This window comes from Cervus elaphus, chromosome 9 (assembly GCF_910594005.1).
Source record: "Cervus elaphus chromosome 9, mCerEla1.1, whole genome shotgun sequence".
NCBI lineage: Eukaryota > Metazoa > Chordata > Mammalia > Artiodactyla > Cervidae > Cervus > Cervus elaphus.
In genome coordinates this window covers 98,904,401-99,192,758 of record NC_057823.1, presented here as the reverse complement: position 1 = coordinate 99,192,758, position 288,358 = coordinate 98,904,401, and the positions used below count along the sequence as shown (strand labels likewise).

At 38.0% G+C, this 288,358-nt stretch overlaps 1 protein-coding gene and 2 long non-coding RNA genes across 5 annotated transcripts; 1 reads left to right on the top strand and 2 right to left on the bottom strand.

The window, feature by feature from the left end:
- Positions 1-51,962: 51,962 nt before the first annotated feature.
- LOC122701031 lies at positions 51,963-83,013 on the bottom strand. Its single transcript, XR_006342901.1, has 3 exons — positions 82,924-83,013; positions 53,191-53,274; positions 51,963-52,077 (listed from the first exon to the last, which is right to left on the bottom strand). It is a non-coding gene; the product is annotated as an uncharacterized LOC122701031 (long non-coding RNA).
- Positions 83,014-129,858: 46,845 nt separating this feature from the next.
- FAM174A (family with sequence similarity 174 member A) lies at positions 129,859-154,114 on the bottom strand. 2 transcript variants are annotated; one of them, XM_043913691.1, is made up of 3 exons: positions 153,495-154,102; positions 143,228-143,362; positions 129,859-130,418 (listed from the first exon to the last, which is right to left on the bottom strand). In XM_043913691.1, exons 1-3 carry the CDS (start codon positions 153,935-153,937, stop codon positions 130,415-130,417), a joined length of 582 nt encoding a protein of 193 aa, XP_043769626.1. In that variant the 5' UTR covers positions 153,938-154,102; the 3' UTR covers positions 129,859-130,414. The 2 variants fall into 2 exon arrangements, with proteins under 2 accessions (XP_043769626.1, XP_043769627.1); XM_043913692.1 differs by lacking the exon at positions 129,859-130,418 and having other exon boundaries at positions 143,224-143,362; positions 153,495-154,114.
- A 165-nt stretch (positions 154,115-154,279) lies between these two features.
- LOC122700649 lies at positions 154,280-254,209 on the top strand. Of its 2 annotated transcripts, XR_006342851.1 has the most exons (4): positions 154,280-154,447; positions 156,393-156,478; positions 222,911-223,025; positions 254,100-254,209. It is a non-coding gene; the product is annotated as an uncharacterized LOC122700649 (long non-coding RNA). The 2 variants fall into 2 exon arrangements; XR_006342850.1 differs by lacking the exons at positions 222,911-223,025; positions 254,100-254,209 and adding an exon at positions 166,054-166,225.
- Positions 254,210-288,358: the final 34,149 nt, after the last annotated feature.

Sequence of the window (288,358 nt, the reverse complement as noted above, 5' to 3'; positions counted from 1 at the left end):
GCCTTTTCTAAATTCAGCTTGTACGTCTGGAAGTTCTTGATTCACAAACTACTTAAGCCTAGTTTGAAGAATTCTGAGCATTACCTTGCTAGTATGTGAAATAAGTGCAAATGGACAGTAGTCGGAACATTCTTTGGCATTGCCCTTCTTTGCGATTGAAATGAAAATTGACCTTTTCCAGTCCTGTGGCCTCTGCTGACTTTTCTAAATTTGCTGGCATATTGAGTGAAGCACTTTAACAGCATCGTCTTTTAGGATTTGAAATAGCTCAGCTGGGATTCCATCACCTCCACTTGTTTGTAGTGATACTTCCTAAGGCCCACTTGACTTCACACTCCAGGATGTCATACTCCATGTACAAATTTAGTACAAATAATACAGAATAGGAAAAGGTATTTGAAGTCCACAAATGGCAGAAAAACAAAAGCTAGAATTCCGCAAAATCAACAGGTCAGCACCAATAGAAAAATTAACAAGAGAGGCTGAAGTTGACAAAGTCAGTAAGAATTTTACAGAGTAGAAAATCAAAAAAGCTAAGAAACATAAGGCAGTATTCAAATCATTAATGAGCCAAGAATTATAAATGTAAAAATTTATAATGTAATGGCCAAAAATTTAGACAGCAGGATAACACAAAATGTTGACATAGAATCTGCTGCTACTGAGAATAGATTATAAAACTCATGATGGAGAGATTCTGCTGTTTCCCAAGAAAATAAAATTATGTATGCCTTCAAGGTATGCTTATAAGAAATTCTCACACATGTCTTCAGACAGATACATCAAGGTTCACAGCAGGGATATTTATAGTAATAGGGAGCTTGAGGCAACCAGAGACTGCACTGCTGGAAGGGTAGAAAAGAAAAGAAAGTCAATGCACACCATGAAATATTGTGTATGAAATGCTGAATCCTGAAGTCCTGGATTAGAGGGACACAAAGAAATATGAATGTTCTCAAAACATAATATTTAATGATAAAAGTGACGGTAGAGATTATCATAGATAGTAGAATACTATTTAAGTGCGTTAAAAATACATGCATACATTTACCAAGACACACACACCAAATACACATTAAATATATTAGTAGAATGATTACTGGATAAATAAGAATAGAAGGACAGTAGGGGGGATAAATGCGTATAAATAGATAAGGAAAACAAAAGAGAGTCTTTGTATGGATCATTGGTGATAATGTACCATGAACTGAGCATAATCAACGCTCTGCATCTGAGGATCAGAAAATAAAATAAAACAAAATCATACTTTGTTTTCAGGGAACTTAGAAACTGGTAACAACTCACACCCTTTATTCATATCTCCTAGGGAGATAAAGGACTTCATTTCCCCGTTCTCCCAAAGCAGGTCTCAAGTCTTTACTTTATGATACATGTTGTGTGAAGGAGTTTCTTCCAACTTACGGTGTACATGCATACATGAAAGAACAGCAAAGGAGAATTATCTCTGAGTTCTTCACTTTGAAACCATTTTCAACTATGCTCTAAAATATTTCAATCATTTTTAAAGGTTTCACTTTTTAATGGAAGAAAAGTTTAATTTGAAGATAATATGAAACTGTTATAATAGCGTATTAAACATAAAGGATAAAAGAACTAGTGAAGCTTTAAAATGGTAATTAAAAGAGCTGATGTGTGTCTAATGCATTTATTCAGTGTCTTCTAGCAGTAAGTCATGATGATGTTAAAAATTTTGCCTATATGTTCAAGTTACTATTATGGCTAAAATTTCTGTCTCCACCAACTGTCAAAGTCCTGTGCTATCACCGCCCCTGAGCCACAAAAAGTGGCAAATGCACTCAGAACACAGACACGCTGCCTGCAGCAGACCAATCTGCCTCTTTAGGGGAAGTGCCTGGAGCCTGTGTGGCCGCCCCAGAATTGTGGGGGAGGCTGGAAGATGGGGGGTGAGACGGGACTTCGGCATCAAAGTGAAATTAAAAGTGACATAAATTACTTAATAGGCCTCTGTATGTAGAGGCTGTATTCTGTTTCAGGGTGCTTTCAAGTTTACAGAGGAATTTACCGGTGTTTGCTAATCACTGACTCCCAAGTAACTGCCTGTTAGATGGTGGAATAGTATCATCTTGATTTTACAGAGGAAGAAACTGGATCTACAAAGACATTTTCATCCACACGCTAAAAGTCACATAAGTTCTTATGCTAAAAGGTGATTTGAACACAAGTTTGCTAGTTCCAAATGAGAATCATTTTCTCTAACATGATTTAAAATTTCCCTCAGACTGTAAACAGCTTCCTCAAATTAGTTCCCGGTTTGAATCAGAAGTTACATTTCCCTAATGCCTGCCATTAGAGAAAGATATAACATACCAGAAAGAGGGGCAGAATCTGGATGGAATCATAGAACATTTTGGTAAATGCGTGATCTGACATAATAGTTTCAAACTGGATTTATATTGATTTGGTTGTGTTTTATGTTTGTTCAGTGATACATGTAGAAGGATAAAACTGTTTCTTTTAAATAAAATATAAAATAATAGGATGATGTTAATAGACTGATTAAACCATATACTCATCGCCTTGTCTAAAACTTTAAGTACATGATTCTGTTAGACAACAGTGTAGAAACAGAAAAAAAAAAAAACAAAAACCCTACATAAGCCTAAATAATAAATATAAAATCTATGTAAACATATAAACATTATGCTAGGAAAATAATTTACATACCATAGAGATATTGACCGGAAAAAAGTATCATTATATTATGAGTCCATAGTGCAGATTTGTTTGTAGAGAGGGAATTCTAGGTCACTGAAAGGAGAAAGAAGAGATCCATTAATTTCTTGAGTCAGAGTAGTGTCAGAATTCCCTGCTCAGAAAATCCTCTCTCCAACAATTTCCATAATTTATGATTAATTTGGTCTTTTAGCAACTGCAAGTAGCCCAGGGAATGTGCGCAGACCAGGCTGGAGGTAGGTGGAAGGGGAATTAGGTTATAAACTATTCACAATTTGGTGTCAATCATATTAATTAAATTGGGGTTTTACAAATTGTAGATGTTGACTCAGTAATGAGTCCCCAGGAGCAACTTTTTTTTTTTAATAAAACGACCATGGCCCTTTGATACAAATAAAATAAAATGCTATCAGCAGAGGAATGTACACAAACATATACTAGCTTTTTGAATTTCTTAACTAAGTTCCAAATGAATGTTTCATATGACACTGTTCACCTTAGAATTTCAATTATCTGTAGAAACTATTAGCTTCATTTGATGATTTATACCCTTCAAATCTCCAAATATAGCAGTTTCTAACCACTGCCAAAATTAAAACATCATTTCTACTCTGGAATATTTTAAATATAGAAATAGTTGTGCTTGTATAATGTAATGTGACATGGTAGAAGAAGACAGAGTTCAGAATTATACAAAAATGAAAATCCTGGCCTCACTTCTTACATTTCAGTTTCTTCACCTTTGAGTTTGAGCCTTAAAGAGTCATCAAGGGAAGAAATTGGATTTCCATGACACTTCCTGCATCTCTCAGGGTTTTGAGTTGGACAGAAGTCTGCATAGCCGGGGCTAGAACCTCTTTTCTGCAACCTAATAGTTTAGGTCATCTAACAGTTTATTCAAAAAACTAAGATCATGGCATCTGGTCCCATCACTTCATGGCAAATAGATGGGGAAACAATGAAAACAGTGACAGACTTTATTTTCCTGGGCTCCAAAATCACTGCAGATGGTGATTGCAGCCACAAAACTAAAAGATGCTTACTCCTTGGAATAAAAACTTTGACAAACGTAGCGTATGATAAAGCAGAGACATTACTTTGCCAACAAAGTTCCCTCTGGTCAAAGCTATGGAGAAGGAAATGGCAACCCACTCCAATGTTCTTGCCTGGAAAATCCCATGGATGGAGGAGCCCAGTGGGCTATACAGTTCATGGGGTCACAAAGAGATGGACACAACTGAGTGACTAACACTTTCACTTTCACGTATGGATGTGAGAGAAAACTGAGCGCCAAAGAATTTATGCTGTTGAACTTTGATGTTGGAGAAAACTCTTGAGGGTCCTCTGGACTGCAAGGAGATCCAACCAGTCCATCCTAAAGGAAATTAGTCTTGAATATTCACTGGAAGGACTGATGCTGAAGCTGAAGTTACAATACTTTGACCACCTGATGTGAAGAACTGACTCATTTGAAAAGACCCTAATGCTGGGAAAGATTGAAGGCAGGAGGAGAAGGGGATGACAGAAGATGAGATGGTTGGGTGGCATCACTGACTCAATGGACATGAGTTTGAGTAAACTGTGGAGTTGGTGATGGACCGGAAGCATAGTGTGCTGCAGTCCATGGTGTTGCAAAGAGTCAGACACGACTAAGCATCTTAACTGAACTGAAGACTCAATATCCTCTCAGTTTTAATGCCCTCAAAATCACCTATCCATATTCCACATCAGAAATTTGTTGGCAATTTTCTATTCATTTTTTATTTTCTATTGGCTATTAAACATAAAATATATATATCATCTAAAGTCTCAATATCTAGAGCCTAATTCAATTTACAAAGTTTTTAAATAAAAAAGTGGAATGAGCTTGAAGAACTGAGAGTAGAAAATTCAGTTCAGTCCAGTCGCTCAGTCATGTCGACTCTTTGTGACCCCAAGGACTGCAGCATGCCAGGTCTCCCTGTCCATCATCAACTCCCAGAATTTACTCAAACACACGTCCATTGAGTCAGTGATGCCATCCAGCCATCTCATCCTCTGTCGTCCCCTTCTTCTCCTGCCTTCAATCTTTCCCAGCATCAGGGTCTTTTCAAATGAGTCAGCTCTTTGCATCAGGTGGCCCAAGTATTGGAGTTTCAGCTTCAGCATCAGTCCCTCCAATGAACACCCAGATCTGGTCTCCTTTAGGATGGACTGGTTGGATCTCCTTGCCGTCCAACGGACTCTCAAGAGTCTACTCCAACACCACAGTTCAAAAGCATCAATTCTTTGGCGCTCAGCTTTATTTATAGTCCAACTCTCACATCCACATATGACTACTGGAAAAACCATAGCCTTGTCCAGACGGATTAGAAATAGAAAATTAGACATGTATAAATTAAAATCTAGGAACATTTTTCAAGATGATATTTATTTCATACTTTGAGTTTCACTGGAAAACCAAAGTAAGACTCTCACAATCACATCAAAGTTTTGTTTTTATTGTGATTCTCCCTACCCCATCATCTCAAATTTTATCACATAATAATTTTAATGGCCCTAATTATGGGGCTGAGATGATTTGACTCATGTTTAATCTCCCAGTGTAATTATTTATGGTACCCTGTTTACTTTTAAACTTGTTCTGTGTTGGATGATAAAATTGTATTAATACCCTAACCATAACTCATAATACAAGGCAATGGCTATATTTCAATTATAGATATACTGTGTGAGGGAAAAATGGGGGAGAGTTTATAATTGCTCAGAATAGTCAAAAGCTAAATGACAGTGAAATTTAATCTTCAGTGGCATGCAATAAGATTAGTTCCTCAGCCATATTCAAAGGTACACCTAATTATTTATTTTGATAAAATGCTTACTCAATCAATTTTGAGTCAGGTCGACAACCAGAAAGGAAAGTAGTGAATTCTGGGCCAAATTTAGTTGGCCAAAGTAAACTTGATAATTACCTCCTTTCTCAACTGTAAACCTACAGAAGTGTGATTAGTGCAACTGCATACACGTCCTTCTTTTATAGGGACATTGGCTTCACTTTCTTGCTGAATCACCTTTAATTCAAGGTTATCTTTATAATTTGATCTCTCCATTATGGCAAAATTAGTCTTACCAAGAACATCAGCCCCTTCCCTTGATACCAAAAGGATACTTTTGATATATATCAATGATTGGAACGTTGCTACTAAGAATTATAAATTGCTATGGCTGAGAAATTAAAGTCTTAAAATCTAATTACCTCAATTTGTTGTAAGTACATTAAATTATCATGAAAGGGCTTGCATTGAAATCTCTAAGTGCCAAGTCTTCTCTTTACAGCTAAAGAATAAGCTGCTGCTTTTCCTATCATGCCTTAGGGATATATTTTAGTGTATAGAAATCTATCAAAAGAGATTAGAAATAAAAGTTTACTTTCTATTTTCCAATCTTTAACCTTTAACAAGTGTTTGGCCACAATTTTGCCAGCTTGAATGATGTAGTTCAGGCTAACATTTCAATAATTTCAGTTTTTGAATGTTAATAACCATCTTCATTGTTCCTGATTGGAATTTAGAAGTCTTTTTTAGTCCTTAGCCTAGTGACAGTGAGGCATTTACTTCATATTCAGATACAGAAAATTCTCTTTATATTACAAATAAGAACTAAATCTTGACATAAAAAAGTAACTTGATGTATGTATAATTCTCCTCATACCCTAATGCTCTACTTTCATATAATTAAAAATAAAATAACTTGCCTGATTAACTTATTTCCTCAATCTTTGAGATTATAATCCATGTAGACAGAGCAGCTTCTTAATGTTATTAAATGGAATGAGCATGCCATCATTTTAATAACAAATTAACATAATGACACATTTTAAGCTTTTTTACAATTGAGCAAAATTGTGAACTAAAATTGCTTTCATTTGTTTCTCCTCCATCCAAAAAAACCACAAAATCACTGTTTCCCTTGACTTGCTATGTAGGGACAGCTGGACCACACGGCATCCTATCAGTGAGAATCCCCACTCCTTTCTGCGGTGCCTCTCTGCTCTCATCACAGCACAGATTCTACACCCGAGATGGCCTGGCTGTCGATTCCTCTGTGATGGCTCTACGAGGGCTTCATGTCCCTGCATTGGAAATAGCTATACGCCTAAAGCATTGAACCATGTATCTGACTTCCTTTAGAGTCTCTGAAAATCAGTTTGATGGTGAATGAGCTGGGATATTATCCTAATACAATGCCTGTTTTCATTACCTCCCTTTCTTATTTGTTTCCTCAACACTACACACTGTCTTCCACATGTGGGAATTTGAAGTTGTATATATTTTAGGCAAATAATGTATGGGGTTTTTTTGATAAATGGTAATGTGACTCTGTTTATCTTTATTTTCCCTTTGAATTTTTATTTTTGTTACCGTGGTCTGTGGATTTTGCTGAATGATACAAATAAGATGAAACTATTAAGAACACTGATTTTTTTGACCATTTCTGCTCTATTTAATTCACCATTTCCAGCTTAACCTATTAACTCATTCACTCAAAGTTGAGCTATTATAATTCAGTATCTCATTTAAGTTCCAAGAACATAAAAGTTAAAACTGGTAAACTTTAAATACCAAGAAAATCTCCTCCTGAAAAGTCCAACTATGATAAAGCAAATTACTAAAGTCAAAATATAATTTAGAACATATTACAGTTCTCTAGAAAGTGATGTACAATTTTGTGTGTGTGTTTGTGTGTGTATATATTACATATTTGGTTTCCTGAAAATAAGCTTGTTTATCTTGAAAATCAGTCCTGTAACTAAATTCTTTTCCAAGTTTTTATGTAAACCATATATTTCGCCTCTGAAGTTCTCAAAAATAATTTGGTTTCAAAAGCAATTTATGAAATATTTATTAAATTATGGCCCACTTCCATCTTTGCATGCTCTACTCTTCCTTTTTTGCATTTAAATTCTCAGATAATTGAGAATATGCAATAACAAGAAAATGAGTTATCTAAGACCAATCTGGACTAACATAAACAAACTTTCAGTTTAGTCTAAGCGTAAAAATACTTAGAAATCTTGCTGATCTCAGTTCCTAATGGATCTTAAAGCTTATTTTCTTAACCACATTCCAACAACTTTTAAATGACATTTTTAGGTGCCACTTTGCCTTGGTGTTTTATTTTTTTTTTATTTTTTTTTTTTTGCCTTGGTGTTTTATATCAGTTAACATAGCTGTTTCTAAAATTTACTTTATTTATGAATTTATGAGTCTAGCGATTTTGTGTATACTCTATCCTCACATTACCAAATGACTGTTGAATAAGGTTTTAAATTATTTTCATTCTTCTTTAATTAAATGATCTCTAGTATAAACAGTAAATTTGCATAAATTCTATATGCATGCAAAACAAAGCAATACCCAAAGTAATTACTCAATACTCAAAATTTTTGGCAACTTCTTTATTACTTTTTGCTAAGAACTAATGTTCTATACATCAAAGTAAATTGCAAATATTAACTCAGAAGATATACAGATTCATATGTTTTTATAAAATTATACCTAAAATGAGTCATTAAACTTTGAATAAGTCTTGAAGGTATAATAAATTATATTGTCAGAAAGTTAAAGTTAGACATATATTGATTTGAGTTCACTAATAGGGAGAAAAATTAAAAATGAATAAAAGAAAAGCAGAACAAAGTATAAAAGATTAAAAAATAGAGGATCTAAGATTAACAATGAAGATATGGGAAATATATTAATATTTCTTGAAATCCATGCTTTTTAAAAATTGTGTAATTTATAAGCACATGTATCAAATTGTTTTACCAATATAATGTTAATTTATATATCTGTGCATTAATCAATCAAATTATCATTCACTTGAAATGTAATATATTGGGATTAGGGTAATGGAGACACACAGAAACGCAAGACCTGATTCTACTTTCAGTCTATCACTAAATACTAGCCAGAGCTATAATCTTTTGAAAAGTTTGAAAAAGACTCAGTCACTACCATCATAGCTAAAGATGTCTATATTTATCAGTCAAATATTTACTTGAGCAGTCAAGAAGCAGGAAGATTTCAAAATTTTCTACCTGAAGAGACTCTATGGAATACTATGTAAAAACATCTGGGTGTTACTTTTTGATATAACATGTCTAATGTTTGAAACTAAAATAAAACTTCCCCAAGTCAGTAGTAAAATATTTATGAATTTCAAAGGGCAATGGTCATTTAAAACAGCATGCTTTCTTTTTTCATTTTTAATTTTTGTCTTTGGAAATGTATTTTCAGTTTTCTACAGTGAACATATATTTGTACTTACAAAAGATAAAAATGAATGTTAGCAATTGAAAATTGTGGAACTGTACTGAGCATAAAATCACCCAGCAACGTGTCGCACGATTGTTTTATTCTAATATGTACAACCTGGGACTCTCCATGTGGTGTTAGTGGTAAAGCAAGAACCCGCCTGCAAATGCAGGTTAGGCTTTAAGAGACATGAGTTCGGGAAGATCCCCTGAAAGAGGGCATGGCAACCCACTCCAGTATTCGTGCCTGGAGAATCTAGTGGACAGAGGAACCTGGTGGGCTGCAGTCCATAGGGTCTCACAGAGTCAGACACAACTGAAGTGACTTAGCATGCATGCACACATATACACATACCCACACCTTACCCACTAATTATCTTTACCAAGGATGACATAGTATGTGTTGAATTATGTCCTATTTAAAACAGATTATCACAATTTAACTTTTTCAATTGACTTAATATGGAATTGTCATGTTCCTGTCCTTTTTGCTTCTAGGGTTTTTTTTTAACTTCACTGCATTTTCTTCCAAAAATCATAATTACAATTAAAAATTGGAATAATTGGGTCCAAAGTATACATATTTTTCAGGTTTTTTAATTATATTGATACACACTGTCTAGATAGGTTGCCCATTTCATTACTTCCATGGCAAAATTTATTATTTTAATCCTTGGAAATGTTTGCTAATATGATAATAAATGACCAGTAGCTTAAAGTTATTGTCATTTGGACTTTGTTTGTTAATAGCATTTCTAAATATTATTTTATGTATTGATTAGGGGATTTTTTTGGTACTATTAGTCTATTTGCATTATTTTTATTCATATAATATATGCATTTGTGCTTCATCACTTTGTATATTACCTGTTTAAAGTGTATTCATAAGTCAAAACTAATTTATCATCTTTAATCAGTAATACTTAAACCCATTATATAAAAATATATTGAAATATTAATTTCATCCAGTAGAAAGATTTTGATAGTAACTTGACAAATTAATATATCTGAGTTACAAACAAACTACTTAGATCATATTAATGGCCAAATTGTCAATAATAAGCCTATGCTTAAACTATATCATTCTGCTTTTAACTACCAGAATTTGGGAAAATAAAACATGAAGTTAACAAGTTACAACCTTTACTGATAAATCAGTTATTTTTGCTGCAAGATAAGGTGACCATTTATGGTGCTAAAATGATTTGCTTTCAAGCTCTTAAAATGCTTCTTTTGAAATAGTGTCATTGTGATTATGGCAGTAAATGGTTCAAAGTCCACCTAATACATTCAGAGTTCAACAAATTCTCTGCATTTTCAGTCTGACCCACATCATATTTATTGGGCTGTAATGACTGTGGATCACAACAAATTCAGGATGCTCTGGAAAAGCAAAACCTCTCCTATCAATAATGCAGAAGATGGACATTAAAGTACTGTTACTATGCTATTTTATGATGTGATAAAAAATGTTAAAAGTACATAACTGTACAACTGCAAGGGTACATTTGGGCATAAGAGTGTTTTAAGTATGAAAGAGAGACAGGAATAAAATAAAGAGCAACACAGCTTTTGTGCAGCTAAAAAAGGCACGATCCATGTTACCCGGCACAATAACTGTGTGTGTGTGCATGTGTGGTGTGTGCACATGTAGTGTAAGTGTTGAGCTCATGTCTGTGTGCATGCTCGGATATGAACGTGTGCTCATGCGTGGGCTGTATGAGTTTATGTGTATTTGTGTGTGTGTGTAAAGGCGGCATCCAGATTTCACGACTCACAGTTGAAGGTGCTAATGACATGTTCAGAAATTGAAAGGATGGATGATGAGGGTTTGAAGTCAGGGAGTGACTACTTTCTGAGAACAAAGTAGAGAGTGCCAAACCTAAGTATCCAGCATGATCAGTAAATCCCGCCTAACACAGTGCCGGTTTCTTTCATGGAAACTGTATATTTAAACAAAACAATTGATTTTTGAAAGGTGTCAGTGTTAGTTTCCTACTGCCAAGATACAAATGACCACCCATTTACTGTCTTAAAGCAGCACACGTGTATTACCTCACAGTTGCGATGACTTAGGAGTCCAGACACACCTTAGCTGAGTCCTTGCTCAGGGACTCACAAGCTTACATTTTAAGCATTGGCCAGGCTACTTTCATATCAGTTAGCTTGATCAGAAAAGAATTTATTTCCAAGCGTATTCAGGTTGTTGGCAAAATCTATCTCCTTATCATTACGGTCTCAGGGTACCTGTTTTATAGCTGATGGTTGACCCCGGTGACTCTCAGCTCACAGAGGCTACCTGCAGACCCATGCCACATGGCCTTTTCCAAAGGTAGTTTGTGTGGGTGCTAAGTCACCTCAGTCTGTCTGTCTCTTTGCAACCCTATGGACTGTAGCCCGTCAGGCTCCTCTGTCCACGGCTATTAGCTTCTTAAGGGTAGCAAGAGAAACTTTTCTAACCTCAGGAAGGGCTGCTCATTCAAGGGCTTTTATCTGATTAATTAGGCCCACCACAGATAATCGATTTTTTGATTAAAAATCAACTGATTCGGGACTTTAATATTTTCAAAGTCCACTTACCTTTGCCATACAAGCAGCCTAAATAGGAGTGACATCCATCATATTCACAGTTCCCACCCCTACTCCAGGGTGGGATTATACAAATGTACCCCAGGGGGTAGGAATCTTGAGGGCCATCTTAGATTTCTGCTTGCCATAGCATCAGAACTACTTTAATTTCCTATACAGTTTTTTCTTTTGTTGTTGTTCAGTCACCATGTCATGTCTGACTCTTTGTGACCCCATGGACTGCAGCATGCCAGGCCTCCCTGTCCCTCACCATCTCCCAGAGTTTGCCCAAGTTCATTTTCATTGTATCAGTGATACCATCCAGCCATCTCATCCTCTGATGCCCTCTTCTCCTTCTGCCCTCTATCTTTCTCAGCATCAGGGACTTTTCCAATGTGCCCATCTGTTCTCATCAGATGACCAAAATACTGGAGCTTCAGCTTCAGCATATATAGTTTACCCCCACCAGTTCCTGCCTCCAAGAAATTGATTAACTAAATTACCAAGGCTATAATTTAAGAACTGTTTGCAAACTTCACAGTCGATCTCTTTCTAGCACTCTTACTTTTGTCTACCTTCACTATCATCCATTCCATTGCTTCATTCTTTGATTTATGCATAGTTCCAAGACTGATAAACTCGCACATATTGCTGGTCTCAGCTTACTCTCTTCCCCCAAAGCCCACACGTTATGCCTGCATCCTGTGTCTCAGAAACAACATGGAAAATGAGAGTAAATACTTGTCCCACAGACAGACCTGAATTTGATTTCTCCTACTTTTTATTAAAACGTGGGTAAACCATTTCACTTTTCTGAGCCTCAGTATCTTCACCCATCAAAAGAAATCATAATATTTACTTTCATTATAGCTAGAAGGAGAAAAATATATAATGCATACCTCCACCTAGGAAAACATACGGCAATGCAAGAAGTGCTCAATAAAAGGAGAGTCCTTCTCTTAAGTATCCTTCGGCAGTCACTCTAGGTTTTATACAGTTCAAAGTTTGCATAGCAATAGCTTCTACTTACCAATAACATTTATGTTGTAGATCATATATTAAGTATATTCTTCACAATGATCTCACTTAATGCTGTATTATTTCCCTGTAGCTGCTGCAACAAATTATAATAAATTAGTTGGCTTAAAACAGAAATTTATGCTCTCAGTTCTGGTGGCCAGATGTCCAGCATCAATAGCTCACACTCCCTTGCAAGACTCTAGGGGAGCATACATTCCCTGTCTTTTCCAGGTTTGGTTGCTCCAGGTGTTCATTGGCTTGTGGTCACCTCATTCCAATCTCTCTTTCCATTGTTGCATAGCTGGCTCTTCTTCTGTGCATTAAAAAGAAAATTATTTTAACTAAGAAAAATTGCTTTGTGGTTTTGTGTTGGTCTCTGCCAAACCTCAACATGAGTCAGCCATGTATACCTGTGGTCCCTCCCTCTTGAATCTCCCTCCCACCTCCATCACCATCCCACCCATCTAGGTTGTTACAGAGTCCCAGTTTGAGTTCCCTGAGTCACAAAGCAAAATCCCATTGCCTATCTATTTTACATATGGTAATACATGTTTCCATGTTACTCTCTCCATAAATCCCACCCTCTCCTTCCTCCTCTCTGCCCCTCCATGTCCATAAGTCTGATCTCTTATATGTGTGTCTCCATTGTTGCCCTGCAAATAATTTCCTCAGTACTATCTTTCTAGATTCTATATATATGCATTAGTATACGATATTTGTTTTTCTCTTTCTGACTTACTTCACTCTCTGTAATAGTCTTTAGGTTCATCCACCTCATTAGAGCTGACTCAAATGCATTCCTTTTTAAGGCTGAGTAATATTCCACTGTACCACACCTTCTTATCCATTCATCTGTTGAAGGACATCTAGGTTGTTTCCATGTCTAAGCTATTGTAAATAGTGCTTCAGAGGTCATTTGGGTGCATGTGTTTTTTCAATTTTGGTTTCCTCAAGGTGTATGCCTAGTAATAGGACTGCTGGGTCATATGATGGTTTTATTCCTAGTTTTTTAAGGACTCTCCATACTGTGTTCCATAGTGTCTGTATCAATTTACATTCCCACCAACAATGCAAAAGAATTCTCTTTTCTCCACACCCTCTCCACCATTTATTCTTTGTAGACTATTTGATGATGGCCATTCTGACCAGAGTGAGGTGATATCTCATTGTAGTTTTGATAAACATTCTCTAATAATGAGGAATGATGAGCATCTTTTCATGTGTTCATTACCCATCTGTATGTCTTCTTTGGAGAAATGTCTCTATAGGCCTTTTGCCCACTTTCTGATTGGGTTGTTTGTTTTTCTCATATGACTTGTATAAGCTGCTTGTATATTTTGGAAATTAATCCTTTTTCAGTTGTTTCATTTGCCATTTTTTCTCTCATCCTGAGGGTTGTCTTTTCACCTTGTTTATAGTTTCCTTTGGTGTGCAAAAGATTTTAAATTTAATGAGGTGCCACTTGTTTATTTTTCTTTTTATTTTCATTACTCTAGGAGGTGTGTCATAAAGGATCTTGCTTTGATTTATGTCAGAGTGTTCTGCCTATGTTTTCCTCTAAGAGTTTTATAGTTTTTGATCTTACATTTAAGTATCTAGTCCATTTTTAGTTTATCTTTGTGTATCATGTTAGGAAGTATTCTAATTTCATTCTTTTATATGTAGCTGTCCAGTTCCCAGTAGCACTTATTAAAAAGACTATCTTTTCCCTATTTTATATTCTTGCCTCTTTTGTCAAAAATGAGGTACTCATAGGTGCATGGATTTACCTCTGGGCTTTCTGTCTTGTTCCATTGGTCTATATTTCTGTTTTTGTGCCAGTATCATACTGTTTTGATAACTGTAGCTTTGTAGTATAGTCTGAAGTCAGGAAAGTTCATTCCTCCAGCTCCATTCTTTTTTCTCAAGACTGCCTTGGCTATGTGGGGTCTTTTGTATTTCCATATGAATTGTGACGGGTTTGTTGTTGTTGTTATAGTTCTGTGAAAAATGCCATTGGTAATTTGATAGGGATTGTACTGAATCTGTTGATCGCATTTGGTAGTATAGTCATTTTCACAATATTGATTCTCCAACCCAAGAACGTGGAAAACTGAAAGCATTCCCTCTAAAATCAGGACTAGGAAAAGGGTGCCCACTCTCACCACTATTATTCAACATAGTTTTGGAAGTCCTAGCTAGGGCAATCAGAGAAGAAAAAGAAATAAGAGGAATCCAGATTGGAAAAGAAGTAAAGCCTCACTGTTTGCAGATGACTGGATACTATACACAGAAAACTCTAAAAATACTATCAGAAAATTACTAGCACTAATCAGTACTAAAAGTCACAGGATAGAAAATCAATGCACAGAGATCACTTGCATTCCTATACACTAACAATGAAAAATCAGAGAAATTAAGGAATCAATCCCACCCACCTTTGCAACAAAAAAATAAATAAACAATCTAGGAATAAACCTACCTAAGAAGACAAAAGAGCTGTATGCAGAAAAGAATAAGACATCAATGAAAGAAATCTGTGCCTTTTTTCTGTATGCCTCCTATAAGGACAGTTGTCATTGGATTTAGAACCCACCCAGATAAACCCAGGACTGTGTCTTCCTTTTAGGCTCTGTAAGGTGATTACATCTGCAAAGATCCTTTGTTTTCCTAAATAAAGTATTCGTAGGTGCTGGTGATTAGAACAGGACATGTCTTTGGATCTCTTTTGGGGGAGCAGAGCACTGTTTAGCTCACTACTAACATCTGAACATCCCAGACTTTCAAGTATTAGTGTTAAATCATAGGAGAAGGAACACATTTAAGAGATATGTAAGTACTTCTCCGGTAATCACATGGACAATTAGTAGTAGGACTGCAGGTGGCTACACACACACTTCTGATTCTCAGCCTGTGGCATGAACCCATTGCTGCACATTGTTCCGGCCCAAGTCCTAGAGCCCTTGGGAAATCTTAACTGGAGAACACATCTATTAGTAAAAGAAGAAAGTTTTACTCTTTTCATTTTCCCTTATAGGAGCTTAACGTGACTTTCTGAAACTGTCAGAATCATTTCTTCTAGTGAGAATTAACCTGAGTGTGGGAGTGAGACTTGAATTGCTTTAGATTTGAAGATGTCAAAGTGAAGGTCGAGTAGATGCCTATCTTGGTTCTTTAATTAGAAGATCTCAGAGTTCTGCACTAAGATTTTTAAAGCAGGGTGAATTACTTCACCTTTGTGCTGTGATCTTCGATGCTTTGTTGCTGACCCTTGTCACCACAAATTACAGTGATCAGAGACAATTTGAAAAAGAAAGTAAGTTTGGGAGTTTTGAAGAAACACATTGTCTTCCCAATTTCCCCATCATTCCATTTTTGTCTCACCTTACCAACTAACCTGGACTTCTTCTGCCTACATATGATTGATTGTTCATTATGATAAGTGGTTGTGTAGCAATTTATCCATGTATAGTTTTCCAATCAGAACAAATTTCTTTCCCCATAAGAGTATTATCAGATCATCTGAAAAGAGCCTTCCTAGTCTCAGCACCTAGAGTTCCTTTTACATATTTACACTTTGTACATATATAATAATAATATAATTCAATGTATAAGAAATCCCACTTTTCTAATGGAAAAGTCTTAGGCTATGATCTATGAAAATTTGTGTTCTACTTTTGGTTCTGCATTAATTAATTGTGTGACCTCAACTGAAAGCCAAGATAACATTTGTGCATTTTCATTATTTGCAAAACAGATCATTTCTTGACTCAAAGCATTGCTGTAAGTAAAAAATGTTATAAAGTAAATGTCAAAAATCTCAGGAAACAAAAAGTGTTTTCTAATCAAACAGAAGATAAAAGAATAAGAAGCAAATGAGGTACACAAATTTAAAATCTATAAAAAAATTTTTGGAACTTTTTCTCAGTCATTTTTATACAGTTATCCTGGTTTATTTTAAACCCTGGCATTCTCTGCTAATGACATTGGGGTACATGACTGAGATGTTGTAAGGATCGTAATGTTGTTCATGAAATATAAATTTGACTCCACTAAAACACTTCTTTCTATAATGGCAATTCTACAAATTACAAGAAGTGTTTTTGGAAACTTATTCCAGCCTCCTTTTCCCCCAGCCCTTAATTTCCAGATGTGTTACAATACTTACTCTATGTGAAACCTCATCTGCCAGCCCTAGGGAGCTTTAATTCTCAGGCATTTACTTCAATAGATAAGTGGTTAAATAGTAACCAAGTGCATAGGCCTTTCCAAGAGACAGTCAAGATGTTTGAAGGAGAATGCAAGGCGACTGAAAAGTATTTAAACTCAAAAGATTAGTGGAGCTGTCCAGGGACCAAAGGGACTTCTGTTGAGTGGAGGGGATAAAGACTGGCCTGCTGTTTTCCACAGATAGTTTGCATTTAAACCATGAAGTAATTAAATGTTTTAATTTTGATCCCCATGGTGCCTCTCCTTTTCAGAGCTCAGCAGGGAGGGTGAACTTAATTGGCATCATTTGGAAGGTTGAGGGCCTAAGGTTGTAGCAAGCCTTTGTTGGTAGTTGAAAACTGACATTTTGTTTTAATATGTTGCTATATTTATCTATTCTGTTCCTCTTCTAGTTTATTAAGCAGAAATATTGTGCTTAACATACCTTTAAAATGCAGCCTGAAGTCTCCAAAAGTTAGGGTAAAAATGTGTCTATTATCTGAGAGGTTAACACTTTGTGCACCCAGGTTGTTGCCAAAACTGAGCATGTTTTTGTTTCTGATGTGATTTTGTATTCAGGGAAGGTTATACATTATTTGTATTGTTTCACTTTACCCTGGAACATAGTCATGTGTACACCCTATATGGTCTTGTCTTTTTTATTTTCTAGTTCACTAGCCTTTGAGTTAGGCTCATATACTTGCAATAATTGAATAACAGCATAGATTGTTTTTCAGTTGATACAATAAGGATAGAGAAATTTGAAAGAAGATAATCTTTAAAAATAGACTTACTTATCACTGAGACATCATTTCAAAACAGTGCCTGATATGATTAATATGCTCCCTATATTTGAATACTCAGTAACTGAATGAATCTGTGCATTTTAATTTCCTGTCATGTAATGCAATATGGCACCTCTGATCTTGTCCTTGGCTCTATACCTTGAGGATATGATGTCCATGGAATGGGTTAGATTTAATGTTTAGATGAGAATATTTGTATTTCAGCTACAACACCTGTTTTTCTATTTGTATTGTGGTTAAAGGTGTGTTGGACTAAACAACTAAAGATCTAGATTTAAATATAGGACTCATTTGTCTCAGATGCAAGATAAAGATCTTAGTGTCTTTCTATCTATTTTACAGAATTGTCATATAAGCCAAAAGAGAGAATGTATATTGTCTAGTTCAAACTCCATATGCTATCCAAATGTGAGAGATTATTTTCAGGCTAGATGAGAAGCACCTACATGAGCATTTCTGATCACCAGGAATAAATATGTGACAATTGATAAAAAAATAAGTATTGAAATATTTTTCTCTCATGTGGGACTGAATAGGAGAATAAGCCTTTAAGCAGTATATTGAAATGTTGACACATTATGTGTTAATGCAAAACTGAGTATACAAATTGTTTATTGTTTTATAAATAGTAAGATCAGGATGGACGCTATTATTTAAAACAAAGTGATAAATGTTTAATAAATTCAAGGTTTTACCATATTCATTAATATTTCAACCAACTTTTTCATCAGTCCACTGTCATGCATAATTATTCTTGTATCATTTACTGATTTATGAAAAACTGTGCATTGCTTTGACCCAAGTGTGAATGAATATTAAACAGTTAAACATAATAAAGATTTCTGCTAGTTTTCTTGTTTCAAGAGTGAACAGTCTTTAGGAATATTTTTAAATGGGAAGTCAACAAGTGATGGAAATATTAACAAGCTAAAGTGAGAGAGAAATTGAATGTAAAATATATTATTTTATAAGTGCAAGAAGTAGGAGTGCAGAACAATCTGAAAATTATTGCAACTGGCAAAGTTTCAAGTCAAAGTGGCTTAAGGGAAAAATTGTGTGGAGGGGGCATTATCGTATGACAAAACTAAAATGTCTAGGGATATTCAATGAAACTATGAGCCATGCCTTGCAGGGCCACCAAAATGACAGTTCATGGTGGAGAGGTCTGACAGAATGTGGTCCACTGGAGAAGGGAACGGCAAACCACTTCAGCGGTCTTGCCTTGAGAACCCTATGAACAGTATGAAAAGGCAAAAAGATAGGAAACGGAAAGATGAGCCCCCAAGATCAGTACGTGTTGAATATGCTCCTGGGGAAGAGCAGAGAAATAGCTCCAGAAGGAATGAAGAGGCTGAGCCAAAGCAGAATGGTGCCCAGTTGGGATGAGCCTGGTGGTGAAAGCAAAGTCCAGTGCTATAAGAAAAAGAGGGCTTCCCTTGTAGCTCAGTGGGGAAAGAGTCTGCCCACCACCAGCAGACCTGGGTTTGATTCCTAGGTTGGGAAGATCCCCTTGAGAAGGAAATGGGAACCCAGTTCAGTATTCTTGCCTGGAGAATCCCATGGACAGAGGAGCCTGGCAGGCTACAGTCCATGGGGTTGCTAGAGTTGGAAATGCCTTAGTGACTAAACCACCACAAGAACAATACTGCATAGGAACCTGCAATGTTAGGTCTACGGAATAAGGTAAATTGGATGTGGTCAAAGAGGACCAAAGTGAACATCGACATTTTAGGGATCAGTGAACCAAAATCGATGGGAATGGGTGAATTTAACTCAGATGACTGTTATATGTATTACTGTGGGCAAGAGCACTTGGAAGAAAAGGAGTATGCCTCATAGTCAACAAAAGTGCATGACATGCAGTGCTTTGGCGCGATCTCAGAAATGACAGAATAGCCTCGGTTCGATTCTAAGGCAAACCATTCAACATCACAGTAATGCTAGTCTATGTCTCAAACACTAATGCCAAGGAAGCTGAAGTTGAACAGTTCTATGCAAACCTACACATCTTCTAGAATTAACACCAAAGAAGATGTCCTTTTCATAATAGGGGACTAGCGTGCAAAAGCAGAAAGCCAAGAAATACCTGGAGTAACAGGCAAGTTTGGCCTTGGAGTACAAAATGAAGCAGGGCAAAGGCTAACAGAGTTTTGCCAAAAGAATGCACTTGTCATGGCAAACACCCTCTTCCAATAACAGAAGAGACAGCTCCAACATGGACATCATCAAATTGATTATATTCTTTGCAGCCAAATATAGAGAAGCTCTATACAGTCAGCAAAAACAAGACTGGGAGCTGACTGTGGCTCAGACCATGAACTCCTTACTGCAAAATTCAGACCTAAATTGAAGAAAGTAGGGAAAACCACTAGATCCATTCAGGGATGACTTAAATCAAATTCTGGTCAATTATACAGTGGAGGTGACAAGTAGATTCAAGTGATTAGGTCTGATAGACAGAGTGCCTGAAAAACTATGGATGGAAGTTCCTAACATTGTACAGGAGGTGGTGACCAAGACCATCCCCAAGAAAAAGAAATGCAAGAAGGCAAAACGGCTATCTGAGGAGGCCTTGCAAATAGCTGAGAAAGAAGTAAAGCGAAAGGCAAAGGAGAAGGGGAACGATATACCCATCTGAGTGCAGACTTCTAAAGAATAGCAAGGAGAGATAAGAAAGCCTTCTTGAGTGATCAATGCAAAGAAATAGAGGAAAACAATAGAATGGGAAAGAATAGAGATCTCTGCAAGAAAATTAGAGATACCAAAGGAACATTTCATGCAAAGATGGGCACAGTAAAGGGCAGAAATTGTAAGGACCTAACAGAAGCAGAAGATATTAAGAAGAGGTGGTAAGAATATACAGAAGAACTATACAGAAAAGGTCTTAATGACCTGGATAGCTACAGTGGTGTGGTCACTGACCGAGAGCCAGATATCCTGGAGTGTGAAGTCAAGTGGGCCTTGGGAAGCATTACTACCAACCAAGGTAGAGTAAGTGATGGAATTCCAGTTGAGCTATTTCAAATCCTAAAAGCCGGTGTTGTTAAAGTGCTGCACTCAATATGCCAGCAAATTTGGAAAGTTCAGCAGTGGCCTCAGGACTAGAAAAGGTCAGTTTTAATTACAATCCCAAAGAAAGTCAACGGCAAAGACTGTTCAAATTACTGCACAATTGCACTCATTTCACTTCACATGCTAAGAAGGTAATGATCAAAATCTTTCAAGCTAGGCTTCATCAGTATGTGCACCAACAACTTCCAGATGTACAAGCTGGATTTAGGAAAGGAAGAGGAACCAGACATCAAATTGCCAATGTCTGTTGGATCATAGAAAAAGCAAGAGATTTCCAGAAAAAATCTACTTTGTTAACTACACTAAAGCCTTTGTGTGAATTACAACAAACTGTGGAAAATTCTTAAAGAGATGGGAATACCAAGCCACCTTATCTGCCTCTGGGAAACCTGTAATCAGGTCAAGAAGCAACAGTTAGAACCAGATATGAAAGAACGGACTAGTTCAAAGTTGGGAAACGTGTACATCAAGGCTGTTTTTTGTCACTCTGCTTATTTAATTTATATGCAGAGTACATCGCACGATATGCTGGGCTGGATGAAGCACAAACTGTATTCAAGATTGCCAGGAGAAATATCAACAACCTTAGATATGCAGATGATACCACCCTAATGGCAGAAAGCAAAGAGAAACTGAAGAGTCTTTTACTGAAGGTGAAAGAGGAGAGTAAAAAAGCTGACTTAAAACTCAAATTCAAAAAACTAAGATCATGGCATCTGGTCCCATCACTTCATGGCAAACAGATGGGGGAAAATGGAAACAGAGGCAGGTTTTATTTTCTTGGGCTCCAGAATCACTGCAGATGGTGCTTCAACCATGAAATTAAAGATGCTTGCTCCTTGGAAGAAAAGTTATTACAAACCTTGACAACATATTCAAAAACAGAGACATCACTTTGCCAACAAAGGTCTGTATAGTCAAAACCGTGGTTTTTCCAGCAGTCATATACAGATGTGAGATTTGGACCTTAACGAAGGCTGAATGCTGAAGAATTGATGCTTTAGAAATGTGGTTCTGAAGAAGACTCTTGAGAGTCTCTTACAGCAAGGAGATCAAGCCAGTATATCCTAGAGGATATCAACCCCGAATATTCACTGGAAGAATTGTTGCTGAAGCTGAAGCTCCAATACTTTGGCCACCAGATGCGAAGAACTGACTCATTGGGAAAGACCCTGAGGCTAGAAAAGAGTGACGGCAGGAGGAGAGGGGGATGACAGAGGCTGAGATGGTTGGATGGCATCACCGACTCAATGAACATGTGTTTGAGCATACTCTTAGAGACAGTGAAGAACAGAGAAGCCTGACGTGCTGCATTCCATGGGACTGCAGAGTCTGACATGACTGAGCAATTGAACAACAACTAAACTTCTAGGTAAGCCATAGTACAGCTGGATCCAGAGGCTCAAACAATATTGTTAGAAAATTTTCCTTCTCCATATCTTGGCCCTGCTTTAATTTGTGTTGGCTTTATTCTCAGGGAGGAAATCGTTTTGGTTCCATCATGGCCACTGGCAGGCTAAGGCTTACTCCCAAAGTCTAGCATACTGAGCCAGTTTGCTTTTCTACCAATAGTTCAGTCAAAAGCTTCAAGGTCAATACCCATTAGCTGTGATTGATCAAGCCTGGTGGTTTACATGCCTGCCTCTGAATCAATCACCATGGGCAGTGCAGGGTGGGGATCTCATGGGCAAGTTTTGAATGATGTGCCTGGTTCCAAAAAGGGAGAGCAGTCAGGATCATTGAAACTACCTGACCAGAGAGTCAAGGAAATAAGCAGCTACACAAAGAGAGGTAATCAATTCCAGGGAGGCAAAATCAATAAGTGACCTCTGCAGGCAGCAGTACAGCAGTGAGGAAGCATTCAGAGAATGTAGTGAGGAGCTGGAGAGAAGGGAGCTGTGAAAGGAAGGACTGAAGCCCAGCAGGAGAGCATTGCTTTTTTCAGAAGGACATCGAGTCCTCCAGAAAATTAATCGTCTTGGATATTGGATCACTGTAGAGTGAATATTCTCAGTTACTTGCAAAATACTCAGAGCAGAGATGATAAAAGTGCAACTGAAACATTGACATAGCTGAAATGTGAGTGTGCCATTTCTTGGGAAGAACATTTTAAGACTTCTGTTTCAGGAACTTCCAGGTCAAAACTAATCTCACTGTTATAGTACTGTTTGTAAGTAGAGACATATTCACGTCATCCCAAACCATTAGAGGCACTAAGGAAGCTAGAAGTAAATATGACCAGAAGTGTAGTGACATATTTGAAAGAGCGGGTTCTGGAGTCAAGCTGTCTTCACTTGGGATTTGATTATTAGCTCTTTTCTTTGCTGTATGTAGGACTTTGGGAAAGCTACTTAAGGTAATCGTTCCTTAGTTTACACATTTAAGATATGTATGTAATACTAAAACCTACTTACCAGGATATGTCCAGAAGTCTGAAAGGCCTGAAAATTTGATGCACTCTCAAGCCGACAAATTATCCTGCCAGAATTTTATGGATGCTGATATAAAACAAGAATCTCCCAAGTCAGAGCCAAAGAGCTTGATGATTCATGACACATGCCATTTCTTCCTTCCATCAAAGCCCCACAGAGTGACGTGGAGGGGCCTAGGTGGATGCTACACATATCGTGGATTTATATCATGGCTGAGGACGACTGAGCGTTAGAATCTTGAGTTTTGTACAATCTGCTGCAAGCAAACCTGTCTGATATTTGTCTTGGAGGAAGATAGGATCTTTATAGTACTGGAGGAAAAAACAAACCAATTCATTTCTCGGGAGGGAGACACAACACCTACTCAGTTCAGTTCAGTTGCTCAGTCATGTCAGACTCTTTGCAATCCCATGGACTGCAGCATGCCAGGCTTCCCTGTCCATCATCAACTCCCAAGCTTGCTCAAACTCATGTCCATGGAATCGGTGATGCCATCCAACCATCTCATCCTCTGTCATCCCCTTCTCCTCCTGCTATCAATCTTTCCAAGCATCAGGTTCTTTTCCAATGAATCAGCTCTTTGCATCAGGTGGCCGAAGTATTGGAGCTTCAATTTCAGTATCAGTCCTTCCAATGAATATTCAGAACTTATTTCCTTTAGGAATGACTGGTTTGGTCTCCTTGCAATCCCAGAGACTCTCAAGAGTCTTCTCCAATGCCATAGTTCAAAAGCATCAACTTTTTGGTGCTCACTTTTCTTTCTAGCTCAACTCTCACATCCATACATGACTACTGGAAAAGCCATAGATTTTACTATGTGAATCTTTGTCAGCAAAGTAGTGTGTCTGCTTTTCAATATACTGTCTAGGTTTGTCATAGCTTTTCTTCCAAAGAGCAAGCGTCTTTAATATGCAAAGTAATAGAGGAACACAATAGAATTGGAAAGACTAGAGATCTTTTCAAGAAAATTAGAGCGATAAAGGGAACAGTTCATGCAAAGATGAGCACAATAAAGGACAGAAATGGTGTGGACCTAATAAAAGCAGAAGCTATTAAGAAGAGGTGCAAGAATACACAGAAGAACCATACAAAAAATATCTTAATGACCCAGATAACCACTATGATTTGATTACTCACCTAGAGTCAGACATCCTGAAAAGCAAAGGTAAGTGGACCTTAGGAAGCATCACTACAAACAAAACTAGTGGAGGTGATGGAATTCCAGTTGAGCTATTTCAAATCCTTAAAGATGATGCTGTGAAAGTGCTGCACTCAATATGCCAGGAAACTTGCAAAACTCAGCAGTGGCCACAAGACTGGAAAAAGTCAACTTTTATTCCAATCCCAAAGAAAGCAATGCCAAAAAATGCTCAAACTACTGCACAATTGCACTCATCTCACATGCTAGCAAATTAATGCTCAAAATTCTCCAAGCAAGGCTTCAACAGTACATGAACTGAGAACTTCCAGATGTTCAAAATGGATTTAGAAAAGACAAGGACCCAGAGATCAAATTGCCAGCATCTGTTGGATCATAGAAAAAGCAAGAGAATTCCTGAAAAACATGTACTTCTGTTTCACTTACTACACCAAACCTTTGACTGTGTGAATTACAACAAACTGGGAAAATCTTAAAGAGATGGGAATACCAGGCCACCTTACCTGCATCCTGAGAATTATGTATGCAGGTCAAGAAGTAACAGTTAGAACTGGACATGGAACAATGGACTGGTTCCATACTGTGAAAGGAGTATGTAAGGCTGTATGTTATTTCCCTGCTTATTTATCTTATATGCCGTGTACATCATGATAAATGCTGGAATGGATGAAGCACAAGCTGGAATCAAGATTGCCAGGAGAAATATCAGTAACCTCAGATATGCAGGTAACACCACCTTTATGGCAGAAAGCAAAGAGAAACTAAAGAGCCTTCTGATGAAAGTGAAAGAGGAGAGTAAATAAGCTGGCTTAAAACTCAGCATTCAAAAAATGAAGATCATGGCATCTGGTCCCATCACTTCATGGCAAATAGATAGGGAAACAATAGAAACAATGACAGACTTTATTTTCTTGGGCTCCAAAATCACTGCAGATGGTGATTGCAGCCATGAAATTAAAAGACAGTGTCTATATTCCAAGCTTTTCCTTACACAACACTTCTGAGAATGTAAACAAGGGCAAAAGGACAACTATTATACAAGAAGCAAAGAAGTGCACGAGACCCATAAAGAATCCTCTCCCAAGAGTTAATAAATGTATTATTAGTATAATTATTAAATGCATTTAAAAGCTATTATTATAACTATATATTTTGTTCCATCATTTTATCTCTCAGATATATCATTTATAATCATATCTGATTAGACTAATTCTTGTAAAAAGACAAGTAACAATTGTATAGAAGTTCCCAAACATCCAGACACACACAGAATTGTGTCTCACAGTAAGTCCCTTAGAAATCATCATTTTATTTATTCATTTGTCCTGTTCTTAATATGCCTCAACTCAGACTTAGGAATATTCCAGTTTTCATTTTTTTCCCATGCTGACTGACTGTACTTTTAAGTAAGACTTTGTTACTAACGAAATAGTTTCATCTCCTCAGTAGTTATGGAAGAAATATTGTGCATTATAAAATAATAATGATAGCCACAACACTAATCTAGAAAACAATAAAAGCCCACATTATCTCTGCTTAATACTTTTTGCTAATGCTTTTCTCTTAACATCATGGGGAATTGCTTTACACAGTTAAATTACAAAGTTATAGATAGAAAAGTTGAGAAATGTAACCAACAGGAGAAAGCTAAAAATTATCTTGGGAAGAAGTGAAGTTGTAAACTTGAAGATGAAAAATCATAAAAGAAAAAAAAAGTCAATGATAAGATAAAGGAGGATATACACCTGAAGCAAAATAGCTTTCATTAGTTAACTATAAATTATGATTCCTTAGTTTTTTTTTTCAGTAGTAAAACTAAATTTTCAAAATCCAATATGTGTAATAATAGAAAATAGAAAATACCTGGAAAGAAGAATGTACACGACAGTGTAAAGGTCGTTAAAAGTGCAAGTAAACTCAAACAGCCCATCAACAAACTCACCAAGGGATAATCCTCTAGCTGCCAGTGAAATGGTTTGAATTTTCTGCCAGAACACCAGATGCTGCTCTGTTATAATCAAGGCAAAATTAAAATTAAATAAAGTACTGTGAAAGAATCTGTGGCCTGTAGTATTTACTTTTATGGGTAGAATAATGTGAAATCCATAGTGAGAAAGCGAGACCTGTTTTACAAACGGGAGTTGGGATGGACAGGGAGGCCTGGCGTGCTGCGATTCATGGGGTCGCAAAGAGTCGGACACGACGGAGCGACTGAACTGAACTGAACTGAACTGAACTCTAACTTTCTTACAATCAAACTGAAAATTAAAAGATTCCAATTTATCTTGAAGATTAAGGGACATGATCTCCACTGGAGGCTTTCTTTAATTCTCTTCAAAATTTGGTAAAAGGAAAAATTTTGTTAGAAAATGGCTCTGTCTTGGCTCATCTCTTATATCCTAGCCAATGCATTACTTAAGTATTTAAAAGATCTTATTGCTGACCACTTTTATGTCATGAGTATGAGAGAATATGATTTATTTTAAAGAGCAATATTTTTATATTTTAATAATAATTCCATGATACCATTTTACCATGGCTGTATAGATTAAAATGACAATAAGAAAACTGTTAATCATAATCAAGTGTATGAATTTCCTAAATATTTGGGAAAAGGAATTTACAATTTCTTTTAATCCTTTTTAGTAATTTAAAACAATCCACAATTACTGAACTTACATTTATATTTTGGGGGGAGATAGAGAAAAATGGAAGTTGGATTGGAGAGCATTTCAGTTCAGTTCAGTTCAGTTCAGTTCAGTCACTCAGTCATGTCCGACTCTTTGCGACCCCATGGACTGCATCATGCAGGCCTCCTTGTCCATCACCAACTCCCAGAGTTACTCAAATTCATGTCCATTGAGTCGGTGATGCCATCCAACCATCTCATCCTCTGTCGTCCCCTTCTCCTCCTGCCCTCAATCTTTTCCAGCATCAGGGCCTTTCCCAATGAGTCAGCTCTTCGCATCAGGTGGCCAAAGTATTGGAGTTTCAGCTCCAGCATCAGTCCTTCCAATGAACTCACAGGACTGATATCCTTTAGGATGGACTGGTTGGATCTCCTTGCAGTCCAAGGGACTCTCAAGAGTCTTCTCCAACACCATAGTTCAAAAGCATCAATTCTTCAGCGCTCAGCTTTCTTTATAGTCCAACTTTCACATCCATACATGATTACTGGAAAAACCATAGCCTTGACTAGACAGACCTTTGTGGCAAAGTAATGCTTTTTAATATGCTGTCTAGGTTGGTCAGAGCGTTTCTTCCAAGGAGTAAGCGTCTTTTTATTTCATGGCTGCAATCACCATCTGCAGTGATTTTGAAGCCCAAGAAAATAAAGTCTGCCATTGTTTCCACTGTTTATCCATCTATTTGCCATGAAGTGATGGGACCAGATGCCATGATCTTTGTTTTCTTAATGTTGAGCTTTAAAATACCCAAAAAAGTGGCAATCTCTCTCCAAGCAAATTTTAAAACATGTCAGGGATTTGGTGGTTGAATCTTCCCAATTCAACTTCCTTGTCCAAGAAAACAGATGAAGAAAGCAGTTGAATTTTAGAGGCCAGTTTCATGGTGGCAAACAGAAGTCAAAAGTTCTAGAGCAGATTGAACAGAAGCAGATTTGGAGAACGGCTGTGGTTACAGGTGTGAGGCCCTCAGAGTGAGACCCCAGTAGGAGTGAACCAATCTGTGTGCAGACTCTTGATGACTGCCCAGGGATACCCCATTGGACCACATTTGTTGAATCAGTTGCTGAGGTTAGTATCCAGATATCACAGATGAGGCAAAACCTGAATCAATCTCCCTTTTTCACAAAATAAAGAATGGGTCTTCCCTTCCATCATTCCCAAAAGAATCTAGAAGATATAACCATAAACTCAACATGTCTGTGTGTTCAGTCATGTCCAACTCTTCATGACCCCCTGGACTGTAGCCCACCAGGCTCCTCTGTCCATGGAATTTTCCAAGCAAGAATAACTGGAGTCAACATAAGGGCAAAAAAATTTGGTGTCTCTGGTACTTAGCAATAATGTGGAGACTGAAAATTCATTTCCAGTTGCTGCCTTAAATTTTCATCAGATAAACAAGTAATCATGTTCGGGTGTAATTCTTCCTTACATCTGTCTGTCCGCCATGTGGATCACAAGCCTTCATATTGCTTCAAGTAATCATGTTTGTTTATTCATTCACCCATCTATCCATTAATTAACTAATGCAGAAGACAATTACAAAATGCATGTTAAATGTTATTGTGGGCTTGCTCATTGATGACTGAAGTAGAAGTCCTTTGCTCATGGAGAATATAATGGGTAAACATAATGATTAATCCTCCTAATAAGGTGCTCTTTTCACTCAACTTCCTCTTTTCTCTTCTCAATCTCTTAAAAATTGTCCTCTCTGCTCTAGGATAAGGTCTGTGCTCACGCGACCACAGCTGCTAACTGCTTGATGTCTAAACTTATCTTGGGGATAATGTAGTTGCATTTTAACTGGAACCGTACAGAGATGATTATTTAACCAGAGATTTGCGATATAGCAGTATCCTGGTGCAGGATAGTTGCATCTCCTTAAACCAGGTTGCTAGATGTTCGCTTTCCCTACTTGACTCCTGACCCTACCTAATTGAGGCTTAAATTTCATGTTGCTGCTCATACTTTGTAGAACTGTGCCTGGCAATGTTCGTCACAACAAACTGAACTGAAATTAAATGCTAAATGACCACCTACCTAGTATAGGTTCTATTCAAACCACAAACCACTTAGAAATATATTGAGAATTAGAATTTTAATTTATTTTCTGCTTTGGGTACCTTGTAAGCAAAATCTTAGACTAAGAATTATGGCTTACATACATATAACAACAGGTATTTCTTTTGGTTTGATTTCCTGAATTGTTTTAAGTGTCTTTTATGATAGATAATTTTGACTCTAGAATTCTATTTTGTAGAATACCATCCTCTCAGACAAAATGAATGCACACACTAAGAAAAATACAAGTTTTAAATTATTTGATAGGAGTAAGTTATCATTTTCCTTCATCAACAATTCTTTGTCAAAAGTTTACTGGTGTGTAAAAGTCAAAATGCATCTGTACACATATTAGAATCACTCTAAAAAAAATCGCCAGGATGGCTACATTAGCCAAAAGCACTTTGTATAAAAACTTAACTTTATTTTGGACATCTTTTGTTCTTATGACCTCTTTGTTACTCCCCATCTTTGTATATGTTACTTGAAATTTATCAGTGAAATAATGCCATGAAAACAAGACTACAAAATTTCTCTTGGAGAAACTGGAACTTCAGGTGGAAAAATGGTTGGCAGACACCCCCCCTCAAAAAAAAGAGCCCTAATTCCACTTGTCTCTCAAAGTCTTTCATAAATTTCAAAATTAATTTTCACAAGAAAATTGAGGAAAAAAAAAGAAAATTGAAATAATTGCTCTATAATCAGTGGGGCTAAAACAAAAGGGATTCATTCACTTATTTTTTTTCCATTTATTTTTATTAGTTGGAGGCTAATTACTTTACAATATTGTAGTGGTTTTTGTCATACATTGATATGAATCAGCCATGGATTTACATGTATTCCCCATCTCGATTCCCCCCTCCCACCTCCCTCTCCACCCGATTCCTCTGGGTCTTCCCAGTGTACCAGGCCCGAGCACTTGTCTCAGGCATCCAGCCTGGGCTGGTGATCTGTTTCACCCTAGATAATATACATGTTTTGATGCTGTTCTCTCGAAACATCCCACCCTCGCCTTCTCCCACAGAGTCCAAATTTCTGTTCTGTACATCTGTGTCTCTTTTTCTGTTTTGCATATAGGGTTATCGTTACCATCTTTCTAAATTCCATATATATGTGTTAGTATACTGTATTGGTCTTTATCTTTCTGGCTTCAAAAAATGGGCCAAAGAACTAAACAGACATTTCTCCAAAGAAGACATACAGATGGCTAACAAACACATGAAAAGATGCTCAACATCACTCATTATCAGAGAAATGCAAATCAAAACCACAATGAGGTACCATTACACGCCAGTCAGGATGGCTGCTATCCAAAAGTCTACAAGCAATAAATGCTGGAGAGGGTGTGGAGAAAAGGGAACCCTCTTACACTGTTGGTGGGAATGCAAACTAGTACAGCCGCCATGGAAAACAGTGTGGAGATTTCTTAAAAAACTGGAAATAGAACTGCCATATGACCCAGCAATCTCACTTCTGGGCATACACACTGAGGAAACCAGATCTGAAAGAGACACGTGTACCCCAATGGTCATCGCAGCACTGTTTATAATAGCCAGGACATGGAAGCAACCTAGATGCCCATCAGCAGACGAATGGATAAGGACGCTGTGGTACATATACACCATGGAATATGACTCAGCCATTAAAAAGAATTCATTTGAATCAGCTCTAATGAAATGGATGGAACTGGAACCCGTCACACTTACTTATTTTTTAAAAATTTTTTAACACTTATTTTTTCAGGGACTATTATTGTAGGTGCAGGGGATATGATAGCAGACAAGCAAAAAACAGTGCTTGCATTCACAGCGCATATATTTTGGAAGAGGAGAGGTTAACTAAACATTTAATAAAAAATCCATCTTTTCACAGTGATGTGAAATTCTGAGAAGTGCTTATAACAGGAGGACTTGAAATATTGAGCTTAAATGATAAATATGAATGAATCACACAAAAAAGAGGTATCCTACTTTCTCTTTAGAAACATCATAGTCACAGCAGATTTACAAATGTTTCCACTAATAGCCCCTTGTGCAAAGGAACATTAATTTACATTGCAGGGACCTGGGAATACAGCCAAAAGCTTTTTTCGAAAAGGAAGTTCTCAGTGCCTTAATCCACTTTAGACTAGGGCAGGCTCACATTTCAGTTTGACCTCGGTCATCCTAGTTTAGGCCTATTGTCCTGGCTTAAATTTTCAATAGTTTCTCAGTTTACCTTCAGAAGTGTTCTTGTTAGGACAATAAATTATACTGTCAACACTTTTTCACACTCATATTTTATCCTAAATTTCCATGGAAACTTTTCATTGTATGCTAAAATAAGCCTGTGTTATTTTAAATACTAATAGGCAATGAGAAAGATAATGCTCAAGGGGAAATTATTGGTCTTAGACAAAGACATCTGAATAAAACAATTTCAACAGACTAAGTACATAATTTAAAACTGGTTTAAATAATAACAAATAGTATAGCCTCTTCCTTGATGACTCCAAGAGAGAAAAAAATAGATAAAAACAATTGACCATAATTGCAAGAATTCTAGAAATAGAAAACAGAGAAGAGGAGGTAACTACACAGATATCCATGACAAGGCAATGTGAGCTATTGTCACTAATTTTTAAGAATAGGATCTTTGTGTATTTTTCTTAACTTCTCCCTCATTTCATGGGCTTTCCTCGTGGCTCAGTGGTAAAAAAAAAAAAGTCTTCCTGCAAAGTAGGAGACCTGAGTTCAATCCCTGGTTTGGGAAGATCCTCTGGAGAAGGGAATGGCAACCCACTCAAGTATTCTTGCCTCAAGAATCCCATGGACAGAGGAGTCTGGTGGGTTAAAATCAGTGTGGTCGCAGAGTCAGACACGACTTCAGTGACTGAACAACAATAACAGCAAACTTCTTACAGTCACTAATTAATTCTCTTGTTTATTCATTCAGCAAATATATTGAGTGACCACTCTCTACGTCAGTTCCTATTCTGTTGAAGCTGTTGAGGAAGTGATGGGGAATGACACAGAAAAAAAAAATCTGTCTCCATTGAACTTGTTAGTACGTAAATACTTTTTTAGTCTAAGTAAATTGTAAAAATAGCTAAAATAAATTGGTAATGTACCATGTATGTGAAGATAGAACCAACATAGAGGCAACGGTGGGGTCAAGCCAGGGAAAAAGAGGTCAGATTGGCAGCACAGGAGAAGACTTCCTGTGATAAAGTTTTCAACTTGCCTCTGGGATTCCCAAAGCCAAAAGGAAAAACAGAGTTTCCATTAGTAATTAGATTTTTTTCTGGTGTTGGAAAAAAAACCCTTAGAAGATCCTTGGATCTTCTCGCAACAATTTCCAAACACACACACACACACACACCCACACACACAGAACTGAAATAAAAACACTAAGAAAACTTTTCAGTGGCTCCAAACCTCAGGTCCACAGAGCTACTACCCTTGATAGTAAAGCAGAAAACTTGATAAAATATAAATTCTCAGATACAACCCCTAGTATAATGCTTCTCAGGTAGTGCTGAAATATACTCTGATATGGGAATCCATGAGATACTGGGCACCATTTTTTCAATTAAAAAATATGGAGCAGATTTCATATGAATGCAGAAATTATTTTTAACAAGCCAGAAAAAAACAAACATATAATAAGTATATATAATTATATATAACATAGAAAATGGCAACCCACTCTAGTATTCTTGCCATGGGAAATCCCATGGACTGAGGACCCTGGCAAGCTACAGTCCATGGGGTCACAAAGAGTCAGACATGACTGAAGCAACTAAGTATGTTAGAAAATTATTACATATGATTACCCGAAATTCGGATACCAAAACATGATAAGAAAAGCCCTAAGTTGGACAATTGGAGACTTGTTACTATAAGAATACAGATTTTAAAGTTAAAACAAATACTACAACCTTAGTCTAAAAATATTCTAATAATTCATGAAAACATGCAAAGTGTTATTTCTGGAATGTAATAATGATAATATTAAAAAAATAATTATTAATATACTTAATTACATTGGTAGGGTAAATAGAATTATATTTTTTCATTATTAAAGAATTTATATGATGCAAACTAGCTCCAGATTAAAGAAAACCAAAAATCCTGCAACACACTCACATACATTCCCTTCATTAACAACCCCCAAAAGTAGAAGGCCCACTACATGAACAGAGAGTCTAAAGAAGTTTTACAAACTGTCATCTTTTCATCAAAAATGACATCAGGAATTGAGTACTTAAGTGTATGAGGCACAAGGCAAATGATTTATATTCATAATTGAATTTTAAATTTGAATGTAAAACATTTTAGGGTCCATTGTTTTGCTGTTTCCAATTTTTATTAACAAAATTAGAATGGTAGAGACAGAATTTAAACTTATTTCTAATAATCTTCAAAGCATGAATTCATTAACAGTTTACTATGTTGAGTTAAATTTGTAAGAAATTGAAATTAGATAGTGAAGATGAACATTTATGAAATAATACTAAAACAGAATATTCCTTTAAAATATGATAGTGAAAAGATTTCTGATAAAAAATAATATTCAAAGTAAGAAGATAAACAATGCCTTAAAGGGCAGATAAAACAAACTGAGGAAAATATTGTATTTATTTCTTAAAGTCATTACCTTTAACATTTAAATGTTCTCAAATATTAACATATGAGTTCCATATTCCATTAGAAACATTTTAACAATTAGGAAATAAGCCGGTCAATACAGTTGTAGACATATTTAGCTTCACTAGAAGCTTAAAGTATGAAAATTAAAAGAAAAAGATGTATTAATTTTGCCCATAAAATATTCTATGGAAGAATGAAGTGAAACAAGTGAAATATTTCTCTCATATGTCACTCATAAAATATTTGTTGTCTTTTTGGAAGTGAGTTTGCTGATACATATCAAGTATCTGAAACAATTTCTTCATTGTCTACCTAGTGATTCCACTTTAACTTATCTGTCCTAGTGAAATAATTTGAAATGCACTCAGACTGTATACAAGAACAATGATTCCAGTGCTACTTATGATAATATAAAAATGAAAATAATCTAAGTGCCCCTCGAAATACAGAAAGTTAAAATGTTTGCAAAGAAGAAATAAAGAGCCTCTTGAAAGTGAAAGAGGAGAGTGAAAAAGTTGGCTTAAAACTCAACGGGATGTTTCAAAAGAACAGCATGTATACTATCTATGGTGAAACAGATCACCAGCCCAGGTGGGATGCATGAGACAAGTGCTCGGGCCTGGTGCACTGGGAAGACCCAGAGGAGTCGGGTGAAGAGGGAGGTGGGAGGGGGGATCGGGATGGGGAATAAGTGTAAATCTATGGCTGATTCATATCAATGTATGACAAAACCCACTGAAATGTTGTGAAGTAATTAGCCTCCAACTAATAAAAAAATTAAAAAAAAAAAAAAACAAAAACTCAACATTCAAAAAACTAAGATCATGTCATCAGGTCCCATCCTTCATGGCAAATGGGGAAACAATGTAGATAGTGGCAGACTTTATTTTGGGGGGCTCCAAAATCACTGCAGATGGTGACTGCAGCCCTAAAATTAAAAGATGCTTGTTCCTTGGAAGAAAAGCTATAACCAACCTAGATAGCATATTAAAAAGCAGAGACATTACTTTGCTAGCAAAGGTCCATCTAGTCAAAGCTATGGTTTTTCCAGTGGTCATGTGTGGATGTGAGGGTTGGACTATGAAGAATGCTGAGCGCCAAAGAATTGATAGTTTTGAACTGTGGTGCTGGAGAAGACTCTTGAGAGTCCCTAGGACTGATAAAGGAGATCAGTCCTCGGTGTTCATTGGAAGGACTGACATGGAAGCTGAAACTCCAATACTTTGGCCACCTCATGTGAAGACCTGACTCATTGGAAAAGACCCTGATGCTGGGAAAGATTGAAGGCAGGAGGAGATGGGGACAATGGAGGATGAGATGGTTGGATGGCGTCACTGACTCGATGGACATGCTGTGGTTTGCTTAATCACTCAGTCATGTCAGACTCCTTGCAATCCCATGGACTGTAGCCCACCAGACTCCTCTGTCTGTTAGGATTTTCCAGTCCAGAATACTGGAGTGGGTTGCCATGCCCTCCTCCAGGGGATGTTCCCAAGACAGGGATCAAACCCAGGTCTCTCGCATTGCAGGGCAGATTCTTTACTGTCTGAGTCTCCAGGGAAGCCCTGATGGACTTTGACTAGTTTGACTAGGCTTGGGGAGTTGGTGATGGACAGGGAAGCCTGGTGTGCTGCAGTCCATGGGATTGCAAAGAGTCGGACACAACTGAGCAACTGAACTGAACTAAACTGATAATGTTTGTTGTTTTCCCATAGGCCAGAATGCTCTGTAACCTTCAAAACCTGTTAGCAAGATTATGTAATACCTTAGGAACACAATTTTTTATTAGGTGAAAATAAGCATAATCAAAATTTGTACAGAATTATTATTTGTGGACACAATCCACATGATGTGTACAGGGTAGTCATAAATTTGAGGAAGGAAAAACCTATACACTCACACTTATTGACTCCATAGTGGAAGTAACTACAACAATTCTAATATTGGCCATTTATAAAAGTAGGTTTCCTCTTTATACTTTTCTAAATTTCTCATATGTTATACTGAAGTAATTTTATGATCGGAGAAGCAATTTTATAATCAGAGAAATTCTGAAATACACGTACTAGGATGTCACCTCTGTCAAATGATTAAGAAGAGCACCATGTCTATGTCATTTAGCTACTCAAATTTTTATTTTAATAGTATACACAGACATAGGTGACACAGAGGTACTAAGAGGACTGATTTTTAACTTACTTGAAGAATTTTATATCACTTTTATTTGTAACTGATACTACTGCTTTGTCATTAGATACACAGAGGCACCAATGATTAGCTGTCAAAAAATCTTTGCATTTCTTTTCCAGGAACACTTCAAAAAGAGCATTGCTCCCCAAGATTAGACACACCATCAAATTTGTCACTTCTTGTCAATGAGATGTATAAAGTAAAATAATTGTTTTCCTCTTGTCTCTACAACTTGGCCTATGTTAAAGAAAAAAAGTGAAAATTGCCACAAGCACAGAGATGAACACTGCATATGAGCATTTTATAAAGACATATATCCTTCCAGAATTCAGCTCTCAATACATCCTACTGTTGCTATCTCAATTGTGTGCAGGATGTATTTTATTAAATGGCCACATGAGGTGTGAGAACATTTGAGAGCAAATTTTTACAATGTTTTCCACAGCTAGCCGATTTACAGACCACTGAAGGAGGAAGGAAATTGGTTAACAGTTTATGTCTTTAAAAGCCATCAGCTCTGAGATATTATCCTCAAGAAAAGGAAATAGCATCTGAGTAGCTTACATGGAACCCAGTTTTTCGTTTTTCACTGTGTAGTTGGCCTTTCTTAAATGGAGAGAACTTAAGAGAAATTTCTCTATGTTCCTTCCTGGGTTGTCTACAAGTAACTTTGGTTTAATACTATAAAAGAAAAGCTGGCACAGAGCTAATCTTCTAAGTGACAAATATGCATTTTCAGTGTAGTCACATTTAGTCAACAGTTTATGTGAAAGCATGCATATCAGAAATGTGAGAAGAATTTCTAAGTATGCAGAGAAAGGCCTACTGTTTGCCAGACAGTATGATAAACCCCATGGAGGATACAAGAGACATATAAGGCATGCTTCCTGTCTTCTGTGAGATTACAGTTCATCTGAGATGATGCAAATTTATTGAATGCTTTCTCTCTTCCTGGAGCTGAACCAAGCACTTCACAAGATTAGCTCACTTAACCTTTAATAATATCTTGAAATACATATCATTATCTCTTGTCTTACAAATGAAACTGCCAAATTCCAAGAGGTTAAGTATTTTGCCTGAGATGGTATATTGATTAAGGGGCAGATTTGGGATGTGAAATTCTGTCAGATTTCAAAATCAGTGGTTTTAACACTATGCTTACCTACCTTATCCAAACAATTTGAACAAGATTCCACAGTGACTTACTGTCTAAGGCTGGCCTTTACCAGTACTACTTTTTTGCTAAAGTATAAAGCATTTTTAAAAAATGCATATTGTATTAAGTGCTATTTGAGGCAGTTCTATTCCCTCTGGTTAGAGACATGGATTTATTGAATCTCATATAATTTATATGCATTATATATCAAACCTCATTTATATGAAATTAGTGAACTCCATATGTGCATACATTGAGTTTTTGTTGTATACTCTGACCTGGTATCCTACGATTTTTTAGGTTGTATAGCCTTTGACTTTGTGGATCACAACAAACTGGAAAATTCTGAAAGAGATGTGAATACCAGACCACCTGACCTACCTCTTGAAAAATTGGTATGCAGGTCAGGAAGCAACAGTTAGAACTGGACATGGAACAACAGTCTGGTTCCAAATAGGAAAAGGAGTATGTCAAGGCTGTATATTGTCAAGTGCTTATTTAACTTATATTCAGAGTACATAATGAGAAACACTGGGCTGGAAGAAGTACAAGCTGGAATCAAGATTGCCGGGAGAAATACCAATAACCTAGATACACTGATGACACCACCCTTATGGCAGAAAGCGAAGAGGAACTAAAGAGCCTCTTTATGCAAGTGAAAGAGGAGAGTGAAAAAGTTGGCTTAAAGCTCAACATTCAGAAAACTAAGATCATGGCATCTGGCCCCATCACTTCATGGCAAATAGATGGGGAGACAGTGGAAACAGTGAGAGACTTTATTTTGGGGGGCTCCTAAATCACTGCAGACGGTGACTGCAGCCATGAAATTAAAGGACGCTTACTCCTTGGAAGGAAAGTTATGACCAACCTAGACAGCATATTAAAAAGCAGAAACGTTACTTTGCCAACAAAGGTCCATCTGGTCAAGGCTATGGTTTTTCCAGTGGTCATGTATGACTGTGAGAGTTGGACTATAAAGAAAGCTGAGCGCCAAAGAATTGATGCTTTTGAACTGTGGTGTTGGAGAAGACTCTTGAGAGTCCCTTGGACTGCAAGGAGATCCAACCAGTCCATTCTAGAGGAGATCAGTCCTGGGTGTTCATTGGAAGGACTGATGTTGAAGCTGAAACTCCAATACTTTGGCCACCTGATGCGAAGAGCTGACTCATTTGAAAAGACCCTGATGCTGGGAAAGACTGAAGGCAGGAGGATAAGGGGACGACAGAGGATGAGATGGCTGGATGGCATCACCAACTCAATGGACACGGGTTTGGGTAAATTCTGGGAGTTAGTGATGGACATGGAGGCCTGGAGTACTGCAGTCCATGGGATTGCAAAGAGTCGGACACGACTGAGTGACTGAACTGAACTGAACTGAGGCTATTGTTTGCTATAAGTCAAGTCTTGAACCAAAATTGTTTCAGTATCTATCTTTCCCCTCATACGTCAGCTAAGGTCAGCTAATCGTTACCTGCTGAGTCTCAAAATTCATCTACAAAAAAATCATGATCTATATAATTTAGGTGAATTATTATGTGTGGAATTATTATTATGCCCCTGATTAAATTTCTACTGTCATTTTTAAATGACTAAATTTCTTTCTTTTCCTGATGAGTTACATTTTTAGGATTTAATGGAATTTTTCTGCTATTTAATATGTTATGACTTGCAACCCTTTGCTAAAGTAATTCCTGGAAAGGAGTTTATTTTTTAATTATAGGAATGTAAACCATACAGAGATTTGCGTAAATCGCAACAGAAAATGTCATTGTACCTATTCCAATATTCTAGCAGTATTTATGAGCATTTTGATTATGTTTGACATTTATTCACCAAGGGTAACGTTTAATATCTGAAACAGCATAGTCTGTAGGGCAAAGCAATGACTTTATGATAAAATGACAAACTTATACTAGACCCTTTATAACTCAGGGTGGTAATCCAAATAAGAGAACTACATTGGTTTCAGATCTTAGAGTTTACATCCCCCGTTCCTCTCCAAAATGGGTAATGGAAATAGCTCTCAATTTTTCTCAAAAGGAGAGCTATAAGTATTAATGCCAGTTATGTGGAACTAAAAATCAAACTTGCAGGTTAACCGAGAAGAAACGTGACTTCTTTCCAGAAAAACATTTGACTGACTGAGGCAACAGATGATAAGCCACAGTACGGTCTGGGAGTCATTTATAAGTTTCCCAACATGGTTGTTTGGAAGGAGTTAGAGACTACAATGCTATCAGTCATTTTACACTAATATATCCTAATCAACCAAAATGTATTTGACGCATTTGACAATGACAGAAACTCTGCCATGAAGATAAAATCACACTTCATTTAAGAAAAAAGAAACAAGTCTGCATGGAAACATGAGATAGCATTCATTTTGGTAATGGAGAGGGCTCTTTTCATTTACTTAAATAGGCTTTGAAACAATTTTATTTAAAATTCATATCTGTGGCAAGTGTAGTAATTTCCAGCCAGCATAGTCAGTTGTTCAATGCAGGCGCTACATAAATCTGCTCAACAACATAAACACACTGCCTCAGAGCGATCTCACGAATTGAATAGCTTGTTTCCCAGAGAGAGGAAAGTATAGCACAAAATTAATAGTACAGCTACTGTATCTCAATGGGGTACTTCCCCTCAAGCCTGAATCGCTGCAGAAGAAGAGATGTTAGCAGAGCTGATTTTAGTGAGTCTGAGAGCAAAAACGCCTGTGAACTCAAGAGAGAGGAAAAGGAGAGTTGATTTGCAAGCATGTTGTTAATTAGCCAACTTCACAGAAATGAAAGTCATGTAAAAGGCTAATTAAGTGAAATTGATGTGCATGATCGCGGTCTTTATTTTGAATACAGCTGAATCAGTCTCTGAGCCAGAGAATCCGGCTCCAGAAACAGATTTCTTTGGGACTGATAAAAGAGGTTGATTTTGGCTGCCCTTAAAGGTATGTTTTTCGTGTGCGGGTGGTTTGCCAAGCCCAGCCATCCATGTCAATTCTTTCTTAGGAGACATCTGCTTTATGTAAGATTGTCAGACACACTGAAAGTATGAAACATTTAATACTGACTTCATTCTAGTATCTGTCTAATTATAACTCCCCATGGCCTTCGCTGCATTGCTGAAAATGCTATGAGTTATAATTTCACCCAACGTTGAAAAATCCAGCATACACTATAGGACTTTGTTGTGCACCTTTAAAATTTATGTCTTCATGTTTCTCCTAATTGATTTAAAGTTGAACGTTCTCTACTTCACTTTGCACATATGAAAGGCATATCTGAGAATCCACAAGGTAAGAAATCTTTCTAAGAAAACTTGAAAGATTACATATTGTTTTAATGTGACCAAATCAGCTTCCAGCAAGTTTAACTTCATATAAATCAGAGAAATGAATAAAAGAAGAATGGATAATGCTTAATATCTGTAATAATTTATACATCTCAATATTTACAGATAATAGAGTAAAATCCAAAGGAGGTTCCAAGAAAGTTGGGAAGAACTATTTGAAAAATGTTTTAAAAATAAAAACGGTGACTGTTAATTGAGTATTGTCTATAGGCTAGTGACTATGCTAAGTACACAAAGACATTATCTTACTAAATCTTGATTAAAAAATCGTCTGTGAAATTATAAGTCCAATTTTAAGGCAAATTGGAGAGTGGGAGAATTTAAGCAATTATGTAAGATCACAGAGTCAATAAAAAAAAAAAAAAAAGACTTCAAACTCAAGTCTTTCTCCAAAGCCATGCTTTCAACCATAAAAATCTAGGCTGTTAAATATAAGAACTTTTCTTTCCAAGGGCATTTTCCTAAAAGACTCTCATTTAGGGAATTTCTTAATCCCATCTCTTTAGCAAAGTCCAGGCTACTGACATATATGTACACTCTGGTACAAAGTATTGGATATTTTAGCCACTGCTGTTACTTTTTCATGAAATTTAACTAGTAGATATTATATTATTATTGCTACATATTTGCACCCTAAAGATAGGTGACTAGATGAAGTACTAGAAAGGCTAAAGTACCCTTTTGTATCTTTTCATTAATAAGAGCTTGAGAATTTAGTTTGTATTTCATTAGCTTTAGCTTATATATATATATATAATAACATATATATATATTTAACTAATATATAACTAATATAGTATATATATAATATATACCTTCTTGTCAAGCTTAATAATTGACAAAAGGATTTCTTATAAGATTAGAATTTATACACTTTCTCAGTAGAGTCTAAGCTATGTTTAACTGTGGCATGACTTGTCTGGCAGATTGACTGAGATGGCTAGGTCAGAAGTACTTTTTTGCATGAGGTGCAAAGAGTCCTTCAGAAGAATTTACCTTGAGAGGGACAACTCATAACTGTGCACAATGAGAAAGCCTCTCGTAAGAGAGAAGGGTAATTCAAAGCACTGCATGGTACCTGTCACTCAAAAATGTCCTCTGATCCATCTGTTACGGGCCCAGGACTGAACCCCAGAAATAGTAGGGCTGAAGTATAAAGCCTATAAAAGAAAAATTCTTCTAAAAGCTCAGGAAGATGTTGAGGAGACATCATACACAATGAAGAGTATAATACGCTCACAAATACAGTTCCAGTATGCTGATTGCTCTGATGTACATCCAAGTTTAGCGCTATTTTGACACATCGAGTGGACATCCATGAGGGGACAGTCACAGGACCAGGGCCCAGACGCTTCACTCGATAACAGGAACCTCAAGAGTAGTTGCGTCTGGTGTCTGTAATTTGGTAGCCGCAGGAATTAATATGAGTGGTGACAGGTGTCACCAAGTATGGAATCACATAGGACCCCTTGGCACAGAAGGCAGATCCCTAGCTGAGGACATTCTTCAACTACGACACTGCTGAGGAAACTTCTTAAATGCATAGGGCGATTTATTAAATGGGGTCAGAGCAGAAGAGTTGGCAGAAGGAAGAGTATGCACTAATTTGGATGGTGAAGAAAACTGTTCTTCTAAAAAATATTTATTGAGGTTGATTTGCAGTGTTGCATTAATTTCTACCGTATAGCAAAGTGATCCAGATAACTTTGTCTCTCTTTGTATTTGTGTGCCTTATTTATAGTCATCTTACTAATTACATGCCTTTGATTTTATTGTTTAGAATATCTAGCATTAGGTCTAGGTGTGAATTTTAAAGGGTCACTGCCTCAGAGGATTGTGAAAACATTGGCCTTGTCTTTACTGGCCTCACCTCACTCTGGGCCATGGAAGACCTCCTTGCCATGCTCCTGATTTAACTGGAATGCTTTGGAAGGTTTACCATTAAATATGATGATTACTTAATTTTACCATTAAATTTGATATAGGTTTTCAAAAGGCACCCGTTACTTAATTAAGAAGGGTATCTTGTATTTTCTGTTTGCTATTAGGTTTTTAAATTAATTGAATTTAAATTAATTAAATTGCTTTTTCTGTGTTGTATAGTTTTGCTTTCTAAATCCAGTCCGCATAGTATGTTACATTAATAGATGTCTATGATGTCCATTCATTGTTACATTCCTGAGCTAACCTCCTTCTCTGCAGAGCTCAATTCAAATACCTCTTTTGATCTGTCAGACAAAAATGTTTTCCTCCCTCCTCTAAATTGCTACCACACAGTATTTGCTCATTCTATATATTTTAGTACATTCTACCTTGTATTATATTCAAATACGTGATGTTGTTTCTCTTACTGCATTCTTCCTCATAATGAGAAGAAGAAAATTCTAAGCCAGAGGAGTTGAAATGGAATCATCAAGGTCTTCCACTTAAAAAATATTTCTAAGACTCAGTTTCCTTTTATATAGAGACCATGATGCATACCTTCCCTGCCTTACAGACATTTTAAGTATCTAAAGGAGATATGCTAAGAACACACGTGTGTTTGTGTGTGTGTACTCAGTTGTGTCCGACTTTGCAACCCCATGGAGTGCAGAGTGCCAGGCTCCTCTGTCCATGGGATTTTCCAGTCAAGAATACTGGACTGGATTTTCATTTCCTCCTCCAGGGGATGTACCTGACCCAGGGATTGAAGCCACATCTCTCGTGTCTCCTGCACTGGCAGATGGAATTTTTTTACCACTGTGCCACCCGGGAAGCCCTTCTATTGAGAACGGTATTCTGTAAGTGGAGAAAGTTTCACAGAGATCATTTTTATTATTGATCAGTAAGCTTCAAAACTCATAAAAATTTCACTCAGTATTGGCTCTACCTGGAGATAAAAATTACCTTGAAAAATTCTTCAGATTTCTATTTAATACCATGTGGTGACTTGCGGCTCACCACACAGTGTTTGAATGCCGTATACTCCCCGCGAGAGTTGACAGATACAACTAGTACAAACAGATCACTGTTCTGATGGAATCTCAAAGTTTTGAGATCCTACTGAGAAAATGATCTTGAAAGAGAGGATTCATGAAAGGGGTGAAAGAAGTTTCCAAATTATAAAAATTTCCCACTCTTTCTATATATATACAGAAAACAGACTTTGGATAACAGCACATCAAATATTACACAAAGTCCTTGTAGAGTAAACCCAGGATATTCTGAAGCTTGACCAGCATCACCTCTGTCCAAAGCATTGTACCAGCAAAAGTGGAACATAGGGCCAGCCCAAATTCAGAGTGGGGAAATAGACTGCACGTCCTGGGCAGAACTGCACGTTTATACCGCAAAGGACATGAACATAGGGAGGAAGAGAAAGTTGGGGTCACTTTTGCAAATTACTGCATCTATCCGTAGCAAAACTCTGTCAAGCAGGTTTTAGATATGGTGACAAAAAGTCAAAAGCCTAGGAGGCTTCACCTCATCCTCATTTGATTATTAAGAGAGTGACAGCCACAGGGTTCCAACACCCAGTAGGCAGTTGTAAGAGGAGGCTTGGTGAGAATAGTCTGCTCTTCCTAACCTCCCATGTGCAAAAGTGAAAGTGAAGTCATTCAGTCGTGTCTGACTCTCTGCGACCCCGTGGACTGTAGCCCACCAGGCTCCTCCATCCACGGGATTCTCCAGGCAAGAATACTGGAGCGGGAAGCCTTTCCCTTCTCCAGGGGGTCTTCCAGCCCAAGGATCAAACCTGGGCCTCCTGCATTGTAGGCAGACGCTGGGCTTCACCGTCTGAGCCACCAGGGAAGTCCTCCTCCCATGTGGAGTGAGGTGAATGTGGCTAGATTTTTTCTGCCTGCTTTGTGGGAGATAAGGAAGGGATAAGACAGTCCAGAATCAAGGCTTGCTATTCAGTCACATGGCAAGAGGCAAGCTCCAGAAGCTGGGGCTAAAAATTCCACATGAAAATCATCCAGATAATGTTGTTTATACACATAGAGGTCTACACCATTAATAGGTTACCTATCAGGCCCTGACTGGATATAAGAAATAATTTATATGATTTCTAGCTCCAGACTAGCTAAAACAATTGACACAGAGATCAACAGAGAAGGAAAAGATATTGTTCTGCGCCGCTTCCCCGGTGGCTCAGATGGTAAAGCGTCTGCCTGCAGTGCAGGAGACCCGGGTTCGATCCCTGGGTCAGGAAGATCCCCCGGAGAAGGAAATGGCAACCCACTCCAGTATTCTTGCCTGGAGAACCCCATGGACAGAGGAGCCTGGTGGGGTCCATGGGGTCGCAAAGAGTCGGACACCACTGAGTGACTTTCTATTGTTCTCCTTCCTCCACCCCCCACTTCCTACACACACACCATAAGGTCAAGTACACCACTCCATATATGCGGGGGGAGAGAGATTTTCATCTTGAAGTGGAGATGTTTTGGAGAGGGAGAGGACCCTGAAAACTGAACATTTACTCAAAAGAGACATAAGTGGCCAAGTTATCTGTAAAGGAAATGCACATATCAGAAGAGATTGAGACATCACTGTTTGGCAACTTGAAAAAAAAAAAATACTCCCCAATGACTGGGGGATTAAAATGATACTAAATACATAAAATATAAAACGTCAGGTTTCTTTGCACTTCAGAGAAGTAAGGGACAGTTTTTGATTTTGTGGAGGCTCTGTTCAAGAGAATGAAACAAAATACATAATGTCTGCTGTGAACACATACTGAAGACTCCAAGGTCTTAAAACTGCTACATCGTCAGCTTTGTTGTAAATTTGCCTCTAATATGTGCCTGCATGCTGCTTAGTTGCTCAGTCGTGTCCTGAGAACCTACGGACTGTGGTCCACTAGGCTCCTCTGTCCACGGGATTCTCCAGGCAAGAATACTGGAGTGAGCTGCCATGCCCTCCTCCAGGGGATCTTCCCAACACAAGGATCAAACCCATGTCTTGTATGTCTCCGGCATTGGCAGGTAGGTCCTTTAACACTAGTGCTACTTGGGAAGCTCTTTTAAATACAAGAGGTTTTGGACTTCCCTGGTGGTCCAGCGGTTTGGAATCCGCCTACCAATGGAGGGGATAAGGGTTCGATCCCTGGTCCAGGAAGATTCCACATGCTGCAGGGCATATAAGCCTGTGCATCACAGCTACTGAGTCCATACCCTGGGGCCCATGCTCTGCAAAAAGAGAGGCTACTGCAAAGAGAAGACCATGCATGCAATAAAGACCCAGTGCAGCCAAAAATAAAGTAACAATAGCATTTAAAAAACAAACTGCTTTTAAAATAAATAAATAAATACAAGACACATTTATAAATGTACCATCAACACTCTTCTCTGTTTTTCTACAGAAGTATTTCTGTAATAGGTCAAGCAATACTTGTACTAATCAGGTGGCAAAGCAAAGATATATTAAGGAGTTTAGAACAGAACGCGTTCCTGCAGGTAAGGTGGCTATTTACTTCCTTTTCTTCTGAGTTCACATAGACAGGCCCGCTTGATATGTCGTGAAGGGAAATTATCTCACACATGTCTTCAAAAGCCTTGAGGATTGAAGTGTTATGTCCTGGCAGCAAAGCCAGGTGAATGGGGTGGCTGAAGCCCCCAGGATAGAGAAACCTGAGGGTTTCCTGAAGCTGTTAAACAAATATCACTGGCTGTCTCCAGTTACCGTTTTCCCAGCTTCTCAAATCCAAGCATGACGTAAGCTCCACAGGAGATCCCTGACGCTCATGGTAGATTTCTCCTCAGCTCTCCACAGCATCTCCCTGTGAGCCTCAGGACCTAGTAGAACGTTCAGCTTCCCTGTTCTACTTTGGTGAGCCCCTTCTTCCTCAAAACCTGGTCAGTCTTTCATGATCCTAGAGGCCAAACTGTGTTGACGACAAAACTGTGAGCTGAGTTTAACCTGCTGGATGCTCAGGTCTGGTCTTAAACATGAAACAGGGTCATCTGTCACTAGACTGCCTTCAACATTCCCAAAGAAGGATTGCATTGCCTTAGTCAAACCTATACTGAAAAACCTTTCATGACTCTAGTTGATTATGATTTAATAATTAACAAACCATTATGCATTCTTTACCTAAGTCATTTGATTTTCCTATTTATATGCAAAAAGACTTTATCCACTTGAATTTCATTCTCTGCGTTTCTTGATACTTAATAATGTGTCAAGATTTTAATTGTGGTTTGACATCATTATTTTGTATTCAAACATTTATATGAAATGCTCCTGTTTAAGACTCAGTAAATTTAAATTTAAAATTTCAATTGTCCTTATTTAGGTGCCACTTAATTAGTTTTTTAGAATTGCAGTTTATAATTATGCATGCTAAAAATGACGTTTTCATAGTCTCCTGGTTGACCAACAAAACAACTCTTCCTATACATTTCATCTTTTTTTTTTTTTTCTCTCACTAAACTATGAAAACTATTCAACTGTTTGAAATTTATTTTTAAAAATTTATTAAAATATAATCTGAGATTCCAACCTTCCAGGATGTCATGAGCTCACTCTAAAAGTTTCAGAGAGATGAGAAGATAGCTGTATATCATTTATGGAGTGTTTCATACAACTTCTTCAAACTGCAATTTATGGCAATTTGCTCATGAAATTTCAACATTCTTCTTTGGTAGTCAGAGACTATATTTAGAAAGACATATAAAAGTTGAGTCTGTCATGTAAGAACCCAGTTTTTGTGACCGAAGAAATATTTTCTAAGATGTATTCCGTGTGTTCTACAGCCATGACATGATCTTTTCAAAAAAAGAAAGAGAGAAAAAAGGTCTGCAAAGGCGCAGAGAGAGTCACAGTAAATCAGCAGATCCACACGCATATTCATGAGACCCTGAGTTTCTTGGCAGTAAGGAAACATCCTACCTTGTAATTCTTTTATGAATATATTTAGCCAGAAATTTCCTTCCAAACTTTTTATATAAATTTTTAGTACCCCAAAGAAATACTATTTCAAGAGATAAACATTGTAAAAGTTTGGTTTTCAAGGTTCTTCTAGCTTTAATAGATGACATATGTCTCTGAAAGCTCTACTTTCTCCAAAAGTGGATTTCCTAGTCTGGAAACTTCTGGATGAAGAGCTTCATTCTATCTGGCCTTCTCTCTCCTTTATGCCTGCACAGAAGCAGTCCCTGCTTTGGAGCTGCTCCAGTCGTTAGGAGGAATGGGTCACCCATACACTCATCTTCCTGGCCTCTGGTTAGAGTCATCTCCTTGAAACATGCTCCCTCTGCTCTGTGCAAGAATCACATCCAAGTCCCAGGCCAGCACATGCTCCCAAGGTCCGTGGCAATCTTCAATTCTACTCGGGCTCTAGCTAGGAGTGCAGAGCCCGAGATCCTTCACCCACCACCACCACTACCTAGTCAGAGCTGACTTTGAGCTCTGCAAGAGAAAAAGCATTCCATTTAAGACAATAAAAAGGTCTGTTCTTTGGTAACCTTCCACAGGTCCATAGATGGTTAGGCTGCAAACAAGCAGGACAACTTCAAAAGGGACAGCTATAACTGAGAAGGTAACCCATAATCAATCCACTTATATTTTGCAATAGCTACTAAAGGACCCATTGTCACAGGCTGGAAGAAGAATTTCTCTCTCCTGTGGAGCTGACGTTCTATCCCAGGCTGCACAGAACTCATGGTAACTGACCATTCTCTCACCCTGTCTGGCTGTTTGTCCAGCCACCTTGGAATCCCCTCTCCCTCAAATATACTCTTCAAGGAGACACAGTTTACTGTCTACTACCTACATTAAAGGCACTACTTTGTTTAGAGTTAACACATAATAAAAGTTTGACCCCCTTATTCAATAAAATTTAATCTAAGAAAAATACACCAGTGTCTATTGAAAATCTTTCATTTGTAAGTAACTTAGTGAAAACTAGGTTAAATAATAAAGGAAATATATCAGCTTCAATGAATGAAATGTTTTAAAAAATATGTTCTAAGTGAGGCTTAATTCGGAAGCTCACCAATGTTATGAAATACCAGTTTCTTTTCCTTCTGTCTTTCTAAAAATGTGTTCAAGGTTTTTTTTTTAATTGAAGGATATTCAATTTACAATGTTTTGTTAGTTTCAGGGGTACAGCAAAGTGATTCAGTTATACATACATATATACCTATTTTTTACGATATTTTTTCCCTTATAGGTTATTACGCAATACCGAGTAGAGCTTTACAGTAATATACAGTAGGTCCTTGCTGGTTACCTGCTTCATATATGGTAGTGTGTATATGTTAATCCTAAACTACTAATTTATCCCTCCCCTCCTTTTCCTTTTGGTAACCCTAAGTTTATTTTCTATGTCCGTGGGCTTACAGACATAGAAACTGTAAGTTTGTTTCTGTTCTGTACTAAGTTCTATATATAAGTTCATTTGTATCATTTCTTTTCTTTTTAGATTCCACATACAAATGAAATCATATGATATTTGTCTTTCTCTATCTGGTTTGCTTCATTTAGTATGATGATCTCTAGGTCCATCCATGTTATTACAAATATATTGAGCATCTTTCCACGTGCCTGTTGGCCATCTGTATATATCCCCTTTAGAGAAATGTCTGTGTACATCTTCTGCCCACTTTTTGATTGGATTGTTTTTTTTTTTTTTTTAATATTGAGCTGTATGAGCCATTTGTGTATTTTGGAAATTAATACCTTGTCATTCACATCATTTGCAAATATCTTCTCCCATTCTGTAGGCTGTCTTTTCATTTTGTTTATGGTTTCCTTTGTTGCACAAAAGCTTTTGAATTTACTTAGGTCCCATTTGCTTTGTTTTTATTTTCATTACTCTGGGAGGGGGATCAAAAAAGATACTGTTGCAATTTATGTCAGAGTGTTCTTCCTATGTTTTCTTTTATGAGTTTTATAGCAATCAGCCTTATATTTAGGACTTTAATCCATTTTGAGTTTATGTTTTGTGTGGTGTTAGAGATGGTTCTAATTTCATTGTTACAGGTTCCCCAGCACAACTTATTAAACAGATTGTCTTTTCTCCATTGTATATTCTTGCCTCCTTTGCCATAGTTTAATTGGCTATACTTGCGTGGGTTTATTTCTGAGCTTTTTATCCTGTTCCTGATATATATATATCTATTTTGTGCCAGTACCAAACAGATTCGATCACTATAGCTTTGTAGTATAGTCTTTAAGTCAGGAAACATGATTCCTTCAGCTCTGTTTTTTTTTCTCAAGATCTCTTTGACTATGTAGGGTCTTTGGTGTTCCATACAAATTAAATGTTTTTTGTTGTTCTAGTTCTGTGAAAAATGCCACTGGTAGTTTGATAAGGATTATACTGAATCTATAGATTGCCTTGGGTAGCATAGTCTTTTTAACATTATTAATTCTTCCAATCCAAGAACATGGTATGTCTTCCCATCTGTTTATATCATCTTCTGTTTCTTTCATCAGCGTCTTACAGCAATTTTCAGAGCACATGTCTTTTGTCTCCATAGGTAGGTTTATTCCTGGGTATTTTATTCTTTTTCATGTGATGGTAAATGGGATTGTATTCTTCATGTCTCTTTCTTACCTTTAATTGTTAGTGTATAGAAATGCAAGAGATTTCTGTGGATTAATTTTGTATCCTTCAAGTTTACTAAATTAATGAGCTCTAGTAGTTTTCTGGTAGCATCTTTAGGATTTGCTATATATAGCGTCATGTTATCTGCAAACAATGATGGTTTTACTTCTTTTTCAATTTGAGTTTCTTTTCCTTCTTGTATTGCTGGATCCAGGACATTCAAAATTCTGTTGAATAAAAAATGGTGAGAATGGACATCCTTATCATTGTTTTCTTTTTGCCTTAAGTCGTATGTGTTCCATTATAAGATAATCATTTCATGGTAAGTGATTTGTGATCAAGTTTCAGAAACCACAGGCTTTATCATTATATTAAGCAGGATTAGTAAGAAACTCACCTCTCCTGAAGATCATACAATAGTCTTAAGCTTTATTTTGAGTGATTCAACCAGGATGTTTCCCCACACCCCAAAGCTGAAATAATGAATGCCTTGGGTCACGATAACTAATTACAGCTAACAAGGGAAGGATGGGGCTGAATGATCAGGAATCGGTCTACCTCAGGCAATGTAGGTAATGCCATTTGAATCACGCGGTCAGCTTCTTTCACATGGGTGAAGGGCAGCAGGAGCTTCAGAAGAACCACAGTTGTCAACACACACATACACACACACTTAAAATTCATATTTCATGAAAAATGAAAACAAACCCAAGAAAATTATATAAACATTTCACTGGATAAGCCAAGCCTCAGAAAGTCTGCCACACAGAGTTCCCCTCTACCCCAGTGAAGTCATCTGTCCCACACTCAGAAGGTGCTGAAAGGATAACTTGTAATGAGTTGTTCTATACCAAAAACATGCCCTATGCATGGGCCTCTTGTCCTAAAGGAGCAACTGCGCAGGTATGAAAAATGAGGAGAGCCAGTCAGATGCTCCCCTCGTCTGTTCATATACACTGTTTACTGCTGGAGCTGAGACGCCTAAGAGTGCAAATGAGCTAGAGATGGAGCCGGGAGTTCCCGCAGACATCAAAGTCAAGAGTGACAAGAAGCCATGAGACAGAGAACTCGTAAGGTTAGAGAGGGACGCCTGGCCTTAATGAGAGGAGATCAGAATGTACAAGAGAAGAGACGCAAAAACATGGGAGAAGGGGACACACAAGGGGCCACATTTTAAGGATCCCCAATCCTGAAGGCTTTCAGTTTCAGTTTCCGTGAGAGCGATTCCACTTCTCATTCTGAGATCCCTGTTGCTGTTGTTGCTCTCTGTATGTTCTTTCATGGCCACCCACCCCTTACAAGTGGTATTTCATACGAGTTTCTGTTCCATATAAATAAAATAAGCAAACTGAAAGATATATTATGAAAAGACTCTTTGTTTAACCTAACAGTTCACTATGGGGTCCTTTGGAAAAAAAAATTTTTTTGCATTCCTGTTGCTTTAAAATTTAACTTAAAAATTTACTTGACATGTCCATAAGTAATTGCTTAGAAAGAGATGGACCATAATACATATTTTTAGAATGTATTCTTTTAGATTGCCTACCAGAATTGTGAAGAAGGAAACTGTACCACTTTCTTCCCCAAATATATTGGATTTTGCTAATGTGAACTAGAGAGCACAGCAAAGCCCTGGGCTAAAGATACATGTAGGCTGGGGATATGTGACTCCTACTTAAATACACGCTGATTGACTCCCTGGTTGAGTCAGAGAAAGTTGAAATGACTATTCTCAACGTGTTAAACAGGGTTGCTGATCTTCTTACCCACTTGTTATTGAATAAGTATGAGCTCGATTTCTCATTTACAAATGATTTTAAAAATTCCTTTTCGTGTAAATAACTATTGACACTTCTGAATAATCATTATTAAATTTAAGGATTGAATCCAGTTTAAAAATCTTCATACTTCCATGATCTATGAAGACACAATTACATTCTGAAAATTAACTGTAAAATTCTTTGATACTCTTTTTTTTCTGAAAATAAAATGTAAACTTAATAAGTTCATCTGTCTTGCCAGGAGAAAAGACCATTGATACACTGTTCTGGGTCAGTATGGAAATTTGCCTAGAAGCAGGGGTTCCGTGCTTTTAATTGACCTGCCAGTTTGAAATCTTTTCTTGACAACTGTGACTTCCAGCAGAGTTGAAAATACTGTCCATCTTGAGCTCAGATGGCATATATAGTCTGAAGCAATATGGTGTCCAAAATAAAACCCCTAGGATGAGAGGAAAAGTTATGAATTTTTAATGAAGGAAAAAATAATCTATAATTGTTAGATTCAAACCATTTGGATTTAAAATATCCTCTCCTATCTCTGAATTACTATTGCCAGGGAAATGCTATTGGTTGCCTACATTTTTTAGAGAATAAATTTTCATTTTCTATGAGAATCATAAACCCTTGATCAATTAATATAAGTTAACGTGTAAGATTTTTGATGTAGAAAAAAAGTAGGCCCAATATATTGCTTCAGGCTGACTCTCTCAGACACCATGAGAAGTTTCAGAACTATATGTTGGAAGCCTCTTGGTTCCTCTGATGAGATAGGTGCTTGGGGTAAGAGTGGCAATATTCATTCATTCATCCTTGCAGGTAAATCACCTTGATTTTCCTTAAGGACTAACCTGCACCAATCTTAGACCTAGTAGTTTTGATAGTATCAACACCATCCTTAATCTAGTAGTGGACGTGGGATTTGTAGGTGACCAATCAGAGAATCCATGCCTCTGGTAACAGTGATTGGGTCAGGGAAGAATAGATGAGCTACTAAGAGACAGGAACACACAGTATTTGAATCTTTTCTAAGATTACTCAAGGGGAACATTTTCTTCCTACCATCCCTCCGTTCGCCCCTCTCTCTTTCTTTCCTTCCTTCTCTTTCTTTCTTTATGTTATTGCTATTTTGTTTCTGGATTTGAACTGTAGAGACATAAGCCTAAACTGCTGGCGTACATACCACTACCCAAAAAGGAGCTTCCTTAATAGTAGACGTAAGACAGAGCAAGGCAAAGCCAAGAAGTGAAAAACTTGCACTAGTGATGTCATTCAAGCCTCTAGATTCATCCATGCATAAAGTCAGTTCTACTTTTGAATGTTTATTTTATGTAAGCCAGTATGTTTTCTCTGTGCTTAATATAGCTTGAGTATGTATTTTTGAACTTGCAAATTTAAAAGCTCAGCTTACATCAGCTACAAACAGGGCATATGATATTCTGATGAAAACTAAAAATATATTAGGTATTCTTATGATCATGCTTTCTAACCTTTAGCATCACGTACATTAGTATCTGACATCATATCCAGAAATAAAAATGAATTTATAACTTACCAAGCAGAACTGATCCAACTGCCATAAATGTGCTCCATTGGATTAACACTGTTTCTGGATGAACTGCTGAGAACCTATTTGGCCCTGGAGGCAAAATAGCAACAGCAATTAGGTATCTATGAAACTAATGCCAAGAAGCCCCAGTAGCTGCAAGATAACAGATAAACTCTCACCATCCCATTTATTAGCTACTGTAGTGAGTGCCAAGGCAGAAGGGAGAAAGATGATTGAGTAATTCTCCATCATTTTTAGTCTGCCAATTACCACATGTACAAAAGCAAAATAAATAATAGATCTGGTTTTCGTAAAATGCGTCAGTACTTCAAGAGCCTCACCTTAAGTTGTGTGAAACATATATACTTTTGGCAGAAATAGCCTTTGAGTTACTCTGCCTTGAAACCAGCTGTATTTGAGCGAGATCTGGAAAACCCATTCAAAGGCACTTGATTGAAAACACTTTCCACTCAGATGAACCATTAGCATTAATGAAAACCTATAAATCTTCTGTACATTTCAAATGAAAACCACCACAAATGCTTAACCACTGGTTTTGACAGGATATGCTTTGTGGAGTCTGTGATGGGAACTTTGGGAAAAAGCGTAGAAAGAAAATGTTAGTCATCGTGCACACAATTATAGGTCGGTGACTTAATGCTAGAGTATTTAGTGGGAAGGGGGAACAGCCAAGTGATATTTATTTGGTCAAATTCTGAAACAAAAAAAAAAATGTACATGAGTCTGTTTAACATGTTCCAACCCACATTGGACACTAAACTAAGCTACACTTACCGCAAGAGCCTCAGGGGAAAATCTGTGATGGTGTTGTTGCCAATGTCTGAGCAACACCAGAGTCTAGTAGATCGAAGATCACTCATTTCTGTCTGCAAGAACAAGAAGAGTTCCTGCCTCCATTCATTAGCCGTGGAGTAGTTCTCTCCCAGTTCTGTTTGTACTATTCTTACGTGATGCCCCACTGCCAGCCTAGAAAGCTCTTGGAGTAACTTCTAGTAAAACAGACAGGGCATCTGTATAGATCTTCTTTAATATCTGTAGTCTTGAATTACAGAAAATAAAATCATCTAAGAATTCATTTCACTGGATTTCTAACCCAGGAGCAAAATGGGAGGGGAACTCTCAAACATTTGTGAGCAACAGAAAAATACACACCATTAGATCAAGAAAGGTCCCAGTTGACTGGAATGCTTGGCAGATATGATGCTTTCTTGGGATTGGTAAGATGTATTTGAACACATTTCCATTTTATCAAACTCTCTGGAGAAAAGATAATCTTTTTTTGAAATATCCTTGAGGTCTCACACTTTGTACTATTTGCTGAGAGTTAGCAAGATCTGTTGGCTGATACATTTAGATAGGTCTAGGGGTCTAACATGTGAAATAGGATTATATAGTTAAATATACTGTTTGACTTATATTTTCTTTTCCAATGTGTACAAAGCTATTTAGTGAAGAGATCAACTGAGTTCTAAATTAATTAATTGAAAAAGTATTATTTATGTCCCCTTTATATGCAAGATATTATGGTAGATGCTCTTAGGGCATATAAAGATAATTGCAAACTAGCATGGCTCTAAATTTATATTCTAGTTGGAAAACAAAACCTGGACACTGCAAATATTAGCAATGATTGCTTCAGTGGTTGGAGACACTGCTAGCATTTGAGAGGAGGGACAGTGACACCAATGACTTCAATGCTGAGAAAATTCTGCATCCCTACAGATTTTTGAGTGTCCAAATGGAAATATAGTTTAAAGGTCATTTATAATTATATGAATCCGGGCTTCTTTTATAACTATACACCAAGATTTTTTTCATGAATTTGGTTTATGTTAAATTTTCCATTTTTAATATGCAAATCAAGGAAGGGCTGTACTTTATCTTAACTTTACCAGGAATGGTTCATCACTTCAGAAATAACATTCCCAAAGGCAAATTAGTATTTGAGCTGCCAAAACCACGTATTTTCGTATTCATGCCTTTTGAATTCGTAGGAGAGAGATAGTATAGGATATATACATTTGTATCCTTGTTTGAAAGTGTTAAGTAGCATGAAAAATTCAACAATTGTTAGAATACTCCAAATTTTGTTTTATTAGTACTGCCCATAAATAAAAATATGACTCTTATGTCAAGATTTTTATTTTCTGAATGAAGTAAAAAATAAAAAAATACCAAAATTAAATGGCAAATTTTCAATGAAATTTGGCAAGACTGAGTGATATTTTCTAATTTTCTCCAGATCAGCTTGTAATTTGTCTTGCTGTTTATCCCTTATTCAGTTAAAATTATTTCTAATCTTTCTGTTTTCTAACATATCTTAACTAATTTTCTGTCTGTGAACATATATCCTAATACTTATTTTTGTGTTAGCATCTAATAATATCTCTGTTTTGATTTTCCAATAATTTATGTACAAAAGGTTTCTGATTTTTGTTTCTCTAAAATCAAATCTTTCTTGATTATAAATAGGTGAAAGAATCCAACTACTTCATTAAGCCATCTATTGTGATTGTGCCTAAAAATTTACATATTAAAATATACATAATTGCATTTATTTTTTATTTATCTTTTAGCAAGATAAAATTATATTTTATATTAAAATTTTGCAATTAGGTGCATAAGCATATGGCTTTTTATTCTGAATTCTGTATTGGGACAGTAAAGAGATCATTATATAACACTTGTGAAACAGGGCATTGGATTTGAAAGGACTGAGATCCACTAATTTCGGGTTTTAATGAAAGTTAAATGTGATGATATGTGTAACGTGTCTACCAAAATAATTGATATGCAGTATGTGCTCAGTAAATATAAAATCTCATGAGATGAGATGATCCCTCCTGACTCTAGCAGGAAAGATCTCAAAGACCACACTGATGGAAGTGCATTTCAAACAGAATTTTTAAAAAAAGGAAACAGAGAAAAACAAAGAGAAAGTGAATCATGATTGGGTTGGCACAAAGAGAGGCAGAAGACATACTCAGTGGGGAAAGGTTTGAGCAAAGGTGTAAAGATTCAAAACCAAAGTGATAGCATGTTTAGGGAGAGGCCGAGCCTTACCTAGCACATAAGGTGTTAGTCAGTGAACGTCTATATGTGAAAAACTGTGAAATATTAGGCCAACCATCCCAAGGAAACATCAAGAGAAGATAAAGGAGAGGAGGATCTGAGGGTCAAAATTTAGATGAAAATAAGAAAAAGCTATTAAGAAGAAAATTTAAAGTGTAGATGGGGGGGGGGGTGGGGCGGCGGTAATTACAGAAGTTTCTTCCTTGTAAGAGAGTAGAACAAGGTAAGCTTTATCCACAAAGAGTTGGTGACTTAGCCATAGATAGAAGGCATTACAGAAAGACATGAAAAATTTAAAAGATCATGTCACGGGAGTTAAAGAGAAGAATCATGCTGTAAAGACCTCAAGAGCTGTTGCTTAGAATATAGACCACAATGTATGACCAAAAAAAATAATAAATAAATAAATAAATAAATAAAATTTAAAAAAAAAATAAAAAAAAAAGAATATAGACCACTGATTCTAAGCAGTGTACAGGGTGTAGGAACGAATTATGATGAAGGCTTTCCTCATAGCTCAGTTGGTAAAGAATCTGCCTGCAACGCAGGAGACCCAGGTTTAATTCCTGGGTTGGGAAGATCCCCTGGAGAAGGGAAAGGCTACCCACTCCAGCATTCTCTGGCTTCCCGTGTGGCTCAGCTGGTAAAGAATCTGCCCTCAATGAAGGAGACTTGGGTTTGATCCCTGAGTTGGGAAGATCTCCTGGAGAAGGGAAAGGCTACCCACTCCAGAATTCTGGCCTGGAGAATTCCATGAACTATACAGTCCATGGGGTCACAAAGAGTTGGACACGACTGACCCATTTTCACTTCACTTCACTTCTCAGTATGGTAAAATCTTGAATTCCTTAGTCTCCTTTGGCAATTTTTGACTGAAATGCCAGGTGAAAAAAGAAAGCAAGAAAAAAAAAAAAAATAGTGAGTTTAGTGACTGGACCAACAGGTTTTAATGAGAATAAATTTGGAAGAGGTTTGTCCAAGCTGGTCCTTGTCAGTTCACAGGTGAAAGTGAACGTGTTAGGCATTCAGTCGTGCCCAACTCTTTGCAATCCCATGAATTGTAGCCCACCAGGCTCCTCTGTCCATGGCATTCTCCCAGCAAGAATACTGGAGTGGATAGCCAATCCCTTCTGAAAGGGATTTTCCTGACCCAGGGATTGAACCCAGGTTGCTTGTATTTCAGGCAGATTCTTTACCATCTGAACCTCCAGGGCAGCCCCAGGTCACAGGTGAATTATAGGCCGAAAGAAGCAAGGGCCTTCTCCAACTCCATGTTCTTCAAGAAAAATATGGATCAAGAGTTCTCTGAAAAGGGGAAGGAGCAAAGCATATTTTCTTTCCATTTCCAAGAATACACCTGACCAGTCCTCTCATTTAGTTAGAGGAACAGTAAAGATAAAAATCATCATGGCATCAATTCAAAGGACTATGTTGTGAGAATTAATTCCAAGGTCTAAAATGTCCTTTGAGTTCCTTAGAGATGTTATACATATATATAGAATGTGTGTATAAAAATACATATGTGGAAATATGATTGCTAATGAAGTTTGCTTTAATTATATGACATCTATATGTGATCTGCCTGTTAACTGGGACTAGAAAAAAACTGTGTATTACAATAATTAATACTCTAATAACAACTGTAAACAATTTTATAGGACCTTGTTGTTTCACATTTTTACAATACCAGTAATATTTTCAGGTAGTTTCTTTTTTAAAATAACTAATTAATTTTTAAATTGAAGAATAGTTGATTCCAGATAACTTAGCCTGAATTAATCCTCTGAGATAAGAAAACACAAAGACCAGGCTAATATCACAGAAGTAGAGAGGGGAAAAATCCAGAAGACAAAATAAAAATAGAAATTTAATTCTTTAATTGCAATAAAAACAAAATAGCAAGTAATATCCTAATAAATTATCCTGACATAGGCTAGCTGTTTTACAAATGTTAACTCATCTGATTTGCATACCAATCCTGGAGGCTCAGCTGGTAAAGAATCTGCCTGGGATACATACGGGAGACCTGGGTTTGATCCCTGGGTTGGGAAGATCCCCTGGAGAAGGAAAAGGCTACCAACTCCAGTATTCTGGCCTGGGGAATTCCATGGACTGTATAGTCCATGGGGTCACAAAGAGTAGGACACAACTGAGTGACTTTCACTTTGACTTTTTTTTTCCCCCAGTTTTACAAGGAGAAAACTTAGCCTTGGGTTGATTAGAGTCTAATAATGTAACTTAGAGAACTTGGCAAGATGAGGTCAGAACCTGGGTTTGTCTGCTCGTAAAGGTCAAGTCCTTTTCACAAGACTGGTCTGGAAAGAGACAAGAAGGTTATTTGTAGAAGATACTGTTATCCTTAATTAGAGAACCAGTTTGGAGTGAGGGCATTCTATAAAGTGCTCAGTTGTGTCTGACTCTTTGAGGCCCTCTGGATTATAGTCTGTCAGACTCCTCTGCCCTTGGAGTTTTCCAGAAAGAGTACTGGAGTGGGGTGCCATTTCCTACTCCAGAGGATCTTCCCGACCCGGGAATCCAGCCCATGTCTCTTGAGTCTCCTGCATTGGCAGGTGAATTCTTTACCACTAGCACCACCTGGGATGCCCACATTCAGTAAAAGGTGGTGGCAAAAACCATATCATGTAACTGGGAGCTTTGCTAATTAGTGAAATGCACAAAGTGGAGAGACACCCAAATAGTAGAAGGGCTTCAGATGCATATCTGCCAAAATGAAAGGCAAGTGGCCTCTATGCTGAATAAAATACAGCTTAGATACTGGTACCTTAATAAAAATAGGAGTTTCATTTGATGAAAAGGTCTGAAAAGGCAATGGATTGATTCCACTCTGAGGCGCAGCTAACAGAGTGGCTTTGGGGGAAATCATTCCTAAGTGCATTGGGCTGCTTCTTGCTTGCAGGACAGAAATTACTGACTATTGGTTAAAATGCCATGTGAATTCATTTTCAGCCTCATTTATCCTCTGGCTGAGCATAAAAGCAATTTCAAAGGGAGAAAAAAATGGCCCCAATATGTGTTGCCACAAATCTTTTGAGAGATGAGAAATGTTAGCAACTGGCATAATTTAATTCCAGATTCAAACAACTATCACTATTATAGTTAACAGTTCTGGGTGTGTATATTCTCAGATTCATAAAAAAGTGTATTGTTTAATATTACATTTGAATTATTTCTTTTGGTACCTAATTTGCCTACAATTCCTCTGGAACAAGACAGTATATTTAAGCATTGAATCTACCCTCTGGAAATCTCACTAGGGCCTTAGCTAGATAATCTCATTAATTCTCTTTTCTAATTAATGAATCTCCCTTCCACTCTAGGAAGAGTTGTTTACTGTTGTTGTTTTTCTTCTATGACACCCCTGGATTAAGTGACAGGTTGTCTCATTACTTAAAATAATTTCACTATATAAGGTGATTCTTATGAAGATTAAACAATATCTTAAAATTCTGATGAAGCAGGTATACTTATTTCAGCAACTAAAACTGGGTGAAAAGTGACATTGCAGTGACACCCTTTGCATATTTCATGTTCCCTTCTAATAGTGAAGTAAATTAGTACACATCCATTTCAGGGTGATTTCATGGCAGTCACAGAAGAATCTCTTGGGTAGGATAATGTTGCTCAATTTTCTATTTGATCTAAGTTAGACTCAGATGACTAATCTTTTAATCTCAACTTAACCTCACAGAACAAAAGCCTACTTCTGTTGGGCTGGTAAAACACTTTACGTGAACTTTTGTTCCTCATACCCTGTTCTGAACTGCAGTGATGGAAAAGACTGAAAAACTTTTGACTGTCAAATTAGGATGAAAAACAGAGAAGTACGATTATTTATGTTGTTTGTACCTGTACCTCCAAGGTTGTTTCTAGAGTGCTCTTTTTTTTCTTTTTAATGAGGACTACAAATTGTTTTCACTTTTTATTATTATAGTCTTTGAACAATCTGAGAGGTAACTGTAATATTCCCCAAAATGAATGTGTGGCTCCAGAGAAAGTAATTTAACTATTCAATTATTGGACATTAGAAAAGAGATTCTGGTGTGTACTGATTGAGGTGTAAGTAATCACGGCACCATATTTATTTTGGACAAGTTTACTTATTTATTTTCTGAAGGAATACATTGTACAGCACACCCTGGGTCTCTGTGTTTAAAAGCCCTGGTTAAAAAAATAAAAATAAAAGCCCTGGTTAAATACTAAGATCCCAAAAGGATAAGTAACATATAAACTCCTGAAGTCTTCCTGTGTATGTTAGTAACAGACCAAAGGGAAATACCTGATTCACAAAATGCAGATAGAGAGGTAGCTTCTGCCTCAAAAACCAGGCTTAACTCTGTCTATTCACCCTACATCACCACAGACTGTTGGTCTGTGTAGAAAAATGCTTCAAATACACTCTCATGATAAAAAATAAAACTAAACAAGCCTTTATCTAGTCACTTGACTATAAAAATCTTTAAAGGGAGATTTTATAATCTCACATTTCCAATTTTATAAACAGAGGATATTGGGTATAATTTAAACTTTTGTTGCTATCTCAGATCATGGTGGTGATAATTAGTATGTCTAACATAGTCACTCAGTGATATGTCAAATTCAGTTTTTCTATCTTCTTTGCTATAAAGCCGTGAGTTGTTCATTCTCACATATTCATTCTTTCTTTAGCTAGATTCCAAAGATTTGGACATGAAGATTTTAAAAATAAAAATAAATTAGTATGAGCCAAGAAATAAAGAGATGATGGTTTCTCTTAGTTGTGCTCTACAGTTCTAGATTGACTCTTTGGAAATATTTCTCTAACAAAGATGAATTGAAAATTGATTCTTCTGTTTTTTAACAGTAGCGAAAACCAGACAATATTCGTGAAATAATGATGTTTGGGATACTGGAATTAGGCAGCAAAAGTGAATTCTCCCTCAGACCCAAGAAACAAATGACATGAGTTTAAAAAAAAAAATTATTGGAGAATAGCTGATTCACAATGTCATGTTAGTTTCAGGCATACAGTAAAGTGAATCAGTTGTCGTATACGTACATCCACTCTTTCTTAGATTCTTTTCCCATACCGGCCACTGCAGAGTATTGAGTTCCTTGTGCTCTAAGTAGGTCCTTATTAGTGTAAGGGCTCCGCTGATAGCTCAGTTGGTAAAGAATCTGCCTACCATGTAGCAGACCCTGGTTCAATTCCTGGGTCAGGAAGATCCCCTGGAGAAGATATAGGCTACCCACTCCAGTATTCTTAGGCTTCTCTTGTGGCTCAGCTGACAAAGATCCACCTGCAACGCGGGAGACCCGGGTTTGATCCCTGGGTTGGGAAGATCTCCTGGAGAAAGGAAAGGCTACTCACTCCAGTATTCTGGCCTGGAGAAGTCCATGGACTGTATAGTCCATGGGGTCACAGTCAGACACGACTGACTGACTTTCTCTCATGTATCTGTTTTTGATACAGCAGGATATATATATATGTTGCTCTGAAGCTCCCAGTTTATCCCCCCACCACTCAGAACATTTAAGAGAGATCTATTGTACAGTTGTAATAAAAGCCCTTGAAATCCTTCTATAATATTTAAACTTGCATCAGTCAATATTTATTCTGATAGCTGATGTGTGCTGAATAGTTATCAATATAAGTCTTCAGTGGGTAATAATTTTGGAGGAACCTAAAAAAGTCCACTTAGTATTGAATAATGTACCATGATTATTAACCTGGTGTGAATAAAAGCAGGGCAGGACTTCCCTTCACAGGTCTAGCTGACATAATGCTTTTAATAGATAATAATTAGACTAATCGATGACAATCTTTGGACTTTACAGAGTACGATCCAATGATGCTGAAAGATGTCCTCCCAGAGAAAATCATTAGGGTTATCAGGTAATAATGCTAAGAAAGACACAGCGGCTGAGAGAAATTCTAATATTCAGTGCTGGCAGCAATGCTTTTGTACCACTTACAGTCCTGCTCAAACTTTGAGCTGAAGAGCCAGGAAATTGTGCTATTTTACAGAGTCTTTATCCAACATGCCTCTATTCATTACCTTACTCATTCCACAAATATTAATTGAGGGTCCTCTGTATGCCTGTACTGTGCTGGATAAGAGGGAAAAAATAATGAACAAAAACAGACCTAGATTCTGAAAACTAAAATTAACCTTCTTTACCTTGAAAAATGCTATCTATAAAAGTAAATAGATGAGTAATTAGTGATGATTTCAGATTGGTGACAGCTTCAAATACTACATGTTTCTGCCTGGGGAGAGCAGGCGTGGAGAAGGAATTGTACCACTATGAGGTGCTTAAGGGAGAAAGCTAATCCATGATCTGCCTCCTGGTGGGTTCCTGAGGGTATGGGATAAACAAATGACTCTCCTTATTTTACTCAACGTAATGCTAAAATATAAATAAAATATATATGCTAAGAAATCAGTGTTTTGTCATAGTGCCTAACAAATTGAAAAGAAGCTTTTCATTTTGATCGTTCACTATATTTGTTATAGGCAGCAAAACTTTACCAAATTTTATGGCATTGTAACAAAAATTAGCCTAGTTGTAGCTGGCTGTTGCAATCATAAATTTTAACGATATATATTTTGAAAAAAGTATATAGCCTGGAAGTAAAAATTCATAAAGTGGTACCAAATAATACTTACTCATTAAATATACCACTCATAAAAGAGCATCTGTTTATCACTATGGTATTATAATGAGAACCTATTCTTAACAGTTTATCCAGGTTTAGGTTATGTAGAAAGCTACATAAATGTCATTTTGATTATGTACACGAATAGTGGAAAGTGCTGAGAAAGAAGTATTTCTTTCCTACTTAATAGTATCACTATACTATAGTTTCTATAAAGACATGGTCTGGGGATTCTATCCTAGCTTAACACTCTGGCTTTATTTATTGTCTGCTGGTTTTTCTGCTGGTTGTGTCATATGAGGGCCTGCTTCTTATTAAACAGACTATAGGTTGAGTCATGGTGACAGAGTGAAGAAGAGCATACTTAAAAAAATATCTCTACTCCCAAGGAACTTAGAGTCTTAGAGTCTAGTGGGACGGTATCACAATTCTTCGGGTCTTAATTGATTAGAAAATGGTACACATGAAGAGAAACGGAAAGATTTATGTTCATCACTCTTTTGTTTGTGATTCTCAACTCTACCCTAATGGGTAACAGCATGGTCTTTGATATGGGGAACAGGTAGACTACAGTTATTTTTCTTAGATTTTGTTCACACTGGTGAATCATGATCACTAAAGTAAAACCTTTCCATAAAGATGCCTAATTGAATGCAATGTAGCTATCTTGACTGCAGAAACTCATTAGAATGCACAATAGTACTGAAAGAAACTGCTGAGTATCTTGGAGCACATGGTCTCTGACACAATGAAATGTGTCTGGTGACAAGGAACAGTGTTTGAATCACGGTCCGTGATGTGACAATATCACCCAAATTTACCTAAGATCCTTCATGTGACCAACATCATTAGTTTAATGAAACCTGACGCATCAGAGCAATTGTCTACCTGCACTAGAGAGAACTTGCTCAACTCTCTGGCAGTTCCACTGGGTTTTACATTAATTAGTAAGATCCATATAATTGCATATTTCATAATTGATTCTGACAAAACATTCATACAGGTACAGGCAAAATATTGTCTTTGGAACTTCACAAATCACTGGACACATCTTCAAAAAAAGGACTTATAGTCAAATCACCTGCTTCCTTGAAAATAAGGGTGATGTCATATTGGCCAATCCAGGTTCCCAGAAAAACTATACTAATGGCATCAAGTTAATACAAATTTAAGTTTTAAACTGAAAATCAGCTAGAGAAAAATATTTAGTCTTATGCTTTTAGATTATATGAATAACTATGAACCAAAAACAAGTTATATAGTCTTATACATGTAATAAATAAAGTGTCTGACTACCAGGCCAGACTGAAAAATGTTCTATTATAGATTTGTTCTTTTTTTTTAGCCCTGAGGAACACCTCCTTTGGTGGTGGAGAGTGAGGCTTCTGCTTTGTGAATATGTGCATCTGGCGCAGTGAAAATTAAATAACGATATTTTAACAGAGCAAACTGAGTCTATGCAGTGGACTCACTGGGTGTCTCATAAAGAAAAACAGGCTATAATAACAAAGAGCTTGAAAGCCTGTCAAAGGGAGGTTACAGTAGAAGTTCTGTCACTAATGAACTATGTATTTAAGTCAGTCACATTTTTAGTTCTCTGTTCTTGCACTCATGCGTGCTCCATCACTGAGACACGTCTGACTCTTTGCAACCCCATGGACTGTAGTCCACCACACCTCTTTGTTTATAGGATTCTCCAGGCAAAAATACTAGAGTAGGTTGCCATTTCCTCCTTCAGGGGATCTTCCTGACCCAGGGATCAAGCTGGGTCTCTAGGTCTCCTTTGTTGGGAGGTGGATTCTTTACTGCTATATCACCTGGGAAGCCTGACTAAATATCAAACATCAGTCTTGAGGCTTTATCTAGCATATAAACACAATAAAACACAATAAAAGAATGTACACAATAAAAGAAATGAGAAATATGACTATCAGACAGGAAAAAAATCAAAATAAATATTGTCAGACAACATGTTTCCATAAATAGAAAATCAAGGAAAAAAGATAAAATATATAAATAGTAGGTATATAAGTTAATAAACAAATTAGAGTTTTCCATATATTAGCAATAGGAAACTTATAATAAAATAATAAATCTCCTTTTCCATGATACAATATATAAAATAAAAGAATAAATTTAACAAGAACTGTGCAAACCTATATGATGAAAACTATAAATCATTGCAGAAGGGTATAAAACCAAAATAAATGTGAAATCATACATTACTTCTGAGTGATTAAAATCTAAGATCACAAATGCATTAATTCTCATCAAAATAAACTGTGAACTTAATGTAATCTAATAAAAATTCAAGAAGATTTGGAAAAGAATAATAAGGTGAGATACGCCATGTGTGTGTGCTAAGTTGCTTCAGTGGTGTCCGATTATTTGCGACCCTATGGCCTGTAGACCACCGGGCTTCTCTGTCCACGGGATTTTCCAGGCAAGAATACTGGAGTGGGTTGCTGTGCCCTTCTCCAGGCGATTTTGCTGACCCAGGGGTCGAACCGTGTCTTGTGTGGCTCCACTACTGCATGCAGATTCTTTACCTCTGAGCCACTAGGGAAGTTCAAGATATGCCATGCTAGGTACCAAAATGTACTCTAGAGCCACAGTGGTTAAGTGGGAGGCTCCCAGCTCAGGAATGGATAGATAGTTCAAGGAAACAGAATGGAATCCAAAAATAAGCTTTAAGTTAATTTTCATAATTTTGAAAAAATTGATTCTAACAATTTTCACCAGTTTTCTCACTAATTTTATGAAAGAGACAATTTTCAGAGTTTCTTACACTACCATTTTCACAGACATATTTCCTTCAATGCAATTAAAAATCAGTTTTATAAATGTTGGTTGTATCTACAGAAATCAATAGAGTAGTGATTTAAAAGTTCTAAATGCCATATATACTCTAGAAAGTACTCATGCATTTAGTTAGATCACTGCACCCGGTCCCATCACTTCATGGCAAATAAATGGGTAAACAATGGTAACAGTGGAATACTTTATTTCCTTGGGCTCCAAAATCACTGCAGGTGGTGACCACAGCCATGAAATTAAAAGACTTACTCTTTGGAAGAAAAGTTATGACCAACCTAGGCAGCACATTAAAAAGCAGAGACATTACTTTGCCAATAGAAGTCCGTCTAGTCAAAGCTATGGTTTTTCCAGTAGTCATGTATGGATGTGAGAGTTGGACTATAAAGAAAGCTGAGCACCAAAAAATTGATGCTTTTGAACTGTGGTGTTGGAGAAGACTCTTGAGAGTCCCTTGGACTGCGAGGAGATCCAGCCAGTCCATCCTAAAGGAAATCAGTGCTGAATATTTATTGGAAGGACTGATGCTGAAGCTGAAAAGCCAATACTTTGGCTACCTGGTGCAAAGAACTGACTCATTGGAAAAGATCCTGATGCTAGGAAAGTTGAGGGCAGGAGAAGGGGACGACAGAGGATGAGATGTTTGGATGGCATCACCAACTCAATGGACATGAGTTTGAGTAAACTCTGGGAGATGGAGAGGGAGGCCTGGTGTCCTGCAGTCCATGGAGTCACAGCCAGACACGACTGAGCAACTGCACTGAACTGAACTGATATTTTACCTAAATATTTCTGGATTCCTTTCAGTTTTCTGTATTTCAGCATTAATTTCTCTTATTCAGTATCTTTATAAAATATTCACAAAAAAACATTTATTTTACCATAACTTGCTTCTTTGTTGGCTTAGTATAATACTGTATATGAAACTCATTAGAAAATGTATATGTATTACAAAGTATTAAATATCAGATAACACTTTTCTGAAGAGAAGGACCATGATGCCCAACTCTCAAGCAAGAAAAAAAAAAGGATTCACTTCAGCTGCATTTTGATGGTAGCAATTCAGAGTGGGTGATGCATTAGTTACATTTATCATAAAACTAATGTCTGTGGAGGACTGTTTTAGCAACTAAAAAAAGAAATGGGAAGTAGAAGAGGATCTATAATAGCTTCTTATATCTTTAATAATTGTTCAGATATTTATTATTTAATAACATAAAAGAGAATTACATGAAAGATTTCAGTATCCTTCAAATTCTCTTTTATAAGAGAGTGAGACGGAGGGAAAAAGAGAAACAAATTTTGCGAAAATACCTAAATATATTTTGGGGGATCAAATATTGTATCATGTGATATCATGACCTAATTAGTAAATTTTACTTTGCAAAATTTAAACATTACTTTATGAACAAAATCATCTAGAATTTTTTATACTTTTTCCTGTCATGCTACTGCTACTGCTAAGTCACTTCAGCTGTGTTCGACTCTGTGCGACCCCATCCCTGGGATTCTCCAGGCAAGAACACTGGAGTGGGTTGCCATTTCTTTCTCCAATGCATAAAAGTGAAAAGTGAAAGTGAAGTCGCTCAGTCAGATCCGACCCTTGGCAACCCCACCGACTGTAGCCCACCAGTCTCCTCCGTCCACGGGATTTTCCAGGCAAGAGTATTGGAGTGGGGTGCCATTACCTTCTCTGTTTTCCTGTCATAAATTGATCTAAAGAATTGTGAAACAGGAACCCTAAAATTAGTTGCCAGGGAAATAACTATAATCGTTCCACAGACATTATTAGAAGCTATTGAGTAATTTTTAATTTGCAATTATCTATCCATATAATATGTTCAAGATAAAGGTAAACCCAATACAGCTAATCTGTTGATTTTGGCCACCTTAATAATCAGTGTGAATTGCTAAACATGAAGGCAATTTGATTAAAATCTGGAAAGAAAGGAATTGACCATATATTCATGACTGATGTCTACTAGTTTTAGTAAGCAAAAAAAAATTGGTGATTTTAATTTTCTTCTTAATTGAAACAAATTATGTCTGCCATTTTCCTTGATGTGCCTTATGATCATCTAGGATTATTATATCCCAATCCAAAATTAAGTAAGGTAAGGTGTCTAAAAAGAAAATGGCACACTAGAGGTGGCAAAAACAAGCTCAAAATCCCAATAGTGAATTGAGACACAGAATAAATGAGAGACCTTTAGTTTAAGAGCATTTACTCAAATAAACAGAATATTAATATTAAAATTTCATTCCGATATTTAAAAAAGGGTTTGAAGAGTAGTGCAGGCAACCTAGACTGAAAGTTCACGTACCTGCGTTTTAGACCTAACCTTTTAGTGATTGTGTGATTTGGGGAAAATCATTTAACACCTCTGTTAAATTCAGCAGCTCAAATGATGAAGATTTAAACAGAATAGTTGTACAACTGTAACTGTGGCAGAGTTTTCTAAGTTTTCTTCAGCATTGCCTCTTCATCTAAAACGTCTTCCAGGGCTAAGGTCTCTGACATAAATTTTCAAGCATGACAACCATAATTAACTAAGGTATTTAATGTGAAACATTTAAAGAAGTTGTGAAGAAAAAAGAAAAGAAATACCTACTTTCAGAACATATCTTCTTGCTTCTCAGCAGATCTTCCTTTCAATCATACCAAATATGATTTCCATTTTAACTATCCATTCTTTCTATAGAACCGCAAGGAGAACTTAAAAGGACAGCCAAGTGAACAGTTTTTATGAACTTCTTTACTGAAACTTCTGGTTCTGTTACTAATCAGAAGGTGAATTTTCTTTTGGTTTGCAGGGATGTCAATTTCTAATAAGACATCTGTGTAGTAAGAGGGGCTTTCCTGGTCGCTTAGATGTTAAAGAATCTGCCTGCCATGCAGGAGACCTGGGTTGGATCCCTGGGCCGGGAAGATCCCCTGGAGAAGGGCATGGCAACCCACTCCAGTATTCTTGCCTGGAAAATCCCATGGACAGAGAAGCTTTATGAGCTACAGTCCATAGGGTCGCACAGAGTCGGACATGACTGAAGTGACTTAGCATGCACACACGCATATAATAAGAGACTCACTTGGCTTCACAGGGTTAGGTTATTGGAACACCTAAGGGGCTTCATGCTTCTTTCTCCTCAAGGGCCAAAACACATGATGTGCTGGAGCTGACACATACTGGCAGAGGAGCACTGAGTGTGCCTACATCTTTCCAAAACTGGGTTCAGTAGCATCGTGTGTTAGAGCTTAAAATCAGCCATCGTGGGCGCATTGACACAAGGGAAATCAGTGAACAACTACTAATTAGGGCATTTGGATGGAGAGAGAGGAATTATGCTAGGGGAAGCCCAGTTGTTACAAATTTACCTGGCTCAAACGGTAAAGAATCTGCCTGCAAAGCGGGAGACCTGTGTTCGATCCCTGGGTCAGGAAGCTCCCCTGGCATAAGGGAATGGCAACCCACTCCAGGATTCTTGCCTGGAGAATCCCATGGACAGAGGAGCCTGGCGGGCTACAGTACATGGGGTCACAAAGAGTCAGACACGACTGAACCACTAACACTCTCTCTTCGCTCTTGGCCAAACACAGGTAAACTCTGGTCCTAAGGAGAAATGACCAGTGTTAAACTTGTTGAGGAAGACAGACAACAGGTGTCCTGCTTTTGAAACCAAAATCTCCTACCCAGGAGCCTCAAGGCAAGTTTACCCTCTAGCTGCTATGTCCTCAAAAGGAAGCATTTCTTACTTTACCTCTAAAGCCAAGTGACTTCAGAGAGACTCTAAAGAGACTGAATTCCGAGAAGGCGACAGGCCAGTTAAACACTGGGGTCCACTCAACGTTCTTGTCTTTGTGGAATCCTAATCAGTGAGGGGCATGGAGGAGAAGAGAGAAAGTGACAGCTTCCTTTTTTCTCTCCCGTGCCCTCTTCCAGGCGAACACGGGGTAACTCAGCAGTTTCCCTGCCTCTTTGGCTTGTCCTTGGGATTTTAATTGGCGCCATATGGGGATTTAGGGTAAGATAAGAGATGAGAAGAGAAAGCAGTTAATTGACTCAGTTCATTTTTAATTGATTGTTAAGTCTACAACTTAATAATTATGCTATTTTTGAAGGACTTTTAAACTTGCCATAGGGCTTATCATTGCAGTAACTACAATTCTCATATTCTTGGTCTTGTGAACATAGTATTAGATTTGCTAAAGTAGTCCCCATCCTCATCATAGGAAGAACTTTTTTTTAACTAGAGGAACATCTTTTGTGAGTGATGCTGACGGGCAATGGGAGAATTCAAAATCACAAGACCAGATAATGTATATTTTTATCCTAAATTTTCATTTTTCCCCACAAGTTGCCTCATGTTAAGAGTATTAAAATTAAAATAACTCAGAAAAATCATAGTTTTAATTAAAGCAGCATTAAATAGGGTTTAAAAATCTGTCCTCTTTCAGTTGTTTTCTGTCCCTGGTGGCCAAATGGAATCTATTGTTATTGTGTGTACCCTTAAGAAAGAGGGGCAAAATGGAAACTCACAATGTCATAGCAGGTAAGAAATTTCAGACCTAAAGGCCCTTCATTGAAAACAGCCTACATCCAGTTCTCTGATGCTTACATTTGAGGGATGTGCGAGGGATGTGCAATGGATGTGAAATTGAATTGGGTAAAAAAAAAAAAAATCAAGAAACTAAAAGAATGGAAGAGGAAGAAGGAATGAGTCAATTAATAATCTTGCACATTAATAATTTTGCACTTACCACATTCATTGACTCAAAAAGGAAGAAAGGTTTAAAAAGCTGTCATGTAAGATCTCGCTGTAGCAACCGAAGGAAGCGTGTGGAACACCTGCACCCTCGTAAATATTACCCTCAAAGAGGCATTATTCTGAGTGGCTGATACAGAATTCAAATTTGATAGGTCTTGAATAAGATATAATCACTTTTTTTAAAATTCTCTTCTGTTAAAACTTGGAGATGTTTATTAAATTTCTTACAGCCATCTGACTCTAAGCATAATTCTAAAAGGGATTTATCTCACGGTTAGACATCTTTACTTGCAGTAACTTCTAGATTCACCCTTGGAATTCTGGTGATGGATTTTTTTTTAATAGGTTTTATTTTAGTTATACTTAATGGGCATTAGAGGTCTGAGTTCTAAAATGGTTTGGAACTTTTAGAAAAACCGATTAAAGAGAAAGATTATTTGTGTATGCAGATAACACTCAAGGGAGGTGAACGGGAGATGTGGTGTTCCCAAAAGGTACAACAGCCGGTCCTGAGAACTCTGAGAAGGGCCCAGAGATGCTGTGGAGTGAGAGTCTCGGTCACCCTGAGAAAACAATTTTGTCGTGAAAGGCACAGGCACTTAAGAAGGAACAAAGAGCCCTGGCAGAAAACGCCGTGTTTCCCCAGATAGCAACTGAATCCAAAGAAGCAGTAACGGTTCTGCATCGTGACCTAACTCAAAAGGCGCAGGACAGAAACTAGGGTTTGGGGGAAGAGCTGGGGAAATGACCATGGGGATACCTGGGGACACCTGGGTGAAACGGAGTGATGCTTTAGCTCCAGTCAACTGACCTGAGACGTTTTACATCCCTGTATAATTTCGCTTGCTACCACTGTTTGTAACCCAGGATTCTGTTGTATCGCATGAGTCTGCTCGCTGTGTAGACTGACTGTGTGTGAAGAGCGGCAGGAAGCACCATGGGGTAGGTGAACAAGGAAGTTAACAGAATCGTCAGGAGGTCATGAGCCCAGGGATGGGAGCTACTGAAGCTTCAGATAGGAACCCTAGCGTGCACCAGCGCCCGCGTCAGCTGCCTCTGACGGACTGCAGACGTTATGGAGATGCAGTTACAATCTATTTAATTTGGGTTTAGTGAGATGTATATATCTCTGGTTTGCAGTCATTTCCGTTTATAGTTAAGTGACTGCTCATCCCAGTGTCAGAATGACTTCCAGAATCTACAACCACTGTGCCAATTCCTTTGTGTCCTGAAAGGGCAGAGCCCAATGTAAAATTCATAACCTTCTCTACCGGTGATGTCTGAATACTAATTGAAGAATAAGCTTCATCATGACAAACCACATTTAATCTTAATCACTACCCAAGACACCTTGAGATACCTAAAATTTTAGAGTTCTTATATGAAAGGAACTTAATAGAGATTTCTCCAAAGTTTAGAATACTTTTTAAATTAAAAAATATACATATGTATATAAATATATATATATATAAATGTATGAACACATATATATAGTGAATCTATATGTCAACCCTTCTAAAGATAAAAAAACTAAATTATCCATCTCTTGTCTCTAAGGAAAATAATATTATAAACTGTTGGCAAATAAACAGATATTCAAAACCTGTGCATCCAAAAAAGTAAAGGAAAACATTGTCTCATAAAGGTGTGAGTTAATTAATGAAGGTGTGTTGATCTCCCCCCCATTTTGTGCTGTTTTGGGTTGTAAGGCACAAGTCTCAGATGCCTCTTTTGGAAGAGGCGCCCTCCTTTTCCAGCTCCTGGGAGCAGTGGTTGCCGTCAGCTCATAGTTCCTTTCCAGGAACTGCCCTGCCTGAAGGGAGCTGCCCTCCCCAAGATCATGCCCGCTTCTGAGGGCAGCCCACATCCCAAACCATCTGGCCAGTTGGGTACCCGTCTCCCAGGCCCTCGCCTGGGAGGGTAAGTCCAGCGCCAGAGCTCCACGTCGCGGTTGCTGGGGTCCCTGTTGTGAACGCAGAACCTTTCAGACTTTCCTTCTCTTACTGATCCTACCGTCCCCCGCCCCCTGACCTCACAGCGGCTCCTCCTTAGAATACACTTCACAACTTTCCTACACAATCATTTCAAGGTAATTTCATTTCAGGCAGTGATATGTTTCATGTTTTCATTTGTCATTTTAAAAATTTTGCTTCCCATTCTAAGTAAATGTTTCCCCTAACGTGTCTGTGGTCAGAGTGTGACTACCAACTCCTGCAGTGGTATTCCTTCACTGCAGGGTCTTTCTTAGTATCACCTGATTTCACACCCTCTACATTTAAAAGTGTCCAAGAACATTTTCTAATTTCCATAGTCAAGTGTATCTGATCATCCCCCAGCTCTCTGTATAGTTTCTTTAACTTTTCATTCAGGTAAACAAGAGGATGCAGTTTACCTGATTGTCATGCCTTTTTATTCCTCTTTAATCTATAGGAGTTCTCCCGCTCTTATTTCTTTCATGGCATGGATATTTTTGAAAGGTTTAGGCCAATTGCATCCTAAGCTAGCCCACAATCTAGATCTCTTTGATTGTTTAGGACAGTTGTGTGGTAGAATGTTTAACAATCTGTATTTGATTGTTCTCTTGTGTTTAAATGGTAAAGCATCTGCCTGCAATGCGGGAGACCCCGGTTCGATCCCTGGGTCAGGAAGAACCCCTGGAGAAGGAAATGGCAACCCACTCCAGTATTCTTGCCTGGAGAACCCCATGGACAGAGGAGACTGGTGGGCCACAGTCCATGGGGTTGCAGAGTCAGACACGACTGGAAGCCTTCACTTTCACTTCACTTATTATCCTGATTAAAACCCTTAATGACTTCCCATTGTCAATACAAAACAGTGGCCATAAGATTCTGGAAATCAATCATCTATCCTCCTCTCTCCTCATGTTTAAATTCTATTTTAACTTTTTTGAGAATACCAACTAGATGATGATAGGAATTTTCCATAGCTCCACATCCCTGCAAATCTAAAGTCAGTTTGCCTATTTGTCTCCTTGTTTGTGAGACGATGTAAAATGGGATCACTGTTGCCTGCTGAGTGTTATCGGAGTTTTCCCCTTTGTGACTGATAAATGATCTGTGTGGTATACCTTGAAACCACGTGAATATCCTTGCACTGAATATTGTGCTCACAAGTTCTTGGCAAATGCTTGACTACTCATTAAGTAAGCTAGACAGGAGAGAATTATTCTAAGAAATACAGATTACAAAGTGGGACCTTATATGGTGTCCTTTAATAAAATGAACAGAGCCAGGGGACTCCTGTCTTGCAGCATTGGGGTTTACTGACTGAGTGAGAGGTCCCTGTGCCAGCATCTGCCATGGCTGAGGAGGTGTACCCTGTGATCTGTCTACCACTGGCATTATGTCCTATGTTTTAGCCTAAATAAATCACTAGCTCCAGGTTTGTGCATTGTTCTCGGGCTGAGTCTGCTTCCTGCCACTTAATTGTGTGCATCCACAGCTTCCAGGAAATACTTCTGCTTACACTATTCCTGGCGACAGTGTCTCAGCATGTTCCCGAAGGGTACCAGCTGCCCAAGGGCTGTCGTGACAGCTGAGGTCACCTTTGCCTTCTTGAGGCATCACATCCCGCTTGCCTGGCTTGACAGTCCCCCCACTGAAGAAATGATTGATTGATGATTGATTGATTGATACTAATTAGAAGAAGTTTGACCATCTTGGACGTGGGTTCTCAGGGGACAGCTCACCACTCTCTCTCTACCAGGTGGTGACAGCAATCTTAGATGTTGCTGCTTCTCAGCAAGGGAACCACAACTGCGCCAGGGACCCATGGCTTTTCACTGAACTTTCTCATTCTGCTGCCCGTGTAGCTCCTGCCATCCCTGATCTTAGTTCTTGGTGCATAACGGTTCTAAAATTAGAATAGATGCACAGATACACGTCTCCTTTTGTTTCTCAAGGGTTGATTCTTATCTCCATCTATCACTGGTTCCGGAGCCCTTTCCAAAAGTTCAGTATTCCAAACTAATTATTTCTGGACAATATTTTAAGTCAAGAGCTTATTTCCTACTGTTCTGTGTCAGTGTTAGGCCAGCAAAACATTACAGATATTCAGCATTTCATTCTTCACATGAAGCAGACAGCCTCTAATTGGTTTGATGTACTGATTAGGCTAATACTCTCAAGTCACCCATGTAACATGAGAAAATATGGCTTTTTCTTCTTCAGAAACTTTTGGGGTTTCATTAATAGCAGTTTTGAACAACTTTGCTATCAATGAGTAGGAAATGAGTATATAACACAATATTTCCTTTCACCCTGTAATCCTATCAGCAATCTGCCTTGGAGCAATGGAGAATAGTATGATGTTATTTCTTATTCAACAACTGAAAATGTACACCACCATTTTTTGTAGCAAGATGTAGGAAAAAATATCTATTTTCCCTCAACTACTCCTTCTTTATCCCTTAATCCTTTTACCTTGGTTTATCCATATCTTTCAGAAAAAGGCAGCGAGCAGTTAATATGTTTAGAATGCTTTCCAGGATTTCTAAAAGTGAAGTGATAAACATATTCCCACACATATCCTCTGACTCACATTCATTCACAGGTACAGTTGTGTTTCCCAGTAATGCTACGTAACACATTTTAAACTCTAAAGACAAGCCTAATAGCCATGCCAAATTGGCCTTTGACCTGGAGGCACAGAATGAAGGACAATGATGTGATCATTCTGTATTGTCCTTCTGTCAGAATACCAGAGCTAAGTTGAAAAGTGACCCATGATGCCTCAGCATTGCCTGTGGGAGGGACTAATTTACTCCCTCTCTTAGGTGTCATTTCCTGAGTTATGAAGTAAGGCAAACTTAAAATTTCTCATAAAGAATCAAGTCAATTGTACCAGCTCTCTGCTCTTTTTGTGCTTCGTATCAATGTGTGAACCCTAGAGGAGTTTAAAAATATATGAATGTCTTCTCTTTTTTCTCGGCCTACATTATCCTCTACCATTATATTGGAATTCTCCAGAGAACCAATAGGAGATATAGGTAGATAGATAGATACACTCTATATGAACAAATACACTTGTGATCACGTATATAATATGCATAATATATTATGCATATAATATGCATGATTATATGTAATATGAATAATTTGCATATTCTAAAATATGGAATATGTAAGATGATATGTAATAAATATCCAATGGGAATCTGCCGTATGACTCGGGGAACTCAAACCAGGGCTCGACAACAACCTAGAGGGCTGGGATTAGAAGGGAGGTGGGAGGGACGTTCAGGTGGGAGGGGACACGGGTCAACCTATGACTGATTCATGTTGATATTTGATAGAAGCCAATGCATTACTCTAAAGCAACTATCCTCCAATTAAAAATAAATAAATGTTTAAAATAGGGGAAGAAAAAAAAAAAGAGTTTCGCTATAGGGATGCCTCACATGTTTATGGGGACTGTCAGGGCCCAACAGCTGCAGGGTGAGTCAGCGAGATGCAGTCAGTGGAGCCAGGGCTGTTATTTCTAGTCTTGAGTCCAAAGACATGAGACCTTTGAGGGTTGATGTAGTTCCAGACTGAAGAGCTGGCTCGAGATCTTGAAAGAGACAGTATTTCAGGCTGAGTCTGAGAGCAGGACAAACCTGGTGTCCCAGTGTGAAGGCGGTCAGAAAGGAAGATGTCTCTCCTATTCAGGGAAGTTAAGCTAGTTACTCAGTCATGTACGACTCTTTGTGACCTCGCAGACTGCAGCACACCAGGCTCCTCCATACCTGGAATTTTCCAGGCAAGAATACCAGAGTGGGTTGCCATTTCCTTCTCCAGGGGATCTTCCTGATCCCAGGGATTGAACCCAGGTCTCCAGCATTGCAGGCAGATTCTTTACCATCTGAGCCGCCAGGGAAGACTTTTATCATCTGAGCCTTCAAGGAAGGCCCTTTTGTTCCCTCCAAGTAATCGATCGGATGTGGCCCACACACATTGAGGAGGGTGATCTACATGACTCAGTCTTCTAAATGCTAACCTTATCCAAAAGAACCTTCACAGAAGCTCTAGAATAATGTCTGTTCAAACATTTGGGCACTTTGTGGCCCAGCCAAGTTGATGCTTAAAGCCATCTCTCCTCCCTAAGTGCAGTTTGTTTTTCAAATGTCTACGTTTCAAGCACCCCCTTAGTTTTCACTGGGGACACAACATATCACTCTCACAACTGAACTTTATATGGCAGGTGACTGACTCCTTTGGGTGGTGGCAACTCAATTCAACTATCTCATGTAAAAATAGTACTGATGGCAGGAGCTATGATTCTGGTTATTTTGGTCAGGTGCATCTTATTTATTTTTCCAGAGAGGATTCTGTATTTCAGAGGTAAAGGAAATACAGGAAATAGAGGAAACTCATAGCTCCAGTTATTTAATGCATACCATACATTTCTAGTCCTGAGCAATATATTCCCATATATCCATTTATATTCCTGAGCAGGGATCTGTCACAGCCTAAATATTTGACACTGAAGGCAAAAGTTTCTTTCTGAGAAAGGCTTTGGAGATACACAAACCCTTCATTTATGGTAAAGACAAAGAGTTTGAAGTGGGAAGAAATGAAATGTCTTACTCTTGGGTGGGGTAATGGAGAATTGAAAGTCAAAATTGTCCCCTGATTCTCAGGCCTACAGCACATTCCAGTCTGTTACACTTCCTCTTGTGCTGTGGCACCTAAAGAAATATCAGACAGAAATGCAATAAAATTTCACACTCCTCTGGGTAATCCCAGACCACCTTTCCTTCCATAGTTAATGCTTTCCATTATTCTCATTGAGATCGTTAAGGGGAAATATCATCCAACTAAGCCAACCTTCCAATAAACAGTTGCTGAATGAATATAACCACCAATACAGTAAATAGAGTGACCAGTACCAACAGAACACTTCTTCCCACCATATATAATAAATAGGAGCTTCTGCTAAAGAATATTTCAAAGTTATATTGCTATTATCTCCAGGAAAGAAATGCAAAAAGAACCCATAAAAGGGATATATTATAACCCCAAATGAATAGCTGTGCCTGCTTGAGCAGTATCTTCTTCCTTGCAGACATAGTTACATAGGAGCCAGCCCTAATGGAGAAGAAAATAGAATAATAAAAAGTTCAAACTTCAGAGTCTTGTCAGAGGTCCACTTTATTTCATTGTAAATTTGTTTTAAACTTGATAGACAGGAAAAAAGAAAACAGAGAATACAACGAGGAAAAATATTTTAACTTTCGGGATCTAGTTCACACCATTTTTCTTTTGCCTATTTATTTGAAAAAAAAAGCAACAGCTATGAAGATGCAGGATGAACAGACGTCTAAGTCAGCAGCAAAGTGCACAAAGGGTTTCCCGTCACTTGAATTCTGCGTGCTCTGCTCTCAGGAGCCAGAGTGCACTCACTGTAAGTGGAAGCTGTTCTGCCTGTCATGTCTAAAGGGGAAAGTCACTTTTTGATGGCTCTGGCTTTCGTGAATGCTGGCTTCAGGATAAATGAAACCTCAAGTGTCAGAGGAGAGCAGGGGCTGATGGCTGAAGTGTGGGGATGATGGCTCACAGTTTCTGGATTTGCAGCTGACCTCTTGGGTCTGCTTCAAGCAGTCAAGTGCGGACAATATTCAGCCCAGGACAAAGGAGGGGAAAAAGTGGGATGCTTAAAATTCCAACAGGGTAAATTTTAAATAGTCTTTCTATAATTGAGTCATTATGTTAGATTGTTTGCATATACTTCATTCTCTAAGAACTTTGATTTCTGGTACCAAGACTCAAGAGTTGAGAGCAATATGACCATGAAACTGGAAAACTACCTTTTAAATTTTAACTCCCTATCAGTCCCACTTAACCATGATGATGTGGTCACTCACTTAGAGCTGAACATTCTGGCCTGTGAAGTCCAGTGGGCCTTAGTGGGACTTAGTGGGCCATAACCATGAACAAAGCTAGTGGAGGTGATGGAATACCAGCTGAGCTATTTCAAATCCTAAAAGATGATGCTGTGAAGGTGCTGCACTCAATATGCCACAATTTGGGAAACTCAGCAGTGGTCACAGGACTGGGAAATGTCAGTTTTCATTCCAATCCCAAAGAAAGGCAATGCCAAATAATGTTCAAACAATTGCACTTTCACATGCAAGCAAGATTATGCTCAAAATCCTTCAAGTCAGGCTTCAAAGGTATGTGAACCAAGAAGTTCCAGATGTTCGAGCTGGATTTAGAAAAAAGCAGAAGAATCTGAAATCAAATTGCCAACATCCGATGGATCATAGAAAAAACAAGAGAATTCCAGAAAAACATCTACTTCTGCTTCATTAACTATGCTAAAATCTTTGACTGTGTGGATTACAACAAACTGTGGAAAATTCTTAAAGAGATGGGAATACCAGCCCACCTTACCTGCCTTCTGAGAAACCTGTATGCAGGTCAAGAAGCTACAGCTTTAACTGGACATAGAACAATGGCCTGCTTCCAAATTGGGAAAGGAGTACATCAAGGCTGTATCTTATCACCGTGCTTATTTATCTCATATGCAAAGTGCATCATGTGAAATGCCAGGTTGGATGAGTCACAAGCTAGAATCACGATTGCCAGGAGAAATATCAACAACCTCAGTTATGCAGATTATATTACTCTGATGGAAGAAAGTGAAGAGAAACTATAGAACCTCTTGATGAAAGTGAAAGAGGAGAGTGAAAAAGCTGGCTTAAAACTCAACATTCAAACATCTAACATCATGGCATTCAGTCCTATCACTTCATGCCAAATAGATGGGGAAAATGTGGAAAGAGTGTCAGATTTCATTTTCTTTGGCTCCAAAATCACTGTGGATGGTGACTGCAGCCATGGAATTAAAAGGTGCTTGCTCCTTGGAAGAATAACTATGACAAACCTAGACAGTGTATTAAAAAGCAGAAACATCACTTTGCCAACAAAGGTCCATCTAGTTAAGGCTATGACTTTTCCAGTGATCATGTGTGGATGTGAGAGTTGGACCTTAAAGAAGGCTGAGGGCTGAAAAATTGACACTTTTGAAGGTTGGTGCTGGAGAAGACTCTTGAGAGTCCCTCAGACAGCAAGGAGATCTAACCAGTCAATCCTTAGGGAAATCAACCCTGAATATTCATTGGAAGGACTGATGCTGAAGCTGAAGCCCCAGTACTTTGGCCACCTGATGCAAAGAACTGACTCATTGGAAAAGACTCTGATGCTTGGAAAGATTAAGGAAGGGAGAAGGAGACGACAGAGGATGAGATGGTTGGATGGCATCACTGACTAAATGAACATGAATTTGAGCAAACTCAGGGAAATAGTGATGGACAAGGGAGGCCTGGTGTGCTGCAGCTCATGGGGTTGCAAAGTGTCGGACATGATTCAGTGACTGAACAACAATCAGTGTTTTAAAAAGATGGCCTGTAAAATAATGCTGAGTAATGGCGTGAGAGTTGGACGATGAAGAAAGCTGAGCCCAGAAGAATTGATGCTTTTGAACTGTGGTGTTGGAGAAGACTCTTGAGGGTCCCTTGGACTGCAAGGAGATCCAACCAGTCCATCCTAAAGGAGACCAGTCCTGGGTGTTCATTGGAAGGACTGATGTTGAAGCTGAAACTCCAATACTTTGGCCACCTGACGCGAAGAGTTGACTCATTGGAAAAGACCCTGATGCTGGGAGGGATTGGAGGCAGGAGGAGAAGGGGACGACAGAGGATGAGATGGCTGGATGGTATCATGGACTTGATGGACATGGGTTTGGGTAGACTCTTGGAGTTGGTGATGGACAGTGAGGCCTGGCATGCTGCGATTCATGGGGTTGCAAAGAGTCAGACACGACTGAACGACTGAACTGAACTGAACTGAATGGTACCCATTCAGATGTTTCAAGAATGACCTTGTTCTAGCTCACCTTTGTTTGAGAAATAGAACTCAATTCAATGCCATTTTAGGGTGGCTTGGAATTGACCCAATAATTTTATTCCTCCTATAATGGTCTTGAGGAGAGGTTAAGAGAGATTATGTTGAAAAATATGACCAAAGGGACTATTCCAAAGTCTAAAGTGCGGATCTTGTTTTCCCTGAGCCTACAGAATTAAAAATAACATAGCAAAAAGTATTCTAAAAGTCTATAGAACTATTAATACTTGAACCATTCCATGTTTCAGTATACTGAGTCCTCAAATCTGTATAATGGAATCAAAATGAAACTAATATTTTGAGGTGAAATTTACCAACAGGTAAAAAGAAAACCATTTAATTTAGTATTATCTATATTTCATTAAATGTGAAGGCTTGAAATATAAAAACAAATCTAACTTTTAAAGAGTCAGGCAGTTAAACAAAGGTACATTCATTCACCCAGAGAGACAGTATGCAAATATTGAATCAGAAACCAATAGGAGTACATATAATGATTTCTCCTTTAAAAAATACATTCATTCAAAATACATTCAAGTATCGTTTTTTGTTTTTGTTTTTTAAAGGAGATTCTAAAGGCAGGATGGTCTGCCCAAACTGGAATCTTAAGCTCATGTGCTGCTAGTTCAACAGTAATTGAGAAAATGATCACCTGTATTCAGAATTATATTTACATACAAGCTGAACATCCCATTAAGTCAAATAAAAAGAAACTAGTATATATACAAAGGAAACCTTAACAGTTTACTTGATTTGTCTCTAATAAATTAAGGTAAATTCATCTGCCTGGCATTCAAGACTGGTGCCCTAATTTGCACAGGTCTTCCCATGTACCTACTCTAGGCTCCAATTAAATCTATCCACTGCTATTGCTTCATACATTATCTTATGCCATTAAGTTTTGTTTGGGTTTTTCCTTTCAATCTAAGCTCTCTAGTCTTTATTTCCAAAATCCTATTCATTTTTTAAGCTACCTTTCAAAATACAATATTTCATAAAGATAGCTTTATATTTTTTCCCTTTAATTTAAAAGCCAAAATATATATCCTCTCCTCCTTTAACTTCTATTCCATTAAGGTGAGAAAAGGAACAGCAGAATAGATGGGGAAGATTCTTAGGAAAAGATCTGAAGTTGAATAATTTTTCTAAAAGACATTAACATTCAAGTCTTTGTATAATTTTTTCCCAAGTCATTTGTTCTTTCAATGATTTGCTGACTGTTTATTTTGAGCCAAATCCTGTGTTAGAACCTGCAAATGAAATGATAGATGAGGACACAGTACGTAACTTCAAAATTTTAACATCTAATGGTCAAGAGGGATTTGAACATCGCCAGATGAAAATAGCAGAGAAAAAAAAAGAAAAAAGCAGAGAAAATGGTTAGAGAAGCTGGGCAGTACCAGACCATGTGAAATTTCCGTAAGTATCTGCATATCTAATTTATTCAAATTCATACTGTTGAGAACAGTGAGGGTTATTTGTCACATTATCCATTACTGAAGATACAATCTAGACAGCCAGAGTGAAAAATAAACAAATAAACACAACAAATGAAAAACATAAAACCTTATTTGTGGCCCTGGGCATGTTTAAATTTCCTCCCCACTTTCATTTGCTTCAGGTTTTCACATTTCATGGTTCACTTAGCTCCTATGAGTCAGATGAAACATTTAAAAAATCTATTCTTATCTACTTATTTGCATATATGTTTATTCTATAAGCTTGGAATTCTCAGATTAAATTTCCAACCACAATATTGAAGTCCCATGATACAGCATAAACATTTTCAACAATTTCCTCTATAATCCAACCTATAAAAATATTTTTTTATGCTTAGTACACAAAATGTTCAAGTGTACAAAAAGTAGACAGATGTATGCTTAGAAAATAATAAAAGTTAATAGGGGCTCAAAAGTCATCTAGAAAGCTATAAGGCAGTAATTTCTCATTTTCCCAAAAGAGCAAAAATATGTAAAAGCTTATTATGGGATTACAGAAGGCTCAACACTGGAGAACTGGAATACTGGCTTTATTTTCTGAGTGAATATTGATTAGCTGTGTGAACTTGAATCAAACAATTAACCTCTCAGTGCTATCTATGGCTGCTCTGTCACTTCAGTCGTGTCTGACTCTTTGCTTCATCTTGGGCCATAGAGCTAGGCTCCTCTGTCCATGGGATTCTCCATTACTCATCTGTAATACAGAACTTAATCTTTTTTTCTGTCTTCAGTTTAATGGAATATTATGTCATTTGAAAGGACAGTGTTTTGACAAATTTTTCAAAATTTGAAACACATTTTCAAGTATCAAAAGCTAAGTAAAAATGATAAACCAACAGTATAATGTTGTAAATTAAAATATGCATATATATGAAAAATATCATCTTTCCTGTTTTGGTAACTTCCCCAAAATTGTAGAATGTTAAAAATTAAATATAAAGTGAACCTCCTTATGGTAAGACTGTAGAGAGTGTGTCAGCTTCCACACAATCTTAGTTTTCCATACCTGGTCTTCCAGAGCTGTGAAGGGCCTGATTTTCAGAGATCCTCTTATTATGGTCCTCCCCAACACCTGGAGATTATAATAGAATGAAGATCCCTTCCTAAAAGGAAAAGGTGCTTATTAATTAATTAATTAATTTTCATCATTTATAATTGCCATACAGTCAAGTGATCAGGAAAGTGGAGATAGGGGCTTTGAAATGGTTCCAGAGCTTTCAAAGCCAATTTTGTTCAAAGACAACATGTATTGACAATGCGGCAGCCACGGTCCTTTAGGAACTTGAATTATAGGCCTGCGTGAAAAGTATAGTTTAACCTGCTCAGTATCCCAAGTCAGGAAAAGGATTTGCTTTAATTCTAGGACTTTCTTCTGAGCCCCTGGGTCAGAAAAGTTTGCTGCAGTAGAGGTGATTTCTATACTGCTCAGAAACAGTCTTAGCAAGAATATTAGGAGGAAAATAAGACACAGTATGAAGGCAAATAACTAGATGGATAAATAGATATAGATAGATGATTGATGGATGATAGATGGATGGTAGATGAATACTGATAATTTTCATAGCCTCAATTAAAATGTAATAAGCATATTGATGTTTTTTGCAATATGATTTAGTTATTGAATGGTACTATACAACAATGGTTTTAAGTCATGATTTAAATCTTATCATAGCTATAAAGGTCACCTAACAGGATTATATTGTGATGGCATTTGAGTAAGTACAATCTGGCTAGTCAAAGACATCTCAAAGAACTTTTTAACATAGGTCAAATTTCTAAAACTCATTACAAAAACAAATTTTACCCAACCATCTTTTCGCTTGAGTTTTGGAGTGCGTATAAAAATCAAGTGTGTAGACAAGGAGGAGAATGGTGGTAACCAGGGGCTGGGTGTGCAGGGGAACGGAGAGTTATGTTCAGGGCAGATAAGATTTCAGTTATGCAAGATGAACGGTTTCTAGAAATCTGCTGTACAGCCTGAGACTCTGGTTAAGAGGCCTGTATTGTATACATAAAAATATGCTTTAAAGTAGATCTTATCTTGAGTGTTCTTACCATACACAGACACACACGCAGAGAGAGAGTCAGATACTGTATAAGTAACCTAAACAGTTTACTGGATAAGTAAACTAGACTAAACTCAACTGGATAAGTAAACTGAATGAACTAAATGAACAAAAATAATAATTATTATTAGGGAATTTAGGGAAAGTGTGTACAAATGTAAGCCAAGCCCACGCACTTCAGTTTATACTCTGTCCCTGTGTCTTTAAAAGGAGAGCCCTCCACTGTGATGGTTGGTATATTCTAAAAAAGTTTGAATTAACTTCTACATTGTGTCACCAGGTCATACCTGAATGCAAATCCATTTACTCTGTCCTTACTATCAATACATTGTGGTAGAGAGAAGGACACTTCTACCTTCAAAAGATGACCACGTTGTAATCTTCAGGACCTGTGACTGCGTTGTCTTGTGTGGCAAAAGGACTTTGCAGGTAAGATTAAACTGAGGGTTTTGAGGTGGGAAAATTATCCTGGATTATCTGTGCAGCCTGACTGTAATCCCAGGGGCCCATGGAGAGGAAGACAGAGGAGTCAGGGTTACAGGAGACGTGCTGACTCTTCAGAGGAAGGGGAGAGAGACCAGGAGATCTGAAGCTGCTTCACTGCTGGCTTTGGAGATGGAGAAAGGGGCCAAGGAGTGCAGACAGCCTCTAGGAACCCGGAGAAGGCAAGAAGCAGATTCTCCTCTAGAGCCTCCAGAAGCAACGAAACTTTTCTGATCCCTTATGTTAGCCCTGTAAAATCCATTTTGGACCTCTGACCTCTAGAACTAGAAGATAATTTTAAGTCATTAAATATATGGTAATTTTTAGAGGAGCATAGACATTTTATACAGACTACTTCATAAGTCAACACTTTACAACTTAAGGATGTTAAAGTGCTTTGATGTAGAAAATAAGGAAACATCCAAGGCACACTCATATTGCAGTGATTTCTCATCTGTGATTTAGTTGGAGGCCAGAGCTAGTACCCATGTGATTGGCATACCCTAGAAAGGAATTTCAGCTCTAGGTTTCTTTTGAATCAGAATCACTTTCATATAAAATGAAACAAATCCAACACAAGAAAAGAAGCATGTGAGGATAATTAAATTTCAATTTCTTTCCTGCCAAGAATTAATGATATTAAAAAATTCACAGTTATGCTCTAAAGAGCTTTCCCATGTGGTCTTGGTCAAAAAAGGACTTCTCAAGATGACATTCTGTTATTTCTTATATTCTTTCCATCTGTGTCTTACATAGCAAATGTGCTCACTGTACCAGATTTTTATCAAAACAAGATTTTTATTTTTTCCTTTGACAGTATTGAATTTCAATTTTCACTCTAAAAATTAAGTTGTTCTTTCCGTTTCAAATTTAGTAAAATTGATAATAGTCACTGGAAAATTTTAGACGTCAGATGCGCCCTGATAGTTTGGTTAACACTTACAGCTGAAAAAAGTTTTGCTTGCCTCTTCCGCAGATTGAGACAACAGTAGCAGTCAGATGTCTGAGGTTCATAAATAACCAAAATATGTTCTAGGAAATATTTAAGGAGTAGAAAATAAAATAAATAAACACAGAAGTTACAATGAAAAATCACTAACATTTGCCAACTAGAAGGAGATTATCAATAACTGTTAGAAAAAAAATGAAATCTATGCTCATTTAAAATAAGTACAAATTTACTCATCTGGAGCATATGCCATAATTCAAACCAAGCTAACAAAGCTTGTGCCTTGTAGGAATCTATAAACCTAGGATTTTAATAAATATGTAATCATAAACCACAAGGGAAGCCCAAGAATACTGGAGTGGGTAGCCTATCCCTTCTCCAGCGGCTCTTCCTGACCCAGGAATCAAACTGGGGTCTCCTGCATTGCAGGCAGATTCTTTACCAACGGAGCTATCGGGGAAGCCATAAACAATAAAGATCTTTTTGACCCATCTCCTATAGTAATGAAAATAAAAACCAACAAGACCTAAAAAAAAAAAAAAGTGACCTTCATTAAATGTATCATCTTTATGTAATTAGATGTTTCTAGAAAATTTCAAATATTAATAGTTCATTGAAAATGTCCTTTAAGAATTCATTCTTTAGTAATATTCATGAGCTTTTGCTGCCTGTTAAAATGAAATCAGATTGACCTAGAAAACATTAGGCCAGTCCACTGAAAATTCCTGATAGTGATGACTCAAGCAGGTAGTTTCATTACACCATTACAAAAATAGAAAAATAATAACACTTCTGTAAATACTCTTTCCTGTGGCTTCAAAGAACTTCACAAATGTTGCCTAATATTTTCAAATGCAGAGAAACTATCGAAAGAGTAAACATTATTGAACGTGAAGGAAGAGGTGAATAAGCTTTCAATCGAGATGATGAGTGTGATCACAGCTTTAAGAAAGGTGACAATCACTTTTGTAGATTCATGATCTGACATCTTCCTGCTTCAACTTTTATCTCTGAAATGTATTCAACACTGTCTCTAGTAAACAAGAAAACCAACAGGCAGACAAATAGAAAATGTTCTCTTCAGCCCTTTGGAAAAGCAGGAAGCCTGGTCGTCACCCCTAAGCTTCAACCAGTGGCTTCTCTGTGTGCTAGCTAAGAGCAAGGCTCTCATAATCAAGAGTGTAGCCTAAAGAAATGATGCTCATGGAAAGCAAAAAAATCAAAATACAAAAGATCGCTAAAGCTGCAACACTATTGAGAAACTGTGCAATGTGGCATTTGTGGCCTTTTTTTTTTTGTCTGTCTTTTATGCCCGCTGCTTGCTTGCATACTCAATCCTATCTAGTGTCTGCAGGCATCTGAGTTGACTTTATATGTAGCTTCTAATAGATACCGAACAAGCTAGTTGTATCATAACAGACAGAAGCTACAAAAGTATAAATGCAGACTCAAATTTTCATCTTTTTCTTTCTGCTCAGCCATCTCACTACTTCTGCCTTTTAGACTGTCTGTGTTAAGGCTGTCATTAACCTCTTTCAGCCTCCTTCACTGCCTATCATGTGGACAGAAGAAGTCATTTCTGTTCTTTATTTTACATTATCCCTAATTTGGCATTCTCAACAATAGCTATAGAATACCTCAATAACAAGTCTTTTTACACTGTGTTGTATTATGGTATGTCTTTATTGACTCTAAGCTTTGCGGGGGAAAGTATACAACTCTTGATTCATTACTTAAGCTCAATACTGAAATTGAGATAGTGTTTATGAAAAGTTGTTTGAAGTAGACTGAATGGAAGATTACCCAATAACATCTGTTTCTCTATGGTCTTACAAAAACTACATTATAATCCATGATACTGCCATTATTTCAAAATTACACTGCCTCTTCTTGAAATGGGAAGGTGGCTATTATCAGATTTTGAGATCAAGACCAAAAATTTCAATGGCAAGTCTGAGACTTCAACTGCCATCCTTAAAATGGAGTCCTTTAGCAATATCCATCCACTTTAGAATGTTTTGAGAAATGACTGTTCCAAGTTTTAACTGTAATAATGGGGAAAAAAAGAATAATTTTAGCAGCGAAGAAATTTATTATAAACTCATTTATTGGAATGCACTTGGAGAGCTTTGGAGGCTTGGGGAAGATCTTTGGGAAACTCACAGAGACTCAGACAGAAGCTGCAAGAGATGAGAACAAACAAAATCTTACTGCGGTAAGAATTTTCTCAGGATGCTGCTGCTAGTGGCATCAGCAGTGGATAACTGAAGCCACACCTGAATATGCTTATCTCTAAGATGGCCTCGGCAAGGCTGTTAGAAGCTTGTTCTTTGAATCATCCTTCAGAATGCAAAGTTTAAAAATAGTTGTCTAATGGACTAGACCTGGTTAACATAACATATCTTTAACTTTTAAGATCTTTCTTTAGGGAGATCAAAGTGAGAAAGGAATTAAGATGTCACATTATCGTGGGTCTCAGGAGAAACAGAGTCAATAAGATATATCTACAGTTGGATTTTGAAAAATGGCAGGGAGGGATGCCACAAACCCGCACAATTGAATAACCACATTAACTTTACAGTTGGCCCTCTGTCTCCATGATTCTGCATCCTCAGTCAAACACAGATGGCGCAGTGCTATCGTATTTACTGTTGAAGAAAATTCACTTATAAGTGGACCTGCACAATTCAAACCTGGACTGTACAACAGTCGACAGTATATATGAATATAAATATACGAACTAGCTCATGTGATTATGGAGGCTGAGAAGTCCCACAATATGTTGTCTGCAAGCTGTAAATACAAGGAAGTCAGTGGTATAATTCCAGGTTAGGTCTGAAAGCCAGAGAACCACAGAAGCTGATGGTGTAAATTCTAGTTCAAGGGCAGGAGAAAATTGATGCCCCAGCTCAAGCATGAAGGCAGGAAGCAAAAGGGATGAATCCCCTCTTTATCATATTTTTGTTCTATTCAGCCCCACAACAAATTACATGATGCTTATTCACACTGGGGCAATCTACTTTACTATGCCTACTGTTGTTGTTTAGTCACTAAGCCATGTCCAACTCTTTGCGACCCCTTGGATTGTAACACGCCAGGCCTCCCCATCCCTCACCATCTCCTGGAGTTCACCCAAGTTCATGCCCACTGAATCAATGATGCTGTCTAACCATCTCATCCTCTGCTGCCCTCTTCTCCTCCTGCCTTCAATCTTTCCCAGCATCAGGGTTTTTCCAGTGAGTCAGCTTCTCACATCAGATGGCCAAAGTATTGGAGCTTCAGCTTCAGCATCCGATTAAATGCTAATTCCACCTGGAAACATCCTCACAGGTATACCCAGAAATAATGTTCAATCTGGGCAGCCCTGGCCCAGCAAAGTGACATATAAAATGATTAACTATTGAAATGTGAAACCACAAAGATGTTGAAGTTTACTATACTATACTTTACTAAAGTAAAGTTTACTTTACTATAGTGAGGCTCCCTTAAATTTTGACCCATATGATTTCTGACTCTTACTAAAGTATCTCTCTACCCTCGGGGCTTTAATATTTTAGCCTTTGCCACATCCAAATTACAAAATATATACAGTAGGAAGAGTAGTGTGGATAATTGATAGTTTAATTTCAGATTTTTTAAATTACTTTTTCACATTAAAATAGAAGATACTTCATAATATTTAGGAGTTTCACTTAGAATTTTTTTTTTAATCTTAGGGATGTCAAAACTCTCTGAATCTAACATGTCTCCAAGAAGTTTTCAGCTCATATGTGAATTAAAAAAAAATGTTTACAAGTTATAAAAACCTGCTTAGCTCATTATGGAAAACAACACTGTTTTAAGAGTAATAATTAAGCTAAACTGCTTAACAACAACTAAACTTTAATGACACTTCAAGGATTTTGTTGGAAAAAGCTTATTCACTTAGAGGAAGCTGAGTACATTATCAATGATTTTTGTTGAGAAAAGATTTTCCATATTCAGCAAAAAGAAGCTGAGTACAAGAAGGAAGTAACAACGGGCCAGCGGAGACTAAGATGTATACGTGTGTGAGATTACAGTGTTTGAAATGCAATTGATTTGATCCAAGAAGTAAAATTCAGTAAGGGAAAGCGGAGGAAACTGACACGTCAGTATACAGTAAGCAGGAAGCGCTGCTCCTTTCGCCATGAGGACTCAAAATAGGCCCAGAACTGTTACCGGGAGAGGATATGTATGCAAGGGTGAGAAACAGCCCTTCACACACAAGTATAGGATAATTGTAACCTGGAAGACTTTGCTTCATGTCTATAATGACATTAGCATTATTTTCTATACACAGTTATTGCCCTTTAAGAGTTTCTTTGAAAAGAGGTAGGTGAGAGGGGACCTCCCTGGTGATCCAGTGGCTGAGACTCTGCTCTTCCAATGCAGGGAATCTGAGTTTGATCTCTGGGCTCCCACAGGCCACATGTCACAACTAAAGATCCCACATACCACAATTAAGACCCAGTGGCTGCCTAATAAATAAATAAAATTTATTTAAATAGGTAAGAAAAATAACTGACCTTTATAGCATTAAGACATTTATAGCATCCTAAAATATTATCAAATGTCTTCACATAACAAATTAAAACCACTTGCTTTTTTTTTTTGTCTCTCTCATCTCAAATAGGTGGAAAAGCAAACATATTTCACTATGGGTCTTAGTATTCTGGAAAAAACAAAGTGCAAGATAACCATCTAAAGTTTCATATTTAAAATGTTATCCATACTAATATAAGTCTAGGTTTCTCCTGATTTTGATTCATGCTAGGAAAAGATTTTGCCTTACCTTGCAAAGTTCAGATAATGATATTAAAAAATATATATAATGTCATAAAGATTACCTTTAAGGACATTAATGAATACTTTGTAAACACACTACTCTGAGAAAACTCAGCTTATACCACAACACAGATGTTAGATTTCAGCCTTTTCTCAGTATCCTCAGATGGATATCTTTGCATTGTATATAACCTATAGAACCATGGATGGCCGCTTTTTATGGACTCCATAGAATATTACCAGGGAAACATTATTCACCAACTCAGTCATATTTATCCTAATCTATTCACATATAAATATGTGTAGATCATCACACACCATTCATAGAATCAAAATGCACTGAAAGTGAAAGTGAAGTCGCTCAGTCGTGTCCGACTCTGTGACCCCATAGACTGTAGCCCACCAGGCTCCTCTGTCCATGGGGTTCTCCAGGCAAGAGCACTGGAGTGCGCTGCCATTTCCTTCTCCAGGGGAGCTTCCCGACCCAGGAATCGAACCCAGGTCTCCTCCATTGCAGGCAGACTCTTTAGCTACTGAGCCACAAGGAAAGATTGAATGAATAATAAAAACAAATGAATAATAAAAAGCTCAACACTCTGGATGTCTTGTTTTATAAAGAAATAATAAAAATAGTTCCTCTTTAAACACGCTGTCATTGTAAGAGGTGTTCCAGTAGTCATTGTGTGTGTGTGTGTGTGTATATATATATATATATATTTTTTGAGAAATAAATGTTATATATATATATATATATATATATATATATATATAACATTTATTTCTCAAAAAATTCTGATAATGGTTAAGCTTTCTTAGCTTGCTAAAAGAAATTATATATATCCTTTTCTTCTTTGAGGTCATAATTATCTTCCACAAAGATATTTGGAGGTATCCAGAGATTTCTAGTGATCCACATATATTATTGTGACCTATATTTTGATTCAATTTCTAAATTAATTTTTGAGGCATGAGTATATATTTCCATTTTACCCTGTTCCTAAATGTCTGTGTATCTGTGTCAAAGGGACCATCTCAGACTGTAAATGCATGAAGATTCTCTAGTTCTTCTTCTTCATGCATTTACAATCTGGGAAGCCCCTAAGAATACACACACACACACACACACATATATATATATGCATATACATATATATACATACACACACACACACATATATATATATATATATACATGGACATCACCAGATTGTCAAAACTGAAATCAGATTATGTTTTTGCAGCCAAAGTTGGAAAAGTTCTATACAGTCAGCAAAAACAAGACCTAGAGCTAATTGTGCCTCAGATTATGAACTCCTTATTGTAAATTTGAGGCTTAAATTGAAGAAAGTAGGGGAAACCACTAGGCCATTCAGGTAAGATCCAAATCAAATCTCTTATGATTACACAGTGGAGGTGATGATAGATTCAGGGATTAGATCGTATAGACAGAGTGCCAGAAGAACTATGGATAGAGGTTTGGAACATTGTACAAGAGGCAGTGATCAAACCAACCCAAACAAAAAGAAAGTCAAGAAGGCAAAGTGGTTATCTGAGGAGGCTTTACAAATAACTGAGAAAAGAAGAGAAGTGAAAGGCGAGAAAGGGAGAAAGGGAAAGACATATCCATCTGAATGCAGAGTTTCAGAGGATAGCAAGGAGACAGAAGAAGGCCTTCTTATTAAATGAACAATGCAAAAAAAAGAAAAAAATAGAGGAAACCAATAGAAAGGGAAAGACTAGAGATCTCTTCAAGAAAATTTGAGATACCAAGGGAACATTACACCAAGGATGGTCACAATAAAAGACAGAAATGGTAATGACCTACCAGAAACAGAAGAGATTAAGAAGAGGTGGCAAGAATACACAGAAGAACCATACAAAAAAGATCTTTATGACCCAGATAACCACCATGGTGTGGTTACTTACCTAGAGCCAGACATCCTGGAGTGTGAAGTCAACTGGGCCTTAGGAAGCATGGCTACAAACAAAACTAGTGGAGGTGATGGAATTCCAGCTGAGCTTCACTCAATATATCAGCAAATTTTGAAAACTCAGCAGTGGCCACAGAACTGGAAAAGTTGTTTTCATTCCAATCCCAAGGAAAGGCAATGCCAAAGAGTGTCCAAACTACTATAAAATTGTACGCATTTCACGCTAGCAAAGTAATGTTCAAAATCCTTCAAGCTAGGAATGAGTAATATGTGAATTGAGAAATTCCAGATGCACAAGTATGGTTTCAAAGAGCAGAAGAACCAGAGATCAAGTTGTCAACATCTGTTGGTTCATAGAAAAGCAAGGGAATTCCAGAAAAGCATCTACTTCTGCTTCACTGACTACACTAACGCCTTTGACTGTGTAGATCAAAACAAACTGTGGAAAATTCTTAAAGAGATGGAACACCAGACGACCTGACCCGCCTCCTGAGAAATCTGTATGTGGGTCAAGAAGCAACGGCTAGAATCAAACATGGAACAACAGACTGGTTCAAAATTGGAAAAAGAATACAATAAGACTGTATATTGTAACCCTGCTTATTTAATTTCTATGAAGAGTACTTCATGTAAAATGCTGGGTTGGAAGACTCTAAAGCTGGAATCAAGATTGCTGGGAGAAATATCAACAATCTCAGATATGCAGATGATAACATCCTTATGGCAGAAAGTGAAGAGGAACTAAAGAGCCTCTTGATGAGAGTGAAAAAAGAAAACAAAAAAGCTGGCTTGAAACTCAACATTCAAAAAAACTAAGATAATGGCATCTGGTCCCATCATTTCATTGCAAAGAGATGGGGTAAAAGTGGAAGCAGTGACAGATTTTATTTTCTTGGGCTCCAAAGTCTCTGTGGACAGTGACTGCAGCTATGAACTTGAAAGATGCTTGCTCCTTGGAAGGAAAGCTATTACAAACCTAAATGTGTATTAAAAAGCAGAAGTATCATTTTGCCGACAAAATTTCATATAGTCAAAGTTACGGTTTTTCCAGTAGTCATATATGGATGGATGTGAGAGCCCCAAAGAACTGATGCTTTCAAATTGTAGTACTAAAGACTCTTTAGAGTCCTTTGGACAGCAAGGAGATCAAACCAGTCAATCTTAAAGAAAATCAACCCTATATATATTCACTGGAAAGATTGATGTTGAAGCTGAAGCTCTAATACGTTGGCCATCTGATGCGAAGAGCTGACTCATTGGAAAAGACCCTGATTCTGGGACAGATTGAAGGCAAAAGGAGATGGGGGTGGTAGAGGATGAGATGGTTAGTTGGCATCAACACCTCAATAGACCTGAATTTGAGCCAATTCTGGGAGATAGTGAAAGACATAGAAGCCTGGCGTGCTGCAGTCCATGGGGTTGCAAAGAGTGGAACAAGACTGAGTGATTGAATAAAAACAATCAAATGAAATGAAAAAACTTAAATGGAATTCTTACATGTAGCATGGTTAAACTAGTCAATTTTCATAAACCAAAATTCTCCATGATCCGCAGCAACATTGCAAGTTCTATCATCTTGAATAAAGCATATTACTTGAAAAGTAGAACTTTACTTACAAAAGTTTCCTGTCAGACTTCAAACAGCTCTTTTACACTGCACACACATTCAGCCAGGTAAGACATAAAAATCAGGTCTACTCGTTTCAAAGAAGAAAAAAAAATTAAAAACTGCACTATTATCATCAATGCTGAACTGTGAACTCCTAAAAAGCAAGTTTTGGATTTTTTCCACCTAATGCAGTGTCAAATTGCTGCCAGAAATATCCTGATCTCAGGATTTTTATTGCTGGTGATGATGTATGAAGTGGAAAGAGCATAGCTTGATTTTCTAATAAGTGGTTAGGCTTGCACTACTGACTACATTATTGAAAAAATAAAAAGAACTTGGTAACTGAGTGAGTATGATAGGAAAGTCACTGATGGGGAAGAAAACTGGAACAGTAAGAGGTGTCAGCATTATAGAGTCACATTTTTGGAAATATTGTACATTAAATCTAAGAAAGCAGGTTACATTGAATTGTTTTTAGTAAGTTACTATTACCATACTTTTGAATAAAATGTAGTGTTTTCCTTAAAATGCTTCTGGTGGAAAGTAGTTCATATTTTTAAACAAGAAACAAGTTATCAAGAAGTATAAATCTCCATAGTCAATTTTCTTCTGTAAAATGCAAGTAGGCTTCAATTGCAATAATGCTTCAGAGCTAAGCAATGATATATCATATGGGCTTGGGAAGTACAGATATGAGAAAACACATGCTTATCTTAAAAATAAGCTGCTGTTTAGACTAATTCACACATCCTTGAGTTTCACTTCAATTCAGTTCAGTCACTCAGTCGTGTCTCTTTGTGACCCCATGGACTGCAGAAGGCCAGGCCTCCCTGTTCATCACCAGCTCCCGGCACTTACCCAAACTCATGTCCACTGAGCCAGTGAGGGTGAGATGCCACCCAATAATCTCATCCTCTGTCGTCCCCTTCTCCTCCCGCCTTCAATCTTTCCCAGCATCAGGGTCTTTTCAAATGAGTCAGCTCTTCTCATCAGGTGGCCAAAGTACTGGAGCTTCGACTTCAGCATCAGCCCTTCCAATGAACACCCAGGACTGACCTCCTTTAGGATGGACTGGTTGGATCTCCTTGCAGTCCAAAGGACTCTCAAGAGTCTTCTCCAACACCACAGTTCAAAAGCATCAGTTCTTCGGCACTCAGCTTTACTTTATAGTCCAACTCTAACACCCATACATGACCACTGGGAAAGCCATAGCTTTGACTAGATGGACCTCTGTTGGCAAAGTAATGTCTCTGCTTTTTAATATGCTGCCAAGGTTGTTTATAGCTTTTCTTCCAAGGAGCAAGCATCTTTTAATATCATGGCTGAAGTCACCATCTGCAGTGATTTTGGAGCCCCCCCAAAATTAAGTCTCTCAGTGTTTCTATTGTTTCCCCATCTATTTGCCATGAAGTGATGGGACCAGATGCCATGATCTTATTTTTCCGAACGCTGAGTTTTAAACCGACTTTTTCACTCGCCTTTTTCACTTTCAACAAGAGGTTCTTTAGTTCCTCTTCACTTTCTGCCATAAGGGGGTGCCATCTGCATTTCCGAGGTTATTGATATTTCTCCCAGCAATCTTGATTCCAGCTTGTGCTTCATCCAGCCCAGTGTTTCTCAGGATGTACTCTGCATATAAGTTAAATAAGCAGGGTGACAATATTCAGCCTTGACATACTCCTTTCCCGATTTGGAACCAGTCTGTTATTCCATGCCCAGTTCTAACTGTTGTTTCTTGACCTGCATACAGATTTTTCAGGAGGCAGTTAAGGTGGTCTAGTATTCCCATCTCTTTCAGAATTTTCCACAGTTTGTTGTGATCCAAACAGTCAAAGGCTTTGGCGTAGTCAATAAAGGAGAAGCAGATGTTTTTCTGGAATGCTCTTGCTTTTGATGATCCAGCAGATGTTGGCAATTTGATCTCTGGTTCCTCTGCCTTTTCTAAATCCAGCTTGAACATCTGGAAGTTCTCAGGTCATGTACTGTTGAAGTCTGGCTTGGAGAATTCTGAACATTAGTTTGCTAGCATGAGATGAGTTCAATTGTGTGGTAGTGTAAACATTCTTTGGCATTACCTTTCTTTGGGATTGGAATGAAAACTGACCTTTTCCAGCCTTGTGGCCACTCCTGAGTTTTCCAAATTTGCTGGCATATTGAGTGCAACAGTTTCACAGCATCATATTTTAGGATTTGAAATAGCTCAACTGGAATTCCATCACCTCCACTAGCATTGTTTGTAGTGATGCTTCCTCAGGCCCCCTTGACTTCATACTCCAGGATGTCCTGGATCACTCTAGGTCAGTGATCACACCATCATGGTAATGCAGTTCATTAAGATCTTTTTTGTACAGTTCTTCTTGTCTTCTTCCACCTCTTGATATCTTCTGCTTCTGTTAGGTTCATACAATTTCTGTGCTTTATTGTGCCCATCTTTGCATGAAATGTTCCCTTGGTATCACTATTTCTCTTGAAGAGATCTCTAGTCTTTCCCATTCTATTGGTTTCCTCTATCTCTTTGCACTGATCACTGACGGAGGCTTTCTTATCTCTCCTTGCTATTCTTTGGAACTCTGCATTCAAATGGATCTTTCCTTTTCTCCTGTGCCTTTTGCTTCTCTTCTTTTCTCAGCTATTTGTAAGGCCTCCTTTCAACAGCCATTTTGCTTTTTGCATTTCTTTTCCTTGGTGATTGTCTTGATCACCATCTCCTGTACAATGTCACGAACTTCCATCCATAGTTCTTCAGGCACTCTGCCTATCAGGTCTTGATCTGATAGAGATCAAGAATTCTCTGATAGAGAATCCCTTGAATCTATTTGTCACTTTCACTGTATAATTGTAAGTCATTTGATTTGATTTAGGTCATACCTGAGTGGACTAGTGGTTTTCCCTACTTTCTTCAATTTAAGTCTGAATTTGGCAGTAAGGAGTTCATGATCTGAGCCACAGTCAGCTCCTGGTCTTGTTTTTGCTGACTGTGTAGAGCTTCTCCATCTTCAGCTGCAAAGAATATAATCAATCTGATTTCGGCGTTGCCCATGTGGTGATGTCCATATGTAGAGTTGTCTCTTTTGTTGTTGCAAGAGGGTGTTTGCTATGACCAGTACGTTCTCTTGGCAAAACTCTATTAGCCTTTGCCCTGCTTCATTCTGTACTCCAAGGTCAAATTTGTTGCCTGTAACTTCAGGTATCTCATGACTTCCTACTTTTGCATTCCAGTCCCCTATAATGAAAAGGACATCTTTTTTGGGTGTTAGTTCTATAAGGTCTTGTAGATCTTCATAGAACCATCCAACTTCAGCTTCTTCAGCATTAGTGGTTGAGGCATAGACTTGGATTATTGTGATATTGAATAGCTGTCTTGGAAAGGAACAGAGATCATTCTGTTGGAAACAAACAGAAGTTATTCATCCTTGAATTTACATATAATCAAGTTATGTAATATGCAAAATTTGACAATGTTCTAAGTCTTTTCTGAGTCCCTGGTGGCTTAGATGGTAATATCTGCCTGCAATGCAGGAGACATAGGTTTAATCCCTGGGTTGGGAAGATCCCCTGGAGTTGGAAATGGCAACCCACTCCAGTATTCTTGTCTGGAGAATCCCAAGGACAGAGGAACCTGGCAGGCTACAGTCCATGGGGTCACAAAGAGTCGGGAGTGACTGACGCTTTCACATTGAGTCTCATTGTTAATTGTTAACAGCCTCATCAATCTTTTTGTTTTGACACGGAAGAATTCAAATTGAAAATGAAAATCGTGTGCTTTACTGCTGGGGTGTGTCACCAGGGACTGGTTTCTCCAGGGATGAGAACTTGGTTAGAGGGCAAATGGTGATTTAGAAAAAAAAAGAGAGAGGGAGAGAAAGCAGAGATGGTCTGGTCCTCGAGGTAATTCTGCGATCTACAGAGCAGCCCCGCCCCACGCCAATAAGAATAGTTCATTAGACAAGAGGCAAGGAGACCATCTCCCACAAGAGCAGTTTCCACCTCCACCACTCATCCGATCTTAAGTGGAAAGTAAGTGAACTCTGGCAGACCCTACTCAATTCAAGCTAAGAGTGCCCTTCTCCCTCCCTTTTACTTGAGATGTTCTCCAACGTGCACACTCTAAATGAATTTTCGTTTGTCTATTGAGTTGCATCTGTCATTGTTGATTGTTAACAGCCTCATTGTTAATTCCTGGGGACTAAAAACAGTAATAGAAAAATGAGATAGTCAGAGCATGTTAGAAAAAACAGGTGAATCTATTCATGGTATGCTTTTCACAGAGCCATTTAAAAATAAATTATGTTGCATCATTATGTATTATCAAATTCATATAATTATTATCTATTATAATTATATATGTACACATACTATATGTATCTTATAGAATCCTATTTAACATATTCATACTAGAACCTCATTTAAGCCTGTTATACATTTGAAATACCACGCTACATATTTCACAGATTTCATTTTTGTCTCCTGTTTCACATTGATTTTTCCCTTTAGTACATGGCTTCGCTCTAATTACACAGCATCAGATTTAAATTAAGATAGGAAACCAAGAGTGTTCTTTTAGATTATCCTTCCCTAGGTTATCCTGAAGTCCCATGTCATATGTTCATCTCGGGCTGTTCCTCTTTCCCTCAGGGACCCAGGCTGATGGAACAGCCTTAGTCTATGCATGTGGAGGGAGGGCAGAGGAGCCATGGATGAACCGTCACATGCCTCCTAATTGTTCTGCCTGAAAATAGGGTGCTTCCCTTCCGCTCACATCTCATTGCACAAAGCAAGCCTGATGGCTATGCCTGATGTCCATGCACTAGGCCCACTCTAGAAGGGTTTGATGGGGAAATCTGTGGTTATTTTGCCAGTAACATAGACAATCCTGACACTCAAAATGAAGTCCTCAAACAGTACTGGCTTTGCCTACTGATCTGTTATTCACTATAAAACTGTCTTTCCTTATCTTTATACTAAAACTGTTCCTGCACAGCTCATCTCAGCATTGGCATATCTAATGAACACTTTTTTTGTTCTTAGGTTTTGCTTTATTAGAAGCATTTGCTTTCCACTCATTTCTCACTCTCCTTTTCCTTTTAACATTGAAGACTATATGATCTCTCCCCACAAAACATATGCTTCTTTGCATCTTATTTGACAGCATTTGAATTCCTTCAGGTTCTTCTGGTCAGAGGTCAGGGCTTTATTCTTTAAAATGTCCTTTTCCTTGTCTTTTATACTAATCCATAATAAACTACTATTTATTTTTAAAACAACTTTACTGAGATGTGGCTTTTCCAGTAGTCTTGTATGGATGTAGAGTTGGACTTATAAAGAAAGCTGAGCACCGAGGAATTGATGCTTTTGAACTGTGGTGTTGGAGAAGACTCCTGAGAGTCCCTTGGACTGCAAGGAGATCCAACGAGTCCATTCTAAAGGAGATCAATTATGGGTGTTCACTGGAAGGACTGATGCTGAAGCTGAAACTCCAATACTTTGGCCACCTGATGCGAAAAACTGACTCATTTTGAAAAGACCCTGATGCTGGGAAAGATTGAAGGTGGGAGGAGAAGGGGATGACAGAGTATGAGATGGTTGGATGGCATCACCGACTCAATGGACATGAGTTTGGGTAAACTCTCATAGTTGGTGATGGACAGGGAGGCCTGGCATGCTGTGGCCCATGGGGTCGCAAAGAGTTGGACACGATTGAGCTACTGAACTGAACTGAACTGATACATCTTAGAGTATTGCTCATATAACTAAATCTTCCTGGAGTTCTCTTTAAAATGAGTTAGGAAATAGTTAGACCCCTGGCTGGACACCTGGCATTTGTCAAGTGGAATAAAATCCAAGCTTTGTTCTCACCCATACACTCCAAGGACAAAGCTAGTGGTAAAAGCTGAGCTCTGCTAAAGCAAAGAGATAAGATGCCCCCTCCTGACATCAAGGAAGACTTCTCTGTCTGCACATACGCAGGAAGGCTTCTTGGGGGTTGAAGACGGAGGGGACCCCCACTCTATAATAAGTGTGGACATGCACCCAAAGGCCTGTATGGTGGGATGCACCTTAGAAAAATGTTGTGTGCACATCCTGGGGAGGGTCCATGGAGCAGTCAGGTGTGAAGAAAGAAACAAGATAATTGGTTAAAGGCGAAAAAAGTCCCAGAGGTGATTCACATCACCTACATAAGTGGTTTATATCGCCTCCTTACTGTGTTCCTTCTTGTTCTGGATGCCAGCACTCCTCTCAAGGTGTGTGTCTCCGCCTAGTTTCTATTTTTTTTTTAACTTCATTATTATTTTTTATATTTTATTTTTAATTTTAGGATGATTACTTTACCATAGTGTGATGGGTTTTGTCATACATCAATGTGAAACAGCCATAGGTATACATATGTTCCCTCCCTCTTATACCACCCCCCCCCACCTCCCTTCCACTTCCACCCCTCTAGGTTGTCAGAGAACCCTGGCTTTGATTTTGCTGCATCATTCAGCAAACTCCCACTGGCTATCTATTTTACATATGGTAAGTGTATATTTCAAAGCTGTTCTCTAAAATCATCCCACCCTCTCCTTCCCCCACTGTGTCCAAACGTCTGTTCTTTATGTCCAACGTCTCCTTTGCTGCCCCGTGTGTAAGACTGTCAGTACTGTTTTTCTAGATTCCAGAAATGTGTGTTAATATACGATATATGTCTTCCGCCTGACTTTGCTCTGTATGATAGGCTCTAGGTTCATCCACCTCATTAGAACGGACTCAAATGCATTCATTTTTATGTCTGACTAATATTCCACTGTGTGTATGGACCACAACTTCCTTATCCATTCATCTGTCGATGGACATCTAGGTTGCTTCCGCCTCCTGCTGCTGCTAAGTCACTTCAGTCATGTCCGACTCTGTGCGACCCCATAGACGGCAGCCCACCAGGCTCCGACGTCCCTGGGATTCTCCAGGCAGGAACACTGGAGTGGGCTGCCATTTCCTTCTCCAATGTGTGGAAGTGAAAAGTGAAAGGGAAGTTGCTCATTTGTGTTCAACTCTTTGCGACCACATGGACTGCAGCCCACCAGGCTCCTCCATCCATGGGATTTTCCAGGCAAGAGTACTGGAGTGGGGTGCTGCTTGCAGTCAATGTTGGGGTACACGTGCCTTTATCAGTTACGATTTCCTCAGGCTACATGCTCAGTAGTGGGATTGCTGGGTCATATGGTACTTTTATTTCTAGTTTTTTTTAAGTAATCTCCACACTATGTTCTCCATAGTGGCTATATCAGTGTGCATTCCCACCAACAGTGCAAAAGCATTCCCTTTCCTCCACACTCTATCCAGCACTTATTGTTTGTAGATTTTTGGATGACGTCCATTCTGACTGGTGTGAGATGATATTTCATTGCAGCTTTGATTCACATTTCTCTAATAATAAGCAGTGCTCAGCATCTTTTCATGTATTTATTAGCCATCTGCATGACTTCTTCGGAAGAATATCTGTTTAGATCTTCGGCCCACCATGCCTAGTTTCTGACATACTGTGCTCCTCCTCATTCGGGACAACCACACTCCTCTCCAGATGTGTATCTCTACCTTGCTTCTGACTGACTTCATGCCTCTTCATTAGAGAGGATGCCCACACCCTTTTTCTCTGGGTGTGTATTTCTACCCTGCTTCTGATTTTGATAAACACACTCTTTTCCTGTGTGCACTCCCATACATGGTACTGTGTCTCTAATAATAAACTTTCTACCTGTTTTTACAGTTTTTGCCTCCGTGAAACATCCTTGCTTTCAAACAGGGACAAGCGTCGGGGCCACTCTGCTTCTAGCCTCTCGGCCCTGGTGGTCTAGTGTCCAGGACTCTTGGTTTCCATCCAGGTTGCCCAGGTTTAGCTCCTGGGTAGGGGACTAAGATCTCTCTTCAGGACTGCTCACTACTTTCCTTCCAAAATCAAATCTGCCTTCTTATGCCAAATGTTTATATCTGTTTGGTTCTAGAGAAAAGTCACTTCCTTGGAGAGCCCTCTATAACACACTGGTCAAGATTTATATTTAAGATATGGTTTATATTTTCATGTTATTATCCCTCATAGTATCCTGAATTTTTCTTTTTTTAATTTTAGAGAGACTACTTCTGGGACTTCTCCTGCTAAATCCTTTGAAGTTCTTGTGTTCATTCATTCAGAATTTGCTCACTCAGTGAAGGAAAAGAAAAAGGAATAGCTTCAAGAGTGCGTGCTAAAAGGAGATGAAGGTAAGTAAAGATTTATTTAAATATAAAAGTATACATAATCTCATTCCATCCTACAACAACCTAGATGTGTAGACAAAAGCTTTTCAATTTTGCAGCTTAATAAACGAAGGTGCAGAGTTGGAGTAATGTCACTGGGATTTAAAACAATATGTGAGTGGCTTAAAAAGCTCTTTCATTAAACTGTACTGCCAAATGTGGTAAAATTGCTGCAAATCTGCTCAGTGTTATGCATTGAGCCTTTTATCCCACGTAATCCAATTTGGGTGACCTGCCATGTTTTATGAATAGTGAGAGAATTATCTTAAAAGAAAGGATATATTACAAAGTAAGGGACCTTATATTTTAAAAGTACACATAATACACAGACACACATATTTTATGACTTTTAACACAGATATTAAGTGACTACAAACCCACACAGAGTATACAAATATAAAGTATCTGTAAATGAAAATCAAAGATTAAATCCATGTCGCATGGATTTAATCAAAAATCATATTTTGTCAACACAATATAAAACATTCTGAAAGTAAATTTATCATGACTTTTGCCATAAAACAAATAAACAATTCTATGGAAAGAAGTTTTGTCTTATTTATCTATTCAAAAGTATGCACTGGTAAATAGCTTACTGGTATGGTAAAGAAATTGCAGTGTGAAGCCGCTTTTCTTCTTAGATAACGTTAAGTAAGAACATTGAGGTGTCCTGATGAATGTTGTAGCACATCCTTTCTCACACTCAGGATGCACCTGAGTGTGACTGGGAAACTGATGAGTAAATGAGAATTCTTGTGGAAACCACTCCTCTGTTTCGGTTTATTCCTCAGTTTTCCTGTGAGACTAAGCTCAAATAGCCTGACTTTAACACGGATCTTAGCTGCTTTTACTTCTTTGAACTGCATCCTCAATCCCTACCAATGGTTTCTGAAATTCCCAAATAAACTCCAATCTCTATCTTAGAATCAGTTTCAAGGAAAAACCACTCTAAGATACTTAGTTTTACTATCTTGCTAAAGTAATACTGTAGCCTGCCAGGCTCCCTCTGTCCATGGATTTTTTTCCAGGCAAGAATACTGGAGTGGGTTGCCATTTCCTACTCCAGGGGATCTTCTTGACCCAGGGGTCAAACCACATCTCTTGTGTCTCCTGCAATGGCAGCTGGATTCTTTACCACTAGCGGCACCTGGGAAGCCCACAGTACAGTCCGAAGGAAGCTCAATTATCTGGCTGTTGCACAGAATGTAACCTATAGCCCTCTATATTAATCACCTCATATTAATCAGAAATGAGAAGCAAAAAGTAATAAATATCCTTCATGCCTTAGAAAGACACATAGAAATATAAAAATTCAGGAACTTGCTATTGTTTAAAATTTTAGTCAGTGGCCTGGGGAATACCACTGTATACCTTCTAAAGTATAAAGCAAATCATTACAGGGTGTCCTTCCGGTTACTAAGAAAGGACATCAGTGTTTGATGGTTTTCTTCAGGGTTTTGGAGGCAATGCACATATTGATTCAGCTCATTTATCAACTGACTTGTTGGCTGATATAGGAAATTCCAACTAGCCGTGTAGCTTTGACTTTAAGCTGAGAGATCCCATTTAAATCTAAACATTTAAGAAGGATGATTATCTCACAAAGAAGAATTTCAGATTCTTGAAGGTAGAGATTCTAAATATTAATCACACTGTTGGCTTTATCTGGATAAAACAAAACAAGGTGATTCTTGTAGATACGAAGTTCACTGAAGCCATAAAGCGGGAGAGTTTTAGGAGGAAATATTAGAAATCATGATAGCCATAGATGAATATAAATAATTAGAAAAAGTGAGTAAGGGTTCAATTCAGGTCAAACAAAAGCATACATTGAAATTAACATGGATGGTTACATTATCCCCTCAACAACCCTCACCCGTGTCATATAAGGAGAGGAAAAAAACAAATAATCAAGATACCCAAGCTAGGGCTTCCTTGGTGGCTCAGGGTAAAAAATCTGCCTGTCGGTTCAGGAGGCATGGGTTCGATCCCTGATCTGCGAAGATCCCTACATTCCACGGAGCAACTAAACCGATGCACGGCAACTGCTGATCTTGTGCTCCAGAGACTGGTGTGGAGCAAGCGAAGTCACTGCAGTGAGAAGCCCACCCAACTAGAGAGTAACCCTTGCTCGCCTCAGCCAGAGATAAGCCCTCACAGCAGTAAAGACCAAGCACAGCCAAAAGTAAATCAATAAAAACCCTAGATTCTTAAAAAAAAAAAAAAAAATTACCCAGGCTAGATACTGACAATGTGGGACTGAAGAAGAAACACTGATGTGGGAAGTAGGGAGAGAGAAGTTGGAGTGAGTTGAGTGAAACTCAGCTGTGTATCATATTACTGCCACAGGGGGGGAAAATGTAGTTTCTGAGCAAAACTCAGACCATTTAAATATTCTTTTAGGTTAAAATTTGCAAAGAAATCTTAAACTTCTCTTAGCTGATGTATTGTCAGTAAAAATATTGGTTAGTTAAAAAAATATGTATTGGTATTGTCATTTTGAAATAATTACATTCAAATTGAAAGGCTTGAGCAAATGAAATGTTACTAATGTTAGTGACTGAGATTTTACATGCAAGAGAAAAGAAGCAAAATTATAGAAACAACAAAATTAAGAATTCAGCCATGTTAAATTTTAAACTTGCAAACATGAACGTATGATTCTTAGGTCACTGAAAGATCAAGACACTATAGTAGCGATAAGTACCTCTAAAACTCAGAAACTCGGGTCTTGGTTTCCATATGCCCTGCTAAAAGAAACCGGGGCTCCTGGACACATTTCAAGATCAAACGTGAGAAAACAAAATGTGAGCCTAGGACTTTTGTTGTGCAAGAAAAGAAGAAAACCTAGTGGGAAAGTGAAATGGCAACCCACTCCAGTATTCTTGCCTGGAAAATCCCATGGACTGAGGATCCTGGTAGGCTACAGTCCATGGGGTCGCAAAGAGTCGGACACGACTGAGCGACTTCACTTCACCAAATGGGAAAATTGTCAAAAGGACATAAAATCAGCTTGAAAGGGTTTCACTGGCCGATTAACACGTAACAAGTGACTGCATTTGAAGGTAAAACAATGAATAAATAACTCTGTGAATTTTTTGTGATACTACAAAAGAAGAAATATAAGAAAAATTTATATTTATATAATATATGTCAAAAATAGTTATATCACTATTTAAATATTAAATGTGAAATCATCATGTTGGCTATATTCAAGAAAGAAATGATTTCTAAAGTACACAAATCAGTTTTCTGATAAATATGAGAGATTCTACTGGTAACTTTTACTTTGCTAAAAATAGAAACATAAACTTTGCTACCTAAATTTTACAATGTTTCACAGGTACTCACAGGAGAAATTCAAATTTATTTATATGTTTCCTACTGGTACAAATGCTAGTTAATAAAAACTCATATCTATAAAGGAAGATGAATTAAATACATATTTAGTTTGTGAAATATTTTCAGTGGAAGTTATAAACTCTTTAATAATGTCATATTTAAAATAATTATAATCACATTAACACATAATTTAAAGTAAAAATAAGAAAATACCATTGATACTCTTTTAAGAAATGAAAGTACCATACATCTGTTTGAAGCAGATTGCAGAAGGAAGCAAAGATTCTTCATTCTTGCTAACTTTGTTTACTTCTAATAAACAGTATTAAAAGATGGTTAAATAAAAGATGCTTAAATTCATGGGCAAATTAGAAAGCTCTTCTACTCTGGGATGAAGAAATCATAAACGGATGGCACTGACATGAAAGAGAGCATCAGTGCTCAGAGTTTATTTGGCTGTAAAAGTCAGGATGGTGGTCTTGAAATAACTTATGTGACTGGGTGGTCACTTAGGAAGCTGCAAATACGACATTCACGATCTTTGCTAAGAAACTGCATGCTTTCTCCATGAGAATGTTTTGACTTCCTGTGAGAATTGTCTTTTTCAAAAATAACTTAGTGATTTCTGATTATGATAGCTTATAAAATCCCTGCATCTATAAATTCTTATAAAAATAAAATGCACATATTTACATCTGTAATTTCACTAACTTCCATTATTCAAAAGTGATTACTGTTTCTTTGCATTATATTTACAGAGATTGGTAAGCATAAACAGAAGCAAACACAGAAAGAGAGCCCTTATTATAGCTATATGTTAAATGAAAGCAAATTATTGGTAGTTCTGAATATATGTAGCAAAAGGTGCCAGTTGACAGAGATAATTCAAAGAACTTAGGAATTTGGACATGATGGGACACATAATAACATTTTTAATTCTAAAGGGATGTGGAATTCCATCATAAGTAGCAAAGTAATCTTAACCTATCCATTGATGGCATGTTTCAGAATGCAAAAGGAAGACCATGGTGTGTGTGTGTGTGTGTGTGTGTGCACACTCACACATATACACGCACTTGTGTTTTGAGGGAGGGAGAATTCTTCCTCCGGTAATCCCCCTGGAATTGTTGTTTCTTCTGTGTGGATAATAGGCAAGATTTTGCCTGATGTTTTAAAATGCCTGGACCTATGAGTACAAGTAGATATGATTACAAAGGATACTGTTTACACAAATAATTCACAAGAAATGCACTTCTAAAAATATAAAACTGTTTTCCTTCAGAAAATTGAGGAACACTTTTAAGCAACATATTAAATATTTAATTCTCTCTAAGAATCTAATTTGCTTAGCCGGTGGAGTGTCCTTTAGGAAACAAGTTTTCACTTCAGTGTTTCTTATTCCTGGAAATGTGTTCATTTATTTCATGGTTATTTATTAACCCTATTCTGTGTGTTAGACATCATGCCTGGAGTTGAATACAAACGAACTAGGCAAAAACTCGCCCACATGCAGTATTCATTTCTGTGTTGGTGGTGAGAGGGAAGGAAACATCAATTAAATAAATAAACATAAGCTAATTTTAGAGTGGGATTCAGTTCAGTTCAGTTCAGTTGCTCAGTCGTGTCCCACTCTTTGAGGCCCCATGGGCTGCAGCACGCCAGGCCTCCCTGTCTATCACCAACTCCCGGAGTTTACTCTAACTCATGTCCATCGAGTCAGTGATATCATCCAACCATCTCATTCTCTGTCCTGCCCTTCTCCTCCCGCCTTCAAGCTTTCCCAGCATCAGGATCTTTGCCAGTGAGTCAGTTCTTCGCATAAGGTGGCCAAAGTATTGGAGCTTCAGCTTCAGCATCAGTCTTTCCAATGAATATTCAGGACTGATTTCCTTTAGGATGGACTGGTTGGATCTCCTTACAGTCCAAGGGACTCTCAAGAGTCTTCTCCAACACCATAGTTCAAAAGCATCATCTCTTCGACACTCAGCTTTCTTTATAGTCCAACTCTCACACCCATTCATGACTACTGGAAAAACCATAGTTTTGACTAGATGGACCTTTGTTGGCAAAGTAATGTCTCTGCTTTTTAATATGCTGTCTAGGTTGGTCATAACTTTTCCTCCAAGGAGCAGCGTCTTTTAATTTCATGGCTGTAGTCTCCATCTGCAATGATTTTGGAGCCCCCCAAAATAAAGTCTGTCACTGTTTCCCCATCTATTTGCCATGAAGTGATGGGACTGGTTGCCATGGTCTTCGTTTTTTGAATGTTGAGTGGGATTAAGCAAATGCAATAAACAAGCATGATAATAAGGAATAACTGGACTGAATTACAAGTAAAAATGGGAGACCTCTTTGGGACAGTGACATTTAAGTTGGTCCTAAATCATAGCTGGACTTCACTACATGTGTGAAGAACCAGTAATGAACTCCTTAGTGACTACTTAAATAGCTTGCCCAAGGCCTGTTAAAATAAAGTCTAAATTCAAACTCAGATTTTCTTAGTAGAAGATTATTCTTCTCAGCCCAAAGCATTTCTATCCATATGCATATGCTAAGTCACTTCAGTCACGTCCGACTCTTTGTGACCCCATGAATTGCAGCACGCCAGGCCTCCCTGTCCATCACCAACTCCCGGAGTTTACTCAAACTCATGTCCATTGAGTCGGTGATGCCATCCAGCCATCTCATCCTTTGCGATCCCCTTCTCCTCCTGCCCCCAATCCCTCTCAGCATCAGGGTCTTTACCAATGAGTCAACTCTTCGCATGAGGTGGCCAAAGTACGGGAGTTTCAGCTTCAACATCAGTTCTTCCAATGAACACCCAAGATTGATCTCCTTTAGGATGGACTGGTTGGATCTCCTTGCAGTCCAAGGGGTCCTCAAGAGTCTTCTCCAACACCACAGTTCAAAAGCATCAATTCTTAGATCTTCATGACCCAGAGAATCACGATGGTGTGACCACTCACCTAGAGCCAGACATCCCGGAATGTGAAGTCAAGTGGGCCTTAGGAAGCATCACTACGAACAAAGCTAGTGGAGGTGATGGAATTCCAGTTGAACTATTTCAAATCCTGAAAGATGATGCTGTGAAAGTGCTGCACTCAATATGCCAGCAAATTTGGAAAACTCAGCAGTGGCCACAGGACTGGAAAAGTTCTGTTTTCATTCCAATCCCAAAGAAAGGCAATGCTAAAGAATTCTCAAACTACCACACAATTGCACTCATCTCACATGCTAGTAAAGTAATGTTCAAAATTCTCCAAATCAGGCTTCAGCAATATATGAACCGTGAACTTCCAGATGTTCAAGCTCGTTTTAGAAAAGGCAGAGGCTATGCTTTAGGTACATACAAAATTATGATTGACGATCTTCCTCTTAACATTAAGTAACCATTTTTCAGTTCAATTCAGTTCAGTTCAGTTCAGTTCAGTTCAGTCTGACTCTTTGCAGCCCCATGGACTGTAGCACGCCTGGCGTACCTTTCCATCACCAACTCCCAGAGTTTACTCAAACTCATGTCCATTGAGTCGGTGATGCCATCCAACCATCTCATCCTCTGTCTTCCCTGTCTCCTCCTGCCTTCAATCTTTCCCAGCATCAGGGTCTTTTCCAAGGAGTCAGCTCTTCACATCAGGTGGTCAAAGTATTGGAGTTTCAGCTTCAGCATCAGTCCTTCCAATGAACACCCAGGACTGATCTCCTTTAGGATGGACTGGTTGGATCTCCTTGCAGTACAAGGGGCTCTCAAAAGTCTTCTCCAACACCACAGTTCAAAAGCATTAATTCTTCAGTTTATGTTCTATTTAACTTGCTCTAAGTTCTGTTTTTCATATAATGCTGCTTTTCTTTTGTTAGCTGTTGTCTACTGAATCCTTTTCCACCCTTTAATTTCATCCTCTTTGTATTTTTAAAATATGGAAGTTCCTCTTTTAATAAGCAGTTATATTTATATAATTTGACTCTTTTGTTCTATAAACAATATGCTTATTCCATCTGTCTTCACTGCTGATATTAATAGTAGTGTGTATTTCATCTCACTTTGCAATCTTGTATATATGCCATGCTACTTTTGCATTGTTTTCCTTTTACCCTTTTTTAAATCATAACTTCCTTTTCTCCCTCACTATTCATTATTAAGTGATAAACTCTAACTTCATTGGCTAGCCTAACTATTGAACAAACTTATTAACATTATATGTCTTCTGATGAAGGTCAAAGTCAGCACATAAATATATTTTACCTCGTCCCCATGCTTCTCCTTTTCCCATCTTTTCCTTCTTATAAATTTATTCTCTTTGCATTTAGCAACTTGGTTTGCCCATTAGTTTTTTACCGTTTCTTCTCACTTCCCACTCTTTTTTTCTGTGTTCATTTTATTCTTTGCTGAAATATATCTTTTAATAGCCTTTCTCCTAGACTTCCCACAACTGCTAAGCTCCTAGTCATGTTTTGCTTAAACAAGTATTTATTTTGTTTTCACTTTTGAGTAAAATATTAGGTAGATAGAGAATTCTAGGTTTATAATGAAGTTACCTTTCCATTTAAAATATACAATTATATTGTCTTCAGATATTTTTATTATAGATAAGGTGTACTATGGTCAGTATTTTAAAAAAATTATTTGTAACCTTTCTCTTTTCTTTGGTGAGTCTGAGATTTTTCTATTTGTCCTTTGTATTCAGTAGCTTTATTAGAATGTATAAAATAGTGGTGTTGTTCAGTTGCTAAGTCATGCCTGACTCTTTGCAGCCCCATGAACCGCAGCACACCAGGCCAGGCTTCCCTGTCCTTCACCAACTCGCGGAGCTTGCTCAAACTCATGTCCATTAAGTTGGTGATGCCATCCACCATCTTATTCTCTGTCACCCCCTGCAGTTTTTCTCAGCATCAGGGTCTCTTCCAATGAGTCAGTTCTTCACATCCAAGGGATGCTCAAGAGTCTTCTCCAGCAATTCAAAAGTATCAATTTCTTGGTGCTCAGCCTTCATTATGGTCCAGCTCTGACATCTGTACATGACTACTGGAAAAACCATAGCTTTGACTATATGTACCTTTGTCAGCAAAGTGATGTCTCTGCTTTTGAATGCCCTGTCTAGGTCTCTCATAGCCTCCCTTTCAAGGAAAGCAGATTAATTTCATGTCTTCAGTAACCATCCGCAGTGATTTTGGAGCCCAAGAAAATAAAATCTGTCACTGTTTCCATTGTTTCCCCATCTATTTTCCATGAAGTGATGGGACCAGATGCCATGATCTTCATCTTTTGAAGGTTGCATTTTAAGCTAGCTTTTTTACTCTCCTCTTTCACCTTCAGCAAGAGGTTCTTTAGCTCCTCTTCACTTTCTGCCTTTAAAGTGGTATCATCTACATATCTGAAGTTGTTAATATTTCTCCTGGAAATCTTGATTCTAGCTTTTGATTCATTCAGCCCAGCATTTCACATGATGCACATTGCAAAAAAGTTAAATAAGCAGGCTGATAATATGCAGCTATAAAGTTGTTAAGGCTATATGAAGTGTATCTTTTAGTTTTTGTTCTGTGTGTTTTATTATTTGTTAATTTAGTACGCACAGTTTTCTTCAATTCCCGAAAGTTTTAGCCATTATAATTTTGAATTGCATCTCCCCGCACTTGCCTCTCTGAGCTATCCTTATAAATTCAATAACACACTTGTTTTCTCTCTCTGTTCTGGAACTCTGAGTGATTTTCTGTTTTACATTTCTAATAATATGTTTTGATGCGCTTAGTTTACTGTAGAGTTTTTCTATTAAATTTACTATATCAACTATTTCATTTTAATTCCAATATTTTAATTAACTTTTAGATTCTCCTGTTATTGACTGATGACTACATGCTTTTATTCCATAATTCATTTGAGTGTGAGACTCCAAGATACCCACTAGCAGATGTTGCATAAAAGCATCATTGCCACTTCAACACGGGGCTCAAACACCTGCCTCCATGCTTCCCCATGCTCTTTACAACTTCCTGTGTTCTTCAAGATGGTGATAAGAGCAATTTCTGAAGCCAGATACTAAGATGGGCAACACATATAAGTCCAGGTCACTGAACAATTACATGTGTCAAAGTCAGTGCCACATTCAAATTCCCATCCTGTACTGTTATGTGAGAAAGAACTAAATGTCCTGTCCTTTAAGTCAGCAAATCTTAATTTGAAAATTGGTCTTGCATTGGAATATTTCTGTTTTCTACTAGATCAGCCCTCTTTGTGCAGTATTTTCTGTGGTCATCTCAGCCCAGCCCCAGGGATCCAAAGCTCAGGAAAAGACCGTCCAAACGTGTTTGGAACTCTGGACAATAGCGTCTCTATCTTAGAATCCAGCAAATGGCTTGGCCAGGATCCAAGTGGTACTTCAACCTCTTTTTACTCCCTCCACCACATAGAAACAGTTTGTTTCTCCTACAAGTGGACCAAACCTTATCAACTACATTCTATGACTCATGCATGAGCTATGAGGCCTTCTGTTCATATGCAAGGGTGGAAATTCTAGACTCAGTTCCTGTTTCTGAGCCTAGGATCTCTTGGACCGTGGCACTTCATTTCCTGTTGTGATTTCCAAAATATTCTTTGTTCATGTATTTTTTTCAGCACTGTGATACAGTTTTAATTTTATAAACCATTTCTGTGTATTCATAGAAGTTGAGAGCGGTTATCTTGTGTACTTTATCTAACATCATGACTTCTATAACTTGTCCTTAACAGTGAAATCCATGTACAAATATATATATATAAAGATGTTTATTTTAGGATTCTTAACAAAAACTCAGAAACTAAATAAATGTTTATAGGGTTTGATTAAACAAATTGCACTATTCCACAAAATAGAATATGTACAGTCCATAGAAATGATGTTAAAACTATTGACTAAACTGAACATAGATTAATTTTTAAATTTAAAAATAGCTGTTGATATATATATATAATAGCTGATCAATATAATAACTGATCATATATATATTTATGCATTTGCAGGTTTGAGTGTAAGTTTGTGCATATACAATATATTTCAGTGATAGGACATCAAGTTATTTTAAATATGTAGGCTCTGAATTTGCATTTTCTAAAATTTTTTATGATGAGTATTTTTTAACCTCAGAAGACAAGATAAAAAGCTAAACTTTTAAAGGTAATATTGGTCTTTTGTAGTGAAAATAGGGGGCTTCCCACGTGGCTCAGTGGTAAAGAATCTGCCTGTTAATGCAGGAGACATGAGTTTGATCCCCGGGTTATAAAGATCCCTTGGAGGAGGAAATGGCAACCCATTCCAGTATTCTTGCCTGGGAAATTCCATGCACAAGGGAGCCTGGTAGTCTACAGTCCATAGGGTCACAAAGAGCTGGACACGACTGAGTGACTGGGCGTGCATACAATGAAAATAGAGTTGGTGTTAACTGACATTTACATAAACGCTTATAATAAGACATCATTCAGCTTCTGATCTGTTCATTCTATGGTTTCTGGCACAAAAAACAATACCTATGCTTATTTACAACAGTCTATCTGCAAACAGGACTGAATCTGGGATTTTGAGCCTGCTGCTTCATCTGGCTTGTGTTTGACAAACAGACGGATCTTCCATTATGCCCCAAGGGCCAGAAAACATAGGCTCTTTCAAGCAAAGCAGTAAATTATTTAACTTCCCTGTGGTTCCATTAATGACCTGATAGATCAGCACGGCAATGTAATTGGTAAAGTGCACTAAGTTAACGATGGTATGAAAAATTCAATCAATATAAAGGGAAGAAACACATTGAGCAAAGAACCAGTAGAGAAGAAGAATTGCCGACGCACATTCTCTACAAAGGTCTATGGGAAAGAATGAGGTAAATGGAGCAGTGGAGGGAAGTATCAAGAAAGAATGAATTTGAATCTCTGAAGATGCCTTTTGATTGTGCGTATGTTTAGAAAAAACAAATAATATAAAAATTTTTGTTGTGAACTATGTCTTAAAAACATATATTTAAAACAAAATCTAGAGGGCACATGCAACTAAAAAAAAAATCACTAGATTCAATTTCTTTTAAAGCATTATATATAAGCTCCTTGAGGACTAATATTTGCTCCTTGAGGGCAAATAGTTATCATTTTTATTTTCCAACGTATCAGCCCAGTGCCCTCCATGTAATAAGTGAGCATTACATCATTGACGAATTGAATAGAATTGACTGAAATGTCCAAAAGTAAAAGGTGATATGCTTTATATACACGTGAAAAATGCCAAGGCTGAATTCAGAAAACCTATTCTTTCTCTGATAGAAATAATGTGTCCTTTGCTTTTTCTACATGGAAACCATCCTTTACAAATTCTTGGGTTTCAGGAGATTTATCCTTGCTTTTAATTTCTTCCTGTGTCATTTACTTACACCTTCCCTTTTAAGATCTAAGAACAGTAGGAGCAGAAATGGGTATGAAATGAGCATTTTTTTCTAAGTGAAGCATTTTAAAACTCAAAGTTTATAAATAATTAACGCATCTTCACATAGAATTTAACTGATGCAAACATGAGCTGGTCTACCCAATGAGGCTGACTTTTTCCTAAGCCTGGAAGACAATGATAGCTTTAAGCTTTTCGGATGAAGAGAAGAAAGAAAGAAAGAAAGCTTCCAAGTAGGGGACAGCTATGTTTATAAACCCCGAAGCTCAGCCAGTAGACCTTTTTGTAGAAAACAAGGCCTGCTAACCGTGGACACATAAACATAAATCGTGTCAGTCCGCCAACTCCGATGGTGAGACGACAGCTGTAATGTTGAGTCTGAGTCCAACAACAACCTTGGCAGGTTTTCATGTTACTGCAGTTCGTGTACGTATGTATCCACTCTGCAAGGGAGAGTACTACGCACAAAAAAAGCATGCTGCTAGGGTACACAGACAAAAGGGAAAAATAGAAACCAAAATCTAGGTCTCCAGTAAGGAATGCGGCTTGTTGAAGGTCCCTTCCTGATATCCATTGTACAAAATATCATCCCTCACTGTTTCTGAATTTTCTTGAATTAACTCAAAATTTTGGACAGTGTTTTTTTTTTTTTTTTTAAGGTAAAGCGCTGGTGACAACTACTGAATAGCTCAGTTAAGTCCAAGGTGATTTCTTTTTACACCGTATTTGTTAATGTCTGCAAAAGATAGACATTTTTCACACAGCCTATATATTTTAAACTTTATATCCTTTTATTTTTAGTATTCTCCCATGAACTATCTAGCTCTTCCCCACTATTATTAACTGAGATACCTCAAAAATCTGAAGGACTGCATTGCAGTAGTGATCTCTACTTTTTTGATAGTTGAAATCTGTCTTTAAGCCCAAGTTTTGTAATCTACAGAAAAAATAACATTGTAGGTCCCACGACCCACTTTTTTAAGACCACATCCCATCAGAAGATAAATTAATCAGAATTAAAACCAGAGAGTCTACTGTCCTCACAATCACAGTTTCAAATATCTCACAACCTCGAGCCATTTTCCATCTGAAAAGCTATTTTTAATAATATTCCCATCACTTCCACAACATTTTAATTTCTTCAAGATGACTGACCCATCGACCTCTTCACTTTCTCACAGTCCATCAATGCTGTGGTTTTCATCTCTCTTACTGTCCAGCTTAGATCCCATTGTCAATCATTTTCATCCTCACTTGCAAATACTCCCAATTGCCTTGTCTTCCATTTTTCCTCTTGCATGCACTTGGCAAAACCTAAATCTAGTTATATCCAAGTATAACTTAAACAGCATAATGCCTAGTTAATGGTCATTCCCCATTGCCTTTCAGACAGAAGTCTATTTATTATTACTGTTATCATTATTATCACCATACTATTCATGAGCAAGTAATTTAGGAAAGGCTGACTCAGCCCCCAGATGTAGGTTCTGATTAGACTAAGCCACCGTGTTTCCCCATTCCTCTTGCTGGGCAGTGGTTGAAAATAAGATAGAATTTTGCCCAATGAAAGAACGTTTTCTAAGTGGTTTCCAGAAACAGTTCCTTTACTCTTTAAAAGCAGTAGTGGTGCTATGGTCCGTCGTTTTTTTTGCCTAGATTGTCTGCATATGGCTCTAGAACTGTGGCAGGCATTTTCCAACCATGAGGGAAGCTAGTCACAGAAAATGCCAACATGTTGAAACTGGACAGAGGAAGCTGAATGAACTTCTGTTACCATACTGACTTAATCAACATTGTGACAATGCAATGTTGGGACTTTTTGCTGAGAAAGTAAATCTTCCTTACCTTTTTTGGAATTTTGTCTTGTTTGTAGTCAAACAGATCTTGAGAATCTGGAGATACTGTTAAGTAACCACATACCTGGATTCCCTTTCAAATTGTGATCAGTAACTTTGAATAGACCTTATAAACTACTGAGAGCTGAGCAATCTCATATCCTTCCTAGAAATTTTGTTGTTCTACTGGTTCAAATTGCTATTTTATACCATCTTACCTCCCCTTTTTCAAAGATATCCTTATCATTTTCTTAGCTCCATCCTTACTGATCATTTTCTCAATATCAAACGTGAAATCTCTCATTTTTTGTTAATAATTTTTCGATCCCATCAGTGTTTACATCCAACTTCTCCTTCCCTCTTGTTAAGTCTAAAGAAAACATTGTGCTCCCATAAAGTATCAAGTCTTCCCCTTGAATTCAAGATCTGCATCATGTTTGCTTTCTAAAGATTTGATTCCTTCTCTGGGTTCCATGTCTTCACTGGGTTTTCTCTGTTGTAACTACTTGATCTCAAATTCAGGCTTAAACTTACATTTTCTGGCTTTCATCTCCATCATTCAAATGAGACTTAATCTAGTAAGGCCACTGATAAATTTCATGTTTCTAAACTCAACATATGTTTTTATGTCATGTTATTAAAACCTTCAGCAGGATCTGATTCAGTTAACTACTCCACTCCGTCTTTCCTAAAATATTGTCCATTTTCCTTTCTCAGCCATGGTGTCACTAACTCACGGTTTTTCTCCTTTATTTTCTTTTGAAAAATTCTTTTGTGTATCTCTATCCACCAAACTGTTGAAGTTTCTTTGAGCTCAGTCTGACTCTCTCTACTCTGCTCCATCTGTACACACTCCCTAGGTGATTGGTGACCCCATCCAACTCCAGAGCTTTTTTTTTCCCCAAATCAAATATTACTTGCACAGAAACATACTTACATGTTTTATGCAGTCTGTAATCTAATAGCTCAAGAGCACATATAAAAGAATTCTTCACAAAGTTTGTACACAGTTTCCTCAGGCAGTGATCTTATGACTTTTCTTCTCTAAATCTATAAAATCTCCCTAGGTAATTTCATTTTTCACCCCATGATAAATGTCTTTATGCACATTAAATGCTGTACACTATTTAATGCACAACATTTTTGTCTCCATCCAAGAGTCATGGATTTAGATATCATTGCATTTCTGAAATGTGTTAGTCGTGCTCACACACGACTGAAATGTGCTCAGTCGTGTCTGACTTTTTCCAACCCCATGGCCTGTGGCCCACCAGGTTCCTCTGTCCATGGCATTTTCCTGACAAGAATATTGGAGTGGGTTGCCATTCCCTTCTCCGGGGCATCTTTCTGACCCAAGGATTGAACCTGGGTCTCCCGCATTGCAGGCAAATTCTTTACCATCTGAGCCACCATGGAAGCCCTTCATTTTAGCAATACTCAAATGAATATTTTACTGCCTCCATGTTCCTGACCCAGACCCAACTGCCTATTTGAGATCCTTACTTACCCATCTCATTGAAATCTTAAAGTTAACTGAGAAAAATGAAAATATTGATTTATTGGTCATCCCCCCAAAATAGTTACTTCAGGCCTCAGTTCAGTTCAGTTCAGTCACTCAGTCATGTCCAACTCTTTGCAACCCCATGGACCACAGCAGGCCAGGCCTCCCTGTCCATCACCAACTCCTGGAGTTTACTCAGACTCATGTCCATCGAGTCGGTGATGCCATCCAACCATCTCATCCTCTGTCATTCCCTTCTCCCCCTGCCCTCAATCTTTCCCAGCATCAGGGTCTTTTCCAATGAGTCAGCTCTTCGCATCAGGTGGCCAAAGTATTGGAGTTTCAGCTTCAGCATCAGGCCTTCCAGTGAACACCCAGGACTTATCTCCTTTCGGATGGACTCGTCGGATCTCTTTGCAGTCCAAGGGACTCTCAAGAGTCTTCTCCAACACCACAGTTCAAAAGCATCAATTCTTCAGCGCTCAGCTTTCTTTATAGTCTGACTCTCACATCCATACATGACTACTGGAAAAACCATAGCCTTGACTAGACAGACTTTGTTGGCAAAGTAATGTCTCTGCTTTTTAATATGCTGTCTAGGTTGGTCATAACTTTCCTTCCAAAGAGTAAGCGTCTTTTAATTTCAAGCTTCACCTCTTGTTAATTTCCCCTATCTCAGAATACTACAACTGACCCAATCACTAAGGTAAAGATCCTGGGGGTAATTTTGACTTCATCTTTTTCTTTATCTCCCCCATCTAATCTAGCAATAGGTCCAGTTGGTCTGAATGTCTAAATTGTATCAGATATCCTTTACCTAATCCATTTCGTCTCTTAACCACGTTAGACCCATAACTACCTACTTATTTCAAAAGCCTCCTAACTAGTTTCTCTGATTTCCTTTTAATTCGCTCCAGTCTAGTTTCTGTCTAAAAGCCAAAGGGATCTTTTTAAACACAAATTAGATTAGACAACATCTCTACTTTAAAAACCTTTCCATAGCTTCCCATTTGCATTTCAGTTATAATAAAACCCAAACTTCTTGCCAGGCCTTTACAGCTCTGCATAATCTGGCCCATGTTGGCTTTCTAACTTTGCACTAGTCTCTTCTAACTCACTAAACCCCAGGCAGCCTGGCGTTCTCTGTTTCTATAATGGTTCAAATGAGTTTCCATTTAGGGAACTTGAGATTGCCATTCTCTGGAATGCTTTCCCACTGGTTTTTCTCACTTCTGTCTCTTTTCATTCCTCTAGGTCCCTTTTTAAATGTACCCTCTTTGGGATGCATTTCTTCAATTCCATGCTAAGTAGCTTGCCCTGCCCCTCCCAATACTTTTCTAATGCAGCTTCTTTCTTAGGATTCAGACCGTCGGTAATCATTTCACCCTTGCTTGCGTACTGGTCTATTGTCTGTCTCCCTGGATGTGCAGGGCTCAGTCACTCAGTGGAGTCTGACTCTTTGCGACCCCATGGGCTGTAGCCCTCCAGGCTCCTCTGTCCATGGGGATTCTCCAGGCATGAATACTGGAGTGGGGAGCCATGGCCTCCTCCAGGGGACCTTCCCAACCCAGGGACCAAACCCAGGTTTCCTGCATTGTAGGCGGATTCTTTACCCTTTACTGTCTGAGCCTGTCTCCCTCATTGGAGTATGAACTCTATGCGAGTGAAGATCCTATCTGTCTTTTCACCTTTAGGCAGAGTGACTAGCACATAGTAAGTTCTTAACAAAATTTTGTGGAATTAGTGACTAAACATAAAGACTCAATAACGTTATTCATGGCCTAAAGAGAAACACGAGGTGATAAACATTTTACGGAAGACCTTTAGAGCTCTCCCAGAAAAATCCTGAGATACTTTCTAATGTGTAAGTCTTAGGCTTTCATGCAACCTTAAAAATATTTTAATACTCAGAATTACTTATATTTAAGTCATGTCTCATTTCAAAAAGAAACTTCTAAACCCTGAGGCACCTTTTCAAAATAAATATAGTAAAACTTTTAAACTGAATAAAAACTAAGTTAGGAGATTGCTTCAAAGTGGAAATAATATATAATAGCAATGACTGTTACTATTATTGAGAACTGTAATTATTAGAATTGGCTTCATGTAGATACTATGTTAATAACTACTTGCACTCTCCTATTAATAAATCGTTGTCACACTATGCTTATAATGTGGTGTTGTTCTTCCAGTGTTTCAAAATAGGAATACTAAGGTTTATAAAAAGTCATCCCCAAGACTACACAGCTAGTGGCGTATGGAAGACACTGAGGCCTGAGCGCTGAACCTGACGTGTTAGATTTGTCACTATGCTATGTTGCTTTTATAGGAAGAAGAATACAATAAAAAAACAAGTGTGGCTGACTCTATACATCCACTTGCATCCCTTTTTGCTTGCTTTTCTGTAAATTGAGGCTGTAAAGCTAAAGACTACAATCCCCAGACTGCTTTGCAACACCCAGCGGAAGTCTGGCAATAGAATGAAGCAAAATGAGTCAGCCTCTGTGTAGGGAGATCTGATCTTCTGGCACGTATAACCAGAGAGAGCTGTTATTCTGGGGCAGCTGTAGCAGTTTCTGTTTTCAAGTGCCTGGTGTTACAAGTGTTAGGTGACAAGCCATGGGAGCAGTAATGTTTCCCTGTGAACTATTTTTTCCCTGGCTCTTCTGGGTTTTTTATGAACTAACTGTTGCTAATTAAATTATTTAAAATGCATTGTTCTACACGTAAGCACTGCATTTGATTCAGTAATTGTTACCGGATCACAAACAGGAACTTGGATATGGACTTGACTTAATGGAGAAAGTGGAAAGAGGAAAAGTCAAGTCTTAGATGCTTGACACTGGAAAACTGGTCACACTTTATATACAATGGAAAATACTTGGTCAATTCATTATCTGATGAATTTTTTTGAGGCAAACTATTCTCTGACTGAGGCTGAAGGCTGGGAGCAGTGGGGACTGATCAGAATGTTGGCTAGTGCTGACTCTATAGCCACCTTCAGGAAAAGTCTGCAAGAGCCGGATGAACCCAGATGAGAAGTAGATAGTTTGGGAGCACAGATAGGGGGAAAGGCAAGGCCACTTTAGTAAGAGGAACACTCTCTCCCTACAGTGAAACATCTAAATTGCCGGAGAATCCTCCAATTTGGCACCTTGGAAGGCTAAACAAACAAACATATTTTACACCCTAAACAGAAGCCATCACAAAGGCAGCAAAGCAGCAGTAAAACTGGTAGGGAGCCAGGAAAACGGAACTGCACGAAGGCAAAAATGACATCAGGATTTGGCCTCGACCCAGCCAGGGAGCTCAGCTGGTAAAGAATCCGCCGGCAGTGCAGGAGACACTGGTTAAATTCCTGGGTTGGGAAGGTCTGCTGGAGAAGGGATAGGCTATCCACTCCAGTATCCCTGGGCTTCCCTGATAGCTCAGCTGGTAAGAGAAGGGCTACCCACTCTAGTATTCTGGCCTGGAGAATGTCATGGACAGAGGAGTCTGGCAGGCTACAGTACATGGGGTCATAAAGAGTTGGTCACAACTGAGTGACTATCATATGTCAAATATATTAAATGACCTCAAGGGAATGGCCATTAAGTTAGGGGAGGAAGAGCGAGCAGAATGTAAAGGCTGGTCAGGAAAGAGACTACTCAAAGTTAAAAGGCTACTCAGTAAAAAGAAAATTCAAGGTTAAAAACTTGGCCTAGGTAATATCCTTGAAAGTGAAAGTGAAAGTTACTCAGTCATGTCCAATTCTTTGCGACCAGTCCATGGGATTCTCCAGGCCAGAGTACTGGAGTGGATTGCCATTTCCTTCTCCAGGGGATCCTCCAGACCCAGGAATTGAACCCAGGTCTCCCGCACTGCAGGCAGATTCTTTGCCAGCCAAGCCACCAGGGAAGCCCAAGGTAATATGTGTGGTTACAGTTATATCTGAAGGATACTGACTGACACAGGTAATCTGCTAACATTCTGACAACACAGTAAGTGATCAAACACCCAGTCTGGATTGTAAAGTCTTGTGACTGTCATTGCGCCACTGAAAAGGGTATGAAACAATTTCCAGTCTCCACAAACACACGGTAATAGGCAATTGCTTTTGAAAAGTACAATAGCCTGAAGTACCAGATCTAAGCAGCGTCTCAGATAGCAGAGCCAGGGACGATAAAAAGAGACTCAGACCAAGACCGGCTGATCCAGAGCTTCTATTCTGCCGCTAGTTCAGAGTCCTTGCTGTTCTTATCAGCTAGGTTTGAGACTTATTATGGGTATTACTAATTTGTATTTTCTTAATCCTCTCTTTGCAAATGGAAGATTTCACTACAGTTCATCTATATTTTCTCCAACATTGTGCATATTTTGGGGACAATTTACCTTTTAGCGTAATAATTACCAGACAAGGAGGAATTGCAGGGGTTCTAATGGCGAAATTACCTGTCATCAAGATTACACGTCTTGAACTTTGAGCTGGATGCGGCAACTAGAAGAGAATTTGGGATGTCTCCATTGGATTAGAGGTGGTTCTATTCAAGATTAAGTGTTAGTTGCTCATTCGTGTCTGACTCTTTGCGACCCCATGGACTGTAGCCGGCTGGGCTCCTCTGTCCATGGAACTCTCCAGGCAAGAATACTGGAGTAGATTGCCATTCACTTCTCCATGGGATCTTCCTGACCCACGGATCAAACCTGGCACTCCTGCATTGCAGGCAGATTCTTTACCATCTGAGCCATCAGGGAAGCCCTTCTTCCTTATTGTATCTCCTGTTTGAGTTTGCAATGAATTCTGAAAAAAAGAAAAAGGCAAAAAAAAAACCCCAAACACATTTTCTAGTGTCTGCACTATTCCCATACTGAACACTGAAACAATTTTGACCAATGAGTAAAATTAAAGTGTGTTAAAGGCTTCTGGGAATTTTTATTTTTCTGATGACATAGATAATCTCTCTACAGATGGCCACCATAAATTCCTTCCTTTTTTTACATGCATGTTCCTTCATATATCAAGGGGTGAAGTCTAATTCCTTTTTCATGAATCTGGGATTGCCTTAGTGATGATTTGACTGATAGGATATAGCAGGAGTGATGGTCAGGAATTTTTGAAGTTAGGTCATATGAAACCTTTTAGTTGGACAAAGTTTAGTGATGATATGCTACAGTAATGTAGAAAATAGAAAATGGTCCTAATGAATTGATAGATCAGGCAAATGAGATTTCCAGACAGAATGTTGAACATGTTGATTGGTTTTTGTTAGATGCATAGTATAAGATAAAGATAGAGAAATAATGAGCTAAAAAAGAAAATATGCAGTGTTTTATAGAAGAATTTAGAGGGAAGAGAGGTAGGATTTACTGGGCTCAAAAATAGAACTGTTTATCATCTCCAGTCTTTGCAAGCAGCAAGAGGCTTCTCAAAATAAGAAATGTCCTCAGGGCAGAACTCAAATCCAAAATATTTCCAATAACACATAGCAGGAGGATAAAGTTCGGTTCAATGGTGTCTTTAGAACTCCCTTTAACTGATACTTCGGAAACATTTCTGGTAGGGCCTCAACCAAGACAGAAAGAGTCCTGATATCAAATATCAAAGTGTCTTATAGACTTTGCTAACTAGAAAATAGGATTCCTAATAGTATTAAGGATGTAATTCCATAGCATCAAGTCTTTCAGCCTAAAATAAAAGAAAAAAATTGTGGGGATGGCTTTTGTCTAATGGAATGAACTCCCCATAAAATTGGGCTAAGAGGGATAGAAGTGGTTCAAACTAAAAGAGAGCCTTTGGGGACTCAAACCTAAAGGCAGAAAGTAGGCTGAGAAGGCTACTCAGCGGCAAACACAGGCCAGTTCTAAATGAAAAAGGAAGCGTCAGAGAGCAGAGTCAAAACCGGGAAGGCAGGCCCAAGTGACACAGAGACTCTACCTCGGGAAGCAGGACTAAGCCCAATCAAGGAACAGGCAGATTTCAGACTTCTTGAGGGTGAGTGACTGCGGTGTGCCTCCGCTGAGACTCCACCCTCTGAAAACTGGAGTTGCTGGTTTGCTTTGCACATTTCATACCTTTGTTAACAACAGTGTAATGTGAGTGTGTTGAACAGATAACTTACTGAGTTTACTGAGCAGATATCTCTTTAGTTCAAAGATCTTCCATTAGAGAGAAATCATGCTCTAGAAATTGCATTTGAGAATCGGACTCTCATTGTCCCACGCACATCCTTTAAAGGATGACTCCTACGCTGTAAACCGGTGTCATAATGGAATACAATTTGGGGCATACTGAAGAGGAATGTCTATTCTGCGTGCAGGACAAACATGAATATTGATAGCCAGAAATGCAGTAGGCAGTCTTCAGAAATGTTCACCACGGATCCCTTGTCTCCATGTCCGCAAATGCTGTAATTTCCTTCCCTTGAATCTGAGTACACCTTAGTTCTTTTCTTGACCACTAGACTATGTGTCAGAAGCAATATTCGAAAACATCTGAGACCAGGTTATTAAAAGTCTTTGCTTCGGTCATTTTCATCAATTACTCTTGGGATGGTCCCTCTCAGAACCCAGCTGCCAGGCTAGGAGGAAGTGTAGGCATGTCAGCTGAGTTCCCAGGCCACCGGCAGCATCAACTCGGCCACATGAGTGAGTCACCTTGGACTCTGAGCCCAGGGAAGCCTTCGGTTGTCCCCAGCACCAGCCCGTCTGACTGCAATCACTCGGGAGATCCCAAGTGAGGATAGTCAGTTGAGCCTAGGCAATATTCAGAAGCATATGTGATGATAATAAATTGTTTCAAGCTGCTCAGTTTGGAGGAGGTTTGATGTGAAATAATAGATGGCAGGAACATCTGTTATCAGGACCGACCATGTTTCTTCTGGTCTTTTCCTCCTTCCTTTTGCAAACAAAGGCATGACGCCTGCAGCTGGAACAATCATCTTAAACCCATGAAGGAAATACTGAAACATTTTTAGAGACCTTGGCCCTGAATTCCTTGATCTATAAATGAAGTGCTGGCAACCATGAACTTCCTGACTTTAAAATACTAGGAAAAAGACTCTCCTATCTTGGTGTTTAGCCAGACACAATCATATAAACAAACTGACACTCCAGGCATGAGATGAACATACAAAATGATACCATAAAGTGTTGTCCTTCACTAAACTGGGGCTAGTAGTTCAGCTCTGAGTTTTGCAGGTTAAGAAAAAGGATCAGTCATATAATTAGAAAATTGCCACAGTATGTAAAACAAAAAAATCAAACTAGCTGTTCAATGGAAGCCCAAACATTTCTGATACAGAGTTCAAGTAAAGATCTCTCATAGATCCTTGTTTAAAAAAAAAAAATGGTGTTAGGCAGTATACAACTTACTTATTGTTAACAGGTTAAATATGATCTTCTCTTTTACAGCTATATATTTTTATAACATCTGTCACACAATGCCAGACAGTCCAAAGCAGTTCTACAAAATGAAAAGCAATTTAAGTCCAGTTTTATAGTTGTTAGCAGTCTGAATTAATCCAAGAATAAAACTCAGAATATAAAGCATCTGTTAGGGATTTCTACCAACAGTCTTTATAAAAACTTTGATAGTAAGCTGTTGATAAGCCAATCTGATAAAATCCAGCAGTGTAAGTACTGAATATAACTAAAGATAGACACAAATGCTGATACGGAGATGGAGTGAACATTTTCTTATGGAAATGGAAGAGACTAATTAGGATATGTACCTGGATGGAAGGCTGATTAAATCTGGAGATGGGCTGAGGGAGTAACGCAGTAACAGAATAAGAGTTTTCTCTTAGAACCTTTCTGTTCATTTCACAATAAAAACGGCAAACTGATGTATTAATGATCAGGCCCATAGAGTATTATTGTTGTTCAGTCTCTCAATGTTGATTTGGATATAGGAGGTGACGGAAACGCTAAGGTTGATTTTCCCTCTGTTCTTTGGCCTAGCAACAGTGACACTGAGTGACATTTATGGCACCTTTGTAGCAAAAGTACGGAATTTCAGAGCATAGATGTGAAGCCATTAAATCACAGGATGACCTTGTTTTCCTACCTTTTGTTTCCCTCAGCCTGTTTCCTCAACTCCCCAAATCTTTTTATTGTATATACATTTATAAACTACTTTTCTTTGGAAACAAACTGAGATTTACATTAGTAAAAATAAATTTCCTGAACTCATATTCAGTAGGCCATTCTGCTATTTTATGGCTGTTTGACTTGGAGCAAATTCTTCAATTTTTCTAAGCCTCAGTATACTCATCTGCAAAATGAAGACAATAATCTGAAAGTTATTATGAAGACTGAATGAATTAACAAATCTAAAGCATTTAGCACATTAGCATTCAGTTAGTCTGAACTATTAGTTATATGTGGAGAATAAGAAACTGGAAAAATAAATATGGAAGATAACTAAGCTGAGGAAAATGATGGAGCCAAAGTCCAGTACAAATCTGTTCGTCTCTGAAGCTAATCATGATGTGGCTAATCTTCAGAGGATCTCAATCTGAGGTTACAACAGAATCATTTGCGGAGCTTCTCACTGTACAGATATTTAGGCCACTCTGTATATCCATATAACACGAATTCTTGAGGGTGGGATCAACACATCACATATATTTATTAAAAATTTCCATAGCCTAGGAACTGTCACACTTTCTGCAGGAAAGAAATCTTGCTTTTGAACACTTCTATAAAGAGTTCCCAGAGAAGGCAATGGCACCCCACTCCAGTACTCTTGCCTGGAAAATGCTATGGATGGAGGAGCCTGGTGGGCTGCAGTCCATGGGGTTGTTAGGAGTTGGACACAACTGCGTGGCTTCACTTTCACTTTCATGCATTGGAGAAGGAAATGGCAACCCACTCCAGTGTTCTTGCCTGGAGAATCCCAGGGACGGCGGAGCCTGGTGGGCTGCCGTCTATGGGGTTGCACAGAGTCGGACACAACTGAAGCGACTTAGCAGCAGCAGCAGCAGCATGAAGAGTTACTTTCTGGTCCCCAGATATATTTGATTTTTATATCATGCACATCATAAACGAGTTAAAAGTAAATACAACTGTGGGTTTTTTTCCCCTGGGAATAATGTTAAGTACCTTGATAGGCAACTAGTTCAGGAGCAATAAACACTGGACCCTTGTGGATGTTAGAAATAAGCTTATAAATCTATCTTTGTCAAAGTCTATTTTACCATAGAGTTGAGAAAGAAAAAGGAAAAAACACCTCAAAACTATGGCAATTTGTGAAATTAAATTCACTTATCTGTATCTTTAAAATAGAACACTGAAATTCATTACAAATGAGCCAGAGAATTGGAATTGCTATTTTTTTGTAGACCAGCTTACCATATTCCAAAAAGAATTATCAGCAGAAATGACAGAGTTTGTCTTCTCTGAAAGACTACACCTATTAATTTTACCTTAGATTTTAGGATTTATTCAATCCAGGCATGGTGTAATGCAAATTTGACAAACCAAGGGCAAATAATTAAAGGTCACATGTGTTTTGCTTAGAAGTAAGTAAATCTGCAGGCTTCTTGGACCTCCCTGACTACACTGGTGTTCCACCTAAAATTTAGGTCAATTATCCACAAGAAGCTATTAGCCCATGAGAAACCTACTGGGTAAAATAAAAGTGGAATTTTAGGGAGGGCGATCAGGCACTGCACAGATGAACAGTAACAATAGCATTAGTGAGAAAAATACAGAAGACAAGGGGATAAGAGCTAAAGTCTGAAGCTGAAAGACTGCCGTCTTTCACATTTGGAGTTAAAAGGATTACGAACAAAATGAAACCACCACCACCACCACCAAAACAGTCTAATTATGCTAAAGAATCTTCTTAAGCCAGGGGGTGAGCAGAGTTACAGGATAAAATAAGTTCCTAATCCTCTTGGAGTAATTAAAATAAGTGTGGGGCCAGGTTGCCCTAAAAGGACCCTGGCGGATTAAGAGGAATAACTGTCAAAGATGTTTGCTGACTTTGCTTCAAATGCCTATTTGAGAAAAACTGAGAAATTTTGACTTATCCCTGATGACATGTCATGAGTACTGAAGGAACCTGTGTAATTAGAATGGAGAAAAATCCAAGTAAAAACACATATATTTAGAGTTAGATGAAAAATAGAGCCGGAAACCTGGCTAGAGACCCTATACTGTGTCTTTATAATAGGATCCTGTAATGAAATATGCAGCATCCACGGTTTTTCAAACAGCCAGGTATAAAGGTTTGGGGAAAGAGCCCTCTTCCATCTTCTTCCCTTCTACCTTTACCTTTTGCCTTGTATCATGCTATTAATATGGGCAGGCAAAATATATTGGAAACTGTAGATTTATAAAACATTCAACTTCTGATGCAGGGACTGATGCGAAATTAAAGGAATTATCAAACATCTATCTTAGTAAGCGTCTCTCAAGCATAGCATCTGTACTGAGAATCATTTTTGCTGGATTCTTATAAGTCACTGAAGATAAAGCTGTTTATGAATGCCATCCTTGAAAATGCTGGGAAAGCTTAAGGAGTATCGGGAAAAAAAAAAAATTCCTATCACACTTTTATGAAATGGATTGTTTTACTATATTCATCCCTTCAATAGTTTTTCTTACAAGTTCTTTTACCTTCCAACATGAGAGAAACAAACTATTTTTCCTTTACTGTTTTATTTTAAAAAGTAAATTAGGTAAATCTAAGTTGAATAAGCAAAAATGAACAGAACTACAACTAAAACAGCAAAAAAGAAAGAAAAGGAGAATAGATAATAAAAGATAGTAGATGATATCCTTGGTAAACAACTAAACTCCAGAACTAGAGAGAAGCTGACAAGGTGTAGGATGAGTATTCAAGCCAAGGATTTGATTTCATAGTAGTGTTTACTTACCTAATAATTATGGGAAATCAGGCAAAAAGAAATGATGCGATTTTCCAGCCATATGCAGTGGCTGGTCAGGCTTCCAGATCAAGGGTAGAACATCTGTAAGTTACTCCAAACCTGTTCTTTCTCTCCACTTACTCCCCTTCTGAGCTATGAATGCAATTACACCAGTTTCCACTGATCTCTAATTCTTAGGTCAGGCTCTTTCTAATAAAATAGCCAAAGGAAGTGCAAAAAGGAAAGGAGAATAGCTAACATGTTTTCAAACACCAGCTACTTTACAATGTGCATTTAGTTTTGTAGGTGAAAATCCTAACCATATTCTCACCATGCTTGCTACGCATCTAATAAAAATTTATGTACATTGTGTGCTAAATAAAATCTGGTGTACTATCTGGCACTTTAATCAAAGTAACTAATGATGATTAAAACAGCAGATTTGCAATACAAGAATGACTATATGAAAGTAATGAAATGCAAGCATTTTTAACAAACATGTCAGAATTTCATACTCAGATAAAAGATATCCTTTTTAAAGTAGTAACCTAGAGAAACTGTGTATTTCTAATAAAGTTGCTGCCACATATTAAAACATTTGGTAACATCCCCTTTAATGCCAACTTACAGATCATGTATGAAGATTATCATTGCTTTATCTTAATAGCTAGTTTTCTTATTTTCTGACAGATTTGATTCTTCCATTTAGTTTTAATGCAAAAATCAGTTTATAAATACAACAATTATTAAATGAATTAACACTATTTCTAAGACACTACAGTAAATGATTTTCAAATATCACAAAATGTTAGGTATGATCTGGTTTTAATAACATTTTTAAATGATGAAGCTTCATATAAGAAATCTGGAGGCTCAGTTTCTTTCGGAAATTAAAACTAAAGTATTTATCAACACTGTGTAAATAGTTCCTCATAATAACTATTAGTGGGAGCTGAACAAAGGCTGATTCCTTTAGAAGAGGAAATATATTTTCTCTTTAGTCTCTGTTTACATAATATACAGAAATATACTGACATCAGGGGGACTTTGCTCACTGTGGTACGCCAGTTAGCATACAGGAGAAACTAACTTGGCATTTTATACTCCAAGTTACCTCATTGTTAGAGGATTACCTGTCCTTGCCTTGCTGAACTCTAGAGAGGCTTCAGGGTTTATTTTGGCCAATAAAATGTAGATGGAAATGAAATATACCACTTTAGGGCAGACACTTATGAACCAGCATGCAGTTCACCACATCTGGACATTTAGCTACAAGACAATATTCCAGGCTGAGGTTTCTTCATCAGCTCGGCCCTGGAGAAAACACTATGAAGAGCAGAATCACAGTCCATAGCAAACGGGCAGTGTGAGTGAGAGATAAATCTCTGTTGTCACCCACTGTGATCTGGGGACCATCTGTTACTCAGTATCAACTAGCCTGTACTGACATACACATTTAAATTACCTTCACCACCCCTCTAGGCAAAGGAGTCCATGACCCATACTTTTCCTGTAAGTTCTCCTCTAATTTTTAGAATGTGAAAAACTGAAGTTCAGTAGGGTTAATTACATGTTCAGAAGATAACGAGGTCAGTCTCTGTATCTAGGTCTGACTCCAAAGTCTACGTACATACTTTAATTCCTTCCCCTTCTACGTCATAACGTGATGGGAACGTTTTCACTGGTACTTCTCTCACAATACTGTAAACAAATTAAATGGCTTTGAAATTCACTGGTTTCTGAACTATCTAATCAATGTGGTATCATACTTTAACAAGGAAGTTGTTAAAATACAATAACTTTTTGACAGATTTTTAAAGAAATCATATAAAATACATACGCTAATACGTAACTATAGCTTTCGGTTTACTGTATAAACACACTTTGTTTATACCACATTCAAAGAATTTTAAATCGTATTTATTGTTTTACACACAACACAGACATTTTTATTATTTAAAAAACCCAAACTCAAGATAATAAATTTGGCTTCTTTTCCCCACAAAAACGGGAAATACATCTTGGTAAAGTTACACACCAGTTGGTTGTTGGGATTTATAGTTCCAGGAAAAAAAAACAAACTTAACCAGCCAAAAAATGAAATTTATATATATATATACATATATAAATAAAATTAACTGATTAGTACATAAACAGCTTACAATAATAAGGTAAGCAAGAAACAAAAACTGATCAGAAAACACACTGCTTTAAAGTAATTTTCAGATCTCTATTATAATACAATTTACTCCCAACAACTCTGAGCCCATTAAGAGCACTTCTATACAGAGAAAAACTAACAAATGATACATATTTATTGCAACAACAAATTGAAGGTTATCATAATATATGTAACTTAAATACCCCCCCCATTGATAAAGTGGCTTTTTATTCCTTAAACACAGACATTCTGCTCTTCATTGTAGAAGATGAAGTTTTCTCATCAAAAGGCACATTCTTATCTGCAAGAAAAAAAATACTATAAATGCTTATCCTGGAACAAATTTGTACACACTTTAAAACATCCCCAAAGACTTGGAGTACCAGAAGATAATGAAAGTATTTAATATAAGGAAATTATAACGAAGGGCACTAATAAAACACATAGTTACTTTGTCTACACTAATTATATCCGATACTATTCTTTAAATTACACTTCTAACTTTTTCAAAGGAATTTTATACATAACTAATGTGGGTACCATGAACAACTTTGACAAGTATACAATGTAATTATTTATTTATAGTTTCTGTAAACACAATTCTTAACAGATTCTATTTCTAAAACTTCAGAAAGTAGCATTAATTGAAGCTGCAAGGCGTGGAAGTATATTCAATGAAACTAAAAAAAAGCTTTTAATGTTTATAATACTTATATTTATAAATATAAATATTTTATATTTATATATTTTTTATAATTTTATATATTTATAATAGTTATAAAAATTTTCCATACAAAAGATAAGGTTTTCTATAAATTATATGATGTGATAAATGTGCCTAATTTCTTACCTTACTGACTAGTTTATGGTAAGATGAGGATATATTTTCATCACACTATTTTTATATACCTTAATTCTAATTATACATCAGGCTTTACTGCTACTTAATCTAAACCACAGATGCTAAGGAACTTCTACTAAAAAGAGCCATTACAACCGAAAACATTTAATCCAACCAAAAGCAAAGGTATGCAGATTTTACTAACTTAATAAGTTCTCCTTTATAATCATCATCAACATATAGAACTTCATTGGAGATACCTATGAGAATGAGTAATACTCTTTTTCCAACTTGCTGTTTATCTGAATCTTAGTAAGCAATCTACAATAGATCTCTAAATGATTAGGTTATTACAAGCTAAGGGAATTCTAATATATTTTGAGGGTAAATTTAAGTTTTTTAAAAAAACACATATTGAAGGTTAATAAAAAACCTGTTACTCATGAACAATAATTGCTCAGAATTCATGCATTCATTCAGGGTCCCCTGCAAAGCCAATTCTCTCTTACCAGTTGCCAAGTTTAACTTTCAGAAAATACTTTGAATAGTCAGAATGACATATTTTAATTATCTGCTCAACATCTATTATCTCCTCTTTGCTAATAAAAATACTGATTTATTTTTGTGAGCAAAGTAGGGTGACAATATGCTAGAAGGAAGGGTCGGTTCTGGGAAATTTTGATTTCCTGATAAAAGGACAGATGTGGCTTGGGTTCTTGCCTCTCACTGTCTTCTTTCCTGGTATGCAGATGTGATGGCTGAAACTGCATGAGCCATATAACCAGGATAAAACTAGCATCAGAAAAGCTTTAGGAACACCACACAGATGTAGATTCTGTCATCAAACTGCCATTGAACAGAAGCCAGCAGCCAACTTCTGCAGGCTTCTCATGATACGAGAAAAACTTTTGAACCTCTGTAATTCTAGATTCTCCACTACTTGTATTAAAAAATAGTCAAACTAACAGAAGTAGAGAACAGAATGGTGGTTAGCAGGGACTGAGGGAAGAGGGAAACGAGGAATTGCTATTCAAAGGGTATGGAGTTTCAATTATGCAAGATGAATATGTTCCAGAGATGTTCTTGCTATGTAACATTGAACCTAAGGTTAACAATACTGTAATCTGTGCCTAAACATTTTAGAGAGCAGATCTCATTTTAAGCATTTTAAGCATTCTTACACATGCTTTTCTATGAGGTAAAGCAAATGTGTAGTAATAGTACATTTTATGGAAATCTCAGTTTGGATATTTTTCAAGCTTCAAGAATGTTCTGTCTCTAAACATTATGCAATGATACCATATAAAAAAAAAGACATTTTTCAAGGACAACCTAAGAGCTAACTCAGAAAATCTTAAACTATCAAAACAGCTATTAAACCAAATCAAGTTGGAAAGGAAAAACTGTCTTAGTGTAGTCAAGAATATTGTTATTCCTTCTTCATTTAAATACATTTGCAAATATTAGATTCCTGGTTTTTTCCCTCCCTGGTCCTTTTTAAAGAAGATATAATGTCTTCGGATTTTAAAGAATGAACACTATCTGAGAATGCTCGGGAAGGTTAATGCCTTAATAACTGTGTTTAGAACTCTTTTGTTCTAAACTTGAGATCCTTGTCCCTTTACTGTCCTGCGACCCCACTCACATGAGTCAGCCTTATGGGTGGCAAGCTCTGCCTGCATTGTCCATCCAGACCAGCATATACCTTAGAGAGTTTGTGATCCAGACTATCACAGCAGAACACAAGTCCTAAACTAAAGCCGTAAGTAAGCATTTTATTAAACAGATCAACTGTTGTATGAACAGAAACTTGTGATTCAGCTTGTCATTAAGAGTTTCCATTTGACAGGATTACTTTAGAGCAGTCTAACACTTGTTCTAGCTCTGTACTGTCTAAAACAACAGCAATCTGGCAATTAAAGTTAAAATTTCAATTAGTTAAAACCCAATAAAATAAAAAATGGACATGAGTTTGGGTAAACTCCAGGAGTTGGTGATGGACAGGGAGGCCTGGCCTGCTACGGTTCATGCGGCTGCAAAGAGTTGGACATGACTGAGCAACTGAACCGAACTGAAAATTAAAAATTCAGTTTCTGGGTCACACTAGTCAAATTTCAAACTTCTGAAAAGTCACAGAAGGCTAGTGTGGCTACCAAATTAGACACAGCATTTCTAGACCATGTAGAGAGATGAGAAAACAGCATTACCAAATAGTGTTTAATGTTATATTATCATTTAATAATATACAAATTTTTCATGCTCTTAACCAATAAAGACATTGCGATGATAACTGGAGCAAGGCAAAATTTCCTTCTAAGGCTCAATGTCCACAGAAAAGGAAAACATACAGAAAAACCCCTAAACCCTACACAAACATCCTCTTTAGCTACCTGTTTAAATAACAACAAGGACAGCATAGTTCCCAAAAGTGGATAAGGTACAGACTATCCTACTAGTAACACACACTGGACATCCTCAAATACCAATTTCTATCTAGCATTAGTACTTTGACCGATTCCTATATATATTCTATTTACTTTGAATAACCTTAAGTGTTTATTCTGATAAAATGTTATGCTCTACATTGAAAGTAGTGATTTAGAAATTAGAATTATTTTCAAATTGATAACTATTTGAATAAGATCTTCTTAAATGAGAGTTTCTGGTTAACACATTTATATCAAATCTGTTCCCTGACTCCGATATGCTGTTGCTAATAACCAGAAAATATTCTGTGGCCAAGTAACACTGAGCACAAATGTCACGAACACATATAATACAGTATTAAATTTAATGACGCAGAAGAGAGGAGCTAAGAAGCAAATTTAGAGTTTTTAAAATTACATACATGGCAGAAATTACTAGAATAGCCTTGAAGTGATAGAAGTACTGGCTTTTAAAAAGTGCCAACCAAGATTGTCAAAATGTCCTTTAGTGTACACCATTATAAAATAATAATAACTTTACTCTTCAGTAGACATCAAACAGAATAACAAGGTATTATTTCCACTTGTTTTGTGTTACGAAGTAATGTTTAAAACTACATTTTTGAGACTGGTTATGAGTATTTATTTCCAACATGGTGGTAAGAAAATGAAAGGTAAGTTTTGGTTAATACATAGTTGTCTCTGATTTCTCATCACATTTCTATCAGAGAGAGCTAATATGTCCTACACAATTGTTAAAACATTGGTATGTGGTTTACAGTTTTATAATTCCTTTGTGTAAAATGTTTCACTAACCAAAAGAAATTATGTCTAATATACAAATAGATGTAATAGGCTAACAATAGAATAACAATAGGATAACAACAGCAAATTCAAGAGAAATTATATTAACTAAACAGCCTGAGCTATTTTTTCCCACATACATACAAATTTTCCCAATAAACCTCAATGCTTAAATGACTAGACCTAGTGGTAATGATGGTTAAATCATCCATTCAATCCCAGATGATGATTCTGAACTAATTATGGTATTTTCATTTTTCCTGCCAGGGTTCAATTTAGCAATGATCACATAACCAATGATATGAAAAACAAAAATAAAACTCTGTTAAACAGAGTTTCTGGGGAAACTTTTCTCATTCCTAAGAAAGAGACACAAGATAGCTGGTCCCCAACTTTCACTGAAAATTACTGTTCAGGGCATGATTATAGGAATTGCTGGCACCATCCTATTACTGGTCTAAAAATGAAGCTCACACATGAAGAGAGTCAGAATTAAGAGGATTGGGGGGAACAGAAGCTGGAGTATTACAGAAAAAATAAACTTCTCTCAGGAAATTTAGATTAAATCATATAGTAGCAGTTCCATATGGTTCAATTTAGTGCAAAGAAACAGTAAAATTATTACTCCAAATTTTAACCACCAACAATAATCATTATTAAAATTTTGATATATTAAAAGCCACATCCTTCTGTAGTCACTCAGGAAGAGTTGACTACAAAAGGCTAGTTTCATACTGTGATTAAATCGTAGTAGAGAAATTAATCTACCTCTCTGAAAATGACTTGTTTCTTGTTATTTTGTAGACAGAGTTTGGAAAATGAAGATGAAGTAATTTTAGAAAGCACTTGAACAATGAAGGAAGCATCAGTAACAGATGATCCAACAAGAATCACCAGCAGTTTTATTGCAGACTAATATGATTCTGCATTGCAACTGACAAAGCAGGCAGATAATATTTATATTCCTCATTTTAGAAGTCTTCATTTGATTGCTCCTCAGCCTTTTCACTAAGATAAAGTATAGGGGTACCCATGTTAAAAATGAACAATAATACTGTGTGCTAGTATAGAAGACAGAATGAACAGACTTTAGAATTATTTTCTTTATGGGTATAAATCATATAAATATTTAAAAAATGAAATGAGGACTGCAGTAGGAAGAGAAGCCTAGATTATTTAAACTCTTCGAGCCTCAGTTTTCCTATCTTTAAAGCGAAAGAAATAGAAACTACTTTGCAAGACAGTCTCGATGAATTCATCATATACGTAAGGAGCTTAGTACAGAGTCTGGGACATCCTGCACTAAGGTAAGCATTTACTATTAAGAGATTATTATATTATACCTGTTATAGTTCTGCTACCCTACTCTCTCCAGTTTTCCTCCTGGCTCAGTGACAGGGCCCGTGCCTGATCTTATCCCTCGGAGGGCATTCTCTCTACCACTATCATTCATTCCCTTGGATTTTCTACCATTTATATGACTGCTCTGGGAAGCCCTTGGTAAAAATCATCTTTGAGGGTCTACAAGGACCTTGTGATACACTCTCCATATAAGTGTTGATTTTTCCCTTTAACTGAGAGCAATGAGCGGCATTAACCATGATTATCAGCTGTTACCAAAGTGAGTCACAATGGGATCTATACAGAACAATCCCCAACTTAGGACAGTTTGACTAAACAAGTCTTTGATTTTATGATGATGTGAAAACAATATGGATTCAGCTGAAACCATACTCCCAATTTTGAATTGAAGATGATCCAACAAGATCTTTTCTCAGGCTAGCACGATTTCCTTTGTGATGCTGGGAAATGGCAGGGAACCACGGTTCCCAGTCAGCCATGAGTTCACGAGGGTAAAACGAAAGATACACTTAAAACCATTCTGTACTCATACAACCAAACTTTAAGTGTAATATTCAACAAATTACATGCGACATTCAACACTGCTATAAAATAGGCTTCACGTTAGATGATTTGCCTAACTATAGGCTAATACCAGTGCTCTGGCTAATGTAAGCGCTCTAAGCATGTTTAAGGTAGGCTATGCTAAATACTGACGTTCAGGTTAGGTGTATTAAATGCATCATCATCTTATGATATTGTCAACTTATGATGGCTTTGTCCAGACATAACTCCAAAGTAAGTTGAAGGAGATCTGTTCATCTTCTCCATGAGATAAATTGGCAATGTTGAACAAATTGATGGCATAATGCATGTTTAGCATCTGACACCAACACTGGAGGGCTTCCGAGGTGACTCAGTGGGTAAAGAATCTGCCTGCAATGCAGGAGACACAGGAGATGTGGGTCCGATTCCTGGGTCGGGAAGATCCCCTGGAGGCGGGCATGGCACCCTACTCCAGGGATTCTTGCCTGGAGAATCCCACGGATTCTGGTGGATTACAGGGGAGCCTGGCGGGCTACAGACCCACAGCATCATACAGAGTTGGACGTGACTGAAGCAACTGGGCATGCACGCACCAACATATGAAAATCAGAGGAGGGCCCGCCTATTGAATCTATTTCAAATGAAGTAACAGAGTTTGTACTGTATATCTCATCAGAAAATAATCTCTATGTTATAGAAGGTAATAGGAATACAAATACACCTCTACCTACTTGTCTTTGAAACTTCTGCCCAGAAGGAGAAAAGAAATGAGTCTACCTTCCTCTCAAAGTGAGAGACAGAAAAAGAGATCCATGTGTGCATAGACTTTGGGGGAAAAAAAAATCACAGAAGATATCTAAAATCAGTGTAGGTATTATTTAATATTGTTTGAAGAAGAGAATAAAAGGAGAAAAGAAAAACTAGCCTTTGCCTCTTGGCACCCTGAAGTATCCATCCATCTTACTGCTCACTTCAAAAGGCACAGAAGTAGGTTGGGCCCAGAGAAGAGCCTTTCCTCTGGTTTTAGCAAGGCTAAAGAGTGATAATCAGGAATTCCAACTCTAGTTCAGACTTCTCTGTTCTTTATTCCTGGCCTATGGATGTGTAGCTATTGTTAACTGCATGAGGCTGGGTATTTTATCCGTTTTTGTTCACCACTATCCCCAGAGCTCAGTGGAGTGCTTCGGGATACATGGCAGACAGTTTATCATTGCTTTTAATGAAGAGATGAATGCATCCAATTTATTATGTCCTCTAGGATATCACAGGCACCTCCAATACTCATGGTTAAAAATGACTTCACACTCTTTTGACAAAAATCCCACTCCTATAAATTTACCCTGAACATACACCTCCAACAATACAAAAATATGTATGTGCAGTGTTATTCACTTCAGTATAACTTGTACCTGCAAAATAATTGAATGAAAACTACCTAAACATGAAAGTATAGGCAACTGATTCAATAAACCATGATACATATACAACATGGAGTACTACATAGCTGTGAAAAATAAAATCTCTATGAACTTACATAGCATGACTCACAGGAGTACTATTAAAAATATAATATAAGAGTATATAAACTATATGCTACCTCTTGTGTAAGAAACAGAAATATAAGAAATATATATTCCAATTAACTTCTATCAAGATAATCACAGGAGGACCAACTGGAAAATAATGAAACTGATTATCCACAATGGGTGAGGAGGGAAGAATGGTGTGGAAGGGGTCAAGAGAGCAATACTTCCCTGAGTATATCCGAGAGTGAGTGGGTATATGTTCTTAAAATTTTCTGGTATAGTTTTTATTTTTGGAGGCATGTTAGTTTTTTTCAAATAAAAAATAAAGACAATACAAATGGGAAAGGCAGAAAAAAATCTAGGACAGAAGTAAACAAGTGACTTAAAATTTTTATTTTAAATGACTACTATAAACACAATCGAAAAGGGAGAGGAAAAGAACTAAGCCAAATCACTTATAGTACCTGACTACCCTCAGTCTGGGGCAGGATGAGGTGGTAAGGAGAAAACTGCAAACAAATCCTCAAGTCTTAGTAGTACGTTTGTCTACTGTACATGCAAAGTGATTCTCACACAATATTAGTTTTATTATAAGACTGAGCAATGAGTAAATGTGTTGATGTTGGGAGCCAGGATGTTGCTGGAAGTCATTCTTAACACAATGAACAAGAAAAATGCCATTATGGAAAAGGAAGAAAGCAAGAAAGAACCCAGTGGGGATAGACTGGAATGGCAGAATGGGAGGTATGAAGTAATAGTATATAAAGTATGCATATATATGTAAATATGCATGCATATTGGAGCAAAAAATGCAACCCACTCCAGTGTTCTTGCCTGGAAAATTTCATGGACAGAAGAGCCTGGCGGGCCACAGTCCATGAGGTCACAGAGTCGGACATGGCTATGCGTGTACACACAGATACACTCATGCCTGTATAAGGGCGCATTGTGTTTTGCGTATGTGCTTATACATAAATTCACAGAACTGTCTGCTGAAGGATGTCTGGTAGCAAAGGGCTCAGCTAGTACCCAAAGGAACCAGGGCTCCTTCGAGAAATGGCTGATTCCATGGTTGGAGCAGTGCAGATACAAAATGAGCCTGGAACACCTTGTTAGGCCGGAATGTACGGAAATACTTAAAAAAAATGGGAGCAAGTCACAGGGGCAGAGAAGTCAGCTTGAATAGGCTCCCACTGGCAAGCACAACAATGAATTATTATGAATCCTTACTGCCAATAAGATAGACAGACAGACAGATATATAGATAGATAAAGAAGAAACAAGGATAAGCTCTTGCTAACAGTACACGTCAGTGCCGACTGGTAAATATGGAGGAAATGTTGAAGTTGGAAAATCATGATTTTGCAACTATCATGGTGAATATTAAATCAGGCAAGAATGACGACAAATGGGTACTAAATCTCGGGGGAAATTTTGATGAAAAGCAGAATACTGTATGATTTTAAAATGCCTTTTTAGTAGCTGTAAAGGGGAAGAAAAGTACATATTGGAAAATTAGACAAAATTTTGAAGAGGAACATCACAATTACCACTGCTACTGAAGGACAGATGAACTCTATGTGTCTGCAGATAAGGATGTCCTGAAAAGGATGTAGGAAGATCTATGGAGTATTTCCACCAAGAATGCACACTCTGAATCTAATAAGAAGGAAATATCAGAAAATCACTTATATATAAAATGAGAGGGATGCATTCTTCTGTATCATTATGACTGGGAAAGAGAGAATATAAGAAAACAAATGAAGTAATGTGTCAAAGATAGGTGACTCTAGATTAAAAGTTTAGGGTATTTTTTGTACTATTTTTACTCTTATAATTTTTCTATAGAATTGAAACTATTCCCAAGGCGGGGGGGGATTAAGTAATGCATGCACATAGGCTCTTTGAAGAAAAAAAATCCAACAACATAGAAGTATACAAAAGGAAAAGTAAAAAATGAAAATGAAATGTCAGTCCTCAAATCTCACCTATTCTCCACTGGAAGGTATGCTTTACGAAGTCAGGATATTTAAAATTTTTCTTTTCTGTTTTGTTGCTTTAATGTGTTCCAAGCCCCTAGGCTAGTGCCAAGCAATAAAAAATTGCTGTATGAACTAGCTGTTATATCATTGATTTATTGGATGGATAAGGCTTAGACGATAAAGAATTCGCCTGCAATGTGGAAGACCTGGGTTTGATCCCTGGGTTGGAAAGATCCCCTGGAGGAGGGCATGGCAACCCACTCCAGTATACTTGCCTGGAGAACCCCACGGACAGAGGAACCTGGTGGACTACAGTCCACAGGGTGGCAAAGAGTCAGACACGACTGAGCGACTAAGCACAGCACACAAGCACACTTCATGATGTGCTGTCCTCCTTACTTAATCCAGACATATGTTTTTCCCAAGTCTTCTAAGTAAATGGTATCATAACACTAAGAAATTCAAGCTTATTTCATTATCGATCATCATTGATAATTATCATTATTCCCGAAACTTGCATCTCCATTATTACTGGGTTGTTTGTTCGGCCTGAATGAACGTCTTGGTTGATCCAGTTACTTCCATTTCTCTATCCTTCACCTTCTAAACAGAATACTTAAATCCTGTTGACAATATCTTTCAAAGCCTCTTGAATAATTCACTCCACTCTAATTCTCTTTTCTAAAATTTATTTGAAAAAATTTATTTAAAATTTATTCTCTTTTCTATTTATTTGGCTACTCCAGGTCTTTATTGTGGCATGTGGGGTCTAGTTCCCTGACCAGAGATTGAACATAGTCCCCCCTGTTTTGGGAGGGTGAAGTCTTAACTGCTGGAACATCAGCAAAGTCCCTACTCCTCCAATGTATGTATACCATCTAACTGATCTTTTTCCCAGTTCCCTTACTTCTCCAAGAAGTCTCTACTCCTCCAATGTATGTATACCATCTAACTGATCTTTTTCCCGGTTCCCTTACTTCTCCAAGAAGTCCCTACTTCTCCAGTGTACGTATACCATCTAACTGATCTTTTTCCCGGTTCCCTTACTTCTCCAAGAAGTCCCTACTTCTCCAGTGTACGTATACCATCTAACTGATCTTTTTCCTCGTTCCCTTACTTCTCCAAGAAGTCTCTACTCCTCCAATGTACGTGTATCATCTAACTGATCTTTTTTCTGGTCCCCTTGCTGTTTATCATAATCTTCTTACAATTTATGCACAGTTATCTTCAAAATATAGCTTTCATTATGTTTTCCCTGTCTTAAAATTTTCCAAGTGACTTTTTGCAACCTGTAGAATAATTTGTAACTGATTTAACATGGATCACAATCTGCCTTCTAATTTACTGTTCTGCCTTTTGCACTCAAAGCTCAAAAATAATTCCTTCACCCATTCATTTCTTTCATACATACTAATATAGTATTCACTTCTTTCAGTTCCCTGAATATATTTTACTCTTTTGCTTCTGATTCTCTGTGACTGCAGTGCTCTCTCCAACTCTCAGCCCCTCTAGTCACCCTTCATTTAGCTAATTTTTATTCATGTTTCAAGTCTCAATTTACCTGTCACTTCCAAGAGGTTTTTCTGGATCATTCATTTCTGTGAGCCCACTATATATTCCCACATCATCCTATTCTTCCTCTTTCTCTGTTTCTGTAACTCTGACTAATGTTTAGCTCCCTGAGGGAATGCAAGCTTCATGAAAAGAGGGGTATGTGAAAGATAAATAGGAGAGAGAGGCCTGTGATGAGGTGAGACGCAGAGTAAGAGATGGCTGTGGGTGATGACATCTCATGGAAACTCTCGCCTTCTTATATCCCTCCCACCTTCCCTGCTTCTGCCCCTCTTGATCTCTCCTAGGCCACTTTTCCCACTACGACAAGAGGTCTCATTCTTCAACACACATCTGATTATTTGATTATATACACTCTGGCCAAATACCATCAGGAACAATAGCAGGATAACAACAAACTCCTTAAAAAACAAAAAAAACAAAAACTACTGGCACGTCCCCAGGACTTGTCACAGCTGATCCCTACATGTAACACACTGCACGCATAAATATACACACACACACAACAGTCTGCATTCTAGACATTTTCTGCTGCTCACTTTCTGAATAAACTATCATCTGTCACAACTACAAACTATGGGTAGTTGTTTGCTGATTGTAACAACCTTTGTCTTGAGTCAAGCACACTTGAAATAGACAAGCTAGGCTTCAGGTTCAGTTCCTCTTTGAAAACAACCCTGACTTCCTAAGTCAACTTCCTTTTCTGTGTTCCCTATCTGTGTTTGTGCAGAAGAGGGACCTCATGTGCACTGAGCTTTTTAAAACATGACAAATACTACACTTCTAAAATACATTAAAAACTTTGCAGAAGATTAAAAGAAAATAATTATACAAAAAAGTGAGACTCTGCCCCCCAATCCTCCTCAATGAGCACCTTCTGTAGGGTGAGCCCAAGAGGAGAGAAATGATGAGCTGTTTGCTCAGTCTCAGTTTCCCAACAGTGTTTCCAAATGACTCTTACTAGTCACTCTAGTATGTAAAGGTAAGGATCTGTTACACACAGTGGCTCCTAAACCCATGTGAGCAACTTCATCTGACCTAAGCAAACAGTCAATAACTGGCGATATTAGACTTAATGGGAACTGTACAGTACTTTATAGCCAATTTAAGGGCTTTTCAGGGGGTATATTTGAATGTTCTAAATAAACCTGAGAATGTTCTAAATAAATACATTTTAATGTATTTTATTCGTGTTGTATTTTCACTAAGATACAGAATTGCTAATGAGCAAATACAGTTGTTTGGGTCACACTTTTACATCTAGACTCTACTACTACTATGGCATTTTATGAATATATTTTTATTAAGTGAATTAATTACCAGCACCTAAAGGCTCATATATATCTGAGTTAACAATCCAATTTTTGTTGAGTCTTTTTTTAACCCCCAGATTGCTACACTCTTTCTATATATGTAGCTGCCTCTGGATGCTGGTTTTCCTTCACTCAAATTATTCCTCCTCTATTCCAACATGTCCTTCCCTATTGAGTGGAAACTTTATTGCTTCCCTTCCACATGCCATCTGCACTGAAACTAGTCTATATCCATGTAACTTTGTTTATCCAGACCTTTTAGGAAAGGTCTTAACTCAGTGAGAAGAGATATGAGAACAGACATAATAGTCGTAGTATCAGGCTGCTGACCATTAGCCCCACAACTTTGCCAAAAACACGGTTTATAAATAGAGTAACAGAGACTAAAACCAAAATATTTTCAGAATGCAAAAAGAAAATCAAGTTTACTCATCTCCCTCTACACAATGAAGTTTACTAATCAAGCTTCCTCATCTCCCGTAACCTCCCAGAACCACCCCCCGCCCCACCACATGCACACGCACACACAGGGGATTATCTTCTTGCAGCAGCAAAAAGAAGGAAGCTCCGCAAGGAGATCCACAGTGACAGTTTCCCTGGGGGATGGTATTCTGTTGTCTACAACTATTTTAGCAAAGCAAAGCGAATGCGAGCTACTGCCTGGGTAGCACAAAGAACTTCATTAAACAGAACCAAAAACTCATCATTTAGGATAAAAACTGTTGAAAGAAATTCAACTTTAAACTGTTCAACACTTACCTCCGAGGATGATTGGCATCAAACAATGTGTTGTCATCCTCCTCATCATCTTGCTCTAAAGGTGTCAGCTCCATGTTTTCTATGTTAGTGTCCAAAACCCCATATCTCCTAGTCTTTCGGTTTCTTCTTCTCATCCTATTAAATAGAGCATATTAATGAATAAAAATTATTTAAGTGTGGTATGATTTTTATTTTATACTTATTTGTAAATTAAAAATAAATTACTCCAGTTTCTGACACTGAAGGCATTCAGTATCAGAATGGCTACGTCTTGGGAATGTAATCAATTAACCATCTAAGATTATTTACTTATTTTTTAAACAAAACCTACTCCTGTATGTCTGTGTGCCGTCACCATCTCTTCTGCCTGACACACTTTCTTCTCTGTCAGCTGATAATGTTTACAATCTCTTAAGTCGTTGTTCTTGTCCAATAGTTTTACTAAGGCCTTCTATTCCAGCCTTTCTCCCATCTCCTCTGAGCCTTCTTCTTACTTTCTGCCCCTCTAAGAAACTGTATTTATATATGCATTCAAATTCTAGGCTGGGGAAGCTTACAATCTCGGCTGCATCGATCAGAATCACCTAGGGTGTTTTTAAAAGCTCTTTACTTGATCCATCAGTTCAGTCATTCAGTCGTGTCTGACTCTGCAATCCCATGGACTGCAGCACGCCAGACCTCCCTGTCCATCATCAACTCCCGGAGTTTACTCAGACTTACGTCCATTGAGTCAGTGATGCCATCCAACCATTTCATCCTCTGTCGTCCCCTTTTCCTCCTGCCTTCAATCTTTCCCACCATCAGGGTCTTTTCAAATGAGTCAGCTCTTCGCATCAGGTGGCCAAAGTATCCATATCCCCACACAATTGAATTACATATTTTCGGGGCAGAAACTAGGCATCAATAGTTTATTAATGTTCTACAAGTGATTCTAGAGTAATGAAAGCCAATATCCTAGATCACTGGTTCTTAAGCGTGGTCAGTCATCTAAGGGCTTATTAGAAAAACAAATCCTCATGTGTATCTAGACCTAATGAGTAAGAAACTCTGAATTTTGGGCCCAGAAACCCATGTTTCAACAAACGTCTCTTGTGAGTTTGATGCAAACTAAGTTTGAGAACGACTGCCCTAGAGGAAGGAAACTATTTTAGAGTACTAAACATTATTATCTGTATATATATGAAGAGGTGTCATGTTTTAGAATCCTACTCTCTCCTTTCTCAGATAACTTTCCTTTTCCTTCAAATTATTTACCTCCATTTGCATTTATATGTGCTAATTATATACATTTGAGTGTTTATTTGCCTGTCTCTCACTGAGTTCCATGAGGGAGAAACCATGCCTATCTGGTTCACCACTGCATTATGACCTTGTAGCACAGGGTCTGATTAATTCTCCTTAAATATCTGTTGAAGGTCTGAGTGACATCATATTCTAGCTCAGTGATCCAAATCTGACCTTGATATCAATGCCTAAGTCACCTCCAATCTAACAACCTTAACTCCACACACAGAAAAATATGCTTCACACAAGTATCTGTAGGAATTTAAAAACAAAACAAAAGATATCTCAGCAAGTGATAACAAATACGTTTACTTAAATTCTGATTCACTTTGTACGAGGTAATAAGCGGGATAAGAAATACTACAACTAGAGCAGCAAGTATATAGCAATACAAGCCTCTATATAAATGACAATGGGGGGCCCTGGGAGATAAATGTCTTGCTTAAGACAAGACATATTTGAGTTTCACTAAGTAGAGGGTGTTGCGCTAGTTTCTGGATATAAAGTACTTGGCCTAGTGATCAAAATTTAGAAAATATTACTTAAACTCTAGGAAAAATTAAGATAATTTCCACTAATCACTGCTTATAAATCTATCTGCCCACCCAAAGATGGTAGAAGAGGAAACAGAGGTTTAAGTACGGTATTTAAGCTACAAATATGACCAATGTAAGAATTAATACTAATATAACTAGCAAGAATGAGGTTGATTCATCACCATCCTGGTGATTGTTTGAAGTCTAAGTGAGTCTTTTTTGTATAGTGAGAAATTACATGGGTTATGTTGTTAAATTTACAAGCATATATAGGTGTGAATTTATCTATGTCACACTCACACACACACACCCCTCATGCAGACCAGAAATCTAAACTTCTGTAAAGGATTAGACAGTACATTAGACACTGTAGATCGCATATGGTCTCTGTCACACATTCATATTAGTTTCTTTAGTTGTTATTCATCTTAATTTCTTCTGTTGTTACTTTGATTTTTTACAACCCTTTAAAGTTGTAAGACATATCCTAGGCTCATGGGCTTAAAAAAAAAACAGGTCAGCAGACTGGACTTAGCCTATGGGTCAGTTTACCAATCTCATCTCTAATTTAGACTCATGAAAGTAATTCACAGAAAAACTAAAGAGCAGAAATGACAAAAGTACTGACACTTTTGTAGGAATAGAAAGGTATAGGGGAGTTATAAATCACCATCGGTAACAGTGGTAAAGAATCCGCCTGCCAATGCAGGAGATACAAGAGACACAGATTAGATCCCTGAGTCTGGAAGATCCCCCAGAGTAGGAAATGGCAACCCACTCCAGTATTCTTGCCTGGATAATCCTATGGACAGAGGAGCCTCGTGGGCTACAGTCCGTGGGGTTGCAAAGAGTCAGACATAACTGAGTGACAGAGCACACTCATAGGTCCTTTGGAACCACGGGATTTAATAACATTTGCATGCATTGCTTTGATTTTAAAAACTGAAAACTTAAGAATGAGTTAAGAATACTCAGGGTTTTAAATTCTTCTCTTCTGTTTTGCCAGTCTGTTGCTTCTAAAACATATGGCTTTCCAAACATTCTTGCAGTTTTAGCCATGTGAAATTATTTTCGGAAATAAACTAGATTTCTTCCAGGTCATTAAATTGTCAATATGTTAATAACCAGGCCATCATCAGTCATAGGATACCTTAGCAAGTCTTTAAAAAGGAAACGATATGAACATTGATCTTAAGGACTTTTGATAATTATCTCAGCTAGCATCTTCTCCATTTCCAAGGTCATCATCATTCCTTGAATGATTTCCCAAACTTTCAATGAGTGGATAACCTAATCTGCCCAATAATGCTATTTTTCTCTTTCTGTGTAAAGTGTAAACATTTGACTGCGTTGCTATGAACACTTTATTATTTATTCTAGCTTCTACTGTCTTTTAACATATATAAATGCTACCTTCTGAACGTGAATCCAAGCTATTTGATAAGAACCTATTTCATATGCAAAGAGAGTGCACTCTTTGGCACCAAATAAATTGCGGAATGCAGTTCAATTAAAATAAATTTTGTGTTTTAGGAAATGTTACTAATTCACCTAAGAATAAGTCAAATTAAAAAAACAACAACTACATATCATAAAATAGAATTTAAATTTAAAATGAGACTCCCCTAAGAATATCTTTCCTAAGTCCAAAGATATATGCAATAATGGCTACATGGTCATGGCAGCTTTATGGCCATAAAAACATCAGATACAATACATCCATATGCAGTGATTTTTTTTTTTTTTTGTCCTCAGGGAAAGCCAGAAACATTTATAAAGCCTTAATATCGGGCTGATTCAAGGGACCATCTGCTTAAAATATTAATAAACACTAAGTGCAATATACATATAAAAATGTATTGAAATCTTAAGTAAAAGGCTAATATGCAATGTACATTATTTTTGAACAAAAGAGTAAAGGATTTAAAATTCATGCAATTTTAACAGCTGTGGTTCTCTACACAAATGATTATTTTCATTAAGCTCACAATGCCCAAACTTGTCTATGTATGTTAATAATTACATACATAGCATTATATATATGTACATTATTTTACCAGAGTAAATGCATAATTGCAGTTTGAAAACAAATTTTGTTGGGTCTTAAAAAATGGAACTTTAAATGTTAGAGAGGAAAATATGTAAGACTAAGAAAGCAAAAGAAAGTAGCAGTATGGTTTATACTATTGAATTATATTCCTTTATCGCACGGTGATCACAGGTAAATGATCTTGATCAGATACCTTCTAGATATCCAAGTTATTATTCAAATAGTTGTCTCAACTGAATGCAGATTCCTCAATGTTTCATTATACTCAGGTTGGTAAGAATCATTTCTGTCTAAATAACATGTAAACGCTACAGTAGAAAAATAAAGTTAAAGTACTAAAGTAAGGTTGATAAAGTTTTATGTAAAAATGTATGATGCCACATAAAATAAACACAACAGAACAAAACTCCATTTCGTTTTACTACTCTGTGAAAGGGAGACAGGCAATCAATGTAACCTGCTACAACCTTCTGCGCTGATCTGATTTTTCTGTTTTAACTGAATGCCTGTAGGACATTATTAAGTAATTTCTTCTATTTAACATTCAAAACTAGACTGAGGAATATAGTATTTAATGGATATTCTATATACATACATTCTCCTATGTGATCAGGTACAATGATAAAGCTGAGTCAATCTTAACAAAGGTACAACTAATGATACAAAATTTGCCTTGAGTATTTTGGCGCAAAGTGACCAAGAATGATTTTTGGAACTCATTTTGTTTCTGAGACATAGCTAAACAAAATTTGCTGAGCCACAATTTCAGTTGTTTATGACAACACAGTATACAACATATAGCAAAAATTATTTTATCTGAAATTTCTCTCATCTATCATCTCCCATTCTTTTTCCTCCTTGCCCCCACCCCATCTCTAGCCTTGTCAGACCTAACCTCTTGCAGATTATAGTTTCAGAGTTCATATATTATAAGAGTATGGTATGGGGGAGGTTTTAGAAAATATCATGAACATCCCCACCAAAATATTACAATCGAAATCATAGATACAAAAATAACTCACTAAAAATAATTATTATTTCCTGGGTGTGCATATAAGTCAGGCAATTGAAGTAAGCAGCTTACAAGCACTACCTGAGGTAATCCTCACCACAAGCCTTTAAGTATCCTTATTCTAAACATAGGAAGTCAGACCTTAGAAAAAATTAAATTTGGGACCGTAAATAGTAGATCAAATAATCAGGCAATTTTATTCCCAAGTCTGAGTTCTTAAACATGAGGCTGTATTTATTGTCTTCCTATATGATTCAAAGTAATTTTAACCAAGGTCCAAAGTTAGCTACCAGTCTTCTGATCCCTAACACAAATGATCTTACATTATACAGACTGGATATATTAAGTGAATTGCATTTTCTGGTTCATCCTTTCCTGGTAAAAAGTAAGAACCAGGTAGCTACTAGCAATAACAAGTGCATTTATGTTCTTCTGGTTAGGCCACTTCTTAGTTTTGTTGCAGTTGCACTGCAACAGTTATTGGCTTTTTATTTATCCTAAAGGAAACTTCTGCCTTAACAGAACCATGATTTTGCTTAGACAGCAACTGATCCCAGCCCTGTTTCTGTTGCTTAGTCTTGTCCAACTCTTTGCAACCACATGGACTGTTGCCACACCAGGCCCTTCTTTCCCAGGACTTAATTCACCTTTCCTTCTGTGGAATTTGACTCCTAAACTAAGGGACAAAGAGACTGAAAACTACTGCATACCTTCACAGAGGATTATTCCTGCCGAGAAACCTCTGTGATACTTTAGTCTCTTCTCTCCTAAACTTAGTTTCTACTTGTGAATCTCCAGTTGCTTTTTGACTTTCTGTTGTTGTTCAGTTGCTCAGTTCTGTGTCTCTTTGTGACCCCATGGACTGAAGCACTCCAGGCTTCCCTGTCCTTCACTATCTCTCAGAGTTTGCTCAAACTCATGTCCATTGTGTCAGTGATGCCATCCAACCACCTCATCCTCTGTTGTCCCCTTCTCCTCCTGCCTTCAATCTTTCCCAGCATCAATGTCTTTTCTGATGAGTCAGCTCTTCCCATTGGGTGGCCAAATTATCGGAGGTTCAGCTTCAGCATCAGTCCCTCCAATGAATATTTAGGAATGATTTCCTTTAGGATTGACAGGTTGATCGCCTTGAAGTCCAAGGGACTCTCAAGAGTTTTCTCCAACACCACAGTTCAAAAGCCTCAATTCTTCAGTGCTCAGCCTTCTTTATGGTCCAACTGTCACATTCACATATAACTACCGGAAAAACCATAGCTTTGACTAGCTAGACCTTTGTCAGATGTCTCTGCTTTTTAATATGCTGTCTAGGTTTGTCATAGCTTTTCTTCTAAGGAGCAAATGTCTTATAATTTCATGGCTGCAGTCACCATCTGCAGTGATTATGGAGCCCAAGAAAATAAAAGTCTCTCACTGTTTCCCCATCTATTTGCCATGGAGTGATGGAACTGGATACCATGATCTTAGTTTTTGGAATGTTGAGTTTTAAACCAGCTTTTTCACTCTCCTCTTTCACCTTCATCAAGAGGCTCTTTAGTTCCTTTTCTTTCTGCCATAAGGGTGTGTCATCGGCATATCTGAGGTTACTGACATTTCTCTCAGCAATCTTGATTCCGGCTTGTGATTCATCCAGCCCAGCACTTTGCCTAATGTACTCTGCATATAAATTAAATAAGCAGGGTGACAATATACAGCCTTGACGTATTCCTTTCCCAATTTTGAACCAGTCTGTTGTTTCATGTCCGGTTCTATCTGTTGCATCCTGACTTTCTGAGATCTCAATATTCTTCCAGGAAATCCCCTTTAGTTTAAGTTCACCTGGGTCCTTCTATGTGTTTAATTAAAATAGTAACTAATAGAAGTAGTAATCTAATATTCCTTTAATATTGGAAGGAAGCGTTCAAGGAAAAATACAGAGGAGATGGAAAATGTTATTTACTTTGAAAAATCTAATAAAATAACTGTTTTCCCTAACTGAACATTTCTCAGTCTAATCAAACCCAGTTCATTTAGTTAATGTCTGACTGCAAACACTGTACTTAGCCTTAGCTAAACAATGATTTGTAAATAGCCTTTGTTCTGAGGTTTTTGAGTCTTCCCTAGGCCCACACTGATCCCTGATTAAGAACTAAGAATGCTTATATATTTGGCAACTGCTTACCCAGTACCTACCATATTTTGTACATAATGTTCAGCACTGGGGATATAACAGAGAATAAGACATACAACGAGTCTCTTTTCATAATGACTATATACCAATCTTAGGAAGCCTACTCTATTCCTTCTATATATATATATTTCAATTTCTACAGAGAGATTCTAATTTTTCTTTGGAATATTTTTAGACTCAGAGGGGAAGTTACTTCTAGTTACACATTCATAATATCTAAACTAGATTAAAAACAATACAGAAGTTTTATGGAGTTCAAGTACTTTACAAGTAAAATATTCTGTGTTTTCTCATATCAGTTAACGAAAGGATGATTTTTGGCCCATTCTTCCCTGTCGGCACAAATAAATAATGCTGCTATGTTGCCACACCTATTTTGGAAGTGGAGAGTCAAAATGGATATTCACCAAAATAAATGATTTGCATAATCTGGAAGCAAAAAGAATGAGTTCTGTTCTGAACAGTGCCCAGAAATAGTTAGCATCAATCAAGTTGGACATCAGGTGGCCAACTATATTTAGAAGTTGGCTTGAATGAATGTACTAGATGCTGGTTAGAGTCCAATTTTTCTTAGCCATAGATTCAGAATTTTTCTGTTAACAGAAAATGTTAATGAGTCATTCAATAAAATCAGACTGAAAAGACTGTACCCTTATAAGCTTTACAGAAATGAAGATGGAAAATCCATGGCAAGAAATATTTATATTTTAAGATTACAGATAAGGTAAAAGCAAAATGAAAAAAGATCATCTCCCAAAAGTTATCATCAGACTCATCATTTATTTTGTGCATGAAACAATACTTAGGGTACTCCCATTCTATATGGAAAATATACAGCATTAAATAACAATTACATGGTGAGAAAAATAATTACTGCTCAATTTTTTTCTAATTTTTTTTTTCATATCAAGAAGAAAGTTTCAGTTTGGTGGTTATATGTCTGTAACACCTCATGAACATTTTCCAGCTTTCTCTTTAATAAAAAGTGGGCCTGGATTTGCTGGGTTTTGTGAACCAATACTATGCAACTCAAATAGTGTTTCCACCAGTGATTTTCAAACATTTTGAACTTAAAATTGCTTTACATTCTTAAAAATTACTTAGGACCCTGAATAGCTTATGATTATGTGAATTATAAATATCAATTCTTAATACATTAATTAAACCTAAGAAAATTTTAAATACCATTTGCTTTTTAAAATTATAATAAATCCACTACAGATTAAATAGCTCTTTGTGAAAAATACATTGTCAAAAAGAAAATCAACAAAGGTGAAAAATGGCACAGATTTAGATTCTTTTTCAAATCCTGTTAATGTCTGGCTTAAATGGGAAGAACTAGATAGAAAATGAAAAGAGAGAAATTAGAAAAATAGAAAACTGCTAGATTTTCGTATCTGCTTCAGCCTTCAATCATTTGCTATGTGTTGTGTGGTTGAAGGCTAAGAAGAAAATCCAGGTACAGTAGATATGAGCTTGGAAAATGGAGGTACATTTTAATAGCTTTTCCGATACTGGTGTTTATGTTTTTTTGATAGAACACCAAAACTCAACGAGAGGTAGTTATGACTCTTATTAAGAGTTAGCTGCACTGTGGAATTTGAAACTATATCAATGAACTTCTTGTGTCCTATACACTTATAAGGGAATGTATTATTTTGAAAATAGTCTCAATCTTGCAGATACCTGAACAAGTCTTAGAGAACCCTCCCACCCTCCAGGGTTCCCTGGATGACATCTCTAGAACCACTGGCTTAGGCTGTATTTTTTCAGTTAGTTATTTAAGCCAAGGAATGTTTTAAAGAAATACATTAAATAGTTGAGCGTAGGCAGTTATAGGAAAAAAAAAAGTGAAATAATTTGGAGAACCAGTGCATTCCTACACACCTACCTCTACTGCATTAAATAGAAGGAATCTACCAAGTGCTTCCTTAGCTCTTCTCCTGGCTGGCTGCTTCTAACAGTGAGTTCTCGGCTCTGCATGCCAGCTCTTCAGAGAGGTGGTCCCCAACTCAGTTAAAGAGCCTTTATTATGATTTTTCCAAATCGGTCTCATTACACAGTTGGAATGTTATAATAAATACCATGACTGATGCCATTAAATAACTTTACTTCTATAACAATGGAATGTATCAAGTGGGAGTTACTTACAACAATATAAAATACCACTAATTGAACTATGTAATTCCTTGTCTATTTGATAAGGCATTAAAGGGAGTAGAAAAATAAGTGATAGTTATTCATAACCTGGTACAATGTAAGCTCCTGGTTTACTTAATCAAAAGTTTGATCACAGATTTGGACAGATATGTTATTAGAGAAAAAAAATTCAAACAAAGCAAATGATGGACAGTATAATCAACCATGATCATTAGATATCGTGGGACACCACTTTATTCTCCTAGGTCAGTTTTATCATATGTAAAGTGAAAAATGTCATTTAAGTGTCCGTATTTGTATCAAATCTGAAATTTAAGTAATTCTCTAATAACATTCTATAGTAAGAATAGGTTCAAAAAACTATTCAGGTGTAACTTTAAACCTCTGAATGACTTAGAATTATTTACAGATGAATTCATTTTAGAAAAGTTTTTTTTGTAAAACAGCAAATCTATTTATTAATACAAATTTTTGTAAAGTTAAAATCATATATAGTTAAGATATTAAACATAATCTCCAGCATTATAACGGGATCATATTTATTACATATTTTTTTTTCCTTTGCTGCACAGGTATCAGTTTTCCATCTTATCAAGAAATCGGTAACATTTCGCATCGTTTATTTAGTGTCATGCAAAATGAATGCTAGACATTTCTAATGGGGACTCTAACAACGACTGAACCATACGAAGTTGTCAGTTTTCCCGGTTCAAAAGAGATGGAAACTTCATAAGGTACAACCGACGGTGGCAAGTTAAAAGTCAACAGCAAAAAAGTGCTGTTAAAAGAACTCTTCTTTTTACCTTTTATAAAATAAATCACCCTTAAGATCATTTTGCATTACAATTAACTTAAATATTGCTACAGAGGTTCGGTGCTAATTTATAATTTAACATGAAAGGGAGGCAGCAGGGACTTGGTGGTCTAAACACTCCTAAAGGTACCACAGGCTTTCAAGACCGTCCTCGTCACAATCTCACTCAGCAGGCACCGGGACTTGGGGGTGGGAGGTCAGCAGATAAGCGCGCCTCAGGCCTGCCGGGGAGGCTTTGCCTCACCTGACCGTCCTGACGACGAAGTACACCAGCACCGCGCCGCTCACCACCATCAGCACGGTCAGGGCCCGCTGGGTCATGGGCTTGTCGCCGGGGTCAGGGCTCACGGCCAAGACGCCGCCCGCCGGGCCCCCGGCCCCCGCCTTCCCGCCGGGGTCGTCGGCGGCCGGCCCCGCCCCGGGCGTGCTGCCATTGCCGCCCTCGGCGCTCCGCGCGCCCGCGGCTTCGAAGGCCGGGGCGCGGCCCGCGGGACGGGCGGCGGAGGGCTCGGGCGGCGGAGGGGGCCGGGTGCGCGGGCCGCGCGCCGCGGGCCGGGGGTCGGGCGCGGCCCGCGCTGCTGGCGGCCGTCCCGCTGAGGGCCCGCTCAACTCGGGCAGCAGCAGCGACAGCAGGAGCGCCGAGGCCAGGGCGCGGCTGAGGCAGCAGCTGCAGAGCGTCGGCTGCATGGTCCGCCGGCGGCTCCCTCACCGCGCGCGAGCTCCGGGGCCCGCCGCCCTGGCTCCAGGCGGGACCATGGGCGTGTTAACTGAAGAGACGGAGGAAAAACGCTGACTGGACCCGGGGCGAAGACCTGGCCCGCCGCAGGTGGCGGAGGCGGCAGCCGCGGCAGCTGCCGGCGACAACCGGAAGTTCGTACATCTCAGCGGCCCCCTGCTACTAGGGACGCTCGTGGTTGCTAACCTTCCGGGGCTGGCGCGTTCCGTGACGTCAGGTATGCGAGGCAGTCTGCGCCGCGCGCACTTCCGGAAGGCGAGGGGAGAGAGCCTGCGGTTGGCTCCCTAGAAGGAAAGCAAACCGGAAGAGAGTTGTGTTAAGTGTGCGGCAACGCATGCAGCAAGTGCGCAGGAAGAATCCGGGAAAGAGTGGAAGCTCGTAATTTGAGTTTGTTGGTGCAAAACTGAAGAAACACAGCCAATCATTTATTTAAGACCGCCTTGACGTTTCCCTCAGCTCAGGTACACATTTTACTAGACAGGTCGGTCGGCTCACTAGAAAGAAGGGAAACAGAGAGTTGGTGTCAAATATGCAGCAACTCTTTGCAGGAAGAAACCGGGAAAGATGGGAACCTCATACTTTGAGTTTGTTGGTACAAAACTGCATAAACACAGCTAATCATTTATTAAAGACCGCCTTGACGTTTCCCTCAGCTCAGGTACACATTTTATTAGGTATTTTCTCCTGCCTCTAAGTCCTTGACCTCCCTTTTCTTAGAGCATTGCGTTAGAGAACTGGTAACTGTACCACTAATTGGTACAGGTATTAGTAACTGGTAATTGATTCTCTTCATTTTGGGAATGTAAATCTTTTTAAAAGTTCTTTCCCGTGTTACAACCCAGGGCTGTCTTTCTTCAGGAACTAGGAGTCATCCTTTTAAAATGTCAGGAAAGGAGACATCACCCATAGCTCCCAGTCTCCTTGGGAGCGTAGAAGCCTAAGTTAGGCAGGCGCTTTGTTTCAAGTTGTAAAACTGCCTCCCGTCTCGCAGCTTAGAGAAAAGTTACTTTTTCTTTGTGAGGGCCTCCCTAGTAGCTCAGATGGTAAAGCATCTGCCTGCAGTGCAGGAGACCCGGATTCAACCCTGCCGAGGGAAAATCCCTTGAAGAAGGAAATGGCAACCCGCTCAAGTATCCTTGCCAGGAAAATAACATGGACAGAGGAGCCTGTCGGGCTACAGTACATGGGGTCACAAAGAGTCGGAATTTCCTTTTGGGTAAACAGAACTGGCCTAAGAGTTTTCCTACTCTTAAAATATCTTAAGCTTTCTGTTGAGTTCAGACAGAATCCTGGCCCCTCTTTTCTGTTGTGATCGTCTTGAATAAGCCTCTGCCTGTTTAACTTTGACATCAGTAATGTGGAACTTTGGGGTGAGCAGATATAAACAAAAACAACAGACCAGAAATTGAAGTTAGTATCTGTTCTTTTAAAAACTTATTCAACAAATTTTTTAGACTTTCTACTCCTTCAGAACTGTATTTGAGTATTGAATAGTAGAAGAGATATCATCCTTGCCCTTAGGGTCAAATGGAAATAACACAATAGTCCCGTTCATTCTTGGGGCAGTTTGGGGCACACATGCCTATTTAAAAGACAGAATGGCCAACTAATTGGTGTTTCTGAATTTTTTCTATTAGTAATAATGCTACTTGTTCATTTACATGTTTTTGTCTTACAAACAAGTTGTATCAATCAGGAGAGATTTAAAAGCATAAAAGAGAAGAAAAGTTATACTTACTTAAATTAACCTGCATACTAGGAAAAGACCCCTATTATTCTGATTTATCAGGGAACACCCCAGCTGACAGAATAGCAGTCTTCCATGGAAATGTGTAAAATACCACTGGCCTATTAAGTAAAATCTAATCCTCCCTCCCTGGTCCCGTATTGAATAATAATAATGCATACTAATTAAGTATCTGTTGTGTACCAGATCTCATGTTATGAAATGCTAAACAATTCTCTTTGTTTAGTCCTTACCAGAAAAAAAAAAACAAACAAACACTAAGCCATTATTGTTCCTAATTTACAATTAAGAAACCATGATAAAGGATAATCAAGTTGGTGAAAATCAGCATGAGTAAAAGCAATAGAGCTGGGCAATAAACTCAGGCACTGTAGCCTCAGAGGTCAATATTGCCTACTACATTTTGTCTTCTCCTAATTTAGGCTTCCATGATTTGAGTCTAGCTTTTGTCTCAATCAGCTATTGTTAGAATAATGCTGCATAACTACTATCCAAAAATATCTCAGTGGCATACAGCAAACAGGCATTTATTTTTCACATGTTTTTGGTCAAGGTGAGAATTACAAACTTAAGTTGGCCTTATGGATAAGTAGAAAGGGGGTAGGGAATAGGCATAAAGAGAAATGAGCAGGCATGTATGTCTTTTTCTTTTTAAACAGTGACTGGTTACCCAAACTCCTACCTGATGGCCTTGACACATATCTCATTGGAGAGAGAGATGTCACATGGATGCTTCTAGCTTCTGGTAATCTGAGAATTTTGGTATTAAAATGGGCATATTCTACTCCCTATAGAAATTTATGTAAGGAAAAAGAAGACAATTCATACTGATAGGGATTTCATTTATATTAATGTGTGTGTATGAAAGTTGCTCAGTCTGCAATCTGCCAGATTTCTCTGTCCATGGAATTCTCCAGGCAAGAATACTGGAATTGGTTGCCGTTCCCTTCTCCAGGGGATCTTCCCAACCCAGGGATTGAACCCAGGTCTCCTACGTTGCAGGCAGATTCTTTACTGTCTGAGTCATTTATATTGATAGGCATGTCAATTTTAGCTCAGTGTAGTAGAGAACAAGGCTCAAGTAAGTGTTCTCTGGTGGCAAAATTTCCTTGCTTGTCCATTAAGGAAGAGAGAATGTAAGAGGTTGTCTCAACTGTAATGGTCATTCATAGTGACATCTGATGGAAGGAGTCTCTCATACTTTTAAATGGCAGGATACTGCCACATCAGGTGGATTGTGTATACCCTGAGGTCCAAAAGGAAAAAGTTCAATAGTCAGGAAAAGGGAATATGAACTGATCACAAAACCAGGAAGTGAAGAGAATGTACTAAAAATCTTGAAGGTGAAGGAAGAGTTGGAATTTCAGAGGACAGCTAAAGAACAACATTTCAAGAATAAGAAGGAATAGTGTTGTCGGGTAGGCACTGCATAACTGAGTAGGAATCTGAATAAATGTTGAGGTTAAAAGTCTAAAACACACAAACAAACAAACAAACACCGACTATATAAATGGGCTGTGGTTCCTGAGAGGAAGGAAACAAGGTGAGTATCTCTGGAGCTCTGCCTGTGGAAAATTTCCCAGCTATAGTGCATGAACCTGGAGTTCAGTCAGAATACGGGAGTCTCTCTTATCTGAAGAGGCAGAGATCAGAGTTCTGGGCTTTTAATGGTTGGCTTCTGTGGGCCAAGGCATTAAGAAAAAGAGTCTGTGGAGGTCATGAAGTTCATATGGAGGTTCCCCACACATCCTTGGCTGAGAGCTGGACAGAACTACCAGACTTGGCCACACAAAGTTAATAAGAAACTTGCTGTTACAGAGGTGAGAGCAGGACAGAGACATTAGATATTCAACAGTGCTGGGGACTTTAGAATTAGGGCCCAGACATACTGAACAGATCTCTTTAACACCTCCTAACAAAGTAGAAATCAAATGGAATCACTGCTTTATGATAAAGACCACACCCGGAGAAAGGCCCTCTTTATACCCACTTTAACAAAGCTTGGAAACCAAGCCCTAACAAGATTCTTAGAGGAGAAAGAGTTTGAGATTGGATCTCACCTGTTTACTGAGGAGCTTCCCAGTAGCGCTAGTGGTAAAGAATCTGCCTGCTAATGCAGCAGACACAAGAGACGCGGGTTTGATTCCTGGGTTGGGAAGATCGTCTAGAGTAGGAAATGGCAATCCATTCCAGTATTTTTGCCTGGAAAATTCCATGAACAGAGGAGCCTGGCAGGCTGAAGTCCATAGGGTCACAGAGTCGAACATGACTGAGCACATGGGACATAGTTTACAGGGACTTGCAAATAGATAAACAGAAATTATACAGTCTCAAAAAAGGAGATATAGAAAGATTCAAGAAAAGAACAAAACACTTTGAACTTACACAGCAGTTTTATACAGTTTAATATATATGCACTGGAGCTCGAAAAGAAAAAGCAATATAATGAGGCAATGAAATATTTCGGTAAATGATTGAAAAACTTTGATTTACAGTTATGAGAAGATCAGAAAGTAGTAAGCAAGATACCAAGAACAGCACATATAAGCATATCAGAGTCATACAGAGTCACAGATATCAGAGTCCAAATTAGAACATCTAGAAAAGAGCCATAGAAAAAGATGCATTACACACCAAAGAAAAATAACACATGTGAAGGTATAGTTCGCATCTGAAACAATGGACACCAGAAGCAGTAGCATCATTCAGGTGCTAAAAAAGAAAAAGTTATCAGCCTTGAATTCTATATCCAGTTATCTTCTAAAAAAAAAGAAAAGAGTCAAAACAAAGATGTTTTCAGGGAAGTGAAAGTTGAGGAAACTCATTTCCAACAGACTAAACCTTAGGATGTTTTTCAGGCTGAAGGGAAGTGATACAAGACAGAAATTTTGATTTACAGAAAGTAGAGAATGACAAGCAGAAGTAGAAAATCACTGTGTAAATACAAAAACCTATTTTTACTTCTCCTGAAGTTTCTTAAAAAGAATGCAGTGCTTTGCATAAGGCCATGTTTATGATGTGTGTACATATAAAAACATGGCAATAGAACGTAAAGGTAAAGGACAAGGGAGGTGAAGTGAATGGAAATATACCCTTTCCCGTTTGTAAAATTTGATACGGGACATGTGAAGTTCGAAATATCAGGTGTGAAAAGGGACTCATGAAGTAGGAAGCTCCCAGGTTAGAAGTGGGATGTTTATAAACAGAATCATGCTCTCCTAAGGCTATTACATTTGTGAAAGTATGAGGTGGGAAATGTTAGGTGTGAAATGGAGTTTATAAAGTAGGAACTACTAAGGGTACGAGTGAAAATTGAAGTGACCCAATATTGTTGCTAACTAGGCATTGTAACAATAGTAATACAGAGAAATATTCTTAGAGCAGCCAGCAAAAAATAATGAATAGAAGTTATATCTATAAAAGATAATATAAATAGCACCAAATAAAAATTTATCTTTGTCATTTATTTCTTACAGTAGATCATGAAAATGGCATTTTTTAAAAATAATAAATGTGATACATTGATACCACTGAGGTTTAGAAACTTAGAAAGACAAAATAATTCTACCACCCTAAGAGTGTCATTTCAATATTCCAGTATTGTATATGTGCCTGTGTGTGTATATATGTATTCAGTTCAGTTCAGTGTCTCAGTTGTGTCCAACTCTTTGTAACCCCATAGACTGCAGCACGCCAGGCTTCCCTATTCATCACCAACTCCTGGAGCTTGCTCAAACTCATGTCCATCGAGTCGGTGATGCCATCCAACCATCTCATCCTCTGTCATCCCCTTCTCCTGCCTTCAATCTTCGCTTATATGTTTAGAACAATGCTTGCATGCTCAGTTGCTCAGTCATGTCAGACCCTTTTCTACCCTATGGACTGTAGCCTGCCAGGCTTCTCTGTTCATGGAGTTTTCCAGGCAAGAATACTAGAGCATGTTGCCATTTCCTACTCCAGGGGATCTTCCTAACCCAGGGATCAAACCTGTCTCCTGTATTGGCAGCTGGATTACTTACTACTGAGCCACCTTGGAAGCCCAATCAGAACAACAAACTATATATAATTTATATTCTATTTTTATATTTATATCATAAATGTTATTTTATTTGTCACAAAGGTATCTGTAAACATGAATTTTAATGATTTCTTTTATGTATTTACTATACTGGACAGTTTCCCTGTAGCTGGAACACTGTTATTACAAATGTTGTAATAACATTTGTTGTGTCCGACTCTTTGTGAGATGACCCCATGGACTGCAGCATGCCAGGCGCTCCTGTCCTTCACTATCTTCCAGATTTTTCTCTTGAGTTAGTGATGCTTTCTAACCATCTCATCCTCTGCTGCCTCCTTCTCCTCCTGCCCTCAATTTTTCTCACCAGTAGTGTCTTTTCCAGTGAGTCGGCTCTTCGTGTCAGATGACCAAAGTATTGGAACTTCAACATCAGTCCTTCCAATGAATATTCAGGACTGATTGATTTCCTTTAGGATTGACTGGTTTGATCTCCTTGCAGTTCAAGGGACTCTCAAGAGTCTTCTCCAGCACAATTCAAAAGCATTAGTTCTTTGGTGCTCAGCCTTCTTTATGGTCCAAATATCACATCCATCCATGACTCCTGGAAAAACCATAGCTTTGACTATACAGACCTTTGTCGGCAAAGTGACGTCTCTGCTTTTTAATGCACTGTCGAGATTTCTTACAGTTTTCCTTCCAAGGAACAAACTTCTTTGTATTTCATGGCTGCAGTCACCATATGCAGTGATTTTGGAGCCCAAGAAAGTAAAATCTGTCACTCCTTCAACTTTTTCCCCTTCTATTTGCCATGAAGTGATGGGACCAGATGCCATGATCTTCGTTTTTTAATGTTGTTTCAAACGAGCTTTTTCACTTTTCTCTTTGACCCTCATCAAGAGGCTCTTTAGTTCCTCTTCACTTTCTGCCATTAGAGTGGTATCATCTGCGTATCTGTATGTATTAAAAATACCACTGAGGTGTTATTCTGATTAAATATTTTCTGCATCTTAGCCCATGAATTATTTCTTAAGGGAATGTGTGTTGATGCTTCCATTTTAGGGCATTAGGTATACAGACTCTCTCTGCCTTGAAGATTAAAAAAAATATTTTGTTGTGTCACTTGTTTAAAAAGCCGAAGTGGATAGAGCTGAGGCAGTACAAAATGGTGAATGGTTTCCCTGACTGTAGCTGAGCACCCAACCCAACGAATAATATTAATAGCTGTGGAAAGTAAACCCAATACTGTGGTCTAAATACAGGTAAGAAGAACACAGGAGGGCGATGTTTGAGACCAGAGCCTTACTGTGAAGTAAGGCTATAATACCTTTGTTTCCCATTCTTTGCATCATCACTTGTGAGATGGTTAGGCCTCAGAGAGGAGGGTTATACTCGTTCACATTTCATCCTATAAAGCAATTTAGAATTCCTGAGGTGAGGGATAGTGTATTGGCAGTGAACCTAAAAGTAACAGTGTCAGTTTTGAGGGGGGGAAAGGAATGAGATTATTGTGTGAAATAAAGCAGTCTTGACTGGTTTTATATGTGCACTGCACAGCAGAATCCTCCTTAGCATGAGTGTCACCAAGTGGGCAAAAAACTGCGCTTATGGGGCAGTGGGAATTTACTGAGGCTTGAACGGTCATTGGGATCAAAGGGTCATGAGGTTTGTAATCTGGAAGTGATACGTCCGCAACTATCTTCCCTAGGGCCTCTTCAGTGCAATATAGTCTTTGGTGGTTGATATTAGCAGGTCAGAGAAGGGAATGCAGTTTATGTCTTAAAGGTGAGAAACATGATGGGCACCTCAAAAAAGAAACCAGATTCACCAAGGCCGTTAAATATGTAAACAATTGTGAACAGATCTTGCCATTATTTGATAGAGCTGGAACCCAATTTGGAATTTGCTGGAGACACTATACTTGTGTGTTTCATTCCAGAAACAGTATATGATATATGGATAGCCATCGTTGTATTTTAAAGTGGCTCTTTAATTTGAAAAGATATACTTAATGCCATTCACGAGAGAAAAATGCTTCCTAATGATCCATTGCTTCCATATGATGAAAATTTATTAATAAACATTTTTATGTAAATGGCTTAAACTATTTATACATTAAAAATGGTTAAAATTTTTGAATATTTTAAAATATTTATTTGAGCATAGTAAATTTATATGGTTCAAAATTCAAAATGTGTAAAAAGATATTTACTGAAAAACTGTCTTCCATCCCTACTCACCAGATAAACAGCTCCTCTTTCAAAGCCTAAAAATATCTTCAGTTTTTCATGCAGCTTCCAGAGATAAACATATGTATATAAGTTATATAAAAGTGTCATTTTTAACATAAACGAGATGGTAGTGTTCTTTACATACAGTCTGGTACTTTGCTTTTTTGTTGGTATTATTTTTTAAAATACCTTAGTGATTCCATATCAGTATACCATGAGATTTGTCATAATGTTTTATTCACTTCTGAACTGTGAATTTTTTGTGAGCCCTAGGCTTTTTTTGCCTTCTTTGGTCCCTTTCTTCATGAATAATGGTAATAGTAATAATAGCAATAATAATAAAGTTCTGTTTTATGACTTCGTGTTGGTACCAACTATGTGTTGGTATAAAGATGAATATAATCAAGGCTGGAATGATTATGATTTATTACTATTATTTCTTGAAATTTAAATTAACATATTTTCATGGGTTCCTAAGTGTACTGTGAGCCCTAGGCTCACAAATTGAAAGACAGGTCAGCGCTGGTTTTATTACTGCAAGGTTTTCCATAGTGAAGTGAAGTGAAGTGAAAGTTGCTCAGTCGTGTCCGACTCTGTACGACCCCGTAGACTGTAGCCCGCCAGGCTCCTCTGTCTATGAATTTCTCCAGGCAAGAATGCTGGAATGGGTAGCCATTCCCTTCTCCAGGGGGATCTTCCTGACCCGGGGATCAAATCTGGGTCTCCTGCATTGCACGCAGATTCTTTACTGTCTGCGCTAGCAAAGAACCCGTGGACATTTTCCATAATAAGCACATTATTTTGATCAAGTCTTCATTGATGGATCGTTAGGTTGTTTCATAAGTTTTCAATTTTTTTTAATAGAAAATGGAGTTTAAAAACTGCAGGAAAAAAAAAGATGCATCCAAACACAAGGAGTATTTACATACCTATTTAGAATAATACTACCTTCTAAACTAAAATTATTTTATTTTCCTGAATATTTTTAGCTGGTAGCAAAACCAATTACCACCTAGTGCTAGTACGACGTGTGCGTGCTCAGGCCTGTCCACCTGCTTTGCAGCCCTGCCGGGAGGCTCCACTGTCCGTGGGATTCTCCAGGCAAGAATGCTGGAGTGGGTCGCCATTCCCTTCTCCAGGGGGTCTTCCTGACCCCGGGATCGAACCGCGTCTTCTGCTTCTCTTGCATCTCCTGCACTGGCAGGCGGATTGTTTACTACCACAGCACCTACAGTATCATTTATTGTCCCTCGCATGATTTTTATATTTGTTTTCTCTCTATGTGGGCTTCTCTGGTGGCTCAGAGGTAAAGAATCCGCCTGTCAGTGCAGAAGATGTAGGTTTGATACCTGGGTAGGGAAGATCCGTTGGAGAAAGAAATGGCAACCCACTCCAGTATTCTTGCCTGGGAAAGCCCATGGACAGAGGAGTCTGGCGGGTTACAGTCCATAGGGTTGCAAAGAGTTGGACATGAGTTAGTGACTAAACAATAACAACAACTCTATGTACACCGTCCCCTTCTCTTTGTCTCCTCCTTTCATTCAGCTAAATATTACTATTCTCTTTACAGTTCTTCCTCCTTTCCTATTAGTTCTTTAAGTTTGTACTAAAGGCATTTATTTATATTTAAACACATTCTTAGAGTTAAAAAATGAATAAATCGCCAGAATTTACCCCAATATTGTTAATATTTGAAATGAGCCTGCATAGAATTTCCCTGGACTGAATTTATAAATAGCCTAACACAAAAATTAATTCATATGCTGTGGAATGTCTTATAAACTAAATTATCAAATTGTCTTATATCCTTGACTCCCACAAGTTTATGAACTGTTTGTGTCTTTTTTTTTTTTATCTCCTCCTTTATACCTGTCTCTTGACAGATTCATTGGTTAGGGATATATATTGACTATCTTAACAGTAACATGAAGCTCTCATAGCATATTTAACTCAGTATGGCTTCTCTCAGTGAGATATTTTCCTAATTACTTTTACATTTGTAGGCCAGGGATTAAAACTAAATGAGTCTGTGGATGGGTAGGTAGATGCTTATGTAATCAACCAGAGAATGATGGTTGATGCTGTCTAAAAGCAGATGTTTTTACTTACTTTTAGTCAGTTTTCATTATATAAGATTAGAAGGCATAAATTGATTTCTTTTCTCAAAGTAAACCAGAAATTCATATATTTAATAACTTTTGCATTAGTGAATAAAATAAATAAAAATATCAAAATAACAAACAGTATTCAGCCAGCACTGCATACCAAATCAAATATATATGTAACCTATAGGACTCATTGGTAGGCAGTATAAAACTTTTGTGTAAACTGTTTGAGGACAGGAATTTGTATCTGCCTTGGGATTTAACAAGTGTGCCTGCATGTGGTTGGTGTTCAGTAAACGTAGGTGAATATACAGAATGAATTTAAATTCTTATTTTGAATAGTATAAATAAATAAATAGTATAAATAAATAAATTCTTATTTTGAATAGTAGTAATGTTTCTTTTATTCATATATCACAGCTTGCTGAGGAATAAAGATGGAAAGATGTAGTGCAAATTCTTCTAGTTGATCAAACTCCATTATTTGAAGGAAAAAAATTAACACTAAGTAGACTTTCATGTATCTATAGAGCCTTAGAATTCTTACATACCTACAAAGAATTAAGTGTAATGCCCTATATTTTGTTGAAGAGAAAAGGAATGTCTATAGAGGTTGTATAATTTTTTTAGTGGGCAATATTACCAAAGGCAGACTGAAATTCAAATCTCTTGATTTTTAAAATTGGGCCTTTTTGTACTACATAGTGTTTTCTAGTTTGTCACTAGTGCTATCCCTCAGCAAACATTTGCATAATAAGGGTTTACTTCCTACATCTATAAGGGGTTCAGATTTTTAAAAATTAAAACTTCTGTTAGGAAAATTTGTTTAAATTAAATTAATCTCTTTCCCTTATTGTAAATGGAATTACTCTAACTATTGGATGCACACAACAAAGTTTGATTTTATGAGTATGATACCATTAAAAATCCTTTAAGCCATAATGAAAGTTGTAACTGGTCTGAAGACCATTTTTGCCGTAGTTAATATTCACAGCAAGGAATGATTCTTCCTGTTATATCAAATAAACTCATCTTTAAAGTTGAAAATATTGTAGCATTTCCATAATATTCATCTCAAGAGATGACAAGGTGTCAAAGGATGATAAGAAACATTGAGTAAATATCTAAATTTGCTGTACAGAAAAGAAGAATTTTCCTTTAAAAATTATCATCAAATATATTTGTTATATGTTTTGCTACAGTGCTAATAAGGATTCCCTATTATACTAATAAGGATATGCTAGTAATTAATTGATTATTAATTAATTATTAATTAATCTTAGATATCTGGTAAGGTTATCCATACTCATGATCACCATCAGCAATCAGCATATGCATACCGAGAAAGGAAGTCTGAGTAGATCATCAAGGAAGTATTTCTTTCCCATAAACACTGTTGCAGCTTCCTAATTTTGATTTTGTAGAAAGGGTACAGTACAATAAACTGATGGCAACCTACCTGTATCCTCAGGAATGCCCCCAGAATGTGTATAAATCTGCTGAGCAGGTCCTAAAGGTGGAAAGTGAAAGTGAAAGTCATGTCAAACTCTTTGTGACCCCATGGACTGTAGCCTGCCCGGCTCCTCTGTCCATGGAATTCCTCAGGCAAGATTACTGGAGTGGGTAGCCCTTCCCTTCTCCAGGGGGTCTTCCCAACCCAGGGATCAAACCCAGGTCTCCCACATTACAGGTGATTCTTTATGGACTGAGCCACCAGGGAAGCCCCCTAAAGGTGGAGGGAGAGGAAATTAGCCTAAAACTTCTAAATGGAGCCAGGTGGTACATCCACACAGCTTTTCATATCAAATAAATGATCACAAACCACAAGCTCATGATGCAGTTGAAATATTTATCCAGCATCACTCTCCTGTTTATGTATTTGGTCTGCTTATTTATTTAATTCTGGGCTTGGTTTTACTTATGTTTCTATGGAAGACATTTACCTTACACTTGGCTTACTGCACTGCAGCATCAAGAAAGACCTTTGAAAACTTACAGGATATGTACAGGACTATTCAACATCCACTGGGTCACAGGAAAAGCAGGAGAGTTCCAGAAAAACATCTGCTTCATTGACTACACCAAAGCCTTTGACTGTGTGGATCACAACAAACTGTGGAAAGTTCTTCAAGAGATGGGAATACCAGACCACCTGACCTGCCTCCTGAGAAATCTGTATGCAGGTTAAAAAGCAGCAGTTAGAACCAGACATGGAATAGCAGACTGGTTCCAAATCAGGAAAGGAGTACGTCAAGGCTGTATATTGTCACCCTGCTTATTTAACTTATATGAAGAGTACATCATACAAAAGCCTGGATGAAGCACAAGCTGGAATCAAAATTGCTAGGAGAAATATCAATAACCTCAGATATGCAGATGATACCACCCTTATGGCAGAAAGCAAAGAAGAACTAAAGAGCCTCTTGATGAAAGTGAAAGAGGAGAGTGAAAAAGCTGGCTTAAAACTCAACATTCAGGAAACTAAGATCATGGCATCCGGTCCCGTCACTTTGTGTCAAGTTGATGGGGAAAAAAATGGAAACACAGTGAGAGACTTTATTTTCTTGGCTCCAAAATCACTGCATATGGTGACTGCAGCCATGAAATTAAAAGATGCTTGCTCCTTGAAAGAAAAGCTGTGACCAACCTAGACAGCATATTAAAAAGCAGAGTCATTACTTTGCCGACATAGGTCCCTCTAGTCAAAGCTATGGTTTTTCCAGTAGTCAGGTATGGATGTGAGAGTTAGACTACAAAGAAAGCTGAATGCTGAAGAATTGATGCTTTTGAACTGTGGTGTTGGAGAAGACTCTTGAGAGTCCCTTGGACTGAAAGGAGATCAAACCAGTCCATCCTAAAGGAAATCAGTCCTGAATATTCATTGGAAGGGCTGATGCTGAAGCTGAACCTCTAGTACTTTGGCCACCTGATGTGAAGAGCTGATTCATTGGAAAAGACATTGATGCTGGGATAGATTGAAGACAGGAGGAGAAGGGGACAACAGAGGATGAGATGGTTGGACAACATCACCAATTTGATGGACATAAGTTTGAGCAAGCCTCTGGAGTTGGTGATGGACAAGGAGGCCTGGCGTGGTGCAGTCCATGAGGTCTCAAAGAGTCATACATGACTGAGTAACTGAACTGATTAATTAAAATTTTCATGTATCTTACTGGGTCTGTGTGAGAAAACATCACTAAATTAAATGAAGATAGTTATAGGAAGTACAAACTGGGAATTCCATTATTTAGTATCTGCACAGTTCCTATCTTTTTTTAGAACAAATGACTTTGTTCAGCTTGAATTACTGGAGGATGCTAATAAATAGAACAGTTCTAAAAACATACACTGAACATCCTGTCATGTGAAAACTTCATATTCTCTCACAGCAGAAGAAACGGTGATGAAAAGCCAGTTCTGCATTTTACAGTTAAAGCAAATACAGCAGAGGAAAAAGGAAGGAAAACAAGTATCCAAGAATGATGTCAATCTCAAGATACTGATTTAATTATTATCTTATCACCAGGGGGAAAAATGCTTTATATTCATGGATGTATCAATCAGAGCTTATGGAAGAGAACTTTTAAAGTGGATTTTATGCCTTAGTGTGATTCATTCATGCGTTCCTTCATTCGTCCTTTGAATTGATCAAACCTGCATGAGCACTAAATGAACACCTTCAATATCCCCTCTTTGAGAGAGATTCACATTCACACTCCCGTGGTCATCGGGCAGGCTGACCCCACTTTTCATCCACTGCTGGCAAGCTCAAGGTGGGCACCTGACCCGAGGTAAGCTGTTCAGAATTCATTACAATGAATTGGGAACTAGCACTAGGATTGCACTCATACCTGGGAATGTTTTTTGAACAGTTAAACTATAAAAACTCAGTCAGGTTTCCTCCCATGTTATCTAGGGTGTAGCTGAAGCCGATATAAATATTGAAAAAAAAATATGGTGGAGACAAAGACGAGGAGTGAATAGTGTCAGTAAGTTTTGTTTTGTTTTTTGCTTTTCCAGGTTTGTTTGTTTTTGTTCATTTTGTTTTTTTGTTTTTCTTTTAAATAACAAACTGCATTTTAGTTTCCAGTTGTGGAATTTTTCCAAGATATTTTCATACCATTGTGTTTTCTGATACTGTGCCCTTATATTTTCCCTTAGTTGTTTTCTTATACTGATATGCTGTCCTTGGTCTTCAAACAATCCCAAATAATGTTAGCTCCATGGATGAGCTACTGTGTTAACACGCTGATATTATAACCAAGATATAATCCCAACTTTTAGGCCCTCACAGTGAAATGAAGGAACTAATATAATAAGATAGACTCAGTAAAGCTAAAATTGTAATACCTTTTTAAAATAAAGGAATCACTGTATGAAAATAAATGATAACCATGCTGTTGTACAACATTGGGTTAAAAATTTACAGATGGTTTAAATAAAATGAATTTTTGATCTCTTCACCCATGTGATTAAATAAGTAATAAAACTATTTCATGTAATGTAATCTGCATTAGTTAACTTCAACTGCGTTGCTGGATTTTATTTCACTTGAATTTGCATACTTAACTTCTCTGCCAGACTCTATAAAGAAAAACAGTAAGTAATAATAATAATGTACATGGATCACAAAGAGTCAGACATGACTGAGCAACTGAGAACACACATGGCGGTTACATACAACAAGGGTATGTATCCCTTGTTACATGTGTCCCTTGTTACATGTATCCCTTGTTACATGTATCCCTTGTTACATGTGCATGTTACAAAATCACCAATGCTATAACAAAAAGAAAACCAATAAACTAGGTTACTGCATGAATACAGGATCTTAATTTTATTTTCTTATATCTAAATTCCACATGCCTAGTATAGATTTCTCCTTAGAACAATTTCCCCAAAGAGATTAAAACAAGAATGCTTAATTGTGTGAAATGCTTCTGTGTTATATATTGACAGATCCGACTGTTAGGTAATTTTACACAAAAATACTGCCTTCACAGAATACTTTTAACAAAGCAGGATAATATCATATGAGTCAGATTTTTGTATTTCTAAAATTCTCTGTTCTTGAGAGTTTTAAATTGAAAGATAAATTTTTTAAATGAGATGCAAACAAGAATGCCTATGAGAGTAAATGCAGCTTCTAGTTAAGCCAGGTTTTCAAATATTTTGAATATTTGAATTTTCAAATATTTAATATCTGAGATAACCATTAAGAATTTTATTTTTTGTAAAGCACAATGAGTTTAAAGTTCTTTGTAAAACATAGTGATGAAAAGTCTTTCCCAGAAATACTATATTAGTGAAAAGTGATATGAAGGAGGACATAGTTCAGTCTGGGAAATTTGATCTCATTCTGGAAAAGAATCTTGCAGAATTATACTTTGGAGTGACAGATCTTAAGTGTCTGCAAACTTCAGATTCTTGGCATATTAAAATTAAAGCTAAGTGTTAAAAATTCATCTGAGGTCACTAGAGAGAGATCTTCCGTTAAAGGCAAAAGTATATGTCTAGGGAATATATTAGGATAATTTTAGAATTAGAATTTAGTTCACTCAGTAATAAAAATGCCAATGGAGAGAACTGTTCATCAGAAAGGATACAAGAAATAGTGAAAAATATATATTTATCAAATGATTTCAATTTTTAAATGTTCACTTGTAAAACTGATTTATTGAAGTACAAAGATGATATATTAGTTTAAGAAATGTACACAGTTTGTGCTGGTTTTCTATTTCCTTGACAAGCCAAAAGATAATTTTTTGTAATAAATACAGAGAGACAGTCTAAAGCTGACATTGGGACAACAGTCTTTTGGGGCTTGGACACTTGGGAACAGCCAGTGAGCCCCAAGTCACCCCCACTTCCCCATCTGTGTCTGTGAGTTTGTCATATTCAGGAAACTCCCATTCTTCTCTCTCTCTCTCACCATGTTCAGGAAAAGAAATACTTTGATTTTAGAGGTAGTGCTATTGGCAGTGGAGAGGGAGGACTAGGAAGTTAAATTGTTAGCTGCCCATCTGAAAGAATCTGAGGTTTTATGTCTGGATCCTCCTCTCACCTCAGTATTCATTCTGTTAATCCGGATGTAGTCTTCTCTTCGGTTCTTCTACAGAGAGGGCACACCAGGTTTAAATTCTTCCTTGAGCCTCTTCCTCCCTTCGAATCTAAGACATTTTTCCTCTAGCATATCTTCACTCATTAGTCTTTAGGCGACTTATGTCTCTGGCTCAAGTTTTATCATTTGACTGCAAATTTATAAATATAAACATACACGATCTGTGTCATATGTAATATACTTAAGTTTCCCACAATTCTGAAAATTCATTATGTGACGTTTAAAGTCTCTATCATCCAGATGGCTCTACAGAAAACTATAGATTTGTTGCAAGCATTCATTAACAATAAATAAAATTCTTTTTTTCCTGTTTTTGTTTGTTTTTGATTTCAGAATAGAGAACATAGATAAACTCTTTATGTTGATGGACTTCCCTGGTGGCTCAGATGGTAAAGTGTCTGCCTTTACCATGCAATGCAGGTAGACCTTTACTTACCAATGCAGGAGACCCGTGTTCGATCCCTGGTTTGGGAAGATACCCTGGAGAAGGATATGGCAACCCACTCCAGTACTCTTGCCTGGAGAATCCCATGGATGGAGGAGCCTGGTAGGCTACAGCCTATGGGGTCCCAAAGAGTCCGACACGACTGAGCAACTTCACTTTCACTTTCACTTTGCTCTGATAGGGACAGGAGAAAGTGGGGGAAACTCAAACAGCCAAATGAGCTAGTTTTCTAAATAATTTTAAACTGTGCAAAAAAATTGATTCATATATTTAAGAGCAACTTTCCTTGAACTTTAAACAGATTTATTTCAGAAAAATATTTAATTGACTTTAAAGGAGAGATTACTCAGTTAAAAGAAACAATAATTGCATTAAGAATTTTACAATGTGAGGTTAGTGTGATTGCTTTTCAAAAACCAATATTCCAGGGTGATGATTGGTCTTACTTGTAACTGGGAATAGGTTACTAATTTTATTCATAATTTCCACGTTTTCACATCAGAATTGGAACCAAAAGTGAGGGCAAGGAGGCTTAAGTACTGTGTATTCTAGGGAGAGCTGAGGACAAATGAAGATGAGACACTTCTTCAGGTTTATTTAGAGCGCACTATTGCTCCTGTCCGACTGTGGATTCAAAGATGTCCTTAAATAAAAAGGTAGTAAAAGACAGACTTGAGAGAGGACTAGTTCAGTCACTCAGTCGTGTCCAACTCTTTGCGACCCCATGGACCACAGCACTCCAGGCCTCCCTGTCCATCACCAACTCCTGGAGTCCATCCAAACCCATGTCCATAGAGTTGGTGATGCCATCCAACCATCTTATCCTCTGTAGTCCCCTTTTCCTCCTGCCCCTAATCCCTCCCACATTCAGGGTCTTTTCCAATGAGTCAACTCTTCACATGAGATGGCCAAAGTATTGGAGTTTCAGCTTCAGCATCAGTCCCTCCAATGAACACCCAGGACTGATCTCCTTTGGGATGGACTGCTTGGATCTCCTTGCAGTCCAAGGGACTCTCAAGAGTCTTCTCCAACACCACAGTTCAAAAGCATCAATTCTTTGGCACTCAGCTTTCTTTATAGTCCAACTCTCACATCCATACATGACCACTGGAAAAACCATAGCCTTGACTAGACGGACCTTTGTTGGCAAAATAATGTCTCTGCTTTTTAATATGCTGTCTAGGTTGGTCATAACTTTCCTTCCAAGCGTCTTTTAATTTCATGGCTGCAATCACCATCTGCAGTGATTTTGGAGTCCCCCAAAATAAAGTCAGCCACTGTTTCAACTATTTCACCATCTATTTGCCATGAAGTGATGGGACCATAAGCCATGATCTTAGTTTTCTGAATGTTGAGCTTTAAGCCAACTTTTTCGTCTTCTCTCTCACTTTTCATCATGAGGCTCTTTAGTTCTTCTTCACTTTCTGCCATAAGGCAGAACTTCTTCACTTCTTCACTTTCTGTCATCTGCATATCTGAGGTTATTGATATTTCTCCCAGCAGTCTTGATTCCAGCTGTGCCTCATCCAGCCTGGCATTTTGCATGATGTACTCTGCTTATAAGTTAAATAAGCAGGGTGACAATATACAGCCTTGACATACTCATTTCTCAATTTGGAACCAGTCTGTTGTTCCATGTCCAGTTCTAACTGTTGCTTCTTGACCTGCATACAGATTTCTCAGGAGGCAGATCAGGTGGTCTGGTATTCCCATGACTTGAAGAATTTTTCACAGTTTGTTGTGATCCACACAGTCAAAGGTTTTGGCATAGTCAATGAAGCAGAAGTAGATGCTTTTCTGAAACTCGTGCTTTTTTGATGCTCTAACAGGTGTTAGCAATTTGATCTCTGGTTCCTCTGCCTTTTCTAAATTCAGCTTGAATATCTGGGCGTTCACAGTTCAAGTACTCTTGAAGCCTGGCTTGGAGAATTTTGAGCATTACTTCGCTGATGTGTGCTGCTGCTGCTACTAAGTCGCTTCAGTCATGTCCGACTCTGTGCGACCCCATAGATGGCAGCCCACTAGGCTCTCCCATCCCTGGAATTCTCCAGACAAGAATACTGGAGTGGGTTGCCATTTCCTTCTCCAGTGCATGAAAGTGAAAAGTGAAAGTGAAGTCGTTCCATCCTTTCTGACTCTTAGCGATCCCATGGACTGCAGCCTACCAGACTCCTCCATCCATGGGATATTCCAGGCAAGAGTACTGGAGTGGGTTGCCATTGCTTTTTCTGCTGGTGTGTGAGATGAGTGCAACTGTGAAGTAGTTTGAGCATGCTTTGGCATTGCCTTTCTTTGGGATTGGAATGAAAACTGACCTTTTCCAGTCTTGTGGCCAACTGCTGAGTTTTCCAAATTTGCTGGCTTATTGAGTGCAGCACTTTCACAACATCATCTTTTAGGATTTGAAATAGCTCAACTGGAATTCCATCACCTCCGCTGGCTTTAGTTGTAGTGGTACTTCCTAAGGCCCACTTGACTGTGCATTCCATGGTGTCTGGCTCTAGGTGAGTGATCACATCATCGTGATTATCTGGGTCATGAAGATCTTTTTTGTATAGTTCTTCTTTGTATTCTTGCCTCCTCGTCTTAATATCTTCTGCTTCTGTTAGGTCCACATCATTTCTGTCCTTAATCATGTCCATCTTTGCATGAAATGTTCCTTTGATAGCTCTAATTTTCTTGAAGAGATCTCTAGTCTTTCCCATTCTATTGTTTTCCTCTGTTTCTTGCACTGATCACTGAGGAAGGCTTTCTTATCTCTTCTTGTTCTTCTTTGGAACTCTGCATTCAAATGGGTATATCTTTCCTTTTCTCCTTTACCTTTAGCTTCTCTTCTTTCCTCAGCTATTTATAAGGCTGCATCAGAAAACCATTTTGCCTTTTTGCATTTCTTATTCTTGGGGTTGGTCTTGATCACTGCCTCCTGTACAATGTCACGAACCTCTGTCCATAGTTCTTCAGGCACGCTATCAAATCTAATCACGTGAATATATTTCTCACTTCCACTGTATAGTCATAAAGGACTTGTTCTAGGTCATACCTGAATGGTCTAGTGGCTTTCCCTACTTTCTTCAGTTTAAGTCTGAATTTGGCAATGAGGAGTCCATGGTCTGAGCCACAGTCAGCTCCCGGTCTTGTTTTTGCTGACTGTATAGAGCTCCTCCATCTTTCGCTGCAAAGAATAAAATCAGTCTGATTTTGGTATTGACCATATGGTGATGTCCACATGTAGAGTCTTCTCTTGTGTTGTTAGAAGTGGGTGTTTGCTATGACCAATGCATTCTCTTGACAAAGCTCTGTTAGCCTTTTCCCTGCTTCATTTTGTACTCCAAAGCCAGATTTGCTGTTATTCTAGGTATTCCTTGACTTCCTGCTTTTGCATTCCAGTCCCCTATAATTAAAAGTATATCTTTTTTGGATGTTAGTTCTAGAAGGTCTTGTAGGTCTTAGAACCATTCAACTTCAGCTTCTTCAGCATTACTGGTCGGGGCATAGATTTGGATTACTGTGATATTGAATGGTTTGCCTTGGAACAGAGATCATTTTGTCATTTTTGAGACTGCATCCAAGTACTTCATTTCAAACTCTTTTGTTGACTATGATGGCTACTCCATTTCTTCAAGGGATTCTTGCCCACAGTAGTAGATACAGTGATCATCTGAATTCAGTTTGCCTATTCCAGTCCATTTTAGTTCACTGATTCTTAAAATGTCAATGTTCACTCCTGCCAACTCCTGTTTGATCACTTCCAATTTACCCTGATTCATGGACCTAACATTGCAGGTTCCTATGCAAAATTGTTCTTTGTGGAATCAGACTTAACTTCTATCACCAGTCACATCCACAACTGGGTGTTGTTTTTGCTTTGGCTCCTTCCCTTCTTTCTTTCTGAAGTTATTTCTCCACTGATCAGTAGCATATTGGGCACCTACCAACCTGGGGAGTTCATCTTTCAGTGTCCTAACTTTTTGCCCTTTCGTACTGTTAATGGGGTTCTCAATGCAAGAATACTGAAGTGATTTGCCATTCCCTTCTCCAGTCGACTGCATTTTGTCAGAATTCTCCATCATGACCTGTCTGTATTGGGTGGTCCTACATGGTGTGGCACAGTATAGTTTCATTGAGTTAGACAAGGCTGTGGTCCATGTGATCAGTTTGATTACATGTGATTAATTTTCTCTTATTGTGGTTTTCATCCTGTTGGCCCTCTGATGGATAAGGATAAGAAGGTTATGGAAGCTTCTTGATGGGAGAGACTGACTGAGGGGGAAACTGGGTCTTGTTCTGATGGGCAGGGCCTTGCTCAGTAAATCTTTAATTCAGTTATCTGTTAATGGGCAGGGCTGTGTTCCCTCCCTGTTGTTTGACCTGAGGCCGAACTATGGTGGAGGTAATGAAGAGAATGGCGACCTCCTTCAAAAGGTCCCATGCATGCACTGCTGCACTCCGTGCCCCCGGCCCTTCAGCAGGCCACCACCAACCCATGCCTCTGTTGGAGACTCCTGGACACTCATGGCCATGTCTGGGTCAGTCTCTTTTGGGGCCACTGCTCCTTTCTCCTGGGTCCTGGTGCACACAATGTTCTGTCTGTGACCTCCTAGAGTCTGTTCCCCAGTCCTGTCTTAAGTTCTGGTGACTCTATGGTGGGTTAATGGCGACCTCCTCCAAGAGGATTTGTGCATACCCAGGTCTGCTGCACCCAGGCCGCTGCTGACCCGTACCTCTGCAGGAGACACTTATAGATAACTATATGAGATGATAACTATATGATAGATAACTATATGACCGATAAATATGGTGATTACTAATTTTATTCATAATTTCCGAGTGTACACCTAAGAGCAGTAACTTCCAATATGATCTTGGCAACATTCTGATTTTTCTACTTAATTTGGATGTCTCAAAGTTTCAAGCAGTTTTCTTTTTTAAAAGATCAGTTTTATTTCATTTGCTCTCTACTCTTTAGTTGCTAAGTCATGTCTGACTCTTTGTAACTCCATGGACTGAAGCCCACCAGGCCCCTCTGTCCATGAGATTGTCCAGGCAAAAATACAAAAGTGGGTTGCCATTTCTTTCTCTAAGGGATCTTCTCAACCCAGGAATCAAACCCATTTCTTCTGCTTGGCAGGCAAATTCTTTATCACTGAGCCACCTGGGGAGACTTTAATTCATTTAAATTAAATTAAAAAAAATTACTGAGTGTTCATGCTCTACTTACTGCTTAAATAATTTTATTTAAAAATGACAAAGCCATTACAAAAATATATTTATGTTCTTCTATAAATAAATTAGGCTTATGTATAAATATCAACAGTAGGGCAGTCATTCTCTTTGAGAATGAGGTTCATGGCATACGCATAACCTGGAGGGGTGTTATTAAGAGAAGTAAAAATTCTCATGTACCAGTCCAAGCTGTTGAATCAGAAACTTTAGGTTGGATCCAGGAACCAGAGATTTTCCAAGCCCACTCTGTGATCTGGAAACACACTATGTTTTAAGAACCAGTACAATAGGGTATTGCTACTAGGAAAAGATTAAAACTGATGAATGATTGGTTGTTTTTTGTAAGTTGAATCTTCCAGTTGTAAAACTAGTTTTAATCTTGGCTACACATGACAATTGGGGAACTTTTAGAAATACTGATGCCAGGGCCACAACACAAGTAACTGAGATTCTCTAAGGACTGGATCAGGCATATTGTGTAAAGCGCCCCAGGTTATTATAATGTGCAGTCATGTTTGGGAACCTCTAAAATCTGACTTAAAATTCAACATTCAAGAAAATAAGATCATGGCATCCAGTCCCTCACTTCATCGAAAATAGAAAGGGAAAAAATGTAAACAGTTACAGACCTAATTTTCTTGGGCTCCAAAATCACTGTAGTGACTGCAGTCATGAAATTAAAAGATGCTTGCTCCTTGAAAGAAAAGCTAAGATAAACATAGCATATTAAAAAGCAGAGATATCACTTTGCCAACAGAAGGCTGTCTAGTCAAAGCTATGGTTTGTGTAGTAGTCATGAACAGATGTGAGAGACTGAACACTGAAGAACTGATCCTTTTGAACTGTGGTGTTGGAGAAGACTCTTGAGAGTCCCTTGGACAGCAAGGAAATCAAAGGAGTCAATTCTAAAGGAAATCAACCCTGAATATTCATTGGAAAGACATGCTGAAGCTGAAGCTCCAATACTTTGGCCAGTTGATGCAAAGAGCTGACTCAATTTTTTTTTTTTTTTCATTTATTTTTATTAGTTGGAGGCTAATTACTTTACAATATTCTAGTGGGTTTTGTCATACATTGACATGAATCAGCCATGGATTTACATGTATTCCCCATCCCGATCCCCCCTCCCACCTCCCTCTCCACCCAATTCCTCTGGGTCTTCCCAGTGTACCAGCACCGAGCACTTGTCTCATGCATCCAGCCTGGGCTGGTGATCTGTTTCACCCTAGATAATATACATGTTTTGATGCTATTCTATCGTAATATCCCATCCTTGCCTTCTCCCACAGAGTCCAAAATTCTGTTCTGTACATCTGTGTCTCTTTTTCTGTTTTACATATAGGGTTATTGTTACTATCTTTCTAAATTCCATATATATGCGTTAGTATACTGTATTGGTGTTTATCTTTCTGGCTTACTTCACTCTGTATAATGGGCTCCAGTTTCATCCATCTCATTAGAACTGATTCAAATGAATTCTTTTTAATGGTTGAGTAATATTCCATGGTGTATATGTATCACAGCTGACTCATTGTAAAAGACCCTGATGCTGGGAAAGACTGAAGGGGGTGACTGAGGATAAGGTGGTTGGATGACATCACAAACTCAATGGACATGAGTTTGAGCAAACCCCAAGAGATAATGGACAGGGAATCCGGACATGCTGCAGTCCATGGGGTCACAAAGAGCTGAACACGACTTAGCGTTTAAACAAACAGCACCACATTTTGTATTAAGTTCTTATATTACTAGTGCCCTGTGAGAGTTATAAAGTTATTTCCTAAATATCAATGCCACCTTTTGAGGGGATAGCAAGTGAAGGTAGTTGAATACAGAGATGTCATAGATACCCTCTGCCTTGGGCACTCTACATCCTTCAAATCACATATAGTGCCCAAAGGTAGCACATTCCTACATTTTTCTCCACCTCCCAGAATTTACTGAAGAAAAAACAAACGAACAAGCAAAAACAAAAAACACCAGAAAGTTAACACAGCTGTAAAAGAAAGAATGCACTATGACCTAGACAACTCAGAATTAATAGAGGTGCTAGTTCAGTAATTGAAAATAAACATAATAAATACCCTCAGAAAACAGAATGTTGGTAGCATGAAAGAGGAACAAGAAAGTATAAAGAAGAATGAAGAGGAAATACTGAATACTAAAAAACAACAAAAACAAAACCTCTTGCCTCATTCTGTTCTTTGCCATCACTGCCAATATTTCTCTGGAATGTTATATATATAATGGATCATATTTTCAGTTCTACCTTATTTAGAAATTACGTTTCTTCCTCCCTTCCATCTTTCCTTCCAATTCCAACTTTGATATTTGCTTTGTCTTCGCTAATGGCTTTAATTAAATTAATTATTCACTGTTGCTTCTTATGCATCTGTTCAATATAATGAAGAAAAAAAAAAAGAAAATGAAAGACAGTGTCTAGAAGGCATTGTTTTTATATCTGCCCTTTACTCCTCAGTGGCAGTAGCAACCCCTCCCTCTGTAGTGACAACCCAGAATGCATCTGGAGATTCTCAGACGTCCCCCAGGGTTCAAATTCAGCCTCTGTTGCCAACCCGTGGTAAACACATTTCTGGCTTCTCTCACCATAGATTCATTCTGCCTGTTGCTGAATTTCATGTGATTGGGATTAGATGGTATGCATTTTGTCTAATCAACTTATTGCTGTCCTTGAGTGTGGATCTATTTATTAGATTGTTAGACTATTGTTAGCCTGGATGCTTTAGCTATAGTTCCGAGATTAATCTCCACTGTTGTATTTGGCTGAATTTCTTTTTTCTTTATGAAAATTTATTTAGAGGATTGGCTTTTTAAAAATTCTGGTTTATATTAATTTAACAAATACATTTTACTACATTGAAATAAGACAATATTGATGTTACAGTCGTAGCAAATATTGGCAATATTGACGTTGCTTCATGGCAAATAGATGGGGAAGCAGTGTCAGACTTTATTTTTTTGGGCTCCAAAATCACTGCAGATGGTGATTGCAGCCATGAAAAAGCTATGCCCAACCTAGACAGCATATTAAAAAGCAGAGACATTACTTTGCCAACAAAGGTCCATCTAGTCAAGGCTATGGTTTTTCCAGTGGTCATGTATGGATGTGAGAGTTGGACTATAAAGAAAGTTGAGCACAGAATAATTGATGCTTTTGAACTGTGGTGTTGGAGAAGACTCTTGAGAGCCCCTTGGACTGCAAGGAGATCCAACCAGTCCATCCTAAAGGAGATCAGTCCTGGGTGTTCACTGGAAGGACTGATGCTGAAGCTGAAACTTCAATACTTTGGCCACCTGATGCGAAAAGCTGACATTGGAAAAGACCCTCATGCTGGGAAAGACTGAAGGCAGGAGGAGAAGGGGATGACAGAGGATGAGATGGCTGGATGGCATCACCCACTCAATGGACATGAGTTTGAGTAAACTCCGGGAGTTGGCGATGGACAGGGAGGCCTGGTATGTTGCAGTCCATGGGGTCGCAAAGAGTCGGACACGACTGAGGGACTGAACTGACTAAACTGACTGACATTACAGTTACTATTTGGAAATTGCATTGAGTTTTTTGTGGCAAAAGAGACAACTGATTTTATAAATAATGTTTGTCAATTTTAAAAGAATATGTATTCAGGATATAGTATAAAGTTCTAGGAATATTAAGGGTGATACTTGAATCTTTTGTATCATTAGTTTGTCTCCTCAGCCTACTGAATTCTGAGTTAAAGTGGTTATTGTCTCCTAACATGAATTCTTTGTGGAGGGAGGAAGGAAGGGTGACACAGTCTTTGTTTCTAGTATTTTCACTTTGTATATTTTGCTGCTCTATTAATAAAGAATGTATGTTTATAAGTGCTCATAGTATTATAGCTTTTCAACACTCTGACCTATTCACATTTGTTTCATTAAAACAAAATAAGACTTTTTTTCTTGAGTACTGTGTCATCTAATACAAAACTGCCATCTTACAATATTTTTTGTTTGCCTTTGTTATACTTTTGCCTATTATATACTTGCTCATTTTTTTGTTTTTCTAGCATAAATTACATGTACCTAGATTTCCTTTCCTCTTTTTTTGTTAATTGTACATTAAATTTTAAAAATCTTAATTTATGCTTATTATAATAGCCTTTGACTTGTCTTATTTAGCCTAGCTGATTTTACATTTTGTGTTTATTAGGCTTTCTTAAGAGTTCTTTTCTTGCCTTTTATTGATTTTGCTAAAATGAAACTTCTTTTCATTTTCACCTTTCATGATTTGAGTGTTTTTGTGTCAAATTTCTGTTCGCCTTCTGGTGTCCCTCCCTGATAGCTCAGCTGGTAAAGAATCTGCCTGCAATGCAGGAGACCTGGGTTCGACCCCTGGGTTGGGAGGATCCCCTAGAGAAGGGAAAGACTACCCACTCCAGTATTCTGGCCTGGAGAATTCCATGGACTACAATCCGTGGAGTCGCAAAGAGTTGGACATGACTAAGCGACTTTACTTTCACGGTGTCCCTAATTTTTAAGAAACATAAATAGCTACAGATTTTGAGACATGTGATGCTTTCCTGATCTCCCATTGTTTGTATATAATCTGCTTTTCTGTGGGACTTCCTTGGTGGCTCAGTGGGTAAAGCTTAATGCTTTATGCTTTTCTATATCTAATTTTTTTTAAAGATCAATTTCATTTTTTATACATGTTCTGAATGTTATTTTATAGTTCAATGCTGGGAGTTTTTGTATGCCGTTGCCACATGTAATTATTTAAAAAGTAGTTACTCTGATTATTTTCAATTTTATAAACCTCTCAGGATCTCAAAAGTTCATATATTTTGAATATTTTGAATGTTGAAATTTTCCCTTGTTATCCCACTGTAACTGTGAAGCAATGATTTCAGCCCGAGCCCTTATGTGCAAGAAGTTCTAGATGACGAGGTCTCCAGGGGGGAAAGAGGAAAGCTGTGAAAATGAACACTTTTACTTGTGGTGCCCTGAAAACCTGTCAGTTTATTTTTGGAGATAGACATGTAGCCCAACTATTCAAATCCAAACTTATCAGTGATGGACAGTGACGAACGGGGTTTCTAGTCAGGAACGAGAATGAGGACAGAGGAAAGAGCATGAGCCAAAGAATCAGGGGCGGTGTTAGAGTGACTGGCGTGTGCACATGCCCAGTGACGATGGCGTGAATGCAAAGCCAAAAGGCGCGGAACTCAGCAGCAAGGGATACAGCTAAAGATACTAATAGATACGTGAATGAGAGGATTTGGGGAATGGATTTTATCCTGTTGGCAATTAAAATAATTGAAATATTTTGCTCAAGGAAAACTATGAAAAAGTTTACATTTATAAATGATAACTCAGGTAGTGAAAGATGATTTAGGGAAAGCTGAGATTAGAAGTAATGAGCAAGTGGTAACAGAAAAGGAAGTGGAAGCAGGGAATTTATTCATTTTGGGTAGCTTTTTATCTGGAGTGCAGGTATTGTTAGAGATAGGGATTCCCAGGTGGCTCAAGTGGTAAAGAATCTGCCTGCAAAGCAGGGGATGCAGGTTTGATCTCTGGGTCAGGATGATCCTCTGGAGAAGGAAATGGCAACCCACTCCAGTGTTCTTGTCTGGGAAATCCCATGGACAGAGGAGCCTTGTGGGCTATGGTTCATGGGTACACAAAAGACTAGGACACGGCTTAGAAAGTAAACAACAACAACAATTATTAGAGATGGCATGGTCAGAGCTGTCTCTTAGATTTCAAGTATGAGTGACTGGTGGATGCTGAAGTCATTAAGCTTTAAGCAAGGTGGAAAAGCACATTCCATTGTACATAAAATTTGTTTGGGAAAGCAGTGGAATATTACAGTTAGATAGGCTTGAATTAAAATCACTGTACTTACCTTTACTTTTTTTTTTTTTTTTTTACATTATGCATGCTACTTAATCATTCTCATTATTAGTTGTGTTCAGGGTAAAACATGAAGATTAATTCTGAAGAATTTTTGTGGAGATTAAAAAAAGAAAAAATAAAAAACAGTTAATGTATGAAATGGATTGCTCATTTTATCATAAGATTTTTACTGGATTGGCCAAAAGGTTCATTTGTTTTTTTCTCTAAGATGGCTAACTGTCTTTAAATTCATTTGAAACAATTTTTTTTAGATTGTATTATGACAGCTGTCCTAGCAGCATACATTAAAAGAATCAAAATTGAATTTTTGTGTAGCCATTTTAACATTGAAGAAGAAAGAAAAGAAGCAACATTTTCATCATATAATGCTTTATTATTTTAAAAAAGGTAAAAATGCAACTGAAATGTAAAAAAGATTTGTGCAGTGCTTGGAGAAGGTCCTGTGACTGACTGAATGTGTCAAAAATGGTTTGGGAACTTTCGCACTGGAAATATCTTGCTGGAATATACTCCATGGTTGGGTAGATCAGTTGAAGTTATAGTGATCAAATCAAGACATTAATTGAGAACAATCAATGTTACACCGCATCAGAGATAGCTGACATACTCAAAATATCCAAATCAAATGTTGAAAATCATTTGCACCCCCTTGGTTATGTTCATCACTTTGATGTTTAAGGGAAAACAAAATCAAAAACCTTCTTGACCATATTTCCGATTGAGATCCTCTACTGAAACACAACAAATATTCCGTTTATAAAACAAATTGTGATGGGCAATGAAAATGAAAAGTGGATACTGTATGTAATGTGGAATGGAAGAGATTGTGGAGCAAGTGAAAGGAACCACCACTAGCCACACCAAAAGCGAGTCTTTATCCAAAGAAGGTGACACTGTGCATATGGTGGGGTTGGAAGTGAGTCCTCAATTATGATCTCCTTCTGGAAAACCACTGCATAGTCATAAGGGATTTGATTTAGGTCATACCTGAATGGTCTAGTGGTTTTCCCTACTTTCTTCAGTTTAAGTCTGAATTTGGCAATAAAGGAGTTCATGATCTGAGCCACAGTCAGCTCCTGGTCTTGTTTTTGCTGACTGTATAGAGCTTCTCCGTCTTTGGCTGCAAAGAATATAATCAATCTGATTTTGGTGTCGACCATCTGGTGATGTCCATGTGTAGAGTCTTCTCTTGTGTTATTGGAGGAGGGTGTTTGCTATGACCAGTGCGTTCTCTTGGCAAAACTCTATTAGCCTTTGCCCTGCTTCATTTCGTACTCCATGGCCAAATTTGCCTGTTACTCCAGGAGTTTCTTGACTTCCTACTTTTGCATTCCAGTCCCCTATAATGAGAAGGACAGCTTTTTTGGGTGTTAGTTCTAAAAGGTCTTGTAGGTCTTCATAGAATCTTTCAACTTCAGCTTCTTCAGCATTACTGGTTGGGGCATAGTCTTGGATTACCGTGATATTGAATGGTTTGCCTTGGAAACGAACAGAGATCATTCTGTCGTTTTTGAGATTGCATCCAAGTACTGCATTTCGGCCTCTTGTTGACCATGATGGCTACTCCATTTCTTCTAAGAGATTCCTGCCCACAGTAGTAGATATAATGGTCATCTGAGTTAAATTCACCCATTCCAGTCCATTTTAGTTCGCTAATTCCTAGAATGTCAACATTCACCTTTGCCATCTCCTGTTTGACCACTTCCAATTTGCCTTGATTCATGGACCTAACATTTCACGTTCCTATGCAATATTGCTCTTTACAGCATCGGACCTTGCTTCTATCACCAGTCCCATCCACAACTGGGTATTGTTTTTGCTTTGGCTCCATCCCTTCATTCTTTCTGGAGTTATTTCTCCACTGATCTCCATTAGCATATTGGGCACCTACTAACCTGGGGAGTTCCTCTTTCAGTATCCTATCAATTTGCCTTTTCCAACTGTTCATGGGGTTCTCAAGCCAAGAATTCTGAAGTGGTTTGCCATTCCCTTCTCCAGTGGACCACATTCTGTCAGACCTCTCCACCATGACCCGACCGTCTTGGGTGGCCCCACACGGCCTGGCTTAGTTTCACTGAGTTAAACAAGGCTGTGGTCCTGTGATCAGATTGGCTAGTTTTCTGTGATTATGGTTTTCGTGTGTCTGCCCTCTGATGCCTTCTCGCAACACCTACCATCTTACTTGGGTTTCTCTTACCTTGGATGTGGGGTATCTCTTCATGGCTGCTCCAGCAAAGCACAAATCCCTTATGACTATCCAGTGGAAGTGAGAAATAGATTTAAGGGACTAGATCTGATAGACAGAGTGCCTGATGAACTATGGACGGAGGTTCATGACATTGTACAGGAGACAGGGATCAAGACCATTCCCATGGAAAAGAAATGCAAAAAGGCAAAATGGCTGTCTGAGGAGGCCTTTCAAATAGCTGTGAAAAGAGGAGAAGCAAAAAGCAAAGGAGAAAAGGAAAGACAGTCCCGTTTGAATGCAGAGTTCCAAAGAATAGCAAGGAGAGATAAGAAAGCCTTCCTCAGCGATCAGTGCAAAGTAACAGAGGAAAACAACAGAATGGGAAAGACTAGAGATGTCTTCAAGAAAATTAGAGATACCAAGGGAACATTTCACACAAAGATGGGTTCGATAAAGGACAGAAATGGTATGGATCTAACAGAAGGAGAAGATATTAAGAAGAGGTGGCAAGAATACACAGAAGAACTGTACAAAAAAGATCTTCACAGCCCAGATAATCACAATGGTGTGATCACTCACCTAGAGCCAGACATCCTGGAATGTGAAGTCAGGTGGGCCTTAGAAAGCATCACTATGAACAAAGCTAGTGCAGGTGATGGAATTCCAGTTGAGCTATTTCAAATCCTGAAAGATGATACTGAGAAGGGGTGCAGTCAATATGCCAGCAAATTTGGAAAACTCAGCAGTGGCCACAGGACTGGAAAAGGTCAGTTTTCATTCCAATCCCTAAGAAAAGCAATCCCAAAGAGTGTTCAAACTACCGCACAATTGCACTCATCTCACACTCCAGCAAAGTAATGCTCAAAATTCTCCAAGCAAGGCTTCAGCAATACATGAACCGAGAATTTCCAGATGTTCAAGTTGGTTTTAGAAAAGGCAGAGGAACCAGAGATCAAATTGCCAACATCCGCTGGATCATCAAAAAAGCAAGAGAGTTCCAGAAAAATATCTATTTCTGCTTTATTGACTACACCAAAGCCTTTTACTGTGTGGATCACAATAAACTGTGGAAAATTCTGAAAGAGATGGGAATACCAGACCACCTGACCTGCCTCTTGAGAAACCTGTATGCAGATCAGGAAGCAGCAGTTAGAACTTGACGTGGAACAGCAGACTGATTCCAAATAGGAAAAGGAGTACCTCAAGGCTGTATATTGTCACCCTGCTTATTTAACTTGTATGCAGAGTACATAATGAGAAACGCTGGTCTGGAAGAAGCACAAGCTGGAATCAAGATTGCCAGGAGAAATAGCAATAACCTCAGATATGCAGATGACACCACCCTTATGGCAGAAAATGAAGAGGAACTAAGAAGCCTCTCGATGAAAGTGAAAGAGGAGAGAGAAAAAGTTGGCTTAAAGCTCAACATTCAGAAAACTAAGATCATGGCATCTGGCCCCATCACTTCATGGCAAATAGATGGGGAGACAGTGGAAACAGTGTCAGACTTTATTTTTTTGGTCTCCAAAATCACTGCAGATGGTGATTGCAGCCATGAAATTAAAAGACGCTTACTCCTTGGAAGAAAAGTTATGACCAACCTAGACAGCATATTAAAAAGCAGAGACATTACTTTGCCAACAAAGGTCCATCTAGTCAAGGCTATGGTTTTTCCAGTGGTCAAGTATGGATGTGAGAGTTGGACTATGAGGAAAGCTGAGTGCCAAAAAATTGATGCTTTTGAACTGTGGTGTTGGAGAAGACTCTTGTGAGTCCCTTGGACTGCAAGGAGATCCAACCAGTCCATCCTAAAGGAGATCAGCCCTGGGTGTTCATTGGAATGACTGATGCTGAAGCTGAAACTCCAATACTTTGGTCACCTCATGCGAAGAGCTGACTCATTGGAAAAAACCCTGATGCTGGGAGTGATTGGGGGCAGGAGGAGAAGTGGACGACAGAGGATGAGATGACTGGATGGCATCACTGACTTGATGGGCATGAGTTTGAGTAAACTCCGGGAGTTTGTGATGGACAGGGAGGCCTGGTGTGCTGCAATTCATGGGGTTGCAAAGAGTTGGACACGATTGAGTGACTGAAGTGAACTGAACTCTGGAAAACCAAATGATTACTTCCAACATGTACTGCTCTCAGTTAGACCAACTGAAGGCAGCTTTGACAAAAAACATCTAGAATTAGTCAACAGAAAATGCATAATCTTCCCTCAGGATAATGCAAGACCACATGTTTCTTTGATGACCAGGCAAAAACTGTTCAAGCTTGGCTGGGAAGTTCTGATTCATCTGTCTATTCACCAGATATTTCACCTTCAAATGTCCATTTATTTTGGTCTTTACAAAATTCTCTTAATGGGAAAAAATTCAATTCCCTGGAAGACTATAAAAGTCACCTGGAACAATTCTTTTCAAAAAGATAAAAAGTTTGGAGAAGATGGAATTATGAATTTGCCTGAAAAATGTCAGAAGTGAGCAGAACAAAATGATAAATATGTTGCTCATTAAAGGTCCTGGTGAAAATGAAAAAAATGTGTCTTTTATTTTTACGTTAAAACCAAAGGAACTCTTTGGCAAACGCAATATTGTTGTTATTGTAGTTACTATTTTTGTCAATAACATACTTGAAATTTCTGTTGGTGAACTATATAGATGTTCAGAATTTGGTTAGTGAATTAAATGAGCTTTGTGCTTAGGAGAAAGTTCAACATTGGAGAAATAATTTTGCATTTTTGATATCATGAAAGAGCCTGTAGAAAAACCATAACAGGAACAAAGATATTGCTTATCTCTGCACAAGAGAACAGATGAAACACTATTGCTAAACCAGTCAGATAAATAATAGTGATAAGAAGGAAAATCAAAATAGTGCTGCCAATTAAGCTGAAGAAGAGAGAATGTCCAAAAAGACAGATATCACAAAGAAATAGCAGCAGTCAGAAAAATAAAGTCTATTTGATCATTCAGAGGTCAATTTTAGATAGTTTCTCTGGAGTGCTAGAAGAGAAAAATAATAGTACAATGGATTCTAGGCAGTGAAAGGCATAAGCATGAAAAAAGAGGATGATTGCTCTTGAGAGTCTGTCAGAAGAGGGGATAGAATGGAAACTGAAATACATTAAATATTTCCTCTATTTTCTTAGTGAAAAGGACTGACCATATTCGAAAGCCAAGGGAAAAGTGATAGTCAAGGGCTCAGGTTATCAGGTGTATACATCTTTCTGAGGCTCTCATAAATGTGACAGAAACCTTAGAATACTCTTGGAGCTTTACATTTACTTAAGCTTATTCTCTCTTATCATTCCTTATGCCTCACCCATCCTGTATCCACCTATGTTTCAAAGGCATGCACATTTCACAGAGGTTTTATTTTTATTTTCTGCTACAAGCACACATTCTTTAGAATATGTTATAATTCAAATGTGACCTTTGGGGACAAAAGGAGTCAGTAACTCCTTTAAGTCACAGAAACAGGTTAGAGGACAGTGGATGTAATACACAATCATCATCTGTTTTCTGCTGCTCAATACTGACAGAGTGGGCTAAATAACAATTACTGTCCTCAAGAACACTGGACTTGTCAAACATAGCATCTAAAAAGGAAAGAAAACAGACAAAATCAGTGTTTTCTTTGGTTTGTTTATTCAATGGTCAGTAGTTACAATATAGGATTAATTTTATTTTTACAGTTCTAAGTAGAATAAAAATCCCAGTGAATAAACATAGATATTCATTAAGTACAGTGATGTTTCCAGAAGCTCCATTTAATTCTAGATAAGCAAAATTCTTGTGTGTATAGTATAAGCAGAGATATAAACTGTGATTATATTATTGGACATTTTTATTATGATTTTGTCCTTGCTGGTCCTTATGTTTTTTTAATGCTATAGGCAGAGCTAACTGGGAGGGTATAAAACTGCATTTACCAGTATTGAGCTGCAATGATGTAAAAAATTTTGATTCAATAGTCATGTCATATTTGGTCAATAGCCAGCTATCACCATTAGTGAGAAGTCAAACACCTACACAAAGCACCAAGTCGGTGAGAGAAACAAATCAAAAGAAGATGAAGTGGTCCATAATGAGCAGGGAAAAATCAATAAGATTAAAAAGAAAAAAAAGAGCCTATCTCTTAAATGAAGAAGAAACTGGCTGGTGTTTGAACTACATTTGTTCCATGTAAATAGTCACTTGGAGCAGTGAAGTTTAGCACAAAAATACTTCTTGCTAGTTTGAATTCTCCCTGATTGTGAGCCTATTGTAAAACGGTATACAGTGATTGTACCGGGTAATACATTGAAAAAATGTGTGTCTTATTAAAAAGTCATATTTATAGAAGCAAACTTAAAGTAGGGTCTACACTATGCAAAACCCTGTCTGTGCAATAATAAGCCACACACCTGATTGTCATTCTAGACATGACTCCTACTAGTTTAATCAGATTGAATAAAGAACAGCATGTGAATAGTGTACAGGTTGGCCTTGAGGCTAACTTATTTCAATGTTCTGTCTCGAAGCATATAGAAAACGTCTTAAGAAAACATCAAAGAGGAATTCGTAAGTCCTTGAAGAGCTTAACTATTTCATGAATCATAGGAGGATAAGTGGAAACTTTCAACAAGAATGGAGAATGTGTAGGTACAGGTGTAGGTACAGGTGCTCTGATATTATCCTGTTCAGCTTCTCCTGTTAAGAAAACTGTCTCAGCTTCTGGTTAACAGTAGGCTTTTCTAATAAATCCATTGCTTTAACTGGAGAACACACCAAAGTAGGTAGGGAAATTCAGGATTTTAGGGGATAACTCAGTGCATCACTTCACAGCTAAAATACACTGTTGCTTACTGTCTCCCAATGATGACTCATCCTTGGATGAGACAAAATCAGGAGGATATTCAGTACCTCTGAAATCAAAAGGCAAAGGTCATCCTTTATAATCATGGAGCTTTTGGGAAGGGTAAAGAAAGAGTGGGTTTTCCAGATCACCAGCCCAGGTTGAATGCATGAGACAAGTGCTCGGGCCTGATGCACTGGGAAGACCCAGAGGGATCAGGTAGAGAGGGAGGTGGGAGGGGGGATCCGGATGGGGAATAGATGTAAATCTATGGCTAATTCATTTCAATGTATGACAAAAACCACTACAATATTGTAAAGTAATTAGCCTCCAACTAATAAAAATAAATGAAAAAAAGAGTGGGTTTTCATCTTCCTCTACACCCAAATAACTTTATTAATTCAAATCTTTGCATTCAAAGTCACCGACTCTGTGATAACCAGCCTTAAAGATCTCCCCTAATGTCTCCTAATATCCAAATCCATTCTGTCAATTGACTAGGGATGGGTTATTTGATGAATCAGATATGGCAAAAGGAATGGGATGTCACTTCTGAGCTTAAGTTTATCAGGCACAGCTTCCAACTAGGTTTCTCTTCCTCTATTTCCCTCCCTCCCTTCCATCTCTGTTTCCCTCCCCTTTTCTGTCTCTCTTCACTGGAATTGGAGTAGCCTCATAGAGAGGTCCTCATGGTGAGACACTGAAATCTCTTACTAACAGCCATAGCAGTGAGCTTGGAAACAGATTCTCCAGGCCCAGTGAAACTGTCGAGATGCAGCCCAGCCAACAGCTTGACTGCAAACTCCAGAGACCCTGAGCCAAAAGCACAGGGCTAAGGATTCCTGACCCTCAGAAACTATACGTTTTTCACCTTAAGCCACTAAATTTTGCAGTAATTTGTTATGCAGCAATAGATAATGTAGGCTGTTTCCATCTACACTGGGATAAACCTTTCCATTTATGAAGCGATTTAAAAAAAAAGTGATGTCAGAAATTCTTTTACTTTATGAATGTCACTGAGTGTAGCCATACCCTTTGAGTAACCATGATCCAGGAGATTTAACAGAAATAAAAAGGTTCTATTCTTGTTTTCAGAATTTTAGTCATCTTATTTAGCGCATGGTATTTGGCACACATGGCAGGCACTAAAGTTAGGGACAATTTATATAAAAAAATTGTAAAGGTTTTTACAATCTACAGTTATTCATATTTATTATCATTCACTGTTCAAGTAATTCTTGCTTCTTGCAGTAATCTACTGGATTGCTGAAGAGATAAAATGAGTAAATATATATAAAAATTCAAAAAATAATTTTTTCATTAAAAGAAATTCGAATGGTCTCTGAATTTTTATAATTACTATACATGTGCTCCTTCCTGTGTTATCTCATTCTCTTCATCCTGACAAATAGGGATCTCAACCTGTCAACCTGTCACTGTGATCCTTATTTCTAATCCAGATTGTATTGGCCCAGCATTGTTCTCCTGAATTCTTATCATGATATTCTTCCTTAAAATATTGCATTTAATATTTAATATTAAATCTGAATTAAACTCAAGATTTTGGGCCTATCCTTCAATCAGGATCAATTTAGTGGAAAACATTCCAATTTAAATATAGCCTGCCTCTTAACTAAGATCGCTTCAAAGCATTTTAACCACAAAGAGGAAATGTCAATAGCTGTCAGTCCTTTTATGAAAAAGGAAGCACTAATTGACTTAAGATCTACAGTGTCAATTAACCCAAGGGTGATAGAGAAGAAATATTAGCAAACTAGATTTGAATGTGGACTCTGTCGTGTAAACAAAAAGTCCAGAATATACCACTAGTACACATTTTGAATTACTGTACATTCTTTTTTTAAAAAATAGATTTTTCTTATTGTAAAAATTTAACAATATTTTAACATTATAATGATTCAATCAGAAAGTATTAAGGAAGCAAAGTTATAAAGGAACTAAAAAGTCATATAAATCTCTATATTAAACTTGGAAATAATCTTCCTAGTGTTTGGTCTGTACATATGTTATATTCCATCCAATCTAAGGTACCATCAATTGTAGGATGCTTCTTTATGTTATGATACATTAAAAAAGATAAAAATATACTATGTCAAAACTATGCTATGCTAGTTAAAACTATGATATATTAGCTTATGGTATACTAGTTTAACATACTAGTTGAAACTATGATAAAAGCCTTGCTTATGACATATTTTTATTTTTATGTATTGAAAGGGATTTTAGACACTTAGCAAATACTTTAACCACTTATCACGTTTGTATATGCAGAAAAAAATATAAACAAACAGATCAAGATACTCCTAAAATGTTTTAAATGAAATTTTATATTTTTTTGTCTCAGAGTGGTCAGTGTACATATTTTACCCCATAATATCTGTTGCAACTTCAACAGTAAGATTATACAGTGTTTCTTATAAGTTGTCTATTATCTCCCTATAAGTTATTGACACTCATTCTGCAAAATTTGACCCACACATACAGGCAACTGTAAATAAGTCAATTTTACTATCTCATAAAGAATGACAAGATCCATTCCAATTTCAGAGATGTGAGGACATTAAAACAATGTATCATTAGTGTACAGTCAGGAAATATGAAATAATACCAGGGAATTCAACAGAAAGAATTTAGTAGAGAACTACTTAGAAAAATGTAAGAGAGCAAGAAAAGCAAATAGGTCGGTAAGCCACCTAAAATGTTTTGTAAACTCTATTCTTGACAGTTAGTAATCTAGTATCCATGGGCCTCCCCAGTGGCCCAGTGGCGAAGAATCGGCCTGCAGTGCAGAACATGAGAGTCTGATCCCTGGGTCAGGAGGATCCCCTGGAGAGGGAAATGGCACCCACTGCAATATTCTTGCCTGGGATATCTCATGGACGGAGGAGCCTGGTGGGCTATAGTCCATTGGTTACAAAGAGTCAGACACAAGTTAGTGACTAAACAACAGCAACACAATCTGGTATTCTTATATCAGCTTTACTATTTTGAAGAGCAGGCTAACTTAAGGTATTATGGTTTCACTATCAAGCTCCACATTATTCATTGTTGTTATTGCTGTTCGGTCGCTCAGTAGAGTCCAGCTCTTTGCGATCCCACAGACCCCAGCACTCCAGTTTTCCCTGTCCTTCACTAGCTCCCAGAGTTCACTCAAACTCATGTGCATTCAGTCAGTGATGCCATCTAACAATCTCATCCTCTGTCACCCTTCTCCTCCTGACCTCAGTCTTTCCCAGAATCAAGGTCTTTTATGATAAGTTGGCTTTTCAGATCAGGAGGCCAAAGTATACGAGCTTCAGCTTCAGAATCAGTCCTTTCAAAGAATATTCTGGCTGATTTCCTTTAGGATTGACACCTTTGATCTCCTTGCTGTCCAAGGGACTCTCAACAGTCTTCTGCAGCACCACAGTTTGAAATCATCAATTCTTCAATGCTCAACCTTTATGGCCCAACTCTCACATCATACATGACTACTGGAAAAATCATAGGTTTGGCTAGATGGACCTTTGTTGGCAAAGTGATGTCTCTGCTTTTTAATTCCTTGTCTAGGCTGGTCATAGCTTTTCTTCCAAGGAGCAAGTGTCTTTTAATTACATAGCTGCATTCACCATCTGCAATGATTTTGGAGCCCAAGAAAGTAAAGTCTATCACTGTTTTCATTTTCTCCACATTTGTTTGCCATGAAGTGATGGGAGTAGATGCCAGAATCTTAGGTTTTTGAATGTTGAGTTTTAAGGCAGCTTTTTCACTCCCCTCTTTCACCTTCATCAAAAGGTTCTTTAGTTCCTCTTCACTTTCTGCCATAACAGTGGTGTTATCTACATTTCTGAGATTATTGATACTATTCCTAGCAATCTTGATTACTTTGTGGAAATATTTGTTAAGGATATTATTCATTATGGAACATTTGCTGATCTTATCTGGTCTTTATTTCAGTGATTTGTACTCAATTTTGGCTGCATATGCCTTTAGTATTCAGTTAAAAGTGACCAAAACTCAAATTATGTTACATATAAAAGGATTTATTGGTCCATGTAAGTCAAAAGTCTGTTTTTAGATATAATTCTTTAGTGGATGAATCTCGGTACTTAAAATGTTATTGGAATACTCTTTAAATTTATCTCACACTTATACAATACCTGAGATGAGAACTATTTGGAATCAAAGCAGGCACCTCTTTATTGATTTTTATATAGTAGTCATATTTTAATTCTTTTTTAAAGCTTCAAGTTTTGTAGGAAAAATCTTGACTTGCTGTTACTTTCACTTGAACTGGAAATGTGTTCCTCTTTAAAAAAAAAGAAAGAAAGAAAGATACACATTCTCTTCTCTGAAGTTGACAAAAATGTATATTGTTAAGTTTTGAGCCCTTTATTATATAATCAAAGGTGAGAAAGAATGACTTTACAGCAGCTATTCCAAAACCAAAGGCATTTTTTATTTTTGGTACCTGGTGGATTAGTTGCTAGGTCATGTCCAACTCTTGCAACCCCATAGACAGTAGCCTGCCAGGATCCTCTGTCCATGGGATTCTCAAGGAAAGAATACTGGAGTGGATTGCCATTTCCTTCTCTGGGAGATCTTCCTGAACCAGGAGTCTAACCTGGGTCTCCTGCATTGCAGGCAGATTCTTTATCGAATGAGCTAGGAGGGAAGAACTTCCAACAATTTACTGATTTCAGTTCAGTTCAGTTCAGTGTCTCAGTTATGTCTGACTCTTTGTGACCCCATGCACTGCAGCATGCCGGGCTTCCCTGTCCATCACCAACTCCCGGAGCTTGTTCAAACTCACGTCCATTGAGTCAGTGATGGCATCCAGCCATCTCATCCTCTGTCATGCCCTTCTCCTCCTGCCTTTAATCTTTCCCAGCATCAGGGTCTTTCCCAACGAGTCAGTTCTTCGCATCAGGTGGCCAAAGTATTGGAGTTTCAGCCTCAGCATCAGTCCTTCCAATGAATATTCAGGACTGATTTCCTTTAGGATGGACTGCTTGGATCTCCTTGCTGCCAAAGGGTTCTCAAGCGTCTTCTCCAACACCATAATCCAAAATCATAAATTCTTGGGAGCTCAGCTTTCTTCATAGTCCAACTCTTACATGCATACATTACTACTGGAAAAGCCATAGCTTTGACTAGGTGGACCTTTGTTGGCAAAGTAATGTCTCTACTTTTTAAACTTTGCTTCCAAGGAGTAAGCATCTTTTAATTCCATGACTGCAGTCACCATCTGCAGTGATTTTGGAAACCAAAAGAATAGTTTCTCACTGTTTCCCCATCTATTTGCCATGAAGTGATGGGACCTGATGCCATGATCCTAGTTTTCTGAATGTTGAGTTTTAAGCCAGTTTTTCACTCTCCTCTTTCACTTTCATCAAGAGGCTCTTTAGTTCTTTGCTTTCTGTCATAAGTGTAGTCATCTGTATATCTGAGGTATTTCTCCCAGCAATCTTGATTCCAGCTTGTGCTTCATCCAACCCAGCGTTTCTCATGATATACTCTGCATTTAAGTTAAATAAGCAGGGTGACAATATACAGCCTTGACATACTCCTTTTCCTATTTGGAACCAGTCTGTTGTTCTATGTCCAGTTCTAACTGTTGCTTCCTGACCTGCATATAGGTTTCTCAGGAAGCAGGTAAGGTGGTCTAATATTCCCATCTCTTTCAGAATTTTCTATAGTTTGTTGTGATCCCCACTGTCAAAGGCTTTGACATAGTCAATAAAGCAGAAGCAGATGTTTTCTGGAACTCCCTCACTTTTTCCATGATCCAACAGACATTGGCAATTTGATCTCTGGTTTCCCTGCATTTTCTAAATCCAGCTTGAACATCTGGAAGTTCACGGTTTGCATACTGTTGAAGCCTGGCTTGGAGAATTTTGAGCAATAGTTTGCTAGAGTGTGAGATGAATGCAATTGTGCAGTAGTTTGAGCATTCTTTGGCATTGCCTTTCTTTGGGATTGAAATGAAAACTAACCTTTTCCAGTCCTGTGGCCACTGCTGAGTTTTCAAATTTGTTGGCATATTGAGTGCAGCACTTTTATAGCAGCATCTTTTAGGATTTGGAATAGCTCAACTGGAATTCCATCACCTCCACTAGTTTTGTTTGTAGCGATGCTTCCTAAGACCCACTTGACTTCACATTCCAGGATGCCTGGCTCTAGGTGAGTGATCACACCATTGTGATTATCTCAGTCATAAAGATCTTTTTTCTATAGTTCTTCTGTGTATTCTTGCCACCTCTTCTTATTATCTTCTGCTTCTGTTAGGTCCATACCATTTCTGTCATTTATTGAGCCCATCTTCACATGAAATGTTCCCTTGGTATCTCTAATTTTCTTGATGAGATCTCTGGTCTTTCCCATTCTATTGTTTTCCTCCATTTCTTTGCACTGAGGAACGCTTTCTTATGTCCCCTTGCTATTCTTTGGAACTCTGCATTCAAATGGGTATATCTTTCCTTTTCTCCTTTGCCTTTAGCTTATCTTCTTTTCACAGCTACTTGTAAAGCCTCCTCAGACACCCATTTTGCCTTTTTGCATTTCTCTTTCTTGGGGATGGTCTTGATACCTGCCTCCTGTACAATGTTATGAATCTCCATCCATAGTTCATCTGGCACTCTGTCTATCAGATCTAATCCCTTGAATCTACTTCTCACTTCCACTGTATAATCATAAGGGATTTGATTACGGTCATACCTGAATGGTCTAGTGGTTTTCCCTACTTTCTTCAATTTCAGTCTGAATTTGGCAATAAAGTGTTCATGATCTGAGCCACAGTCAGCTCCCAGTCTTGTTCTTGCTGACTGTATAGAGCTTCTCCATCTTTGGCTGCAAAGAATATAATCAATCTGATTTCAGTATTTACCGTCTGGTGACGTCCTTGTGTAGAGTCTTCTCTTGTATTGCTGGAAGAGGGTTAGGTTTAGGGTTGTATCCAGCAGTTGGCATGTATATTGGAACACTTACTTTGCCTTATACTATTAAATATTTGAGGGTACCTTACTTACTTACATGTACATGGACACATCCTTTTTTAAAAATCAGAAATTATTACTAAAATGAGCTGCCCATGTTTTCCAGGCTAACATTCTTGTTGTCATAATTTTAGCTATAGACCTTTTCAACTTTCACTATCTTTGCATTTGGAAAACTGAGCAGTGGCCACTGGACTGGAAAAGGTCAGTTTTCATTCCAATCCCAAAGAAAGGCAATGTCAAAGAATGCTCAAACTACCACACAATTGCACTCATTTCACATGCTGTTAAGTAATGCTTAAAATTCTCCAAGCCAGGCTTCAGCAATACGTGAACCATGAACTTCCAGGTGTTTAAGTTGGATTTAGAAAAGGCAGAGGTACCAAAGATCAAATTGCCAACATCCACTGGGTCCTTGAGAAAGCAAAAGACTTCCCGGAAAAACATCTATTTCTGTTTTATTGACTACGCCAAAGCCTTTGACTATGTGGCTCACAATAAACTGTGGAAAATTCTGAAAGAGATGGGAATACCAGACCACCTGACCTACGTCTTGAGAAACCTGTATGCAGGTCAGGAAGCAACAGTTAGAACTGGACATGGAACAACAGACTGGTTCCAAATAGGAAAAGGAGTATGTCAAGGCTATATATTGTCACTCTGCTTATTTAACTTATATGCAGAGTACATCATGAGAAACGCTGGGCTGGAGGAAGCACAAGCTGGAATCAAGATTGCTGGGAGAAATATCAATAACCTTAGGTTAGATATGCAGATGACACCACCCTTATGGCAGAAAGTGAAGAAGAACTAAAAAGCCTCTTGATGAAAGTGAAAGAAGAGAGTGAAAAAGTTGGCTTAAAGCTCAACATTCAGAAAACTAAGATCATGGCATCTGGTCCCATCACTTCATGGCAAATAGATGGGGAAACAGTGGAACAGTCGCTGACTTTATTTTTCTGGGTTCCCAAATCACTGCAGATGGTGATTGCAGCCATGAAATTAAAAGACGCTTACTCTTTGGAAGGAAAGTTATGACCAGCCTAGACAGCATATGAAAAAGCAGAGACATTACTTTGCCAAGAAAGGTCTGTCTAGTCAAGGCTATGGTTTTTCCAGTAGTCATGTATGGATGTGAGAGTTGGACTGTGAAGAAAGCTGAACACAGAAGAATTGATGGTTTTGAACTGTGGTGTTGGAGAAGACTCTTGAGAGTCCCTTGGACTGCAAGGAGATCCCACCAGTCCATCCTAAAGGAGATCAGTCCTGAGTGTTCATTGGAAGGACTGATGTTGAAGCTGAAACTCCAGTACTTTGGCCATCTGATGCGAGGAGTTGACACATTTGAAAAGACCCTGATGCTGGGAAAGATTGAGGGCAGGAGGAAAAGGGGACAACAGGGATGAGATGGCTGGATGGCATCGCCGACTCAATGGAATGGATTTGGGTGGACTCTGGGAGTTGGTGATGGACAGGGAGGGCTGGCGTGCTGCTGTCCATGGGGTCGCAAAGAGTCGGACACGACTGAGCGACTGACTGACTGAACTGATCTGTGCATTCCTTTGATGGTATGACTTCTGTGGAAATCACTGTGGAGACCCTAGCGTCTTCTTTCAGGAGTTTTTCTATGCCCTATCTCTGTGTAGAGGAAGAAAGACCTTCTATTCAATTAGACATCGTGTGTATATTATTTTAAATTTCTTTCTTTCTTTCATAAAGGGCTGTCCTTTATCCCCCTTGCCTAAACTGTTAGCTCCTGCTTAGCTTTGGTTTAAGCCACAAAGCATAACATATACACTAGAGGCTTGTCTGGAGAAGGAAATGGCAACCCACTCCAGTACTCTTGTCTGGAAATCCCATGGTCGGAGGAGCCTTGTAGGCTACAGTCCATGGGGTCACAAATAGTCGGACATGACTGAGTGACTTCACTCAGTTCATACTTTTTCACTGGAGAAGGAAATGGCAACCCACTCCAATATTCTTGCCTGGAGAATCCCTTAGACAGAGGAGCCTGGCAGGCGATGGTCCATGGGGTCGCAGAGAGTCGGACACGACTCGGGTGACTAAGCACGCACAGAGGCTTGTCAGGGAGAATGACATCAAACTCACTACCGCTCAGGATTTCAGAATCCTTGTGGAAATCATATCTACAAAAGATGTCCTGAAAAGTTAAGTAGCCCATCCATTTTTCTTGCTCAGAGATTCTTAAACTTGGATAAGGAGGCTTTTAAGAGCACCTTATAATTGCACATAACCCTTATGTATATGAATTTTAATGTGTGTCTGTTATTTTCACCAGGTGTTCTGAGTGGTCTATAACAAAGAATTAGCTAAGAATCATCCCTGTTGATGTTTTCAAAGCTATAATTGGATTAGTTAGTGCAAAAAGACCAGAAGGCTACATTCTGTATACCTGGACTTTAGTATTCCAGGACGATTGCATATAATTAATTATCCCTAAACTGAGTGTTAAATTTTCAGTTATATTTTAAAAAAAACGCCAGAAACGTATCATACCACTTTGTCTAGTGAAGATATTTATCTTTGGCATCTGTATAAGCAATAAATGTGATTCTTTGAGAAACTGGCCTTTCTTCCTATTTTGGAAGTGATGGCTCAGAGAACTGGATGTCTTTCCTCCGGCTTTACTGTTACTGATGGTGCACTGCTAACTTACATACTCTGCACTAGCTATTGGACTCCAGGGCATACATTTTGTGTAATTCTTAAATTTGCTCTATTGTCTCTACCCTTATTTACCTTTGCCACAAATTCCTCACTTCTTCTTGATGTGTATTTTGTTGTACTATGTATTTTTATAAGTTGTCCTAAATCATTTCCAAGAATACTGAGTGTACAAATATAGATGAGTAAATAAATAATAATAGTGACTGAGGCAGCATATAAATCTTTTTGTTTATTTTATATAGTTTTCACAGTCCACAGTTTTAAAGTGCTTTCAGAGATGCTTCTTTAATAACATTTTGTAGGTTTTGTTGTAAATATTATTGTTAAAATTTAAAAGCTACTAATGTATCCTTCATAAAATAAAAAGAACTAAAGTGGCCAACATTGAAAAATGAATCCAAAGTATTTTAACCTGAATGGTAAAGTAGGGAAGCTGTTGTATCCCCCTTAAGTTGTAAAAATATGTTTTAGACATCATTGCTTTTGGTAGATTTATTTTTTTTGGTAGCTTGTTCAGAAGATCCAACAAAATTGAATACTTTTCAGAACGTGTCTATTCTGTTTTCTTCTTATAAACATAATTACAAGTTTGTGCTTTGGGATATATTTTAGTGCACACAAGTGTACTATTTTGTGCGTTTGTATGTATGTGTAACTAAGCTTTGTCTTTTAGTAAAATTACAGTTGCTCATATAGTCTCTGTTTTGCTTCCTTTGGTTTTATACTTGGATTTGTAAAAAGTTAACAGTACATACTGCTTCTTTGTTGCTGTTGGTCAAATATGGGTTGCCAGCTACTGTTTTATTGTATTGTGGTGGGATTTACTGATGAATGGAAAAAAAGTAAAAAAGGAAATTGATTTTTCTTCTTATATTCTGAGTAGGACTCCCCAGTCTACAATGCAATCTACAGAAAAATCATCTGAATATATATTTAGTGGGTAAGACAAAGCCCAAGCCTAAAGCATAGCATATCTAATAAGCAAACCCTAAAGATAACTTGTAAACCATTTCTTCCCAGTCACATATTAATTGTGCTGTAATGGAAACACTGAGGCTTAGCTTAGAGAAAAGAATGGGAATCCTATTCCCATTACAAAAAACTTCAGCAGTGACAGGTTAGATAAAAATTTTAAAGCAGCATAAAATATAAGCATATGTATTTTTTAAAAAGAAAATTAGAGCTACCAAGGGAAATTTTTATGCAAAGATGGGCACAACAAAGGACAGAAAAGGTATGGACCTAAAGGAAGCAGAAGATATTAAGAGGTGGCAAGATACACAGGAGAACTATACAAAAAAGATCTTAATGACCCAGCTAACCATGAAGGTATGATCACTCATCTAGAGCCAGACATTCTGGAGTGTGAAGTCAAGTGGGCCTTAGGAAGCATCACTATGAACAAAGCTAGTGGAGGTGATGAAATTCCAGTTAAGCTATTTCAAATCCTAAAAGATGATACTGTCAAAGTGCTGCAGTCAACATGTCAGCAAATTTGGAAAACTCAGCAGTGGCCACAGGACTGGAAAAGGTCAGTTTTCATTTCAATCCCAAAGAAAGACAATGCCAAAGGATGTTCAGACTACCTCACAATTGTACTCATCACACACACTAGCAAAGTAATGCTCAAAATCTCCAAACTAGGCTTCAACAGTACATGAACCAGGAACTTCCAGATATAAAAGCTGGATTTAGAAAAGGCAGGGTAACCAGAGATCAAATTGCCAACATCCTTTGGATTGGAGAAAAAGCAAGAGAATTTCAGGAAAAAAACCTCTATTTCTTCTCATTGACCATGCCAAAGCCCTTAACTGTGTGGATCACAATAAACTGTGGCAAATTCTTAAACAGAATTAAACGGAAATACCAGACCACCTTATTTGCCTTCTCAAGAATCTGTATGCAGGTCAAAAAGCAACAGTTAGAACCGCACATGGAACAGACTGGTTCCATATTGAGAAAGAGTACATCAAGGCTATTTATTGTCACCCTGCTTATTTAACTAATATGCAGTGTACATCATTTGAAATTCCAAACTGTATGAAACCTAATCAAGATTTCAGGGAGATATCCAATGGGAATTTGCTGTCTGTCTTAGGAAACTCAAACAGGAGATCTAACGTATCTCATAGCAACGTCAGTTTGCGGGCTACAGTCCATGGGGTCTCATAGAGTCAGACACGACTGACTAAACCACCACCAAGCAGTGTAGGCCTCGGCCAGGTTCAGTGCCTGGTACATGGAAAGTGCTCAGTAAACACTTGTAATCTTGAGTATTTGATGACACTCTTACAGAAAAGAAAGGCCATGCATGGTGAGTGTGTGATTCAGAAATAGCTGTCAGAGAAGGAAAAATGAAGTGCCCAGGTTGCCAGAAACCAATTCTGCTGGAATATAAAGAAATTACTGTGTGGTAGCTGCTACTCAGAGGGCTGATATCTGTGGCTCCCTTTCACATCAGGGCTGATTTAGCACTCTGCTACACAGGGCCATCATTGCTCTACTCAGCTTTTGCTAGACGTATCAGAGCTAGGCTGACTCTTACAGAAAGGAAAGGAGACGTGAGACGGTGTCGAGACGGTGTCACTTTCTTGACAAGTCTGCAGTGAACTGCTGAAGTATAAAGACTTCACTCTCAATACACAAAGCAAAAAATCTGCGGTAAGTTTTTTAAGGACTGCTAACGCAGCCTGAGGGACAAACTCTCCAAGTAGTCCTCAACTAGGCAGGGAAAAATGAAACAAAGACACTTCAGGCTGAAGAGTTTTGTTGGCTTGAGAGTGACTATTTGAAGGACTAGATAGCTACTAGGAGCCATATTCTTTCTACCTTAGGAGTAGAAACAGTGTTATTGTATAAAGTAATCTCCAAAATAAAGTAAGAACTATAGAGGTATGCATTTAGGGATATGGAATTAAATCAAAGAAGGTAAAAAATATACTTCTAGGTTCTTCTACTAATTCCCTTTGAGAGTGTTTGACAGTTAATCCCTTTGATTAATTTCTTCATGTCTCTGACTTACTATTTAACCTGTCAGGATTTGGCCTGAGAAATAGAATAATTATGAGTGACGTAGAGTAGAGATTTGTTGTAGAGATTTTCACCTTACACAGTTGTGACTGGTGCAGAAGTCTATACAGTGCTGTTGTCTGTGGATCTTGTACCAGGCTTCAGATCTCAAAAGGTCAGGTAGTCCAACAGTCTGGGAGAAAATGTGAATGTGTGGTAGGGAAGAACTGAGAAAATTTGGAACCCAAGAGGAAAGACTGTAACCCATGAACCTGTGTTTTATTACTTCCAAATCTATAATGCACGTAACCTATAAGATAAGCTGGTACCATTTTCCATAGTGTGTGTGTTCAGTCATTCAGCCATGTCTGACTCTTGGCAACCACATGGACTGTAACCCACCAGTTTCCTCTGTCCATGGAATCTCCAGGTAAGAATACCAGAGTGGGTTGGCATTTCCTTCTCTAGAGGATCTTCCCAGTCCAGGGGTTGAACCGGTGTCTCTCTGTGTCTTCTGCATTGGCAGGTGGAGTCTTTTCCACTGTGCCACCTGGGAAGCCCAATTTGCCATAGAACTGAATACAGAACTCAAAGTTCATGGTTAGCCCAATGTTCTTCAGTAATAGCATTTTATCAGATTACATCCACTCTCTTCACACACACTCTTCAGTTCGCTACAGAGCATTTAAAAATGCCCTAAAAGAGTTTTTAAAAGGCTGCTGTATCTTCATTTGAAATTGATCCACAATTCTTTTCAAGAAGCAGAATCCTTTCTGAGGGTACTTTCAGACTAGAGTGCTTTTCCAAGAGGGTGATTCTCAATACAATGAAATGGAATATTTCTCTTGCATTTTTAGGATCTGTGTGCAGCAGTGGTAAAGTTTAAAAAAAAAAAAAAAAGATTCATTGGTCATTTAATAAGATGATTCTTCCCATCCCTTCTTCTTCAGAATTCATGCTGTATTTTGTAGCTATCTCTACAAAGATTATATCCACCAGATTAATCCCTGACACATGAAGACCTTCCACTCACAGTCATCTGGATGACCTGTTGCAATGCTATGCGGTTCAGCAATTTAGTGCCTCAACACAATGACTGGTTGAGCAATGTAGTTTTCATGCACAGTAGCAATACTATTTTTATTCTCCCTTTAGGGAGGAATGTTGGAGGCTGACTCTTTAAAAATAACTAGTTTAGAATGAAGCAGCCATATGGCTGATTACAATGATGCTTTTCATTTTAGTTCAGTTTTGATTAAGTTAGAATCTGATACTATAAGTACTTCCATAATATAACAGAACAAAGCTTAGGCATTTCAGCCTTAGCATTCATATTTGTATATAAATTTTGATATTCTAAAGATAATATGAAGGATCAAGCATGGTATACCTTTAAAGTTCTTGATGTTTAAGAAGTTTTTCATATTTATATAATGCCTTACTATACTGTTTACTCCAAGATGATTTGAAGTTTAGTGAGAAATGTGAAAAGGAATTAACATATAAAATTATTCCTTAAGAAAGAAAGTTTCCCCCAAGATAGTTTACTTCAGGTGAAACTGGAATTAAGCCATATATATACCTGGAAATTGACATTTTTAGGTTCAGTTCACATTAATAAAGATATCACATGAAGGGATTTTCGGTCATGAGAAAAAGTCAATTTTCATTATCCTTTCTCTCGAAGAACCAATGTTGCCTTTCATAGTAATTTATTGTCTTTTCTTTCATTATGTTTTCTCACAATATAAAATATGTAGAAATCAGAAAAGTAGGGGGAAATCAAAGGAATATGAGATCTATGTAAATTGCTGCAATGATTTCTAATTTGTCCAAATGTTTTTCTGTGAAGTTTGCAGAAAACCTTTTTCTAAATCATGAATGCCGGAATAAAGTGTATCAACTTGCTACAGTAAATTTTAGATAGAAAAAGTTGGTATTATTAATTTCAAAATTTGTATTGAGAAGTTGCCTTTTGAAAGCCATTGCATTATGTCTGAATCTTGAAATATAATTGTTATCCTACTTTTGTTAAGTATCATAATGTCACAATATTATGTACATGGGTCTATCACATAGTATCAGGTCTTGATCTTGAATTACTCACTATATAATTTCATTTTTAGACACTGAATATAATTTAACTTTCCAATTAGTATTTTTATGTGAAGAAGAAAAAAAAAATTATGAGGAGGTTAAGAAAAATTTGAAGAGATTTCAGTTACATTTAGAAACATTTTCCCTGAAAGTTTTTCAGTAACTTTGGTACTCCAGGTATCAGGTTTGTACTTGAATCATCAATTATATTTGACATTGGAAGTTTACTTGAAAAGCCTGTAGAGAAAGGTAACCTTGACCCTTTCTGGGAAGCCCTAGTCTGTCAGTCAACCAGCTAGTCTATAAGTCGATCAGCCAGTCAGCCAGTCAGTCAACCAATTAATTTACACTCAGTTGTTACAAAGTAGAACATTTTGGAACTGAAAAGAAAGTGCAAACTTCCTTAGCACTGCAAGCACATGATTCAATCCTCTGTCTAGGCTGCTATATGGGAGGGCAAAGAATCACTTGATGGCTGAGATATTTTCATGTGGGGATAAAATGGTGATCCATAATTAGCTTGATTTCAGTAACTACTTGTTATTATATTCAAATCATTCTGGGATACTATATAATTTTAGGCAAGACAGTAGGCTTATAATGTTCACAGCACTAGGTTTAAAACAGTTTGGCTTCCAATTCATTTTATAGCTTTTATCAAATCTAATTTTTGATCCATGGATTGTTTTACTTAGAGTGTTGGCTTAAATAACTCCTCTACCTTATAATTCTAGGACTTTATGATCTCTCCTTTATTTGTATCAATCTATAGAACAGTAATTCTCAGCAATTTCCCTCAGCTTTTCAGTGTACTATGAGCGCCTTTCATTGCAGCAACACAAGCTGATGTTGCATATCATTTCATTTTGTCAAGTCAACTTTGCAAGCTTTTTAGTGATGTCAGTCAAATAGATCATTAGGTTGAATGGATGGTGGTATAGAATTGGGTACCTCTTGCTATGAGTAAAAGGTAACGTGGGATAGTATTAAAGAAAAGTAATTTCCTTAAGAGGGTGGGTGTAGGCCTGTCATATTAAGATAGTAAACAATTACTGGAACAGCGGCACAATGCTAAGTGTGAAAATGCACATAGTAAGATAATTGAATAATGGTTTTCTAGATACTATGACAATTTGTTATACTTTAGTAGTGATTGTGGACTTCCCTGGTGGCGCAGAGGGTAAAGCGTCTGTCTGCAATGCAGGAGACCTGGGTTGGATCCCTGGGTCGGGAAGATCCCCTGGAGAAGGAAATGGCAACCCACTCCAGCACTCTCGCCTGGAAAATCCCATGGATGGAGGAGCCTGGTAGGCTACAGTCCATGGGGTTGCAAAGAGTTGGACACAACTGAGTGACTTCACTTTCTTTCTTTCACTTTTTAAAGTAGTGGTTGTCTTATAATTATAATTACCTTTTTAAAATGTTGTATTGGGTCTTTTAAACTTTGCCAGTGTGCTACTAAATAATTCAGATGAAGGCTGGATGATGGAGCTGGTCTAAGCAAATTCAACTCAAATTAGATGGAACCTTTTGAATCCAGTCATAAAATTTAAAAAAGCATATCTAGAGACAGACTGTTTTAAGTCCTCTATGACTTAGTGCAAGATGCTTTTCTGAAGCACGTGGCTATGTTTTGATATGGTACCTAACTTTGAGGAATGTATACTCCAAGTTGCTATGCTGAATAAATATGCAACATGCAGTCATATTCAAATTTTGAGATTTTTTTCTTGATAATTAAATATTTCCCCAGCTGATGAAAATCTGAAACCAAAAGCTGTTGTGTTTTAAAACATGTGAGGTTAAGAACAAGTATGAAAAATTACCTTGGCTCAGAAATGGAAAAAATGAGAAGCATGGATCAAATTATGTAGCACCTCTTTGACAGTTTGACATGAGGCCAGAGGCAAGAGTTTACACTAAACGTTGTTTGTAAAATGCAACCTTTAGTGTTATTTTATTTTCTCCTCAAGCAAACTAAGATGTGGACTTTAATAATCCCTTCCGACAATTTTATGAAAGTGGACTGCCATGCTTAATTGATGACGGGCTTCTTCATCTGCCACCCCCAGGCATTTTCTGTAAGCTATTGATATGGAGTTCACAGCCTCTATCCATCAGATCTTTGACTGCATCTGTGCTATTAACCTTTGGGTTGATCTGACAGTGGCATCGGCCCGCCTAACTGGCTGTCATGTCAGCTTGGCAGTTGGGCTTCGCATGTTTTCTTTCACATTCACTTTGTCTCCGAAGATCGTCTGAAGATAGGAACAAAGCCAATTACTTTGTGATTTCTAGATTGTCTAAATTTTCTCCTAATGTAATGTCAGGAAGAAATAAAATTCTAAAATATATGAGAAACTGATGCACTAAAAATGAGTCAAAAGTCCTTGTGCCATAGAGATCCAGGTTCTGATTTCAGTTCTAAATCTTTGTGACTTTTTTGTAAGTTACTTAATTTCTCTGGGCCTCATTGCTATTGTTGTTCAGTCACCGCTCAGTTCTGTCCGACTCTTTGTGACCCCATGGACTGCAGAACACCAGTCCTCCCTGTCCTTCACCGTCTTCCAGAGCCTGCTCAAACTCATGTCCATCGAGTTGGTGATGTCATCCAACCATCTCATCCTCTGTCATCCCCTTCTCCTCCTGACTTCAATATTTCCCAGCATCAAGGTCTTTTCCAGTGAGTCATTTCTTCACATCGGGTGGCCAAAGTACTGGAGCTTCAGCTTCAGCATCAGTCCTTCTGATGAATATTCAGGACTGATTTCCTTTAGGATTGACTGGTTTGATTTCCTTGCAGTCCAAGGGACTCTCAAGAGTCTTCTCCAACACCACAATCCAAAAGCATCCACTGGTATTTGGAAATAGAGACAATGAATTTCCCACCAGGATTTATTCTCCCTTTATTGTATTAGTTTATAGATAAACTCTACCTGTCAGGGACAGGTCTATCTTTTGCAAGTGTTAAGGATACAAGAATATACAATAAATGAATGTGTTGTAAATTTCCTCTCTCTTAGGGTCTTGGAAGATGCACATGTGAGGGGCTCTAAAAGTTACATCACATTAACTTCACAGTAAGTCTACCTTGACTGGTTCTGCCACATACACACGTTTTAGCAGGCCTTCTGCTCTTCCAGCTAGGGATGACATTTCTTAACTTGCTTTATACTTGAGTGAGATCATCGGCTCACAGGAGAACACAAACAACACATGCAACTTTCAGGTTCTGTCCTTAAAATAGCCCACTTATAACCCCACCCTCTTTTTCTTTTTTTTCTGTTCCCACTGGCTGGAAAAAACAATACCAGCGCAATAGTTGAGCTTGGGAAATGGCACCATGCTGGACTCAAGAAATGGAAGCTCTACCTTGAAGCTGGCAGAGCCTTCTTGGGATAACCCATTCTGGATCACCCTATATGTCTAAACATTGTTTAAAAAATAAACTAACTTGTATCTTTTTTTTAAAAGTCAATGTATATTTGGATCTCTTTGCTAAAGTAACTTAGTCTATATCCTAACAAATAAACACACCTACATTTCTAGTATTTTTATGCTGTTGTTTAGTCACTAAGTGGTGTCCAGCTCTTTGTGACCCCGTGCACTGTAGCCCACCAGGCTCCTCTGTCCATGTGATTTCCCAGGCAAGAATACTACAATGGCTTACTATTTCCTTCTCCAGGGGATCTTCCTGACCCAGGGGTTGAACCCAGGTCTCCTGCATTGCAGGCAAATATTTTACCACTGAGCCACCAAAGAAAGTATTTTTATGAAGGTTAAATTATATAAGCCATGTAAATGCTCGCATGTGGTACTGTGCAAATACTCTCTTTGAAGATGGAATTTTTAAATTATCTAGTTTTGTTTGGACAGAGAAGTAATCCTAAAATCAACAGAGAGGTTAAACCATAGTGTTAACAGTTTAAAAATATCTATTTCTTTTTCTTAATAATAAATGTTTCACTGGCTTAGAACTTACAGGGCAAAAGTACTGCCTAGTATTGTCCCATCCTATTTTCATATTTATTATCCTTTATGGATATTTGGATGAGATAATAATGTATATAAAGTTTATAGGATATATAGTAGGTGCTCAACATATATTGAAATAGACTATTTCTCTCCTTTTCTCACATTCTACATTAGATATAAAATATAATGACTTTCAAGATCACAACTATTTACCCATTGGCTTTCCTACTCTTTGAGAAATTGCACCTTCTCCCCACATTCTAACCATGTGATAAAAGGGAACTATTGGGATCTTGCCTCTTTCTTCACAGATATTAGTGGACTTGTGCATACTTCCCTGGGATTTCTAAAATACTGGTAGGAGAGAGGCACTCTTTTCCTGTGTGGCTCTGCTGTTTTGGAAATGTGGAAATTAAAGCTTTCTGTAGTTTTGTCTCCTATCACACAGGAAGAGTTGTGATAATAATTAATCCATTTGTTCTCAATGCACAAGACAGGTTTCACTCTAACTTTTATTATAATTTGAGCCCATGAAACAAAGTATTTCTAATTAATTGAGGTGAATTAAGGTGCATTTCTTTCACTTGCTGTGAAAATAATCCCTGAATAAAGAGGAGCCTCTTTGCTGCAACGCCATGTCTCCTGTGGGCTGTTGTTGGAACGAAAATCAGTATGCCTGAATTCTCTACTGATTTTCATTATCCTTTCTCTCAAACTGGCAAATGCTCTGCCTTATACCAAGAGAACCGTTCTCTGGGACACATTCCTGCCCTCAAGCGGTTTACCATTGAAAAGAAATGATATGAACCAACAAATAGCTAAATGACAATACAAGCTTTAAGTAATTGTGAAAAGCAATAAAGAAAATAAGATCTAACAAGACAGCTCATATTATCACAAGTAATTTCCCGTAGAACTTGAGGTTCAGAGCAATAAGCAAAAGCAAAGCGTATCGTAAATCATTGAGAGGATTTGTTTAAAACCTCTGTGGGACAGTCCCTGCGGTCATGCCCTCCCTGTTTCTTCAGCCTGAATGAGGTAAGCAGAGCTACCTCCGCAGACACACAACCAAACAGGACCCGGTGGGGTCATCCCGGGACAGGCTCTTCCCCCACATCCTGCTTTAGCTAGGTAACATTATTTGACGCACGTTTCCTGAGTTGTTTTACAGATGTGAAAAGCCCTCGCCAGATGGAAGATGTTAACTGCTGCATGATCTTGAGAGTGAGCACAGAGCCCCAGGCCTCCTGGGCCCCGGGACCGATAATGTTAACCCCCGTAACACCGCCCTCTTACTTCACCATCGGCCAATCAGAGAACTGTGCACGATCTGATCACAAACCACGTGACCGCCTTCCCTTGATCTGGCTTTTAAAAATGCTCAGCTGAAACCCTTGTGGAGCGGTTTGTGCGGGATGAGGGCATGAGCCACCCGTCTCCTTGCCTGGCCTCATGAACTTGCGCTAGCAGCCAAACCGATAAGTCTGCAAACATAGGAAGCCTCTAAAGGCTCTTCTCCCCGCCTCCCTCCGCCACTTCCGTTGCTCCTCCCCACCCCCCCACCCCCACCCCGACTATCCTGCCTTCCTTAGATTTCCCTTGAGACCATTCCCGCACATGGACTCTACACGTCTGCTCTTCTACACATTAGCCCAGCCGGATGTAGCACCATGTTCATCTTCAGAAGCAAAGAGGTTATAAAGTTTTTTTAATTAACAGTGCTGCATAGGATTCAGTAAAATATAGTTAAGCTTCACATTTTCTCTTTTTGGTTGTAGTTTCTATTTATCGTTCCAGGCCTTACTGGTAATGCGGGGGAGATTCTCCTGAACCACAGTAGATTTGTGTGGATATTTGTTTGCATACCTTCTGAAGGCTCTCCACAAGTTCTGAACTCCATTTCCTATATGTCAACTGCTCACAGAGTTTCCCTCATGAGTCAGATCTATAACACCCACTTCCTTTATTCTCTTATAAATGAGCTGGTCAACCAAAACCACATTATTGACTGACTTAAAGTATTTATCACCGTGATCACTGTGATTCATTTGCTAACCTTGACTATTTAGCTGTCTTGACTGTTAACAGTGGTTTCTAAAAGCAGGAATTCTTTTGGTTGGTACTGTGTAGACTGTTTGCTATATGGCCTGGGCCCACATGACCTAGTTAGAAAGGCAGAGCTACATTTTGGCAAAAAATCAGAAACCTTGGAATTAGGGACCAGTGTAGTCAGACTAACATAGGTTTAAGCTTGGACCTACCATTTATTAGCTGTATCACCTTAATCAAGTTACTTACTATCTTTAAGTTGCAACAATTATGAGGTAACACTAGCAAACACAACTTACAAAATTGTGCAACTTAAGAATGAAAGCATCGTTGATGTAAAAAATAGTCACAAGCCAAAAGTTGAGAGTTATGTTTTATTTGGTGGGAATTTTTTGGATTTCAAGCCTGAGAGATAGCATCTAAGTAACCCTGAGAGAACTGCTCCTGGGCTTGAAGCCCTAAATAATCCCACCAAATATAACAGCTCTCAACTTTTAGGTTGTGACTAAATTTTAAGTTGATAATTATGGTGACTGAAGAAGAGACCATAGCAGATTCCTCTCCTCTACCTGAATTCCATGAGGATCCAGAGCCTTGGTACCAGCAGAGGCCTCTTATACCCTTCTGACTCCTTGGGGAGTCCAGAGGAATTTGAGTGTGTCTCTCCTGGTTCTAGGATGTTCTGTTATTGATTGACATTCCTACATTTTGTTTGGTGGGGGAAGATCTTATCCTTGAAACTTGGTTCAAGAAGAGGTCCCTGGGTTGTTCAGTTTAGACACTTAGCGGGTTATCCTCAGTGTAAAAGGCACTGGGAATATTTGGTTTGGATACTGAGTGGTTGATTATCCTCAGTTTAGAGACTGGGAAGTCTTTGCTGAGTTAAATGTGAGTAAGATGGGATGAGTTGTTAGGGGAAAGTCTGACCTGTTGTTTTTTCCTTGAATTGGCTACCTTAATAGAGTTTGTCAAAATAAAACAATCTTATGAGAACTTCCGAGCTCCAAAGAAGGGACTTTCTCCTCCTGGCTGGCAATGACTTTCTGAGGCAATTGAGAAACTTGGAGGAGTGGTGGAGGCAAGACCTCCCACGACAAAGCTGTCCCTATAGGGAAATCCACTTGCATAATTAACAAACTACTCAACTGGGGACCAACATAGGAATTGACCATTCCACAATCTGAGCACCCATGGAAGTCTTACACTCCATGGGACACTCCAGACACAAAGAAGGGGCTGAAACAACTCTGGGGCAAAAACCAGAGAAGTTAAGCTTCCAAGCAGCACACACTGGCCCACCACATGATCACTCCTAGTGATTCTATCTCAACAAATGAACTTAAAAATGGGAAATAAAGAATTCAAAATAAAAGGAATGACATATTTTCAGCCTCTAGCCCATACCCCAGCCGGGTAACTGTACATACAAAACTTACTTAATTAGAAATTAAAAGAAATCTCACCTTAAAAATTTAGGGAGCTCTTTCATTGCAAAATTTAGGGAGCTCAACCTTGCATAGGGAGCCAGGTTATAAGCTGGCTTAGTAAAAATTTATTTTCAGACTTTAAACAAAGGCCTTCTAGGGGGAAACTTGGCATTTGTCTGTATCTCTGAGATGTAAATGTGCTACCTGATCTTCCTAGCATGAGTTCTGTGTTTGTTTACATGTTTTGAAAACTTGGCCATTGCTATACTGTGTTTGAGAGTACAGGTTTAGGTTACATCCTCTCCCACTCTCTTATGTGAAGGCCTCTTGCATCTTAGTGATTTAGAAGCAGTGAGTGAAGTGATGTCGCTCAGTTGCGTCCGACTCTTTGTGACCCCATGGACTATACCCTACAATGCCCCTCCTTCCATGGGATTTTCCAGGCAAGAGTACTGGAGTGGGTTGCCATTTCCTTCTCCAGGGGATCTTCCTGACCCAGGGATTGAACGAAGGTCTCCTGCATTGGTAAGCAGACATTTTACCGTCTGAGCTACCAGGGAAGTTCTTAGTGATTTAATCACTATTAATATATTTATTTTCAAATTCTAAAAGATGATGCTGTGAAAGTGCTGCACTCAGTTCAGTTTAGTTTGGTTCAGTCGCTCAGTCGTGTCCGACTCTTTGCGACCCCATGAATCGCAGCACGCCAGGCCTCCCTGTCCATCACCAACTCCCAGAGTTTACTCAAACTCATGTCCATTGAGTTGGTGATGCCATCCAGCCATCTCCTCCTCTGTCGTCCCCTTCTCCTCCTGTCCCCAGTCCCTCCCAGCATCAGGGTCTTTTCCAATGAGTCAACTCTTCACATGAGGTGGCCAAAGTTATTGGAGTTTCAGCTTCAGCATCAGTCCTTCCAGTGAACACCCAGGACTGATCTTTAGGATGGACTGGTTGGATCTCCGTGCAGTCCAAGGGACTCTCAAGAGTCTTCTCCAACACCACAGTTCAAAAGCATCAATTTTCTGGCACTCAGCTTTCTTCACAGTCCAACTCTCACATCCATACATGACCACTGGAAAAACCACAGCCTTGACCAGATGGACCTTTGTTGGCAAAGTAATGTCTCTGCTTTTCAGTATGCTGTCTAGGTTGGTCATAACTTTCCTTCCAAGGAGTAAGCGTCTTTTAATTTCATGGCTGAAATCACCATCTGTAGTGATTTTGGAGCCAAAAAAAGTAAAGTCTGACACTGTTTCGACTATCTCTCCATCTATTTCCCATGCAGTGATGGGACCAGATGCCATGATCTTAGTGCTACACTCAACATGCCAGCAAATCTGGAAAACTCAGCAGTGGCCACAGGACTGGAAAAGGTCAGTTTTCATTCCAATCCCAAAGAAAGGCTCAAACTACTGCAGAATTGCACTCATCTCACACACTAGTAAAGTAATGCTAAAAATTTTCCAAGCCAGGCTTCAACAGTACATGAACCATGAACTTCCAAATGTTCAAACTGGCTTTAGAAAAGGCAGAGGGACCAGAGATCAAATTACCAACACATGCTGGATCATCGAAAAAGCACGAGAGTTCCAGAAAAACATCTATTTCTGCTTTATTGACTATGCCAAAGCCTTTGACCGTGTGGATCACAATAAACTGTGGAAAATTCTGAAAGAGATGGGAATACCAGACCACCTGACCTGCCTCTTGAGAAATCTGTATGCAGGTCAGGAAGCAACAGTTAGAACTGGACATGGAACAACAGACTGGTTCCAAATAGGAAAAGGAGTACATCAAGGCTTATATTGTCACCCTGCTTTTTTAACTTATATGCAGAGTACATCATAAGAAACGCTGGGCTGGAAGAAGCATAAGCTGGAATTAAGATTTCCAGGAGAAATATCAATAGCCTCAGATATGCAGATGACACCACCCTTATGGCAGAAAGCGAACAAGAACTAAAGATCCTCTTGATGAAAGTGAAAGAGGAGAGTAGAAAAGTTGGCTTAAAACTCAACATTGAGAAAGATAAGATCATGGCATCTGGTCCCATCACTTCATGGCAAATAGATGGGGAAACAGTGGAAAACAGTGACAGACTTTATTTTTTTGGTCTCCAAAATCACTGCAGATGGTGACTGCAGCCATGAAGTTAAAAGACTTATTCCTTGGAAGGAAAATTATGACCAATCTAGACAGCATATTAAAAACTAGAGACATTACTTTGCCAACAAATGTCCATCTAATCAAGGCTGTGCTTTTTCCAATAGTCATGTATGGATGTGAGAGTTGGACTATAAAGAAACCTGAGTGCTGAAGAATTGATGCTTTTGAACTGTGGTGTTGGAAAAGACTCTTGAGAATCCCTTAGACTGCAAGGAGATCAAACAAGTCCATCCTAAAGCTCAGTCCTGAGTGTTCATTGGAGGGACTGATGCTGAAGCTGAAACTCTAATACTTTGGCCCCCTGATGCAAAGAGCTGACTCATTGGAAAAGACCTTGATGCTTGGAAAGATTGAGGGCAGGAGAAGGGGATGACAGAGGATGAGATGATTGGATGGCATCACTGACTCGATGGACATGAGTTTGAGTAAGCTCTGGGAGTTGGTGATGGACAGGGAGGCCTGGTGTGCTGCAGTCCATGGGGTTGCAAAGAGTCAGACATGACTGAGGGACTGAACTGAACTGAATATGTTTATTTTATTAGTGGCCAAATAATAGATACTTTTAAAATTGGAGAAACTAACAAATTGATGAATCTAGAGCACTCTCGTTATAAACAGCTGTTTTATTGGTACCTATAAAAGAAAAATCAGATTAAAGGTGAAAAAGTACATCTAATATTTAACCTGAAGCTGAAACTCCAATACTTTGGCCACCTGATACAAAGAGCCTACTCACTTAAAAGGCCCCAATGCTGGGAAGGATTGAAGGCAGGAGGAGAAGGGGACGATGGAGGATGAGTTGGTTGATGGCATCACTGACTCAATGGACATGAGTTTGAGCAAGCTCCAGGAGGTAGTGAAGGACAGGGAAGTCTGGTGTGCCACAGTCCATGGGATGCAAAGAGTCAGATAGGACTTAGCTACTGAACAACAACAGTGTTTAACCTAAGAACTTCTGTTGTTTAAAACAAGTGAGGAAAACTGGTTTGGGAAGATTCATATGTGGTCTTTGCTTCCCCTCAGTGGGTCTTTCAGATGCTAATAATGGCACTGAAATAATGTCAACAGAAAAACTTGTAAGGAAAATCTAGCCACTATTTTCAAGAAGGTAAAAAAATTTCAAGAGGAATTATCTCAAACGAATAAAGAAATCTTTAGATGGTTATTTAAAATGGGATAAGTAAATTGGACATTTATGTGATTCAAACAAGATTTTATATTACTGCACTACCTAAAGTTAAATGGGCCAAAAGGGACCTCTACTGGTCCCCCCAAAAACCAAACAAGTCTGTTCTATTTGCCCTGGTTTTAAAATTATATGTAAAGGAATAAAAAAATTTACACTGAGGTATCTGACCAGCAATTATTTGGGACAAGTTCAAGCCAAAGTGCCTGATCTTGGCTTAGCCTCACTCTGAGGATTCCAGAGATTTTTGTATAAAAGTAGGTAAAATGGACAGGAAACAAAAGAAAAGAAAACAAAACCTTCTAAAATTCCTCTAAGACCAAGCTTGTTGATTGAATCCTAATGAAATCAAAGTTAAAAGTCTCAATCCTGAGACTTGAGATAAAAGTATATAAAATTGAGATTGAGATAAAGGTATATAAAATTGCTATATTTAAGTGGACTTTATTTAGATGGTTACATCTCGATATATTGTGGGATACATATATTTCACTGGGGAATAGTTCTATAAGATATAAGATATATACTGCAACTAAGGAAATATTAACTAAATGTACTTACCAATAGGGTTATCTGGGCCACACAAATATGCAATACTGGGAACTAAAGGCAAGGGTTAAAAATGAAAATGAAATAAAAATTTTGATTTTGCTTTGGGTTCAATTTGTGAACTGAGAAAGGTCTTTGCTAAATGCCTTATAAAACCTTTGAAGCCATGAACGCTAGTCAGGATGGCTGCTATCTAAAATTCTACAAGCAATAAATGCTGGAGAGGGTGTGGAGAAAAGGGAACCCTCTTACACTGTTGGTGGGAATGCAAACTAGTACAGCCGCTATGGAAAACAGTGTGGAGACTTCTTAAAAAACTGGAAATAGATCTGCCATATGACCCAGCAATACCACTTCTGGGCATACACACTGAGGAAACCAGATCTGAAAGAGACACGTGCACCCCAATGTTCATCGCAGCACTGTTTATAATAGCCAGGACATGGAAGCAACCTAGATGCCCATCAGCAGATGAATGGATAAGGAAGCTGTGGTACATATACACCATGGAATATTACTCAGCCATTAAAAAGAATTCATTTGAATTAGTTCTAATGAGATGGATGAAACTGGAGCCCATTATACAGAGTGAAGTAAGCCAGAAAGATAAAGACCATTACAGTATACTAACACATATATATGGAATTTAGAAAGATGGTAACCATATCCTATATGCAAAACAGAAAAAGAGACACAGAAGTACAGAACAGACTTTTGGACTCTGTGGGAGAAGGCGAGGGTGGGATGTTTCAAGAGAACAGCATCGAAACATGTATATTATCTATGGTGAAACAGATCACCAGCCCAGGTTGGATGCATGAGACAAGTGCTCGGGCCTAGTGCACTGGGAAGACCCAGAGGGAGCGGGTAGAGAGGGAGGTGGGAGGGAGGATTGGGATGGGGAATACATGTAAGTCCGTGGCTAATTCAAGTCAATGTATGACGAAAACCACTACAATATTGTAAAGTAATTAGCCTCCAACTAATAAAAATAAATGGAAAAAAAAAAAAAAAAACCTTTGAAGGCATGATAAGTTAAACTCTAAAGTTATAGACTATGGAACTCATAAAATAAATTTCAGTTTAGCTATAAATCTTGTCACTGATTTCCCTATCTTTAGGTGATAGAACTGTTCTTTGGGGAACTAAAAGCAACTGGCTTTCTCTTGCAAATCTCTGTAAACCCAAATGTAATTTGCAACCTTATGGACAGTAGCCCAACAGGTTCCTCCATCCATGGGACGCTCAAGGCCGGAATACTGGATTGGGTTGCCATGCTCTCCTCCAAGGGATCTTCCCAGCCCAGGGATTGAACCCAAATCTCTTACTTCTACCTGTATTGGCAGGTGGGTTCTTTACCACTAGCATCACTAGGAAACCCCAAATACAGATCACAAGGAACTGAGACTGACCCTAATCAGCTCCACCAGACAAGACCTGACACCAAGGGAAAAAGGTGGCAGTTTTAAAATTCAGACACTTGGGAATGCTCCCTCAGGCAAATCTTAAAGACATAGTCATATATATATATATGTATATATATTATATATATATATAAAGAGAGAGAGAGAGAGAGAGAGTTGGGAGGATTTGTAATTTCCTCAGATCTGTCTTGCTGTAGCAAAAATTTGAAGTGAAGGATGGATCTGTCTTACAGCTCAGTTTTATTTGGCAAGCAAAGGAAAATACATCCTGGAGGCATGAAGGCGGGCTGACCCAAAAGAAGAGACAAGAAGAGAAGTCAGAGGCTCAATTTTGGCTCCTCCTTTTAAGTGTGTTTTTTTCCCCTCCATCTCCTGAGCCTGCCCTATGTAAATTGGGCTAGCCAGGAGGGCTGTTTGCTTCACCTGAGGTTCTTACTCTTGTCCTCGGACCTTCCTTTGTTCTATCTTTGGGGCTTTCCCCTTCTTTGTCTTTTAGCCACCGCCATTCTGGATTCCTTTTTCCTATTCTAACTACCTAAAATATATCTTTTATATATAATATATATTTATGTATATGTAAGATTATAGATATAACCTTATAATCTTAGTCAACTGAGCAAGCAACCTTCATGTACCCCAACTGTTTGTAAGCTAGTAAGTTTATATTGCATTAATAATAACTGGTTCATAACTAAGCTTTTAAGTTAAGCTGTCAGACCGCTAGTTTGCCTGTTTATGTTGGTGTACATTTTATATATATGAAATATCTCTACTTTTGGAAACTGTTGTCAATAGTAAATTTATAATGAGCTCTATTTAATTTGAAAAGAAAGTGCTAACATTTAAAGAAACTGGCCAAGGTTACTTTCAGGTTCACATGAACTGGGAAATATTCAATATTAAGTTGATAGCTGGTATTAATGTTTAAATTTATCTAATTAATATAGACATGTCACTAAATCATCAAAATTAAATATAATACTTTGCTTCAGTTTAATAAATAACACCTCATTGTATCTGTTGCAAGGAAAATAACTCGATATGATGAAACTTTAGAGTAATTGAGATAAGAGCTTTTGGGTAAACTCTTTATTTTAGAAATGTCTACTTAAAATAATCTTTCTGGATATTTGGTAACTTGAAGTTCTAGAGCTATGCTTATTTAAGTTAAATGATGAAAGTTTATTAAATAGTCAGAAGATCCTGAGACATCATTGACTAAATAGAGGCCTAAAGTTATTTAGCACTATTAATGAAAATATTTGGTGTCACCCTGAGATGGCCTCAGATGTTCAAATGTTTTTAGAAAATATCACTTATGTTTATGCTCACCAATCTATAGAATGCCTATGTAAAAGATTGCTCATAATCGCTTACTTCTTAGCTTTTACTAAAGATGAATGTTTTAAGAGTTGAGGCTTATAATTTAGACATACAATTAAAGCAGAATAGCTTAACATTTCAGTAGACCATAAGCAGTAGAATGTCTGTTTTCAGTAAGGAAGTTACGAGAAATGGAATCACATTTTATTGAGTAAAAAAAGTGAGCTGTTTGATTGCTTTAGGTAGAAAATGAAAAACAGGCTGGATACAGAAAGTGAAAGAAACCCTGAGGAGGAAAAAAATTCATGCATATTCAGGATTAATAAAGTTTAGATTGAAGTTAACTGAGTAAATGGATTTTGTTAAGTAAGCTAATGCAAGACTGGAATTTGACTTCTCTTTCTATTAAAAGTGCTCCTTTCTGAAAACAAATTGTGAGAGTTTCTGTGCTCTTAAGTAATCTGTATTTATTTTCTTTTAACTGTTTTTGTGACTTTGGTTAAATGAATGAGCATTGTTTCAGTGACCTATGATCCTGTTGTGTTTTAAAATCTTTTTAATATTTCTAACAAACTTCCCAAATATCATAATATAACTAAAGCTCTTTTAGACTCCAATTGACTCTGGGGTGCTTCAAAGAAACATCTCTCAGACATCTCAGAGAGAAATGTTAAGCTAAGTTTATTTGGTACTTTTATTTCAAAAACACTGTCCAGTGATTGAATGTGAACTTTAGGTTGTAATGTATGGATAAATGATATTAATATGGATATTGCAAAATTTATATGGACTCACTAATATCTGAGATGTCTTGATATAATATTATCAGTCATTTCTATTGGTTATCCTAAAATGTTATGTGTTGCAGAAACATCCATGTTTCCTGCTAATTGCATTGTATTCAGATATTTAAGTATGCTATTTTTAATTTTGTACTTTATAAACTCAGTTCAGTGCAGTCGCTCAGAGGTGTCCAAATCTTTGTGACCCCATGGACTGCAGCACATCAGGCCTCCCTGTCCATCACCAACTCCCGGAGGTTACTCAAACTCATGTCCATCGAGTCGATGATGCCATCCAATCATCTCATCCTCTGTCATCCCCTTCTCCCGCCTTCAAACTTTCCCAGCATCAGGGTCTTTTCCAAAGAGTCGGTTCTTTACATCAGGTGGCCCAGGTATTGGAGTTTCAGTTTCAACATCAGTCCTTCTAATGAATATTCAGGACTGATTTCCTTTAGGATGGACTGGTTGCATCTCCTTGATGTCCAAGGGGCTCTCAAGAGTCTTCTCCAACACCACAGTTCAAAAGTATCAATTCTTTGGCGCTCAGCTTTCTTTATAGTCCAACTCTCACATCCGTACACGACCACTGGAAAAACCATAGCTTTCACTAGAGGGACATTTGTTGGCAAAATAATGTCTCTGCTTTTTAATATGCTGTCTAGGTTGGTCACAACCTTTTCTTGCAAGGAGAAAGCGTCTTTTAATTTCATGGCTGTAGTCACCGTCTGCAGTGATTTTGGAGTCCAAGAAATAAAGTCTCTCACTCTTTCCATTGTTTCCCCATCTATTTGCCATGAAGTAATGGGACCAGATGCCATGATCTTAGTTTTCTGAATGTTGAGCTTTAAGCCAAATTTTCCACTCTCCTCTTTCACTTTCATCAAGAGGCTCTTTAGTTCTTGTTCACTTTCTGTCATAAGGGTGGTGTCATCGGCATATCTGAGGTTATTGCTATTTTTCCTGGCAATCTTGATTCCAGCTTGTGCTTCATCCAGCCTGGCATTTCTCATGATGTACTCTTCATATAGGTTAAATAAGCAGGGTGACATCATACAGCCTTGATGTACTGCTTTCCCAATTTGGATCCAGTCTGTTGTTTCAAGTCCAGTTCTAACTGTTGCTTCCTAACCTGCATAAAGATTTCTCAGGAGGCAGGTCAGGTGGCCTGGTATTCCCATCTCTTGAAGAATTTTCCACAGTTTGTTGTGATCCACACAGTCAAAGGCTTTGGTGTAGTCAATAAAGCAAAAGTAGATGTTCTTTTTTTCTGGAAATTGTGCTTTTTCAGTGATCCAGCAGATGTTGGCAATTTGATTTCTGGTTCCTCGACTTTCTAAATCCAGCTTGAACATCTGGAATTTCATAGTTCACATACTGTTGAAGCCTGGCTTGGAGAATTTTGAGCATTACTTTACTAGTGTGTGAGATGTGTGCAATTCTGCAGTTGTTTGAGCATTCTTTGGCATTGCCTTTCTTTGGGATTGGAATGAAAACTGACATTTTCCAGTCCTGTGGCCACGGCTGAGTTTTCCAGATTTGCTGACATATTGAGTGAAGCACTTTCACAGCATCATCTTTTAGGATTTGAAATAGATCAGCTGGAATTCTATCACCTCCACTAGCTTTGTACTAAACTGGGTAACAAATGACAAACCCTAATGGAAAACCTGATCACTTCATGTGGATCAATGGAAATCAATTAATGGGACTGAATAATTTGATAAATGTGATATATAACTTTGACAATGGAAAATATACTAGCTTGAGTCTAGTAAAACTTTCTTATGCTGTGACCTACCGCAAATGGATAAAGTATGCCTTTGTAAACGCAGATGAAACATTTATCTTTTTCTCCCTACTTGGTCAATCCTGCCAGTAGCATATATTTGTCTCAAAGATTAAGCCGTGCATAGTGTGTACAGCTTATACAGTGAAACCCCAGATAGCTCATTCAATCACTTATGGCTCCTTTGGTTGCTCAGTCATTGTAACTGGATTAAAACTAGTTATACTAATCTTTGTTTTAATTTGTTCTTTGTTTCCAAATTGTTTATGCTTTTGTCTCTCTGCTGCATCATGACTTTGTCAATGGTACTAGGCACATTACCCCTATCTGTCTATTTAACAAGAGGGTTGCCTTTTACAGTATGCAGCAGTAGGCCTCCAACAAATGTAATGATGACTAGGTGACTCAAACCAATTGATCAGAAATATACTTCTATATGCCATCAATAATTGTAATATTGTAATTCCAAGTATGGGAAGAAACAATAAGGGAAATATCTCCTGGATCCAAAAAGGTTAGAAGATAGAGGATCCAGAGAATTTTTAACTGTCTAACAATGGGCCTAACCTGAAAATTAACACCTGGAGTGGCATATCAACAAGAACTTTTACCTGATCTGGGATGAGCAGTGCCTTGGGACAAAAAAAAAAAAAAAGATCATGAAATGTCTCCCAAATATTGGTGAAATTTCCGACCATGGGGAGGGACTAAGAAGTGGAATATTTCCTGCCATATTAATAAACAAGGATGTCACAGTCTTCAGTGAGTCCAGTCCTCCAAGGCCTAAAGGCACTCAGGAAGGAGAAGAGAATCTGTGATCTGGCAGCTATCAGACAGCAACCACCCCCTACATTGAGCCCTGAGGAACTCAGGAGGCTGCATACATGCCCCAGAGAGCTGAGTTGCATATGTAAAGAACAATTTTACTGAGCCCAAACTCTTGCATCTTCCCATGCATAGAAAAGTGCTAAATTCCTTAAACTGAGATATCTGGTTTCCTTTAATTAACAATAGTCTTTCAATGTTCAGACTACCTACCCTTTGTTGTAAAATTTCTATATAATCTGGCTCCTCCCCTAGCCTCCTTGGAGCCGTTTTCTCAAGGTCACTTGAAATGTTGTCTTCTGGGCTTGAAGTCCTAAATATTTCCATCAAATGAAACATAGCTCTCAACTTTTCAGCTGTGACTATTTTGTAAGTTGACATCATTCATAAAATGTATACCAGGTCTATAGTGAACACTCAGTGAATAGTAACCATTAGCTGTGATTGAGATGACAATGAATACAAATACAATACAAATTCTAATTATACAAATGTATAATTGTATGATTGCAGTTATTTTTGATATTGTAAAAATAATTTAGCAAATTAAAGGAACCATTTGGGGCCTTAGTTTGAAAGCTTAGTATTCCTCTAAAGAAAAAAGATGCGAACAATATTCATCCTTAGATAATTTTAAACTAAAGTTATTTTAATATTTAATCCAATAACCAATTATTGGGTTTAGAATAAAGTTATTCTAAAATTTAATCTGTTAAACAGTTATTGGATATTGTCTTTGTGCCAGGGGACTTCCCAGGGGGCTCAGTGAAAAGGAATTCACCTGCAGTGCGGGAGCGGTGAGTTCGATCCCGGGGTCTGATGATCCCCTGGAGAAAGAAATAACAACCCATTCTATCATTCTTGCCTGGAAAATCCCATGGACAAAGGAGCCCAGCAGGCTACAGTCCATGGCGTTGCAAAGAGTTGTACATAACTTAGCGACTGAAACAACAACATGGAGCCAGGAAATATGAAAGGATCAGAAATACAAAATTAAGTATAGTTTAGTGATGTAAGTATGCTGATTGACCATGTTCACGACAAAACCTGAATGAAATAGGGAAACATACTAGATAGTTATCCAGATATGAAATGATGAGATAAGTGCATGGCATTTTCTTATTTGCTTAACTGTGATTTATTTCATTTCTACTTTCATGTTTTAATAGTTGTGGTTTTTCAACATATACTTGAATTTCTACAATAGGAGAAACATCTTAATTTCCAACCAGATTTAGTCTGTGCATTTTTCAATGCAACATTCATGATCTTATTATTAAACTAGGATAAATAATCTGTGGAATTTATTGTGTTTGATCATGATTGCTTACCTATCCAAAATAAAAACTGGCAAAATTTGCTTGTATGTAGATAACTAATCTTGCTCAGTTGTCTAAAAATTGTATCTATATGTATTATTTTCATTCCTTACTGATTTCCTCATCCTATAAATTCTTATCTTTACCCCTCATTTCCATTATCTCTTTTCTATCTTCTATATAGTTAACTACCTTGGTGAGCCCAACTATTCAATTATTGGGAGATAACATTTTGTGGTTTAAAAAGGGCATCCAATTTTGTGTAAATATTTTGGATCTTGATGTGTAAGATGTAAGGACAAAAACAAATTAAAAGCAAAAATGTTTGGTTCTCCCTGTGAAAAATAAGGGAAGAGATACCTTACCCTCACTTTTCTTAGATATTTGGTTTAGAAAACTTATCATTATAAATACTTTCTCAGTCTCTTTGAAATGTATGTAAATCTTTTTAAACTTCAAAAAGTACTTTGTCACTTTTACAATTCGGTAATATCTTTCTGTAGGACCTAGGAACCATCTCTCTGAAACACAATCATCAAGGAAGATAGCATCCGTATCTCCCAATTTCTGTGAGAGCCCAATGATGATCAAATTGCAAAACTACCACCTGTCATAGAGGTAAGAATTTAATTTGCCTTTGGGTAAACCCAATTAACAAATATAATTGGTCATCTCAATTAGATGAATTTAGAATGAACTACGTGTGACAGTGGTGCTGTCAAGTCCTCTTACTTGAATAACAGTTGTTTACCTTGGGAACACATTTGGAACGGGTTATGTCTGCCTGGCTATACAGAAAGGGGAGATTTCTTTCAGCCTTTGGAATCTCTTAGTTCTCTTAGTGGGTTACCTGTGAGACTCTTCATGTTCTGGCTTAATACTCATTCAAAAATAAAATGATTTTCTCTCACTTCTGCCTTTGTGAAGCCATTTTTCTGGCTTGGCAGAAGATGTTTTGAAAATCTTATTTCCTCAACAAAGTAAATACAAAAATCTTATTTTCCCAACAAAGGTAAATACATTCACTCATTGCTCAGCAGCTATTTAAAAGTAAACAAAAATCTGTAGCAAGTATATGTTAGATTCAATATTTTGATAACTGTTTTTATAAGTGAAAAACAATAGAATATCAGCAGTTTCATGTGTTATAAGCTAAATTATATGTATTAGAGAAATATGTGGAAGAATACACAGTAAACTGCTAATATCAGCTAATTAGCTGGGGAGAGAATATTACATTTTGTCTTAGTTATCCATCCTCATATTTTTCAACTTGTTGCAGTAAGTTTGTATTATTTTTTTTTCTATTACAAAGTAGAAATTAATTTTCAAAAAGATGCTAATTGCACTTGCAACCTAAACATCATCAATTAAAGCAGGGGCAATTCCCCTTGTACTTTTTTTAATGTCCAACTTTTAATGTAGTGCTTTATAAATATTTGTAAAATGAAGACATGCATGAATGAATGAATAATCATAGCCAGAGAAGATTTTTGAGGGAATAGTGAAGACGTGGAGAAGCTATATTGAAATAGTTGACAGAAGTTTGGGGGTTAAAAAAAAAAAACAAAAGAAACCCAGAAGCAGTATATAAATAAATAAATAACTTTTTGGAAAAGTTTGGCCAATAAAAGACTTGGTAAAGTGACATTTTTGTTCAAAAGAGATCCTTCTGTATTTGTGAGTTCTCAGAGCATACTGGCATGCTTACTAACGTCCTGTTGTTGGCAAAGAGGCTGAAGATAGAAAAGGACACAGGATATCTGAAAGCTAGAGATCACTGAGAAAGCAGGAGGAGGTGCTGGTGTTGAATTGGTTCCTCCTGAGTTCTTCTGTTATAACAAAAACGAAGGACACGTCACAGAGGCAAGTCTGCTAGTGAATCTATTGGAAGATTTGGAGGATCTTGGCTGAGGATGAATTTTCTCTTTTTGTGAGGCCAGGAAATGCGGTATGATGCATCAGTTTTTAATGCTGCAGTTGCTCTAGTGAGTCCAGTATGTGTACAAACAAAAGCGGTACCTTACATGCAATGCAGGAGACCCCAGTTTGATTCCTGGGTCGAGAAGATCCACTGGAGAAGGGATAGGCTACCCACTCCAGTATTCTTGGGCTTCCCTCGTGGCTCAGCTGGTAAAGAATCCACCCGCAATGTGGGAGACCTGGGTTCAGTCCCTGGATCAGGAAGATCCCCTGGAGAAGGGAAAGGCTACCTACGCCAGTATTATGGCCTGGAGAATTCCATGGACTGTATAGTCCATGAGGTCGCAAAGATTTGGATACGACTGAGATACTTTCACTTTCACTTTGCATGCTTTCAAAGCTACAAGTTTTAGTGGTCATTTGCATATTCAGCTACTATTTCTGAAGAATGGTCATTGTGTCTGAATACTTAAGGGCAGATGTTTTTTCATTCTTAGTTACATATTGCCAAATAAACTCTCCCCAAATGGACCACCCTGCAGTTGATCACAGAACATCAGCCCATTTTCTCCTTTCCTCTTGGCGTGTTCCTATCTGGGCTCCTTGGTTGCTTGCTTCAATCAGGACCATCAAAGGGCTTGAAAAAGAAGGTAATAAATTCCAGATCCCTTTGTTCCTGTAAATTTTAAGATTCTTTCTCAGTTGTGAGAGAATTCAGAGAGGAAGCACAGAGGTTGAAAAAGTAAAGTGAGCATTTATTTAAGCAAAAATAAGCTCTCAGAGGGAGAGCAGGCAGACAGGTGAGGAGCTGCTGCCCTGGCTTTCTTTGGCAAGCTGGTCATGAGGGGCATACAAATGGAGGGGTGGAATGTTCACTGGGGAGGGAGGAATCTGTGGTCATCTTCCCTGATTTTCATCCCTAGTCCATCTTCCCAAGGGGAGGAGGGATTTTTGTCCTTATTTAGCTTAGATCAGAAGTGTCAAGGCATTGGTGCATGATGGGTACTTATCTGTTAGGCTAATCTTATTCTATTGAGAGCATAATGAGCAAAAGGTTCTATTCAGAGGCCGGAGATTTAAGCAAAAACCACGTTGTTGGGAAGCATGGCCCTGCCTGGCCTGAATTAGTAGCTGAGTATGCACCTTTCCTTGTCTGCTTTCAGAACATTTATCACCAAAAATGCGTGGTCTTCTGTCAGTCTGGAGGTTCTGCTTTGCTTTGTCTGCCTGTGGGCCCCAGCTGTTTACAAGATGTGTGATTTTCTGCTACCTGGCACCTGCCCCTATTTCTCTGCTCATATCTAGCTACCTGCCTGTTATAACACCTTTTATTCCAGAGACTCTGTCAATTGGGGTTCGGTTAAGAAATCAGAAGTAATTTCAGGTATTTCAAAGAGTAAATGTCTTGATAAAGGGTATTGAAAAGAATTAGAAGGCTTGGGATGTGAAAGATTAGGGAAGCCGCTCTACCATTTAGGAAATCAGGAAATGCTTAAATTATAGGAAACCACTGCCATTGATTTCACTGCCCACTGTACTATAACAGGTAATTCTTTGTAGGACACTGGGAAGCTGCTAGAAAAACCTTGTTTCTGAAGCCTTAGTAATTGCCAGCCACAGCCACAAGAATAATAATTACTTTTGCTTTTTTGTATTCCCTCCAGATTTAGACCAGTTCCTCTCATTGGCAAAATCTAACTAGGGCTATAATGACAAGAATTCTTGAAAATGCAGTTCCTAGACTTCCAGCTAGTATTATAAAAGGAAAACATAGAAGGGGAAAAAATGGGCTGAGTAGCCTACCCAATTCCACACAATCCAGCACATTTCTCAGCCGAATTACCCACATCCTTTCCCAGGGAACAGTTCCCACTTGACCTGCGCTAAAAGATGCTGACCATGTGTTCTTGCTAATTCAGGTGAGACCCTAGTAGAAACTATGTCAGAAAATTGAAGCTAGTCAAGCATTAAAGGGCTAGGTTGATTTGCCTCTAGCGGTCATTATCACAGGCCTTTTACCAGTAGCCCCAAGGGCATAGCAAATTAGTGCAAGAGTCACTTATAGGGTTGGCAAACAGAAATTTAGTAATATTTCTATACTTCCCTTAACTCCCACCAAGTTGTCTGAAAACCAAAACAGGGGAAAACGAAGTACCACTTTCAAAAGGTTCAGGATGGGGAACACATGTACACCTGTGGCTGATTCATGTCAATATATGGCAAAACCACTACAATATTGTAAAGTAATTAGCCTCCAATTAAAATGAATAAATTTATAAAAATAAATAAATTTAAAAAAAGAAAAAATCTCTAGACACTTGCATTCAAAATAAGTTATACTTCTCAATCAATGAAGGTAACTGTGTTGCATGTAATAATTTAGTAAAGATGATTTGTAAGAAAGTTCAAGAAAAAATGTTATAAATGAAATTGCTTTGAAGATTTTAACTTAAAGCAACCTTGAGGACTAACTTTGGTAAAGAAAGTAGAAAATTAGGAAAGTTTAAGCAGGATGCAAAGACTACAATCACAGTATATTCACATAGGTTATTATACTGAGTAATCCACAAGGAACTATTGCAGTTAAACTTAGTAAGGAGATTTGGAAAAGCTGAGAATACCATAATAAAATCAGCGAGCTTTATGAAACCATGATCAAACCTTTCAGTTTTATGAAATGTCAAGAATTTCTTATTTCTAGATTTAAATTTGAATGTATTAGCCTACTGTTTATCTCTTCCTTAAGAATATTGGCAAGCATATCAAACAACTATCTTGCTTTGTAGAAGCCTCATTTTATTTCTGTTTAGAGAAAAGTCCAGAGTCTGGGAAGAAGATAGTGGTCGTAACAGGGCCATTAGATGATTAAATTGAGACTGATGGAAAAAGAAATGGAAGACTTAAAATATATTCTTTAGTTTTAGGAGAACCTGGAATTTGAAGGTCATGCTTGGCAGTGCTTAAATTTCAGCCTTAGTCAAATACACAGTTTAAGACCTCCTTAAACACATACACCTTTTAAAACATGGGAATTTCAAAACAAAATACCTGAGTTTCTCACTTTTTTTATTCTCATAGTTGAATGAATTTTCCATATTTTTGTACTCTATGTGAAAATCTCATTTTTAACAAAGCATAATTTGTAAACTTATAAAGGTAAAATGTACCTTCTCAAACACTGAGAATTTCTTTATTGTTTGTTGTTCTAAAGTCTTATCTTACAGATTTTGTAATTTAAAATTGAGAGCAATTTAACCTGATATATAAATGATGTGATATATATGATATTTCATATTATGATATATAATCACACATTTGTATGCATTGCCCATTTTATTTAAAAACTTTTAGCAGAAGTAGTTGCTATTTTAATTTAGTTGTCTTAATGAAATATTTTAATGTTGTGCAAAATGCATAAATCAAAAGAAAATTCATACTGCTTTTTTCTGTCACATGACCATAAAAAAAAAAGCTGTTCAACCCAGAAGAGTATTTTTAATTTCTCCTAGTGGCAGTATATACTAGTATTTCTTCCAATAAAACTATGTAGACTTAAATAAGTTTTGACTAATAGGTTAGAAAATCTAAGATAAAATATTGAGATAAAATATTGAAATTAAATGTTAAAATTTGGTAAGACAGTGAAGCTTAAGAGTGCTCTACCAAGTGAAATGGACACAGCTTTGAAAGTTATTTGAACATTTCATGATTCACAAAAGGTGAGGAGGCTAATCTGGCCAGAGGTAAAGTTTCTCTCTTTGGCAAGAACAGTGATTAAAATATTCAAATGTATGAGGGCTTCCATTTTAATCTTTATTTCTTTCAAGTCTTTATAGCATTTTCTGTTTGTACCCTTCACTTAGTACTTGTTTTACCTTATCCTCCAGTTTATGCTTTTTGTTACATGAAATATCTACCTGATTAACTAAACTGTTATAAGTCATGAACCGTATTTCATATTTCTTTGCAGTTCTCAATTGTGCATGGCACATTAAAAATGTGCATATTATAGGCATGCAATAAACATTGCAAATGGAGTGGTCGATGATGATGGTGATGTGATTCTGTTGGATAGGTAGATTAAAACCTGATTGGGGAATTGCTTGGATGCCAATCTGATAACATTAGATACAATTTTTACCTCAGGGTAGAAAAGAATTATGGAAAATTTAAATGACAAAGTCAAAATTTTAAGAAGGAGCCTATAGTTGCATGTATAATGAAATCAAGCATTGTAGGGAAAAGAAAACGTGTTGACAGGAAATCCAGTTTAAAAATGTAGATTAGTTGTCTGAGGAAGAAGAAAATTAGTAACTTAGGCTTTTAAGAAAATCATAAATGAATTAATAAGGACTTGAACCTCAATGACATTCGTGAAAATGAAACTAAAGCAGTGCAAAATGAGCATTGTGACTCCTGACATGAAATCAGCATATTTATATAATCTGAATCCCCCATCCCTAACATATCGGTGCTTTTGTCACCTTTACTATGTTGCAAAGAATGTAGACTATTCCTGTAGGACTGCCTCCTAACTGCTAATGTCTGTCTCACCTTCAAATGTAGTGTAATGGGTTGGAACATATGTGGTTTGAAAGCACATATTCTTTTCTCACTTAAACTAGGGAGTGAAATGTACTGAACAAACTGTTGTACAACACTTTTAAGCTAGGCTTGCAACCTTGGGATATTAGCACACTTTGTATTACCACTCTGGCTGAGATAGATCCAAGGAGGGAATGAAAAAGTGAAAGTGAAATGGCTCAGTTGTGTCTGACTCTTTGTGACCCCATGGGGTGTAGCCTACCAGGCTCCTCCATCCATAGGATTTTCCAGGCAAGGGTACTGGAGTGGGTTGCCATTTCTTTCTCCAGGGGATCTTCCTAACCCAGGGTTCGAACCTGGATCTCCCGCACTGTGGGCAGATGTTTACGGTCTAAGCCACCAGGGAAGCCAGGCATAAAAGTGGAATAGAAGGGAAAAAGGAGGGAATAGAAGGGGGGAAAGAATGGCTCCCTTTCCCAATGGCCAATTGCTAGAGCCAGCCTCAGGTTCTGCCTGCTTCCTCTTTTGCTCCCAGAATCTTTCTAAGTCGTTTTGCATTTCAAGTGGAGCGTCAACTCCTAGTATGGAGGCATTATCACGGTCAATGTGATCATCTCAGCCACTGAAGAGGAGAAAGAATCTCAAAAGCGGAAATGGTTAAAAGATTCTAAGAGAGAACAAAGGATAAAAGATTCTAAGAGAGAACAAAAGAGGAAGAATTTTGGCCATATTCAAACTCCATCTGCAATCTTTTTTACTCTTTGTACCCAAGTGTTGCTATTTATTGTCACATCTTACCTGTGTTTCTCTGGTGCCTCCATATTGTCCTTGAGAGGAAGTAGAATGTGAAAATGGGAAAAGGAGCTAAATCCCATGTATTATGTAGCTTTTTAGTTCTTATTCCGGAGAAGGCAATGGCACCCCACTCCAGTGCTCTTGCCTGGAAAATCCCATGGATGGAGGAGCCTGGTGGGCTGCAGTCCATGGGGTCGCTAAGAGTAGGACACGACTGAGCGACTTCACTTTCACTTTTCACTTTCATGCATTAGAGAAGGCAATGGCAACCCACTCCAGTGTTCTTGCCTGGAGAATCCCGGGGACTGGGGAGCCTGGTGGGCTGCCGTCTATGGGGTCGCACAGAGTCGGACACGACTGAAGGGACTTAGCAGCAGCAGCAGCAGTTCTTATTCTCGCATATTCAACAACATATATTTTGCCCACTTCTTATAGTATTTGGTACGATTTTTAAAATTAAGTAGCTTTTAAAACTCTGGCAAATTTATTTCAAAAGTAGATTTCATATTACAAATCACGGGTTCACAACATGCTACCCCCAAATATGACACCTTAGTATTGAGTATTTTAAGCTGAAGTCATCTGAACAGCCGAAGCAGGAACGTCTCTTTAGCTTTCCTCTGCCCTCTCCCTTAAAACAGTTGGCAAAAGCCTCATGTGAGAGGTGTCCTCGCTATATCAGAAGGAAGGAGCAGTCTTTATGTCCAAAGACAAAAGGATCCCCAAAAGAATTCCAACAGGCCTTGTTAACGTTTCCCCTAGTTTCTACACTTCCTGCATACCTTCTGACCTATAGTATTTGTACATGACTGCCCACTCTTCTTGATAACTAGCATAAAAATACTCAGGTCTGTTTCTTTTGGTCTTCATTTCCTTATGTAGATTTCCATGCTATGTAAAATGTATATGAATCTGTATTATTTCCTTCTATTAATATGTCTTTCTCAATTTAAATTTCAAACCCATTTAGAGACCCTAAGGGAAGGTGAAGAAAACTTTTCCTTCTCTTCACTACCATAAAGAAATACACCAATATTACTAAGCACAAAAGAGGGCAACAATAAAAATATATAAATTATATAGTTTCTTTGTAATAACATGAAATAATTTTGTGAATCAGCAGAGATATATGGGGGTTCCCCAGGTGGTGCTAGTGGTAAAGAACCTGCTTGCCACTGCAGGAGATGTAAGAGATGCAGGTTTGATCCCTGGGTTGGGAGGATCCCCTGGAGGAGGGCATGGCAACCCACTCCAGCATTCTTGCCTGGAGGATCCCATGGACAGAGGATCCTGGCAGGCCATGGTCCATAGAATCACAAAGAGTTGGACATGACTGAAGCGACTTAATATGCAAGCACTCAAAGGTACATGGACCACACTTTGGGGGAGCAAGGTATTAGAGGCTAGAATTCATCATGAAATTTCAAAGACAGGATTACCAGGGTATTTGGTGACTGATTCTAGGTAAGAAGGGCACAGTTGACACAAATAATAATTAGTGTAAGACCAAGTAAAGTGTCATAAAAATGAAAAAAGTGAGAGGCAAAGCATATCATTGAAAATTATAAATTAATATTTGTACAAATAGTAAGGAAGGAAATACAGGTTTCAAACTGATCATCCTCCGATTAGTATCTGGTAATCCAAGAAAAGATGTTCTAGTTCTTTTTCACAAAAAGAATGAAGAAAGAAACAGCATATAAACATTTCAAAATGGCATGTATGCTTTCCTGAAAAACCTTACATTCTGCGAAAGTGTATACCACAAATAAGGTTTTCATGAAAGATAAGACTGGGTCAAACCTGTTAAACTCTTTACAACTTCATAAACAGAGCACTAGCATAAAGAGAAATAGTCCTCACTTTAAAAGATGTTGATATATTTTTTAAAAAAGAAAATTCCTAATAAATTAATAAATTGTACTGTAAAAATAAGATTTTTAAAAGAAACCAAAAAAGGGAAACCAACCTGATGGAAGATATATCAGGAGTGTGGAGTTACACAGACAGAGAAAAATTACAAAGATGGAGACAAGTTAGTAATACAGACAAAGCAAGTGGACAAACTCTGGGAGGTAGGGAAGGACAGGGGAGCCCGGCACACTGCAATCCATGGGGTCACAGAGTCAGACATGACTGAGCATGCACACACGCACACACAATCTAATGACGCAGATTCTTAAAAGCAGAAAAGCTTTCCTGGCTGTGGTCAGAGGCACATATGAATATGAAGAGAAATCAGAGTGATACAGCATTGCTGGTTTTGAAGAGGAGTAAGGAGATTCAAAAAAGGACATGTTGTGCACCCTTTAGAAACTGGAAAAGGTAAGGAAGGACACAATTCTCCTCTAGAGTCTCCAGAAAGGAATACAGCTCTGCAGACACCTACATCCAGCATCCCTGCCAGACTGCTGCAGCAGTTAGCATGCTTACTATTACTATGACGACTACTACTACTACCATTATAGATCTGTGAGACAGGAAATTTGTGTTGTTGTAATGCCACTAACTTTGTGCTAATTTATTAAGAAGAAATAGAAAACTCATATGATATGTGTCTGTGTTTTGCATTTTTTTATATGCCATTAGTGATACTACAGAATATTCATATGCTAGAAAAAAAATCATATGTCCTTCAATGTGAATTTCACATCACATTAACTTTATACTAATCTATACTAATAGCATACAGAATCATTTGCATTATAGAAACATGAAAGTGAAGTTGCTCAGTTGTGTCTGACTCTTTGCGACCCCATGGACTGTAGCCGACAACACTCCTCCATCCATGGGATTTTCCAGGCAAGAGTACTGGAGTGGGGTGCCATTGCCTTCTCCAGGGGATCTTCCTGACCCAGGGATCGAACCTGGGCCTCCCACATTGTAGGCAGATGCTTTACTTTCTGAGCCACCAGGGAAGTCATATAGAAACGTGTGATATGGTCAAAGGGACTTCCCTCAAAACTGATACTTGGAGAAGGTTCTCAATTAAAGTAAGCAGCTAGAAAAAGTGAAATAAGTACAAAAGGCAAGGCAAATGAACTACAGAAGTAGGAATAAATCATCCCAGAAGGCCTGTGGGATAAAGGTTTTATGATAATGTGAGGAAACAATTCTACTCAGGTTGCGCAATCATGGATAAATTTTTAAGCTATTTTGTCTTATCTTAGGGGTTGTCAAATAAAATAGATTGTCCAGTTAAATTTGAACTTCAAATAAGTGATACATAATTTTTATTTTAATATAAGTTTATCTCATATAGTATTCAGGACATATTTATACTAAAAAGTTGTCCATCATTTATCTAAAATTTAGATTTTACTAGGCATCCTATATTTTTATTTGCTTAATCAGGCAAACCTACTCATTCTAAAAATTGTTAAATCTAAGATACTTTTTTATTAATATATTTGAAATCAGAATCTTTCAATTTAGGTATTTGATGTGTTTCACTGTACTTAAAAAAAAACATTAAATTTATGGTATATCTTACAATGTATGGCACCTTAAAATCATGGAAATAGGTAAGAACTTTTCTTTAAAAATGTCACTTTTTTTTTTCTCAAAATTTCGTGTTTGACAGTTGTATCTAATTGGCTAATTGATTTTTACAGTTAATTGTCTGAGAATGCATTTGTGTCTCTGTTTCTGGCTTATTTAAGTTTAATCCCTGATAGCAGAAATATTAAGCAAAAGCTTCCATCCTGTGATGCACTATTGTGAAGTGACTCAGTCGTGTCCTAATCTTTGCAACCCCATGGACTATAGCCTGCCAGGCTTCTCCACCCAGGCGGTTTTCCAGGCAAGAATACTGGAGTGGGTTGCTATTTCCTTCTCCAGAGGATCTTCCCGACCCAGGAATTGAACCTGGGTCTCCCACGCTACAAGCAGACTCTTTGCCGCCTGAGCCACCAAGGAAGCCCAATGTGCTATTATGTGAGGCTAAAACAAATGTATTTGTGTTTGTATGAGGCAGCGGCTATTTGCAAAGTGAACCAGTAAATGATTCCAAAGAGAGCCAGATGCTGACAAATTTTCAGTCATGACTTACACTATCTCTAATCTTCAATTTGAATTGTTTTCCAATCACTTAACTTCTTAAGTCCCCTGAAGTAGGGAATGGCACCCCATTCAAGTATTCTTGTCTGGAAAATTCCATGGACAGAAGGGCCTGGTGGGCTTCAATCTGTGGGGTGGACATGACTGAGCGCCTGATCACATACGCATACAACACACAACAACATCCTAAAGAATTCTAAAGAATTCTACTTCAAAATTCCAATTATTTGAATTTTTTATCTTTGTGTTTTCATATTTATTTTTAAACTTTTTCCCTATACTTAAAGATTTTAAACTTTTGAATATTTTTCTTTATGCTGTCTTTTAATTTTAATATGTTAGAGACTGTGTGTCTATTGTGAACTGATTAGGTTTTAATCAGTTATTTTTCTGAGTAAGGCAATGAGTCCTAGGAAAACAAGTAAGAAAACTATCAACATTCCTTAGCATTTCCATATGCATTTAGGCAGAAATTTTCTGGCCATAAAATTCTTCAGATAAACTAAACTCATTAAGTCTGAACAAATTTACTCTGATTTATATCATAGACTTTTAAGTAACAATAAATGTACTCTGCATTCCAGTGTGGTACAATTGATGGACAAATTTTATTTAAAAATAATAAATGGGAGTTTTTCTTTTATGTAAACAACCAAAAGATTCATCTATTGGCAGCCCCAATTTGTCTCCAAAACTGAGGATTAAAATTAGAGTAGTCTGCTAAAAGAGGGTTACTAAAAGATACATAAATTATCGAGACAATTGATTTTAACAAACTGTGTATGAAGTCCATTTATTCCTTCTGGCTATTTTTAAAAAACAGGTGAAAAAACTTGTGTATAGTTTTGTGGTATTTCATTTAGCTTCTTCTTTTGCTTCTTCTTAATTTGTAGTTTTATTATTTTATACTTTGTCATACTTGTAAGTTAAATATAAAGCATAAATAACATTTATTACTTAAAGGCTTTTCAGCATAATAATTCTAAGAAATACTTTCAAGTAACATTTGACATTAAGTTGAACACAAACAACCCTCTCTGACTTATAGAAACGATGATAGTGGAGTGCAGACTGAATTACAAACAGCAAAATGCCTTCCCAGAAGCTATGAAGGATTAAGAAATATCTGTTTGTGGCATTCGATTTGGTATTATATTACTCTGAATTGTCCAAGGTTTCTTTTGAAAAAAAAAAAAAAAATTAATCCTTCATTTCACGACTGCCACTATCTGTAGGAGTTGCCGTATTAGATGGTCAGTAGCAGACATATTTAAAGGCTGAAAAATGATATTGAGTTTGTGTATTTTATATATACTGACAATTTTTTTCAACAAAATGTTTCTTTGTACTTATATCTCATAAATGGAGGTTTCTGCTTCAAAATCCAAAGTATTCTCTTAGGTCATATTTAAGGAAGCAAAGGTTTTTAGCTATAAACAGTCACAGCTTTAAAACAGATGTTTTTCAAAGTTCACTTATAGTTTGGTTTGTTGCTACCAGGAATATATTTTCACATGTATTTAACATTCCGTTCAGTCCAGTTCAGTCGCTCAGTTGTGTCTGATTCTTTGCAACCCCATGGAGTGTGAAACACCAGGCTTTCCTGTCCATCACCAGCTCCCAGAGCTAGCTCAAAGTCCTGTCCATCGAATCGTGATACCATCCAACCATCTTGTCCTCTGTTGTCCCCTTCTCCTCCTGCCCTCAATCTTTCCCAGCATTAGGGTCTTTTCAAATGAGTCAGCTCTTCCCATCAGGTGGCCAAAGTATTGGAGTTTCAGCTTCAGCATCAGTCCTTCCAATGAATATTCAGGACTGATTTCCTTTAGGATTGACTGGTTTGATCTCTGACAAATAGATTCAAGGGATTAGGTATTTAACATCAGACATCATGACGTTTCCAAGAAGAGTCTGAATAAGAACTAAGGATATAAAAGAATAAGATAAACTATATTTTCAATGGTAAAATATATTGGAATTATAATTTAGTATTCCAGAATTCATTTATGTATTCTTCCCCTCCACCTCCCCACATGTTACAAAAAGTAGTAACAAAAAGTTATATCCATGAAAGAATAACAGTTTTGTAATAAAAAACATCTGGGTTTGAACTAGAATTCATTTTTGGCAAATTCCTTGCCATCTCTGAACTCTATTCACCTTTTCTGTAAAGCAGGGATAATATTGGTGTGCCATTTTGGGGAGACAGTTCTCCACAATTTCTTTTCATATTTGTGCAGGGTCTGGGTTTTCTGAAGACAATTCACTCAAAAACTTTGTTAAAAGATGATTAATAGCAAACATGCCTTGAAAGCTTAAGATGGTGAACAGCTCCAAAGATATTTAGACCTGCCTCCCCTAGGATCATTTGCTGTTGTTCCAGCTTTGGAAGGCTGAGGACTTTCCACTCCCCTCCCAGGAAAGATTTGTTTACATTCTAGCTTGAAGGTCTTCCTCTCTCTTCAAGGGAAGGAGGGACAGATGTTTTAACTGCCCTGTATGACTTCTGAGTATCACAAATCACGGTTCCTCCTCGGTGGTACAAACTCACTGCAGGCATGAGGTCATATCAGGCTCTTACCACGTCGCCCAGTGAAGGCTGGAGCACTCATGCTCTGTGCATAATGAAGATCTGTTCTCCCATCCAGAGGTCTTATGTATCCATTAAGCATGAAATGTAAATATATAACTTAAACAGCCATGTGTCTTGTTTCCTAAGAAACTAAAATTTATTCAACAGCAATATGCCCAACCCAAGGATAAGGCATGTTTTGGTGACTCCCGAGAGCTTACGTAAACTCCTTTCCTTATAGTTAATTTAGAGATAGGTTAAATATGGCCAAAGAGATTAAAGTTGATGCCAAGTTGATGGTAGTTCTGTGAAAGATTTTCCTCCTAAGAGGGAAAGAATGCTATGTTAAGAGAGTCCCTTTCCCTCTAAATTGCCTGTATATTGGAGCTTGTTGTATGAGGATGTGATACTTGGAGATGCAGCAGAAATGAGACTATTGGAAACAAGTCTAAAGAAGGAAACCAACACACTGAGGATGAAAGAGCAGAAGAATGTCAAATAAATGATCAAAAGAACAAAAGAATGTTCTAGGTGACATCTTTAAGCTGGTGAGTCAGTCCTGAACTCATTTCCTTTTATTTTTTAAAAATATATAGTAACAGCTCATTACAATGCCAACAGATTTTTGTTGAGAAAACTTTCCAAGTAATATAAGAATCAACCTCAAGGAATTATGAAGATTAAATAAAATGAAGGACAAATTAATTAGAATACATATATTCTAATATATACATGTGTATGTATATGTTGCTACTGCTGCTATTGGAGAATATCTCAGGTCCAAACATCCATTTGTCTGTTTTGTGAGTGCCTGTATCATATGGGCTTCCTAGGCGGCTCAGTGGTAAATAATCTGCCTTTCACTGCAGGAGATGCACGAAACATGGGTTTGAGCCCTAGGTTGGGAAGATTCCCTGGAGAAGGAAATGGTAAATCGCTCCAGTATTCTTGCCTGGATAATCCAATGGACAAAGGAACCTGATGGTGTCATAAAGAGTCAGACACGACTGAGCACGCATGTGCTTGCTTCTTGCTATATCATATAACTCACGTGTCATATTGTATCACAAGTCAGAGAATTTGTGAAAGGGGTCACTGAAGCCTAAGGACAGAAATAAAGGGGCATAGTTGTCAATGACAGGAACATTGGTGTAAAATAAAAAATGAGTAAAAACTTAAAGTAATTATTCTTGAGTAGAACCCTTTATATTCTTAACAATTATTTAGAATTCCAAAATACATTTTTTGTTTGACTTTTTGATATCAGTACTAACTGAAATAGAGTTTAAAACTGAGAAATTAAAATATATTTATCTCATTTTAATGTTACTATACTTTATTTAAAAACATATTTTATATCAAACTACTTTCCAAATTATGAAAAAGAGAAAAAAAATCTTTGTTTAAATTTTTTTTGCAAATTGCTTTACTATCTGGCTTCTCATATCTGCCTCTGCTTTCAAACTGTTGTGCTATATAAATTTGATTGAAGTGTAATGAAGTTTTGACTTTACACAGATATGCAGTTAGAATAAGAAGGTGTATTAGAATACTCTTTTAAGATAATTATGGGGTGTTGTTTTTTTGTTTGTTTGTTTGTTTTTTTGTTAACGACACCAAAACCCAAAACTTGGCAATAGATGGTTTCTTAAAAATTGATTGTAATATAGACTCTCTACCTGGCAAATATTTCGCAGCAGTAGGTATGAAATACTTTGATCTGTCTTGCAGTTTAACTCCTCTTTGACGTTGTTTTTGTTTAGTCACTAAGTTGTGTCTGACTCTTTTGAGACTCCCATGACTGTAGCCAACTCAGGACCCTCTGTCCATGGGATTTCCCAGGCAAGAATACTGGAGTGGGTTGCCATTTTCTTCTCCAGGGGATCTTCCTGACCCAGGGACTGAACCCATGTCTCTGCCTTAGCAGGCAGATTCTTTACCACTGAGCCACTATCGAAGCCCTTAATTAGTCTTTACCCATGAATAATCTTGTAATAGCATTGACTATTTAGAAAGTATTCATCAACTGAGTATTGCACATCTTCTAAAAGTTGACAAATTCGTGTCACATTTATTAACATCATGGATGTTCTTATCAGAATATTATTTAGGTATTGGGAAACTGTCTAGTTCATAATGACACACTTGCTATTTCCAAAATTCCAATTTTCCTTGAAAGCTTGAAATTTATCATTGCAGTAAATATTGTCAGTTGTTTTCCTTGAAGTGAAGTCCACTTCATTAAATTTTGGAAAAAAATGTCTGTCAAAATGTGTCTGAATAATTATAGCATGTCTTATCAGTTGTGTTTTCAAGTAAAAATGGTGTTCCACTAAAAAGACAGCTAGTTGAGCTTGTATTTAAAACAATTGCACAAGTGCTTTTACTTGAGAATGCCATCATACTTCAGAATGTAGAAGTGTTTTCTCTACATCTGCCATTTTGTCATATAGGTGATAAAAAGATATGAATGCAAAAGTCTGGCTTAATTAAATTAAAACTTTACTGCTTCATTAAGAATACTGTCATGTGAAATTCAATGTTTTCTTTTTTGAAAAATTATGAGTGCCTGGCAATAAAGAATATAATGAGTACTACACTATGGGGATAATTTGGTCCTGTTATTTTAATTTGTGTTGAGGTGATAGCATTTTTGCCATCGTTGTTTTTGTATCACCAATGTGCTTGTCAACCCAGGGAAAAAGGCAAATTATGTCTTTGTATTATTATGGAATAATTTTGACCTCATTGACTCCTGAAAGTGTCTTATGGACTTTTTTTTGGTTCTATATATCATACTTTGAGAACAACTGAGTTCTCAAAGGGTGAGAGAAAAATATGTCAATGTATTTCACATCTCTCTAAAATCCTGATAGAGTTAATACCTGACATCAGCTCATTAAAAAGGGAGGTTGTTTATTTGGGTTCATCAACCATCTGTCCCAATAATCTGCAGCTCTTGTTCCCAGTGGTAGCTTGTTGTGCTCTAGGCTTTTTCCGTAAGTATAGTTGTTGGAATCTGTGTGATCTTAGTGAATCTTTGGTTCATGATATCTGGGTCTCTTGCTGTAGATGAAGGGAAAATCCAAGTTTTTAGTTTTTGGTTTTTATGAAGTCATCCAAATGGATTATTTACTGCAGCAGATTCAGATTGTTACCAGAGCTTCATTTTTTTCTTTTCATTTCTTTTCAGTCATCTTTTCTGTTATCATTTCTTTTCTGTCATCATATGCACGAATCTGTTGCATGTTTTTCCTCCTCCCCAAAGGCTGTTACTTTAGAAGCAAGTAGGCTTATATTTGCATTATTTACTCTAAACATCTGCTTTATAGAGACAGGTAATAATTCTTGTTGACTCGACTGTTTTGTCTTGCTTAGTGAGATGAAGTTCAGTAACACCAAAAGCTAAAACAGTTTTGTGGTCAGCAGTTACTGACTGGTTTTGTCGTTCAGTTGCTAAGTTGTGTACGACTCTGCGACCCCATGAGCTGCAGCGTGCCAGGCTCCCCTGTCCTTCACTGTCTACTGGAGTTTGCTAAAATTCATATCCATTGAGTTGATGATGCTATCTAACCATCTCATCCTCTGCTGCCCCCTCCTCCTTTTGCTCTCAATCTACAAAGTCATTATTTTTATGTACTTTTCATAGTCCTCTCAGTTCATGAACCAGTGGCATTTTTTTTTTTTAATCCCAAGCTGAGAAAATCACACCCAAACCTGCAAGAACTCTGCTTGGTATGGCAAGTAAATATAGAATTTAATTTCCAGAGGCCAGAGAATGCCTTTTGTCCAAAACACAATGCTCTTTACGGTATATTAAAATCTGTATAGATTCTAAATATCAATGTGGTATTAATTGTTATACTGATTTTAATCTTTATTTCAATTTTGATAATTAAATCTATTTTATTTTCTCTTATTCACTATTTTTATTGATCTAATTGTACTTTATTTTTATTGAAGTATAGTTTACTTACAACATCATTATAATTTCTATATATACATATATGTATCTAAAGTGAAAAGTTGTTCAGTCTTGTCCAACTCTTTGTGGGGACTATACAGTCCATGGAATTGTCTAGGCCAGAATAATGGAGGGGGTAGTCTTTTCCTTCTCCAAGGGATCTTCACAACCTAGGGATTGAACCCAGATCTCCTACATTGCAGGTGAATTCTTTACCAACTGAGCTATCAGGGAAGCCCATATATACATATAGATTTATCTATATGTATAACTGAATTGCTTTGTTGTGCAGCAAAGTGATTCAGTTATACATATATATATATATAAATTTTTTAAAATATTCTTTTTTGTTTTGACTTTCATAGGATATTGAATGTAGCTCTCTGTGCTATCCAGTAGGGTATTATTGTTTCCCCATTCTATATAATAGCTTACATCTGCTAACCTAACCTCCCACCAATCTTCCACTCCATTCTTCTCCCAACCGTCTCCACCTTAACAACAAATTAATTCTGTATGTTCCTGAGTCTGTTCTGTTTGATTGATGGGTTTATTTTTGTCACATTTTAGATTCCACATATTAGTGATATCATGTGGTATTTGTCTTTCTCTTTTTGACCGAACTTCACTTAGTATGATAATCTCTACTTGCATCCATGTTGCTGCAAATAGCATTATTTCATTCGTTTTCATGGCTGAGTGATATTTCATTGTACATATGTACCACATATTCTTTATCCGTTCATCTGTTGATGGACGTTTAGGTTGCTTCCGTGTTTTGGCTATTGTGAGTAGTTCTGCTGTGACTATAGGGGTGCATGTATCTTTTTGAATTAGAGTTTTGACTGGATATATGTCCAGGAGTGAGATTGCTGAATCATATAATAATTCTATTTTTAGTTTTCTGAGGAACCTTCATATTGCTTTCCACAGTGACTGTACAAACTTAGATTCCCACCAACACTGTAGGAGGGCTCCCTTTTCTCCACATCCTGATCAGCAACTGTTACTTGTAGAGTTTTTAATGATGGCCATTCTTATCTGTGCAAGGTGGTACCTTGTTATACTTTTAATTTGCATTTCTCTAATAATTAGAGGTGTTGGGCATCTTCTCATGTGCCTATTGGCCATTTGTATTTCATGTTTAGAGAAACATCTTTTTAGGTCTTCTGCTCATTTTTTGATTGGAGTGTTGGTTTTTTTTGTTGTCGAGTTGTAGGGGCTGTTTGTATATTTTGAAAATTAAGCCCTTGTTAGTTCCATCATTTGCAAGTATTTTTTCCCATCCTGAGGGTCATCTTTTCATTTTGTTTGTGGTTTCTTTTGCTGTGCAAAAGCTTATAAAATTGATTAGTCCATTTTGCTTAGTTTTGCTTTTATTTTTATTACTTGGGAGGCTGACCTAAGCAAACATTGGTACAATTTATGTCAGAGAATGTTTTGCCTATGATCTCTTCTAGTAGTTTTATAGTGTCTATAAAGAAGGGGAAACTATAAGGTACAATTTGTCTAAATTCCATATGTAATCAAGGTCATAGACATTAGAGATCATGTGAAGTGCATGTCATCATCAAAGGTTTGATGGCAAACTTTCAACAGGACAGGTCTGTCCTATGTTTAAGTCTAGGTCATTTTGAGTTTTTCTGTATGGTGAGATTGTGTCTCTTAACACTATTGATTTAAAAGTGGCTGTCCAACTTCCGTAGCACCACTTGCTCAAGAGATGGTATTTCTCCAATTTTATACTCTTGCCTTCTTTGTCAAAAATTTGTTGACTCTAGGTGTGTGGGTTTATTTCTGGGCTCTCTACTCTGTTTCATTGATCCGCATGACTGTTTTTATGCCAGTCCCACACTGTCTTGATTACTGTGGCTTTGTAGTGTTGTCTGAAGTATAGAAGGGCTATGCCTCCTGGTTTATTCTTTTTCCTCATGATTGCCGAGGCAATTCTGGGTCTCATATGGCTCCATAGAAAATTTAGGATAATTTGCTCTAGTTCTGTGAAAAACATCATGGGTAATTTGATAGGGATTATATATGGCTTCACTGGTAGCTTAGGGTTTCCCAGGTGGCACTAGTGGTAAAGAACCTGCCTGCCAATGCAGGAGACATAAGAGATGTGATCCCTGGGTTCGATCCAAGGGTTCAATGCCTGGGTCAGGAAGATCCTCTGGAGGAGGGCATGGCAACCCACTCCAGTATTCTTGCCTGAGGATTCTCATGGACAGAGGAGCCTGGCAGGCTACAGTCCATGAAGTCACAAAGAGTCAGACATGACTGAGCAACTTAGGACTCACGCTTCACTGGCAGCTCAGTGGTAAAGAATCTGTCTGCCAATGCAGGAGATGCAGGTACAATCCCTGAGTCGAAAGATCTCCTGGAGGAGGAAATGGCAACCTACTCTGGTATTCTTGCCTGGAGAATCCCATAGACAGAGGAGACTGGCAGGCTCTGGTCCATGGGGATGCAAAAGAGTTGGACGTGACTTAGCGTCCTAAACAACAACAGGACATTAAATCTGTATACAGTTTTAGGCAGTGTTGCCATTTTAACAGTAGTAATTCTTTCAGTTCCAGATCATGGGATATCTTTTCATTTCTGTGGATCACCTTTAATTTCCTTTATTAATTTTAAAGTAGGGGAAATTATAAGGTACAGTTTATCCAAATTCCATATGTTATCAAGGTCAAACGTATTAGAGATCATCTGAAGCGTTGTGCCATCATCAAAGATTGACGGCAAACTTCCGGCAGGACAGATCTGGAGATCTTGGGAAAAGTATCTCATCAGATGTTGTCTGTTTCAATTTCAGAAAATCTTTGCTTTTGCATTCCCAGATGATGTGCAGGTCCAGTTAGAGTTTGGTGCTTTCTTTAGGTGTGTCATGTGAACCAAGTGTCTATTCCTCAGAGTTTGGCAGCACAAGGATTTGGTCACTTGTCCCTAATAGGGTCCTCTCCAATGAGGTTGAGGAGAGTTCTTCCAGAGGTATCTTTTCCAATAGATACAAGCTCCAGGTTGCAAGATGTGATGCTTAAATTCTTCCTCTTCCAATAATATACTAGAAAAAGATTTATCTACCAAAACATGGTTATTTTTTTCCATTTATTTTTATTAGTTGGAGGCTAATTACAATATTGTAGTGGTTTTTGCCATACACTGATATGAATCATCCATGGATTTACATGTATTCCCCATCCCGATCCCCCCTCCCACCTCCCCCTCCACCCGATCCCTCTGGGTCTTCCCAGTGCACCAGCCCTGAGCACTTGTCTCATGCATCCAACCTGGGCTGGTGATCTGTTTCACCCTTGATAATATACATGTTTTGATGCTGTTCTCTTGAAACATCCCACCCTCGCCTTCTCCCACAGAGTCCAAAAGTCTGTTCTGTACATCTGTGTCTCTTTTTCTGCAAAACATGGTTATTTTAAATAAAAGCAATTAGGTATTTGCAATATCGGAATAGCCCTCCTTATGGCAAACGTGTGTCAAGAGAAGCAGAACCGAAGTGCCTCAGGTGTCTGTGACTGTCTCAAAGGGTGAGAGTTGATAAATTCCAAAAGAGGTGATTCTAAGATTTAGAAAGACCAACAGCAATGCTTTCAGTTGAGGTATCTGTGGGAGTAGGGGACTCTATAAATTTTGCCAATGGAATCTTGGTAATGCCATTAGTGCATTTGGCTAAACCAGAGGAGTGAGGGTGGTATGTGCAGCGAACGTGTTGTAAAACTAGCCAAACAATACAGACTTCTCAAAGCACCTGGATAGTGAAATGGACTCCTTGACCGCCAGGAAGTTCAAGAGGAACCAGGAAGGGAGAGTGTTTTCCAAAAGGACTTTAGCGACAGCAGCGGCAAGTAGCCTGTCTGCAAGGGAAGCCTTCACTCTAGTGTGGAAACATATAGACCATGACTGAAGAATATGTATACTCATGAGACAAAGGACACTATGGGAAACCATTTCCAGACTTTGAATGGTCCATTATGCAGCTGAAAATGTCCAGGAGCAGGACAAACACGCTTCCCTGGGTTGAACTTTAGATGGATGGGATAAGTGAGGAAGGTATTTTTACAGCCTGATTAATGTTTCCCCACAAATATTCCTTCATGAGTGCTATCCTTTTGTTAGTAGACCAGTGGCTTAATGCATGTGCAGTGGTGAGGAGTGAGAATTTTAGAATCTCCAGTAGTACTGGGTTGTCACTTGATCCAAACCAGAGCTTTCTCTTTTTATCAAACCAAAAGTTAACTGAATTTCCAGTCTCTTTTTCCTTTTTGGGGGGCCAACTTTTAGGCTTCTCTAGCCAGTTTTTCTAAATTTTCATTTGGAGAATACTCCTTTGGGTGATGACAGAGGTCTGGCTACTGCTGTCCCCTTTAATGGCAGCATTCCTTATGAATTGGCAAGGTGATTTCCCTGAGCTTTCTGAAAATCAACTTTAGAATGCTCCAGAATCTTAGTACCCCCAGGTAAAAGTAAATTTTCTAATAATTCCCAAACATAGGGGCTATTTAAATTTTTTTTCCACTGAAAATACAGAAGTGTTACAGAGTCCAGGCTGAATCTGCTTGAGGCAGAACAGACCTGTGCATCCTGGAGACGAGCTGTTGAGGCAAGGAAGAGCCAGGCAGGGCGCTGGCTGACGGAGAAGCTGGCAGGCTAGTGCCTCACAATAACCATCTAACTAGGGGCTGAAAGCCAGGTTCTCTTCTAGATCAGTGATGGGCAGGGTGGGGTGGGGTGGGGGTGGTGGGGGTGGTGGGAGGTGAGGAAGCAAAGTGAAAAGGCCATTAATCTTGTGAACATCTCGTAGAATGGCAAGCCTCAGGCAGGAGAGGTGTTAACTTCCTGCTGTCTACAGGTGGACAGGGTTCTGAACAAAGGCACTTTAGTTTAACAGTCAGGCAAGGGGGCAGGAGTCTCTGACTTGTCATTTCATATGATCATAATAACACAAACAACCAAAAAGAAGTCAAAGGAACAGTTCCAACACGGACTCAGAATTGCCTTCTTCTCTGCAACAGAAGCACCTTGCTTCCACAGCATTCCAAAATTATGAGCCACTCTGAAAGCATATTTACTACTAGAATAAATATTGACATTTTTGCCCTTGGCTAAAGTACCAGCCTAGAGAAGGAAATGGCAACCCACTCCAGTACTCTTGTCTGGAGAATTCCATGGATGGAGGAGCCTGGTATGCTACAGTCCATGGGGTTGCAAAGAGTTGGAAACGACTGAGTGACTTCACTTTCTGAGGTTCGTTTCTGAGGTTTCTTTTTCTTTCTGAGGTTCTTTTTGGAGAAGGAAATGACAACCCACTCCAGTGTTCTTGCCTGGAGAATTCTGTGGACAGGGGGGCCTGGTGAGCTACAGTCCATGGGGTTGCAAAGAGTCAGCCATGACTAAGCAACTAACACACACACAAAGTACCAGTCCATGTAAAAGCATATATTTCATCCTCTTGGGTGGTAGTAGCCATAGGTAAAGATGCTGCCTCAACATCAAAAGAAGTTACAGTTAAATAGCCAGCACAATATTTGTGGTTGTCACCTTTTAAATAAGAACCATTACTGAACCATGAGAAGTCAAAGTTATCCCGAAGAACTTCCCATAGATCGTCACAAGGAGTCAGGAGGTGGCCCATCACTGTTAGTCAGTCACAAAGGACTTCACTGGTGATGGAGGAGAGAAGAATAGTGGGGTTAAAAATCTTACAGTGTACAAGAGTTATGTGACAGGCAGTTAACAAAGACTTCAGAGAAGGTGAGTTCGCTGATTGAGAAACGTTGAGTGTGATAAGAACTCAGGAGAGCTTCTAGTGCATGGGGTACAAAAATGGTTAAAGGAGATGCAATAATGATTTTCTTGGTCTTGTAAGTAGCTAAGTCGTGTCCAACTCTTGCAACCCCATGGCACAGTAGCCCACCAGGCTTCTCTGTCCATGGGAATTTTCCAGGCAAGAATACTGGAGTGGGCTGCCATTTCCTTCTCCAGGGAATCTTCCCGACCCAGGGATCAAACCTGGGTCTCCTGCATTGCAGGCTGATTCTTTACCTACTGAGCTACAAGGGAAGCCTCTTGGTAACCCGTTGATTTTCTTGGTCATGTTAACCAAAAGGGCAGAGGAACTAAAGGGTCTAAGCCAAGGAGGAGCTGTAATATCCAGTGGGTCAACAGTGGTCACTGTGCTTTTGAATGAGTACCACAAGTTTATTCCCTTCCTTTTCATATTACAAAAAGGAAAAACAAATCTGATAATTGGGATGCCCAAGGGCAAGTGGTTGTTAAGTCATTCAGTCCTGTCCAACTCTTTGCAACCCCAAGGACCGCAGCATGCCAGGATTCCCTGTCCTTCACAATCTCCCAGAGTTTACTCAAACTCATGTCCATTGAGTCAGTGATACCATCCAACCATCTCATCCTCTGTCCTCCCCTTCTCCTCTTGCCGTCAGTCTTTCCCATCATCAGGGTCTTTTCCAATGAGTCAGTTCTTTGCATCAATTGACCATGATTTTAGTTTTTGAATGTTGGGTTTTTAGCCAGCTTTCTTGCTCTCTTCTTTCACATTCATTAGGAAGCTCTTTAGATCCTCTTTGCTTTCTGCCATTTAGCATGGGATCATCTGCATATCTGAGGTTGTTGATATTTCTCCTGGCAATCTTGAGTCCAGCTTGTGATTCACCCAGCTTGGCATTTCTTGTGATATACTCTGCGTATAAGTTAAATAAGCAGAGTGACAACAGCCTTAATGTACTCCTTTCCTAGTTCTGAGCCAGTTCACTGTTTCATTTCTGGTTCTAACCATTGCTTCTTGAACTGCACACAGGTTTCTCAGGCCAGTGAAGTGGTCTAGCATTTCCATCTCTTTAAGAATTTTCCACTGTTTATTGTGTTCCACACAGTTAAATGCTTTATCGTAGTCAATAAAGCAGAAGTAGATGTTTTTCTGGAATTCTCTTGCTTTTTCTAGGATCCAACTTATGTTGGCAATTTGATGTCTGATTCCTTATCAAATTCTCCTTTAAGGTCTTGAAAGCCTTGTTGTTTGATTTTTCTCATAAAACTGGATTGGGTGTTATTGTTTAGTAAAAGGTATAGAGGTTTAGGCATAAGATATAAATTTGGAGTTCAGTTTTGGCAATTAGCAGTTAGCTCAAGAAAACCTTGCTGTTGGTGCTTAGTTTTTAGATTTTGGGAAACTGAAGACATCATGAACTCTGTCTGGATCTATCTAGGTATTAGTTCTTGCTCTGCTATCAGATGCCCTAATATCAAATCTGGATTTGGGCAAACTGTGCTTTTTATTTTTAAGGCTAAAAGTTTTAGCAAGGAGATGCTGGCTCCTGTGAGGAGGTTTGAGGTGGAGAACAAAGTAGCAAATCATCCACATCTTGCAACAAAATAGGACCCCTAGGGAACTTTTTATCATTCCGTTCAACCTTCAGAATTTGTGAGAAATAGAAAGGACTCTTAGTAAAACCCTGAGGTGTTACTGTCCAGGAAAACTGTTTCTCTTCCCAAGTGAAGGCAAAAAGATATTGGTTAACTTCATCAACTGGAATTCTAAAGAATGTACTGCATAAATCATTTACAGCAAACAAATTGCAACCAATGGGCATGGGAAAGGATTTTAGTAAATATGAAGGTGAGAAACAATAGTTTCAAGGCATAACAGTGCTGTTTATTGCCTAGAGGTCCTGGACAAACTTCCACTTGTTCTCACTGGTAAAGTGGGAGGGTTACAAGGGCTGTACTAGGGATGACGAGTCTGGGAACTTTGTCGTCCTCTGTTACGGGCTTATTATATTATGGGCTTCATTCCTCAAAGGGCTTCTTTACTTATGCTCCTGTTCCTGCTCAGTTGCTGAGTCGTGTCTGACTCTTTGCGACCCCGTGGACTGTAGCCTGCCAGGCTCCTCTGTCCATGGAATTTTCCAGGCAAGAACACTGGAGTGGGTTACCATTTTCTGCTCCAGGGGATCTTTCCAACCCAGAGATTGAATCCGCTTCTCCTGTATTGGCAGGCGGGTTCTTTACCACTGAGCCACCTGCTAAGCCTTTTCTTTACTTATGTGCTTAGTCACTCAGTAGTCTCCAACTCTTTGTGACCCCGTGGACTGTAGCCCGCCAGGCTACAGAAGTCCAGGGAATTCTACAGCCGAGAATACTGGGTGGGTTGCCATGCCCCCCTCCAGGGTATCTTCCCAACCTAGGGATCGAACCCAGGTCTCCCACATCGCAGGAGGATTCTTTACTGTCTGAACCATCAGACAGTAATGGGAAGGGAAGCCCTTTAGTTAAAATGTATCAATTAATTCTGGGAAGAAGCTTTGTGGGATCCATACGAATCTTGATGGGAGATACACTGTGTTTACCCAAACCGATCCTTGGGACGGAAGATCCCCTGGAGACGGAAATGGCAGCCCACTCCAGTCTTCTTGTCTGGGAAATCCCATGGTCAGAGGAGCCTGGAGGGCTGCAGTCCATGGGGTTGCAAAAGAGTAGGACAGGACTCAGCAACTAAAAAGCAACAGTATCAGTTGGAGATTTTGTTCATGAGGGAGGTGAGAATGGATTTGATAGGGATAAATGATGAGTGTTTATAAAAAAAAAGTCAAAATTTCACTTAATTCATTCAAAATTCATTACTTTGATGATTAATGTCAAACTCTAGACTTATTTCCCCATTTTGGGAGGAAGAAATTCCAGCATGATACTTCTCTAAGGTGTCTCAGCCTAATAAATGGATAACAGCAGAGAAACCAAGGAGAAAAGGGTGTGCATTTATCAGAGGGGCTAAAGAAAAAGGAATCTGTCCATGCAAAGAAACCACTTGAAGTTGTTTGGAGAGTCTCACTATCTGAGCTGCTTTAACATGTATCAGCAGGGGCTCCTTTCGGTAGTGGCTTTGAGCACTGAGAGTGTGACTTTGGTGTATGTTAGGACCTGAAGAGAATCATCGTCAATTTGAAGAAATGTTGGTTAAGAGGGAAAATTGGGAAGAGCTCTGTTGCTTCCTAGGACCCCCCCAATACTGAGAGTTGGAAGAACATTGGAAAGCCTGATTATAAGGCTGAAGTCACCTAAAATGCTTAAATTTGTAACAATCTCTTTTCCAATAGCCTGGCTCTTTGCATTAGCAACAGAAAGTCAGGGGTTTTTATTTTCACTTAGGAGGATTCGTTTGTTGGAGTCGAAGATGAAAAATTTTGGCATTCTTCTTTTTAGGTGACTCATCTAGTGTTGGAAAGAGCTGGTTTGCCCAATGAGCTACATCCGGAGGGGACATAGATTTCCATTCCATCCCGGTTCTTTTTACTAGAAGGGAAAGGTTCTGGTTCAGTCCATTAGTATACATAGAATTAAAAGCTACCTGGGTGGAATCAACATCTGAGGAATAGTCCAGAATTTAGAAATAATCTGACATTAGTTGTTAGATGAGGAAACAGTGGAAACAGTGGCAGACTTTTATGGGGGGGGGGGGGGGGGGCTCCAAAATCATTGCAAATGGTGACTGCAGCCATGAAATTAAAAGACACTTCCGCCTTGCAAGGAAAGTTATGACCAACTTAGACAGCATATTAAAAAGCAGAGACATTACTTTGCCAACAAAGGTTCATCTAGTGAAGGCTATGGTTTTTCCATTAGTCATGTATGGGTGTGAGAATTGGGCTATAAAGAAAGCTGAGTGCAGAAGAATTGATGCTTTTGACCTGTGGTGTTGGAGGAGACTCTTGAGAGTCCCTTGGGCTGCAAGGAGATCCAACCAGTCCATCCTAAAGGAGATCAGTCCTGGGTATTCATTGGAAGGACTGATGTTGAAGCTGAAATGCCAATACTTGGGCCTCTTAATGTGAAGAACTGACTCATTTGAAAAGACCCTGATGCTGGGAAAGACTGAAGGCAAGAGGAGAAGGGGATAACAGAGGGTTAGATGGCTAGATGGCATCACCGATTCAATGGACATGAGTCTGGGTAAACTAGGGGAGTTGGTGATGGTCAGGGAGGCCTGCAGTGCTGCAGTCCATGAGGTCGCAAAGAGTCAGACACGACTGAGCGACTGAACTTAACTGAACTGACGTTACTTGTAATAGTCTTGAACAGATACCAGGTTTTTGTGCTCAGGTCGAAATTTTGTTCCAATCAATGGTCTTTGGAAAAGCTCTAGGAATTACTCAAAGATGTCACTTAGGATTGCCTGAGTCTGATTACATAATAAATTAGTAGGCTTGCCTCCCATTTTTAGTACTAAAAACCTTTCAGGATTTTCCTAATTAGCATTTTTCACCCAGTGCTGGGCCTGGTCTTCACTGATAAGCATATGAACAAGCTGATTTGAGTCAGAGAAACCAGGTTGATACGTTTCAATGACTATATTAAATTCCTTAGCAAATCTGTGAGGATCTTTGATTATTTGGGGAAAACCTTTGACTGTGGTTCACAGTTCAGCTTTGGCCCAGGACACATAAGAAACTAAGGGTTTAGCATCTGGATCCCCGGAAGGTTTATTTTAAAGGGACAGGTTCTGGCAAATTTAGAGGAAAAGGTATTGGGCAGAGTTTTAACCAAAAAGGGGAATTTCATACAAAAGATAATTTGTACGGTGACCTGCTGGTACAGAGGAGACATAGGAGTTTTAAAAAAGGGAAAGATGAAGATGGCACCAAAGATGAAGTCTAACCACAAGGAGCCTTAGGAGAGAGATAAGATGGCACCATAGGTGGAGCTTGAGACTAAAAAGCCAAGGAAGAAGAACCTGAGTCTTCCAGGGCCACTTTATCCTAAATTTTAAATAGTTTGTTTTTCTCAGTTGATCTTAAAATCTTAGTTTTCAAAGAGGTGATTTTAGACTCCTGATAACTTTTGCCAGCCTCAAAGTACTAATCAAAATTAGGCATACCAGTCAATTCTGGAAAGTTTTGAGTTGTTTACTATGATTCCGTTCTAAGGAAATTAAGTTTGGGGATTTCAAAAGTTTCCCATAATGGCCATTGATATTCTAAATTTGTTTTGGTCAGCTTGGTCCATTTTGTTGCAAATGCACATGAAGAAGGACAGCAGTTTTTAAACATAAAATAGGTTGTATTGTGGGTATCCTCACAAACTTAAATAAGTGGGATCCCACTTCTCAGAGGTTTTTTCTCTAGAGTGAAGAGCAATTTCCAAGCAGTTCAAATAGTTCAACTCAGGCAGCTTGCGAGCTAATACTAACCAATTCTAAGGTACTAGCCAAGACAAAGGCTTTTCCAGCCAGTTTACAGAGAACAGCTCCTATTCCAAAGGAATGGGTGCAAAGCTGAACTGCCACATGCTTCATTGCTTCAGCAAAGCAGCCCCTGTTCTGGATAGAATAGGTCAGTGCTTTCTCAGCCAGCTTTGGTTGAAACAGTGATCCCAAGGTCAGACTGACGTGCCAAACGGGGACTTGCATACAAAGTAAGACCTTAACCCGAAAGATGAAACCTTAAAGTTGATCTCAAATAAAGCCTGAAGAGTTGCGAAACCAAAGAGGAAGTGAGCTTGGATCCAGGAGAAATATAAACCTTCAAGCTCCAGGGTCAGTGAGAAAAGTGCCGAGTGACAATGGAATCGATTGTGGGAACTGCACCGGTTTGCTCCCTAGGCTCAGAGCTTTCGGGGTCTTCTCTGGTTCCTCTACAGCCCGTCGAAATGTTTACCTGAAACAGACAGCCAAGTATTTCTCCAGAAAATATGGATGTATTCAGGATCAGCAGGGAATTACAATTCGAGATCTGCAACCATGTTGAGCCACAGGCAAGTCTCCCCACAGCAAGGAAAGGATAGCACTTTTATGAAGAAGAAACGGAAGTTGGGAGGGTTACAGTTAACAAAGAGTTCAAGGTTTTTCATTGGTTAAATTCTGCCAGGAAAGGAGAGGAGTATTTCTTTTTCCTGTTGGACTCCGCTATCATTTTGGAATATGATATCTCCTCCTCTGGTCTCTGGACTCTATTTAGTTGAGGTTTCTGTTTATGTTTTTACAAAAGGGTTTCAGGAAGTATCTTGATTTATCCAGTGTTTATGTGTGAGAAGTCTGAAAAATGTTATACCGGGAAGGTGGGAACCTGTTGCCATTACTGTAGGTTAAGAAAGGGTATTTACTCTGCCTGCATATAGACCTGTGTGTGCCCACATGTTTACACTGAAAGAACTGCACAATTAAAGACATCAGTCATGTGTACACTCTGACTCATATTATGGTAGCACAATATGAGAAGAAAGGACTGTTTTCTCAGCTACTTGTTCAGATTATTGCCTCTAGGCAAGTTAGTGGAATGATTTCAAGTCAACACTCAGGATCATCTATGTTAGGGAATAATTATCAGCCCTAAATGAATACAAGTTGTACCCTGGAAACACAGTTGTCTGTTGGGATCCAGAGGGGATTGTTTCCAGGAGCCTCCCACCACTAAAATTCAAGGATGTTCCTGTCTCTTATATGTTATAAGATGGTGTTACACATGGAACGCAGTGGGTCCTCTACATCTGCACAGATTCAACCAATCAAGATCTGAAATTGTCTTCCTGATATTTCTATGTTATTATAACTTTGGGATATTGTTTACCTTTCAAATTTATATAAGGAGTGCCAGCAATTTTATTATTGATAGTGATCAAGTTTGAAGCACGCCTTTTTCTTAGACTTTGTATAAACATTATTTTAGGATAAAGAATATCTTGAAATTTTAAGTTAGCAGTTGTAACTGCTTATCTGTTTGAATCAAGATTTTAATCTATATTTGTGCAATCAAAACAAGCAAAAAGAAAGACATGAGATGATAGGCTAATGTCCAGTGCATGCATACATGCTAAGTTGCTTTAGTTGTGTCTGACTCTTTGTGACCCCATGGACTGTAGCCCGCCAGGCTCCTCTGTCCATGGGATTCTCCAGGCAAGAATACTGGAGTGGGTTGCCATGCCCTCCTCCAGGGGACCTTCTTGACCCAGGGATCGAACACGCATTTCTTACATCTCCTGCAGTGGCAGGTGGGTTCTTTACCACTAGCACCAATTGGGAAGCCCCTAATGTACAGTAGCAACCATCATTTAATAATCTTTGTGTTCAACTTTTTAAGTCTAAGCAGCTTCAATTGTCTTACTGATTGAAATGATAATAAATGCTATATATATTATTTTAAGAATAAATCTATAATAATTAATAGCCCTGTTTATATTTTTACTTATTGAGATTATATGTAAGATTTTAAGAGAAGTGTTCATTTGCTAACAGCACTTAAGACTACTATTCTCAGTTATTAATTGAGAAAGTGAACCTGAAAAAGAGAGTTAGCACAGACAGTGGGTTAGGAATTCTAAGGAAAATCTAATTTTAGACGTTTAGGGTTTGATGTAGAGACATTAGCCTACATTGTATAATGTATTTGTAGGCTATTGTTATAGTTTTCCAAGGAGAGTTAGGATGGAAAAGGTCACCAAAAAAGTCAAAAAAGAAGGAGAGTACAAAGAGCTAAGCTTAAGTCTTGAAGGCATTTCAAGATTGAGAGAAATACGTAGAGGAGAAATTATGTAGCATATATTGAAAAATGTATCTCATAAAAATCCAGTTTGAAATACAGAGAGTCCATCTACATTCATGCTATAAGGCAAATATTATTACAGTTATGCCCTAGTTTGAAATCCCTAGTTCAGAATGCCACTGATGCTCTTGTCATTGGGAGATGGATTCTGTTTCTCTACCCCTTTGAATGTGGCCTTGGGTCTTGCTTTGATTAATGAATGTGTCAGAAATGGCACCTTTCTGTTCTGTGCATCTTCTGAGCCAGTCATCAGGCCTTGTACTCTCTTGTAGTGTACATATCACACGTGAGGAAGCTCAGCCTGATCTAGTTGTCTTGAAGATCAAAGATACCTTGCGAGAAGCCCAGACATTCTAAACGTTGAAGATGAACCCAACCTGGGCCAACTTCTCAGCTAGGTGCAGCAGCATGCTTATTTAACTTATATGCGGAGTACATCATGAGAAATGCAGGGCTGGATGAAGCACAAGCTGGAATCAAGATTACCAGAAGAAATATCAATAACCTCAGATATATAGATGACACCACCCTTATGGCAGAAAGTGAAGAGGAACTAAACAGCCTCTTGATGAAAGTGAAAGAGGAGACTGAAAAAGCTGGCTTAAAACTCAACATTCAGAAAAATAAGATCATGGCATCCGGTCCATCACTTCATGGCAAATACATGGGGAAACAATGGAAACAGTGAGAGGCTTTATTTTCTTGGGCTCCAAAATCATTGCAGATGGTGACTGCAACCGTGAAATTAAAAGATGCTTGCTCCTTGGAAGAAAAACTATGACCAACCTGACAACATATTAAAAAACAGAGATATTACTTTGCCAACAAAGGTCCATCTACTCAAGCTATGATTTTTCTAGCAGTCATGTGTGAATGTGAGAGTTGGACTGCAAAGAAAGCTGAGTGCTGAAGAATTGATGCTTTTCAACTGTGGTGTTGGAGAAGACTCCTGAGAGTCCCTTGGACTGCATGGAGATCAAAGACGTCAATCTTAAAGGAAATCAGTCCTGAATATTCTTTGAAAGGACTGATGCTGAAGCTAAAGCTCCAATACTTTGGCCACCTGATGTGAAGAACTGACTCATTGGAAAAGACCCTGATGCTGGGAAAGATCGAAGGCAGGAGGAGAAGGGGAGGACAGAGGATGAGATGGTTGGATGGCATCACCGATTCAATGGACATGGGTTTGAGCAAGCTCCGGGAGTTGGCGATGGACAGGAAGGCCTGCAGTGCTGCAGTCCATGGGGTCACAAAGAGTTGGACACGACTGAACAACTGAAGTGAACTGATTACACTGAAAGCCACAAACTAAAACCATGAATACTGAATGAATTGATGAAAACTGTATACATATGTAAATAACTAAGATGCATCATCTATTTGCATTAATCAAATAATGTCATATTCATGTGGTAAGAATTGTTTGCCACAGACTTCTGGTGTGGCATTTTATTCATTCACTGCTGTCATGATAATCAGTAATCTTTTGACACATGTGACAGGTCAAATAAGGAAGGAAAAAGTAGTTGCCAAAATGCTTACATTATTCAAGTGTAGGGAGATTTTCTCAGAAAGAGAGGACACCAAAACGCTTAATGTTGTCAATTTGAAAAATTATATGCCAATCAGAAACTTTCATTTTGCTGCCTGTGTTTATTGCAGTGCTTGGTATGTGATTTCATTTATGTGGCAAAAATCATTCTCTTATTTCATTTACAGAATCATTGTATAATACATGTAGTACATTTAAAACTTTCACTTTTATTAGAATTTTCACTTGAAAGTTCAGGGAAATTAGAATAATGACTAAAGGAATTGTGTAGAGTTGATATACACAATTATTATTAGTTTCCTTGAACTGCTTATAAATGGCTTATACACTGTTGAAAAGTTAACTATTTAAGGTCTATTTTGTTGTCTTATGTGATATATTTAAAGACATTAGCTGTTTCAAAACTATAGTTGTCAATGGCAAAGAATGAAGAATGAAAATAAATTTCTGAAAAGTACATGCAAAGAATTTTTGTCAAAAAATAATTTATATTCATAGCAGAAATAAAAGTCAGTTTTGTTTATAAAAGTTGCTTAGCCCAAATTTCTAAAAATTTGTCACTTATTCATATGTTTTATAACCATATTTACTTGTATCTAAGTATGAGTAGATTAAAATATTCATGTAGTCATTCAGGTTTCTTTCTCAAGTTTATTTCTACAAAGAAAAAATAATGGAAGAGATTTATTATACTCCATTGATTTTCTTTAAGGCATATCTAATATTCTTGCCTGCTATGAGAATGGTACTGTGTTTATTTTATTTTATTTATTTTTTTCATTTATTTTTATTAGTTGGAGGCTAATTACTTTACAATATTGTAGTGGTTTTTGCCGTACATTGACATGAATCAGCCATGGATTTACATGTATTCCCCATCCCGATCCCCCCTCCCACCTCCCTCTCCACCCGATTCCTCTGGGTCTTCCCAGTGCACCAGCCCTGAGCACTTGTCTCATGCATCCAGCCTGGGCTGGTGATCTGTTTCACCATAGATAATGTACATGTTTCAATGCTGTTCTCTTGAAACATCCCACCCTCGCCTTCTCCCACAGAGTCCAAAAGTCTGTTCTGTACATCTGTGTCTCTTTTTCTGTTTTGCATATAGGGTTATCATTACCATCTTTCTAAATTCCATATATATGTGTTAGTATACTGTAATGGTCTTTATCTTTCTGGCTTACTTCACTCTGTATAATGGGCTCCAGTTTCATCCATCTCATTAGAACTGATTCAAATGAATTCTTTTTAATGGCTGAGTAATATTCCAAGCATAAGCAAATCAGAATTTCTTCAGCATTGGAAAACCACTGATTCTAAAGACCAAGAGCTATATTTTCTCTTACTTTAGAAAATTTTGTTAGACAATAATTCACTGTGTGAGAAATCTCAGAAGCTTTTCTCAAATTGACATACCAAAGAACATTTATTCATTTAATCAATAGTTTAAATTCTTAATGTCAATGAGGTTGTAGTTATTCAATGATGTAAACTGTACTCCACATCACGCATATGTTTAGTGAAATGAAGTGAAGTGAAGTTGCTCAGTCATGTCTGACTCTTTTGTGACCCCATGGGCTGTAGCCTATACCAGGCTCCTCTGTCCATGGGATTCTCCAGGCAAGAATACTGTAGTGGGCTACCATTTCCTTCTCCAGAGGATCTTCCCAACCCAGGGATTGAACCCAGGTCTCCCACATTGCAGGCAGATTCTTTACCAGCTGAGCTCCCAGGGAAGCCTGTGGTAAAGCAACCACCTGCCAATGCAGATGTAGGAGACTTGGGTTTGATCCCTGGGTGGGGAAGATCCCCTGGAGAAGGGCATGGCAACCCACTCCAGTGTTCTTGCCTGGAGAATCCCATAGACAGAGAAGCCTGGCGGGCTACAGGTCACGGGATCACAAAGAGTCGGGCTCAACTGAAGCAACTTAGCACACACATTACATTTATATGCTCACCGTTTAAACACCTAGGTGTTTAAACACCTAGTGAATTAAATCTTTCACTTTCATCCAGACATTTGTTGATGAGTAGACAGAAGGAAGCAGTTAAGATAACAGTGTGATCTGTTTTACAAATAATAACAATAAAAAAGAAAATTTATTTAATCAGCAAGGATTTATTTATATTCTAATGTCTGTTAAATTGCACAGAACAACATTTTTTAGGTTTTTTTTGTTTTTGCTGCACCATCTGTCATGTGAGATCTTAGCTCCCCAAGCCAGGGATTGAATCTGTGTCCCCTGAAGTGGAAGCACAGAGTCCTAACCACTGTACTGCCAGGGAAAGGCCAATATTTTTATGATATGCAAAACTTTCTAAATCTTCCTCACTATTTTGAGAACATAATTCTGAAAAACCCACCAGCATCTTTGCTTTTAGCTAACCAATATAAAAAGAAAAAGTAATAATTCGTTTCTGTCAGAGTAGAGATATATTTTAACTGCATTTCTTATATAAAAAAAAAGAGAAGCAACTTTCCTTTCTTTGATATATCCATCTTTTTAAATATCTCCATCTGTGTGCCCTTCCACGATATAGCAATTAATTTTTTTTTTCCTTACAAACCATAAATGCAGATGTAGTGTCCTGGTTACTAAAAATGACAGATGTAATGTAATTCTTGTTCGAACTCATTTGATTACAGATATGCTCACTACAAACAGACAACAACAATTCCTTCTTGAGGAAAAGAGGACATAAGATCTATTTCAAAATGTTTTATTGTTTAGTAATGATCTTTGCTGTGCACCGTCCTAACAGTCATGTGACTAGAAAGAAAGAGAACCAGAAATTATAGTTTAGTATAAGGAATACCTATTAGAAGATATTCACTAATTTAACTTCCTCCTAAAATACAACCATATCAAGCAATATTTATGGGCTCAGGATTATACACACATACACACTTTTTTTTCTGTGTGTATACATATATATGTGTGTCTAAAATTATTGTATATAATCAATACATGTATTTATAGGCTATATTTTGCTGCTTGACCAAAGACCATAAAACCTATTAGATCTAAACTTTTTTTTTTTTTTAGTTTTTAATTCTGTGTATCATGATTTGGGTTGGACTCAGTAAGAACGTTCTCATGATGGTTTAACTTGAGTCTTCTCATACATTTGCAGCCAGCTACTCAGATCATGGCATCTGGTCCCATCACTTCATGGCAAATAGATGGCGAGACAGTGGAAACAGTGTCAGACTTTATTTTTTTGGGCTCCAAAATCACTGAGATGGTGATTGCAGCCATGAAATTAAAAGACGCTTACTCCTTGGAAGGAAAGTTATACCAACCTAGATAGCACATTAAAAAGCAGAGACATTACTTTGCCAACAAAGGTCCATCTGGTCAAGGCTATGGTTTTTCCAGTGGTCATGTATGGATGTGAGAGTTGGACTGTGAAGAAAGCTGAGCGCCAGAAAATTGATGCTTTTGAACTGTGGTGTTGGAGAAGACTCTTGAGAGTCCCTTGGATTGCAAGGAGATCCAACCAGTCCATCCTAAAGATCAGTCCTGGGTGTTCATTGGAAGGACCGATGCTGAAGCTGAAACTCCAGTACTTTGGCCAACTGATGCGGAGATTTGACTCATTGGAAAAGACCCTGATGCTGGGAGGGATTGGGGGCAGGAGGAGAAGGGGATGACAGAGGATGAGATGATTGGATGGCATCACCGACTCGATGGACATGGGTTTGAGTAAACTCTGGGAGTTGGTGATGGACAGGGAGGCTTGGCGTGCTGTGATTCATGGGGTTGCAAAGAGTCAGACACGACTGAGCGAATGAACTGACTGAATGGTCTGGTGGGTGGCTCTGCTTTTAAGGTTTATTGACTATTGGCTGGGATAGCAACAACAAGTGGGATTATAGGTTTCTCATCATAGAGTGGCTAGTTCAGGTTCATTTCCATGGTGGTGACAAATTTCAAGAATGAAGAGAAAGCAAGCCCCAGTGCTTAATTACTATTCAAACTTCTGCTTATGACTCATGTGCCACTGTCTCACATTGGCCAGAGTAAGTCACATGGCCAAGTACAAGGTCAGTGCAGAGGAATTTTGCAAGGGAAGAGATGTAGAGAGTCAGTGAGACAAGAACAAATTAGTGGCAATTATCACACCAGTTTACTATAGCGTGGTTCTCTGAGGGTATGGCTGGCTGCATGTGCCTGTCTATCTTTCTACCTGTTTATTTACTTATCTACAAATCAGTAGAATAAATGACTAAACTCAGCTCCTGCATTTAATGGCACAGCCACTGACCCATGATTGGCCATTTCACTGAAGCTAAGTGTGTGATTTGAAAGAAGTGGTATGGCCAAAGCAGCATGGTAGGCTGTGAGCTCTTTAACTAGCACCTTATATGTTCTGAACTCTTCCCTTCTAATTCCCAAGGTATCTACTTGTTTTCAGTCTGGAAATACATGTCCTTTTGCTAGCTGCAGGGACAAATGGATCCTGAGGTGGCCTCCAGTGATTCCCACTTTTGAATTCATGCTTTGGGTAACCCCCTTGCCTGTGACTCTCTTTTAGCATGTAGACTATGGGGAAAAGGATGTCGTCCCTTTGGTTACACAACATTTTTTAAGACTGTCTTGCTAGCAGTCTTGCTTCCACTCTACCACTGGCCTTGATGTGTAAATTGCCCAAGAGAAAAAAAAGGGCCCTGTGTATGGGTGTAAGGGGAGTATGGGTGACCTCTTTCTAGGAGCTAAGAAAAGTCTCTAGCTGACACCCAGCAAGGATCCTGGGCCAGCAGTTTGGAAGTTGATTCAGCCCCAGTCAAGTCTTCAGATGAAAATGAAGCCCAGGTGGACACCCTGAGTGTAGGCTGCGAGTGACCCTCTCGGGGGATCCAGTCAAGCTGCGTCTGGACAAAGAAATTATAAGATTATAGAAGTGAGTTGTTCTAAACCACTGAGTTTTGGTAATTGATCAGACATCAATAGGAAACTAATACAACGGCAAATGTCTTCATCAGTTAACATCCACATATCCACATTAAAAGAATATTCAAAATGTTCAAAAGTCCTTGTTTTTCTTAAGCTTATCCAAATAAAGCAACTGCTTTATGTTTTGTAATTAAGTGGAGCTGTATAATTTTCATGCTTTACACATTTTCCAGGCTCAACATATTTACATACAATATACTTCAGATCAAGGTAAAAGTCCTATTTAACTAGCTTTGGGAATAAAAGACTTAATCAAAACAATTTGAAAATTATTGCTTCCTATGATCAGCTCTTAGCTCTGACATGATGTATATTGTTATAACCTTATTTTTTCCAAAATAGTAGGAAATAATCACTTTCATTTTTAGTGTATAAAGTACTGTGAATTTACAATGGCTAATCAAGTTAAATATGTATTTAACCTGAAACTGTTTAAAGTATATGCAAAGTTCTTCATGTTTCATATCAAAAATGTGTTTTTCTTTTGTCCAAAGATGAAGCCAGTGAAACAAAGGACTAGAACCTGTTTTTGCTACTTGTAGGCCATAGGAAAAGAAAATTTTAATAATAAGAGCTTATATTTTAAGGTTCCTTACAGAAGAATATTTGATCATTTTAGCTTATACAAATATATCAATTATAAGTAACAAGTTTTATCCTTTTGTATTACATAATTATTTTTTAAAAACTTATATTTTATTTATTTTCATTTTTGATAAATATAGGCTTATTTTATATTGTGTGAAATGAATATCACATGGTAAAAGATCATTTTGATGTGATTTCGGCATAGAAGTATCTATACTACTAAAATTAATGCTACAATGGTACTGTAAATTAGTTAGAAGCCCAGTGGAATTGCAAGGGAAATATTTGGAAGAAAAAGGCAACGGTATTATTATTATAAGTACTTCCAGTTATTTTCCTTTAAGACTTTTTTTTAAACTTTCTCTCCAACACTAACATGCCTATTTGAAATGGAAGTTCAAAATCAAGTCGTTTTATGCCATATAGCAGGGTAGCAGAGGCAAAACAGATTTCTGTTCTCTTTCAGAGTTATTCTAAGGTGAAGGGTAGCGTGAGTGAATAGAGGAAAAGTGCAGGAAATGACTATGTTAGAAATATGTGAGTAACATGTAAGATTCATTTTTTATTTTTACTCAGCAGGTATAATTTTATTGTTAGTTTGTACAATAAGGTATTTTTCTTTTAAATGTGTGCAGTGTGGTGGCTTAAAATATGTATCAGTTCAGTCACTCAGTAGTGTCTGACTCTTTGCAACCCCATGGGCTGCAGCATGCCAGGCCTCCCTGTCCATCACCAACCCCCTGAGTTTATTCAAACTCATGTCCATTGAGTTGGATATGCCATCCAACCATCTCATCCTCTGTCGTCCCCTTCCCCTCCCTCCTTCAATCTCTCCCAGAATCAGGATCTTTTCAAATGAGTCAGCTCTTTGCATCAGGTGACCAGTATTGGAGTTTCAGCTTCAATATCAGTCCTTCCAATGAACACTCGGGACTGATTTCCTTTAGGATGGACTGGTTGGATCTCCTTGCAGTCCAAGGGACTCTCAAGAGTCTTCTCCAACACCACAGTTCAAAAGCATCAATTCTTTGGTGCTCAGCTTTCTTCACAGTCCCACTCTCACATGCATACATGACTACTGGAAAAACCATAGCCTTAACTAGATGGACTTTGTTGGCAAAGTAATGTCTCTGCTTTTTAATATGCTGTCTAGGTTGGTCATAACTTTCCTTCCAAGAAGTAAGCGTCTTTTAATTTCATGGCTGCAGCCACCATCTACAGTGATTTCAGAGCCCCCCAAAATAAAGTCTAACACTGTTTCCCCATCTATTTGCCATGAAGTGATGGGACCAGATGCCATGATCTTAGTTTTCTGAATGTTGAGCTTTAAGCCAACTTTTTCACTCTCCTCTTTCACTTTCATCAAGAGGCTCTTTAGTTCTTCTTCCCTTTCTGCCATAAGGGTGGTGTCATCTGCACATCTGAGGTTATTGATATTTCTCCTGGCAACCTTGATTCCAGTTTGTGCTTTTTCCAGCCCAGAGTTTCTCATGATGTACTCTACATATAAGTTAAATAAGCAGGGTAACAATATACAGCCTTGACATACTCCTTTTCCTATTTGGAACCAGTCTGTTATTCCATGTCCAGTTCTAACTGTTGCTTCCTGACCTGCATACAGATTTCTCAAAAGGCAAGTCAAGTGGTCTGGTATTCCTATCTCTTTCAGAATTTTCCACAGTTTATTGTGATCCACACAGTCAAAGGCTTTGGCATAGTCAATAAAGCAGAAATAGATGTTTTTCTGGAACTCTCTTGCTTTTCTCATGATCCAGCGGATGTTGGCAATTTGATCTCTGGCTCCTCTGCCTTTTCTAAATCCACCTTGAAGATCTGGAATTCACGGTTCACGTATTGCTGAAGGCTGGCTTGGAGAATTTTGAGCATTACTTTACTAGCGTGTGAGATGAGTGCAATTGTGCAGTAGTTTGAGCATTCTTTGGGATTGCCTTTCTTTGGGATTGGAATGAAAACTGACCTTTTCCTGTTTTGTGGCCACTACTGAGTTTTCCAAATTTGTTGGCATATTGAGTGCAGCACTTTCACAGCATCATCTTTTAGGATTTGAAATAGCTCAACTGGAATTCCATCACCTCCACTAGCTTTGTTTATAGTGATGGTCCACTTGACTTTGCATTCCAGTATGTCTGGCTCTAGGTGCGTGATCATACCATCCTGGTTATCTGGGTTGTGAAGATCTTTTTTGTACAGTTCATCTGTATTCTTGCCACCTTTTAATATCTTCTGCTTCTGTTAGGTCCATACCATTTCTGTCCTTTATTGAGCCTACCTTTGCATGAAATGTTCCCTTGGTATCTCTATTTCCTTGAAGAGATCTCTAGTTTTTCCCATTCTCTTGTTTTCCTCTATTTCTTTGCACTGATGTCTTATCTCTCCTTGCTATTCTTTGGAACTCTGCATTCAAATGGCTATATATTTCATTTTCTCCTTTGCTTTTTGCTTCTCTTCTTTTCACAGCTATTTAAGGCCTCCTCAGACAGCAAAAAATTTTTCTTTTTTGCATTTCTTTTTCTTGGGGATGGTCTTGCTCCCTGTCCCTGTATAATGTCACAAACCTCCATCCATAGTTCATCAGGCACTCTGTCTATCATTCTAGTCCCTTAAATCTATTTCTCATTTGCACTGTATAATCATAAGTGATAGATTTAGGTCATACCTGAATGGCCTGGTGGTTTTCCCTACTTTCTTCAACTTCATTCTGAATTCGGCCATAAGGAGTTCATGATCTGAGCCACAGTTAGCTCTCAATCTTGTTTTTGCTGACTGTATAGAGCTTCTCCATCTTTGGCTGCAAAGAATATAATTGATCTCCTTTCGGTATTGACCATCTAGTGATGTTCGCTTGTAGAGTCGTCTCTTGTCTTAAGAGTATGTTTGCTATGACCATTGTGTTCTCTTGGCAAAACTGTGTTAGCCTTTGCTCTGCTTCATTCTGTACTCCAAAGCCAAACTTGTCTGTTACTCTAGGTACCTCCTGACTTCCTCCTTTTGTATTCCAGTCCCCTGTGATGAAAAGCGTGTCTTTTTTTGGTGTTAGTTCCAGAAGGTCTTGTAGGTCATCAGAGAACCATTCAATTTCAGCTTCTTCAGCATTATTGGTTGGGGCATAGACTTGGATTATTGTGATAGTGAATGGTTTGCTTTGGAAACGAACAGAGATCATTTGGTCATTTATGAGATTATACCCAAGTACAGCATTTTGGACCTTTTGTTGACTCTGAAGGCTACTCCATTTCTTCTAAGGGATTCTTGCCCACACTAGTAGATATAATGGTCATCTGAGTTAAATTCACCCATTCCAGTCCATTTTAGTTCTCTGATTCCTAAAATGCCAATGCTCACTCTTGCCATCTCCTGTTTGAACATTTCCAATTTGCCTTGATTCATGGATGTAACATTCCAGGTTCCTATGCAATATTGCTCTTTATAGGATCGGACCTTGCTTCCATCACCAGTCACATCCACAACTGGGTGTTGTTTTTGCTTTGACTGTCTCTTCATTCTTTCTGGAGTTATTTCTCCACTGGTCTCAAGTAGCATATCGGGCACGTACCGATCTGGGGAATTCATCTTTCAGGGTCATATATTTTTGCCTTCTCATACTGTTCATGGGGTTCTCAAGGCAAGAATACTGCAGTGGTTTGCCATTCCCTTCTCCAGTGGACCTCGTTTTGTCAGAACTCTCCACCATGACCTGTCTGTCTTGTGTGGCCCCACATGGCATGGCTCATAGTTTCATTGAGTTAGACAAGGTGGTGGTCCATGTGGTCAGTTTGATTATGTTTTATACCCATTAGCAAATTAAATAGCAATATTTATTTTTAATACTTTTGTCTTTTTTAACTTTTATGATAAAGTTAAAGTGATTAATATACCACCATGACAGTAGTAGAATATGCAAGCTTTGACTAGGTATTTACTTAGAGTTTTTAATTCATATTTTTTTTATATGCTTTCATATTGTTACTTTAGTGTCCTTTTTTTTAGTTGTAGAATTTCATTTTGAATTTCTTGTAAGTTGGTCTAGTGGTGATGAACTCCCTCAACCTTTGTTTGTCTGGGAATATTTTGAAAGGGGTTCTTTGCCTTTACCAGGTATAATCTTCTTGGTTAGCATTTTTGTTTTCTGTGAGCACTTTAAATGTATCATCTTACTCCCTCCTGTTTTGCCTGGTTTCTTCTGAGAAATATGCTGATTTCCTTGGAGTCAGTAGGGCTCATTCCTTGTATGTAATGAGTCTCTTTTCTCTTATTGCTTTCAAAATTCTTTTTTTTTTTCCTTTTTAAATATTCAACAATTTGATTATAATGTGTCTTGGCATGATCTTCTTTGGGTCACTCTTTCTTGGTCTTTGAACTTCATGTATCTGTATGTGCACATCCTTCCTAAGATTTGGGAAGTTTCAGCCCGTTTCTTCAAATATGCTTTCTATCATTTTCTCTTTCTCCTCTAGTTCTTGGACTCACATGATATAAACTTGACCGTTTGATAGTATTTCATAGGTCCCATATGCTTTCTTCACTTTTTTCACACTTTTACTTTGGTTTTGTTCCTCTAACTAGCTAATTTCTAATTTCTTGTCATTGAGTTCATCTATTATTCCTTCTACAGAACCGAGTGTGCTTTTTAAGCTCTTGTTATTGTATGCTTATGCTACAGAGTTTTTTTATTTTTTTATTGATCTATTTCTTTATTAAAGTTTTCATTTATTTTCATTCATTGTTTTCTTGATTTTGCTTACTTGCACGTCTGGATTATATAGCATCTCTTTGAGCTTCTTTAAGATGCTTATTTCGAATATTTTGTCAGGTAACTTTTAGATATCTATTTCATTGGGGTCATTTACTGAAGCCTTATAATTTCCTTTATTAGTTTCATGTTTGCTTTATTCTTTGTGATCTGTGTAGCCTTATGTTGGTGTCTGTGTATTTGAAAGAGCAAACACCTCTTCTAGTCTTTACAGACTGGTTTTAGCAGGTGAAGATCTCCTGTTAGATCCCTGGCTGATAGTACTATCTCTAGGATTACATTTGAGCAGGATTGGAACCAGTCTCTTGGTTGCTGCTAGGTCCACATCAGTGTCTACATTTGAAAGGCCTGTTACAAAGGTGTTGGGTAGACACAGATACTTTGGTGGACAAGCCTTCCAGTAAGGCAGGCACCAGGGCAAATGTCCACTCCAGGGTCTGCAGATATTGGGTCTGTTACCAGGTGGGTGGGTGGGTGGGTATGTCTCCTTACACATTTCTGGGATGGCTCCTGAGAAGTCACTGGGCGGGTCCCTGGATGGACCAGATTGGCCCTGGACCATGGTCAATAGGGGCTGGAACTCTCACAGGGTTGCCTCAGCATCCATTATAAAGACTGAGGTCGGTGGGTCTGACCTCAGTGGTCTGATCTCCAAGGGCACCGATCAGCATGACTCCCAGTGGGCCCCTGGGCAAACAGGATTGCTGTCTGACTGCAGCTATGAGGGTCTAGAGCTGGGTTAAAGGCTACTTAAAGCTACATATTTTGGGGGGGCTTTCCTCTGGGGTTCAGATGGCAGTGTCTCCTGGAAAATCCCTAGGTGTACAGGAGTATTCTCAGTCTTTGGTCGGTGCAAGCAGGGTTGCTTCAGAATTGCCAGGTGGACCAAGGTCGGAAAGCCTGCCTCGGCTGGAAAGATATGTCTGCTGAATAGGCCTTGGGTGAGTATGAGGGTATGACTGGTGGCCAAGAGTGGTGGCGTCAGACCTCAGGCCACTTCTCCGTCTACCACTGGGACCAAGGCTGGAGGCCTTGAGCTTGTTACCTGTGGCATGGGTGAGTGTGACTCTCGGAGGGCTCCTAGCAGCTGCTGCTGGTGGCAGAACCAAGGCCAAACAGGGCTATAACTGATTCTACAGGAGGATGGAGCTGTTTCTGGGTCTGTATCTGAAACCACAGTCAGGGATCCTGTTACCCGGGCATGGGCCTGCCTTCTCAAAAGGCCCTCAGTCTCAGGATCCACTGGGTTTCACTTTCTCCTATCTGGAACCCAAAGCTCCCACAAAGTCACTTTTGTCTGTGGATAAGCTGTCAGGTATTCATTACTGAGAGAGGATACCAATGGGAGACTTTCCATTCTGCCCCCTTTCTGATGTAACTCAACATACAAGCTTTTAGTTGGAGATGATGGTCACTCAGAATGTAACAGATAGCTGCAGTAGTGCCCGCTTTCTCGGTACTGTTTAATAACATGGTTTAAAGATTGTCTTGTTAAAGTAGAGAAGAGGGAGAATGTAAGCAAGTAGACATTATGGTATTTCTTGAAAACTAAGCTGTCTACAAAATAAGCACAATGATGAATAGCATCAAATTGTTCTTGTGGCAGGAAAGAGTCTTCATGGGGGTTAGTGAGAATCAGCCAGTGTCAGTTTGCATTTCTCCCAAGCCTATAGAGAGAGCTTATTAGACAGAGGAAAATTCATGATTATATTGCATATACCATTCCACATTTTCATGCATTTTTCTAGGTCATTTACTGAAGATAGATTTCAGCAAAAGCAAATATATCTTATTTCATTTAGGATGCCAAGTTGGTATGACATTTTTGCAATTGAGATAGTATTGGTGGAATAACACAATTCAATACTTGATAAATATAATTTTCTCAAGCCAAAGAAATTTAAAGTTTAAGTATTACAAAGTCCATTGTAGAAAAAAAAGACAAACAAGAAAACCATGGTGAATATAAAAATAAAAAATACATTATTCAAGTTTCAAGGAGTGATAATAAATTAAACCACTTAAAATTTCACTTAAAAATGATACAAAACTAAAATGGTTATGCATTTGAGCAAAACAAATAATAACATTTTAAACTGGCAATATTTATATTAAAATATTGAGTATCAATGATGCTATAATAATGTTTTTTGAAATAGTCTTTTTCAGATGAATATAAATCAACATATAAGTAGTTTAAGTTTAGCTCTTATAGAATATATTGAAAAGAAAGAGAACTTAGAAATGGTCTAATGAAATTTTCTCAGTTTCACTGAATAAACTGAGACCAAAGATAAACAATGACTCAGCCTAAAATACGAATTTTGGTAGTCAGAACAAGAATACTAATCACTTGATCTGAATTCTATGCTCTTAATCTGTATTATGCAGCAGTAATTATTTAATACATCTTATTATGAGAAAATTGCATATTTTATACTTCTAAATGATTACATATCAGGTTAGATATTTACATTTTTGTGAGCATGTTGAAGACAACGTGTTTATAATTGTGGATCTGTATATGTTTACTATAACTGTAGACCTCCGTGTGCTTTGCATTGGCCAGAAAGTTTGTTTCAACCCAATACAAAGATGTTTTATAAACTGTGGATCTCTGTTTATAACAAATAGACTGATAAAAATCTCTTCGATCCATTACATAAGGTTACTAGTGTTAATATTGAAAATATTTACACAAGTAATGAGTAATACTGTTTGACTCCTTCCTTTATTCATTTCATGTTGTCTCGTGAGATCCTATACAAAACTGATGTCAAGACAACTAGGTGGATTAGTAATTGGTTAATGACAATCAGTTATTGGTAATGATATATGAAATTTCTTGACAGATGTTATCTTGGGAAAAATGTCTCCAACTGTATAATGATCCATCATGACTCTCTTACTCATTATTTACTATGAACAATTTGAATGAGGATTTCTAAAACTTATGTAACAACTTTTGCTAGAAGATATCTCAAGATGATAATATTTTGTTAGTATTGGAGACAGAATCTAGAAATATTTTATAGCTAAAGGATAAACTGAATTTGATTAAATAAAATTTAACAGAAGTAAGTATAAGACTCTGTCTTTGCACTGCAAAAAAGGCATACATACTAGTGCCATAATTTATGTAAAATATAGATATTTTAGGCAGTCATTAATTATTTCACTATGGGGCATTTAGCTCATGGTAAAGAATCTGCCTGCAATGCAGGAAACCCAGTTCAATCCCTGCGTCAGGAAGAACCCCTGGAGAAGGAAATGGCAAACCACTCAAGGCAAGAAGGATCTTGCCTGGAATATCCCATGGACAGAGGGTCCTGACGGACTACAGTCCATGGGATTGCAGAGTCAGAGACTACTAAGCAACTAACACATGGGAGTATTTAAATGAATTATTGCTCCAGACTTTTTGCCAAGTCCTCAATTAAGTAAAGAGTAGTAAACTAAAGTTGCAGAATATTGAGAGATAACTACCAGTAAAGACGTTTTTCAATTTAAGATAAATTGCTTAATAAGGCGTTATTCACAATTTCACCAGCTTTAAGCTCTCAATTTCTTTAAACTGTTTCATATATACACTCACAAGTAGAGGAGTCTGCCGCCTCCTGCCCACCATCTTAGGTGATGTAGGAAAGAAGGTCTAGATCATAGAAAATTTCTTTAGTTTTCCACAAATCCATTTATCAGTTGTTTGCCTTCCAAAGGTAATGACCAGAGATGATCCCCAATTACAACTTTGACTTGTAAGGAGGGCATTGTATTCAATTTGTAAGGAGAGCATCCTCTATCATCTATAGAGATTTTATAAAGCCGAAAAATGCAAAATCCTCATGTCACATAACAATATTTGAAGTCAAAGAGCATCTCACATATTTGTTTCATCGGTTTGTAATTTATACTAATTGTCTCATTGGAAGGGGACAGCCTGAGCCTTATATTGCCATATTCTCCTAGTAAAGTAAATAGAAATAATTTATAGGAGTTGACAGTGACGTTCATCTTTTTTTTTTTTTTTTTGTCTGTAGGTTCACAATTATTTGGTTAATTCTAGGTACTAAACTTAAGGAGAAATCTCAACAAGAAGAACACAGTCAGGAGATAACAATGAGGTAGAAGGATATGTTGAAATAATGTAGTATGAAAAATAATTGAAGGATATAAGTTTTGTCTGAGGGTCTATCTGTGTTATGGTAACTGCCCTTGAACACATTTTTATACAACTTTAACAGTGGAATTAGTGGAATTAGGATCTATGATTATAAAGTAGAGTGAAGCAGAAACGGTTGACAAAATGAAGGACCTGTGTAACAAAAATCTGTATATGACACAAGTAATCTCTGGCTTGAAAATTTCTGATCGTGGAAATGGTTTATGCAGAGGCTTGAAAGTCATTTGTCAGGAAGTTGATTCTTTAAGAATAGATGTTCCTAATAAAGATAAATGAGAAAAAAAAAAGAATAGATGTTCCTTCCCTTTAAGCTCAGAAATTCTATGATTTTGTGTGTTTCTGGGTACCATTGTTCATCGCAGTCTAACACAGAACTTGTTTGGCACTGAATTGTAATCTTATATATTACAAGGTAAATATAACCATCTGTGAACCTTAAGATAAAAGAAACCTCAAAAGTAATCTTGTGCTGCTTTATTCAAATTATGCGTAAGACTCTCTTCTGTGCTTCTTGTTGGCCTATGCATGTGTTGATATTGGGGCTTTTCCCAGGTGGCACTAGTGGTGAAGAACACCACGCCTGCCAATGCAGGAGACATAGGAGATGTGGGTTCCATCCCTGGGTCAGGAAGATCCCCTGGAGGAGGGCATGGCAACCCGCTCCAGTATTCTTGCCTGGAGAATCCCATGGACAGAGGAGCCTGGTGGGCTATGGTCCATTGGGTCGCAAAGAATCGGACACAATAGAAGCGAGTGAGCACAGCTCATGTGTTGATATCAGTGTGCATATGCAGAGCCGAGAAGAGGTGAGCAGACTACCATTTTATCAGGAGTAAACCCACCGTTCTCTCTGGCGTCTCAAGTTTCTACACATTTGAAGAGTTACTTTCTAATGATATCAGGCTCAAGTTTTCTCATTTTAACTTAATCCATTTGTTCATCTCACACCTTAATAATCTCAGTGAAATGTACAATAATTCCTGTCCTTTCTCTTCTTATAGCTTTCTGATATTTGTAGGCTTCCCTGATAGCTCAGCTGGTAAAGAATCTGCCTGCAGTGTGGGAGACCTGGGTTCAATCCCTGGGTTGGGAAGATCCCCCGGAGAAGGGAAGGGCTACCCACTCCAGTATTCTGGCCTGGAGAATCCCATGGACTATACAGTCCATGGGGTCGCAAAGAGTCCGACAGGACTGAGCCACTTTCACTTATCATCTTGCCTTTTAGTATCTTTTGCACGGTTATAGAGACTTTGATTCTTTAATCTTCTTTCATAAGTCAAAACCTATATTCCCTTAATCATCTCTGAATGATTACACTTCTCTGAACTTCCTTTACAAGTCTTTTATCTACAGTGCTCTGGTACTGAGATGTCTAAAGACAAGTCTTTAATAATAAGTAAGCATGAGTAAGTGTAGCAAGCCTGGTCTCGAGGCTCTGTACATTGGGATATAAAGTTATTGTATCTCTGTGCTATATTTTTCTATACAACACAGAAGGACTTAAGTTTCTTCAAAATGTCTTTGTTAGAGGGAGAAAATGTAGTGTTAAGAGGCAGATTTTTTTTTTCTTTTTCTTTTCTGAATCTAGTTCCCTGTGTTGTATTCCTTATCAAAGCATTATTCATACTTTATGGTTTAACTCGAAGATCAGTGTTTAAATTTATTCAATTTCTAGTTTCCCTTTTCTTCTTGTTTAGCTCTATTTTAAATTATAACTTGGATTCAAACATTTCATATGATGATACCCAAATATATCTACTATATTGTGAAATGTTTCAGAATGAAACAGGTGTCTTAAAGGAGTAAACTTTAATTACCTCCTGAATATTAAGCACATCTGAAAGTAACTACTTCAAATTTTAAATTCTGTTTTTTGGAGTTTATAGCTGGAAGAAGAAGAGATGCAGTTTTTCTTCTTCTTTTTTTTCTTCTTCATATTTCTTTTAAACTAGCCTCTGAATATCAGCTCTGATTTCTACAATTTTCATCACTCACACATCCTGGAGCCATTATTACATTTGATTAGGGGCTTTATTCTTCTCTGCCCCATATTCAAGCTCTTCCTACACTTTGACTCTAGGTCTCCAGGAGACATTAATGTCTTTGCTTGGAAGCTAACCTCTCCTTTCACTGACCATTTTCTCCTTCTTCAACATTGTCATTTTCTGATCTCTAAGTCAAAGGGGAAAGTCACCAAACCATGAAATCAATGGAGAATTGAAAACTCAGAATTCCTCTTTAACTACCACCTCAGAAATATAATAGATTCCTTGTCCATTAGACTTTGACTTGGCAATCAGTTCCTATCTTGAAACTGAAGCCCACAAATACGTAGTTTCTGTAGTGATGGAATTGATTTGCAATATGCTGAAATGAATGTAGTTAATAATATGGACATGAGTCATCTCATTAGTATTTCAAATGACTTAACTAACTTCAGGGAATGATAGCAATCATGAATCGAAGCAGAATTTTATGTATTTTTTTTTTAACACGAGAGAAGGAGACAATTTAAGTGGTTCTTCCAAGACAGATGATTCCTGGTTGTTATTTTTATAATTCAAGTTACCTGAATAGCAATATAAACTTGTTTTGAAAACTTAGAACCAGCTTCAGCTTTGAAATCATGGTCTATAGTTAAAGTTATAGACATACTCTGTAATTTATTGCACACACACAGATGCACACAGGGTTAAAAAAATTCAAAACAGGCAGTGCACGGATCCAGTAATTATGATTAATATGTTGTTTGGAATTAAAGTTGTATCCTTTAATTGTCACATCTCTGTGGGAATAGAAATACAAACTTGCAATTAGGTGATTGGCCTGATTATGAAAGCTTCATTGGCATGGATTGTGTAGAGAGAATCTTTTTTTTTTTTTCTCAAACAACTATAGCATGATAAGATATAAGCACAACTCTACCATGTACTCAAATAACTAAAGCATGATAATGCTATAGTTGTTTTCTCAAGCTACTATAGCAATGAGCAGCCATAATGGCTTTGATGTTACCTAAAATTAACAGATGTATACAAAGTGAATCATCAAAGCATGCTAAAACTATTTTATAACTGTGAGACATCAGTTTTGAAATAAAAATGTTTGTACTATTTTAGTAAAATAAACTAACTTTAAAAATTATAGTAAGTTAGGTATATTGAACTAAAGCCTCCACCAGTTAAATGGATCTGTAATAGGTTTGTCATTACTAGGCACTGAGCAGTTTCAGCTCTGATGTATATTACTGTGGGGCGTGTAGACAGAGGTCAATAAGAGAATTTTTCTTTTTAATTTAAAAGAACTTATGGGAGGAAAACCTTCTAAGTAAAAGAGCTGTAAACAATTAGTTGGTCACTATACACTATTTTTATGAATGCTTAATGTAGTTATTTAACAACATGCTATTGTCATTTTCTTCCTGTCATGCTGTTCTCTGTCCCTGATAGTGGAAATCAGAATTTCAGCAGATAAGGTTATCTAATTCATATTGTGATATAGCAGACCAAAAGTATTCATTGAGGATCACTTAGGCAGTCTTAGTTATTAGTCTACAGTGAAACAGAAAGGTTCTGGGCACAAGTTCCTATACTTAACAAAGTGGGTTTTAAATAACAGTAATAATTCACATAAAATCTTAAACATGTTGAAATATTTAAGAGAATAAACTACATCAAGTACCTTAGAAAGCTCATTTACACTGATTTCGTTATTTAGGAATTAATTTTATGTTCCCCAAAATGCTGTTTAGGTATCCAGTTTCCTGTTACTGTATAGCTGAGTTTGAATGTCAGGCTAGTGTGTGTCTCTGTATTGACTCAAACTACATTTCCTGCAAATAAGAGAAGCTCTATGATCTATAGCAAATTGGATTATATGAAAACATGGAGGACAAAATTAAAATATGTAAGTTATTTTCCTTGTCACATTACCAAGGGGTAGTGTTATCATTTTCAAGGAACCACAAAAGGATCACCTTTAGAAAATAGAAAAGGATCACCTTTAAAAAGGGGGAAGGATAAAGTCTTATTTACTGTATTTATACAGTGTCGTCAGGTATTCTGGATGAGATAGATACCACCTCACCCCTCGTCAAAAACTACTTAGACTGTGAAGATTGTTTACTGTTATTTTATAGTGGAAATCTGGCTTAAAATAATGCCTTGTGTAACACTCTACTCTTTGAAAACAACATTAAGAGACATACCAGTAAAACATACAGATGCACTTGGACTTCTATTTAGGTTAAAAGGTCACCTCAGGAAAAAATAATCATTTTCTATTAATGCTGAAACTACTTGGCACTTCCCTGAACTATGTGGAAGGACACAGTGTCTTATTAGAAGATTAGTTTACATTATAGTCTGACAAGAATGACTTGTAAAGTGTGATTCATGCCCTGAAACAACACACTAAAGATAATTTCTCCCCTGTCTAGTCTGGAGTAATGAAAATAACCAAGAAACTACATCACAGACTTTATAGGTCCGTAAACATATACAAAATCAGGTCACCCTAAGCCACCATTGTCATTTGCCATTTGTATATGCTATGTTTATTCCATTTATTCAGAACCATACTTGTACTAAAGAGAGAATAGGATCAGCTGTTTAGTTTACAGAAATATTTCCACCTTTCCTAAGTGAGCAAAGTATCGAATGATAGGAAGAGAGAATATCACTTAAATATGCTGTGTGAATTTAATCTATAATTTATATATTGATCTATTCAGTGTAAGAAGAATCTTGTCCAGCTAATGAACTCAAGGCCAAGCAATTAAGATATATTAAAATATTTAAGGAACTATCAAAATTGTCTAAAAATACTAGATTAGGCAATCTATAGTCTTTACTGTCAGTCAGGGTTTAAATATGAAAGGATGCCTAGTGGTACATTTATTATTATAATTTATTTAATTATCACTGTATGGAGTTATAGGAAATATGAAAGAGGAAATTTGCAATATCTCTGCCTACTATAAAATATCTGAGAGAGAGAATAATTATGAGTTGATTCAGCTATATAATGATTCATTCTTATTGTTGCTGTTTGGTTGCTAAGTTGTGTCTGACTCTTTTGTGACTCCGTGGACTGTAGCCCCTAGGTGCCTCTGTCCATGGGTGATTTCCCAGGCAAGAATACTGGAGTGGTTTGCCGTTTCCTACTCCAGGGGATCTTCCTGACCCAGGGATTGAACCCACCTCCCTTGCATTAAGAGGCAGATTCTTTACCACTGAGCCACCTGGGAAGATGATTGGTTACTTACTATAGAGTTAATTACTGTGGAATTATTATTACTTACTATAGAATACTGTATTAGTCAATGAATTGAAATGCAGTAACTTTTAAAGTATATTATTAGTGAAGAAAGCAAAAGTGGTTGAGTCACATCCGACTCTTTGTGACCCCGTGGACTCCACGGAATTTTACAGGCCTATACCCTTCTCCAGGGGGTCTTCCCAACCCAGGGTTTGAACCCAGGTCTCCCTCATTACAGGCGGATGCTTTACCAGCTGAGCCACAAGGGAAGCCCAAGAATACTGGAGTGGGTAGCCTATCCCTTCTCCAGGGGATCTTCCCAACCCAGGAATCAAACCAGGGCCTCCTGGATTGCAGGCGGATTCTTTACCAACTGAGCTATCAGGAAAGCCCAGGTGTTTTGGGAACCTGGATCTCTGCTATAGACCCCAGAGGCTAAGGCACCTAGTGTTGATGCCGGCTCCTTGCTCCTCCTGGAGAGGTGCCTATCTGGTGAGATTCCTCCCTGCTGTATGCTGTCACCCTGGGGGTGGGCAGAGAAAGTTTCTCTGCCTCTCTTACTTGTCTTAATACAGTTCTTTCTATCCCCTGTGGTAGAACAGGTGTTTGGATAGTTTGTAGGTTTCTTCCTAAGGATTTTTCTAAGCCCATATTATTAGTACATAATACTAATATTGTACATTATTAAACAGAGTATTCCTTAACTAAGACAGATATTATTATTTGCACATTATTTGTTACAAAGATGATAACTACATTTGATGGTTTCTGATATTGTTATTATTAGTAATTAATGACAATATAGATATCATTTAAATGTATTTTGAAACATCCTAGATATTTTTCAAAACCCTGTTCAAATTCCATCTTATTAATAGATATTTCTCTGGCCCATCCTCAGAAAGATTAATTATTCTTCGGTGTCTTATTAAGGTTTCTATTATATATTTCTCATTTAATTTGATTTATTAAATTTATTAATTTGTTGTTAATTAATTAAAATTAATTAATTTTATTTAAATTAATTTCTAATTTAATCATTAATCTACACATACACCCCCCTCTTGAAGTCTTGAACTTATAGAAAGTATCTGTCCATCATCATTATATGGGGGAGAAACTATCAGTTACTTTGGACAAGACTTATTGAAACAAAAGAGTATAATATGGGAAAGCCCTGGATAAGAAGTTACATTGGAAAAAGTTAAACAGATGACTGGCAACAGAGATAAACGTTGAGGTGAAAAATTAACATACTTTAAGCTCTTTTCAAGGGACTACAGATGTTTGCATGCAACTTGCCTCACAAGATCATAAGAAAGGCCTCCCTGACTTTCCAGGTCTTTGGAGACATGCAGTGGGAATACAGTCTAGAGTGAAGTGCTCTTGTGACTGGAAGCTGGCTGCCTGTGTGCTGATTGCAAAGGGAAGGCTTGGGAGATGGGCAAGGGTTTCCTTCTGGTGCTTCAGCAGAGGGCTCAGGAGCTTGCCTGATCAACTGGAACAAAAGCGTGTGGATCCCTCCATTTCTGTTTGCCAGTGCCTGAGGGAATCCAACAGTCTGACAGGAATGAGTACTGTGGAAATGCTAAATTGTGAACAATCAAGAGAAAAGTATCAATAGTTCTCAAAGTAACTTGAGGGATAAACACCTAGCCAAAAACCTAGACAAGTGGAATCTGCTGAGGCAGAAGTGATGATGAGTAAGAGGAAAACTTCCAGAAAAATTATTAATACTGTTCCCAGAAAGTCACTTATAATTAACTCTTCCTCCAAATCCTTCAGGAATCAGAAAGTATAATTTCTAAATTAAAAGAAGTCACTATATTAACAAATAGGCTTCCCATGTGGCTCAGTGTTAAAGAATCTGCCTGCAATGCAGGAGATGCAAGGGAAGCAGGTTCGATTCTAAAGTTAGGCAGATCCTCTGGAGAAGGAAATGGCAACCCACTCCAATATTCTTGCCGGTAATATTCCCATGGCACAAAGGAGCCTGGAAGGCTACAGTCTATGTGGTTGCAAAGATTAAGATGACAGTGAGTAGACATTAAACCATTCAGGTATGACCTAAATCAAATCACTTACAATTATACAGTGGAAGTGAGAAGTAGATTTAAGGGACTAGATCTGATAGACAGAGTGCCTGAAGAACTATGGACAGAGGTTAGTCACATTGTACAGGAGACAAGGATCAAGACCATCCCCAAGAAAAAGATGAAAAAAAGCAAAATGGCTGTCTGAGGCTTTACGAATAGCTGTGAAAAGAAGAGAAGCAAAAAGCAAAGGAGAAAAGGAAAGATACACCCATTTGAATGCAGAGTTCCAAAGAAGAAAAAGAAGAGATAAGAAAGTCTTTCTCAGTGATCATTGCAAAGAAATAGAGGAAAACAATAGAATAGGAAAGACTAGAGATCTCTTCAAGAAAGTCAGAGATACCAAGGGAACATTTCATGCAAAGATGGGCTCAATAAAGGACAGAAATGGTATGGGCCTAACAGAAGCAGAAGATATTAAGAAGAGGTGGCAAGAATACACAGAAGAACTGTACAAAAAAGGTCTTCACGACCCAGATAATCACTATGGTGTGATCACTCACCTAGAGCCAGACATCCTGGAATGTGAAGTCAAGTGGGTCTTTGGAGACATCACTATGAACAAAGCTAGTGGAGGTGATGGAATTCCAGCTGAGCTATTTCAAATCCTAAAAGATGATGCACTTTCAAGTGCTGTCTGCACTCAATATGCCAGCAAATTTGGAAGACTCAGCAGTGGCCACAGGAATGGAAAAGGTCAGTTTTCACTCCAATCCCAAAGAAAGGCAATGCCAAAAAATGCTCAAACTACCGCACAATTGCACTCATCTCACACGCTAGTAAAGTAATGCTCAAAATTTTCCAAATCAGGCTTCAACAATAGGTGAACTATGAACTTTCAGATGTTCAAACTGGTTTCAGAAAACGCAGAAGAACCAGAGATCAAATTGCCAACATCTACTGGATCATGGAAAAAGCAAGAGAGTTCCAGAAAAACATCTATTTTTGCTTTATTGACTATGCCAAAGCCTTCGACTGTGTGGATCACCATAAACTGTGGAAAATTGTGAAAGAGATGGGAATACCAGGCCACCTGACCTGCCTCTTGAGAAATCTGTATGCAGGTCAGGAAGCAACAGTTAGAATTGGACATGGAACAACAGACTGTTTCCAAATAGGAAAAGGAGTACATCAAGGCTGTATATTGTCACCCTGCTTATTTAATTTATATGCAGAGTACTTCATGAGAAACACTGGGCTGGAGGAAGCACAAGCTGGAATCAAGATTGCTGGGAGAAATATCAGTAACCTTAGTTATGCAGATGACACTACCCTTATGGCAGAAAGTAAAGAGCAACTAAAGAGCCTCTTGATGAAAGTGAAAGAGGAGAGTGAAAAAGTTGGCTTAAAGCTCAACATTCAGAAAACTAAGATCATGGCATCCGGTCCCATCACTTCATGGCAAATAGATGGGGAAACAGTGCCAGATTTTATTTTTCTGGGCTCCAAAATCACTGCAGATGGTGATTGCAGCCATGAAATTAAAAGATGCTTACTCCTTGGAAGGAAAGTTATGACTAACCTAGATAGCATATTAAAAAGCAGAGACATTATTTGCCAACAAAGGTATATCTAGTCAAGGCTATGGTTTTTCCAGTAGTCATGTATGGATGTGAGAATTGGAATATAAAGAAAGCTGAGCGCCGAAGAATTGATGGTTTTGAACTGTGGTGTTGGAGGACTCTTGAGAGTCCCTTGGACTCCAAGGAAATCCAACCAGTCCATCCTAAAGGAGATAAGTCCTGAGTGTTCATTGGAAGGACTGATGTTGAAGCTGAAATTCCAATACTTTGGCCCCCTGATGCAAAGAGCTGACTCATTGGAAAAGACCCTGATGCTGGGAAAGACTGAAGTTGGGAGGAGAAGGGGATGACAGAGGATGAGATGGTTGGATGGCATCACCGACTCAGTGGACAAGAGTTTCAGTAAAGTCCGGGAGTTGGTGATGGACAGGGAGGTCTGGCCTGCTGCAGTCCACGGGGCCACAAAGAGTCAGACACAACTGAGTGAGTGAACTGAGCTGAGTGAAACAACAACATCTTGTAAACGAACAAAAATAAGACTATGATCACTGTTGAGGAGGAAATGTCACCAATGTGAAAGAAATATGAAAATCATGTGTCAAGAACTCTAGAGCAGAAATTTTCACTTCTTGGGTCTTTTAAGATTATCGAGCAGTCAGTGGGGCACATGTGTGCTGAGATGGTGATTCCCCACAAGCTGTGAAGGCCTCTAGTGGCCAATGTGCCCAGGTTGCTACCATGTGCAGAGTACTTCATTGGCCAGTTTTGCTGTAGAAAAGAAAGGAAAGATTTTGGGAGCTCTGATGCAGAAGCTAAACCCAAAGGAGTCATGTGTGAATAACTGAAGCTCTAAAAAGAGAGTAAGAAAGAAGAGAAATAGTAAAGGAAAACAGTTCCATCAAAGTCAAGTGGACTGTTCATTTGAAAAAAATCTCACTGAGGTGTAGGGAGTATAAAGGAAATAACACAAACAGTGTGCCTTCATATACCCGGTTCGAGGAAAGTACTGGAGAATGTGCTGCAAACAAATGCAATCTGAAGCAGAAAAATATAGAAAATGCAGAAGTAGGAAGAGAATTTTAAAATTAATATTAGGACATTAATTAAATTAAAATTATAAATTAGTATTGCTATTAAGGTTACTATTATGATTATGTACATTAATATTAGGAATGGGTGTCCCTGGTGGCTCAGATGGTAAAGAATCCACCTGCAATATGGGAGACTTGGGTTTGATCCCTGGGTCGGAAAGATCCCCTGGAGGAGGGCATGGCAACCCACTCCAGTATTCTTGCCTGAAGAATCCCCATGGACAGAGGAGCCTGGTAGGCTGCAGTCCACGGGGTCACAAAGAGTCGGACATGACTGAGTGACTAAACACAGCACAATATCAGGAATGTGTAATAGCATATAAATGTATAATTATGTGGCTTGGATTATGCTATAGGATTACGTAAACAACAGAAACATTGGGAGACATCACTCCTCTAAAAATTCTTGAGTTTAAGGAGGAGTATAGTGAGAAGAAAGGAAAAATAAATACTCTAAAGACTGTTAGCATGGGAGAAGGAATTGAGTAAGTTAAATATTTTTGTGTTGGATTCACTGTTATTATTAATTTAAATATGAAACTGGTGAAGTAGGATGGCTTCAGATGGGAGTTATAATAATTTGTTTTAGTACCACTCCAGGAAGGAAAGTTCCTTCCTGCCTCATTCCTTTTTTTCCCCTTAGTCTTATGTTCCTGGGATTGCACTCACCATTGGTATTAGCATATAAACTTTTGCCTTAAATGGTTTCTTCTAAGGTATTCAGATTAAATTTGAAAATAAACACTACTGACACCAAATAAATTGTGGAACTTTCAAATTAAGAGCTTAGAAAGGAAAGCAAATGAAGAAAAATCAAACATAATCCAAAAAATATATAGATACAGGCATTAAGAAGTACCAGCAAAAAAGTAACATAAGTGGTAAGTACACAATAATAGAGAAGGATGCAAAACAACATAATGTTTTTAAAGGTATTGATTTTCCTATTAAACAATTCAGGCTTTATGATTGTGTTAATTAAACAAAGTTCAGTGGCAGAGGTTTTATTAGAAATGTCTAAATCCTAGTAACAGAGTATAAATAAAGGAGTTGAAGAAGATATTTCAGGCAATTGTAACTGAGAAGAAGCAAGAATCATAATGAAAATAGGTAAAATTGAATTCAAATTAAAAGTATTAATTGGGACTGTTAAATTAATTAAAGAGACCATTAGACTAGTTCTAATATCTTAGCAGTGTGCATAAGCAAATAAAAACACAAGCCTTTAATTCCTCAAGGTTAAGAAATGAAAACTTACAGAAACCAGTTTCAAACAGCCAAGGAGGCTTTCCCAAATATTGCATTTGCTTAAGCTATAGCCTATCAAATAACATCCTTGGTTTGCTTTTAACTCTTTTACACAAGTTTCTCCTCTGAGCGTCCATCAGTTCCCTACTGTTTCAGGTTTGGCACTGCCTGATTTGAGTTTATTTTTGCTTAAACAAAGTCTTAAAGTGTTTAATATGCCTCAGTTGATCTTTTAACAGAACAAAAGAAAATATAATGAAATAACAATAGATACAGAAAGCATGCCATATTTGTAATAGTTTGTGATGTCAATCTGCAATTCTTCTACATAGAACTTGAAACCTAAACCTAAACAGTATGCTACTAAATAAGCAATGAACCACTGAGAAAAAGCAAAGAAGATATTAATAAAATACTCAGAGACAAAAAAAGTGAAGACACAAAGATCCCAAATCAATGGGACACAGCAAAAATAATTCTAAAAGAAAAGTTAATAGTGATACAAGCCTACAGCAGGAAACAAACAAACAAAATCTCAAATAAACAACCTAACCTTCCACCTAAAGGAAGTAGGAAAACAAACAAACATACAAACAAACCCAAAGTTAGAAGGAAAGAAATAATAAGGATAAGAGCAGAAATAAATGAAACAAACAACAACAACAACAAAAAAGAAAAGCTCAATTAAAGTAAGAACTGGTTCTTTGAAAAGAAAAAGAAAAGTGATAAGCCATTAATCAGACTCATCAGGGAAAAAAAGAGAGAGAGGGCTCAACTCAATAAAATGAGAAATGAAAAAGAAGTTACAACCAGCACCACAGAAACACAAAGAATCATAAGCCATTACTATGAACAATTATTTGCTGATAAAATGGGCATCATGGAAAAAAAGAACAAGATCCCAGGAATGTACAATCTTTCAAGACTGAATCAGTAAGTAATAGAGAATATGAACAGAATAATTACCAGTAATGAAACAGAATTACTAATTTAAAACATCCCCATAAAAATAAATTAAAGAACCAGATAAATTCACAGGTGAATTCTACCAAACGTTTATAGAAGAGTTAGTCTCTGTCCTTTTCAAAAAACTGTAAAAGGTTATGAAGGAAGGAACACTTCTGAACTTATTTCACAAGGTGAGAATTAGGTTGATGCCAAAACTAGACAAAGATATCAGTTCTGTTCAGTCGCTCAGTTGTGTCCGATTTTTCGTGACCCCATGGACTGCAGCTCGAAAGGCTTCCCTGTCCATCCCCAACTCTCAGAGTTCGTTCAAACTCATTTCCATTGAGTCAGTGATGCCATCCAACCATGTTAGCCTCTGTTGCCCCCTTCTCCTCCTGCCTTCAATCTTTCCCAGTATCAGGGTCGTTTCCAATGAGTCAGTTCTTCCAACAGGTGGTAAAAGTAATAGAATTTCAGCTTTAGCATCAGTCCTGCCAATGAATATCCGGGATAGATTTCCTTTAGGATTGACTAATTTGATCTCCATGCAGTACAAGGGACTCACAAGAGTCTTATCCAACACCACAGTTCAAAAGCATCAGTTCTTTAGCACTCATCTTTCTTTATAGTTCAACTGTCACATCCATACATGACTACTGGAAAAACCATAGCTTTGACATTTGGACCTTTGTTGGCAGAGCAATGTCTCTGCTTTTTAATATGATGTCTAATTTTGTCATAGGTTTTCTTCCAAGGAGCAAGCATTTTTTAATTTCATGGCTGCAGTTACCATCTGCAGTGATTTTGGAGCCCCCAAAATGAAGTCTCTTAGTATTTCCATTGTTTTCCCATCTATTTGAAAAGAAATGATGAGACCAGATACCATGATTTAGTTGTTTAAATCTTGAGTTTTAAGCCAGCTTTTTCACTCCTCTTTCACTTTCATCAAAAGGCTCTTTAGTTCCTCTTTGCTTTCTGCTATAAGGGTGGTGTCATCTGCATATCTGAAGTTATTGATATTTCTCCTGGCAATCTTGACTCCAGCTTGTGCTTCATCCAGCTTGGCATTTCAAATGATGTACTCTGCATAAAAAGTTAAATAAGCAGAGTGCAAATACACAGATTTGATGTACTCCTTTTCCTATTTGGAACCAGTCTGTTGTTCCATGTCCAGTGCTAACTGTTGCTTCCTGACCTGCATACAGATTTCTCAAGAGGCAGGTCAGGTGGTCTGGTATTCCCATCTCTTTCAGAATTTTCCACAGTTTGTTGTGATCTACACAGTCAAAGGGTTTGGTGTAGTCAATGATGCAGAAGTAGATGTTTTTCTGCAACTCTCTTGCTTTTCCAATGATCCAGCATATGTTGGCAATTTGATCTCTGGTTCCTCTGCCTCTTCTAAATCCAGCTTGAATATCTGGAAGTTCTCAGTTCACATGCTCTTGAAGCCTGGCTTGGAGAATTTTGAGCATTACTTTACTAGCATGTGAGATGAGTACAATTGTGTGATAGTTTGAAAATTCTTTGGCACTGCCTTTCTTTGGGATTGGAATGAAAACTGAACTTTTCCAGTCCTGTGGCCACTGCTGAGTTTTCCAAATATGCTAGCATACTGAGTGCAGCACTTTCACAGCATCTTTCAGGATTTGAAATAGCTCAACTGGATTCCATCACCACTAGCTTTGTTTGTGGTGGTGCTTCCTAAGGCCCACTTGACTTTGCATTCCAGGATGTCTGGCTCTAGGTGAGTGATCACACCATCATAGTTATCTGGGTCATGAAGTTATTTTTTGTATAGTTCTTCCGTGTATTCTTGCCACCTCTTAATATCTTCTGCTTCTGTTAGGTCCATACCATTTCTGTCCTTTATTGTGCCCATTTTTGCATGAAATGTTCCCTTGGTATCTCTAAATTTTTTGAAAGAGATCTCTAGTCTTTCCCATTCTATTATTTTCCTCTATAACCTTGCATTGATCACTGAGGAAGGCTTTCTTATCTCTCCTTGCTATTCTTTGGAACTCTGCATTCAGATGGGTATATCTTTCATTTTCTCCTTTGCTTTTAGGTTCTCTTCTTTTCTCAGTTATTTGTAAGGCCTCCTGAAATTAAAAGATGCTTACTCCTTGGAAGGAAAGTTATGAACAACCTAGATAGCATATTAAAAAGCAGAGACATTATTTTGCCAACAAAGGTCTGTCTGGTCAAGGCTATGGTTTTTCCAGTAGTCACGTATGGATGTGAGAGTTGGAGTATAAAGAAAGCTGAGTGTTGAAGAATTGATGCTTTTGAACTGTGGTGTTGAAGAAGACTCTTGAGAGTCCCTTGGCCTGCAAGGAGATCCAACCAGTACATCCTAAAGGAAATCAGTCCTGGGCGTTCACTGGAAGGACTGATGTTGAAGTTGAAACTCCAATACTTTGGTTACCTGATGCAAAGAGCTGACCCATTTGAAAAGACCCTGATGCTGGGAAAGATTGAGGACAGGAGGAGAAGGGGATGACAGAGGATGAGATGGTTGAGTGGCATCACCAACTCAGTGGGCATGAGTTTGGGTAAACTGGGGGAGTTGGTGATGGGCAGGGAGGCTTGGCGTGCTGCAGTTCATGGGGTCGCAAAGAGTCGGACACGACTGAGTGACTGAACTGAACTGAACTCAGACAACCATTTTGCCTTTTTGAATTTTTTTTTTCCCTTGGAGGTTGTCTCGATCACTGACTTTGTACAATGTCACACACCTCTTTCCATATCTTCATGGACTCTGTCTATCAGATCTAATCTCTTGAATCTATTTCTCACTTCCACTGTATAATCATAAGGGATTTGATTAGGTCTTACCTGAATGGTCTAGTGGTTTTCCCTAGGTTCTTCAATTTAAGTCTGAATTTGGCAATAAGGATTTCATGATCTGAGTCACAGTCAGCTCCCAATCTTACGTTTGCTGACTGTATAGAGCTTCTCCACCATTGGCTGCAATGAATATGATCAACCTAATTTCGGTATTGACCATCTGGTGACGTTAATGTATAGAGTCATCTCTTGTGTTGTTGGAAGTGGGTGTTTGCTATGACCAGTGCATTCTCTTGGCAAAACTCCGTTAGCCTTTGCCCTGCTTCCTTTTGTGCTCTAAGGCCAAATTTGCCTGTTACTCCAGGTATCTCCTGTCTTCTTAATTTTTCATTCCAGTCCCCTATAATGAAAAGGACATCTTTTTTGGTTTGTTGGGATGTTAGTTCTAGAACATCTTGCAGGTCTTCATATCACCATTCAACTTCAGCTCCCTCACCATTAGTTGGTGTGTAGACTTGGATTACTGTGATATTGTATGATTTGCCTTGGATAGGAACAGAGATCATTCTGTCATTTTTAAGACTGCAGCAAGTACTGCATTTTGGACTCTTTTGTTGACTATTAGGGCTACTCCATTTCTTCTACAGGATTCCTGCCCACAGTAGTAGATATAATGGTCATCTGAATTAAATTCACCCATTCCAATCCATCTTAGTTCACTGATTCCTAAAATGTCAATGTTCACTCTTACCATCTCCTGTTTGACCACTTCCAATTTACCTTGATTCATGGACCTACCATTCCAGGTTCCTATGAAATGTTGCTCTTTATAGCTTCGTACTTTACTTCCATCACCAGTCACATCCACAACTGGGTGTTGTTTTTGCTTTGACTCTGTCTCTTCATTCTTTCTGGAGTTATTTCTCCACTGATCTCCAGTAGCATACCAGGCACCTACTGACCTGGGGAGTTCATCTTTCAGTGTCCTATCTTTTTGCCTTTTCATACTGTTCATGGGTTTCTCAAGTCAGCAATACTGAAGTGGTTTGTCATTCCCTTCTCCAGTGGACCTCACTTTGTCAGAACTCCCCACCATGACCCATCTGTCTTGGGTGGCCCTACACATCATGCTTCATAGTTTCATTGAGTTAGACAAGGCTGTGGTCCATGTGGTCAGTTTGATTAGTTTTCTGTGATTGTGGTTGTCATTCTGTCTTCCCTCTGACAGATAAACATAAGAGGCTTATGAAAGCTTCCTGATGGGCAAATATATCACACACACTCAAAAAATTACAGATCAACATTCCCAATGAACATAATGAAAAAATCCTTAACAAAATATTAGTAATCCAAATTCAGCAATATACTGAAAAGACCATACACCATGATCAAGTGGGATTTATCCCAGAGATTCAAGGATGGTTCAATACATGCAAATCAATTAATGTGACATATCACACTAACAGGTTGAAGAATTAAAATCATATGATCATCTCAATAGATGCAGAAAAAGCTCTTGACAAAATTCAACATCGATTTATGGTAAAATCTCTCAATAAAGCAGATATTAAGTTATGATACCTTAACAAAATAAAGGCAATATGTGACAGACTCACAGTTAACATACTCAACAGTCAAAAGCTAAAACCTTTTTCTCTAATATTAGGAATAAGACTAGAATGGCCTATCTCATCACTTTTAATCAATACAATATTGAAAGTCCTAGCTACAGCAAGACAAGAAAATCAATAAAAGGCATTCAAATTGTAAAGGAAGAAGTAAAATTGTCACTGTTTGCAGTTAGCATAATACTGTGGCTCAGACGGTAAAATCGTCTGCTTGCAATGCTGGAGACCCTGGTTCGTACCCTGGGTTGGGAAGATCCCCTGGAGAAGGAAATGGAAACCCACTCCAGTATTCTTGCCTGGAAAATTCCATGAATGGAGGGTCCATGGGATCGCAAAGAGTCGGACACGCCTGAGCAACTTCACTTTCATACATAGAAAACCCTGAAGATATCACCCCCAAACTACTAGAACTCATCAATGAATGAAGTAATGTTGCAGGATATAAAATTAGTATGCATAAGTCTGTTGCATTTCTATACTCTAACAATGAACTATCAGAGAAATTGAGCAGATAAATTCCAATTATAATCACATCAAAGAAAATAAAATACTAAGAATAAATCTAACTAAGGAGGTAAAAGACCTATAGCTGGACAATTATAAGATACTGATAAGAGAAACTGAAGCTGATACAAACATATAGGAAAATATAGAGTGCTCATGGATTGGAAGAAATAATATTGTTAAAATGACTATACTACCCAAGAAAATCTTTACCTTCAATGCAACCACTATCAAAATACTAATGCATTTTTCATAAAACAAGAAGAAACAATTTTAAACTTTGTATGGAAATGCAGAAGACTCTGAATAGCCAAAAATACTTGAGAAAGAAGAACAAAGCTTGATCTATAACATTCCTTGATTTCAAACTATATCACAAAGCTTACAGGAATCAAAACAGTGTGGTTCTGGCACAAAAACAGACACATATATCAGCAAAACAGAGTAGAGAGTGCAGAAATGAACTCATGCTTACATGCACAGTTAATCTGTGACAGAGGAAGCAAGAAAATACAATTGTGAAAAGACAGCCTCTTCAATAAATGGTGTGGAAAAACTGGATAACTATATGTAAAAGAATCAAACTGGACAACTTTCTTACACCACACACAAAAATAAATTCAAAATGGATTAAAAACCTAAGCATAAATGTAAACCCTAAATCCATAAAACTAGAAGAAAATGTTTCTTTGACATTAGCCTAAGTAATATATTTTTGGACATGTCTTTTCAGCAATGGAAACAAAAGGCAAATAATAAACAGATGGGGCTACATCAAACTAAAAAGGTTTTGCAAGATGAAAGACACTATCAAAAAAAACAAAAAGCCAATTACTGCATGAGAGACCATATCTGCAAACTATATATCATATAAGTGGTTAGTGTCCAAAACATACAGAGAACTCATACAATTCAACATCAACAAAAGCAAACAACCTAGTTAAAAAATGGGCAGAGGATCTGAATACAGATTTTTTTTTTTTTTCAAAGAAGAGGTATAGATGAGTGACGGGCACATTAAAAAAAAAATGCTCAACTTCATTAATCATTAGGGAAATTCAAACTAAAACCACCCTGAGATGTCGCCTCACATGTATCAGAAGGGCTATTATCAAAAAGACAACAAATAGGAAGTGTTGTTGAGGATGTGGAGAAAAGGGAGCCCTTGTGCAATGTGTCTAGGAATGTAAATTGGTGTGATCACTATGGAAATCAGTATGAAAGTTCCTCAAATGTTAAAGATAGAACTACCATATGAGCCAGAAATTCCACTCCTGGGTATTTATATGAAAAAAGGAAAACACTAATTTGAAAAGATATGTGGAACCCTATGTTCAGACCTTTGTCAGCAAAGCGATGTTTCTGCTTTTTAATATCCTGTCTAGGTTTGTCATAGTTTTC

What these genes read in the sequence shown, in the direction of transcription:
- FAM174A (XM_043913692.1), bottom strand. Translation starts at nt 153,937, where the DNA reads ATGCAGCCGACGCTCTGCAGCTGCTGCCTCAGCCGCGCCCTGGCCTCG. An exon ending in TTCGTCGTCAGGACGGTCAG is followed by an intron (nt 143,363 to 153,494) that starts GTGAGGCAAAGC and finishes TCTATTTAATAG; the next exon opens with GATGAGAAGAAGAAACCGAA.